Genomic DNA, 288,358 nt, shown 5'->3' with positions numbered 1-288,358 from the left:
TGTCAAGGGGAACGATTACCCCAGGGGGCACACAGACCATAAACCCTACAACCGAGGACAGCCAAAGACCCCACATACCACCCAAGTAAAGCCACAGATACCCTACCCTTCAACCTCACCAGTCTCCAGTAACTCACCTCGGCCCAGTGACCCATCAGATGGAAGATGCTTTAAGTGTAATGAACTGGGACATATCAAGGCCAAGTGTCCCAAGAACACCATGCGAGTGCAATTCATTACACCACCATCACACCAAAGATCCCCAGGCCCGGATGCCTCTCAAATACCCTTGGAGCGAAGGGAAAATTTGAGAGTGGGCGGAAAGAAGGTTACTGCGTGGAGAGACACGGGGGCACAAGTGTCAGCTATCCACCAATCCTTCGTTGACCCCAAATTCATCAACCCAAAGGCCAAAGTTACAATTTACCCCTTCATGTCACAAGCTGTAGACTTGCCTACAGCTCAACTGCCTGTCCAGTACAAAGGCTGGTCAGGAATGTGGACTTTTGCAGTCTATGACAATTATCCTATCCCCATGCTACTGGGGGAAGACTTGGCCAACCAGGTGAGGCGGGCCAAGAGAGTGGGAATGGTTACACGTAGCCAAACCAGGCAAGCTTCCAGACCCATTCCTGTTCCTGAACCGTCCACAGAGGCCCCGTCTGTGTTACCAGAGACCCAGACAGAGGTAGTGGACCCGGATTCCATGCCTACCACTGAAACAGCCACAGCATCTCCAGTCCCAGGCCCGGAACTGGAACAGCAACCAGCACCAGCAAGTCCAACTACATCTTCAAACTCAACGCCAGAGGGCGCCAGCGAGCCAAAACTGGCAGAAGCAACAGACAGCCATACCCAAAAGGCTCAGCCAGAGCCTGAAATACCCTCAGGTGCACCAGCGGAGAGCGGTTCACCAGCAACGGAAACAACCCCATCACCTACATCGCTTCCAGAGGGACCAAGCCCAAGTCCACAGTCTGAGGAAGAACTGGTGACCCCAGCCTCAAGGGAACAGTTCCAGGCTGAGCAGGAAGCGGATGACAGCCTTCAGAAAGCTTGGGCGGCGGCACGGAGCACCCCACCGCCTCTCAGCTCTTCTAATCGATCCCGGTTTGTTATAGACCAAGGACTTTTATACAAGAAAATTCTTTCTGGTGGACACCGGGAAGAATGGCAGCCGCAAAAACAGTTGGTGGTTCCAACTAAGTACCGGGAGAAGCTTTTAAGCTTAGCCCATGATCATCCCAGTGGCCATGCTGGGGTGAACAGAACCAAGGACCGGTTGGGGAAGTCCTTCCACTGGGAGGGGATGGGCAAGGATGTTGCCAAGTATGTCCGGTCTTGTGAGGTATGCCAAAGAGTGGGTAAGCCTCAAGACCAGGTCAAGGCCCCTCTCCAGCCACTCCCCATAATTGAGGTCCCATTTCAGCGAGTAGCTGTGGATATTCTGGGCCCTTTCCCAAAAAAGACGCCCAGAGGAAAGCAGTACGTACTGACTTTAGTGGACTTTGCTACCCGATGGCCAGAAGCAGTCGCTCTAGGCAACACCAGGGCTAACACTGTGTGCCTGGCCCTAGCAGACATCTTTGCCAGGGTAGGTTGGCCCTCTGACATCCTTACAGATTCAGGGTCTAATTTCCTGGCAGGGACCATGGAAAAACTGTGGGAAACTCATGGGGTGAATCACTTGGTTGCCACCCCGTACCACCATCAAACCAATGGCCTGGTGGAAAGGTTCAATGGAACTTTGGGGGCCATGATACGAAAATTCATCAACGAATTCTCCAATAATTGGGACCTAGTGTTGCAGCAGTTGCTGTTTGCCTACAGGGCTGTACCACATCCCAGTTTAGGGTTTTCACCATTTGAACTTGTGTATGGTCACGAGGTTAAGGGGCCATTACAGTTGGTGAAGCAGCAATGGGAGGGGTTTACGCCTTCTCCAGGAACTAACATTCTGGACTTTGTAAGCAACCTACAAAGCACCCTCCGACACTCTTTAGCCCTTGCTAGAGAGAACCTAAAGGATGCTCAAGAAGAGCAAAAGGCCTGGTATGACAGACATGCCAGAGATCGGTCCTTCAAGGTAGGAGACCAGGTTATGGTCTTGAAGGCGCAACAGGCCCATAAGATGGAAGCATCATGGGAAGGGCCATTCACGGTCCAAGAGCGCCTGGGAGCTGTAAACTACCTCATAGCATTTCCCAATTCCTCACTAAAGCCTAAAGTGTACCATGTTAATTCTCTCAAGCCTTTCTATTCCAGAGACTTACAGGTTTGTCAGTTTACAGTCCAGGGAGAGGATGCTGAGTGGCCTGACGGTGTCTACTACGACGGGAAAAAAGACGGTGGCGTGGAAGAGGTGAACCTCTCAACCACCCTGGAACGTCTGCAGCGGCAACAAATCAAGGAGCTGTGCACTAGCTTCGCCCCATTGTTCTCAGCCACCCCAGGACGGACTGAACGGGCATACCACTCCATTGATACAGGTAATGCTCACCCAATCAGAACCCCACCCTACCGAGTGTCTCCTCATGCCCAAGCTGCTATAGAACGGGAGATCCAGAACATGCTACAGATGGGTATAATCCGCCCATCTTCCAGTGCATGGGCATCTCCAGTGGTTCTGGTACCCAAACCAGATGGGGAAATACGCTTTTGCGTGGACTACCGTAAGCTAAATGCTGTAACTCGTCCGGACAACTATCCAATGCCACGTACCGATGAGCTATTGGAAAAGTTGGGACGTGCCCAGTTCATCTCTACAATAGACTTAACCAAGGGGTACTGGCAAGTACCGCTAGATGAACCTGCCAAGGAGAGGTCAGCATTCGTCACCCATGCGGGGGTGTATGAATTCAATGTCCTTCCTTTCGGCCTTCGAAATGCACCCGCCACCTTCCAGAGGCTGGTAGATGGTCTACTAGCTGGACTGGGAGAATTTGCCGTTGCCTACCTCGATGATGTGGCCATTTTTTCAGACTCCTGGCCCGAACACCTACTACACCTGGAAAAGGTCTTTGAGCGCATCAGGCAGGCAGGACTAACTGTTAAGGCCAAAAAGTGTCAAATAGGCCAAAACAGAGTGACTTACCTGGGGCACCAGGTGGGTCGAGGAACCATAAACCCCCTACAGGCCAAGGTGGATGCTATCCAAAAGTGGCCTGTCCCAAAGTCAAAGAAGCAGGTCCAATCCTTCTTAGGCTTGGCCGGATACTACAGGCGATTTGTACCCCACTACAGCCAAATCGCTGCCCCACTGACCGACCTGACCAAAAAGACCCAGCCAAATGCCGTTAAGTGGACTGATCAGTGTCAAAAGGCCTTTACCCAACTTAAGGCAACGCTCATGTCTGACCCTGTGCTCAGGGCCCCGGATTTTGACAAGCCATTCCTAGTAACCACAGATGCATCTGAGCGTGGTATAGGAGCAGTGCTCATGCAGGAAGCAACAGATCACAACTTCCATCCTGTCGTGTTTCTCAGCAAGAAACTGTCTGAGAGGGAAAGTCACTGGTCAGTCAGTGAAAAGGAATGCGATGCCATTGTGTACGCCCTGGAAAAGCTACGCCCATATGTTTGGGGACGGCGGTTCCAACTACAAACTGACCATGCTGCACTAAAGTGGCTTCATACTGCCAAGGGGAACAACAAGAAACTTCTTCGTTGGAGTTTAGCTCTCCAAGATTTTGATTTTGAAATTCAACACATCACAGGAGCTTCTAACAAAGTAGCTGATGCACTCTCCCGTGAGAGTTTCCCAGAATTCAGTAGTTAAAAAGTGTTCTTAAAATGTAGAAGTCTGTTAGTTATATACTTAGGAGTATATGTAAAGGTCTATGTGTTGTATTAATCTGTTTATTTTCAAGTTCTAGAAGGAAATCGCCGCCAGTGAGCTTCCCCACTGTCTGCAATTTGGGGGGCGTGTCATAAACAGATAGCTAAGGGTTAATGTCTCTTTCACCTGAAGCACCTGACCAGAGGACCAATCAGGAAACCGGATTTTTTCAACTTTGGGTGGAGGGATTTGAGTGTCTTTGTCTTTGTTTTCTGGCTGCCTGCTTGCTCTGAGCTTTGGAGAAGTAGTTCTATTTTCTAGTCTTCTGTTTCTAAGTGTAAGGACAAAGAGATCAGATAGTAAGTTCTATGGTTTCTTTTCTTTGGTATTTGCATGAATATAAGTGCTGGAGTGCTTTGATTTGTATTCTTTTTGAATAAGGCTGTTTATTCAATATTCTTTTAAGCAATTGACCCTGTGTTGTATCATCTTAATACAGAGAGAACATTTGTACTTATTTTTCTTTCTTTTTATATAAAGCTTTCTTTTAAGACCTGTTGGAGTTTTTCTTTACTTCAGGGAAATTGAGTCTGTACTCACCAGGGAATTGGTGGGAGGAAGAAATCAAGGGGAGATTTGTGTGTTGGATTGCTAGCCTGACTTTGCATTCCCTCTGGGGGAATAGGAAAGTACTTTTTGTTTCCAGGATTGGGAACAGAGAGGGAGATTCACTCTGTTTGGATTCACAGAGCTTGTGTCTGTGTATCTCTCCAGGAGCACCTGGAGGGGGGAAGGGAAAAAGGATTATTTCCCTTTGTTGTGAGACTCAAGGGATTTGGGTCTTGGGGTCCCCAGGGAAGGTTTTTCAGAGGGACCAGAGTGCCCCAAAACACTCTAAATTTTTGGGTGGTGGCAGCAGGTACCAGGTCCAAGCTGGTAACTAAGCTTGGAGGTTTTCATGCTAACCCCCATATTTTGGACGCTAAGGTCCAAATCTGGGACTAAGGTTATTACAGTTCCCCACTCCAAATATCATCCACAGAGCAAGAGCGGGGACCCGGCACCACACGCCCCGTCACTGCCGGGGCTCATTATGCCAAGAGGCACTGGTGATTGCATAGCTCACAAAGCTCTAGGAGACCGAAGGGTGTGGTGACACCCAGTTAACAGCACTGCCGGGATATGCCAATCACCGGCCCCCTGCCTACGACAAAAGGGGTCGTGAATCCACTCTGGAGGGGTTTTGTTGAGTGTTGTGTGCCCACATACGGGAAAGCAGAACACACAAAACTGAGGCCTGGTCTATACTTAAATGTAGGTGCTCAGGGGGGTGAATAATCCACACCCCTGAGTGCTGCAGCTGTTCAACCTAGACGTGTGCCAGAGTAGATGCTTCCATCCACCTAGCAGCTCCCACATTGATGGAAAACCCCACCCATCAGAGTAGGTTGTGTCTAAGCTATAGGGTGATGTCCTAGTTATGCTGCTATAGTCTTTGTATCATAGGCCTGGCCCGAGAGAGAGTGAGTGGCAGGAAGAAAGCCAAGTAGCAATATGTATGCATGGTGTGACCCTGGGGGAGCCTCGAGGAAAGTTCTAGGTCTGGTGCTGGCTAACGAGGCTTGGGGCCATCAGCAAAGAAGCTGTCCCTTGGGTTTTTCTGGGTCCTCCTGCATTTGGAGAAGCAGGACTTCGGCCATTCCTTGTAAATAACCAAGACTGCGAGAAAATACCATCCATTTCTACTTCCTGCTGCAACAACCTACTAGACCTCACATTTTTGGATAGCCGCTCAGCTCAGGAAGGGTAACCCTCTCATCCGCTGTAGTATTTAGAGACCCCAGCTGAGATCAGGGCCCCGTAGTGCTACAGGCACAGAGTAAGAGACGCTCCCTGCCCTGAGGGCTTCACAACCTAAACAGATCAGACTGGAAAAGGGTGGGAGAAAGGAAGCATCATGACCCACTTTACAGATGGGGAACTGAGGCACAAAGAGACTCAATGAACTGGCCAAGGTCACAGCTGTGTTTTGGAGAACTAGAGGGCATTCGGAGAGGGGTAACAAGAAGAATCAAGGGCTTGAGGAAACTCTCTTGTGAGGAGCGATCGAAACCCTCTTGTGAGGAGCGTATCGGCGGGTAGCAATCGATTGCTCGGAGATTGATATATCGCGTCTCATTTAGATGCGATATATCGATCCCCGAACGCGCTTATATCGATTCAGGAACTCCACCAACCCGAATGGAGCTGAGGAGTCAACATGGGGAGCCGCGGACATCGATCCCGCGCCGTCAGGACGCTGAGTAATTTGATCTTAGATACTTCGACTTCAGCTACGTTATTCACGTAGCTGAAGTTGCGTATCTGAGATGGATTTTCCCCCGTAGTGTAGACCAGTCCTATACAATAGTCCAGAGAAGTGAGATCAGGAGCTTCTGTTCTCTCTGACATGAACAAGGGAACAGTCAAATACAATACAATAAAAGGTGGTCACATTCAAACCCAATCAAACATAATGTGTAATTAGACTGCGGAACTCATTGCCACAAGGTGTAACGGAGCTCAAAATTTAACCAGATTCACAAAGGGACAGGACATTTACATGGATAACAACTCTGGATATTCTTGTTATAATTAATTCTAAACATTTTGGAAGGGATATTAGACCTCATGCTTCTGGATTTAAGCCAATCTCTAGCTATTAGAGATCAGGGTGAGGCCTTATGTGGGGAGCAGATTATCCCACATCTGCCACTGTGGGGTTCTTACACCTTCCTCTGAGGCATCTGGTTCTGGCCCCTATCAGAGCCAGGCTAGTGGACAGGATGGACTCGGGGCTCTGATCAAGTCAGGACATTCGTCAGGCAAAGGCAGGATATGGACCCAGACCTTCTATGTTCCAGTCTGGTGCCTTAACCACAGACTCATCCTTTCTATTCAGAGTCTGTTGAATATCCTCCAGAGAGACCCACTGCACGGCACCTAATGTAAACCCAACCAGCAATTTGGGAACGTCTCCAATATTAGAAACAAAACAGAAGCAGAAAAACAAGCCACAGATGACAGCAAAGGCACAGGCCTAGACTATCCCCCAGATCCGAATTCCCCCAGACTTCAGAGAGTCCCAGATCCACAGCCATATTCTGTGGCTTGAGCACCTCTCAACTTAACACCATTAAAGAGAGGGAGGTGGGACTCCCCCTCCGAACGCCCAGCCTGGTGAGCTGTCTTTTATGATTCACAATAAAGAAAAAAAATTACAAGGAGGCAGTTTTTCATCCTAACCCATTTTGGAGCCTTTACAGGGTGTTAACAGCACTGGCTTAGTTGTTTATTATAGACAATAATACGCTGGAGCTAGACCCCAACAGCAGCCAAGAACAATCTATTCCCTCCCTCAGCCCTCCCCTAGATGGGAAGGTGACCCTACGTTAACCAACCCTCAGGCCCACCTCGTCACTGATGGGGGAGCACTCCCACATCAACAGCTCCCTTCCCGCCTCACACGGAGTTACAAGAGATTTGCTTCTTCAATGCAGCATCTGTCGCCTTGAGGCCCTGGGCCAGACGCACCACCCGGTGCATGAAGGACAACCTCAGCAGGCAGAACCCAGATGGCTGAGCAGTGGGAAAGGTACCCATTCTAGAGCAGAGATATCCAGAGCCAGGGATATGGGACGCCATGGACTATGGTATCCAGGGAAGACAGATGGAAGTCAGTGGTATCTCTCCTGCGGCAAAGCCTTGCTCAAGTACAGCTGCCTCTGTGAGTATAGGGCAGGGGGGCACAAGCTGTACCCACAGGGACAAAGGGCGGCCAGATGATTCCCTCAGGAACTCATGCAAGTTTTTACTGTGCTGCCCAGTTCCGCTGCAAGCTCCCGATCCTCGCCCCAGCACTCCGGCTGAGTAACCTGGTGGGATGCTAGAACTGGCACTGTGGCCACAGAGCAACAGCTTTGCCCCAGCCTGGCCTTCCTCCAGCATGACCACCCCCCTGGCCTCCGGTTCCAGGGTATTCAGGAGTCACATAGCCCAAGGATGGGATGCCAGTGGCCAGCCTCTGCTTTCCTGGCCCATGGAACCGCATTAGCTCCATGGTGGATGCGAGGGTGGAGAGGGTTTTTACCACTGTGCCATTAGTCGAAGGCACTCAGGGCACATTGTGAATGAAGGTTTGTCCTTGATCCCTCTGTATCCTAGAATGTTCCCTCCATACTCCTGACCAGGATTTTGAGACAACAAAAGCCTTAGATAATCCACCCCAGGTGTTACCCAGAGGCAGGGCCGGCTCCAGGCACCAGCTTAGCAAGCAGGTGCTTGGGGCGGCCACTCCGGAGAGGGGCAGCAGGTCCAGGTATTTGGCGGCAATTCAGCAGATGGTCCCTCACTCCCGCTCAGAGTGAAGGATCCCCCGCTGAATTGCTGCGGATCGCGATCTCTGCTTTTTTGTTTTTCGTTTTTTGTGTTTGTTTTGCTGCTTGGGGCGGCAAAACCCCTGGAGCCGGCCCTGCCCAGAGGTCAGGACATCAGGAGTTTAGCCAGGGCGACTCATCCAGTTAAGTTTCCTTATATGATGGGCAGTCAATAGACAGATTGCGGCCAAATCAGAACTGCCAGACACAGCTGAACAGACCCCAAAATCTTTTTTATTTCATTATCATCATCATCATTGTGATTTTTTAATTATTTTCTCTGGAACCTGGACCTTGACCAAGGACTTTGGACCATGACAAAAACTAATTGCCTATCCCTGCCTTAGCTGTATTTCCCAAGAGCCTGCAAAGTCCCTCCCAGACACTGCTGACAACCCACTATTTCTAAGAAAGTCCCTGAGGTTCTGGAAAAACACCCGGCTCCATGTTTATTCCCTCTTGGTGACTCCAGATCAGATGTGTTCCCTTTCAAAGCCAGAAAAGGATCGTTCTAACTGCTGGCGCCAGCACCACCCAGCACACCAAGGCTCAGCAAATCCCACCGAGCCCTCTCCAGGGCCCACGCCAATGCCAGCAAGGACGATTTTGCAACTGGAAATGGGCCAGCCATTATGCTGGCTTTGTTTGAGCAGGGCGGACCGGAGTGACAACCCCGCTGTGTCAGTGCAGTGAGCAGGTACGAGTGGAAGGTGCAGCCGGGGCCATGTCTTTCCAAACGTGCCAGCACTTCCACCTGGGCTCTGCTCCCAGCTCACACCTTGCAGCCGGCCAAAGAGTGAGGGAGGAGATGAAAACACCCAAGGCACCAAATTCCATTCTGGATCTACACAGACTCGAAGCCCAAGGCTCCCATTTATCAGTCTTCACTGCTTTCTCCTGCCTTCATCTGCGCTGCCCTTGTTTAACCAAGGGACGCCCTGGGAATTCTAGCTTGTTAAATCACCGTAAGAACCTTTCACCAAAAAGCCGCTCTGCTGATGTGAGCTGCCCTCTCTCTCTCAACCCCCCATTTCATTAAAGCAATTGTTTGAGAACTCCATTAATCTCAGTCTCATCTTATTTACAGGCTCTCTCTCCCGTGCTGTGGACATGTCTGTCTCCCAAACAGTTGCCCATGGCGATGGACAGATACCAAGGCCGCATAAGTTTCCATGTGACAACCTGAGTTTCATCGTTAATTTTGGGAAATATGTAGCACAGCACCATTCAGACTGGATTCTGGGGATACTGCACTAAGTAATTTTACTTTGGCTCGGTGAATGCTTTGGAAAAATGGGACTGGGTCTCCCACAGAAGTCATGAGGCTTGGGAGATCCATTTTTAGTGAAAACCATCCAGGGAAAGAAATACTCCCATCATTTACGCTGGAAGAATTTATAGCACCCCCCCCCCGATATTTGTAATTGTCCAAGTTGGACACTTACATTCTGGTCCTTCACCAGCTTGGTTTTAGATTTTGCGGGAGTTACACAAATCAGCTATTTTACATTTTAATATAGTACTATCACAAGTTACCGCTTGCTACAGTCTGCTGATGTGACTCCATGACAAACAATAACAGTGCCTATAACTTTATTTTAATAGTGTCTTTCATACTTCTAGATGCTTTTTGGCTTTAATCTCCTCCTACATTAGGGTAGCTCCATCAGCACCAAGGGAGTTTTTACTGGTTTATGCTGGTCTAACTAGGGGGCAGAATCTGGCCCTTTTTCTGTATCTTGAGAGATGACAAGATGCAGGTGCTCCCCTCCTATGGGTGCCATGCACAGATGGTCATCAGCAAGTGAGATTTACATCGTGACCATAAAAGCTGTCTCCTCATAACATGAACAATGCTCTGGATTTAATAGAATCAAGACCGGAGTCATTCCAACCATTAACATCATCGACAATGCATTACCGTGCATGCATGCAGATTGAGCTCACTACCCGGGGAAAAACTGGTTTGAAGATGAAATTGACACCAGTATTATTCTATCAATTATTCGGTCTTACAAATCGGTTACGTTTTTAAATTAACAACCAGCGAAGCAGAGAATCATGCAAACCATCCATCTAGAAATGACTGCCTGGTTATTTATTTATTTTTTACAAGCAGAATGGGGGTGGAGGGGAAGGAAAAAAGATCTTGCTTCATACATCCAGCATGCGATTGCTACTGGTTACCCCAGCCTCTGTTTACCTCCATTTCTTCCCATCTTCTGGAGGCTCTTGCAAAAAGCAGCAGCATCTTCGCTGTTTCATTGCAACCCAGTGCAAACCACCCCTGTGTCAGCGCACATACAGGGTGTGTGTGTGCAATAAACGTGTGTGCTGATCTAATCTGAAAATGAAATCCTCGAGCCTCAGTCTCCCTCTCCGGTGCATTTCTCCTGCACATGCAACGTGCCGATTTCCCATCCACTCCGCCAAGACATTTTAAACAAACTGGGGATCGGTGCGTTCCTTACCTGCTAGCGGGTGCGCTGCCCCCCGCCTGCGGCCACGCTCCGCTCCGAGGGGGGATGCAGCGAGGAGCCCCCCGAATTCTCCCCGGGGAGCCGGGCTCGCTGGTGCGCGGCGGCGGATGATGCCAATGCCCGGGACGCTGCTCAATCCATACCTGTCCCCGGCTCCTCCGGAGAGGGCAGCAATCCCCCAGCCGCCGGAACCGAGAGAGGGTGGGACTGGGGCCCGCCAGAGGGAGGGGACCGCTGGCTAGGGCTGTCCTGCCCCCCGCCTTTGTTGGTGGGCGCTGGAAGCCTGGCCGCATCCGAGGGGCTGCGGGGCCAGACGCGCACACACCCCCCCGGGAGGAGGAGGAGGAGGAGGCGGCGGCGTGTGATGAATTCAGCAGCGCCCAGCTCGCTGCGGAGAAACCTCCATTTCCAGGCGAGCAGCGGCAGCTGGGCGAGAGGAGCCGGGGCAGGGGAGACCCCCGGGCCGGGGAAGCAGAGCTCAGTGATTGCCCCTGACTCCCAGCCGCTCCCACGCTGGACTGCGCTTGTGCCCCGGGGAGCGCCGGGGAGGAGGATGCAGCCGCCGCCGCCGCATCCCTGCCGGTTCTGCAGCCGGACTCTGCCTCGTGTGCTCCTGCCTCTCCGAGCTCTGCCTCCGCCTGCTGCAGCGCGCTCCCGCCGCCCCTCGATCACCCCCCCCTGCAGGGGCGCCCTGCCTCCCTCCCTCCCTCCGCCTTGAGAAGCCACATGGGCCCCCACGCGAGGGAGCGTCTGCAAACTCGCCAGGCCATGCTCGAGGAAGGTGAAATCCCCCCCCCCTTTGCAAGGTCCCTTGGCTCTGGCGCTGCGGGGGTGCCTGGCGTGGGGGGGGGTGCAGGGGTGAGGAGGTGACACCCAAGGTGCCTGGCTGGGATCCCCTGCAACTTGGAACGGCACCTGCCGAGTTATTTTGTACTTGGTCTAGCTGCCAATCACCCTGCTTTAAATGTCTGGTTCTTATTCATTTACCCGTGTCCGCCTCCCTTGCCCACGTGCGGCTTTGCCTGGTCTAAGCGAAGCCTGACCCCGGTAAAACACGGCGTGGTTATTTCATAATGAAGGTATCAATAATGCAACACGCGGCATCTCCCAACTCAGGGAACCGCTGCCCAGGGAAGGAAAGTGCCAGGGAAGAGTTAAGTGGCTTTGTGGCCCTGCAGTGGACAGCACAGGGGTGCCCTCTGTTAGATGAAGTGTGTGTCCTAGGGCCCATATTGCTCTAACTTACTGGAGATTCTCAAATTACAGTTGTCATGGGCTGCACATCACACAGTAGCCAGGACTCAGATCCCCCTGTGCACAAACACAGGAACCTTGCTACTTGAGCTGAGGAGAATCTCCCTTGCTCTTAATAGTGTAGGGGGCTATGGCATACTGTTCTGGTTCCCTCCAGTAGATGGCAGCGAGACAAACACAGGTCACTACAGTGATACTATTTAACCCTTCCCTCTCCAAAGCACTTCACAGACATTCATTTATTTTTGGTGCTTTTGACCCACCGAAGGGTTTTTACCACCACTCGCTCATTCACCTTCACCCACCCTGTAAAGTGTAATCAGCATTATAAACCCCTCTGGGCAAGTACTGGGTCTTTTCTAGTTCGGTATAAAGCACGGAGCACACCTATGACACGGGATAAATCCAGAATGAGGACAATAACGGTAATTTATAATAGCCACAGTGCTCAGCATTTGAGGCCTAGGGGCCCAGGCACTGAGTTGGGTGTCAGGAGACCTGGTACCTCATCCTGGTTCTGCCGCTGTGACTTTGGTCAAACAGGGCCGGCTCCAGGCACCAGCGTAGGAAGCAGGTGCTTGGGTAGCCAATTTAAAGAGGTGGCACAACCGGGTCTTCGGCAGCGGGTCCCTCATTCCGTCTCTTCCTCTTTGAGCTGCCGCTTTTTTTTTTTTTTTTTGCCGCTTGGGGCCTCAGAAAAGCTGGAGCTGGCCCTGTGGGCAAGTCACTTCTCCTCTCTCTGCTTTGGTGTCCCCATCCCACCTGTGTCTATTCAGACTGTGAGCTCTGTGGGGCTAGGTCTGTCTCTGACTGTGTCAGTCCAGCAGCGAGCACAAGGGGGTCCTGATCTCGGATGGGGCTTTCTGCTGCTGCTGTAATGCAAATAATCAACACCACAAACCCGCAGAGGGAGCGTGGCTTGAGCAGCCTGCATGAGAAAGCAGCGGTATAGGAGGTGTTCCAGCAGCCATAGGGAATTGAGACCACAGACAGCGGCTTCACACCCACCAAGGGGCGTCCTACATCAGGTCTGCTCTTGATTTTCAGAGGCCTCTGCTTGAGCTGAAACTCACTTGTGATGTAATTGACATGGGGGTTTATATAGAGCAGGGGACGGTCAACTCCTTTACACAATCCGTGCCTTCCATCTAAGTGGCGTATAACTTCCACACTAGGGCCATGTGGCTTTCTCCGGCTCTGCATCTCCCAGGTCTGCCGCATCAATCGCTAAACCGCTTGTTCCGCTTGATGGCCTCAAGACCTTTGGGTGGCTCCGCGTTTTTCCTGGGATTTAGCCAATAAGCAAACCCTGTTCTGTTCCCCATGCACCTGGCAGCCAGAGAACCAGGGGTCTGCTCCCGATGCCTGAGGATCTTCAGAAAGAAATGACAACAAAGCCCATTTGATTGGGGGGAAACCCCCACCCCACCTCTCTTTCTCAACGTGAAACCCTCTCGCTCTTTGCAAGAGCGTCAGACCAAATCATTGCCCGGCCTCAGGGTTCCCAACAGAAGCAGTGGCCAAGCTCCTACCGGCTTCAATATTTTCCAGCTGCCCTGACTGCTGGCTTCATACAGCATGTTGCCCCCCTGTGGATAGCTTTTGCAGTGAGGCCAAAGACAGAACCAGCAGCCAGCCCTGGAGAGAGAACTGCACAGAACTCTCCTCATCCCTAGACATGGCCCCTACGTTTCAAGGTGGTAGCAGGGTGCATTGTGGGACGCTTGTATGGCCAGGGCCGTGTTGTGCCTGTTCTGGGCATAAACAGTGATCTTTGGCTTCCAGGGCTGCCCATCATAAGGTGCAAAGCTGGAGGTGAGGGGGGTTTACCTGGGCCCTGGCCCAACCACTTTTTGGCCAGGCCAAATCTGTGTGGTGCTGTGAACCCACACATTGGGTGGGGTGTATGTGTGTGCGGCCTCTCTGCCTCCCCCTTGCCCCAACTTTAAATAGCATCCAGCAGCCCCTGCTGCCCACACATCCGCAAAGGAGCATGGTCGTGGGGTCCAAAGGATGCCCGGCCTGTCTTGTTCCCCCTTAAATCAATGCACAATCTCAGTCCCGCCCCCAGCAGCACAAACCACTAGTGGCCCAGCTGTGTCTGACTCAGCAGTCGGGGTCTCTGTTCTTTCCACTCCAGTGAAGGATTTCTTCCCTGCTGCTTCCCAGAGTGATGAAGCAGCATCGATTTCCTTCTCTGTCACCACCGGTTGGGGATGGTGCAACATGCCAGTAATGGGCAGTGTGAAGCACTGACACCTCTCCAAATCTGCTAAGAGATATCAGCCCCATCCCTACAGCCTTTGCTAAGGCATTAGAGTGCAGCCTGATGTAGGGCTAGGAGATGTGGCCTGGTATCATGAGCCCACCTCATGATGGTGGCCAAGCCAGTGCTGTCTGCTGGGCCAGGATCCCAGGCAGGAGACGGGCACCAAGCGACAGACTAGCTCTGTAGGAGTAGCAAGCCAGAACCTGCACTGTCACTCAAACAATTCTCTGGGGCCAACTTCCTGGTTTAAATAATTGATGTGGACCAATCAGGCAGCTGCAGGTGTCTGTCACTCTGGCCTTTTCAGGTGGTACCTCCTGCCATGTCTACCCCTCCAGGAACTGGTGGGTGATGTTTTACCTAACTGCCCAGTGGCAATGAAGAGGTATCATTTGCCTAGGGAGGGCAATAATTATCTTACATCTCTATAGTGCCTTCTATCGCACAAGACACTATTCCAAAATGCTTTGCTGTGGGGATGGATCGAGTTGCCCCAGTGCAGACACTTCTGGGGTGGTTATTCTAAGCCAGAAGCGCTGCACAAGAAGTAGATTGTTTAGGAGGGTCTGTGAAGGAGAACACCTCCCTTTGAAACAGTAGGAGGGAGTTTTTAGGTAGATATTTTAATGAAAACCAAGGCTTTGATCAATTGTGGTTGTTAAAAGACCTCTGGTGAGTGTTGCAACATTTCCAGCCTGGGTAATGGCATTTCACCTGCAAAAAATCCCACTCTGGTCTTAGTTTGGAGAATTTATAATTCACTACCCCTCTGTCACAGGGTGACGCTGGCCCTTTAAGAGGGAACAAGGTTCAGTGTAAATGTGACTGCTCAGCACCAACCAATTAGATTTAACAGAGGGCACCTGGGCCATAGTGGGAAGGGAGACTTGGTAAAACAGAACTGGCCGGCCCATGTCAGGGAAAGGGGAGACCTGCCAGAGGCAGGAGAGGGTTCCTAGAAGAAGGCTGGAGAAGGGTTTGCTGGCTGACCTCCAAGCTGGAGAGCCAAGGCTGAAGGTGGAGAAGCAGTGCAGCTGCTGACTTCTCCATGCTGGAGACCTGCTCCCAGAAGAACAGTGAGAGGGCCTAGGGGAGAGAGAGATGCTCCCCCGGCGAGGCTGATCCCCCAGCAGGGAGGCTGTGGGGGTTTCTGCTGGGAAGCGAAGGGTGGTACCCCAGTTGGAAGGGCTGGGGGATAGCTGTCCTACCAGGAGAGGATTGAGGAAGTACCTAGAAGGCACCAGAGCATGGTTTGTGCCACATGGACTAACTAGCATAGGACTTCAAGGACTACGTGTCCTGGCATGCTAGGTGGGCTGTGGTTTGGAGCTTCAGTTATGGACTACTTGGGTCATGTTGCAATACATCGGCCCCAAGGATGGGTAGGGCTGAGACAAGACAGCTTGTATAGTGTAACTGGGTTCTCTGAAGGAGGGAAACTGAGGCAGACATATCGGTTGTGCTGCAGCCTGCTCTTCATGAGGATACCTCAGGCAGGGCCGGTGCAAGGATATTTTGCACCCTAGGCAAAACTTCCACCTTGTCCCCCCCTACCCCCGAGCATCGCTTATTAAAAACTTTAAAAATGAATGCTGCATAATGTGGCATTGCTCATTAGAATTAATATACGTTCGGCTTGAAAATGTATTAATTTAATTATTTAGTCTAGATATTTAATGAAAATAAATGAATAACCTGACAGGGTTGACATTGTTATTGTTTTCACTTTGCACAATATAGCATGGATCTTAAAATAAATCACATACCTTATCCACAATGCACTGTCACAAAGTAACACGTTAGAATTTATTTTTCCGCGCTTTCAGTTTAGCAAATTAGAAACAAGTTCCTCCAAGTCAATGCTGCGAGCAATGACATGTTCTATTGACAAGGTCAAGAGCCCAACAAGTCTTTGTTGCAACATTGATGTTCACATGTATATTTTTATCAACTTGAGCTTCGAGAAGCTTTGCCACCACTGGCCACAGAAACGGGGAGAGTCAAGAGGATGCAAAGAGCAATAACTGTGTTGGAGACACTATCTGTCGGTTTATTTGTGCATATGAAGTTCAATACCTCTTGCGGTGATGCACTCTTTTGGACTCGTCGTGCAATAGCTTGCAATTCATTGCACAAGTCAAAGGCATCGATATCTTTGGATTCACCATGTTGCAAAGCTTGCTCCAGATTCAAGCAATGTTCCATGATTTGCTTTGGTGTTGTCTTTTGCAAACTGTAAACACCATGTAGGAAGCCAAATACTGAACTAATTTGCTGCATCAATGTGAATCTTTCTTCAGCTGAAGGTATGGCTGTGTCAATGGCTGCAATGTAAAAGTTCACTTTGAATTTTTCTTTCAGATTATAAATAGGTTCGTCATCTGCTTCATATGTGAACTGCTTCCTCTTCTTTCTAATACGGATTGGATCTGGTTCAAAAAGTACTGGTACAGCCAACTCCTCCGCAAGTTCACCTGCATCTACCAGTGTTTTCTCAACATCTGCATCACTTCTGTGGCCTACAAGAAACTTCTTGGTTTCTCCAAGCCTCAAGTCACAGTGCAATTGCAACAGGGCAATGGGAGCGTGTCGCCAGTCCGTCCTGCGCCCAGGCTGGGGATTTGAATGCTGGGATCTCGCTCTGGCGGGGGAGCGAGGGGCAGGCAGGACTGTGAGGCAGAGTGTGCGTGGCCCTCACACCAAAGCAGGGTTGGGAGGGTAGAAAGCTGAGCCACAGGGAGGTGGGTTAAAGCGGCTTAGCCGCCCCTCCATGCAAGAGAGCCCACAGAGCTGCCAGCTGTGGCCTCCCTCCCTTCTCTCCCCAGGGAGCAGAGCCTCTGCCCTGGAAAACCTGCAGCCTGCTCTCTGAGGAGCATGCCATGCAAGCCGGCCCCAGCTGCACTGCACTGGCAGCACAGCTCAGCCCCAGCTAGGGTGACCAGAGAGCAAATGTGAAAAATTGGGACAGGGGCTGGGGGGAATAGGAGCCTATATAAGAAAAAGACCCAAAAATCAGGACTGTCCCTATACAATTGGGACATGTGGTCACCTTAGCCCCAGCAGGATGTCTTTTACACACACACACACACACACACACACACACACAAGCTGCTCCACTCTTCTTCTGACTCTTGCTGTGCAATCTACTACAAGACAGAGGAGCTACTACTGTAATAATGTACCTACCAACAGAGCAATCTGTACAATGAGTGAGTCACAGTCAAAGGACTTCACATGGCAGGAGTCAGAGAGCAATTGGGACTTCCCTGGTTTTCTAAATGGCAGGAGACAGAGAGCAACTCACTGGGAGCTGGTTCTTCTCACCTCCTCCTCCCTATGGTCTGCGATCTAATCAAAGAATTTCTCTTGTTTCCTAAATGGCAGTAGTTGGAGAGCAATTCATTGGGAGCGTCATTCTTATCACCTCCCTATAGTCTGCGATCTATTCAAAGGACTTCCCTAATCGCTGGCTTTGTAAATGGCAGGAGAGCAATTCATTGAGAGCCTGGTTCTTACCTAAGTCCTCCCTACAGTCTGCGATCTGCAGCCTGAGCCTGCATCTATTTTTAGGCACCGGCTTTTAAGCGCCCGCCAGATCTCGGCGCCCTAGGCGGCTGCCTAACTTGCCTAGTGCTTCCACCGACCCAGACCTCAGGCAGGGTTGCCATGCTACCAACGCCTCAAACTCAAAATCATGCTGTGCCACCATTAACTAGCTGTTGCATCCCACCCCAGAAGTGGGTGCATTTCAGCAGTGGGTGAGGTGTTTCCTGCACATGCAATGACACAGAGCCAAATTCTACCTTCAGTTACACCTTGCCAGCCCCAATGAAAAGCACTGTAGAAGCAGAAGGGGCGATTGGCAATTATCATGATGTCGCATTGCAGCATTGCAACGTGAAAATTCTGGCCAATGGACAAAGAGAGGAAGGCAGCATTCTTGGCATGGAGGGGGCAGCTAACGGGGGACAGAGGACGCTTGGATGAGAGAGGGGCATGCAATGCTCCTATGTGATACAGAGACACGTCACGCGCTGTACGACTGGCTGGTAGTTTTGCAGAGCTTTTCAGGTTTGGCATCAATAATGGATGGGTTTCCTGAGGGGTATTAATAAGGGCTCATGCATCATGCATGACAAACTTCGCAGGGAAAGAGTGATGATTGTTTACTGCTATGAAAGAGACGGGCGGCCTGTATCCTACCAGGGTGGTGGTGGTTTTAACAGCGCAGCCATACCTGTCTCACCCGTGGCTGGGATCTTGCCACCTCACTTATATTAAGCACCAATGGGCCTGATCTGCACCTGAATAGGAGACCGGGAAAGAAAAACCAGTTGCTGCCGCGAGTGACAGAGCAGGTGGCATTCTTCTCCTTGCCAGTGCTGAAGTACTGCCCCCGGGTGGTGCTAGGGGGTGCTGTGCTGCTGGAGGCACACCTTGCAGGTGAGACATTACAACTAAGATCCTGACCACTGGTGCCATGGCTCTTTCTGCAAGATCAGAGGGGTTCACTGGGATGCTGGCTGAATTCCATTCCACCCCCTCATTCTCCCGGCTGGTTGAACGGGATGCAGGATTCTTCGCTCCTGGGTTTAACCTGTGGCTGGAGGGTGACTAGTATATAAGAAGGGAAACTGGGGCAACTTCTTGAGGCTTGTCAAGGGAAGGGGGTTGGATCTCTTCTGTTCTGGGTTTTATGCTCCCCTTGGTATCTGAGCATGGTGCATGGAGGGCCTTGGGCAGCTGGGCTTGGGCTTCGTCAGGCACGTCCCCGTGTCTGGAGAGGGGACGGGCTGGGCCCGTGGTCCATAGGAGAAGAATTGTGTAAAGCTCACACACCGCGCTGGGGTTGAGGGGACGGTTCCAGGGGTGATTGGGACACATGTAAAGATGTTGCACAGCAGTGAGGGCTGCAGGTCAGCACTGATGAGTCCTGGCAGGGAGGTACCCAGCACAGGAATAGCGGGGGGGGCCTGCAGGTCAGCACTGATGGGTCCTGGCAGGGAGGTACCCAGCACAGGAATAGCTGGAGGGAGCCTGCAGGTCAGCACTGAGGGGTCCTGTCAGGAAGGTACCCAGCACAGGAATAGCGGGGGCGGGGAGGGGGGCTTGCAGGTCAGCACTGAGGGGTCCTGGCAGGGAGGTACCCAGCACAAGAATAGCGGGGGGTGGGGGTGGGGCTTCAGGTCAGCATTGAAGGGTCCTGGCAGAGCGGTGGGGGAGCTGTTGGACGTATTTTGATGGAATAAAGGTGCCTTACGAGTCAAAGGTGTTAACGTGACCCTGTCACTGTCCAGCATTAAGCCGTGTTAATGGGGGGTTTGGATCCAGAGAGCTCAGCCTGCTGAGCACCATGGCAAACACACCATTAAACCTCCTTTAGAATCCTTCAATAAAGATAAAGCTAATGGAGAGTGAACAGTTAAAGTCGTTTTACCAGCAACCAGCTTTCGTTTTACAGCAACCTGTGGGTCCTTCCCTTTTCCCGTCTAACCCCTGCTGGACCGGCTCGGCGGCGGTATTGAAGATGGAGTAAGTGTACTTTGGGGCGAAAAGAGAAGCAGCCAGTTGAGAGAGGCTGGAGCTGCTGCTGTTCTAGTGAATCCTGTTTCCTAGAAGACAGACAAGATGAACACACGCTAAAGGGCAAAGAACCGAACAGCAGAGAGAGAACACAGCTTCCATCTCTGGCGCTGATGTTCACTTGCGACCTCACTGCTGGAAAAACAGGCCTGGCACACGGTTTTATCAGCCACGCCAAGCCCTGGCAAACTTGTACCAGTGTTGGGCTATTCAGGGCATTGTTTTTAGCTGCTTCGCTGGTCAGGGGCTTACGGCGGTGCTGTCAATAGACAGTCTTGGCTGGCAAAGCCAAACTCTTAACCAGAAGGCAAAAGGAGAGAGAGAGAGAGAGAGAGAAGAGAAGAGCTAAAGTGGGAAAAGAAAAGGACACGTGGGGCTTGGGGGAGGGATGTGTGTGACAGTCTCACATCCCAGGTGATTGGGATTTAGCCCATAAGGGTGGTGATGTCACCTGGGTCCCGCTCTTGGCCTGGTCTGGTCAGGATGTCACTCAGGATCAGGATGTCAAAGACCCATGGTAAATCCCAGCCATGATGGTAAAGTCTGGGGCAGCGTTGCTGGCAGACAGCTTCTCTTCTTGATTTCTGCTCCCTCCTCCCCCAAACGCCTTTTCTTTCAAGGACTCCAAAAGGGAGCGACGGGCAGAACAGTCCATCCCCTCGTTATTTTGTGCACCAATTAGGCCTCATTTCTGACACTAGGTTTGGTCCGTTGATTTCCAGTCCCACACGTCTCTTATTTACCAGGCGTGATCTTAACCCAGCCTTTGAGTTCTGTCAGGAGGCCTCTTTGGACCCCCTTCTGACAACAAATATTACTACGTGACCCCAGTGGAGAGGGGGACTGAAGCCTGAGCCCACCCGAGCCCCACTGTCATGGGTGGCGGGGCCAAAGCCGAAGGCCAAGGGCTGTAGGCTTGGGGGGAGCTTGTAATCTGAGCCCCACTGCCCAGGGCTGAAACCCTCAGGCTTCAGTCCTGGGTGATGGGGCTTGGACTTCAGCTTTGGCCCCAGGCCCCAGCAAGTCTAAGGCAGCCCTGGGACCTCATTAAAATGGGGTCCTGACCCCCAGTTTGAGAACCGCTGGACTACTTCAGTCTGTCCCTCTGTCTCCCTTTGGCAGCTTTTTCCATCAGCGTTGATGGTTACAGGCTAAGGGGACACTTCACCATCCTCACAGGTGAGCTCACAGTCAGGGTCAGTTTACAGGTCCGAGGATTACAACAGAGCCCAGCGCTGGACCCAGGGGCCTGGGCACAGCCGCAGGGGAAGCTTGCGCGGGGCCTGCACTGGTCTGCACTGGGTGCAGCTCCCGTGTCACGGGAAAATCCCCCATCTACATGGGTCACCTGATGGATTTGGGGCACCAGTGTGCCCAGGAATAGCTGTGATAGCTGTTCACAAGCTCCTTGCAGTCCTGGCCGGGCGTCTCGGCTCTATTATCCACATCCCTTCCTCGTCCCACAGTGTGAGATACATTAGAGTCACGCCCTCTGCTGCATCGCATTGGGAAGGCATTGGGATAATGCCGACACTCGGATAATAGGGTTTTGAATCAATGGAAGAGGGTGTGCATGTGAGATACATGAATGCATCTCTCTAGAAGACAGGTGACCTCTAATGAATTCATCCGGGACCTGATCACATTCAGATGATTTGGCTTTAGGCTGTAAAGGCCAATGCTCTCCCCGGCAGCTATTTCTTTGGGGGGGAATATTTTCCTTGCAAAAAAACCCGTTGTTCTGCCAGCGGCAAGAATGCTAAACCCGGGCATGACAGCCCGTCGCAAGCGGCTCTCTTGCCTGGATTGGGGCATTCTTGCATGGGCAGAACGGCTTTTTTGCAGTCCCCTCCAGGCTCCCTTTGGAAAGGACTGTGGATCCCCAGCACCTCTGGGCCCTGTGGCAGGGGGGAGGATTTCACCCTCTTCTGTGCTTCTGCATCACCCCGTGGCTCAATGGAGAAGGGGAAGCACTGGCGTCTCTCCGCCAGGCTCCCTTCTAGACACAGCCTCAGGGGGCTTTCCTCATTCCCTTTGCCTGCACAGATGAAACATTCATCTGCTGCTGTGATACACCCATGTCACACAAGAGGGCCAGGAAGAGACTGACCTTTCAGATGTTAGCCGAGCACCATGCCAAGGCCACCCCCACCCCGATTACTAACCCCTGTCATGTGACTGGGCCTATCCACAGACTCCAGAGGTTCCTGTCACAATCCCCAGAAGTGGGTGCTCTGGATTTATCTCCTCTACGGGGCTCTCCAGCACCAGGATTGGCACGTGGCTGCTGTTCCTGTTTTGTGTGTAGCCAGAAGAACACAGTCTCTAGGGCTGCCAGGGGCACTACAGTCAGTTTTTAAAACAGTTAAACAAATGAGATCCATTTTGCTCTGTCCTTCCTTGACTGAGGCCATGGCTACACTAGAGAGTTGCAGCGCTGGTGAGGGGGTTACAGCCCTGCAACTTAGGATGTGGCCACACTTGCAAAGCACGGCCAGCGCTGCAACTCCCTGGTTGCAGCGCTGGCTGTACACCCGGTCGAGCCTCGGGTGTAGGGATTCCAGCGCTGGTGATCCAGCGCTGGTCAGCAAGTGTGGATGCCCACCAGTGCTTTTATTGACCTCCGGGCTATAAGGAGGTATCCCAGAATTCCTGTCCACAACAAACCGGAAGAAAGGGAGAGCTCGGAGTTCAGCCAAACTGCTTATTTGAAAAACAAACACAGCTCCTGTTTGCTGAGCGAGCGGAGGCAGGCAGGGGAATTACTTTGGAATGTTCACAGCTGTTTGCTTGAAGAGAGAAACAGCACGCTCACACTGCAGAGGGGAAGGGGGAAGTCCATGGTGAGCAGTTGCTTATCTGGTCTGACAGGTATTTAGAAGTACATAATTTGCATTTAGTGAATGAGAGAGGAGTGGGGGAAGGGAGTTAGAACTTCTAAAATGATTGAAGGTAGGCACAGTCCTTAGAACTTGCAAGGCAGGGAGCTGAGAACAGTGTCAACTCCAAAAATCCATTCTGTCTGTCTCCTCCACGCTCCCTGTCACATTCCACCCCACCCCGCTCTTTTGAAAAGCACGTTGCAGCCACTTGAATGCTGGGATAGCTGCCCACAATGCACCACTCCCAACAGCGCTGCAAGTGCTGCAAATGTGGCCACACTGCAGCGCTGGTAGCAGTCAGTGTGGCCACACTGCAGCGCTGGCCCTACACAGCTGTACGAACACAGCTGTAACTACCAGCGCTGCAAAACTATAAGTGTAGACATGGCCTAAGCTACCAGCACATCCCCTGCATTCCCCCTAGACCGGCCGTAGGACGCACAGGCCTTGAAAATGCATCCACAAAGGGAAGGAAATGGGGTGGAAATGTTTACAGGGATGCAAATAACTTAGTTGTGGCCTAGGGAGAAACTTGTGTGTGTGAAGAGGGTGACAATCCAGCTGGCTTAGAGTAACTTCAAACCCACTAGAAAATCAGAGGTTTCCAAGCTGGACTTAGATTTCAACCTAATTTGCTTTGCACGTTGTAATGGAAATTGGTCTGTACAAAATGACAGCGTCTGGTGATGAACTTGTTATGAAAATTGCTGTATCAGGGAATGACTCTATGTGGATATGGAATCTACCAATTGCTGACATGGGCTGAAGTATGTACCTAACAGTGAGGGACAATGGAGAGTCGTTGGTGTTAATGATTGTGCTTTCCACCAAACAACCGGTATGCTAAGGAGTTTGGCTGGAGCCCAAGAAGCTACTTCCTTCAGCTTGTCTGCAGGGAGATGGTGAAGTCGAGAGTGGAAAAGCAGCAGCAGCAGAATAAAGGAACCAGGTGCCGGTAGAAGGAACATACATATAAACTGGGAAAACTCACTGAGATGGTGTAACGAGACCTTTGTGTCACTATGGGACCCCTGCACCCACAAAATCAGCCAGGGACGACTTCTGAGTGCAATCACCAGTGCCTTCTATTTACAGACCACTCCAAACTAGCAACCTGTGGGGAACAGCTAGCTTCTCCAGCAAGCAGGAAGGATTCCTGACTCTCACTGCCTGCCTGCCTGCCAGTGCTATATAGCCCCCTGGTTAATGAGGCTCGCAGGTGCTTCCCTTCTATCAGTTAGGCATGGCATACTCAGCCAGCCCCAATTAATACTTCTTAATTGGAGCAGGGCTAACAGAGAGTTGGCTTAGGACCTCCTGGCCTGCACCCTGTTACAGATGGGAAAAGGAAGTTTGGGGCAAGCGAGTGGAAGCAGGGGGTCTGGTTTAACGGCAGACCGGCCTTTGTCAGAGGAAAGCTAGCTGGGCTGGAAAGACTCCATGGTTTGCAAGAGAAGTTATGAGCTCCAGGGGAAGGACCCAGGCCATCCCAGGGGGCTGTCCAGAGTGGCAAGGAACCTGAGGCAGGGAAATACAGGTAGGTTCATTTGTTCTTTGTATAGATCTGTGTCTCTCTTGAGCTGTGAAGTAAAGAGCAATGGTGCCTTGTTTCTGTGTGTGGCCACTGGCTGTCACCACCACGTGGGAGAGTTCTGCTGTGAGCCCGGAGCCTGCACATGGCTGGAGTGCCGGGAGAAGGTGTGGGTAAGCTATGGGGACCCTAAAGGGGCAGTGCTAGTCCCAGGAGCTAGGCATTTGGACTGTGGAATCTCCGCTCTCAGAAGGGGGTGCTAGACACAGGATCCACGCCCTGAGAGGGCACCTAGAGATCCCAAGCCAAGGGCAGTGTCTGGGCTCTCTTCCTATGCCAGAGGCTCAGAGCACACAGACACAGCAATGTGATGAGTGTCCAGTGGCAAAGCTCGGCCAGATCCGTGACATGCATAGACTTGGGAGAACTCGATTTTTGACTGGTTTATCATTTGGACTGATAATATTCATGTTTGGTTTTAAGCATTTTTTTTTCTATTTTTATTTTCACAGTTGCAGGAAATTAGGGGATCAGAGTGTGGGGAGGCCAGGCAGTCATTATTTAATGACTGTAGATGTTGTGATTAGAAAAGTTAACCCTTTAAAACACAAACGGTCACGCTTACATATCAAATTATGCAAAGTAACTAGCCTTAACTCAATGTCTAAGTTCTCAAGCATCATGTTTCCGACTTTCCCTCTCTGTATGTTTTGATTATTTTCAGTGGAGATGGTTTTTTGCCTCCGTTCACGTGTGTGCAGTGAAATCAACATTGATCAATAGAAATCTTTCCAAGCCTACGCTTTGTGTGTCTGACGCCTTCTAAGGGCTCCTGCACCATCCATTGCTGTTGGCTAAGAGAGGTTTCCTTTAGCGTTAGTAGTTGGGGAGTTGGAGTTGAAAGACCAGAGTTCTAGCCCCACCTCCACAGACACATGGTAATGGGACCCAAAAGCTCTTCAGTTTTGGCCCAGGGTCTGTTACCTGTGTGGATAAATTAGTTTATCCCGTGCCTCAGTTTCCCCCAATAATACTTGCACATATCACCGGGTGTCACTAGTATTACTTAGTTATTGTTTGCAAAGCCAAAGCCCTGTATGAGGGTTAAAGGTTAATAACCATGCAGTACAACCTTACTACTAAATTCTTGGCAGCCTTTAGCTTCTCCATGCTTCTCTTTCTCCCCATTAGCTGAAATCCAAAGGTCAGTTCATAATATAAAAGCTGCTTCCTAACATTAACTGTCCTATGGCAATCAAGGTTGTATCTGGTTATATCCTCCACCCCTCACACTTTGTGTGTCACTTGTCATCTTGGTTATTATAGGTGGGGCTGGTAGAACTGCCTATCATTAACGTTGCCTGACATTGGCTATTATAAGACCCTGTTTTCAGTTGCTTGTAACTTTGCCAAACTTTAACTGTTTGGGCTGAAATCTTCCATGCTGGGTGTCTGCATCAGGCTGAACTTTGTTGGAAAACTTTGCCCAAAACGGTTAAGCCATTTCTGAGAAGGAGGCTATGGAAAATATGGCTTGCCCATGTTAAACTCTGGTGAACTTTTCTTTGAACAGATCTAGCGAGCTCATTCAGTGTTTGTCTTGTGTGCTGAATGAGGCCGAGGTCCGGGAGTGGGGGTGGGGAGTCTGTGGTCATGTAATTAACAACTGCATCATATTGTATACGCACAAGGGGGCCAAATTAAGGTTGCAACCTTAATTCTGGCTTTTCCTAACTTTTGGGTGTTTGACTTGGCCACCTTAATGTTCTTTTAATGTAGTTTTTTGTGTGTGTAATAAATTGATCTAGGTAGGGATTGTGACTTATACAACACCCAGCACCCAAGGGTCCTAGACCCAAGCTTCTGGGCATTACAGAAGTATCAGTATTAAATAAGAGATGCAAAGTGATTGTTTTAAGCACTAATCTCTTTTTAATACTTAAGTGCTACTCTATTAAGCATGAAAGAATGATGATCTATCCCATCTACTTGGATGCTACATATAGCAGGTATAAACCATTGGCATCTGGTCAATCTCATTAGCCACACTGGCACTGGCACAGCTCTTGGGATCGTGATTAATTCACAGAGAGATGTAAGCCCTGAAAGCAGTGCAGCTGAGTTAAGGCTGTAGATGCAGTGGAGGTTTCCTGCAGCTTCGTGTACACCAGGGGTCGGCAACCTTTCAGAAGCGGTGTGCTGAGTCGTCATTTATTCACTCTGATTTAAGGTTTTGTGTGCAAGTAATACATTTTAATGTTTTAGAAGGTCTCTTTCTGTAAGTCTATAATATATAACTAAACTATTGTTGTATGTAAAGTAAATAAGGTTTTTAAAATGTTTAAGAAGCTTAATTTAAAATTAAACTAAAATGCAGAGGCCCCTGGACCAGTGGCCAGGACCCAGGCAGGTAAGTGCCACTGAAAATTAGCTTGCATGCCACCTTCGGCACCTGTGCCATAGGTTGCCTACCCCTGGTGTACACAAATATCCATAGCAGGGTGTGAAATCCCAGCTGAGGGTGCCATCCATGCAGTAACTGACTTATCACTAAGATCTCAGGGCTTGAAGGGATGGGCCCTGGACATGTTGAAGGAGAGTGAATGGGCTAAACTGGGAAACTAGATTCTGCTTCTTTAAATTCCCCCAGCTGTTTCAGCTGGATACGACATTCTTCTGAGTTTCCCGTCCAAAACCGTTGTTCGGGACTGCTGTGTAGTACTAATCAGCTGCTACCTTTCACCACAGAGCAGGCTGAGTTATTGCCCTGAGTGGAGACATCACTCCCAATCTCCATCACCTCCACTGGCTCCCTGTATAGCTCAGGTTTCAGCTCAAAATTGTTCTTTGTTTTTTGTAAATCCCTGAATTCATTTACTCCATTTTATCTCCTGGCCCTTGTCCCTGACTGCTCCCCTCCATGTTCTCTCTCTTTTTCTGCTCTGGCCTCCTTCTCCTATTACACGTTCTCATGACTTTTGGTGCAATCACCTTTTCTTCAGCTCTTGGCTTCTGGGACACGGTCCCCATATCTCTCTTGTTGAGCTTCCATCTCATTTGAAAGTAACTCTTTTCTCCGACAGTTCCTCATTTATTTCCACTAGATAGTATGGCTGATGTGGGGAAAGAGTTGCAATGAGAGAGGTTCATCATCAGCGTTGCATTGTATAGGAGAGAAACAGATTTTGGAGGCACGGTAGTGACATAGGAAGTGCTAATTTAAGCTCTTTGACTTCCCATTGGAAGCTTTGATCCTCAAACCACACACCGGTGGAAGGCAACTTGGGTGAAAGAGATCATAGGTTTCATGATCCTAAGGAAAGGAAGAAGTGAGAGCAGCAGAATAAAGACAATTAACAAACTCCAATCTGATTGGTTAGGTTCCATGGGAAGAAAATCTAAGGCGGTAAAATGAGCTCAGGAGAGTTGGCAGTTTCTTGAAGGTGAAACTATCTCGATGTAAAGAAAAGATGGGAAGAATAGAATGAGGCCATCAGTGCTGCGTCAGCAGCTCTTTAATGATGTGAAAATCAAAAAGGAATCCTACAAGCAGTGGAAATATGGACAAATTGCTAAGGATGAGTGCAAAAGCCTAGCACAAGTATGTAGGGACAAAATCAGAAAGGCTAAACCTTGCAACGAGTTACACCAAGTAAGAGACATAAAAGGCAATAAGAAGAGGTTCTTTAAATACATTAGGAGCAAGAGAAAGACAAAGGAAAGTGTAGGCCCTCTACTCAGCAGGGGAGAGCTAATAACGCATGGCATCCAGAAGGCTGAGGTATTTAATGCCCATTTTGTAGTCTTCACTGGAAAGGTTAATTGTGACCAGATGCATAGCACAATTAATACTAAAAACAAAGGAAAAAGCATGCAGGCCAGAATAGGGAAGATATAGGCTAAAGATTATTTAAATAAAATTAGGTGTATTAAATTAATTAGGGCCCGATGAAAATCATCTTAGGGTACTTAAGGAACTAGCTGAAACGATCTTGGAACCATTAGCAATTTTCTTTGAGAACTGATGGAGGACAAGTGAGATCCGAGAGAACTGGCAAACTGCAAACATACTCCCTATCTTTAAAAAGGGGAACAAAGAGGACCTGGGGAATTACAGATCACACAGCCTAACTTTGATATGTGGAAAGATACTGGAACAAATTATCCATTTGTAAGCACTTAGAGTGGGGTGGGCAAACTGACCTATTGGGAAAGGTTAATTAAAAATTGACATGTTTAGTCTTGAGAAGAGAAGATTAGTGGGGCCTAATAACAGCCTTCAACTATATTAATGGCTGTTACAAAGAGAATAGCCATCTCTTCTTCTCCGTGTCCATCAAGGATAGGAGAAGAAGGAATTGGCTTAGTTTGCAGCAGGGGAGACTTTGGTTAGATATTAGGAAAATCTTTACCTACAAGGCACTGGTGAATTGCGTCCACCTGTTGTATTGCGTCCAGTTTTGGTCCCCTGACTACAGAAGGGATGTGGACAAATTGGACAGAGTCCAGTGAAGGGCAACAAAAATGATTAGGGGGCTGGGGCACATGACTTACAAGGAGAAGCTGAGGGAACTGGGGTTATTCAGTCTGCAGAAAAGAAGAATGAGCCTCTGATAGCAGCCTTCAACTACCTGAAGGGGGATTCCAAAAAGGATGGATCTAGACTGTTCTCAGTGGTGGCAGATGACAGAACAAGGAGCAATGGTCTCAAGTTGCAGTGGGGGAGGTTTAGGTTGGATATTAGGAAACACTATTTCACTAGGAGGGTGGTGAAGCACTGGAATGGGTTACCTAGGGAGCTGGTGGAATCTCCTTCCTTAGAGGTTTTTAAGACCCGGCTTGGCAAAGCCCTGGCTGGGATGATTTAGTTGGTGTTGGTCCTGTTTTAAGCAGGGGGTTGGACTAGATGACCTCCTGAGGTCCCTTCCAACCCTGATCCTCTATGATTAAGCACTGGAATAGGTTATCAAGGGAGGTTGTGGAGTCCCCAAAACTGGAGGTTTTTAAGAACAGAGATTGCAAGATCAGGGCCTGACTTTTGATCTGAGCATGGGATTTATTAGAAGGTTCTGGTGCACAATGTAGGGCAGGGAAGGATTTTTCCATCGCATTTCATAACTCTAGGATGCTTGGTTTTCACATTGGTTCATCAAAAATTAGCAGTTTAATGAATCACTGGAGCATACTTTTTTTTTTTAATTCTTGGCATCTGATTTTTTTCAGCGCACCATTCCCTTTCAAATGTCCCAGCTGGCCCATGTGTCGCTTTGTCCACCCACTTGATCTTAGGGTACTCTGTAAGCTACTGAGTTAAAGAGAAACAAAAATAAGCATGGTTATTAACTGGATCCCTGTCAAGGGAACTAATGTGTAGAGATATGAAACCAGCATTTAACTATATGCTCACAAGTTAGCCAACAATTAAAGATCTATACACACAAGTCAACTGGTATTTAAAGTAAATAAAAATCATTAATGTATATTTAATGTTGCTAAGTAGCAATCCAAACCATTATTCATCTGTCGAACTGTGGGGAATGGGGGGAAGAATCATTTTGAATATTACGGAATTAAACAGTGATCATTAAGTTAGCAATTTCAGCAACAATCTTAACACGTTTCATGTACATATAGCAAAATAGTGGGATGAGGGGACAGAAAACAAAGGCAAAAAGTGCCTAAGTCTGCCTCTGCTTTTCTTTTAAAAAAAAAAAGTCAATTTTTTTCCTAATTTGATTTTCCACTGTTTAAAATTATTTGCTATTGTGATTGTTGGTGTTTAATTTAAAAAAATGAAAAGTAGAAAAAGGAGAATGACTTCCCATTTGTTTGCGTTGTAGAATACCTCACACTTCACAAGATTGCTAATGGAATTATGCATTTTTACAGCTTGTCAAAGCAATCACTGTTATCAAAACAACGAGGAGTCCGGGGGCACCTTAAAAACTAACAGATTTATTTGGGCATAAACTTTTGTGGGTAAAAACTCCACTTCTTCAGATTGTTTTCGTGGATACAGACTGACATGGCTACCCCTCTGATACTTGGCTGTTTTTATAAGACACTCTTGTGCGTTGCATGGTACATTTTGTAAATTTCCTTTTCTTTTATTTATCTAGAGACTTACTGCAAAGTATCTGTCTAATATCTTTGTGAAGATAAATGTGGGCCCAGTATTACAAAAACTTATGCATGTGGATAAAGCGAGTACCTAGATTTTTAGCAGGGTTGCATCCTAAAAATATTGGATGACATCCTAGCCAACTGAAATCAGTGAGAATTGTGCTGTTGGCTTCATAGGGCCAGTATTTTACCTATTACATGCAAATGTGTTAAGGTGTGTTTGTTCACTTTGCTGTTCTTAAGGGGCACCTGCAAAGGAAATAAACTGGGATGAGATTGTGTCCTGTCTCCACTGAGAGCAGGATTGTGGGTGCATGGTTTATTGCAGGGGAACGGCGATTTTGATCCTCTTTTTAAGCAAAGGATTTTGACAGTGGAATTTCCATGTCTGGCTCAAGGAGCATTGATGGGCTTATATGTCACTAAGCAGCATTTGAATAATTCTGGGATTAGAGCGTGTTTATAGTAAAGAATGATGTTGAAGGGATTAATACCACATCACTAACCATCTTCTGCTACCTGTGTGTCGTTTCGATCCCTCGTTTTTAAGGCTGGTGTTGAGTCATGCATGGAGGGTCTGGTTGGGTGACTGCTCTTCTTAAACGTGCACAAAGATTGGTCTTTTCTTTGGTCGCGGCAGCTTCCCATCAGCCAGAACGACAGACATAGGACATTGGACATAGACTATTCCACACAGATCAATGCTCGGGTGACTTCTTGATAGAACGGCCTGCAGAGGGAGCTCTATGCAGGCAGCGAATTCAGAGTCACATGGCCTGTGCATTGAGGCTCCAACCACCAGATGACTAAGCAGACCGTTCTCCCCTTCCGAGGATTGGCAGGAGTTCAGCAGTATCTAACCTAAATCTCTCTTGCTGCAGATTAAGCCCATTGCTTCTTGTTTTACCTCCACTGAACATAGAACAATTGATCACTGTGATGCAGGCTTCCATGGAAGTTCCTCAGGGCAGAGCCATTAGAGGTTCTTGCTCTGCATAACCTCTAGTGCCAGTGACTTCAGCCTGTCTGGGGCAAATCATAGAATTATAGAACTAGAAGAGACCTCAAGAGATCACCTAGTCCAGTCCCCTGGACTCAAGGCAGGACTAAGTATTATCTAGACCATCCCTGACAGGTGTTTGGAGTTTTTTAAGAGCAGGTTGGACAATGATGGAGATTCCACAACCTCCCCAGGCAATTTATTCCAGTACTTAACCGCCCTGACAGGAAATTTTTCCTAATGTCCAACCGAAACCGCCCTTGCTACAATTTAAGTCCATTGCTTCTTGTCCTAGCCTCAGAGGTTAAGAAGAACAATTTTTCTCCCTCCTCCTTGTAACAACCTTTTATGTACTTGAAAACTGTTACCATGTGCCCTCTCAGTCTTCTCTTCTCCAGACTAAACAAACCCAATTTTTTTCAGTCTTCCCTCATAGGCCATGTTTTCTGGACCTTTAATCATTTTTGTTGCTCTTCTCTGGATTTGCTCCACATCTTTCCTGAAATGTGGCTCCTGGAACGGGAGACAATACTCCAGTTGAGGCCTAATCAGCATGGAGTAGAGCAGAAGAATTACTTCTCGTGTCTTGCTTACAACACTCCTGCTAATACATCCCAGAATGATGTTTGCTCTTTTTGTAACAGCGTTACACTGTTAACTCATATTTAGCTTGTGATCCATTATGACCCCCAGATCCCTTTCCGCAGTGCTTCTTCCTAGGCAGTCATTGCCCATTTTGTATGTGTGCAACTGATTGTTCCTTCCTAAGTGGAGGAGTTTGCATTTGTCCTTTTTGAATTTCGTCCTATTTACTTCAGACCATTTCTCCAGTTTGTCCAGATCATTTTGAACTTTAATCCTAAACTCCAAAGCACTCGCAGCCCCTCCCAGCTTGGTATCGTCCACAAACTTTATAAGTGTACTCTCTATGCCATTATATAACTCATTGATGAAGATATTGAACAGAACCGGACCCAGAACCAGTCCCTATGGGACCCCACTCATTATGCCCTTCCAGCGTGACTGTGAATGAAGATCTCTAGCATACTTCTATACCGTCAGTGGGCCCTTTACTGCCAGCGCACAGCTCCTGAGTGTGCTATGCATAGAGAGTACAAACACCTGCAGGGATTGCCTCCTGTAATAACCTCTGCCACAGGGAGCTGCTCCTCTGCCACACACAGGGTCATGTTGCTCTTTGTCCCTGCACTGAGAATAGTTCCGGGAGAGGTGAGACCAACTGCGTCTCCCCTCGTCAGAATCTGCCGGTGACCACTACACCTAGGGTGGTCCTGAATTTGTGACCCTGCTGTGGTGGCCTCTATGCATACCCCAGTTGGGATGATGATGATGATGATGTTGTTGTTTTGTTGTTTGTATTATTGCAGCACATAAGAGCCTCAGTCAAGGACTAGTTTGCAAACTAACAACACCTGGCAATTTCCCTGTGGCCTCAGTGTTGCCAAGTCTTGCAACTTTTATCTCAAGTCTTGTGTTATTTGGTGTCTTTCTTGAAGTCCCAGCTCCTGGAGTCATGTGATTACATCAGAATCTTGGCTTTCCTTCAAAGAAAAAGAAAGGTAGTTCCTAGCCTTCTTTGTGATAGAGAGAACCATGAAATTACCCTCCCTTGCCCTTCCGGCTCAAAAACCCAGAGACAAATAATCCCCCAAAACCCCCAAATTGATTTTTTTTTTAAATCTCATGCAATACTGCAGCCCTCCCACCACAGGGCACGCAGGTAAGGAATGCGCCTCATATTCTAGATGGGGAAATCAAATTACCAAGGAGCTCAGTTAAGGTCAGACAGAGGATTGGAGCTCCTAGCTTCCAGGCCTGTGCTCAGACTTCTAGACTACATCTCTTCCAAGGAGCAAGCTTCTGGAAACTATTCAGTATTACAAGTGTTCAAAACTCAGGAGTCCAGGCCCAGAAAATCATGAGATTTTTTTTTCGTAAAAAAAATAATCAGTGTAGGGTCTGTTTTGTGACCTTCTGGGACCTTTAGGATTCATGTTCTCCAGATTTTCTCTGCAAACAGAAGGGTTAGAAATGTGGGGGGTTTTTTTTGTTTTTTTTTTATTTTTTTACATAAAACAAAAGCTGAGATCCTCACACAGTCACATGATTCCAGGGCTTTATGGAAAACATAAAATAGTATGTGACTCCATAGTGTTGGCCACGCTGGTTCCTGAGGACTGACTCCTGGACAGGAATCCTGTGATCCTGTCTTTCTCCTGCCTCAGCAAGGAGGAATCTGTCTCTTTACCACTGGAATTTGATGGGTTTCCTAAAGGGGCTCATTGAGTGGAGGATGCTACTAATGCTGCTTCCTCTCTGCCCCTTCCCCCCTGCCCTGGGTGCCCACCCTTGGGTATGATCTCTCCTCCTGATCTCTCTTGCTAGACGGGGGTGGATGGTGCATCATGGCCTGCAAATGGCTCTCATGCTCTGCCGGGCAACAGCTGCTCGCAACCAGACTGGGAGGCCTCCTGTGGGAATGATGCGCCAAGTTAAAACAAAAAAAAGATGGTGGTGGGGGAGGAAGATTTGGGCCAAGGAGAGATCAGAGCCTTGGTACGTCTCCTGAAGCACAGACTAGATGATCATAATGGTCCTTTCTGGCCTTAACAATTGATGACTCTTCCCCTTCAGCCACATTTGGGGGCTGATAGCCGGAGGGTTACTCCCTCCCTAAGCCCATGTATGGCATGGGTGGAAGGCTGCCATCCCATCCTGGGCTAGGATTAGCCCCTGCCTCTGCACCCAGCATGACTAGCATTGTATGTGGTGGAGGAGATGGGAAGGGCAGGGGTTATATGTTCTAAGTGTTGAGTTTCCACCAGTCCTGATGGCACAGGCCAGTCCTGCATCCTCCCAGCGCAGCTCAGCTCGTGAGCCGATGCTGTAACGGTTGTAGGCCCTGCTCATCAGCACGCCATGGTGATGTGGCACATGCCATGGGGCCAGCAGAGCCCTGCTGTGGGGATGCTGAAGTCCCAGTGCTTTGTTTCCCGAAGCAGCATTTGATGTTTGCCGTGGAGCAGTGACTTCTGTGTGCTGTTCTTTCCTCGGTTGTCCCACCTAGGTCATGAGGTGGAGACAACATGCCCTGAAGGGGGCAACATTTCGCAACTCAGCACCATGCTGCATCGTGACAAGGTTTATTGTGACGTGATGGCACAGCGTCACGATGCAGTGACATTAATATTATTGCATGCTAACTTCCCTGAAGCCAAAGGCAGCTGTGTTCCTAACCATGAGCCCCACCCACCTGCCTGGTTCTCGCTCCCTGTAGGGAGACAGAGCTGTAAAGGCATAAGGACAATAAACGATGATGTGACAGATTTATGTTACCAATCTGCCTGGGGCATCAGGTGATCAGGCTAAGGCCACGGGATCTTTAGGGGAGGAGATGACTAAAAACACACCAAGTGACTAAATTTTAAAGTTTTGTTAATAAAATAACAGCAGAGAGCGCTGAAGTTTCCTCACGTCTCTCAGAGGAAGGAAGAAAGCGTTAGTGCCCCAAGCCCTAACCCATTTTCATACTCACCCCCGTGCTACCCGAGGCTGGCCAAACCTGGGTGTAACATAAGAAGAAGAGGGGGAAGGGTGGACAGGAGTTCTTGTCCCGTGCACGGGTCGTTCAGGGCCCTTTGTTGATCTCTGACTTGCTTTGGCTCTCAGGAGAGTTTTTAAGTCCTGGGTTTTTTGGGGGGTGTTTTGTTCACGGACCTCTGCTCCTGGTACTCTTTATACCAGTCCAAATCTGCTTTCTGTGGCCTTCTCAGCTTTCCCAAAACACACTGGCTCCAGGGACGCGAAACCTTGTTTCCCTCACCCCCACCTCCTGTTGGCCTTCGCCGTCTCACTTGTTTTTGCACTCTTTGCAGTCCTGCTCAGCTTAGTTCTCCTTTTCTCATGGCTGGCTGGGGTTGGGTAAGATGTGAATGCAGCTGCAGACTTATCGTCGTGACCTTGGACTGGGGCCAGCATCTTATCTTCAGACTGGGAGCTAGCTGAAGTGTCGAGTTAACCTGTTCTCTGCTCTCTTCCTCCTTTGGCCTCTCACAACCTTCAAAGGAATCTTCCACTCCACACTCACACCTTTAACCCTTCCCAAAATGCCTTGCGATGCTTGCAACAGCATTAGCAACATACAATGCTGATCTGCTTCCCCAGGGGACCTGAGGGAGGGGGCCATTGGGTTGTGACAATGGTTGCTGAACAGCTTAAGGTCAACTGGAGACAGTTCTGTCAGGCCTTCTAATGCTACCCTGCTTCCGCTCAGAAGCATTTCACTTCAGGAAAGCTTTGGTAGACATGGCAGATGGTCCATCTCCCTGCTCTGGGATCCAGTTAGAGAGGACCAGTGGAATGGTTTAAAGTTCTTATGGCCCCTGAGAGCAGTTGCTTGCTCTCTCTAAGGACTCTCATTGGCTGCTAGAATTACTGGGCTGGTGGGTCATCTAATCAATGTTGGCTCTTTCTAGGCTCACAGAACTGGCCAGACTGGATCAGACCCAGGGTCTGTCAAGTTCAGAATCTGGCCAGTACCTGATTCTTGAACCTCCTCATGAAGCAACTTTGTAGCAGAGAATTACGGAATACCGTGTCCTTAGAGGAATGATGAAAAGTCATAGGAGACAGCGTGATGTGGTGGTTAGAAACTGAGTCACCAGATCTGGGTTCTCTCTCTAGGTCTGCCACTGGTGCTGTGACCTTGGGCAAGTCTGTTAACTTCGCCACCTCAGTTTGCCCAAATGGATTTGATCGTAGCTCCCCCTTTTGAGATCCTTGCATGGAAGGTACGCTGAGCCTGGCTTTCATTTAAGCCAGGACCAAGCTGGCAGAATTTCCCTGCTTTCCTGAGTGTGAGTCTCTTCCTGAAAGTTATTTTTATGCCTAGAGTTTGTGTGAATGTGTGCGGCACATAATGAGCCGCGTTCGGTTGTTATGGGAACTACGGCTCTAAAAATGTAAAAAGAAAACAAGCAGGGCACATGAGGGGTGGAGGGTGGAAGAGATCTTGTAGTTAACTGCTTTAATAATACAATAATAATAATACTTAGCACATCAGCTGGGAATCACAAAGCACTTTCCGAGGCCAGGTCAGTGTCATTTCACAGAGAGGGAAAATCTAACACATGGACTGACTCACCCAGGAAGCCAAGGACAGGGCCAGACACTGAAGCCAGCTCATCTGACTCCCAGCCCCAACCGACCAGGCTTCAGCCAGTCGCCTTTGGCATCAGGAAAGAATTTCTTCCTCCCGATGCACAATTGGTCACATGGATTTTGGAGGGATTTTTTGCTCTCCTCTAAAGCATCAGGGACTGGCCCCGTCTGGAGATGGGGCACTGGAAAGGTGGGTGTGAGGTGGTACAGAGCATCCTTTCTAGATGCCGGGCTAGAGCATCCTGCTCCTGTGCTCAGGGTCCAACTGATGGAGCTGGGAAGGAATTTGTCCCAGCTCAGATTGGCAGGGAGCTTGGAGGTTTTTGCCTTTCTCTGCAGCATGGGGCATGGCTTGCCTGATGGGATCATCAGGGCTGATCTCTCACCCCCTTTGCAGGGGCCTCTGGCAGTGGTGGCACCTCCGTCCTTCCTGTTCTCTGCCTGTGACTCACCTTTTTGTCCCATGGAATGGACCTGGCACTAAACAGCCTCCTCTCCCCACAGACCCAACAACTCAGGTGTCCTCCAAGCAGGAGAGTGTTGGCTGCAGGGAGCCGCCATGATCAGATGTGAACTCACAGTAGCAACAAGATTCATAGTTTCCAAGGCCAGAAGAGACCCTTGTGATCATCTAATCTGACCTCCTGTATACACAGGCTATAGGACATCACCAAAATAATTCCTAGAGCAGATCTTTTAGAAAAACTTCCAATCTTGATTTAAAAATTGTCAATGATGGAGAATCCACTGCAATTCTTGGTTAATTACCCTCACTGTTAAAAATATATGCCTTATTTCCAGTCTGAATGTGTCTAGCTTTGACTTCTAGCCATTGGAAGATGTTGTATCTCTCTCTGCTAGATTGAAGAGACCATTATTAAATGTTTGTTCCCCAGGTAGGTGCTTACAGACTGTGATCAAGTCACCCTTTTACATTCTCTTGGTTAAGCTCCTTGAATCTATCGCTATAAGGCAGGTTTTCTAATCCTTTAATTATTCTTGTGGCTCTTCTTTGAACCCTCTCCAATTTGTTAACATCTTTCTTGAATTGTAACACCCAGAACTGGACATAGGATTCCAACAGCTTTCATAGATTCTAGGACTGGAAGGGACCTCAGGAGGTCATCGAGTCCAGTCCTCTGCCCTCATGGTAGGACCAAATACTGTCTCGACCATCCCTGATAGACATTTATCTAACCTACTCTTAAATATCTCCAGATATGGAGATTCCACAACCTCCCTAGGCAATTTATTCCAGTGTTTAACCACCCTGACAGTTAGAAACTTTTTCCTAATGTCCAACCTAAACCTCCCTTGCTGCAGTTTAAGCCCATTGCTTCTTGTTAGAGGCTAAGGTGAACAAATTTTCTCCCTCCTCCTTATGACGCCCTTTTAGATACCTGAAAACTGCTATCGTGTCCCCTCTCAGTCTTCTCTTTTCCAGACTAAACAAACCCAATTCTTTCAGCCTTCCTTCATAGGTCATGTTCTCTAGACCTTTAATCATTCTTGTTGCTCTTCTCTGGACCCTCTCCAATTTCTCCACATCTTTCTTGAAATGCAGTGCCCAGAACTGGACACAATACTCCAGTTGAGGCCTAACTAACGCAGAGTAGAGTGGGAAGAATGACTTCTCGTGTCTTGCTCACAACATACCTGTCAATGCATCCCAGAATCACGTTTGCTTTTATTTGCAACAGCATCACACTGACTCTTGTTTAGCTTATGGTCCACTATAACCCCTAGATCCCTTTCTGCCATACTCCTTCCTAGACAGTCTCTTCCCATTCTGTATGTGTGAAACTGATTGTTCCTTCCTAAGTGGAGTACTTTGCATTCATCTTTATTGAACTTCATCCGGTTTACCTCAGACCATTTCTCCAGTTTAGTCCAGATCATTTTGAATTTTGACCCTGTCCTCCAAAGCAGTTGCAATCCCTCCCAGTTTGGTGGTATCTGCAAACTCGATAAGCATACTTTCTATGCCAACATCTAAGTTGTTGATGAAGATACTGAACAGAGCCAGTCCCAAAACAGACCCCTGCAGAACCCCACTTGTTATACCTTTCCAGCAGGATTGGGAGCCATTAATAACTACTCTCTGAGTACGGTTATCCAGCCAGTTATGCACCCACCTTATAGTAGCCCCATCTAAGTTGTATTTGTCTAGTTTATCAATAAGAATATCGTGCAAGACCGTATCAAATGCCTTACTAAAGTCTAGGTATAGCACATCCACCACTTCTCCCTTATCCACAAGACTTGTCATCCTATCAAAGAAAGCTATGAAATTGGTTTGACATGATTTGTTCTTTACAAATCCGTGCTGGCTATTCCCTGTCACCTTACCACCTTCCAAGTGTTTGCAGATTATTTCCTTAATTATTTGCTCCATTATTTTCCCTGGCACAGAAGTTAAACTAATTGGCCTCCCCCGTCATACAAGGGGAGAGGGGCAGGCAAGGGGAATAGCTAGGCCTGCTTTCATAGCAGGGGGATCTGGGTTAAGTGCTGACTAGACTATGTCAGAGGAAGCTAGCTGGGCTGGAAAGACTCTGTGATTTGGAAGAGAAGTCCTGAGCTGCAAGGGAAGGATCCTGGCCACCTCAGAGGACTGTGCCCAAGCCCGGAGGACTCTCCAGGCTGGTGAGGAACCTGAGGCAGGAAGACACGTACGTGTGTGTGTGTGTGTGTGTGTGTGTGTGTGTGTGTGTGTGTGTGAGATTTTGTAGAGATCTGTGGACTCTTCATGCTACTATGTAAAGAGCAGTGGTGTTTAGCATTCTATGGCAAGTCTGTCTCTGGCTGGCTTTTGTTCTCTCATGCCCCAAAGAGACAAACCATGAACCAGGAGGCTCCTCCTGTCAGTGGGATGTTGGGGACCATGCCAGAGCTGCTGGGTGGCCCGGTGGAGACCATGCCAGAGCTGCTGGGTGGCCCGGGGGAGACCGTACCAGTTTCAGGGCCTGGGCAATTAGATCATGGGCATTCCCACTGCCAAGAGTGGTGTCAGACACCAGTGCGGGCCTAGAGTCAGCGACAGTGCCTAACTCCACCCAGCCCCAGCAAGCTGAGGGCACCTGGCATTCATTGCTTGGCTCCCTCACAGCCGCCTGGAAAATATCCAGCAGGGGGAGCTCGACCATATCTGTGGCAGGGACTTTCATTTAACCCTTTCAGATACCGCCCCTCCCACATGACTCTGCCCCAAATACTCAACCTCTGCGTAAGTCTTGATGTCGGATCTACTTTCTTCTGTATCTTCTAGTTGCTAATGTGCCTCAGATGCACAATACCATTAATGGTGAAGAACCAACAGGGGGTCTGGCCTGGTAAAGTATCTTATCTTTCTATGGTTTGGTACTAGGGTGACCAGAGAGCAAGTGTGAAAAATTGGGACAGAGGGTGGAGGGTAATAGGAGCATACATAAGAAAAAGACCCCCAAATTGGGACTCTTCCTATAAAATCAGGACATCTGGTCACCCTATTTGATACAGCCATCATCCTTGGAGTAGCTGAGTGCCTTCCACGTTAGGGTGGCAACAGCAAAGCTATTCATGGACTACCTGGCTCTTCGTCCCTTTGGGGTCATTGAGAACTCTGCTGGGGGCAGAAGGTAGGGAGTTTTGGGAGGCAAGTGACGAGAATCATCCTTGCTCTGGTAGAACAGCTGTATTGAAGAGGAAGGTTTAAAGCTAATGAGATGCTGGAGTCACTGACCTCTCCTATAAATTCATGCCTCAGCCAGAGCCCCTTGCCAGGGAATGTTTTGTTCCCTGCTCTCAAGTGCTCCACTCAGGGCTGTAAGACCAGTCAGGGCCCCGGGCACTTATGATCTAGTAGAAACAGCTAGTGGGGTGCAGCAGGAATGGTTCAGTTCTACACGTGCATCTGTTTCCTGGGTCACTTGTTTTGGGCCTCCAGGGAGGTGTGAGTCTTTGGGGCTTAGTTCCAGCACCAGCCTGTGTCGGACACATTGGTACAGAAGAACAATGAGGGGCCTAGAACAGCTTCCCTACGAGGGGAGATTAAGACTGGGACTTTTCAGCTTGGAAAAGAGATGACTAAGTGGGGGATATGATAGAGGTCTATAAAATCATGACTGGTGCTGAGAAAGTAAATCAGGAAGTGTTATTTACTCCTTCTCAGAACACAAGAAATAGGAGTCATCAAATGAAATTAATGGGCAGCAGGTTTAAAACAAACAAAAGGAAGTATTTCTTCACACAGTGCACAGTCAACTCATGGAACTCCTTGCCAGAGGATGTTATGAAGGCCAAGACTATAACAGGGTTCTAAAAAGAACTAGATAAGTTCATGGAGGATCAGTCCATCAATGGCTATTAGCCAGGATGGGCAGGGATGGTGTCCCTAGCCTCTGTTTGCCAGAAGCTGGGAATGGGCGACAGGGGATGAATCACTTGGCGATTGCCTGCTCTGTTCATTCCTGTGCGGCACCTGGCTTTGGAGGATCTCTGTGGAAAGGAGTGAGCCTAAGATGGGCAAAGTTAAAATCCCACTCACGTTGTGGAATCCTTCCCTAATGTGTTTGAAACCTCCTTGGCATCTATTGGAAAGTGTCTCAGAAGAGGCTTCTAAACAAGGCCCACTGCCTGGATACTGCTAGAACTTCTGTAACGTCTTGGATGCTTTCAAAGGAAGGCTAAGTGTGCACGGAAAGTCTGCTGCATCCCTTCCTATTCTCCATGGACGTGAATGAAATTGAGTGGGATTGATGCTGGATATTTGAAATTCAGGAAGAGAGAGCTCATTTCTATTCACCCTGCATCAGCTGAGAAGAAAATTGGAAGGGAAATTAAAGAGAAGGAAATAATATGAGCTGCAGACACTGAATATTTTTTTGCCCTGTTGTGACGAAGTGGGGGATTTTCTTGTTTTTCCAATGGTTTGCATGCAGTGGGGGTGGGACTCAGTTTCCCTAGGTGTTACTGGTTTAACAAGGTGAGGGGAGAGGGATTTTGTTACAGAGGACCGGAGAGAAAACTTGGGACCGCAGCCAATGGCCTGGAAGACGGATACCTCAGCAAATGGTGTCCTGATGACCTGGTGGCCCAGCTCAGGAATCACAGCCAGCTCTGGCCATTGGGAGGACAATGAGCTGTAAAGAGAGGGCCCCGGTGACCTAACCAGCAGGTCCTAGCTAGAGGGAGCCAGAGAACAGAAGAGAGGAGAGGAGAGGAGGCCCAGGCGACCCTGTTTACCTAGAGAGAAGACAATGGACAGAGGCGGGGCTTGGGACTGGAGGTGGAAGGGCCTAACCCCAAAAGAGAGAGTGAACCCCCAGGAAAAGGGCTGTCTCACTGAAAGGGGCACCACCCCCGACGGACCACACGGGGCCAAGAGTGGGCACAATCTGTGAGTCCGTGACACCTGTGTGCTACCTCTTTGAAGGAACAATCGGCTCAGACTTTCCATCGGAGATGTAGCTATCTTCTTCAATGCCTAGGCATCTCTGTACCCACAGTACCTGGTGCTGGGACTTTGGTGGAGCTCGTAAGATAAGCAACACTGCCCTTATGGCCGACCTTATGGTGAGCAGGTACTGCCAGTTGAATGCCAATGGGTGCTGCCTTTTGGGTGAGTTATAACACTGACATCCTTATTGTGTGTATTGCAGTAGCTCCTAGAGTCCCTAACCATGCTGGAGCACCCAGGGTGCTGTACATAGAGCAGTATTCAGTCCCTGCCCCAAGGAGCAATCGAAACAGACAAAGCCCAGGAACTAACCCATGTGAGCAGCGCTGAGAGAGGTGAAACCACTGACAAGACGACACATCGGTTTTAACGCAAGGTAAACTCCCTCAGGCCAACCCCGGGCGGGGTCAGCACTGATCTTGTCTAGCTACTAATGGTAAAACTCAAGTGCCTTTTCTCAGCTGTGTTTTTACCACCAGATGCCTCACAACCGTTCGTTACCCTGAAGTAAAACACACACCTGGTTTAGCCGTGAAGGCAGGACCACAGGGGGAGAGAGGAGAAGGGTGACCTGCCTTGTTTCACTCAAGCACACTGATGCTAGCAGGGCATCGATCCAAGATCTACAGTGACCTAGCCTCGCGCTTTACCATCCAGCTGTCGCCAGGCAAGAGCCCAGGGCACTCTTTGCATTGACCCAGGTGACCTAGCCAACTGGCCAATGAAATTCTGCTTGACTTAGCCCCCCCACTGATGTTCAATCACAGGTATTTTCCTTCACATCCCCCTCTGATACCTGACACACCACGTTTTTATCTGGGTGTCCCGAGAGCTCCTCCATGGTTGAGCTGGGCCCTGTCTCTCTCTGGGATCCTGCCAGGTGAAGGGAGCTGTACAAATGCAATGCAATGTTAACTATAACCCCATCCTTTGCATATAGGGGCAAGACACTCACCCACAGCACTTGCACCAATTTAGCTGCCACTATGGGGCATTGTGGGTTGACTTCTGAAAGGCAGCAACAGTCGATGTAAGCAACTCAGTGTCTACACTGACCGTGCATTGACCTAACTACATCGACATTGACGCTACTGTAGTGGGTGAGTTCCATGGCTGGGAGCAACATTTTAGTGTAGACGCTTACAGAATTAGGTCGACATAAGGCAGCTTACATCAGCCTAACTCTGTAGTGTAGACCAGACCTTAGGCGCTGCAGCTGCTATTGTCGGATGATAATTAACATCTCTCCAAATCTATTTATAGGTCCTCTGGGTTAGAAAAGGAAGTGAAGAAAAAGATGTCTAGTTGGAACTGAAGGGGGAATTTAACGATAACCCCTAGCTCATAGCTAGCGCTCTTCATCAGCAGATTTCAAAGTATATTACAAAGGAGGTCAGTATCATTACCCCCATTTTACAGAAGAGGAAACTGAGGCACAGAGTGGGGCAGTGACTTGCAGCAAACCCATAGCAGAGCCAGGAACAGAAGCAAGGTCTCCTGAGTTCCAGGCCAGTGCTCCATCCACTAGGCCACACCACCTCCTCAGACTCACCCAAACTCACCCAATGGCAGGGGTTACAATACTGCATGTAAAAAGTACTAGGTGATCTGTAATGGCCAAAAGTGGCAGCTCCATAAGGGTGCCCATTTTATAGGTAGATCAAAGCCTGCCTGCACTACAGATCTGTTCTGATCTGTTAAGAGAGGAAACTTGGAGCATTGTTCCTGGAAAGAATCTCTAAATACACCAAGAATGAAATAAAACAGAATGTTAAATCCAACAAGCTTCTTGTAAGGAGGGCTCCTAGGCTGAGTCAGAATAGCCCTGAGCTTGGAGATCTGCAGACGGAAAACAAATGTAATGGCACAGGGAAATTCTTAATACTAGAAAACCCTCAAGTCAGGGACTTTGTCACTAGTTCCCTTTGCTGGGCCAAGTTCAAGGTAATCGCCTCTAGTCGGTCCCTTAGGGATGGACAGCTCCATCTCTGCAGGACGCTGATGGGGAATAGGGCTCCATGCTGCCCAGGCAATGCTCCATCCCTACCCAGCACCCCCCTCCCCTTCTGCTGTACAATCACTAGGAGGAGGGGCTGAATTCGACCCCTTGTGCACTGAGCCAGTCTGACAGGGCCAGTTGTGGTTGGTGGTTATGTGATGACGACACCTGGTGCTGGGCTAAGACATGCTTGATGGAAGAAAGATGGGTTGGGGGGTTAATGGAGCACAGACTCACCACCGTGGCGCCTCCTGCCGGTTACTCTGGGAATTAGCTTCATTCTAGCCATGGAGCACCCTCTGTGGGTGGTGTCCCGCCCATTGCCTGCTCTGCTGTGTTGTCTGGGACCCACATTGCTCCCTGGCTTGTGGTGTCCTCTTTTGGACACTGCCCTCCAGGGGTGCCTCTGCTCTATTTTCCCCCCTTCCAGAGGTATCAGCAGTCCTCAGTCTACACCTGCCTTTGTGGCCACCTGCCACCCCAAAGTCTAGTCCCTTGCCTCAGGGACAAGGCACAGTCCATCAGCCATCATCCTCCAAGGTAAGGTGTGGTATAAGGAGTGAGGGGAGGATCCAGGCCCACCCGCTACTCTGGGTCCCAAACCAGGGACTCTATAGCGGCAACCTCCAACTGCCCTCCCTCAATCCCCTCTTCTCCCTGTGTACCCTGGGCCACTTCCCCTTGGCCTGTGCACCTTCTTGGCCCTTTTCATCAGGGGCCACCGCCTGGCAGGTAACGGGCTGGAGCTCACTCTTTGTTCCCCTGAGCCTGCTCAGCACTGATCCAGGCTAGGTGCTCTGTCTACAGGGAACCAGTCCTTCTCCCTTGCTTGTCAGGAAGAGACTGACATTGCTGCTGCTTTGTGGCCTTTATATAGGGCCCTGTCTGGCCCTGATTGGCTGCCTTTCTGCCCTTCTCTGATTGGCCAGGTTCTGCACAGGCTCCTTCCAGCCTGCTTTAACCCCTCCTCTGCCAAAGTGGGGCAACTGCCCCACTACAGGGGGCTAGGCCATTAGCCTGGGTTTTGGAGACCTGAGTTTGATTCCCTGTGGGACCTTGGGCAGTGCCTCAGTTCCCCAGCTGAGGATAACAGCCCTGCCCTCCTGGGAGGATGCTCAACTACAATGGTAACAGGTGCCATATAAAGAGCCACCAGCAGCTCCATGCATGGGCTGAACTAGAGCAACCAGCCTAGAGGGGAAATACCCTGTATCACTATGCCAGTGCCATGGGTGGGACTGCCCCATTGGCTTTGGAGAATTGAAAGCCATTGGTGCCAGGGCAGAGTGCCAGGTTTTCCTCCCATTGAAGGTCTAGGGACAAAGAAGGCTGATTCACACCAACGGGCAGGAGCTCATTGAGGACTTTGCAGGAGGCCTGGGCAGGGTGAGTGTTCATATGTCCTTCCTCTCTTGGGGGGATTTAAATCAATAGGGATGATCCTGGAGCTGACAGAAGCAGGCAGCAATGCCACATGTTAAATGAGTAAATAGGTGTTTAGTCAACTTTGTTTCCAATTGTGTGAGTTCCTGACATTTCTCACCAGCCCCTCCTATCTTATTTGCTCTGGTTCCTCCTTGGCAACAAGAGGAATGGAGCCAGGCAGATCCTAGCTAATGCTGGGGCCACTCTGTTGATCAGCAACTGGAGAGGCTGTAAGCAGTGTTATCCTGGGGGTGCAGGAGGGGTTCTAAACAGAAACCCGCACAGCAGCCTTACTGCAGCAAAATGGTCCGTGGTCATCCCACCCCCCCATCAATCTCAGGAGGGGCCACACCCGCTCGCTAATGCATGGCTGTCCAAGAAAGGGGAATTCGCACTCTTCAGACTCTGCTCCCTCCCGCACAGGTGAGGCAGAGCAACAAGCAGTCTATGAGGTTTTGGCCCTGTGGGCAGGGCCAAGCCACCAGCAGACTATGCATTTCTGGCCCTCTGGATGGGGCTGGGTAGTAAGCAACCTAGGGAGCTCATACCCTCAGGTAGAGTGGAGCAACAACAGTCTACAGGGATCTGTCCCTGCAGTAGGGTAGAGCTATAAGCCATCTATAGGGCTTCAATGCCTCTGGCAAGGCATAGCTATAAGCAGTCTAAGGCACTCAGGAAGTCAGAGGACGAATGCAGGTCTCTTGGCCTAAGGCAGGCAGCCACCCCAAGGGCAGGGTGGCCCCAGGGAGGAGGGGGCCTTGGACACACCCTACTTCACAGGGTCCCAGCCCAGGGCCCTGACAATGGCAGAGGGCTTCCACACTGGGTCAGCTGGGATCCCACCACAACACACTGATCAGTGTTCTGGCCACACAACTGGACTATCATCTGGTGTCTGTGGGTTACTACACTGCAGCGGAGTTGTAGGAATCTCAGCTCACTGGGCATCCTCCATCTCCTGCTCCCATTGACTGGTCAACCCAGCAGTCCTTCAGGGTCCTCGGTGTTGCTGGGCTAGTCCTCAGGCATGGGACTTGGCAAAGCCTGGGGCATGTCTGTCTCCTTCACAATCTCCCCTCCAGTTGAGCTGCAGGGCCCACCTTTTAAGCTTCCTCTCCCACCCCTCTGCTTTTGGGCAGGGCAGACACATTGGTTGTCCTGCTCCACGCACCAGGGGGTGGATAGGGTTCCTCCCAGTCAGTCTTAGTGGAAGGCCACGTCCCCTCACTACATGCAGCCACTGGGGGACTTGGCAAAGATCTATGGTCCTTTGGGGGTATGAGCCAAAGCCCACAAAATGCTATGGGAAGATACTCGGGGACTTCACTGACCTTTAGCTCCCACGCTGGCAGGGAGCTCAGGCACCCCACTTGTGGCCATCAGAAGCGGACCTTTAATGATGCAATGTTGCCCACAGCTTACTGAGTGACCCGGGTACATTCATGCCCTTTACGTTCAGTACTGGCTGACGGCTAGCTCATTTCACATTCCTTTCTAGGCAATCCCAAGGGGAATAACACGAGTCTCCTTGTAAAACAACCATTTTGTTTAGAGGTTGCTTCAGGTACAGGAGACATAGCTCAGAGTTACGCTAGGGAAACGGTTCTATTCCCGGCTCTGCCACTGATGGGATGTGTGGCCATAGGCAAGTTCTTAACTCCCCTGGGGTAGATACTGCTGTCTTCAGCATGCTAATGAGTGCTCACTGATTTCAATGGGCCACTGTGAGGAGTTGGTGCAGCACAGCTATCAGAACCGGTCTCTGCAGGATTCAGTTCCTCTCTCTGTAGGATACTGAGCCATCTTTGTAAGGTCATGGGAGATCTAGAGATCAAAAGTATTATTGACACGCAACATTATAGGATTTGTAAAGAAAAAATGCAAAGAGGATTTCTAGAGTAGAACAAACTTTAATTTCAAAAATAAACACAGCTTTGTAATAGTCCTGATAGGTTCTGCTTTTTACAGAGAAAAATATTTACGGGGGATGGACCCCCCCACCCATAGTTCTATACAAAACATTATGAACCAAAGTTGGTAAGCCACCTGTCTTCAATTATTAACGCGTCAGTAAATCATGTTGATCGCATCCATTTGGTTCTGCCCCCCAACAGAGACTCCTCATGTCGAAACTGCACCAGAACATTTCTTACAATGGATTGTTCAGGGAGTCCAGTAAAGTGCTTGGCAAGGTCAATCGGATTCAGTTTATTAAAAATGCAGCCTGCGTCTTGTTCTTCGTCTGAAACGTGGGCGGGGTTTCTTTCTGCACGTTTCCTTTTTCTGGAAACTGAAGTTAAAACTGCGGTTTGCAAACGTCCTTTGCCCCGCGCAGCTCCCCCGCTAGCTGGAGCTGTCCACTCGGCGTGGTGCTGAAACCGCGTGACTGCCTGGAGCGCGGGTTATTCCTCTGCTTTCTCCTTCACTTCTGAGATCTCTTGGTTTCCTCCAGCAGGGACTGTGCACATAGGAGTGTGCATCGCCCCTGGATCCCCTCGAAACAGGTGCGGTGCCTTTCACTTATGTACATCGAAAGCGCCTTCCCTCCTGGGCAGAATGAATCGCCAGATGGAGCGATCCCTGCACGCCACCAGTTGTCATGGTCTTCGCCACTGCCACCCAGGAGCCATTTGGAGGTGGACTCTCCAGCCTGATCCCTTCAGCGAGGTGTGACCGGGCTCACCCCAGAAAACGACATCCATCGGGGCTCCCAGCTGGGCTTCAGAGGGTCCCAAATGACAGCCCCACCGCATAGAAGCCGAGGCCTTTGAGCTTCTCCTCGGTCCTCGCTTTCTGCTTCAAATGGACTTTGCTGTGTCTCTTCTTCTCGTCGCTCCTGGCAAACCGGCGGCCGCAGATGTCGCAGGAGAAGGGCTTCTCGCCGGTGTGCGTCCGGATGTGGGTGGTGAGGTGGTCGCTGCGGCTGAAATTCCGCAGGCAGATGCGGCACTGGAAAGGCTTGTGGCCGGTGTGGATCCGGAGGTGCCTGTTGAGCTCGTCCGACCTGGCGAAGCTCCTGATGCAGTTCTCCACCGGGCAGGCGAAGGACTTCTCGTGCGGCTTAGGGCAGAAGCATTTGGAGGAGCTTTTGGTCCTGCGGGTTCTCTTCTTTGGCTCGGTTAGGATGTTGGGGTTGGCTGAAGAGGTGGCGGAATGGACCAGAAAGTCTGCGCTAGGGACTGACGGGGACTGGTGGCGGCGGAGGAGCTCGGCTGGGTTCATTAAGCTTGGCACGACCTCAGGTTGGGCCAAGGAGGAGTCGAAGTCTTGCACTAACTGCGGTGGGAGGTTATGGAGCTTGGCCTCACCGAAGTCGCTGGGGATCTGCCCCTGGCTGCCGAGATTCTGGAAACTTTCTGGCTCGCAACTGAAACCTAAGTTGTTGCTGTAGGTCCCCGAGGCTTCAGCCAGGCTGCTGAGCTCTGACTGGCAGCTGACGGACAACACGTTTTCCATTTTGGATCCGAGGGGGTGGAACACGGCCTGGCTACTTTCCGGGGGCTGGAAGGACTCGGAGGACTGGTAGCCATCTGGCAAGTAGTTCTGAGGTTGAGCGAGTGGCTCCCATTGGGCGCAGGAAACCTTAAATTTGTCCAGGGCTGGAGCCATGGGGGGAATCTTAATGTCCTGCTTGTTTTCCAACAGTTTTGCCTCAAAGAGACACTGCCCGGAGCTGCCTACGCTCGGGGAGGCAGGGACTTGGGGCGCATTCTCCAGGGCGGGGAAGGCGGGGTAGCCCTGCTCAGCAAAGGGGGGCTGGACAGAGAGATTCAGTTCCGGCTGGCAGGTGGAGTAAAGGTCCAGGTGGTTCTGAATGGCTTCGGGGACCGAGTAGAGAGAGTCCAGTTGCCTCTGGTGGCCTTCGGAGCCAGGGAACGGAGAAAGGCCCAGGATGCCCGACATAAGGTTGAAGAGGGATTCTTGGTCCTGGGGCTGCTCCGGTATGGCCTTGATGAGAAAGCTGCCCGTGTAGCTGAGCGCGGGGGCCGGCTGGCTGCCTAGGAAGAAGTAATCCGCCGTTTCCCCGTTTATTGTGGAGCCCATGAATTCTCCTGGGAATTAAAAGGGGAAACAGAAGCTGGTTAGAGACGCTGCTCGGCTGGGGGGCGGGGAATACAGAAGGGGCTGCATAAGGAGCGGGGCTAGAGCGGTCCATGCAGGAGCTCACAGCCCAGCTGTGTGCCCCTCCCGTGTTGTATAACAAATCGCGGCGTCTGCCCAGCGCGGCTTCCCTCCCAAAGCGGTGCCACGGCAGAGCACCGTGCCCCCAGCCCGATTCCCACCCCCCGAGAGCTCCGCGGAAGGCCCTGCCCAGGCTCTGGATCATCACCAAGGGCCACTCTCGCGAAGCAGGAGCCCTGCTCCTCTTTCAGCGCCAGGCTTGGAAGCCGGGTTCCCCCGCAATCCTGCTTAGCTACAACTTGAAGGTGGGGGGGGGGCGTCTCTTACCTCCGAGGAAATCGGCCTCCGCCTCCCTCTGCTGCCCCGCCAGAAGTTGCTGCTCCTGCGGGGCTGAGCCCGGCTGCTCCCCCGCTCGCAGCTCGCAGCTCTCCTGGCACTTGGCATACAGCGAGTCCTGGCAGGAGAAATCCATCACGCTCAACATCTCCGGTGAGCCCAGGCTCGGGGAGGGAGGGGGGTGGGACCGGAGGGGAAGTCCCCAGCTCTCCAGCCCCGCTCCCGATCGCTGCTCCAGCCCCTGCGCGCCGCGGCGGTCTCCTTCCCAGGCCGGTGCCCGGCTGCCGCGCTGGGGCTTGGCGGGTGCTCCCGGCTCGCAGCGCTGCGGCGCCTTTTATACCTGCAGCGCTGCTGCCTCTGATCTTCCGCCGCGCCGCGCCGCTTCCTTTTCTGGAGTCCCCACTGAGGCGGGCTGTGACGTAAATGCCCATACATGGACTCAGGATGTAGGCTAGGGAGTCCCAATAAGGAAATCTCTCCTTGTGACGTTTTGCCAGCTCTTCTCCTCCCCCTCCCCCCTTTTCTTTCCCTGCCTTTCCATAATAACGATAACAACAGGATCCGGCAGAGCCTGGGCGCTCTGATCAGGGCGTGCCAACCGCCCCAAAGGCTGGGAATTCTGCTCAGCCGAGCTGGGCTTGCCGCCCCCCAGGAAAGGAAAAGTGAGACCCCCCCACAGCCTCCCCCCTGGAGACCCGGCACGTGAGTGGCAGGAGGCGCAGGGCGAATTCTTTCCCAGCTGGAACAGCTGGAGCGGGGGTTCCCTGAGGGAGGCGACGCCAAAGGCTGCTGGGGGATCCCAGCTTGGCTTTCAGCTCATTCAGCAGGAGGGAGAGGGAAATGTAGGCTCGGCAGCTGTAGATGTGAATCCCAGCTCCGCCGAGTGGGTGTGTTTATGGCTGGAGATAGTGGAGAGCGGTATTTGTATATTGACACACACACGCTTAGAGCTTTCAGAGAATCTCGTGGCTGGCAGGGACCTCAGGAGGTATCGAGTCCAACCCCCTGGCTCAAAGCAGGACCAATCCCCAGCTAAATCATAGCCACACCTCCAATGGCGGCTTTCAGACACACGTGCACATGGAACTAACCACCTATTCCGTGTACACACTGGCCGTGCATTCATACACACGAGGGTCCCCAATGTTACACGCACACAAAGGTGGTGCCATGCTTAGGATGTGATGCTCAACACCCACTGAGTAAAGGGCTCAGCGCCTCTCCGAATTGGGTCCTGAGGGAATAGACTTTCCAATGGGTAATTATGCAATTCCTTAAAGGCTTTGGCTTTCCTCCCAATGTGGGCAGCTGTTATTCCAGATTTACATCACCCTGGGCTCCTATTCACCTTATGCTATTTCCCCCCTGCCATGTGTATGTATTTTGTTTCTCTTGTTCCTTGTAGAAGCATGAAAGATGTTGGGTTTGTTATCCCCTCCTTCTGCCCTTCCTGAGGGGGATTTTTGCATTAAGCTAAGCCTCTGCTGGCATTCTGCATTGGCTTTGATTTAGTGGAGGAGGGATTGTGCCTGCTGTATTGTCATTTGATTAACATCTAACAAGCAGATACCCAATGCACAAAAACATCTCAATCATTTCCCCTAATTTGCTTTCATTCCCCAGCCCAGCAAAGAGTTCATTGCTTCCCTGCTGTCTGGTTTGAAGCCTGTGTGTATCTGGGTCAGGGATCCAGATGCACAGTCAGAATATATAATGGAAGGAGGATAGTTTAAAATAGAATCACTGGGGCTAGTAGTGACTCAAGGAGCCTGATCACATTTCCATCACCTCTGGCTTCCTCTCAGTCACAGGTAATGCACAGCTCAGAGCACTGCTGCTTATCTGGGGCACTTGTTGGGCCTGAGCTGTTCGCAATCCTTAATGGATTTAATCTCATAACACAGGGAAATGCTTTAGCTCCATTTTACAGATAGGGAAGTAGAGCAACTAGCCCAAGCCTACAGCCTAGAGCAGAGCAGGGACTTGGACTAAGGGCTAATACAGCTTGGGCAGATGCCCTAAGCCTGTAACCACTGAGCAATCAGTCCTCCCTTCGGAGCACTAGCCCCTCTAACCTGACGAGTTTTCCACCTGAGGGGAAAGAAGAAGACAGGGTGTGTATTCCACCAGTTGGGTTAGATTATTTAAGGAGCCCATACAGTAATAATACCAATAATAATAATACTTAACACTTATTTTCCTCTTGATCCTGCAAATCCTTGTGCATGCAGCAGGTTGAGCAAGGTTTTTGCACTCCAGTGGCAGTCTGGAAGATAGGGACAGGCGGATACAAATAAGGTGAAATATTAGGTTTAAATCACTGGCATTGATCTTTAGTATATGACAGGCTCCCTGCCTGCTGTCTCCTTCACTCCCAAGGTAAATGGGACCAGGTGGGAGAAAGGATTCTGATTGGAGCTAGGCAGCCAGTAACGTGAAGGTCCCTTGCTCATATACCTGGCATTGCTCTGCATCTGCCCAGCACAGGATCAAGTCCAGCCTCTCTGAGATGTTGTGTGCAGGATCCAGCCCTAAGTCTACCCCTTCCCTTCTCACACCCATCACAGCTGTTGTGTGACAGCAGGGTCCTGGGCAGGGCTGAGATTCTCTCGCCAAACTCTGGTGTTTTACTGTGCCACTTCCCAGGCAGATGCGCCAGACACACAGGGCAGTGCAGTGGGGGCATTCGGTCACATGTGCCACATACTAAGTGGGTCCAAAAAATGCCTGTGGAAATTTTTAAGAGATCAAATTTTAAAAGAAGAAGATAAGAACGGTCATACTGGGTCAGACCAAAGGTCCATCTAGCCCAGTATCGTGTCTCCCAACAGCGGCCAATGCCAGGTGCCCCATAACGATAATGCATAATGATTTTTCTTTATATAGCACAATAATCATCCCTGGCTTTTCATCAGTGGATCTCAAAGCACTTGAAAAAAGAAGTGCCTATTGTTATCCCCATTTTATAAATGAGGAAACTGAGGCACAGAGCAGTGAGGTGAATACACCTGACGAGCCAATGTCAGAGCATGTTCTCTGGGAGAGGAAGTCCCTACCTGTGCTTGATGTCTGCAGCACATGCCATAGCCAGCATTTCAGACTGGGCCATATCTGGTGCAATGCACTGCATGCAATGACGTTATCTGCAGGGTGAAGCCGTGTTGTGGAATGGTAACACTGGGCGATTGGAAACCAGGGCCCCTCAGTTCTATTCCTGGCTCTTCCAGTGACTCACAGCGTGACCCTTGGGCAAGTACTTTTAAATGTGCCTGATCGCGCTTACCCCCTTTGCAGGGAGTTGGTCATGTTCACATCTGTAAAGCGCATCGAGCTCTTTGGCTGAAAGCTGCTATAAAAGTGCAGAGAAGTGTGACATTCGAGTGGTCATTCAGCAGACAGTTGGGCCTATTTCTGGATCAATTCTCCAGCCTGGTGTTAGGGGGCAAGATGCTGGAGGAGGTAACATATTTTAATTAAATGAGATGTAAAAGCAAAGTCCCAACCACTCGTGGCCATTTATATTCACACATGTAAGGCTGTCAGCTGCAGAGGCCTGGCCAATATTCTGCATCCTTAATTGTGCCCACTGCATTTACAGCTGGTCATGGCATTCTTCATCACTTCCTCTTCTTCTCTCTTCTCTCTCCTTCTCTCTCTGAGAAGCTAGGCTCTACTAAACTGCTGCTTAGTGTTGCATCACGCTGTTATATAGCTGCCATTTTCCACCCTAGAGGTGGTGAGTTCAGTGATTGCTTCTTGCAAAAGCTACATAATCATAGAATCCTAGACTATCAGGGTTGGAAGAGTCCTCAGGAGGTCATCTAGTCCAACCCCCTGCTCAAAGCAGGACCAATCCCCAACTAAATCATCCCAGCCAGGGCTTTGGCAAGCTGAGCCTTAAAAACCTCTAAGGAAGGAGATTCCACCACCACCCTAGGGAACCCATTCCAGTGCTTCACCACCCTCCTAGTGAAATAGGGTTTCCTAATATCCAACCTAGACCTCCCCCACTGCAACTAGAGACCATTGCTCCTTGTTCTGTCATCTGCCACCACTGAGAACAGCCGAGCTCCATCCTCTTTGGAACCCCCTTTCAGGTAGTTGAAGGCTGCTATCAAATCCCTCCTCACTCTTCTATTCTGCTAACTAAACAATCCCAGTTCCCTCAGCCTCTTCTCATAAGTCATGTGCCCCAGCCACCTGATCATTTTCATTGCCCTCCGCTGGACTCTCTCCAATTTGTCCACATCCTTTGTGTGAGGGGGCCCAAAACTGGACACAATACTCCAGACGTGGCTTCATCAGTGCTGAATAGAGGGGAATAATCACTTCCCTCGATCTGCTGGCAATGCCCGTACTTATACAGCCCAAAATGCCATTAGCCTTCTTGGGAACAAGGGCACACTGCTGACTCACATCCAGCTTCTCATCCACTCTAATTCCCAGGTCCTTTTCTGCAGAACTGCCGCTTAGCCAGTCGGTCCCCAGCCTGTAGCAGTGCATGGGATTCTTCTGGCCTAAGTGCAGGACTCTGCACCTGTCCTTGTTGAACCTCATCAGATTTCTTTTATCTAGGTCACTCTGGACCCTATTCCTACGCTCCAGGGTATCTACCTCTTCCCTCAGCTTAATGTCATCCACGAACTTGCTGAGGGTGCAATCTATTCCATCGTCCAGGTCATTAATAAAGATGTTGAACAAAACCGGCCACAGGACCGACCCTTGGGGCACTCCGGTTGATACCGGCTGCCAACTGGACATTGAGCCATTGATCCCTACCCATTGAGCCTGATGATCTAGCCAGCTTTCTATCCACCTTATAGTCCATTCATCCAGCCCATACTTCTTTAACTTGCTGGCAAGAACACTGTGGGAGTCTGTATCAAAAGCTTTGCTAAAGTCAAGGTATATCATCACATCCACTGCTTTCCCCATATCCAAAGAGCCAGTTATCACATCATAGAAGGAAATTAGGTTGGTCAGGCATGACTTGCCCTTGGTAAATCCATGCTGACTGTTCCTGATCACCTTCCTCTCCTCCAAGTGCTTCAAAATTTATCCCTTGAGGACCTGCTCCATGATTTTTCTAGGGACTGAGGGGAGGCTGGCTGGCCTGTAGTTCCCCAGATTCTCCTCCTTCCCTTTTTTAAAAGATGGGCACTATATTTGCTTTTTTCCAAGTGTCCGGGACTTTCTCTGATTGCCACGAGTTTTCAAAGAATGAACAATGGAATGAACAATGGCTCTGCAATGACATCAGCCAACTCACTCCGTACCCTCGGATGCAGTGCATCTAGCCCCATGGACTTGTGTATGTCCAGCATTTCTAAATAGTTCTTAACCTGTTCTTTCACCCCTGAGGCCTACTTATCTCCTCCCCATACTGTGCTGCCCAGTGCAGCAGTCTGGGAGCTGACCTTGTCTGTGAAGACCAAGGCAAAAAAAAGCATGGAGTACTTTAGCTTTTTCCACATTCTCTCTTACTAGGTTGCCTCCCCCATTCAGTAAGGGTCCCACACTTTCCCTGACCTTCTTCTTGTTCTAACATACCGTAGAAACCCTTCTTGTTATCCTTCACATCGCTTGCTAGCTGCAACTCCAGCTGTACTTTGGTCTTCTTGATTACGCCCCTGCATGCTTGAGCAATATTTTTATACTCCTCCCTAGTCATCTGTCCAATTTTCCACTTCTTGTAAGCTTCCTTTTTGTGTTTAAGCTCACTGAATATTTCTCTGTTAAACTAAGCTGGTTGCCTGCCATATTTGCTATTCTTTCTACACATCAGGGATGGTTTGTTCCTGCACCCTCAATAAGGCTTCTGTAAAATACAGCCAACTCTCCTGGCCTCCTTTCCCCCTCCTCCTCCTTTCCTGCCCATCAGATCCCTAAAGGAGTCAAAGTCTGCTTTCCAGAAGTCCAGGGTTCGTATTCTGCTGCTCTCCTTTCTTCCTTGTGTCAGGATCCTGAACTTGACCATCTCATGGTCACTGCTGTACAGGTTGCCACCCACTTTTTCTTCCCCTACCAATTCTTCCCCGTTTGTGAGCCGCAGGTCAAGAGAAGCATGACCGCTAGTTGGTTTCTTCAGTACTCGCACAAGGAAGTTGTCCCCCAAAACTTCCTGAATTGCCTGTGCACCGCTGTATTGCTCTCCCAGCAGATGTCAGGGTGATTCAAGTCCCCCGTGAGAATCAGGGCCTGTGATCTAGAAACTTCTGTTAGTTGTTTGAAGAAAGCCTTGTCCACCTCATCCTCCTGGTCTGGTGGTCCATAGCAGACCCCACCACAACATCACCTGTTGCTCTCATGTCTAAACAACCTAAAGACTCTCAACTGGCTTTTCTCCAGTTTCACATTGGAGCTCTGAACAATCATACTGCTCTCTTACATACAGTGCAACTCCTCCACCTTTTCTCCCCTGCCCGTTCTTCCTGAACAGTTTATACCCATCTATGACAGTGCTCCAGTCATGTGAGTTACTTCAACGAGTCTCTGTTATTCCAATCACATCATAGTTCCTTGACTGTGCCAAGACTTCCAATTCTTCCTGCTTCTTTCCCAGGCTTCTTGCATTCATGTACAGGCACCTAAGATAACTAGCCCGTTGCCCTACTTTCTCAGTATGAATCAAGAGGCCTCCCCTGTTGCACCCTCCTCCTTGCATTTCCTCCCAGTATCCCACTTCCCCACTTACCTCAGAGCTTAGGTCTCCATCCCCTGGTGAACCTAATTTAAAGCCCTCCTCGCTAGGTTAGCAAGCCTGCCTGCGAAGATAATCCTCCTTCTCTTCATTAGCTGGATCCCATCTCTTCCTAGCGATCCTTCTTCCTGGAACAACATCCCATGGTCAAAGAATCCAAAGCCCTCTGTCCAGCACCACCTGTGCAACCACATATTTACCTCCACAATTTGATGGTCCCTACCTGGCCTTTCCCTTCAACAGGGAGGATGGATGAGAACATGACTTGTGCTTCAAACTCCTTTATCCTTCTTCCCAAACCCACTCAAGGTCATTCTTGGCAGTATCATTGGTGCCCACATGGAGAAGTAGGAAGGGGTAGCAGTCTGAGAGATTGATCAGTCTCTGCAGACACTCCGTCACATCCTGGATTCTAGCTCCAGGCAAGCAGCACACTTCTCAAGTTTCCCGGTGTGGATGACAGATGGATGACTCCATCCCCCTTAGGAGGGAGTCCCTGACTATCACCAACCACCTCCTCCTCTTGGGAGAGGTGTTTGTGGAACCCCCATCCCTAGGACAAGGCATCCCATGCGTTCCAGTTGATGGGGTCTCCTTCTAATCCCTTCCCTCAGATAACTCTTCTAAACCATTCTCCTCCATAGTATCTGTGCAGAGAGACTGAAAACGGTTTCTTACCTCTATCTGCATAACATTTGTGGATCCTTCAGGAAGGAGGAGGCTGGAGAAACTAAGGGCCAAACCTTGCACATTCTAAAACCCAGCTATGATAAGGGAAATTTGGTGTCTTCCCTCTAAAACTGAAGTCTTCCAACCTTTCCAGCCTGGGGAGTATTGCAAATCCTCGCACAGAATCTCCTCCCCGTGCATGCACCCCATCTCCTTTATGGTGTTCTCTCTCTAATCTTTGATGATCTTGTGGACCAATAGCATGGACGTCCTGGGTGTCAGCAGACCATATTTTGAGAACCACTGTTCTAGGAGGAAACTGAGTAGTTTAACCCTAAGACATTCAAGAGCTTAGTGACTATCTGGTTTACCCACTTTGTTGTTATTGGGGCATTTTTACTGGGGCTCTAGCACTGTCTACATGGTGCTGAGGGTTAGTTTGGCTTAACTATGTCTCTCAGGGGTGTGGATTTTTCACACCCATGAGAGATGTAGCTGCGGTGCTGTAACTTCTCAGTGTAACCCAGCCCTTAGGTAGGCCTTGACAGCATGGAAAATTTTACCAGACATACAGGTATAGTTACACAGGTGTAGTCATACCAGTATAGCCATCTCATGTGGACCACTTCCCAAGCAACCTAAATTATAGCAAGGCCTTCTTATGCCAGAATAAGAGTGTCCACACAGAAGACTATACCAGTGTAACTAGATTGATTTAAATTCACACCTTAGGTTATACTAAAACAACTTTCCTATATCAGAGGGGTAGCCGTGTTAGTCTGTATCCACAAAAACAAGGAGGAGTCCAGTGGCACCTTAAAGACTAACAGATTTATTTGGTAGAAAACCCACTTATTCAGAGGCATGGAGTGAAAATTACAGATACAGGCATAAATATATATTGGCACAAGAAGAGAAGGGAGTTACTTACAAGTGGAGACAAACTTTTCCATGTAGACAAAGCCCTAGGGGGAAGTATGCTATGAATCTGCTGCTTTCAAACCCACTTCTAGTGTTTCCATACCGCTATCAATTTCACAGCTTTAGAATAGAGCCTAGTTCAGTGGCTGAATGAGAGAGTCACCTAGATAAGGGGGTCTGTGCTTGTTTCAGTTTAGAAATCATGACCCCTTCCTTCTCATAGGGATTCAACACAGATTAACGCAATGAACTCCAAGCCTGGCTAGAAATCTCTGTCATAGGTTGCTGCGGGAGAGCAAAGGGAGCAAGAGGGAGGGAGCAGCCCCCAGCAGCCTGGAGGCCTGGAACAGACTTGCTAAAGGAGCCAGCCAGAGACACCTGATGCAAGGACGGAGCCTCAAGCTGCTGGTTCCTCCAAAGAAAGCTGAAGTGGTTCCAGGTGCGTGGGGAAGGGGCTGGTTCTGAGAAGCTGTAATGGAGTTAGCTTGGGGGAAGGCACCCGCAAGCTGCCAGGAGAGGCTCTGTGAAGGGACATTTTTCTGCTCCCCAGAGTCTGAGGTACGAGTTGGGCCCTGGGACGGATTTCTGGGGACTCTGTGAGCAATGAGGGAAGTTCCTTCTTTGGAATTTTGTAAATGAAGACAAGCAGATGCCATGAAGGGCTGTGATTGAAGGGGAAAGGCTGTGGGGTTTGTGTAAGGAGCCCTGAAGAAGGGAAAAATGGGGGGGGGTGCTGCAAAGACCCCCTGGCCCTGAGGGGGTGCTTGGGTGATAGTCACCCTGTTACAGTTGCCCCTGCTTTACCAGGAGCATGGACGAAGGACAGGTTCTGGTTCCTGTGGGTCACATTGCTACAAATGGCTAAAACAATGTGTGTGAGGTAATCAGAAGAAAATGTGGACAGGAGGTTTCCTGTTGATCACAGCCAGGCTCTGCTGCAGCTCAGTGGCACATCCCCAGGTTCTCACCGAGGGCACTTGGCTTACTAATGCCTGGGATATCCTTCCCAGGGAGAAACATGTCCTGAAAAATAAGAGAGAAACTTGCACTCAGGGCTGGATTCTGCCCCCTGTTAGCCCATGAAATCCCGGAGAAGCCCAGGATTTTGCCCTGGATTTTTTGTACTCTCCTTGCCTGTCCTTAGAACACTGCAGGTATCACTATCACCTTTAAAAACCAAATATGGAAATATCTCTACATTAAGAGATGGCCTGGAAAACCCTCAGTACAGCTCTAGGCATTTCTAATGTGCCAGGCCCTGATCCTGCAAACAGATGCACCATTGAGCAGCCAGGATTTCATAGACTCTGACGCCGGAAATGATCTTTGTGATCATTTAGGCTGACCTCTTGAGTCTAGGAATCAGGCAGGTGCCTCACCCACTTAGGCTATGATTATATTGCACACTGCTGAAGGTGGTGCATAGGGTAGGTGCAGCTACATGTGGTGAAAACCAGGCTGTGACCACCACACTGTGGGGTGTAGCTACACGTGGCAGTGAAAGGCTCTGGCTGGGAGAGGCAGTGTGGAAAGAGTCTGGCAGCATCCGGCAGTGGGGAAAGGCACCGGCAGTGCGGAGCCGCTGGAGCCTTTTCCCACTGCTGGAGCCTTTCCCTGTGGCAGGGAAAGACACTGTCAGCAGGACACTGCACTGCTAAAAGCAGCGTTGCAGTGGAGGCACTGCGTGAGTGCATAGAGAGTCTTTAAGGTACATGCCCTAAAGGTTCAGGTGTGTCTTCACTCACCTAAGCCAGGCATCAGTATCTCACTGCAGTTTATGCCCAGGGGGATGTGCAGTGTATGTACATTCCCTGCTGCCATAAGAAGCGTGCTGTGTAGATGTACCCTGAACCCCTCTCTGGAGCAGGCCTGGGTATAGGCTGAGCAGGGCTCTGGCTTCCTTCCCCTATTTGCTAGTCAGAGTAGCTACACCAGCAGGAAGTAATTTACTGATGTTCTAGGCACGTAGTAAATTCCTACACTCAGGAACAAGCAGGGAACAGAGACAGACTTGTGAGTTCAAGTCTCCTGCCACTACCCTAGGGTTGGTGCAGCTTATACACCACCCCTCGCTTGGGCCTGTGCCCAAAGTCACAATCTAGTCTCTGTGTGCATCTCTGGGACCCAAGACTGTTGCAATCACAGAATATCAGGGTTGGAAGGGACCTCAGGAGGTATCTAGTCCAACCCCCTGCTCAAAGCAGGACTAATCCCCAGACAGATATTTGCCCCAGATTCCTAAATGGTCCTCTTCAAGGACTGAACTCACAACCCTGAGTTTAGCAGGCTAATGCTCAAACCACTGAGCTATCCCTCCCCAATCCTGAATTAGTAGCCAGGCAGCTGTCATCTAGAATTGGCTTTCAAGATCTCAGTCCCTAGGAGGTTTCCTACTTCCTCCATAGTAAGCCATGCTGTAGTAAGTGTTCACTTGGTCCACCTACTTTCTGGACACTTGCCAAACTGCCCAGCTGTTCAAATTGCATTGCCAGCAACCTGCTGAAGTGGCTGGAGAAGGGCAGCCCCTGGGAAATGAGAGATTCCCACAAGCAGGGAGAATGCTGGTTAATACAGCGTATCTTCTCCATTGAAAGAAAGCATGGCATGAGTTCTGCTGAGGGTGTTTGTCGGTTGGTCTCTCTCTCTATGGAGATGCTGATGTGGCTCCCATTCCTGGAATATCTGAGCACCCCATAAACATTTCTGCCTATACCCTCATGCTCGTAGAGAAAAGGTGGGTTTGAGATTAAGGCCCTAGCCTGGGACTCGGGTGGTCTGGGTTCAGCTTTTGATTCTGCCATAGTCTCCCATGTGATCTTGGTAAATCACTCAAACTCTCCATGGTTCATTGCTTTAAAATGGAAGTGTGAGTGTGTGTGTGTGTGTGTGTGTGTGTGTGTGTGATTTAGAAGTATCAGCCTGTTAACAGCCTCATGGACTTCACATTAACTGGCTATTCTATTGGCTGGCAGGCCTCCATCTGTAAAATGGGCACATTAATACTCTCTTCACCCTCCCTTCTTCTGTCTTGCCTGCTTAGACTGCACACTGCCAGGGCAGGGACTGTGTCTTACTCGGAGTATGTACAGCCCCTAGCACAATGGGATCCTGGTCTCACTTGGCACCTGTAGCCACCACCTTACTAATAATAACAACATGGTGTTGGCAGCTCTCGCCATTTCCTCCCAAGTTGGGATTTCAGCCATGGTGGGAACCAGCCTGGCCACAGTGTGAGAACCTCCAGGCCTCTCAGGAATTTCAGTCCTGCCTGAGGGGAGGACCTCACTCTGGTTGGCTGCCTTCCTCACTGCCCCGTCTCCTACGGCAGGGTGCAGCCAATCAGGACTGCTGCAGGAGGCCAGCAGAGTGCTCCCTCCTGCCTGGCGGAACTGAGACAAAGTTTGTGGGTGGGGAGCAGGGAGGAGGGAACAGAAAGAGCCCAGCGGCTCAAGACGTCTCCTCTGCTCCTCCCTGCAGCGCCTGGCCTGAGAGGAGGGAGATGGGAGTGAGGAATCCTCGGAGCTGCTGGGATAGGCAGGTTTAATAGTTGGGCTGGGCAAATGTGAGGACTGGAAGGGGGCAGAAGTGATGTTGGGGGGGATGATAAATGAAGTGGGGGGGTAGCTCCATTTTATGGACAGCCAGCCAGCCTGTTAGCCATGAAATCCCTCTTGGTAGCTGTTCTCTACTTGCTTTACCTGTAAAGGGTTAAAAAGCCTGACTGCATGCATAGGTAAAAGGAAGTGAGTGTGCACCTGGCCAAAAGAGCCAATGGGAAGGCTAGAACTTGTTAAAATTGAAATAAGACTCCCCTTTTGTCTGTCTGTCTGTTCTCCAAAGACAGGGGACAGAGCAGGGACCGGGCTGAACTATGCTGTAAAAAGCTTTTTGCCAGGTATGGAAATCATCAGCTCATATCTAGAAACCACTCATTTAAAACCTCAGATATGTAAGTAGATCAGGAAATGTCTAGGAAGACGCGATTTGGTTTATCTTTTTTATTTTTTTTATGGTTTGTGGACTCCTCTGGGCTAACCCCCAAATGCTTTTGTTTTGCTTGTAACCATTAAGCTGGACCTCAAAAAAAATTCTTGATGCTTAATTATTGTATTTGCTCTTCTTAAATCTAGCAATAGCACAAGTTCCAAATAATATATGTTCTTTCTTTTTGTCTTTAATAAAATTTACCTTTTTTAAGACCAGGATTGGGTTTTTGTGTGCTAAGCATTTTGTGCACATGTTGTTTAATTAGCTGGTGGCAACAGCTGATTTCCTTTGTTTTCTTTCTCAGCTCTTCCCCGAACGGGGGGAGGCGGGGTGAAAAGGCTTCAAGGTGCCCCCACAGGGAGGAATTCCCAAGTGTGCCTTGCTGGGTTTTTTTGCATTTGGGTGGTGGCAGCATCTACCCATCCAAGGTCAGAGAGAAGCTGTAAGCTTGGGAGTTTAATACAAGCCTGGAGTGGCCAGTATTAATTGTTAGCATTCTTGCAGGCCCCCACCTTCTGCACTAGAAGTGCCAGAGTGGGGAATCAGCATTGGCAAGAGGTGTCCCATAATTAATTGCTGGCCTGGGGATGGGCTGACGCAGAATTAACGAGGGCAAAGCCAGGGCTGGGAGAGCAGTTGGAAGCTCCGTGCCATTGGGCAGCAGCGAGAGCCCCTGCAGCGAACTGCCCTCACTCGGGTAAATGTGGGGAGCTGGTGACTTCATCACTCGTCTGCCCTGGGGAGGCAGAAAGGGCAGAGGGGAGGTGAAACAGCAAAAAAAGAAAAGGGGAGAGGGGGAAAAAAAGCAAAACACACCGTACAATTATTGTAATAAGAAATCTCCTGGCTTTGGGGCCAATGGTGATTGTTCAGGGTCTGCCTCGTGGGTTTTGAACTTTGAGGGTAGGTCGTACTGCTAACTTCACCCCTCCTGAGTCCCAGGTCCTGACCCCCAACACTGTCCTTCCTCACTGCTTACAACAAGCATCCAGCACCCTAACAGCCATTTAAGAAATTAGCCCAGCCAGTGTGATGCCCAGTTATTGACTGTGTAGGCCCTGCTATAAACCACTGTTGTTAGCCTCTCCTTGCAACACGAGTCACTGGATAGGAGTGATTGCCAGGGCCCCACAAACCTCTTCACTGTCTGAGGATTGCGGGGCAGGAGGGCTTTACTCCACACCCAGCAATGGAGCCGTGGGATGTTACTACGCCCTTGCAGCACTGTGCCTCTTAAAGAGACACTAACTCTGCATGAGTTAGCTCTGAAGTGCTTAGGGGTGTGAAAAGAGCCATAGGAGCTAAATAATAACAATACTCAGCTCTGTTATAGTCTCACCTGTAGATCCCAAAGGACTTTATCAGAGAAAGCAAGTATCGTTATCCCTGTTTCTCAGATGGAGAAACTGAGGCACAGAGCTGGGACGTAATTTGCCCAAGGCCACACAGCTGACCGGACCGTGCCTCCTGGGCCATGGCCTGTCGTTTTGTTCTGTATTTGTACAAAATCTAGCCCAACAGGGTCCCGGTCCATGGCTGGGTGTGACGTTTTGGGGATCACCCAGGCCACTAAGAGGTTCTGTCACCAACTGCCTTGCAACTTTGGATGACTTAAAGCTACATTGTGATGGCTCGGAGCTCTGACACCAGTAGTCAGCCTACAAGCATAAGGGTCTCACCCTGGCTTCCACCAGCCCAGTTACTCCTTGCAGGGCGACCCCAGTAGCCCTTCTGGTCCTGTCTCCCCAATTCCCTCTACCTTGAGTTCTTAAATACCAGACACTCGGACTTTCCCCCTCTAGCTCCCAGAAGGTCTGAAAACAGCCCCTTCCTTAGTTCACTTTGGCACACACACTTTGCACACCAGAGACTACTTGGAGTAAAAATAAACACAAAGTTTATTTAATAGGAAAATCGCAGATTCAGAGATGAAATAGTGAGAGAGAGCAAACGCAGACAAGTTACACAGAAAACAAACAAACAGACGCAACCTCAGGCTTTAATTCCTTTTTCAGATGTCTGTTACCTATTGCCTCTGACCAATTTCCCTGTGCGACACTGGCAACCCAGCCCAACCTGTGTCTGACCCATAACAGCTTAACAAGAGGCATTACAATTGTATCAGGATAATTCTCGTGCATGTGAATTTCAATGTACTAGCCCAGTGTCTCTCAGTCTTTCAGGATGACTGTAGCCCTTTCAGGACTCTGATTTGTCTTGTGTATCCCAAGTTTCACCTCACTTAAAAACGACTGGCTTACAAAATCAAACATAGCAATACAAAAATGTCCCAGCACGCTAGTACAGAAAAATTGCTGACTTTCTTATTTTTACCATATAATTATAAAATAAAATGATTGCAATATAAATATTGTACTTGTATTTCAGCATATAGTATATACAGAGCAGAATAAAAGAAGTTATTGTATGAAATTTTAGTTTGTACTGACTTCACTAGAACTTTTTATGTAGCCTGTTAATAAAACTAGGCTAATATCTTGATGAGTTGATGTAACCTCTGGAAGACCTCTGCATACCCCCAGGGAACATGCGTACATGTACCCCTGGTTGAGAACCACTGTACTATACCAGCAACCATTAACCCATCCATTTGTAGTAATAGAAATCAAGGATGGATGCTGAGTGTATTTGTCCGTGTTTACCTATCCCCTGTTAGAAGTTTTATCAGTGTAACCAAATTAGCTTTTAGATGCTAAATCCTTTTCATGTCTTAATTGCCTTATATTATGTATGTGACTGGGTTCAGTTAACCTTAAGATCAAAGATTTGAGATACTGTAGGAAACTAATAGTGTTACCTACATTGTCTTCGGCTTAACTATCTCTGTTTATAATGGAGGACCAGCTAATTGCTTTGTGTAACTAGTTTACCTGTTTCAGAGTAGCAGCCGTGTTAGTCTGTATCCGCAAAAAGAACAGGAGTACTTGTGGCACCTTAGAGACTAACAAATTTATTTGAGCAAAACTTAAGCTCAAATAAATTTGTTAGTCTCTAAAGTGCCACAAGTACTCCTGTTCTTGTTTACCTGTGTATGCATAGGAAATAGAAGTTTAACTTCAAAGCAAAGGTCCACAAACTATTTGCCTTGTCTATTCTTCCTCAGAGGAAAGCCCTGCTGTGACAGTTCCTGTGAAGAGGCTTATCAGTCTGCTCGAGCTATAAATACTGAACCTTGGGCATGATCCTTTCGCCTCTAGTCTGCTGAACTTTGCACAGGGAAAGTTTAAGCGGTTGGACTGAGCTCTTCCAAGTCGTTATTTGGAATACCCTGGAAAATGCATGGAAAGACTCTATCAGACTTTACTTCTAAGCTGCATTTGGATTCTGTCCTGTTGGGAGAATTCCAAAGAGACTTGTGCAAGCCGGCAGATGTAACAGCACTGCTGTGATCCTGATCTATGAACATTGAAACTCGTTGTATGTATATGATTCCTTAACCATTCAATAACTCTTATCTTTTCTTTTCTTAATAAATCTTTAGTTAGTTTATTAAGGATTGGCTGGCAGCACGATATTTGGATAGGAACTGAAATCTAGATTGACCTGAGGATGAGTGTCCGATCCTTTGGGTTTGGTGAATAGGGTTTTCAGTAACCTAGCACTATCTGACTTGTTTGCCTAGATGGGAGCCAAGGGATGGAAGGACTAAAGGAAGCAGTATTTGGCTTCATGTTAACCAATGTGCTACAACAGATCTTTTGTTACTGGCTTGGTGAATCTAATTATAGATTAAACCTCCGGTTTTGGGGATTTTCTATCTAGGTCATGACCTCAGTTGTCTGGGATCAGGGTACCTTAGAGACCACATTTCAACAGTTTTGGGCACTCTCTATCAGTGTTATAGAGGATGGACAATTTATGAATTTATCCTGTATAAGCTTTATACAGAGTAAAATGGATTTATTTGGGGTTTGGATCCCATTGGGAACTAGGTGTCTGGATGCTGGAGATAGGTAACCAGCCAAGCTGTTTTCAGTTAAGTCTGCAGCTTTGGGGGCATGGGTCAGACCCTGCTGTGTTGTAGCAGGCTAGCGTGCCTGGCTCAACAAGGCAGGGTTCTGGAGTCCCAAGCTGGCAGGGAAAACAGGCCCAGAGGTAATTTCAGCACATCAGGTGACAGTCCCAAGGAAGTCTCTATGGCCAAACCCACCACACTTGGTGCTAGTATCCTCTGGGTGGGGAGGCAGCCCCTCCTACTTGGCTGCCCACCACCCTGTTGCGAGGTAGTGCTGAAGTTGTGATGCCGCAGTTACACTTTTTTGCACACGTATACAAGCCTACATTCCTAATTAGCTTGTATACGTATCTCCTAATGACCACCACATTCATAACATTTCCAGCTTTCATAAAAGACCTACATTTTAACATACATAATCACATTGTGTACAACCAGTTGATTCAATTGCTTATTCAGTAGGGGTTCAGCCCCCTTGTTTCCCCCTTGGGATTCTAGACCTTGATTGTCACATTAGGGCTGCTAGGCATCACAGAGCCAGGACTAGAACCAGTCTCCTAGTGCCAAATTCCAGTCTCTTCTGTGATGTTTTGTTAAGAAACCTGGCAAGCACTTTTTGCCCACACTTGCCTTCACAATCATACCTTCTCTGCTATATCCAAGTTTCCAGTTTAACAAAAGCCTCAAGCAACGTGGTATGAGTGACAAACCTGAAAGCTCCCCACATGAAGAACTATCCTGGTTTGTGCATTCTTTCCTCAGAATCATAGATACAGTAGGGAATGCAGTTCTTGATTATCCGTGCAATGTAGTTCTTGTTTCATCTGGGCATTTTGATTCCTTGTCTCAGAACATAAGCTTCCATACTTGATTTTTCAGTGTGTGGGTTATGTTTACTGCACAGTGCAATCACTGGAATGACAGGTCAATGGGACATGTCCATAAAAGTCTCAATAGGCAGCTTTGGGAATACTACATGAAGAAGTGAGTGTGGACGGTAGACACCTGAAGGTCTGATCATCATCCCACTTTGCATTTACATAGCACTTCTCATCCAAAGATCTCAAAGCACTTTCCAAAGGTAGGACTTACATGCCCAAAGGCCCACAGAGCCACAGAGTCATGAAGAGAACCAACCTCCCTGACTCTCAGCCTCTGTCTTCTTAATAACAGTCATTTGCAGCAGGCAAACGAGCATACATTGCAAGAGGCAGTAATGGCTGTTTGCTTGCAGATGTGCAGCTAATCTGCATGTGTATGTGGCTAGATGGGCTCCTGTCTGGCAATCTGCATTTAAACTGAGAATTGGCATGCACACATCTGTTAGTGCATATCTAGCTGGCCCACTGAGTGCCAGTGTGCAGAAACCATAGACATGTAGGGCTTGAAGGGCCCTTTCAGAGGTTCTCTAGCCCAGCCCCCTGAGCTGAGGCAGACCCCAAGTAAACCTAGACCACCTCTGACTGGTGTTTGTTTAGCCTGTTCTTAACTTCCAATGACGGGGATTACACAACCTTCCTAGGAAACTGTCATAAACAGATAGCTAAGGGTTAATGTCTCTTTCACCTGAAGCACCTGACCAGAGGACCAATCAGGAAACCGGATTTTTTCAACTCCAGGTGGAGGGAAGTTTGTGTCTGAGTCTTTGTTTTTTGTCTGCCTGCTTTTTTTGAGCTTTGGAGAAGTAGTTTCTACTTTTTAGTTTTCTGTTTTTAAGTGTAAGGACAAAGAGATCAGATAGTAAGTTATATGGTTTCTTTTCTTTGGTATTTGCATGAATATAAGTGCTGGAGTGCTTTGATTTGTATTTTTTTTTGAATAAGGCTGTTTATTCAATATTCTTTTAAGCAATCGACCCTGTATTTTTGTCACCTTAATACAGAGAGACCATTTGTATGTATTTTTCCTTTTTTTTTCATATAAAGCTTTCTTTTAAGACCTGTTGAAGTTTTCTTTACTGGGAAATTTCAGGGAAATTGAGTCTGTACTCACCAGGGAATTGGTAGGAGGAAGAAATCAGGGGAGATCTGTGTGTTGGATTTGCTAGCCTGATTTTGCATTCCCTCTGGGGGAATAGGAAAGTGCTTTTGGTTTCCAGGACTGGGAACAGAGAGGGGGAGTCACTCTGTGTAGTTTCACAGAGCTTGTGTCTGTGTATCTCTCCAGGAGCACCTGGAGGGGGGAAGGGAAAAAGGATTATTTCCCTTTGTTGTAAGACTCAAGGGATTTGGGTCTTGGGGTCCCCAGGGAAGGTTTTTCAGGGGGACCAGAGTGCCCCAAAACACTCTAATTTTTTGGGTGGTGGCAGCAAGTACCAGGTCCAAGCTGGTAGCTAAGCTTGGAGGTTTTCATGCTAACCCCCATATTTTGGACGCTAAGGTCCAAATCTGGGACTAAGGTTATGACAGAAACCTATTCCAGAGTTTAACTACCCTGAGAGTTAGAAAGTTTTCCCTAATATCCAACATGCACCTTGCTGCCGATTAAGCCCATTACTTCTTAACTTGTGTTCAGTGGACAAAGTGAGCAGCTGATTCCCATCCCCTTTATAACAGTCCTTAACATATTTGAAGACTTATCCGGTCCCCCCATTGGTCTTCTCTTTGCAAGACTAAACGTGCCCCATTTTTTAACCTTTCCTCAGAGGTGACGTTTTCTAAAACTTTTATCATTTTTGTTGCTCTCCTCTGGACTCTCTCAAATTTGTCCACATCCTTCTTAAAGGGTGGCACCCAAAACTGGACACAGAACTCCAGCTGGGGCCTCACCAATGCCAAACAAGGCATAACAGTATGAATAATGGTTTTGGGCACTGGAGAACAGGCGGGGTTTGAATGCTGTTTAAAAAAGGCTAATCAATGAAATGGAGGAGGAATGCACCTGAGAACTGGTGCTGCAGCATATGCTTCATAGGCCGTTGAAAACACATTTTGTTCAGATCCAAGCTGCTTTTATGGCTAGATAGGGTAGAAAACAAACGCAGCCCCAGTCTGCAGGGGCTTTTCCTCAGAGGCCAGAGCTTGGTGTGAGCTAGGAATGGAAGTTGAGATACTCCAAAGTACTCCCCAGGCTGAGGATCTACCCAATCAAAGGATCCCATTGTGACAGGACACAGGAAGGAGTGTGGTCTCTAAGGTACCCTGATCCCAGACAACTGAGGTCATGACCTGGCCAATCCAGCTAGTTCACCTGGAACTGAATTGGTGGTTGATGAAGAGCCTCTGAGTACAGAAGTTACCTTATACAGCATCAGTCTAATGATATGCTTTATTGTAGCAGGGCTAGGGGTTAACTCCTGTGACCACTGAGAATTGAGCTGTGAGGACATTAAGATTCCTTTTCCACCTTGACTACATTACTGTTATTTTAACTCTATTAGTCTCCACCAGAGAACACAGGAGAATTGTATGTATAGGGTTGAATATGAGTAACTGACAAATATAAAAGGACCCAAGTTAGAAAGAACAATAAAAGAAATAATCACAAGGATAGGCATAGTCGGTCCAGCACTACTTGGCTCCAGTTGTTCCTCTCCTGCACAGGGGTGGGTAACTGCTCCTCTTCACCAAAAGCCCACACCAGTGGGGCCCCCATACTGCCCCTGTCTCTGTACATTTCTCCATGGGATCCCTGGGAGAGATGGTGAGACCTAGGTCAGGGGGCACAGCCTAGGCTAATGAGATCCTATGGGCTAGGCCAGCACTAACCAAACATGCTTGCAAGGCTTCCTCTGCCTGGATGAAGGAAGTGTAGGAAGGAAAAGTCTCCATGCAGGAGGGGGTGGTAACTAGGGTGAGGCTGCTGTGCCTGGGAGACAGCAGGCTGCAGGGACAGATCCATAAAGAAGAAGGCTACTCTCGCAGCCCCTGTTACCCTGAGACTGTATGGACCAGGTACAGAGCAGGGGTTACCAACAGGAGGGGGCCTAGAGACACACCCTAACCCTGATCAATGACCCTAGAGCCTGCCAATAAGCTGGGCCCCAAAGGGGCCATCAAGAGACAGCTGAAGAGACTGACTATCTTTGTCTTTTTTTCCCTTGACTCTGATTCTCCGTCTCCTAGGAAGGGGAAAGAATCTTTTTTGTTTCGATTGTTTGGAGAATCCTTTGTGTGCCACAAGCAGGGGAAAGACTCCTCAAGCAGCCCAAATCATGGTCTGGTGGGGACGCAAGAGAGTCCCTTCCCGCCACAACCCTGCAAAGGCTCATCAACAGGGTGCTGATAACACTCAACTGTATATCTCGGTGCACTACCATGACTACTTGTAGCAGGGTGGAGTGCCCTCCCTCTGACGCTGACAGGGAGGACCCACTCCAAGCCACTGCACTACTCCAGTGTCGGAGTGTCTACAGGAAATTAGGTCTTCGATGAAGAGTATCTGGCTCAGGCTGCACCCAGGCAAGACCCAAGTGATGCTGGTTGAAAAGGGGAAACCCTTTGAAGAGCTGGCAAAGATGTTGTCTTCACCGACTAGCTAAGTCTCACAGCCCTCATGTGTCAAAGTGGGGAGAAGCCTCAGGGACCTATTTCACTCCTCATTAAGCCTGGATAATTAGATATCTTCCATTTTCCAAAATCCCTACTTTTATCTCCAGTTCATAAAAAAACTTTGTTCCTTCCTCCTGGATGAGGCCCTGGACCCAGTGATCCATGCATTTGTCACCTCCACGCAGGATTACTTTATCGTATTTGAAGTTGAATAAGACAATGAACAGGCTCCAGCTAGCAAAGAATGCGCCTGTCTGCCTTCTCTGTGGTTCAGGCCACTGTGTGCACTTGAGGTCTGGGCTCAACTCCTTCTACTGACTCCCAAACAACTTCTGATGTCAGTTTGAGGCCTTGAACCTAATTTTCAAAGCAATTCACGGCTCCATCCCTGGCACACTGTTGACAACTATGGTCATGATATTTCACTCTTTCTTCCAGTGGTCCCGTGCAGATATTGAAGAGAAGCTGAGCTAGTGGGGATCCTTGTGGGACCCTGTAGATGGAGGCCTTCAGAGAGGAGGAGCAATTACTCATCACCTCTCTCTCTGAGTTCTGCTAGACAGGAATGAATTTTGATCTAGGAACCACGGCAACACCTGTGCTTCTGAAGGGTAGTGCAGAGCACAAAGGCCACAGTGACGCATCCAAGATCTGTGGGCAAATATTTCTGTTAACAGGCCCCAGCTATGGAGCAATCTTCCAGAGGTCAGGCGCACCCAGAGACTGACCATCTTTAGGAAATGTTGCAAAGCCTTCCTCTTTGAGAAAACTTTTCCACCATGACAGTTGCAATCCAAACACTCCTTTTATTCCTACCCACCTCAAACTGCCCTCTCCCCAAACCCAACCAACCAACAACAACAAAAACAACTTACCCTGACCAGAGTTTTGACCCCCAAAAGGGAGAAGTGCCAGAGACTCTATAAAGTCCACTAGGGATTTGACTATTGCTATTGATTTTACATGCAAAGTGCCCAGATACCATGGTGAAGCGCAGCAGTATAAAATTCTAAGGTAGGCAGATAACAATTCTATCTCTGATAAAGCCTTTGAAATTGACTCTCAATCCCACATGTCCCTCGCCAGCCTGGGATTTCACTTCAGCTCCCAACAAATGATTCCCCCCACTTGACTGCACAACTCCTCAGGAAAACTTCCAGAATGTACATCCTGGGAGTTTCCATGACAACTGGCATGTGGCCAGCCTAGCATTCTCTGATTTCAGGGAGGAGCGAAACAGGAGAAAGCGGTAAACAAATAAACTCAGCTTTTTTGTCTGGAGCTCCAGCCCCTGTTAAAGTTAAGGAATCCGTCATCCAGAAAACTGATGTCAGGGTAGGATTATTTCTGAATAGAAGCTTTTCCTGAAGTTGTCCAGGAGGTGTCAGCAGATTTAAGAATCACTTGTATCTAGATGAACTGTCTTTTTTAAAGCTCTGATCTAGTTCAACTACAACTTATTGGACTTGGTGGAAGGCTCACTAGGTGAAACTCTGTGCCCTGTGTTCTGCAAAAGGTCAGCCTAGACCAGTGATTCTCAACATATTTACCATTGTGGGCCGCATATGCATCTTTCTATGTGTAATGCGGGCTATATCCACACTATCTATCTATCTATCTCTCTCTCTCTCTCTCTCTATATATATATATACACTACCTGTGTGACCCTGAGGATGTCACAGCTGTGTGCTGATTGGGCTTTGGGTTGAGAACCACTGGACTAGATGATCATCTATTTTAGAGTCATATATGGCCTCCCATCACCCTAGTATCTTAGTCCTCAGATGATTATAATCAATAGATCTGTTCTGCTGTATCTCTTTTTTACCCCAGCTGGCAGCATGAGTCATATGCTATTCAGGGGGGAGTAGAATACACTGGATTTATACGTTCCCTCATGCTCTGATCCTTTGGCTACTACCGGGGTGGCCACCCTGAGTCTGAGAAGGAGCCAGAATTTACCAATGTACCTTGCCAAAGAGCCACAGTAATACATCAGCAGTCCCCCATCAACTCCCCATTCCCAGCACCTCCCAGTCACCAGCAGCCCTGCCGATCAGCACCTCCCCCTCCCTCCCCGCACCTCCTGGTCAGCTGTTTTGTGGCATGCAGGAGGCTCTGGGGAAAGGGGGCAGGAGCGAGGGCACGGCAGGCTCAGGGGAGGGAGTTTAGTGGGGACAGGGCCTGTGGCAGAGCCAGGGGTTGAGCAGTGAGCTCCCCTGGCCCATTGAAAAGTTGGCGCCTGTAGCACCAGCCCTGGAGTCGGTGCCTATACAAGAAGCCGCATATTAACTTCTGAAGAGCCGCATGTGGCTCCGGAGCCACAGGTTGGCCACCCTGGGCTACTAACTGTAATTTAGCCAAGGAAAAGGACAGTCTGAAAGCCATTGCATAATAGGATGGAAGTCAGGCTTGCCTCACATCCTGGCTTGTATGACCTCATTGACCCCTAAAACTAGACCCAACCAGAAATCTATTTCTGTGCTCTTTTCTCTCCCTCCCCACAATAATCAAACCAATAATAAAGACAAAGTACTAATGTAACAAGGGCTCAGAGAAGCCGACAGAGGAGAGAAGAAGCATTTCTAGTCCCCCCTTAATTACCACCTCTGTTCTCAACATTTTTAGCATGTACTTTTTGCATTTAATGGGCAGAGGCAGAAAAATTAATCAGGGCCATAATAAGCATAGACCTCAGCACACAATTGCCAGTAACAAAATGGTTCTGCAGTGCAGCATGCGGACATAATTTTCTTAATGAGCTGGGCGGAGAGGTTGGTCTCCAGGGGCCGTGTGGTAGATTTCTTTTTAAAATGTATTTTCTTCTAAGGGCTACAGGTTGAAAGATTACATTTTACTTAAAGGGACAGAGCCGATGGTACCCTTGGGCATCTCAGAGCCGCCAGTAACTCAGCTTAACCAGCCTGTTACACTGAATCGATGGGGACTTTGCATTGCCAGCGTCCCACAAAGCAGCCAGAATGGACTGGTGAATCTGGCCCAATGTGCAGGGCAGGCTAGATCCAACACTACCTGAACCCAACAGGCCCTGAGGGGGCGCACACTCTGTAAGTAACAAACTTGCGGCCCCCAGTCTCAGAACCTGGGGCAGCTGACTTGGGCTGGCGGGGCTTGGGTTGCAGGGCTATCAAATTGTAGGGTAGCCATACGGGCGGGGGCTGGAGCCCAGGCTCTGAGACCCTCCCTGCCTGCAGGGTCTCAGAGATTGAATGGCTACACTGCAATTAAATAGTTCTGCAGCCAGAGCCCTGAGAGCCCAAGTCAGCCCCTGCTTATCACAGTTCTTGTATTGAAGGTAGACGTACCCTTACACTCTGAATGTGTCTCTGTAAGAATGGCATCCTTGGGCTCCATATTTATTATCATCTCTCCAGGGTTGCAATTCATTAGTTTATTATTTACATGATCATAGCACTTAGGTACCCCAGTCACAGAGTCAGAATCGTAGGACTGGAAGGGCCCTCGAGAGATCATCTACTTCAGTCCCCTACACTCAGGGCAGGGTTAAGGATTATCCTGTGCCAAGACCCTGTTAGCTAGGCACTGTACAAACACAGATAAAAAAGACCACCTCTACCCCAAAGAGCTAATCATCTAAGTATAAGACAAGAGATGGCAGCAGGATACAGAGAGACGAGGGAATACAAGGAACCAAGGAGACAACGGTGGTCAGCATGATCAGCTGTGGTCTCAGTACAGCAACAGCCTGGCCATTGTGCAGGTTTTTGTAGGCCTGCCAGCATCCTGCTCAAACCTGCTCACTTTACACATAAAAAGATGGTTGTCCGGATTCTCTGGGCCAGCTTAGCTCTGCCCAGTGCAATGCCACAGGGGAAGCCAGGACTGTCTCTCCCCACTCCTGGGACTTGGGGGGGGGTAGTTTGAACCTCTCTCCACCCCCAGATACAACACAGGGCTCTTTCTTTCTTGCAACAAGTGCACCACACATGACTTTCTGATGGTTGCTGAGTCACTTTTAATGTCATCAGTCCCCCAGTCCCATAACGTGAGCCTTAGAATTAAATTCAAGTTTAAAAAATCATCTGTTTTGCTAAAAACCAGAATCTTAGAAAGAATAAGCAGGCTTGCGGGGATGGGGACCTTCAGCAGAATTGGTATCAAGCAGGGTTCCCTTGGTAAAACTCTTGTCCTAATCTATATTAGTATGTCAAACTCAGCACCAGGCAAGGGGGAAAGCTGACCTGGTGTCATCACATTGCTCTTTGGCCAGACTCACCTAGTGTTTTCATTGGGCACCAGAGGGTCATTATGCGCCAACTTCCATTAATGGCAGCAAAGCCTAAGAGCTTATCCTAGGCCGGGCAGGTGCGCCGTGCGGCACAATAAATGCCAGATGCAAACGGATAGGCAAGGGAAGGAGGTCTTGCATTAGTGAGGCACTGCTGGGCGGACACCGAGGGCTCTGGCCACGTGGCAGGAATGAAAGCTAAGAGGAGAGCATGGAGATGTTTAATGACAACTATCTGGAATCCCATCCACCCTCAGATACAGCCATGCACCAATTCCTTTTTACCTTGTGAATTTGCAAATGACAGCGCAGGTGGATAGGTGGCCAGAGACTCACTACTCAGTGTATGTAAACAGGGGTTCCTGTTACTAAATCTAAGATACTTATCTGGTGCCCCTTACTGTAGTATCTGAGCACCTCACAATCTTTAATGCATTTATTCTCATAGTGCCTTTGTGAGGCAGGGCAGTTCTGTTATCCCCATTGTACAGATGGGGGACTGAGGCATAGAGGGCTGCATGCCCACGAGGAGTTAGGCTCCTAATGTCTATCGAAATCCTAGTGAGCATTCAGCCCAGAGAAGCTAAGGCTCAAAGGTGAGCTCAGTGGACGTTTAGAGTCTAAATACTTCTGAGGCCCTTGGCATAATGCCTTTCGCTAGGTGGCACAGGAGGCCTGTTGGAAAGCAGTGAACTGAACCAGGGTCACCCACGACTTAAGCCACTGGATCAGCTTTCCTCTCCAGTCCCATCAGGGCTGGATTAACCTTTTATATATATATCTGTGGGCCCCCGTCCGGGCAATAGAGCATAGCACGGGAAGATCGGTCCCCGGAGCGAGGGGCCGGCCAGGGACATAGTATGGCAGGGGGGCCCCACTCTGCCCAGCTCGGTGTGAGGGCGCTGTTTTTTTTGCCAGATGTACAATGTCCTGCCCGGCCCCGTGCTGCCACCTTCCTGTCGGGGGTGGGTGCTGCCACACAGCAGCCCTGCCCAACACCCCCCAACTCCCTATGGTCAGAGCCCCCCCAGACTCGCTATGCCCAGCATCCTCTCCACCCAAGAACTTGCCCACAGCCCCACCACAGCTGCCCAGCACACCCCCGAGCCTCCATTCCCTAGTGCCCCAACACACACATCTTCCTTGTCCCCTCACAGCCCAGCACCTGCTCCCCAGACATCCACTCCCCCAGGCCCTGCCTCCCAGCCACACTCACTGGTCCTGCTGGAAGGCAACTGTGTCTTCCGGGCTGGTCCCAGGGCGGGGAATCACTCCAGCCCCTCGGAAGTGGCACGATCAGCCAGACCAGGGCCTGCCCTGGCTGGGCTCCCTCAGGATCCACTTGCCTGGAGGAGCCCAGCCAAGCCCAAACCATGGTCCCCTTCCCCCTGCCCCCCCATCCCTCCCCGACTGCTGAGACTGGCCAGGCTTCTGCATCGGTCCCAGGCGGCTCAGTCCTGGGAAGACAGGTGGGGCCCCACAGGTGGTGGGAAGCAGAGCCTGCCCGGAGCTGGGGGTACACTGGGGTCCTGCCAGGGGGCACAAAGGAGCCCTTGGCTGGCCAGTGGACAGGCTGAGAGGAGCAAGTGGTGGGCTAGGGGAGCCAGCGGGGTCTCGAGGCGCAGTGCAAGCAGAGCAGGCCGGGGCCTTTTCTGAGCATGGGCCCAGCTCCATGGCACCACTGGTGCCACTATAAACCCGGTACTGCGTCCCAGGCCTTTTCTCCACTTGTACTTGCTCACAACAACTTCATTCTGCTGCTGCAGAGGTGTCGGGAGAGGGGACTTGCAAGATCCAGGTGTTGATCAGCACCTGATCCCAGATAAAGCTATTCAATAGACTCAGTTCTGAGCATCCCCTGCTTCCTTTACCAGCTTGCGGCTCCTTTTCAGGCATGCTTCCAAGATTCTGGAGAGACGCTCTCCAGAGCCATTCATCAGAGGAGCATGAAGATGTATTCACTCTCCTTTCATTGAAATAAAACCATCAGCCTTTAAAGTTCGTTTCTATGCTATCAATTCTTCCTCCCCCGTGAATGTAAAGGCTATCATTGTTAGTTGCTACAGAAGGCAAATCCATCCATCAAGTTCTGATTTGTTCCATATAGTAACAGTAGTCAAGATTCAGAGCTAAAAATAAAAGTTAAATTATAGTTATTAATTCTAGTCATTAGTATTAATAATATTAATAAAATATAAGCATATTCATGCCTCTGTGCCTTTCACCAGAGGGCTAAAGTGCATGGGAATTCATGGATCTCTTCTGGTTAAGTAGTACATTTCTTTAGCACATGGTGAGGCAAAAAGTTTGATTTTAATCTAAGGCTTTTGTCTACACTATGGGGGGTTCAGTAAATTGACCTAAGTTATGCTACTCCAGTTACGTCAATAACATAGCTGCAGTTGACGTAGCTTAGGTCGACTTGCTGTGGTATATTTACCTTAATCTTCTCATTTCGGTGGAGTACCAGAATTGACTGGAGAATGTTCCATGGTCGATGTAGTGGGTCTTCACTAGACCCACTAAATCGACCCCCACTACCTTGACTGTAGCAGTGTCAATTCCCAGATATGGCCTAAAATGTAGATATGGCCTAAAATGTAATTTAATTATGGTCCCTTTAATTCCAGATTTAGAATAGCAAAATTTGTGCTTTCAGCAGAAGGAGACGTAGTGTTATGCTTAGGTACATACAGAAGAAGTGTTCCTTCCAAACATATGTGTTAGAAATAGTCAGGAGTTTTCCAGAATGATTTTTTGATGGAAAATGCAATTTCGACGGAAAATTTGATTTTGCTGATATATTTTGTTTTTCTACTAGGAAAGTCAAAACAAAATCTTTTGTTTTGGGTTGGGTTGACCCAAAAACATCTTGGTTTGTTGATTTGAACTGAAATGTTTAGTTTTGAGTTAAGTTCAACATTAAATTCTGCATCAGCCTATGGTGCTGCAGAGGTTCATGGGAGTTGTAGTTTGGGTGCCTCATGACCCTATTCTCCTCTATGGCTGGAGTACATCTCTCATGCTGTTTCCAGTGTTTTGTTCTGACATTTCTGCATTATATATATATATATATATTTTTGTTCTATGAAAAATGCTGAGATTTCAACTTTTCATCCCGAATCAAGATGAAAACATAAGTTGAAATATTGGAATTTCCCATAGGATAGAAATTCTGATTTGTGCAATTCCAGTTTTTGCTTCGTCTGTGCAATTCCGATTTTTGCTCCGTGTGTGTGTGTGTGTGTGTAAACCCTTTAGACCTAGTTGGGAAATTCCTGTTGGAATGATTTTCTGATGCAACATGCCATTTTCACATACTTGAATTTTTGATTTTGTCATAAATTTTTGATTTTCCATTGGGAAAATCAAGATAAAATCTTTTTTGGGGGGTCAGTTCAATTCAAATTGGAATATTTCATTTTTTTAACTGACCAGAAACATTTAGTTTCTAATCAGTTTAAACAAAACACTAAACTGCTTTCATTATGAGCACATTATCTTATGGGAGTTGTAGTTTGGGTCCCCAATCCATTCTACGGATTGGGCTCCCTGGAAGACTACATATTCCTAAAATGGAATGCAGATTGCTCTCTGACCTCGCTGCATGGGACCAGCATGGAAATCAGATGGCTCTGGGTGCATTATGGGAGATGTAGTCAGGCCAGGGAGCCTGGCCCATGAGGAAGAATGGGGGCATCAGGCTCCTGAACTACAGCTCCGATGAGACAATGCAGTGATGGAAAAATGCAGTTTAATATCGAACTGATTCAAAACGAAGCTACCCCTTCCTCTGAAGCATCTGGTGCTGGCCAATGTCCGAGTGAGAATTCTTGATCCAGCCTGACAGTATTATGTTTTGCCACACACAAAGAGCCGCCATATATACTTCCAGTCAGAATGACCTTTGTTTCACACCAGAAGAAAAGCAAGACAAATCTAGCTTTATGGAGAGAAAACTTGGTCTGTTTCTCCTCTGTAACAGGCTGCATCAATCTCTGGGCAGATGTTTCCAGTTGAACAGGAGATCCCTGGAAAAGCAAAGGTGCAGCACATAGAAAACAAAGTCTCACCAGCTCCATGCAGCACACTGTCTGAGCCTGTGTGATGAGAGCTTTACTAGGATTAACTAGAGATGGGATCAGATCCTACGGTGACAGGCGGCATTTAAAAAACTTAAAATAGATGGGATTGAGTTGCAAAGGGAGGACAGGGATCTAAACTTTCAAGGATGTTCAGATACATGTCTTTGGTTTTGGCTTATCTCTGAAGTTAACCAAGTTTACATCCCTCTGCATCTGCTAAATCAGGTATCTTATTCTATCAGGACTGGGTGACCTGTCCCTCTAAAGGCACGTGTTTGCAGGATGGTAAATTCACAATTAACCTTTTGCAAATTCACCTGAATCCTGGAGTCCAAGTATTTGCTCACTAGGGGACTAGTCTCTTCCCTGACTCCTGAGGATTCTATTCACTATTGCTCTACCCTGACTCCTGTGCTCATATCCACCCTTACCTCTTTTCTTGTCTCTCTGGCCTGGCAGGTTTTTTTCAGACTTTTCAGTTGTCAGCAGCGGAGGGATCCAGAGGAGGAAGGCAGCTGTCAGTAATGCACTCCCAGCATCCCTCTTGTAAATATCAGAGTGGCTCCTAGTGGGTTGCTTGCATAAGCAGTGCTGCAATTTACTCTTCCTCCACTGTAAGCAGGCCCAGTACAATCTCTTCTCTGCAGATTTGTATGGAAAATGATCCTATGCCGGCACTCTGCATTCTAGCTTTTTGCTTTAGCCTCCAGATTATGATTATATTGCACTTCTCAGCTCTAGCAAGGCAATTTGCTCTCAGAAACCCTTGCTCCCCATCCCCCATGTTCTCTTCTGTCTCAAGATGGGCTGATATCTTCAGGTCTCTGGGTTTCCTCTGCTTCCTGTCTTACCTGACCTGCTATGTACAGTAGTTGCTCTGGCCGCGAACGCTCCCTGTGCTTTTTTCTCCTTTCTTCCCACCATCACCCAGGACTATTCCTTGACTTTAGCAAAGCTTTTGATATGGTCTCCCATAGTACTCTTGCCAGCAAGTTAAAGAAGTATGGGCTGGATGAATGGACTATAAGGTGGATAGAAAACTGGCTAGATCGTCGAGCTCAATGGGTAGTGATCAACAGCTCCATGTCTAGTTGGCAGCCGGTTTCAAGCGGAGTGCCCCAAGGGTTGGTCCTGGGGCTGGTTTTGTTCAATATCTTCATTAATGATCTGGAGGATGGCGTGGGCTGCACTCTCAGCAAGTTTGCAGATGACACTAAACTGGGAGGAGTGGTATATACGCTGGAGGGTAGGGATAGGATACAGAGGGACCTAGACAAATTAGAGGACTGGGCCAAAAGAAACCTGATGAGGTTCAACAAGGACAAGTGCAGAGTCCTGCACTTTGGACGGAAGAATCCCAATCACTGTTACAGACTAGGGACCGAATGGCTAGGAAGCAGTTCTGCAGAAAAGGACATAGGGGTTACAGTGGATGAGAAGCTGGATCTGAGTCAACAGCAGTATGCCCTTATTGCCAAGAAGGCTAACGGCATTTTGGGCTGTATAAGTAGGGGCATTGCCAGCAGATCGAGGGATGCGATCATTCCCCTCTATTCGACATTGGTGAGGCCTCATCTGGAGTACTGTGTCCAGTTTTGGGCCCCACACTACAAGAAGGATGTGGGAAAATTGGAAAGAGTCCAGTGGTGGGCAACAAAAATGGTTAGGGGGCTGGAGCACATGATTTATGAGGAGAAACTGAGGGAACTGGGATTATTTAGTCTGCAGAAGAGAAGAATGAGGCGGGATTTGATAGCTGCTTTCAACTACCTGAAAGGGGTTTCCAAAGAGGATGGATCTAGACTGTTCTCAGTGGTAGCAGATGACAGAACAAGGAGTAATGGTCTCAAGTTGCAGTGGGGGAGGTTTAGGTTGGATATTAGGAAACACTTTTTCACTCAGAGATTGGTGAAGTACCGGAATGTGTAACCTAGGGAGGTGGTGGAATCTCCTTCCTTATAGGTTTTTAAGGTCAGGCTTGAAAAAGCCCTGGCTGGGATGATTTAGTTGGGAATTGGTCCTGCTTTGAGCAGGGGGTTGGACTAGATACCTCCTGAGGTCCCTTCCAACTCTGATATTCTATGATTCTATGATTCTATGACTAGGGTGACCAGATGTCCTGATTTTATAGGGACAGTCCCGATATTGGGGGCTTTTTCTTATACAGGCTCCTATTACCCCCCACCCACTGTCCTGATTTTTCACACTTGCTACGTGACCACCCTACCCATGACCTTTTCTCCAGTTTCCCAAAGCTTCCCCACCCTCACATAGCTTTTGCTGCTCCTAGATCTCCTCTTGATCTGTTGGTGCTATAGCTGGCCGACTGTAGTTCTTTGTAGAAGTCAACCCTCAATTGGGGCGATAACATAAATTACTTGGCTTAAACACAGGTATAAAGAATTATGGTAGTTTAGAAAATAATAATAATATAATCTGAGGCACATAACACTGTGGTTTTCAGGCTTCTACTAGGAATGCATAGCACTTTGCATCAGTAGATCTCACAGTACTTCACAAAGGGGAGAATGGGTCAGTGTCCTCTTTGGAAAGATGGGGAAACTGAGGCACGGGTGCTTACCCAAACTCATAGAAAGAGTCAGTGGCATCGTGAGAAACAGAATCCAGGTCTCATGATCCCCAAGTCTATGGACTATGCACATGGCCATGCTCCCTTCATGATTCACAGCCCTGCGGTGGGTTGCTAAACAGGTTTTGGCCTCATGCCTGTTGTTATCAAAGACTGCTTGTATGGCCATCTCATTGCAGAGAGAATCCTAACAGTGGGGAAAAGTCACTTGGAGCTACAGAGAGTTAAACAAAACCCTGGCGCTTGCTGATGCAGCACTAATAGGAAACTGAAGAGCACCTTTTCCTCTATGCCCATAACTGGTTTTGAGGCGGAAACAGCAGGCCAGGGGTCAATGGGATTCCAGATTTGCACCAAAGCATAATTTGGCCCACTGTGTCTCAATGAAAAATAAAAAAAATAAAATAACTGGCATAAAGGATAAACCGCCTGCCAGGAGAGTGCACTGTTTCCATAGAAACCCCCAACAATAGAATCTGACGCTAATCCAACAATCACTAGAATAATACTGTAGCCTCTGTGTTATAAATGTGCTCAGTCTCTCCTTCTAAGAGAAGGCTGTAATAGCCTGAGACAATGCAGAACACAAGGGTCAGGGATGGCTGTCTCGTCACAGGAGGTAGGACAGTCAGCGATGACAGATGCATGTTTGGCTTTCACAGGTCTCTCCTTCACTGCACCACTTCAGGACTAAAACAGAAAAGAGAGCTTAGGCTGGTTCAAGGCTTCCTGGGGAAAAATAGTTTGATCCTGAACTCAGATAGTTCCACAATTAGGTAAACTCTTTCTGCCTTAGCCCTTTAAAATTCCTCCTGCCCTGCATAGCGACTTCCACTAAAATAACACAGCTCCTGCTCAAAAATGTACTCTCCCTTCCGGTATGGGCGGGAGATGTTTAAAAGGGCTAGGACAAAACCTGTATTACCAATCCCACATGTTTAAAAATCCTGGAATGAGACACCCCAAAATCATGAGATTGACTTAAAAATCACTCTATTTTTATAAACCATTTTTAGTTGCCTTCTGCTTTTTGAGCTCTTAGGATACATATTCCACTCTGAAGCCATGAGGATGAGAAAGTTACCTTTTAAATAAGTGCAGAGATTATCCTGTAATCACAGGACTCCAGGAGCTGGGACTTTATGAAAAAAATATCGTGAGACTCACCAGAAAAATCACAGGAGTTGACAAAGTGGGTATTCACCCACGAAAGCTCATGCTCCAAAACGTCTGTTAATCTATAAGGTGCCACAAGACTCTTTGCTGCTTTTATAGATCCAGACTAACATGGCTACCCCTCTGATACTTAACAAGCAACTGAGTGATTCTCAGGAGCGGGACAGGGCTAGAGAGCCCTTCATACCTGTCTGAACACTCAAACCCAGGCCCTCAGCTATTGCAGTTCTCGGTGTGGTATTTTGCCATCCAGACATTCATGCCCCATCCATCCCTTAGTCTGCATATTCCCTTGTACGACTGGTAGACAGATTTTATCCAATTAGTAATTTTTTAGTCCCTTATGGTGGGCCTCTGACACAAGTTTTTATGTTTCAGGGCCTCATCTTACTACACGGTGGTGTGCCAAAGGGGGAGGAGCAAGGGCGGGACATGCGGGAGAGGGGGTGGAACAGGGCAGAGCAGGGGTGGGAAGAGGTGAGGCCAGGGCTAGGGGGAAGAGATGGATTGGGGGCAGGTCCTGGGGCAGAGCAGGGGTTGAGCATCCCCCAGCAACTCAGAAAGACAGAGCATCTGGTTCTGTGAGCCCGTTTGCTGTGAGTTTGGTGATCTCGGTCTATTTCCAAGTGGACAGGTAACCAGATTCCTGGAGAGAAAGGCTGACCATTAGTTAAGGCACTTGACTGGGATGCAGGACAGCCAGGTTCACTTCCCATTTTAGCCAGAGGATTCCTACCAGCCTCTGGGCAAGTCATTTAATCTCTCTGTGCCTTAGCTCCCCCTCTCCCACCCTATGTTTGTCTCAGCTGTGTCGGCTCCAAACTCTTCTGGGCAGGGGCTGTCTCTACAGCACTCAGCCTGTTGGGGCCCTGATCTTGGTTGAGGCCTCTAGCTGCTACTGTAATACAGACAATAACATTGGTCCTGCTTTGAGTAGGGGGTTGGACTAGATGACCTTCTGAGGTCCCTTCCAATCCTGATATTCTGTGATTCTATTACGTGGTTGTTACGGTAACGCCCAAGAACCAACAGAGAATGGGCTCCATTGTGTGGAAGGCCAGGGCTGAATAGTTATGGTGATAGTGGGGAGAAAGAAGCACCAAGGGCAGCCCCCACAGAGCAGGGTGGGGGCACCTGGATAGAGATACTTGTCTCGGCCACAGGCTTTAGCAGTTCTGGTGCACACTAAGGGCTTTGGCTGAGATGGGCTGTTATCCCAGCAATATCATTCACTCCACTGGGCTTGTGGGAAGCAAAATGACTCGATGTGTGAAATGAATATGGCAGGAGTGTGTGGAAGGAGACAAACACATTGTCCTGCACTTGTTTGCAGGGTTGCTAATTATTGATTGTATTTCAGGCTGCTTCCTCTGTTGCTGTCAGACAAATGGGGTGGGGTTGGGGTTGTGGACTGTCCTTCCAGGCTGAGTTGTCTGAACGACAGATACAATACAGTACCTGGGTTTCTTTAGATGCATTTTGGCAAGGGAAGCATGAAACCAGATTGCAAATCAGATCCCTAGCCAATCACACCCAGTACCTTGACTGTGCAGGAGGCGACTAGTCAGAGGAAGGGGAAGGTTCCTTATCATGAGCTAGATCCTCAGCTGGTGTAGATTGGTATCTCTCCATTGACTTCAATACAACAAGGCCAATTTACACCAGTTGTGAGTCTGGCCTTAGGCAGTTGTGCAGTCACTGTTCAGCCATGCAAGTGATCAGTGCATAAATGTTACAAACAACTGCGAGAGGCCCCCAGTGCTCTTGTGATGCACAGCGGGAGTGACAGTTTCCCTGGCCCCCTTCTTTTTGGCCAGCGCTTGCACAAGTATCCAGGCAGCTGCTGCCTTCCCCATCCCATCCTTGAGCAATGGCATCACCCCTCTTCCTTATCACTAGACCTCTCCCCTGGCACCTGGTGCCCCTCTTCTCAGTCTTTGAGGCAGGGCAGGTAAGGCAAGGCTGGGGGAGGGAAAGAGGACTCCAGAAGCCCAGTCACTAGCATCTGCAACATTATCACCCAGTGGTGAAAGTCTGTGGGGTTGGCGGTGGGGGAACCCTGGCCCTCCCTGCTCCACTGGATTCCAGCCCAGGGCCTTGTGACCATCAGGTCTGATATGTGGCGTGGGGTGGAAGCCCCCCAAGCCTGCTCCCTGGGTTACTCCCTACCGTGGCCTCTGCCCCTCCAGAGTCACAGCAGAGTCTGCTGATGGACTCACCAAGTGGGGGGTTCTCCCTGGCAGTGATCCGGAGGCTCTTCTCTATCCATCAGGGGCCATCGTTCTCCGTCTCCATGGGGGACTTCAGCAACTTGGCAGCAAGTTCTGGTCTGGTCGGTGTGGAGCTGACGCAGTCTCTCTGCAGCAGCCACCAGTGCAGGACTGCTCTCTTGCTCTATCCACCCTGACTGAACTAAGCTGTCCCCTTTTGAGCTCTGCCTCCACGGCCAGCATGCCCAGCTGGTGCAGCTGGGCAGGGCCTTCCGGGCCCAGAGCTGCTCCTTAACCCTTGGTTCCCCAGCGTGGGGCTCATACACCCCATCACAGAGGGCTTGGCCAAAGTGCAAATGCAAACAGGATTCCTCCTGCAGCCAGAACTCAAAGGCAAAATAGGGCTCCTTGCAACCTGGATCCTTTCCCCAAGACTAATCTTGATTTGTCCAAGTTCTCAGAAAGAATGACTCAATGTCACCCTTCTCATGGAGAAACCCACTCCAGCTAAGCACTGGGAGATCTCTGCCCCAACTCCTCCTTACCCTGCTGGATCCCCTGTGATCAATATCTGAGCCTTAACCCACTTCCCCTCAACCACCAGGTGGGATCTGTATGCCTGGCCACAGTCTCACATTGTGCAAATGAATATTGACCTAAGGGGAGATCCTGTCCTACATGCTGATCTGTTCAGCAGGATCCTCTTCCATAGGGATTGGCACACAAGACCAGACTCCCTCTGATCTCATAGAATATCATAGTTGGAAAAGCCCTCAGGAGGTCATCTAATCCAACCTCCAACAGATTTTTTGCCCCAGATCCCTAAGTGGGCCACTCAAGGATTGAACTCACAACCCTGGGTTTAGCAGGCCAATGCGCAAACCATTGAGCTTTCCCTCCTCAGGGGACAGGACCAGAATTTTCAAAGGAAGGTGTGAGAACCCCCAGCCAATAGTTTGCCTACTGGAGACACTTCTTCCTAAGCCTTGTCACTAAGTGGTTGTCTTCTGCTCTAAAACAGGAGGGATTAGAGCCCTTATTTTTTTAGAAGAAAAATGTAATGTAACGTGACTCTGGATGGTCTCGTTATCCACATCAACATCTCATCGTTTTCTGATTCTTCCAAAGCTCTGTGACATCCTGCACCAATGAATTCCACAGGTTAATTATGCACTGAATAAAAAAAAGTGTTTTCATGGTATCAGTTGGAAATGTGCTTCCTTTCAGTGTCCCCTTGTTGTCGTATAAGGGGGAGGAACAAACAGGTGTCTGTTCTCCCTCCTCTAGCCTGCCTCTATCAGTCCTCTCCTCTCTAAACAGGTTCAGTCTTTTTCAGCCTCTCTGCACTTGGTAGTTTTTCCAGGCTCACTTTGACTGGCCCACTCTGAATCCCTTCCACATCTGCTATATCTCTTTTGCACCAGGGTGAACAGACCTGCACACAGTCTTAGAGGGAAGGCACCCTAGTGAGTTATATTTTCAGTATTGTTTCCAACACACCTTTCTTTAGACACCCCATCAGACACAATGGCTTCCCAGAGTATCACGACGGGCAGCAGAGTTTTGAGCAAAGCTCTCGGTTGCCTGTCTATCTTCCTTTGTACAGAAAGGAGACTGCAGTTGTCCTGGATTCTTAGGCTGAGGTCCTGCAATGAGCTCTGCATTGGCAGACCTATGCACAGCCCCACTGGTTTTTTAGTGGGCTCTGTGTGCCCAAATAGAGCTCTTGGCAGGATTGGGACTTTTGTGGAGGGCCAAGCACGGAGAAAGTGGCAGATCCAGTAGCTCCCAGGTTGGTAGCAGGGGTTAAATATTGCTGCAACAGCACAACCATTGGAAGTTAGACACATGGCACTTCTTGTTACAGCCAATGTAATCCACAGAGGATGTGACTCCATTTCAGCCTCGGTTAGAAAACACTGTTTCTTTAGCAGCTCTTGCTTTTAGCTCTGGAGGTCCCTAGTTCAATTCCTGGTGGACATTTGGTACATATTTACAGGCCACTGCAGTAAGGAAAGTATGACCTGGTGTACATTACAGTTTCTATGCACCTTTCCCTTATTGGGTTACAGAGGGAAGTGGTGGAATCTCCTTCCTTAGAGGTTTTTAAGGTCAAGCGTGGGAAAGCCCTGGCTGGGATGATTTAGTTGAGGATTGGTCCTATTTTGAGCAGGGGGTTGGACTAGATGACCTCCTGAGTTCCCTTCCAGTCCTGAGATTCTATGATTCTATGAGTCAATGGTGGGTGTTCACAGTTGGCTTGATGAGGTCTTGAGGTGACAGGGAGGATGTGTCATTGGCCAAGGCTCCAGTCTCTTTCTCTGGGCGTGTTGGGTGTTCTTGCTCTATTTATTATTGGAGGGATTGTGCTGTAATAGCTGGTATTATGTACAGAAGAACCTCAGAGTTACGAAAACCTCGGGAATGATGGAAAGCTTACAACTTACTACAGTTTTGAAACTTTGCAGAACCAAACTGCTGCTTTTAACCATCTTAACTGAAATGAAACTAGCAGAGAAACTATTTCCTTACCTTGTTAAATCTCTTTTTTTGTAAACTTTCCTTTTATTTTGTAGTATTTTACATTTTAACACAGCAATCCACTGTATTTGCTTTTTTTTTTGGTGTCTCTTTTGCTGCCTCATTGCGTACTTCCAGTTTCAAATGAGGTGTGGTTTACTGGTCTGTTTGGAACTCTAGGGTTCTATTGTACCTGCAAACTTACAGGGTGCAAGGAAGGTCTTGTGGCTAAACCACTGAACAGGGAATTCGGAGCCCTTTCTCCTGTTCCTGGCTCTACCAGTGACTGCCTGCGTGACCTTTTAACCGCTGTGTGCTTCGGTTTCCCTAACTGCGAAAAGGGATAGTTATACAGCAACACAGTTGCATATGGAGCTTGATCCACAGCTCTCTGCAGTCAATGAAAGACTCTCATTGGCTTCAATGGCCTGTGGCTCGGATCCAGCAAAGCACTTAAGCGTGTGCTTAAAACCTAAAGGGACTTGTCATATGCTTTAATGCTTTGCTGGAGCCCTCAGCACCTTGCAGGAGCAAGTCCTTACACAGCAAAGGAAGGGGACAGTCCCTTCACTGAAGAACTTACTGAAGTTTAGACATACACACTGACCACAGGGAGGGTGGAGAAAGGGAGGGCAACAGACTGGGAGTGCGCGTCTAGGAACCTATCCTGTCATCCAGTCCTGTGAGGAAATGCTAAATGAGTCTTGGGAGGAGGGATAGCTCAGTGGGTTGAGCACTGGCCTGCTAAACCCAGGGTTAGGACCCCAATCCTTGAGGGGGCCATTTAGGGATCTGTGGCAAAAAATCTGTCAGGATGGTATTTGGTCCTGCTAGTGAAGGCCAGGAACTAGGCTCAATGACCTTTCAAGGTCCCTTCCAGCTCTATGAGATAGGTATATCTCCATTTTTTTAACTCACTCTTTGCAGGTGAGGCTCATTAAGCCCACTAGAGCTACAACAGAAATGAAAGTAATCCTTGAGCTGGAGAGATATTGGATCAGAGGCAGAGAGGACCCAGAGCCTGGTCCTGAGTAAACCGGAGGAAGGAACTCTACAAACCACCAAGATCATGGAGAAAGTTTAGGCTGAGCTTTGTCTGATTGTTAATTTCTTTGTTAATAAAGCCAAACTCCAGGAAGAGAGTAGGCCGGGTCTTCAACTTGGGCTCATTTTAAACCAGGCTGGAAAAGCACCTGCTCATAGTGACAAAAATAAAACTATGGTGATGGTTGGGTTTGCTAGGTAAGCACCTTGAGGCTGGGGTTCAATCTGGTATTAGCATAATGACCTGATCGAGAGAGACATTGTGTGGTTTAATTCATTAATGGTGAAGAAGCACTGTGAGGTGAAGTGGCTTGGCTAAGGTCACACACAGAGTTAGGGCTTGTCTACGCCAACATTTGGCTTGCGGCAAGCGGGAGTGTGAATCTACCCTGCCGCAGACAAACGTGTGGACCCTGCTGGTGCACTTTAACAGTCTGTTAATGCACTTTGATCTAGTCCTATTTGAAACAGGACTGAATCAAAGCACATAACTAGCTGTTAATCACATCAGTAGGGTGCAGGCTGGTGAGGGGTAGATTCACTAGCACCCAAGCTTGCTGTCAACTAAATGTTCAGGTAGAAAAGCCCTTAGTCATCTCCAGAGCTGACACTACAACCTAGAGGTGAAATCCTGCCTCCATTGAAGTCAATGGGCGCTTTAACATTGAGTTTAACGGAGTCAGGATTTCACCCCAGGTCTCCTGTCTCCCGCTGTTGTACATTGTTGTTGTGTAAAGCTATTGTGTGGTTATTCTGACAGCTACCTAGTCTGAGAGTAGTAATCTTTATGCATCTGCCTATATCTCTATCATCTAGAACAGTGGCTCTCAAACTTTTTTACTGGTGACTCCTTTCACATAGCAAGACTCTGAGTGCGACCCCCCCCCCCATACATTAAAGACACTTTTTAATATATTTAACACCATTATAAATGCAGGATGCAAAGCGGGGTTTGAGGTGGAGGCTGACAGCTCGTGACCCCCCCATGTAATAACCTTGTGACCCCCTGAGGTGTCCTGACCCCTAGTTTGAGAACTCCAGATCTAGAAGGCCACAGAAGAGCGTTGCAGGTTATAGGCTACATTCTGTGCTGCTTTGTACCCAGTGCAACCTGATTCATGATTGCCTTTCAGCCTGTGTGTGTGTGTGTGCGCGTGCGTGTGTGTGTGAGCGCAACCAGCTCCATTGTGGAGCATGTTAGATTTTCTTCAATCTAAACAGCACACAGTGATTTTTTTTTCTTTTGTGAAGGTCTATTCAATTGGTTATAATATAAGCTCTAATAAACACACACACACACACACACACACACACACACACACACACACACACACACAATCTCTGCTAACGTACATTTCAGAGCACAATGACATTTACTGGAAGGAGGGAATTGGTAAATTTTTGAAGAGCGTCTGAAAGGAGATTACGTTTTGCTGGCATTGTTGTGACTTTTTAGGGTGATAATTTAGGCAATGCCCAGAACATACATTGCATCAGCAAATGTGGCTCCCCACCTTCTTTTCATTCTTCTCTGTGATTATAACCCCTCATTGGAACTGCTCCAGCTTCCTCGGTATTCACTGTACACGGTGATTAATATTAGTTGATACTTTTCTGATGTGTGAGAAAACAATCAGTTTTGTAAATGCCAAACTCTTGCCCGAGCTGAGCTGGGAATATTTTCTTCCGTTTGTCAGATTTCACCATATATGTTATCAGGATCGCCACAGAGTCATTTTCTTTATTTCTGCAGCCATGAATTAAACTCTGGAGCCATGAAATAAACTGCATTTCATTTGCGCCTTTGACTTCCTCACCTGCACTTTGCCTCTCAATCCATCTCTCTGCTGGACTATTTTTCTTCTTGTAAAATGTTACCCCACAAAAATATGTCCTACGTATCCCCATAGTATGGGATCCTCCCACCCCCTTTCTGAAAATTATATTGACCCAAGGTCTAGGGCTGACAAATTTCAACCCTAGATACTGACCTGATTTAAGATCCTATAGCCCTCAAACCAGATATTTTTGTCTTATCCTACTAGAGAGCTGGGATTCCAATTTTTCTAGGGTTTTGTATTTAGTTGCGACAGGATACATCCTGCAATACCAAACCTTAAAATCTTGATGTATTCATATACAGAAAAGCTATTTCAGATCAATCTAGAAGTTTTAAAATATCGGTGTGATGTACAGGCCCCTGGGTGACATCATTGAACCAAGGAACACCTGCTTCAGATAAAGGGAGACAAAAAATAGTGCTGTTAAAATGATTTAAAATTCCAAGGGCAAAGTCCAAGTTAATGGAAAGACTCCGACTGACATCAGTGGGATTTGAATCAAGCCATAAAACAAGGGCAGACATGGGCTATCATTTGTTCTGCGTGCAGCTGCATGATAATCCTGTAGCCAGCAAATGTAACTGGAAAAGCTGTCTCTTGCTACAACCTCAGAGGAGGCAATCCCTTTGTATAACTTTGCATCTAAAAATAAAGATGTGTGTCAGCACCATAGATTTGTGCTGAATCAGCCAAAATGATTCAGAACAGTTGGCAAAAGGGAGATGTTCGTTACTATGAAAGATCAAGAACTGAATGTTGGCATACTGTGGGCACGTCGAGGAGAAATGGAGACCATCGAGGGAAGACGGTGATGCAGTGGAAAAGCAGCAGAGAAGGGGGCGGAAGTGAATGGCGAAGCTGCTTAGATAATGATAAAGTAGAGTCTGGACTATACATGGTTGCAGGCAACACAAACAAGTCACTGGTACTGGCAGATCAGGGCATGACACTGTCTGTGCTCAGAGGACAGGGGCAGGGGACAAGGACACACTGGCAAACAAGGATGCATGCTCCTGTGTGTCACAGTGCCCCTACAGAGGTCATACTCTAAGAGAACTGAATCCGGGGTGTCTGGATCTAAAAGCATGAGCGTCTCACTGCTTGACTTAGAAGAAGAGCTGTGGTAGCTTTGGAGGCAGTACCATCTCATAAACCTCTGTGTCCTAGCCACTAGAAGGGGACAAAGAACCACACGGCATTAGCGTGGATCACATTTGTGCACCACACTTGTTGAGTTCTCTACTTAGTAGGGTGAACTGACTGCTGTGCAGAGGGCCAGCACCTGGCCAAATGGGCCCTTTAAGTCCTGTTTGAACACTTAAGTGTTGCACAGGTATTATGCTGGCCCTCTACATGGGGGTGAATTTTACCTTCTTGACACTTCTGCCTAATAAAGAAAAACACTCAGCGGATGGCTTGGGAGACTGGCAGGACATCTGTCACTTCTAGGTTGCTGATTCATACCCAGTCCCAGATTGGGAGTGTGACCTGTAGGGCAGGTACCTTTGTGTAAAGATTTATCTTTCGTAGACTACGGCCATGAATATGTGTTGGGGGCTGGGAGAAGGCCTGGTGACAACAAAATACTCATGAATTGACAATAAAATGCACTTTTACTTACTCATCTTGCTGTATTTTTTCTGTAAGAGAAAGGGGAGGGGAAATGGGGGAGGAAGCAGAGCAGCTAAGAAGAAAAAAGAAAACAAAAATGAATCACTTCCCAAATGTGTGTCATTAGCTGGGGGTGGGCTCCACCTTTGCTCCTGAACTTCTCCTGACATTTTACCCAGCACCTGGTTGGGATTCTGGGGATGGCATCTTCTGGCACTTCTGGATGCTACAGCGGCAAAGGCTATGTTGTGGGGTTTTATTTTGTCCTGGCAACTAAAAACTCCATAATGATTCATCTTTAAAACAATCAACAACAACAACATTCGAGAACAAACAGATTACAGATATTTGGCATAGCAAATAGAACAGACGAGCTGGGGTTTTTCAAAGACATAACTGGGCCAGGTTCTGTGCTGATGTAAATTGGCAAAGTTCCATTAAAGTCAATAGAAGTGTTACCAATACACCATCACAGAATTTGGACCAGAATTTTTTAAAGGTCTGATCCTGAAAACACTCCTTGTTATCTAGCTTCAAGAGATATAGTAGTAAGCGCTACGGCCAGTAGCCGGCATTCTCAGGGTTTAGCCCCGAATTGGTAGCAATTAATTCTGAAATGATGGCTCAAGCCAGCTGTGTGCTATGATCCATACAGTATAAAACTATTTAATATTTAATTTGGAGGGCTCTGCACGTCCTGTGCACTTATGTGGAAGGGAAAAGTGGTAAATTGCAAGAGCTGAAGAGAAGGATGATCTTGGGGTTAACTGTTATAGCCTGGCCAGCTGTGTTAGAGGACTGGGTTCTCTCCCTGGCTGTGCTACAGATTTGCTGTGTGGCCTTAGACAAGTCATTTCACCTCCATTGCTTCATCTCTGAAAAGGTGAAGAGGCTAGTAATAGTCTATCTGAGTTCTTACCTGCTTCAAGGGGCTGTTAGGTTCAATTAATTCATATTTATAAAGATCCGCAGATGGAAGGTGCTAGGCACATGAAATTACTATTTTTATTAAAAGATTTTGAGAGCGTTGCTGGGTGGCACAAGAGATTGTAAACGGGCTATAGCATATTTTACTTCTAGTGTGGTAGGCTGAATCCAGCCCTAATGGATAGCATATCTGAAAGGTATATCATCCGATGGCTATCAGTGGCCTAAGAAGGGGACAAAGTTTCATGGTCTCAGTGCAGACAAGAATCCATATTGCAAAACCTACCAGAACTAATTGATAACCTGGAGTGAGGAGGACTGGCTGATCTAGGACTGAATGTAAATCGAGTCTGCTTCCCCATAGTGAATGTCTTCACAGCAGCCATTAGGCGCTTCGGTGAGGCAGTGTGTGGAAAGCTTACAGGGCAGTGCTGCCTATGTCTGGACCTCTTGTGGAGAACTCTAGTCTTCAGGGCTGTCACTTGGCAGCAAAGATCACCTAACGTTTTTACAGAAAATGAGAGGCAAACTGTTTGCAAATTTCTCTGGGAAAAACACTCCAAATTTATCATGCTAGAGATTCAACAGGAAGCCCTCTTCCCTGGGTCAGTGCTGAGCCAATGCCTCAGCCTATGGCTGGTGATCAGTAGCGCCCCAAGGGCACCCTTTGCAAGGGAAGGCATGTCCCAGCCAAACTGCAACTTGGGTAATTATATTCTGCCTCCCTTAGACTGTAATGGCCTCAGGGCAGGGGATGTCTCTTTTCTGTATTTGTACAACACCAAACATAATGGGCCCTAGATATTGACTGGGGTCTTTGAGTGTTACCAAAGTTACTGTTACTACTAAAATCCCCTTCTGTGTGTTTCAGCTGAATAAAATTTACTTTTCACTCCCTTCTTTAAACTGTCCTGTTGTGTTTCTGTGCTCTGTTAAAAGGTTGCTACATTGCACTCCAGAGGTGGCTGCATTTCTGTGGCGAGGCAGGTGGAGTGATTGTCTAGTGCTTGGAAAGAACTTTGGGATAGATACAGGAGTAGAATGAAAGGATCTGCATAGAAAGCACCCATTAATAATAAAACAATCATAACCTCTCTTCAAGGAGAGTCCATTTTTCTGCTTAACAATGTGGAACTGACCAACCAGGAAAGCTGGATGCTACAAAAAAATACACCTGCTTTTGATAGTCATCTCTTGCTTTGATAATATCCTGCAATTCTTGTTGAAATTCTTCAGATGTCTGTTATTTGCTACACACTTCAATTTAATTGCTCTGTTTAATTTATTATGCTATTACATTCTAAAATAGATAACCCATTTGGCAGAGTTTATTCCTAAAATAATCAGGCTTGGTAACATGATTAAGAGCAAAATCAATTAATGCTTCTGCTACTAGCCAGTCAACTGAAGAATGTGTGTTTAAATAGACAGCTTCTCCTGTGTCTCTGATTTTTGCAAAGCATTAAAACATAGATCATTTAAATAAATCCATCCAAATATAGGGACATTTATAAAAAAGTCCTTAAAATGAAGAAGAAACAGAATGTAAGAAATGCAAATTCATAGATATTCATTGCATGACTAATGCAGCAGTGATCAATTTAGACTGTTTAGAAGCCAAATATCAAGGATTCTATGTAATATCTGACTATCGGTGATCATATAATAAACATGAGTGATGGTTATGATGAGTAGGATTTTGCTTATATGCTAAACTTATATTACTAAGTTTAGATCTTTCCTTTCTTAAAATACAAAAATTGCTCAGTCCAATTAACACAGTTACCTATCCAACTCTGAAAATGGGTTACCTTGCTATGTCGTTAATCTAAGTTTGGGGCTTTTTAATTGTACCATTAAACCATATAAGGATGCTCAGTCAGCTAAAATTGAGGTTACAGGTATGGATTTTAAACCTTCCACTGCCTAGTGAAAAAGGCTTTGCAAATGGTTTTAGAATGATTATCATGATTAACACTTGCATAAGGTCCATTCACACGCTCATTGATGTCAATGGCCAGACTTTCAATGAAGTCAGTGGTGCAGGATCAGGCCTTAGCAGTTTACATCTTCAGAGTGCTTTACAGACTAAAGCCTTGATCTTGAAACAGATTCCATCCAGGCGGATCCGTACACCTGCATGGAGTCCCATAGATTTTCATAGATTCCAAGGCCAGAAAGGACCATTGTGATCCTCTAGTCCAGGGGTTCTCAAACTGGGGGTCAGGACTCCTGAGGGGGTCATGAGATTATTACAAGGGGGATCGCAAGCTGTCAGCCTCCATCCCAAACCCCACTTTGTCTCCAGCATTTATAATGGTGTTAAAGATATAAAAAGGTGTTTTTAATTTATATGGGGGTTTGTACTCAGAGGCTTGCTATGAAAGGAGTCACCAGTACTTAAGTTTGAGAACCACTGCTCTAGACTGACCTCCTGTATAACAAGAGAACTGCCCCACAATAATTCCTAGAGCAGAGCTTTTCGAACAACATCCCATCTTGATTTAAACATTGCCCACGATGGAGAATCCAGCATCACCCTTGGCAATTTGTTCCAGTGGTTATTTACTCTCACAGTGAACAATTTACATCTTATTTCCAGTCTGAATTTGTCTAGCTTCAATTTCCAGCCATTGGATCATATTATACCTTTCCCTATCAAATTGAACAGTCGATTATTAATTGTTTTTTCCCTATGTAGATACTTACAGATTGTGATCAAATCACCTCTTAACCTTCTCTTTGTTAAGCTAAATAGATTAAGCTCTTTGAGTCTATCATTCTAGGGCATGTTTTCCAATTCTTTAAAGATTCTCATGGATCTTCTCTGAACCCTGTCCAATTTGTTAGCATGTTTCTAGAATGATGAGCACCAGAACTAGACGTAGTATTCCAGCAGCAGTTGCACCAATGCCAAATATTGAGGTAAAACAATCCCTCTTTTATTACTGAAGATTCCTATGTTTATAAATCCCAGGATCACATTAAGTCTTTTGGCCACAGTGTCACACTGGGAGCTCAAAAGAATGGCTATAATGGGTCAGACCAAGGGTCCATCTAGCCCAGTGTCTTCAGAAAGTGGCCAATGCCAGCCGCTTCAGAGGGAATGAACAGAACGGGGTAACTATCAAGTGATCAGTCCCCTGTCATTCAGTCCCAGGTTCTGGCAGTCAGAGGTTTAAAGATTTTTGGGGGCACCCAGAGCACAAGGTTGCAACCCTAACTATCTTGGCGAATAACCATTGCTGGACCTATCCTCCATGAATTTATCTAATTCTTTTTGGAACCCAGTTATACTTTTGGCCTTCACAACATCTCCTACATAAGAACATAAAAATATAAGAACAGCCACACTGGGTCAGACCAAAGGTCCATCTAGCCCAGTATCCTGTCTTCCGACAGTGGCCAGTGCCAGGTGCCCCAGAGGGAAAGAACAGAACAGGTAATCAAGTGTTACATTCCCTGTTGCCCATTCCCAGCTTCTGGCAAACAGAGGCTAGGAGCATCATCCCGGGCCATCCTGGCCAATAGCCATTGATGAATTCCACAGGTCACTATGTGTTGTGTGAAGAAGTACTTTCTTATGTTTGTTTTCAAACCTTCTGTCTATAAATTTTATTGAATGACCCCTGGTTCTTCTGTTATGTGAAGGGATAAATAACACTTTATCACTTTATCCACACCATTCATGATTGCATAGACCTCTATCATATCCCCCCTTGACTATCTCTTTTTTAAGCTGAAAAGTCCAGGTCTTTTTAATCTCTTCTCATATGGAAACTGTTCCATATCCCTCATCACTTTTGTTGCCCTTTTCTGTACCTTTCCTAATTCTTCTATTTAAAATTATACACACACACACACACAAAAGAATTGGAAAAGGTACAGAAAAGGGCTATATATATATATATATATATATATTTGAGACAGGGGTCCAGAACTGTATGCAGTAGTCCAGGTATGGGCATACAATGGATTTATGTACTGGCTGTATGATATGTTTGGCAGATTACCCACCACAACCCCCAAATCTTTTCCAGTGTCACTGCTTCCCAGGATAAAGTCCTCCATCGAGTAAGTATGCCCAATATTCTTTGTCCTTAGATGTATATACTTACATTTAGCTATATTAAAAACATTGTTTGCTCATGTCCAGTTTACTAAGCAATCCAGATTACACTGAACCAGTGACCTGTCCTCTTCACTATTTACCACTCTCCTAATTTGTGTCATCTGCAAACTTTATCAGTGAAAGTTTTGTGTTTTCTTCCAGGTCATAGATAATGTTAAATGGCATAGATCCAAAGATGAATCTCCATGGGACCCCTAAAAGACATACTGTTTGATAATGATTCCCCATTTACAGTTACATTGTGAAGCCTATCAGTTAGCCAATTTTTAATCCAGTTAACGTGTGCCTTGTTAATTTTATATCTGTCTAGTGTTTTAAACAAAATGTCATGTAGTACCAAGTCAAATGCCTTAGAGAAACCTAAATATGTAACATCAACACTATTATGTTTACCCCCAAAAACTTGTAGTCTCATCAGAAAAAGATATCAAATTAATTTTACAGGTTCTATTTTCCATACGTCAATGTTGGTTTCCATTAATTACGTTACCCTCCTTTAACTCTTTATTAATGAAGTATCAGCACCTCCATTTTCTTGTCTGGGCTCAATGTCAGGTTGATAGGCCTATAATTACCCAGGTGTACCAGTTTATCCTTTTTAATAATTGGCATATTAGCTTTCTTCCAGTCTTCTGGAACTTCCCCAGTACTCTAAGACTTATTGAAAATCAGCATTAATGGTTCAGTGAGCTTCTCAGCCAGCTCTTTAAAAACTCTTGGATGCAAATTATCTGGACCTGCTGATTTAAAAATATCTAACTTTAGTTGCATCTGTTTTCCATTCCGTTAGTTTCTCTGGAATATGTTAGAGTGTTATCATCACCATACGATGAGACTCTAAGATCTGTTTTTTCCTCAGATACAGAAAATAAATATTTATTTCACACTTCTGTCTTTTCTGCATTATTATTAATAATTCTGCCAATTCCATCTAGTAAAGGACCAATGCCATTGTCAGGACTCTTTTTGTTCCTAGTATATTTTAAAAACTCCTTCTTATTGTTCTTAACTCTGATGGCCATATATTTCTCCTTGTGTCCTTTTGCTTCTCTTATCAATTTTCTACAATTCCTATCAACTTCCTCTTTCTTCTTTTTTTATATATATTATTTTTTTACAGGTGCCATTACTTTCCATCTAAACCAGGTCAACGCAAGGTGTGTTGTTTTAAATTAAAGTGATTTTAATCATTATTTAAATCAGCAAGGAGGAAAGCTTGATTTAAATAATTGCTTTTAATCTTGTTTTGTATTTGTACTTTTTAGCTATTTCTCTAAAGAAAGGTTGATTCTCATTGCTTGGTAACAATTAAAGCATGTTAATTTGCAACTAAATACAGGCTTTACACTAAATTTAGTTCTTTTTGCTAAGCAAGAGGATTCACTGTATCTATACACATTTATTTAAGCAATTATATAGATTAACATACCCTTATCCAGACTATTTTTTCTACATTTTGTATTATGTTAGAAAATGGTGAATGATACATTTCTTATTTACTAGATGATTCATTTTTTACTCATGATTTGTGTCAAACTGTTTGGATGGAAATTGGAATTCAATTAAAACTGCACAAAAACAGATTTTAAAATTGGTTTTTATTAGTTAAGTAACACTATTTGAAATGTGTTGGAAGCATAAGGAAAAAAGCTGTCAACCCTGATTTGCATTTAAAACAAACTGGTTTAACAGACAAATAAAGTAGTAACCGTAGTTAGTGAATTGAACTGTTGTTTCTGGTCATCATGGCCTTCAGGACATTAGAATTTGTAGATCTCATGCTCTTTCTAGTAGTTTTATTGTTAGATTGGAAGAAGAAAACAAGCGTTTCCTATTTCCAATTGATTTCTTAACTTTGAACTAGTTATTGAACTGAACTAGTTGAATAAACTGAAACGAACCTGCAGAATATGCTACCGCTGTCAAAAGCTAGTTTAACACTTCAACAAAGGCCATGACTACACTTACTGGGGATCGATGCAGCAGGGGTCAATGCAGCAGTCTAGGGAAGACCCACTAAATCAACCGCAGAGCACTCTTCAGTCAACTCAGGTACTCCACCAGAACAAGAAGAATAAGGTAAGTCGACAGGAAAGCATCTCCCATCAAAGCAGCGTGATGTAGACACTGAAGTAAGTCCACCTAAGCTACGCTGATTCCAGCTATGTTATTGACATAGCTGGAGTAGCATAACTTGGGTCAACTTACCGCGGCAGTGTAGACACGGCCAAACTATGGTTGCAGGTGCTTAGCTAGTGACTTCCAGCAGGTCAGTAGTTCGACTTTCTTTAAAACGTTGGCAGCAAACATTTACTTAATATAATTTTTTTATTTAATTCAAATCAAGTTTAGGCATTAGCACAGGTTGTCATAAACCTATTTAAAATTAAATTTAAAGTTTTTTTAAAAAAATATATTTCATTTCAATTGAAAAACATCCAATTTAAATAAAAATTTGATTTTTTTAATGATTTTTTTTATCCCTCGTGCTTCAAGGGCTTGCAAAGAGTTAGTCTACATGGAATCTTCTGCAGGATCAGGTCCTAACTAATGAAGGGATGAGTTCTGCAAGGTGGTAAAATCAATGGCCGTTGATTGCAGAGTAGGACATGTGGTCTTTAATTCACATAGCTTGGATGGCAGTGCCTGATGTTAGTGCCCTGCGTTGGAGCATACCATTGAAGATGACAAATTGAAAAGATAAGTACTATGCCAGCATCCATGGTCATGGCCTGAGAATTCATCCCTCTACCCACTGATTAGCAGGAAAACTTCGCAAACAGTTAAATAATTATTTCACAGACAGTTAAATCATACCAGCACAATCAAGCCCAGTGTGTTCAAAACCACCAACACAATTGGCACAAATCAGCTCTTGCTGGCAGCCTTATTCAGCCAAGGATCTAATGGGTTATGGAGACCAAACAACCCTCCTAACCTTTCGAGGTCCATGTAGTTCAAAGTTGAAGCATATTGACTGGGTATCATAGAATCACAGAACTGGAAGGGACCTTGAGAGGTCATCTAGTCTAGTCCCCTGCACTCGTGGCAGGACTAATTAGCTAGATCATCCCTGACAGGTGTTTGTCTAACTTGCTGTTAAAACATCTCCAATGATGGAGATTCCACAACCTCCCCAGGCAATTTATTTCAGTGCTTAACCACCCTGATAGTTAGGAAGTTTTTCCTAATGTCCAACCTAAACCTCCCTTGCTGCAATTTAAACCCATTGCTTCTTGTCCTAGCCTCAGAGGTTAAGAAAAACCATTTTTCTTCCTCCTCCTTGTAACAACCTTTTACATATTTGAAAAAACTACTGTCATGTCCCCTCTCAGTCTTCTCTTTTCCAGTCTAAACAAATCCAATTTTTTCAATCTTCCCTCATAAGTCATGTTTTCTAGACCTTAAATAATTTTTGTTGCTCTTTTCTGGATTCTCTTCAATTTGTTCACATCCTTCCTGAAATGTGGCTCCCAGAACTGGACACAATAGTCCCGTTTAGTCCTAATCAGCATGGAGCAGAGTGGAAGAATTACTTCTTCTGTCTTGCTTACAATACTTCTGCTAATACATCCCAGAATGACGTTTCCTTTCTTTGCAACAGTGTTACACTTTTGACTCATATTTAGCTTGTGGTCCACTATGACCCCCAGATCTCTTTCCGCAGTACTCCTTTCTAGGCAGTCATTTCCCATTTTGTATGTGTGCAACTGATTGTTCCTTCCAAAGTGGAGTACTTTGCATTTGTCCTTATTGAATTGCATCCTATTTACTTCAGACCATTTCTCCAGTTTGTCCAGATCATTTTGAATTGTAATCCTATCCTCCAGAGCACTTGCAACTGCTCCCAGCTTGGTATCATCCACAAACTTTATAAGTGTACTCTCTATGCCATTATGTAAATCACTGATGAAGATATTGAACAGAACCAGACCCAGAACTGATTCCTGCAGGACCCCACCCGTTATGGCCTTCCAGCATGACTGTAAACTACTGATAATTACTCTCTGGGAATGGTTTTCCAACCAGTTTTGCACCCACCTTATAGTAGCTACAGATAGATTGCATTTTCCCAGTTTGTTTATGAGAAGGTCATGTGAGACAGTATCAAAAGCCTTACTAAAGTCAAGATATACCATGTCTACCACTTCCCCCCACCCACAAGGCTTGTTACCCTGTCAAAGAAAGCTATCAGGTTGGTTTGACAAGATTTGTTTTTGACAAATCCATGCTGACTGTTACTTATCACCTTATTATCTTCTAGATGTTTGCAAATTGATTGCTTCATTATTTGCTCTGTTATCTTTCCGGGTACAGAAGTTAAGCTGACTGGTAGATCATGGCAGATGCTTGCACAGCTGTTGCTATCCTTATTCTCTGGGTAAAGGAATGACTTCATCTTCCAGATCTGCCAATCAGACAGCTTTCACACCCTCTAAATTCACTTATTTTTTCTTTTTTTAAACTTAGCACATAACCCAAAGAATGCCATGTTTTAGCTTAACAGGAGGTTTAGTAAGGCAACTGATTTACCAATTCACAGGCTATTCCCTAGAGACGCTTGCCAGAAATGTCAGTTTTGAGTTGTGAACCTCTGGTTTCATTATGGAAAAACGTATACCTTTAAACATTATCTCAGCAGGAAAATCCACAATTAGTTTTACATTTTCCATAAGGAACTTTCCCCAATTCATGTGAAATCTAGAGAAAAGCTCTATAAATCCATCATAATTTCCTAACACTTTCAGCTTAAGCATTAGACATGTTGTGTGGGCAGATTTAATAGGCTTTTACAAGCATCCTGCTGAGGATAAGGATTGCATAACGTGTGACTCAAGATATCTGTCACTGGAACACTCACTGGAGCTGTGTTATCAGATGTTGGTTGGAATGCCAAAGAAGAAATAGCAAGGCTTTGGAGCCAGCAGATCGGCATGCACACTTGGTCACTGGGAAAAATCTCTATAGAATCTCTTTTGCATGCAGTCGGGCGTTAATATTTTCAATTCCCAGTGCTTGCATGAGGCCTCACCTGATTTCTAGCCATTAAAATCCAATATTTTGCCTTTTTATAACACCTGTTACCCATGAAGAAATCCAAAGCTTTGCAAATGTTAATTCTCACAATATGAATGTGAGGGAGAGATTAGACCTCCCTACATACAGTAAACTGAGACACAGAGTAATGAAGTGAATGACTTAATTCCCCATAGTGAATCATTAATAAAGCTCAGAATAGAACCTAGGGGTTTTGGCCCCTGCCCTGTGCTGTGATCACTAGGCTACACTACTGCAGTACATTTTCATTTATACTGGACAATGCTTTTTCGTTCGTGTCTGAGAATAAAGGAAAACTCTTCAGAGAGCAAATTGTCTGTCATGATTTGTAAATACTGGAGATGCTTTGACCAATTATAAGATGGAAGGTAACTTTAATTCTCAGACATTCTGCTGAATTCCCGCAGAGGTTTTTATTTTATTTTTTTATGAGCACAATAAAAGCAAGAAAATGTCTGAGAATCAAGTGTCTGGCATTCAAGTCCTCCCTTTTGTCTTGACAGGTATCTCTGATCACTGTTAAAACAGTAAGTCAGTATTCTATAGTAATGTCCCAAAATAATTACCTCTTGGATGCATACCTCACATGAACGTACAAGGCCTTTGTCACCCTCAGACTGGATTGCTGTGATGTGCTCAAGATCATTCAGAAACTTCAGCTTGTGCTCACTAAAGTTGTCTGCTTGCTTACCATGTTTTTTCTCATATGGAGCATATTATGCCTGGGCTCTGATCATTGCATTGGCTTCCAGTTTGTTTATAGCTGTACTTTAAGGTGTTGACATTGCTCTATTAAGCCCTATATGGGTGTTGGGTCTGGCTATCTAGTGCCTTGAGCTCCATCTTTCATAGATTCAAGGCCATTGTGATCATCTAGTCTGACCTGCTGCATAACACAGACCATAGAAGTTCACCAAAATAATTCCTAGAGGAGATCTTTTAGAATGATAATCAATCTTGATTTGTAAATTGTCCATGATGGAGAATCCACCTCAACCCTAGGTAAGTTGTTCCAACTGTTAATTGTTCTCACCATTAAAAATATATGCCATAGTTCTAGTCTGATTTGTCTAGCTTCAACTTCCAGCCACTGGATTGTGTTAGATCTGTCTCTGCTAGATTGAAGAGCCTGTTATTAAATATTTGTTCTCCTTGTAGGGGTACTTATAGATTGTGATCAAGTCACATCTTAACCTTCTCTTTAAGTTAAATAGATTGAGCTCCTTGAGTCTATCACTATAAGGCATGTTTTCTAATCTTTTAATCATTCTCATGGACTTTTCTTGAACACTCTCCAATTTATCAACATCCTTCTTGAATTGTGGACACAGTATTCCAGCAGTGGTCACACTGGTGACAAATACAGAGGTAAAACAGTCTTTCTGCTCCTATTTGAGATTCCCCTTGTGACATACTATACCTTGGGGGAGCGTCTTATCACCCTCATATTCCTCATTTGTATATAATTGTGATATTGCATATAAAGCATGCCATGTGAGGTATCAGGGGAAAGGTTATGATCAGCTGAAAGTCACTGTTCTATCTAAATATGTGTATCATTAATGTATATGAAGCTTTGAGAATTGTGTTGTATGGTTGTCACTAAAACATGCTGCAAGTTGGGGAATCAGCCAGATATTAGCTCCCCAGAGACAACAGCAAGGAAAGTAACCAATGCCTAGGCAGGGTGTCAAACCACCCATCAACTGCCATTGTCCAGCAAAGGAGCTAAAATTCAATGACTCAGCTACATGAGGCCACACCAGAGGAATTGCTCAACCTTGCCTTGGGATTCAGCAATGGCCACCAGACCTGCCTGGACTTGTGTTTTCCAAGCACATGGTACTGAGGATATAAAACAGAACACAGGGGGCCCATGCTTGACCTTTCTCGTGCTCCAACCTATGCTGCAAGCAACAAGAACACTCTGAAAACTCCAACAGAGGGAACTGGCCTAGGTTTCAAGGATGAAATCTGTGTACTATGGACTGCAATATCCAGCGGGGTGATAAAAACTGCTTCATCTAGATATTGCCCGGTCTAATAGGCTTTTATTTTATTTTCTTTTGGTGACTGACTTTTTGCCTATCACTTATAACCACTTAAAATCTATCTTTTGTAGTCAATAAATTTGTTTAACTGTTTATCTTTAGCAGTGAGTTTGACTGAAGTGTTTGGTAAGGGTGCTTGCTCAAGTTTCCAAAGGCTAGTGTATATCCACTTTCCACTGATGAAGTGGTGAACCAATTAATTAATTTTCACTGTTCATCTTGAGCTCATCACATCAGCCACACCATCAGAGGCTCGCTCACCTGCATGTCTACCAATGTGATATATGCCATCATGTGCCAGCAATGCCCCTCTGCCATGTACATTGGCCAAACTGGACAGTCTCTACGCAAAAGAATAAATGGACGCAAATCAGACGTGAAGAATTATAACATTCAAAAGCCAGTCGGAGAACACTTCAACCTCCCTGGTCACTCAATTACAGACTTAAAAGTCACAATACTTTAACAAAAACACTTCAAAAACAGACTCCAATGAGAAACTGCTGAATTGGAATTAATTTGCAAAAAGGAAATCATTAAATTAGGCTTGAATAAAGACTGGGAGTGGATGGGTCATTACACAAAGTAAAACCATTTCCCCATGCTAATTTTCCCCCTAGTTACTCACACCTTCTTGTCAACTCTTGGAAATGGGCCATCCTGATTATCACTACAAAAGGTTTTTTTTCTCCTGCTGATAATAGCCCACCTTAATTGATTAGTCTCATTATAGTTGGTATGGCAACACCCATTTTTTCATGTTCTCTGTGTATATATATCTTCCTACTGTATTTTCCATTGCATGCATCTGATGAAGTGGGTTTTAGCCCATGACAGCTTATGCCAAAATAAATGTGTTAGTCTCTAAGGTGCCACAAGTACTCCTTGTTCTTAAAAGCAAAAGGTTTATTTATTTAAAAAAAAGAAAGAAAGAAAGGTGAAAGTTAAAATTGGTTAAAGGAATCAAATACATACAACAATTGCAAAATTCTTGGATCAGACTTGTAGCAATGATGGGATAAATTACTGGCTTGTTAGTCTCTGGTTGCTTCCAAATCACTGCAAGGTCCTCAGTCCCTTGGTTAGAATGTTCCCAGGGAAAGTTCATAGTCCATAGGTTTGAGCAGGAAAGAGGCAAAATGGAGATGTTTCAAGGGCCTTTTATAGCTTCTGACAAGTGAAGGGAATCCCATTGTTCTCATTGTGGAAAATTACAGGCAACAAGATGGTGTTTGGAATGACATGGCCAAGTCACATGTTTAGGAATGATTTCGCTTAGTCATAGCAGAAGCCATTACCCGTGCTCCAGTTAGAACATTCACAGGAAAGTCAATTAAATGCCGATTTCAGTAAGACATTTGATGCGGTTCCACATGGGGAATTATTAGTTAAATTGGAAAAGATGGGGATCAATATGAAAATTGAAAGGTGGATAAGGAACTGGTTAAAGGGGAAACTATAACGGGTGGTACTGAAAGGTGAACTGTCAGGCTGGAAGGAGGTTACTAGTGGAGTTCCTCAGGGATCAGTTTTGGGACCAATCTTATTTAATCTTTTTATTACTGACCTTGGCACAAAAAGTGGGAATGTGCTAATAAAGTCTGCAGATGACACAAAGCTGGGAGGTATTGCTAACACAGAGAAGGACCGGGATATCCTACAGGAAGATCTGGATGACCTTGTAAACTGGAGTAATAGTAATAGGATGAAATTTAATAGTGAAAAGTGCAAGGTCATGCATTTAGGAAGTAATAACAAGAATTTTAGTTATAAATTGGGGACACATCAGCTGGAAGTAATGGAGGAGGAGAAGGACCTCGGAGTATTGGTTGATCACAGAATGACTATGAGCCGCCGATGTGATATGGCCGTTAAAAAAGCTAATGGAGTTTTAGGATGCATCAGGCGAGGTATTTCCAGCAAAGATAAGGAGGTGTTAGTACCGTTATATAAGGCACTGGTGAGATCTCATCTGGAATACTGTGTGCAGTTCTGGTCTCTCATGTTCAAGAAGGATGAATTCAAACTGGAACAAGTTCAGAGACGGGCTACTAGGATGATCCGAGGAATGGAAAACCTGCCTTATGAAAGGAGACTCAAAGAGCTTGGCTTGTTTAGCCTAACCAAAAGAAGGTTGAGAGGGGATATGATTGCTCTTTATAAATATATCAGGGGGATAAATATTAAGGAGGGAGAGGAATTATTTAAGCTTAGTACCAATGTAGACACAAGAACAAATGGGTATAAACTGGACACTAGGAAGTTTCGACTTGAAATTAGACGAGGGTTTCTAACCATTAGAGGAGTGAAGTTCTGGAACAGCCTTCCAAGGGGAGTAGTGGGGGCAAAAGCCCTATCTGGCTTTAAGACTAAGCTTGATAAATTTATGGAGGGGATGGTATGATGGGATAGCCTAATTCTGGCAATTAATTTGGCAATTTACCTTTGATTATCAGCAGGTAAGTATGCCCAGTGTTCTGAGATGGGATGTTAGATGGGATGGGATCTGAGTTACTACAGAGAATTCTTTCCTGGGTGCTGGCTGGTGAGTCTTGCCCACATGCTCAGGGTTTAACTGATCACCACATTTGGGGTTGGGAAGGAGTTTTCCTCCAGGGCAGATTGGCAGAGGCCCTGGAGGTTTTTTGCCTTCCTCTGCAGCATGGGGCACGGGTCACTTGCTGGAGGATTCTCTGCAGCTTGGGGTCTTTAAACCACAATTTGAGGACTTCAATAACTCAGACATAGGTTAGGGGTTTGTTATTGAAGTGGATGGGTGAGATTCTGTGGCCGGCATTGTGCAGGAGGTCAGACTAGATGATAACAATGGTCTCTTCTGACCTTAAAGTCTATGAGTCTGAGTGTAGATAGACATCTTCCATGGTCCATTGTGAGTTAAGTGTTCTTTGATGGGCCATTTTCTTGAATAGTTCCTTCACAATGTGCTGGCTAAACACCTTGTTGGTATTTCCACATGAGCAAAAAAAGTGGAATACAGGTACATAATTAATACTCATAACTTCAGATAAAAAAATGATACATGCATACAAATAGCATAATCATATTCAGCAAATCATAACCTTGCCATAGACACCTTATGTGACACACTTCGTATAAGATTTGTTGCAGTTATATAACAGTGGTTGCAGCAATGATCTACATGGCCATATTTTAATCACATAACGTCACACTGATCTTTATTGAAAATCTGGTTTATAGTCTGGTTGGAGTGGGGCTGGCAGGCTCCCTACCTGGCTCCGTGTGGCTCCCTGGAAGAGGCAACATGTCCCTGCTGCTCCTGGGCAGAGGAGCGGACACTAGGGTTTCAGAGTGTGGGAGTGGGTGCGGGACATGAGCTCTGGGAGAGAGTTTGGGTGCAGGAGGGGGCTTGAGTCAAGGGGTTGAGGTCTGGGAGGGGGTGTGGGGTGTTGGCTCTGGGGGAGAGTTGGGGTACAGGAGGGGGCTCGGGGAAGACAGTTGGGGTGTGGGAGCAGGTGTGGGATGCCAGATCCGGGAGACGCTCACCTCGGGACTTTAAATAGGTTATTTAATTTACCTAATTTTCACTAATTATGTCAATGAAAAGTTTTGCTTCAAAATCATTGGCATAGTAAGGAGACCCATTTCAAATGACAGTAAAAGCTTTGTTATCTGGGATGTTTAGGGAATGGGGGTGCCGGTAAGTAAAAAATTCTGGTTTACCAAGACGGAGGGAGTTTGGGAGAGGGCTCAGGGCTGAGATGTAGGAGGGGATGCAGGGTGCAGGCTCTGGGAGGGAGTTTGGGAGCAAAGTGGGCTCAGTGGATGATCCCAATAAAATACACAATGATGTCTCCTACAGACAGAGCTGTGGTCCCAATGTCTGCGATGACTTTGCCAGCACAGCCCCTGGGTCCCTGCAGGATCAAGCCCTTAATACTGTGCATGATCTATTGTGCCACATTTATTAAGCTTGATCTCAAAAATTAGATTTTACCCTGATTCTTTCTTTATATAGAAAAGCAGCCTTTAACTCAAGGTTCTTCTTCGAGTGATTGCTCACATCCATTCCAGTTAGGTGTGCGCGCCGCGCGTGCACGTTCGTCGGAAACTTTTTACCCTAGCAACTCCAGTGGGCCGGCAGGTTGCCCCCTGGAGTGGCGCCGCCATGGCGCTCGATATATACCCCTGCCGGCCCACCCGCTCCTCAGTTCTTCTTACCGCCGTGTCGGTCGTTGGAACTGTGGAGCGCGGCATAGCTGTCCTCCACGTCCCTAGCTCTCCTTGTTATCTCTCGTTATTGTTATAGTTGTTAGTTAGATCGTTAAGTATAGTTAGTAAGTAATTAAGTGTAAATAGTGTTGTAGATAGTTGTTCGCCGGGGGCTGTAGCCCTTCCCGGCACCCGGCACCGGGCTCATGCCTGGTTCGCCGGGCTTTAAGCAGTGTGCGGCCTGTAAGAAGCCTATGCCTACCAGCAACCCCCACGACGCGTGCCTGAAGTGCCTGGGGGAATCGCACAGATCGGACAAGTGCCGCATCTGCAAGACTTTTAAGCCCAGGACAAAAAAGGAGAGAGACCAAAGACTCCGGACTCTCCTCATGGAGGCGGCACTTGACCCGGCGGCTTCGCAGGCCGTGATCTCGGCACCGGCACCGGATCGCACCGGCACCGGGAAGACTCCCCGGCACCGACCTTCTCCGGCACCGGGTGCAGAGCCGAGACCGTCAGCGTCTGCTACTCCAGCCAGGCAGACCCGACTGGAGCGCCCGGCCTCGACATCGGCCGCGGCGCCGCCGGCACCGTCGACTCCGGGCCCGGCGGGTCCGTCGAGTCCGGTGCCGCCAAGCTCCCCCATAAGATCTGGGGTTGAGATATTGGTCCCATCCACGCCGGAGACCTTCGCCTCGGCACGGGACCTTATTGCCTTGACGGAGCCTACTCAGCTGCCACCCCCGGTACCTCCGGTGCGGGTCGCATCTAGAGGCAAGCCCATGATGTCGGCACCGTCTCGGGACTCGCGCTCGCGGTCCAGGTCCCGACGTCACGGCAGGTCAAGATCCCATCGCCGCTCGCAGTCCCGGCACCGCTCCCCTCGGCGGTACCGGTCGCACTCGCGGCACCGATCGACCTCCAGACGGTCGCGGTCTGACTCCAGCCGCCGATACCGGCACTGTGACTCCAGGAGCCAGTCCCGCCGTCACTCGCCACACCGGTCGACCTCCCGGCACCGAGCTGGTGGCAGGTCCCGGTCCCGATCCCGGCACCGAAGCAGCGGCCGGTACCGGTCCAGATCCCGGCACCGAGACAGAACCCGGTCCCGGTCCCGATCCCGGCACCGCTATGACTCCCGGTACCGATCCCCGGCACCGAGAACATCTTCGCTGCCGACCCGCGCAGACCCTTACCAGCCAGGGTCGGCCCCGCCGTGGCCTTCTAGACAGCCGTCGGTGTCTTCGCAGATGGACAGCGGGTATGCGCTGGGCACCGACCGGCAGGCGGCGCTCTTTCAAGACCCGCCGCAACAGGACCAAGGCCCGCAGCAGTGGGGGTTTTGGACCCCATGGGCATACCATCAAGCCCAGGGCCTCCAACAGCTTCCTGCTAGGCCTGCGACGGCGGAGCACAGGGTGCCGGAAGCCTCGTTGTCTCGCCCCCCTCCCTCCCCAGATGGAGAGGAAGGGTCCAAGCAGCAAGACTCCGCTCTGGCTCCTGAGACAGAGGCGAGGGCCGAGGGGGACCCCCCATTGGACACTTTCTTGCCGGGGGTCTCCTCATCCTCCTCCCCTGATGAAGCGGTGGCTGGCACTTCCTCCAGTAGCCGCCCCCCCCCCCCGCTGGATCTCAGGGCGCACCAAGACCTCCTTAGGCGAGTAGCTCAGAATCTGAGCCTACAAGCCGAGGAGGTCTCGGAGATCGAGGATCCGATTGTCACCATCCTCTCGTCGGATGCTGCCACCAGGGTCGCCCTACCCTTCATAAGGACGATCCAGGCCAACACCAATACTATCTGGCAGTCACCGGCCTCCATCCCCCCTACGGCGAGGGGCATCGAGAGGAAGTACATGGCCCCCTCTAAAGGCTATGAGTACCTCCATGTCCACCCGACACCGTGTTCCCTGGTGGTACAGTCGGTGAATGACAGGGAGCGTCATGGGCAGGAAGCTCCAGCCCCCAAATCCAGGGAGGCCAGGCGTATGGACCTCCTTGGACGCAAAGTCTACTCGGCTGGGGCACTGCAGCTCAGGGTTTCGAACCAACAAGCCCTGCTCATTAGGTACGCGTTCAACTCATGGGTGGCAGCGGACAAATTTAAAGAGCTGCTGCCGCAAGACGCCCGCCAAGAATTTGCGGCCATCCTAGACGAGGGCAAGAAGGTTGCGCGTACATCGTTGCAAGCTTCTTTGGACGCTGCAGACTCGGCTGCCCGCACCCTCGCCTCGGGGGTAACGATGCGCCGTATCTCCTGGCTGCAGGTCTCTGGCCTTCCTCTGGAGCTCCAACATACCATCCAGGACCTCCTGTTCGAAGGCCAGGGCCTGTTTTCGGAAAAGACAGACCCCAGACTTAAGAGTCTCAAGGACAATCAGGTCATTATGCGCTCCCTCGGGATGCACACGCCGGGAACGCAGCGCAGACCCTTCCGGCCACAGCAGCAACAGCAGCGCAGGCCATACCCCCAGTTCCGCCAACGGCAGGACCTCAATAGGCGCCGTGGCAGGAATGGAAGGCGTAGGCATTCGGGGAACCAAGGGGGGCAGAATCAAGGCTCCTCTAAAGCCCCGCCTGGACCCAAGCCTTCATTTTGAAGGTGCGCCCGAGGGCGCAGTAACAGTTTCCCCCACGGATCCTTCCCCCCCGTTTTCCAACCGCCTTTCGTTTTTCCTTCCGGCGTGGACCCAAATAACATCGGACCGCTGGGTCTTGCGTACGGAGCAGACGGGATACCGCCTGCAGTTTACATCGTTTCCTCCTTCCCGCCCCCCTTCCTCGTCCCTCTTCAGGGACCCCTCTCACGAGCAATTCCTTCGACAGGAGGTACAGACGCTCCTCAACAAAGGAGCTATAGAGGCGGTTCCGGAAAACGAGAAAGGCAAGGGGTTTTATTCCCGCTACTTTCTGATCCCCAAGGCCAAGGGAGGCCTCAGGCCTATCCTCGACCTGCGAGAGCTCAACAAATACCTGGTGAAGTTGAAGTTCCGCATGGTATCCCTGGGGACCATTATCCCATCCCTGGATCCGGGAGACTGGTACGCCGCCCTCGACATGCAGGACGCTTATTTTCACATTGCCATTTGGCCACACCACAGATGTTTCCTTCGTTTCGTAGTGGGCCCCCTTCACTACCAATTTGCAGTCCTCCCATTTGGCCTTTCTACGGCCCCGAGGGTATTTAAAAAATGCATGGCAGTCGTTGTGGCACATCTTCGGCGCAGTCGTATCCACGTGTTCCCTTACCTAGACGATTGGTTAATTCGGGGCACGTCGGAACTGCAAGTTTGCAGCCACGTCCGCGTGATCACCGGCCTGTTTGCTACCTTGGGCCTCATGATCAACATGGACAAGTCCACCCTGATCCCCACGCAGAGGGTGGAGTTCATCGGGGCCGTCCTGGACGCCACCGTGGCCAGGGCTCTTCTGCCGTTGCCGAGGTTCCAGGCATTGTCGGCGATCGTTCAACGACTGCGGGCAGCCCCCTTGACATCAGTGCGGACATGTCTAACCCTGTTAGGCCACATGGCAGCATGCACGTTTGTGACCGGTTATGCTCGGCTCCGCATGAGGCCCCTCCAGTTGTGGCTCATCGAACATTACCGGCCAGCAAGGCAGCCGCTAGACGTGCTGATCACAATCCCCCAGGGGGTGTTAGATTCTCTCGACTGGTGGCTAGACCAGTCCGTAGTGTGTGCGGGGCTCCCTTTCCACCCACCTCAGCCCTCGGTGTCCCTGACAACGGATGCCTCAGATCTCGGCTGGGGGGCCCACCTGGGAACCCTGAGAACGCAGGGCCTGTGGTCCCCGCAGGAGGTGAGGTTGCACATCAACATGCGGGAGTTGAGAGCGGTCCGCCTTGCTTGTCAAACGTTCTGTCACCAGCTTCGAGGTCGTTGTGTCGCGGTGTTTACCGACAACACGACGACCATGTACTATATCAACAAGCAGGGCGGCACCAGATCCTCTCCCCTATGTCACGAGGCGATGCGACTCTGGGACTTTTGTGTAGCCCACTCCATTCACCTCACGGCTTCCTTCCTCCCCGGAGTACGGAACACGCTGGCGGATCGCTTGAGCAGATCCTTCCTATCGCACGAGTGGTCCCTTCGCCCGGACGTCGCCCTCTCCATCTTCCAGAGGTGGGGTTATCCCCGTGTGGACCTCTTCGCGTCCGGGGGGAACAAGAAGTGCCAGGCGTTCTGCTCCTTTCAGGGCAGGGAGCCCGGGTCTATAGCGGATGCCTTCCTTATTCCGTGGACGACCCACTTGTACTACGCGTTTCCCCCGTTTCCTCTGGTCCACAGGGTCCTTCTGAAGGTGCGCAGGGACAGGGCTCGCGTGATCATGGTAGCCCCGGCGTGGCCCAGGCAACATTGGTACCCCATGCTGCTGGACCTGGCCATAGCCGACCCAGTTCCCCTGCCCCTTCACCCGGACCTGATTACCCAGGAGCACGGGACTCTCTGTCACCCGGACCTGCAGTCGCTGCACCTAGCGGCGTGGTTCCTGCGTGGCTGACCGGCTCTGAACTGCGCTGCTCCACACCGGTGCGGGAGGTGCTTTTGGGCAGCAGGAAGCCTTCCACGAGAGCGACATACTCGGCCAAGTGGAAGCGTTTCTCCTATTGGTGCGTGGAGAAAGGTCTCCGCCCTATGGAAGTTTCGGTGGCCAATATCTTAGACTACGTTTGGTCCCTCAAACAACAGGGTCTGGCGATATCGTCGTTGCGGGTCCACCTGGCAGCTATCTCCACCTTTCACCCGGGTGGGGATGGTCGCTCTGTTTTTTCTCACCCGACGGTGTCTAGATTCCTTAAGGGGCTGGAACGTTTATACCCTAACGTCCGACTCCCTGCTCCAACCTGGGATCTTAACCTGGTGTTGTCTCGGCTCATGGGGGCCCCCTTTGAGCCGTTAGCTACTTGCTCCCTACTTTATCTCTCTTGGAAGACTGCCTTTTTAGTAGCTATCACCTCAGCTAGGCGGGTGTCGGAACTCCGGGCTCTTGTGGTAGACCCCCCGTATACAGTCTTCCACAAAGATAAGGTGCAGCTGAGGCCACACCCTGCCTTTCTCCCCAAGGTAGTCTCGACCTTCCACATCAACCAAGAGATATTCCTTCCGGTTTTTTTCCGAAACCTCACTCTTCAGGCAGGGAGCAGCAGCTCCACTCGCTTGATGTCCGTAGGGCTCTCGCGTTCTATGTGGAGAGGACCAAACCCTTCCGCAAATCCCTCCAGCTTTTCGTGGCGGTAGCGGACCGCATGAAGGGCTTCCTATCTCCTCCCAGAGGTTATCCTCATGGGTAACGTCCTGTATCAGGACCTGCTATGACTTGGCCCACGTCCCTACGGGCCGTGTGACTGCGCATTCTACCAGGGCGCAGGCGTCGTCGCTGGCTTTCCTCGCCCGTGTGCCCATCCAGGAAATCTGTCGGGCAGCGACCTGGTCATCGGTCCACACCTTTGCTTCCCACTACGCCCTGGTCCAGCAGTCAAGAGAGGATGCGGCCTTCGGATCTGCAGTGCTCCATGCCGCGACTTCTCACTCCGACCCCACCGCCTAGGTATGGCTTGGGATTCACCTAACTGGAATGGATGTGAGCAATCACTCGAAGAAGAAAAGACGGTTACTCACCTTTGTAACTGTTGTTCTTCGAGATGTGTTGCTCACATCCATTCCACACCCACCCTCCTTCCCCACTGTCGGAGTAGCCGGCAAGAAGGAACTGAGGAGCGGGTGGGCCGGCAGGGGTATATATCGAGCGCCATGGCGGCGCCACTCCAGGGGGCGACCTGCCGGCCCACTGGAGTTGCTAGGGTAAAAAGTTTCCGACAAACGTGCACGCGCGGCGCGCACACCTAACTGGAATGGATGTGAGCAACACATCTCGAAGAACAACAGTTACAAAGGTGAGTAACCGTCTTTTTTTGATAGCAGCTCATGCATTCACCATATGTATATTTTTTAATTAAATATTTTAAGGGATTACAATATCAAGACCCCAAAAAAGGATGTTACAGTAAGTGAGACACAAGATGATGAGAGCCTGGATGAAACTTTTAGCTGTGGGGCTGGAGAGGAAAGGCCAGATTTTAGGGATGCTATGCAGAAAGAATCTGCAAGATGTAGGCCTGGTCTACATTATACGGTTAGGTCGATGTAAGGCAGCTTACATTGACCTTAATAATGTCTGTGTCCACGCTACCAGGTCTATTCTGCTAATGTAACTCATCTGCTATGTCGACTTAATTACTCCACCTTTGCGAGAGGCATAGCTCTTAAATCAAAGCTGTTAGGTTGATGAAGAGGCAGTGTAGATGGTGTGTTGCTTTAGTTGACTTAACTGGCTTCCAGGAGGTGTCCCACAATGTGCCACTGTGACCGCTCTGGTGGACGTTTTCAACCCCGCTGCTCAGCAGCCAGGTACACAGGAAACAGCCTCTCCCGTTAAAGCCCCAGGAACATTTGAATTCCCCTTTCCTGTTTGTTCAGCATGGAGCGGTCACCAGCATGGCTGATCATGGCAACTCAATGTTCCAATATGCAGCCATGATAACTGAATGGTTAAGGTGCTGGACTTGAAATCCCATGGGGTTTCCCTGCACAGGTTCAAATCCTGATCACAGTAAAGGCTGGATTTCAAACACACTCAACGTCCTAAAAATGCTTTGGCCTGGAATACAGAGGAGGTGGTGGATCTTATCGGTCTGTGGGGAGAAGAGTCTGCGCAGGCACAGCTCCAATCCAGCCGTAGTAATGTAGACATTTATGAAAAGATTGCATGGGATGGGGGGACAAGAGCTACACCAGGGACACTCAGCAGTGCCACATGAAAATCAAATAGCTTTGGCAGGCATACCAGAAGACCGGGGAGGTGAACAGTTGTTCTGATTCCTTGCTGCAGATATGCCACTTCTACAATGAGCTTCAGTGATGACCTCACGACCCCCAAGAGCAACATGGACACCTATGAGGAGTGTGAGTCCCTAGCCATCACAGGCAACACTGAAGAGGAGCTCTTGGATGAGGAAGAGGAGAATGGGAGCCAGGTGGGCCAGCAGTGGGCTGGCTCCTGCAAGCTGGGGTCCTAGCTGCTAGCCCCGCTCAGGTCTGAGCCATAGAAACACTGTCCCCTAGACCTGATTATCAGTGATTTCAGCTGTAGTCAAGTATCAGAGGGGTAGCCCTGTTAGTCTGGATTTGTAAAAAGCAACAAAGAGTCCCGTGGCACTTTGTAGAGTAACAGATGTATTGGAGCATAAGCTTTCGTGGATGAATACCCACTTCATCAGACGCATGTAGTGGTCACTTTACAAAACAAAAGACTATCTATGGAGCCTAATTAGCTCTGTCTTTAAACAGTGGAGAGGGGCAAGCACAAATAGTGTCGTAAGAGGGTATGTCTACATCTACAATTTTGCAGCGCTGGTTGTTACAGCTGTATTAGAACAGCTGTATAGGGCCAGCGCTGCAGAGTGGCCACACTTACAGCAACCAGCGCTGCAAGTGGTGTTAGATGTGGCCACACTGCAGCGCTGTTGGGCGGCTTCAAGGGGGGTTCGGGGAACGCGAGAGCAAACCGGGGAAGGAGACCTGCTTCCTCGCGGTTTGCTCTCGCGTTCCCCGAACCCCCCTGCAAACCGCAGGGAAGGAGACCTGCTTGCTCGGGGGTTCGGGGAACGCGAGAGCAAACCGGGGAAGGAGACCTGCTTGATTACCAGAGAGGCTTCCTCAGGTATGCTGCGATACCTGCTTATTCCCCGGAGGTCAAGAAAAGCGCTGGTAAGTGTCTACACTTGATTACCAGCGCTGGATCACCAGCGCTGGATCCTCTACCCCCGAGACAAAACGGGAGTACGGCCAGCGCTGCAAACAGGAAGTTGCAGAGCTGGTGATGCCCTGCAGATGTGTACACCTCCTAAATTGCAGCGCTGTAACCCCCTCACCAGCGCTGCAACTTTGTGATGTAGACAAGCCCTCAGGCAGACCAGCAAGCAAAATACCTGTCCCCACTCTCTCTCTTGATGCCCTCAATCAGCACAAGCTAAGTACAGTTCTACTGTCCTTTACGCATACAATAAGAACAACAACATTCCCCCCATCCAAGTGATTTGTAACTAATTCCAGCCAAAATCTATCACTTGGGCAACACAGCTCTGTTTGCAGGATTCCTAAATTGATTAGGTGTGAATGTAAATACAATCTGGTCCTGAAGCCTTTCCCCCCCAGCCCTACCTAATCACTAGCTGCCAGGGAGAGCTAATTTAGATTTTGCTTACAAATCATCATTTGACATTATTAGGCTGGCCAACATCACCAAAATGAATGCACTGACATTGTCATAAAAAACAACAGCTGTAGAAGGAAGCTAGTCTATGTTCATACTTTTCAAATCTATTATACTTTTTCAGACACGCATATTTTATAATCACTAAATTGTCAACACTGCATGTATCTAGTTCACAAAACTGGGGAGGGGGAGTGTTGGGGAAATTCGGGGTGGGGGGGTGTAGGGATATCCCTGATGGTTATGTTCTTCTGCGATTTTTTAAAAACATTTTCTGTGGAGGAAAAAAGTTGACATTTAATAAAATTTAAAAAATAGTTGCCCCCCCTTGGATTCATCCTGTTAAGTGCCGCCATGAGGCACTATCATAACACAGGGTGAAGGCAGGCACAGTGTCACTGCCAGGGTGACTGGGCATCACACAGCCCCCAGGCCGGGTGCACCAAGGCTTTGCAAAGGGGACAGATGCTCATTGGCAAGCAACTGGAAAGGCCGACGAGGCTAGCGCCCTGCGCGCGCAGGACCATCAGCAGGCAAGTAAGACATGGGCACTGCTACTGGATGCCGCCTTCCTTGACATCCGGGCATTTCAACAGCAGCACCAGCCACCGCCGCCTAAGCACCTAGATCGTCTCAGCAGCGCGCGCGCGCGCACGCTCCGTCCTTCCTCGGGGAAGGAACCCTCTCGCGCCCTCGCGCGCGCCCAACGGCTCTGCCTCGCGCTCTTCTCGCTCCCTTTCTTCAACGGCTGCCGCTAGTCCCCGCCCTTCCCTTCCTCCGAGCGAGTCCCTAACAACGGGCTGGGGAGGTGGCTGCGCATGCGCAGCTGGCTGCCGCCGCCTTGCCTCTGTGTGGCCCTAGTAGCGGGCCGCTGCGTGAGGGGAGAGGGAGCAGCATGGAGCTGGAGGAGGGGACGGAGCGGCCGGGACAGGCTCCTGTGAGTAGCCGGGGAGCCAGGCTCGGCCACGCGGAGGAGGGAGGCTGGGCCACCTCAGGGCCCTGCTGGCCTGGGGCAGGGCAGTGGTCTCTGGGCTGGGGGCCGTGGCTTGGGGGGGGGGGGGCTGCACACAACACAACACAACACAACACAACACAACACAACACAACACAACACAACACACACACATCCGCCAGCGTCGCTGCCGTCCATCACCTGGAAGCGCTTGTCTCCCCTCGCCCCCATTCCTGTGTGACAGGGCATCCTATAGCGCCACTGGCCTCTGACCTGAGCACTGGCCTCATGCTGCCCCCCCCGCTCAGCCAGGGAGCTGGGCCGCTGTGGGGGCGTGGCGCCTCCCGGCCCAGCACGAGGTGGCGGGCTCCCTGGTGGTGCCCAGATGCCCTGCTGATGGGCCTGTGGGAAGTGTGGCACCCGCAGCCTTAAGGCGGGTGGATCAGGGAGGCCGTCCTTGCAACAGCGTTATAACCAGTGGTCGCAGCATGGCCAAAATGCAACTGCTGGTTTTGGGCACCTCCGTCTTTGGGCGCCCAACTTGCGATTTCGGAGGCCTGGTTTCCAGAGGTGCAGAGCACCCACGACTCAAGCTGAAGTCAGTGGGGTTCAGAACCGCAGCAAACTGGGCCTGAGGTGTCTCAAATTGGGCAAGCATAATCAATAGGTGCTGTTGGAAACTTCAGCGTGTATGTGTGTGGATGAGTACATCCACCTTTATTACTGTATGAGATTGTTATTGGATAGAAACTTACACTGCAAAGAAAAAATTTAAATGACACCTTAGGTTGCTGCAACCCAAAAAACTTTTAAAAATCTAATTTACTTTTGACTGTCATGGTATTTTACATTTGATGTTCCTTTCAGCTTGGTCAAGGAAAATAGATATGTGAATTTCACTTTCTGTCTCTCGTGCACTTAAAAGGAACATGTAGGGCCTTGTTCTGCAAAGCAGTCAAAAATTTATGCACCCAAGTAGTTGCATGCCTGTGGATTCTGCAGGGTGATGTTTAAGTAGAGTGACCAGATGTCCCGATTTTATGGGGATAGTCCCGATTTTGGGGACTTTTTCTTATTTAGGGTCCTATTACCCTCCACCCCATCTCAATTTTTCACATTTGCTGTCTGGTCACCCTATGTTTAAGTTCTGAAGAAAACATTTTTCTCTTAATATTTGGTTTTGTAACTTTTTAAAAACAAAATCCAAATTTGGATCCTAAGGTATCTGACCAATGTCCCTTTAATTTTAATCCCAGTGTAAACTTTGGGTCTGGGGGAGAGAGGAATGAGCATTTGCCTAAAGGAAGAGGACAACTAGGGTAGGATGCAAAGCATTATTTTTTAATTTAAGTGTGAGTGATATAAATAAACTGAATAAGTTATAGGCTTGTTTGATTGTGTAAAAAGGACAATGAACTCCAGGCATGTCAGTATTTATTGTTGGAGTTATGATTTGAAAGACAAGCAATTGGAGGCTCTTTGAATGAGAGTAAAAATAACAAGCTATATCGGTCTGTCTGAAACAGGTAGTTTTAAAGTTGTAGGCAGTTTCTTTTATTAAGTTTGCTTGTATCTGGAACAAGCAGAGATAAAATAGGTAAATTATTGGTTCTGGTTACCCACTGTTAACTGCCACAGTCCTACAGTATATACCAGTGATTAGCAGTAAGTTTCTAGAAAACTATAGTTAATTTTCTAAAAGTAGAGATCAGAATGCTTCAGCTTGGATTAATACAGCAGCAGTCCATTTTCTAGAGTGAGAGCTCAGTGCTAAACCTAGAGTGAAATGCAGGGTCCATTTATTCAGAACTCCTTATTCAGTCAACGTGGTTTTTTTTTTCTCTCTTTTAAAGTTAGTACGTTTGGAAATCAGTGAGTATGGAGAACTGAATAAACCTTCTGGTCATACTTTGAGCATCAGTGTATTAAAGCAGTCAGCCATAGACAACCACAGAGTGAAGTAGATCGGGGTCTGGCAAAGAACACAGGCCAGTAAAGATAGGCAAAATTGTTGTGGGGCAGAAATATGTAACTTTTCACCTGTTACTTTGGGAGCCTTCCCTAAACTATTCCTCCTAGAATGCAGAGTGGGTTGTAATCTTAACTGTGGAAGTACTGCTGCCACATATTTTTCTTTTAAGACGTGAAATGATGCTCTTACAGCAGTTAGAGCAGGGTTTGTCAAATGGGGTTGCCGCTTGTGGAGGGAAAGCGCCGGGCGGGCCCGGCCGCTGTGTTTACCTTCCCCGTCCGCAGGTCCGGCCGATCGTGGCTCCCGCTGGCCGTGGATCGCTGCTCCGGGCCAATGGAAGCTGCTGGAAGCGGCGGCCAGTAAGTTTCGGCCCGCGCCGCTTCCAACAGCTCCCACTGGCCCGGAGCAGCGATCCGCGGCCAGTGGGAGCCACGATCGGCTGGACCTGTGGACGGGGCAGGTAAACACACCGGCCCGGCCCGCCGGGGGCTTTCCCTACACAAGCGGCGACCCCTGTTTGAGAAACCCTGAGTTAGAATGTCAGTGTATATTGTGTATATTTCTGGCACTGAATAAATATTTAGTATATGTGTTAAGGGCATGCTGACTATGGCTTAATACATTACGAATTACTGTTTCACTTGAGACATGATACAGGGACCTTGAGTTAATTGATTAATTGACAGCTCTAATAATAATATTTCACAATTTATGTAATGCTTAAGCCACTTGTTGGCCATAGTCTTCAGGCCATAAACAAAGGGGAAAGAGAACTAACTCATATACATAAATACTTAATAAAAAAACAACAACCTTGTTTATACTCAGAGATGTTAGGAGACACTGCTTAAAGAACAGTGTTCACTATGATTCTGTTTGCTGCTTTGTGAAGTTACTGTATCAAGAGGTTAGAGGCTGTGCTGATGGGTTATTTAGAGCAGCAGTTCTCAAATTTTGGGGCGGACCACCCAAGAAAAGTGCAGGAATGTGTGAAGGGAGATGTGAGCTGTGTGCCTTTCTTTTTTTTTTTTTAAAAGCTCTGGTTGTCAGCCCTGGATGACTGGGGCTCATGCAGAATGGCCATGCACACCCAGGAGGTGGGGATAAAGGCGACAGCCAGCGACCCCACTGCCTTGGGGCTGACAGCCGGAGCCCCGCCACCCAGGCTACCCCCTAGTATCCAGCCTAGACCTCCCCCACTGCAACTTGAGACCACTGCTTCTTGTTCTGTCATCTGCCACCACTGAGAACAGCCTAGCTCCATCCTTTTTGGAACCCCTCTTCAGATAGTTGCAGGCTACCATCAAGAGACTGCCAAACAAGGTTTTTTCCCCCCTTCTAAATATTCTCTCCAGCTAAAGGGAAACACTATCTTTGTAGTCTTCTGGAAGAGGAGAGATGACTCCTGACAAACTGCCTGCAACTTGATGAGGGCCCTCATCCTTCCTCAGTCTTCTGAGGCCTGTTTGCCACCCCTATATTTTCTTGAGTTAACAGTTGCCTGCTCCTTCATGTTCATTCTTCAGAAAGGGGCTGTTCTCCCCTATCCACAAAGATCTTTTTCTTATAGCAGTGGGATTCTGACCTAGTCTACTACTTAAATTAGATCCATGCTCAAGGGTGTGAAAACTTTTGCACCCTGAGTGCTGTGGTTAGGTTGACCTAACCCCTGATGTAGATGTAGCTTCTGTGGATCTAGCTCAGGGGTTGGCAACCTATGGCATGCGTGCCACAGACGGCACATAAGCCAATTTTTAATGGCACGCTGGAGCCTGCCCGGACTCCAGCATGCCATTAAAAATCCTGCCCAGCCTCACCCGCTCTCCTCTGCTCTCTGCTCCCTGTGCGGGAGCAGGGAGCAGAAGCATAGCCGTGCACACGGGGTGGGCAAATGGCCCCACTCTCCCGGCATGGCAAGCTGCGGGGTCTGTGCTCCCGGGTCGGATCGCCGGCCGAGCGCAGCAAGCTGCCGGCCCCTCCCCCACCTTCTCTCCTCCCCTGGAGTCCTGCTTCCACGTGCAGCACTCTGGGGGTTGGGGCTGTGTACTCCCGCGGGACAGCGTTTGACTCTGCGGGGAGGCAGACATGCTCCCTGCTCAATCGGAGCTCTGCCGCCGCCGTGCGCAGCGCTCTGAGGGGCGGGGCTGTGCTCTCCGGTGGAGCAGTGTGTCTGGCTCTGCGTGGAGCCTAAAGGTAAAGGACCCAGGGCTGGGAGGGTTGGATAAGGGATGGAGGCAGTCAGGGGGGCAGGGAGCAGGGTGGGTTGGGTGGGGAGGTGGGGTCCCGGGGGGGGTTAGGGGCGGGGGTCTCTGGAGGGGGCAGTCAGGGAGCAGGGGGGGTTGGATGGGGCATGGGAGTCCTGGGGTTTGTGAGGGGGCAGGGGGTGGATAGGGGTCAGGGCAGTCAGGGGAGGGAGCAAGGAGGGTCCGGGGGGGCAGTTAGGCTAGGGGGGTCTCTGGAGGGGGTGGTCAGGGGACAAGGAGCTGGGGGGTTGTATGAGTTGGGAGTTCTGGGGGTCTTGTCAGGAGGCAGGAGTGTGGAGAGGGGTTGGTGCAGGCAGGGAGTCGGGGCGGGGGTTGGATTGGTCGGGAGTTCTGGGGATCCTGTCAGGGGGCGGGGAGTGGTTGGATAGGCATGGGAGCCCCGGGGGTCTGGCTGGGGACGGGGATGTCGATAAGGGTCGGAGCAGTCAGGGGCCAGGTAGGGGATAGGGTCCAGTCCGAGGACAAGGAACAGGGAGGCTTAGATAGTGGGTGGGGTCCTGGGGGGCAGTTGAGGGCAGAGGTCCCAGGACGGGATAGTCAGCGGACAAGGAGCAGTGGGGTTGGGAGTTCTTAGGGGGGCAGTCACCCAGCCCTCTCCCCTGAGCCCTGACCCCCCCACACACCACGCCCTCTGCCCTGAGCCCCGCACAATCCCCAGGCCCCTGCCCTGAGCCCTGTACCTTTCTCATACACACCCAGCCCTCTGTTTGACTTCTTCATTCCCCCCCCCACAACCCTAGCCCTAACACCCGCACCCATACCCAGCCCCTCCTCTGCCCTGACACCTATACCCCCCCACATACCCAGCGCCCAGCCCTCACTCCAGCCCCTGGGTCCCGGCCCCACACAGCCTGCTGCTGGTCTTGGGTTCTGGCTGATGGACCCTTGCCAGCCAGGGTCCTGGCCGCAGGCCTTGCTTAGCCCTCCGTCAGCCTAGGTGAACAGAACCCCAGACCAGCAGCGGGCTGAGTGGGCTGGCAGCGTAAGATCAACATTTTAATTTCATTTTAAATGAAGCTTCTTAAACATTTTGAAAACCTTGTTTATTTTACAATACAACACTAGTTTAGTTATATAATACACAGACTTATAGAGAGAGACCTTCTAAAAAACATTAAAATGTATTACCGGCATCCAAAGCCATAAATTAGAGTGAATAAATGAAGACTCGGCACACCACTTCTGAAAGGTTGCCGACCCCTGATCTAGCTACTGCCTCTTGGAGAAGTGAGTTTATTAAAGTGAGAGAAAAATCCCTTTCGTTGATGTAGGATGTGTCTACAGTATAGCCCTGTGGCAGCACAGATGCACCGCTGTGCTGTAGTGTAGATATACCCTCTGACTCCATGTGGTGTGAGTTCTGTACTGCACTACTATATATATGCAGGTTTTCCCAGATCACTGCCCATCAGCTCTTCCCTATTGAGCAGGAATTTCCACAGCCTAGCCATAGCTGAAGCATATTTAGAAAGTTTACTCAAATTCTTGATTATGTCAACTTTTAATTTTTTTTTAAAGCATTAAATAGAGTTAGTAGTTAAGAAAAGTTCTGTTTTATGCTCAGATCTAAATGGGCTTCTTTTTAAACTGCAAACTTCTGATAGGTTTAGTCCTCATTGAGGACAAGTTTATGATGTGTACTACAAATTGAAATCATATAAATGGAAATGAAACACATTGATTCAGTGATCACACATTCAAAAAACATACATGCAGAGTGTCTATTTGAATTGAATTAAACATGAAAAGATATGGGCATGTGTAGGGATTGCAGGATTGGTCCCTCCCTGTATTTGTGTTCAAATCTGACACTGTACATACATATATATTTGCAGTAAATGCTCAAAATTTGCATTTATCTGAATGTGATTGTGTTTGTGGTTTCACAATTAATATGTCCTTACATAGTACATGAATTCATTCTTTTCTCCCTCCCCCAAGCCTAAGGAAATAAAACACAAAATATTACATGAATGCATTATTTCATTATAATAAAGCATAAAATTAACCCCATCTGCAGTAATGCAATATTTTACCTAAATCAAGGGACATACTTCCATAATTTATAGGAATGATAACTTTGGATTTTTAGATGTATGTGGTTTAAAAATCCAACCATAGCACTATGCATTTAATAAAGGCAAACTAAATTGAGTTCTTTTAGAGTCTTTCCTGATTTTTTTGATGTTCTGGGAGATGCACTTGTTTACTGTTTGAAATTTGAACACTTCACCTGGGAACTGCATTCTGGCTAGGTCCCTATAGCTTTCTCTCTTTGTTGTGCTCATTTCTGTTTGTGATTCATTCAGTAGACTCTGATTCAGGACAAGGATATATACAATTTGTTTTATTACCTAACCAAATTTAAATTGTTTCCCTGGTGCTATTTTTCCTTTTACAAATCTAGTGGACACTAAAGATTTCCAAGAGAAGTTACTCTCCTTAGCGTTGCATCCGAGGGTGCTAATGGAGTTGGCGGATGTGATTGCAGAGCCATTGGCCATTATCTTTGAAAACTCATGGTGATCGGGGGAGGTCCCAGATGACTGGAAAAAGGCCAATGTAGTGCCCATCTTGAAAAAAAGGAAGGAGGAGGATCCGGGGAACTACAGGCCAGTCAGCCACACCTCAGTCCCTGGAAAAATCATGGAGCAGGTCCTCAAGGAATCAATTCTGAAGCATTTAGAGGAGAGGAAAGTGATCAGGAACAGTCAGCATGGATTCACCAAGGGCAGATCATGCCTGACTAATCTAATTGCCTTCTATGAGGAGATAACAGGCCTCCGTGCCCCTTCACCATGAGCCAGCTGGACGACTTGCAGCCAGTTCGTTTCCAGACTGCGCCAAGAAAACACCTATACATGCTCGTGCTCTACACCCTTCACTTCCTCACACTCGCATCCTGACCCAACAGAAAGTGGCAGGACCTCCTGCCACCTTTCGAGGGTGAGGCACCCTGATGGGCCAGCCTATATTCTACCCTGGTCCTGAGGCTCACAGGGGATATCAATTGGCAGCTCCTTCATGGGGGCATGAGCATGGGCATGTATCTGGCGCGCTTTACTCCTGTCCCAGACACCTACCCCTTCTGTGGCGTGAGGGAGACCCCGGCACACGTTTACCTGGAGTGCGCCAGGTTGCAGCCCCTATTCTGGCTCCTCTTAGACATCCTGTTACGTTTTTGGTTGCACTTTTCCCATCACCTTCTTATTTATGCACTCCTATTCATGGCCCCATGAAGTCACTGGACCTCCTAGTCAGCCTTCTAGCCCTGGCTAAAATGGCCATCTATAAAACCAGGGCGAGTAGGTTGGCCGATGGGGTCTCCTGTGACTGTGGGACTTATTTCCAATCCTCCGTCCAGAGTTCCTCTGGGCGGCGTCCACTGGTTCCCTTGACACCTTCGAGGAGCAGTGGGTGCTGTCCGGGGTTCTCTACTCGGTGTACCAGTCAGGTTCCCTTAGTTTGATCCTTTGACCACACTCCTGTTGCTGGTATTTCATTAGTTGTCTCCTGGAATCATTTGGTTTCCAGGCCCAGTGAATCCGCCCGGGGAGAGGTCCTTTAGCAGTAAGCGGGCACTTCCTGGGTCCCAGTAGGATGAGGCAATAACTGGGTCTGTGGATGAGGGGAAAGCAGTGGATGTGTTATTCCTTGACTTTAGCAAAGCTTTTGTTATGGTCTCCCACAGTATTCTTGCCTGCAAGTTTAAAGTAGTATGGGCTGGATGAATGGACTGTAAGGTGGATAGAAAGCTGGTTAGGTCATCGCGCTCAACGGATAGTGATCAATGGTTCCATGTCTAGTTGGCAGCCGATATCAAGCGGAGTGCCCCAAGGGTCGGTCCTGGGGCCGATTTTGTTCAATATCTTCATTAATGATCTGGAGGATGGTGTGAACTGCAGTCTCAGCAAGTTTGCAGATGACACTACACTGGGAGGAGGGGTAGATACACTGGAGGGTAGGGATAGGATACAGAAGGACCTAGACAAATTAGAGGATTGGGCCAAAAGAAGCCTGATGAGGTTCAGCAAGGACAAGTGCAGAGTCCCACACTTAGGATGGAAGAATCCCATGCACTGCTACAGACTGGGGACCGAATGGCTAAGCAGCAGTGCTGCAGAAAAGGACCGAGGGGTTACAGTGGATGAGAAGCTGGATATGAGTTGACAGTGTGCCCTTGTTACCAAGAAGGCTAGTGGCATTTTGGTGTGTATAAGTAGGGGCATTGCCAGCAGATCAAGGGATGTGATCATTCCCCTCTATTCGACATTGGTGAGGCCTCTTCTGGAGTACTGTGTCCAATTTTGGGCCCCACACTACAAGAAGGATGTGGAAAAATTGGAAAGAGTCCAGCGTAGGACAACAAAAATGATTAGGGGGCTGCAGCACATGACTTATGAGGAAAGGCTGAAGGAACTGGGATGGTTTAGTCTGCAGAAGAGAGGAATGAGGGGGGATTTAATAGCTGCTTTCAACTACCTGAAAGAGGTTTCCAAAGAGGATGGATCTAGACTTTTCTCAGTGGTACCAGATGATAGAAGGAGGAATAATGGTCTCAAGTTGCAATGGGGGAGGTTTAGGTTGGATATTAGGAAAACCTTTTTCACTAGGAGGGTGGTGAAGCATTGGAATGGGTTACCTAGGGAAGTGGTGGAATCTCCTTCCTTATAGGTTTTTAAGGTCAGGCTTGACAAGCCCTGGCTGGGATGATTTAGTTGGGAATTGTTCCTGCTTTGAGCAGGGGTTGGACTAGATAATCTCCTGAGGTCCCTTCCAACCCTGATAGTCTATGATTCTAATCATCACAGATGTGATGAGGTAGTTAAGTTACTCAGCCCTTGCTTTTTTTCCTCAATGTATATTTAGTGGAGAGAACTGGAAATCATGAAAACTTGACAGTTTTTCTTCTCCACACTTGATCTGAACGAACCCTCAGATGATTATTCTAGTCTAAATTTATTTTCTGCCTGTAATTGTTTTGTGCATCACAGCTAAGATGACATTAGCTTTACACACTACTGGTATCAAATGGTAGAGCTTCTTGATCACTTACATTACTTTAGTGTTGCTCTCTGGTATCTTTTGAAACAACCAGAATGTTATCTTGCCTGTTTCTTTTGATTTCTCCAGCTGCTACCCTATGAGATTCTAGTTAATTAGCCTACTAGGGTGGGAGGCTTCTCAGGAAAAGCCTAATGCTTCAGAAAGAAGTAGTGATTCAGTAGGTGGCGCTCTTCTCTCTGAGTCAGTATTAATTCAATTTCCCAAACTTGATTACTCTCATTTTTTTAAAGCATCCCTGTCTCAGTGTGATGTGGCTTTATTCTCTTCTCATTCAAGTCCTTCTTTAAAGCACATTTTTCAAAAAGGGCTCTGGTTTATGAGCCTTCTACAGAAAAGCGTTACCAAACAGGTAACTGGAAATCATAAATATTGAAGTTAAAGTGGAAGGGGATGGGAGCAGGAAATCCAAACAGAAACTGTGGTATTAGCAAGATCGGTGGAGGATGGCATTGTTCTGTCAAGTTAGTTTTTGCTCCTCCCTCCCCTCCCCTTAGGGTGACCAGATAACAAATGTAAAAAATCGGGATGGGGTGGGGAGTAATAGGTGCCTATATAAGAAAAAGCCCCCAAAAATCTATAAAATAGGGACATCTGGTCACCCTACCTCCCCTCCCCTTCCCTACTTTCTTTGTATGTTTTGTATTTAAATTGGGGATTTTCAAATTGTTTCACAGTGTGGATCATATCTTAATCGAGAATCACAGAGTCACAGAATTGTGGGACTGGAAGAGATTTCTAGAGGTCATCTAGACCAGTCCCCTGCACTGATGGCAGGGCTAAGTATTATCTAGACCAGTGCTTCTCAAGCTATCTTTTTTTCCAGTGTGCCAGGGATCGGTGCCCTATTATTATCCTATTTGACCCTCCTATGAGGGAAGTTGCCGCGGACCGGCAGCCAATGGCTTGCTGGCTGGCACCAGTCCATGGACCACCACTTTGAGAAGCACTGATCTAGACCATCCCTGACAGGTGTTTGTCTAACCTGCTCTTAAAAATCTCCAAAGATGGAGATTCCACAACCCCCCTAGGCAATTTATTCCAGTGCTTAACTACCCTGACAGTTAGTACATTTTTCCTAATATCCAACCTACACCGCCCTTGCTGCAATTTAAGCCCATTACTTCTTGTCCTAGCCTCAGAGATTAAGGGGAACAATTTTTCTTCCTCCTCGTAACAACCTTTTCTGTACATGAAAATGGTTAGCATGTCCCCTCTCTGTCTTCTCTTCTCCAGAGTAAACAAACTCAGTTTTTACATAGGCCATGTTTTCAAGACCTTTAATCATTTTTATTTCTCTTCTCTGGACTTTCTCCAGTTTGTCCACATATTTCTTGAAATATGATGCCAAGAACTGGACGCAAGACCAGAACCAGAACTGATCCCTGTGTGACTCCACTTGATATGCCCTTCCAGCTTGACTGTGAACCACTGATAATTACTCTCTGGGAACACTTTTCCAACCAGTTATGCACCCATCTTATAGTAGCGCCATCTAGCTTGTATTTCCCTAGTTTGTTTATGAGAAAGTCATGAGAGACAGTATCAAAAGCCTTACTGAAGTCAAGATATACCACATCTACTGCTTCCCCCTATCCACAAGGCTTGTTAACCTTTCAAAGAAAGTTATTAGGTTGGTTTGATGCGATTTGTTCTAGAGAAATCCATACTTACTGTTACTTATCACCTTATTATCTTCTAGGTGTTTGCAAATGGATTGTGTAATTATTTGCTCCATTATCTTTCCAGGGACTGAAGTTAAGCTGATGGGTGTGTGTTTCCCCGGGCTCTCCTTATTTCCCTTTTTATAGATTGGCACTATATTTGCCATTTTCCAGTCTTATGGAATCTCTTGCATCTTCCATGAGTTTTTGAAGATAATCGCTAATGGCTCAGCTATCTACTCAGTCACCTCCTTGAGTATTCTAGGATGTATTTCATCAGGCCCCGGTGACTTGGAGACATTTAACTTGTCTATGTAATTTTTAACTTGTTCTTTCCCGACTTTAACCTCTAATCCTACCTCGTTTTCACTGTTATTCACTGTGTTTAATGTCCAATGAAAAACTGACTTGTGAACACCTTTTCTCTTATTCATCATTGAGCAGTCCGCTTCTCCCATTCATAATCATATAACATCACTTACATAAACAGTTATATATACAGCAATTGGTACATGCAATATTAAAGTTAAGGAACTCTTTTGTACACTTCAGCTATCTTTAATGCAGTAAGTAATTTTGTTCTTTTTGAAAAAAGTTAATCACTTTATTGTCTTCTGCTCCTTTGATCTCCCCTTCCCATCTTATACTTTCATCTCTGTTTGCCTGCTCCCAGGCTTTTCTACTGGCTTGTCCCCCTCACCTGCACTTCTATGGCAAAAAGACAGACTGCTTTTTAGAAATGCAAATAAGGAATACAGTAGTATCTAGTAGTTAGTTCTGTTGACTTTCAGTACCCAGATCTAAGTTCTAATGCTGGCTCTCACATAGTGTCACATTAGGCAAGTCATTTAACTTCCTTGTGCCTCAGTTTCCTGATCTGTAAGATAAGGATAATACTCATTCATACCCCACAAAGTGTATTGTGAAGCCTAATGTCTGTGAAACATTTTGAGATCCTTGGATGTAAGGCTCTGTGTAAGTATTCTTTAATAATACATTAAGACAAGACATTAATAATAATCTCATTCCTCAAGTTAAAGCAGGGGTCTCAAACTCAATTTGCCTTAGGGCCAGTGCCAGTCCTCAAATCCTCCCAGTGGACCAGTAATGTCACTGAAGATAGTGTTCAGAAAAGAAAACATTTATATTGTATTTTTTATTTTGAATTTCTTAGAAATAATAAAGCTGTCATACAACTTCATATAATTCTTTGCCTACTAGAGAGTTTTTGGTGTTTGCCAGACACCTGGTAATGTTTCAGTTCTGTCAGTTTGTTGATGTTTGGCCTCCGTGATTGAGCAATTGAAATTTTCAGGATTGGAGCAAGGTGTGCATCAGATAGTTGTGTTCGGTATTTTAACTTGTTTATATTCATTGTGGAAAAAAGTGATGCTGCCTCCATGGCTGACTCTGCCCCGGCAATTAATAATGCTGCCTTCATGGCTGACTCTGTCTGGCAACTAATGATATCATCTCTGTCCCTCTCCCCCACCCAATGGGAGCCACGGAGGGCGTTGTCTACAGCAGACATTGTCTGCGGCATGTCTGCCTGCCCTCTGCAGGCTGCAGTGGGGAGGTTCTCGGGCCACAGATGGCCCACAGGCTGGGAGTTTGAGACCCCCGAGTTAAAGTTTCTAAAATTATCACCTTCCTTAGTTTTGGGCCTCTTATAGGCTACTATGGGTATTTGTAGTAAGCAAATAATAATTCACTGAGCTTTCTCCTCAGTGTCCACTTCCATGAGGAAGCAGCATGTATAAAATTCTAAGCATCAAAGTAAACAATACAATATCTGATATTAGCTGACAAACATGTCACAGTTTTCCGTGGTGCATCTATCTCTGATTCAGCTTCACTCTTTTTTTTCCGCACTGTACAGGATCAGATTATCCTATTCCAAGTTTCATACCATTTCTTTGAGATTAGTGTGTTTTGAGGGAATAATGTACCTGGGGAATAAAAATTTCAGTTACTTCAGTTTTTGCACCAAAGGGAGAACTCAGATATGCTTCATCTTTCTATATTCTCTTTGTTTTTTATGTTGGTTTTGTTTTTGCATTATTTTGGGGCTGTCAGAGTTTTGGGGTAATTGTACCTTTGATCCTCCTATTGTCCCCTGGTTTGGTCTGCACAAAGAATGCCCTTTCAGGCTCCTACCCATATCCCTCTCTCTCCTGACCACAAGTTTAGGCTTGAAGTCCCTTTGCATGTTGCTGTGATTCTCCCAGCAGGTCTGACTGAGGCCTGATCTACACTAATGAGGTAAGTTGATGTAAGTTACGCTAGTCAAGTTACATAAGATACGTAACTTAAGTCAACCTAGCTTACAGCTGTGTCTGCACTGTGCTATGTTGATGGAAGACGCTCTCCCATTGACTTACTGCGTCTTCACCAGACCTGCTACATTGATGCCTGCTGCATCGATCACAGCAGCGCTGATTTAGCCTGTAGTGAAGACAAGCCCCAAAGTCCAGCACCTGTGCTTTGTTTTTTGTCCAAGGGCTATGAACAGTGTGCCAGCAGTTACAAATAACCAAACAGCTCTTTCAGAACAGAGTACATTTATTTTAGGATAAAAGCCTTACAGAGAAAACATATACAAAAATAAAAGGTCTAATCATGTATTTGAACTTACCAGTGGCATACGCTGCCAGGTTTAATTGATTTAAATCATGACTGAAATCACCAAGTGGAAAACCTTGATTTTTTTTTTTTTAAATCAACTTTTCCATTAGTACTTCAGTTATTTTCTCTGAAAGATGCATTCTCATTGGTTGATCTAATCATTAAAACTTGTTGATTTACTAAATATAGCCTGTATACAAGATTTGGTAATCTTTTTGCTACATAGGTGGGCACACTGTAACTAATATATATTTATATAAGCAATTATATATCTTAATATTTTCAGATTCTTATTGTACATTTTTAGTGGGTTAGAAAATGGTGAATGATACATTGCTTATTCATTAATTTGTGTCAAGCTACATTAGGATAGTTACTGGAATTTAATTAAACACACAAAACAGCATATAACATTTAAGGTTTTGTTTTATATAAATAAATGTTTTGAATACATAAACTTCTCTTATCAAAACGTGTTTCCTATTTGCAACTAAATATTTTCTTAAATGAACAGAGTAGTTAATTGTAGTCCGTGAATTAAACTGATTATTTCAAGTCAGCGTGGAAAAATTTTCAAATATGCCTAAGTGAAAGTAACTGGAGCTTACTACGATTCCACTCGCCTCAGTCTCTTGAAAATGAGACAGTATTCTAAGTTACTTAGGCTGTTCTTCAAATTTTTAAACCTAGTAGATCTCATCCTCTCCTTCTTCCTTTCTATTCATAGACTGGAAGAGAGAGACAAGTTATTCTTTAAGTGCTGGTCCCTATGTGTATTACACTGTGGGTATGCATGTGCTCCACACACCCTGAGGCCTTGTCTACACTACAAAGTTGCAGCGCTGGTGAGGGGGTTACAGCGCTGCAACCTAGGATGTGTACACACCTGCAGGGCATTACCAGCGCTGCAACTCCCTGTTTGCAGCGCTGGCCATACACCCGGTCGTGCCTCGGGTGTAGAGGATCCAGCGCTGGATCACCAGCGCTGGTCATCAGGTGTAGACACTCACCAGCGTTTTTGTTGACCTCCGTGGAATAAGCAGGTATCCCAGCATACCTGAGGAAGCCTCTCTGGTAATTAAGCAAACTCCACTGCCCTCCAAGCAGGCCTCCTTCCCCGCGGTGTGCTCTGGCGTTCCCCGACCCCCCCTCCAAGCAGGTCTCCTTCCCTGCGGTGTGCTCTGGCGTTCCCCGACCCCCCCTCCAAGCAGGTATCCAGCCCCGCGGTGTGCTCTGGCGTTCTCCGACCCCCCCTCCAAGCAGGTCTCCTTCCCCGCGGTGTGCAACAGCGCTGCAGCATGGCCACATCTAACACCACTTGCAGCGCTGGTTGCTGTAAGTGTGGCCACTCTGCAGCGCCGGCCCTATACAGCTGTACTAATACAGCTGTAACAACCAGCGCTGCAAAATTGTAGATGTAGACATACCCTGAGTGAGAGAATTCCAGAAAGCCGTGTATGTTGGTCTGCACATGTGCCCCTACTCTCCTCATGCCCCTAATTGAGGAAATAAAGGGTGGAGTGGACTGACTACGTGTCCAGTTCTTTCTTACCACTGCATGGTCTGTGTCAGAGCTTTGTCTTCATTTATTCTTCTGTCTTTAAATACATGTGTACCTATTTTGTAAATAGTTTTAGAATTTTATCTGGTAATTTTTAGCTACGTTTTTATGGATGGATGGATCGATAAATAGTTTACCTCTCTAGGGGAATCCCCATGTTCCTCCTCCTACTTCCCCCGGTACCCTGTTATGGGTACTGGAATATGCCCAGGACTAGGCTTCAAAATCTGTGCTTCTTGTCCATGCTCCTTGATCAGCAGCCATCAGTGCTGCCTGTACTGCCTCGGGGAAGCGTATGTCATATCAAGGTGCATGTTCTTTCCCCAGCCATACCTGTGAAGGGTGGGAACTTTGCCTCAAGAAGCACTTGATAAGACTATGATGCTGCATTTGGCTCCAGGTCAGGGGACACCTCCTTCCCTCCTCTATCCACCACCCCCAATACATCGGTCTGACTCAGTAAGGAATGTATCTCCTGCCATGAGGTCCAGCTTAGGAGTGAGGGAACCTACACCCACAAATCCCCCTTTGGGGTTTCGTTGGGAGGGTAGGGAGCATTTTCATAAACATGATAGCAAATCCTCCTCTAAATCCACTTCAATAAAGTTGTATTTAGTTCTGCCTAAGTTAAACAAGTCTTCCTGCTCAGCCCATGAGGACTTAGACCGTCCCAAGTCTCAGGGTCGCAACAAGAAAACCCACAAATCCAGGGCTCTATCAGTACTATGCTGTGCTCTGGTGGCAGCACTACCTGCGGCACTCACTAAGCCTAAGCTCCAAGAACCAACAGCACTGACAAAAAGGCAACTAGAGAGCCTCAGCCACCGACGGTACCAGCTCTGCCTTGCCCTAGTGTGGTACAAACAGTAACTGCTCCAGTCCCTTTGGTTAGGGCAAACAGGATCGCTTGCACGCCATGGAGAATAGAATGTGATACTCCACCTGATGACATTTTTGCTGTCCTGGATCCTCAATCTCCACCTTCATCAGGTCCATCCCTTGCAAGACAGATCCTGACCACACCAGAAGATGCAACTTATGGAAGGAGTCTGGCTTCTAGTCCATTATCGAGCATTGGTTTCCCTCCAGTGTAGCCACTGGTATGGTCGATGGATACAGCATTGGGGACTGTGGGAACCGCACCACCTTGCAGAGTTGGCATGATCTACTAGGGGGTCAGCCCTCCTTTCCTCTCCAGGAGGTCAACCAGAGCTTCCTCCTGACCCCATGGAAGATGAAGAGTTTGAGTCAGATCCGGCAGTTCTGCTAGCACTGATGAGATTGTCTTTGTCATCTCCTGATGAAGCAGTTGTCTCAGTGTCTCCATCTCCCCCTGATGACCCAAGGCAATTCCAGGAACTGTTACATGGGATTGCAGGGGAGCTACAGATTTCCCTTGAGGAAGTTCAGGATCCCAAACACAAACACACAGACGTCCGCTATTCCTGTGTTTCCAGCCAAGTAGCACTTCTTGCTAGTGATGCTATTTTGGAACTAGCTAGAACAGTCTGTCATACCCCTGCTATTTGTGCCACTACCCATGCTATTTTGTCTCAGCCAAAGGGGTGGAATTTCTTTTTTCTCATCTTGCTCCTAATTCTTTGGTCATCCAGGCTGTTGTTGAAAGATTTAGACAGCAGCACCCTAGTTCTACTCAATAAAGAGTGTAAATGACTCGACTTATTGGGCAGGAAGATATTCACTTCTACTTTCCTTCATAGAATAGAATCATAGAATGTCAGGGTTGGAAGGGACCTTAGGAGGTCATCTAGTCCAACCCGCTGCTCAAAGCAGGACCAATCCCCAACTGAATCATCCCAGCCAGGGCTTTGTCAAGCCTGACTTTAAAAACCTCTAAGGAAGGAGATTCCAGCACCTCCATAGGTAACCCATTCCAGTGTTTCACCACCCTCCTAGTGAAACAGTTTTTTCCTAATATCCAATCTAAACCTCCCCCACTGGAGTTTGAGACCATTACTCCTTGTTCTGTCATCTGCTACCACTGAGAACAGTCTAGATCAATCCTCTTTGGAACCCCTTTTCAGATATTTGAAAGCAGATACCAAATCTCCCCTAATTCTTCTCTTCTGCAGACTAAACAATCCCAGTTCCCTCAGCCTCTCCTCATAAGTCATGTGCTGCAGCCCCCTAATCATTTTTGTTGTCCTCCGCTGGACTCTTTCCAATTTTTCCATGCTATTCTCCAAATCATTAATGAAGATATTGAACAAAACCAGCCCCAGGACCGACCCTTGGGGCACTCTGCCTGATTTTTGGGGCACTCCGCTTCAGTTTTGAATTGCCAGTCACCAAGCACTGATGGCTAGACATGACTGCCTGAACTATTCTAAATTCACAGACTTCATTCCGCAAGAGGAGAGCCCAGTTTCAGGCTCTCATTGAGAAAGGCAAGTTGGTTGCCAAGAGTGCTTTTCAATCAGTGGTGGATACAGTAGGTACATCTTCTAGGGCAATGTCTGCTGCTATTGTGCTGTGAATCATTTCTTTATGCTTCAGGGTTTCTCAGGGAGGTCAAGAACTACTCTGGAGGACCTGTCTTCTGATGAAACTGATCTGCTCAACCAGAAAAGAGAGATGAGTCTGTACATACTTTAAAGGACTCCAGGGCCGCTTTCTGCTCCCTGGAAATATATACACCTGCACTGAAGAGAGATTCCCACAGCATCCATACAAACCTAGGCCAATGGCTCAACAATTTTACCATCAATGATCTTATGAGGCACCTCATAAAAGGCAAAGCGTTCAGAAGTCCCATTTCCCTGTACCTTCTGTGGCAACATTAGCATCCTGATTCCAGCCTCCATCAAAATGATCATGCCAGTACCTTCCAATTTGCACACAACCTTTGAGTCATCTAGCACTCTCTTTCTTTTTTTTCCCACCTCTGGAAGTAACAGCAGACAAGTGGATACTAATCATCATCTATTCTGGCTATGCAATCGAATTTATCTCCCTTGCCCCTCTAAACTCCTAACTCCACTCCTTTTCAGGGGCTATTCTCATGAGTAGATTCTCAAACAAGAAGTAGAATCCCTCTTGCAGGAAGGAACAATAGAACAGATACCCCTTCAGTGCCAACCTTCGATATGAGAGATGAGTATTTTTCATGTGGACATTCACCTCATTCGCAAACACTTCCTCAGATTCATGGTGGGCCCAGACCATTTTCAATACAGAGTTCTCCCATTCAGCCTTGCTCCTGCCCCCCTCCCCCTAGTCTTTACGTGGTGACTTCACAGTCTTTCCCTATCTTGGTGAGTGGCTTCTTGTTGCCAGGATACATCAAGAAACTCACAAAGCCATTTTGTCAGCGTTCCAAATTCTCTCTTTTCTAGGTGTCAGCATAAATTTGGAAAAGTCTGTTCTCACTCCAGTGCAGACTTTAGAATTTATGATGTATCCCTAAATTAAATCATGGCAAGGGCCCGTCTGCCCAGGAACAGATTCCACATGATGAATGCCTTCATAGATCAGATCATGAACCCTCGAACATCAATTAGAATTTTTCTCTCTTCTGGGACATATGGCTTCAAGTACTTATGTCATGCTATTTGCCAGACTGTCTTTGTTATCTGAAAGCATAGCTTCAGGCAGTATACTCACCAGGCAAGCAATCCAGGAATGCCATAGTAACTGTGTCCAGCAAAGTAACTTCATCTGTACTATGGTATGAAATCATTATGGATTTGTCTCGTTTAGCACAGGGCATTTGGACTTCCTGAGAGACCAGAATGCACATCAACATTCTGGAATGATAAGCAGTCCAGGAAGCTTGCAAAGCCTTTCTCCCATTCATTCAAAGTCACCATGTCTTCATCATATTGGATAGTATGACGACTGTCTTTTACATCAACAAGGACAGAGGAGCAAGATCCATTTCCCTGTGTGCACAAGCAATCACTCTGTGGAACTGGTGCATCAGCAATTAAATCACCTTCTTGGAAACTTATTTTCCAGGGAATCAGAAAATGCTGTACGACTCTCAGGAGACGCTTTGCTATCGACCACGAGTGAGAGTTGCACAATTCAGTAATAGACAGTATTTTTGCTCTCTGGGGAATCCCCACAAGAGATCTGTTTGCCTAGCCAAAGAAAAAAGTTTAACATATCCTGCTCCAGAAAGATTCTGAAGTCTTCACTCTCAGGGCAGCACTTTCTTCCTCCTGTGGTCAGACCATCTGAACTATGCCTTCCCTCCTTTACCACTCCTACCTCAGGTCTTACAGAAAATTCGTCAAGCTAAGGCACGAGTCATCCTCATCACCCCCAACTGCCCCAGATAGTTTTGGCACCCAAATTCTACTCATGTCATCTTGGTTGCCGATCAACATGCAGTCCACACAACTGAAGAAGAAAGGAGATCTCATTCCCTCGACGTGCGATAAGTCCTAGCCTTTTGCTTACAAAGCCAATCCGAAAATCTCTGATTGTTTATTGCCATAGCGGAAAGAGTTTGAGGTCAGGCTATAGTCTCTGAGAGGATCTCTAAATGGATATTGGACTGTATACTCGGCTGTAAGCTGTCTAACATTCTTCCCCCTCATGGGGCAAGAGCTCATTCCACAAGGGCACCAGCGATGTCAGTGGCTTTGCTCTAAGAAGTGCTTCTGCTTGACATTTGCAGAGGAGCTAAGTGGAGTTCCATTCAAACGTTTTGGAAGGTACTATGCTTTAGTGAAGACTAAATGCTGATGCATACTCTGGTATGGCAGTCCTTCAAATGGCTCTGCCACCTGCATCCTCGCACCTACCTCCTACTTGAGTACAGCTTGTTGGTCACCCCCAGAGGAATACATATAAAGGACCAGCACTTGAAGAAGATGGAGAGAAAGTTACTTACCTTTGTAACTGGTGGCAATTCAAGATATGTGGTCCCTATCTGCATTCCACTACCCACCATCCTTTTCCTCTGCTTTGGATCATTCTTTGATTTGCTGTTTAGAAGGAAATGGAAAGGTGGTCAGTCCACTATGCCCTTTGTCTTCTCTGTTGGAAGTACAAAGAGAGCAGACCAATGGACATTGCTGTCAAGAATTCTCCAACTCTGGATGCATGGAATGTATTCATATCTATAGTAGAATTCCAATAGAGACCACACATCTCAAAGAACTTCCAGTTACAAAGTAAGTAATTTCTATTTTCCTGCTTTTTCAACTCCCAATCGATTTCTCAACTTTGAGTGAATTAATCCACATGAAGAAAATGTTTGTTCTGTGCCTGCAGAAGAGGCTACTGCTGTCAAAAGCTGGTTTAGCATTTCATCAAATTCTGATTCCAGGTGCTTAGTTAGTGACTTCCACCAAATCAGTGGTGTGACTTTCTTTAAAATATCATCAATAAACGTGCTGCTTGAATGGTTCACCTCTAGCCCTGAAATTTATTATGGTTAGCATGATTGATGAGTTATTTAGATGTCCATTAGTCATAGCAGCAACATCTTCTTTAGCAATTGAGCATTTGCCCTGGTACTTTGGGTTGGAAATATTGGCAAAAATATGTGATGGTGTAAGTGCTTCTTTTCTTCCTGCAATTTACCTTATTGTTGGGCATTTTGTTCTTCAATATCTCTTGAAGTTTTTTCCAGATTTCAGTGGCTTCAGCAGTACAGCAGCAATCTCTGTGCAGTTTGTCCAAGGCTATGGAAATAAGTTTCAGTATATTCAGCATGTCTTCTACATTTCTCTTCAGTCCCATGTTGACTACTTTGGCTCTGATAGTTCATCTATTTTGTCATGGTTTTCTTCAAAAATTGTCATCAGAATAGACCAGTTCTTCATAAATATCAAAACAGTCAGCCACTAAATTCCATTGTACATCTTAGGGGAGAAATAGTTTGGATCCTCCGGCTCTCTTCAGTGATGCTGAAGCACAGTGGTTGTTTACAGAAGTTTTAACAATTTCAACATTTTTCTTGATTTCTGGAGTTTTACTTAAGCCTTTGACTAAAAGATGCAGCAAATGAGCACTGCACATGTAAGTTTCAGGTTCCCTCCATTATCATAGTCTAGATTGTTTCTCTTTGCTACATTTGCAATATTGTCTGTGACAAAGCTATGCACTTGACACTTGAATTTTGCTCAGTTTGTTCGAGCTTTTATTGCTGCTATTTTAAGTATTCTGCTGTATAGGCATTTCCTGATTTGTCAGTTGTTTCTGTATGATTGACAACCCCATCTTCCATTGTCACACTAGCGTCCATTACTGAACTGGATCATTGTGTATGTACATTGCTCCATTCATCAAGATTCAGATTAACGAATTTCCCCTTGTGTGTTTTGCACTGTCACAGGGTAGGTCCTCCCTATCAAGGGGGTGTTGAGTTGTGGGGGAATTGAAGTAGAACAGGGGTGGAGCCCAAATAGCATAGTCTTCCTATCCACCACAGCAGCCCTGGCTCCTAAGGTGATGTGGCCTAATGGTGAAGGTCAGTGCAGTAGACCTGTGGTAAGGGTTCATGGACCAATGGCCTGAGTCGCTGGGGCTATCCTTCTAGGTAGGGCAGTGCAGCCTAACGGCTGGAATCAATAGAACTACCTTTTATAGCAGGGCAGTGCTGCCTAGTGGCCAGAGTCAATAAAGCCACTGTTTGTACCAGAGCAGTGTGGTCTAGTGGCCAGAGCGGGGTGGGCGGCAGCTGGGGCAGGGATATCTGCCACCAACTCAGTGGGGATCCTTCTGAAACCCACTGAGTCAATGCCCGGTATCTCAACTAGAGCAATGCTTAGTCCCCCTGGGCTACTTCTTCCCCTTCTTCTGTGGCTGGTAGTCTTGGAGTTTCTGCAGTCTCTCCTCTATCTGTGGCATTGGGTGGCTGGGGTTCAACTGGAGCTGCAGCGTGAATGGCCTCTGAGTCCTAGAGTGCCGGCAGTCTCTCTGCAGGAGCCTGCAATGCACCTCTGCTTCCTTTGGCGGTCAGCCCAGACTGAGCTGAGCTGCTCCCTTTTATATCCTGGTTCCAGCTGCAGTATGCCCAGCGGGGACAAGGGGGTGTGGCCTCCTTGGTCCACAGAGTGTGATTAACCCTGGCAGAACCAGTGCGTGTTAGGTACGCCCGATCACATGCACACTTTCCTTCTCATAAACTGTATCCAGCACCCTTCTAGCAGTGTCTGCTCTGTCAGGTGGAGTGTAGCCTTGTTGTAAGGATTGAACTATATCAATGAAATGTTTGTTCTGAACAAGACGAAAGGGAGTATTTTTTGCATAAACGAACTGATAAATCTGTTTGTCTATGGAATCTTGCTGAAATTTACTGGTTCTGATTACGAACTCATCCATGGCTTTATTGGATGATGATGATGAAGAAAATCTTTTTTTTTTTTTTTTTTGGTACAGGTAATTTACTGTAATATTTATAAAGCTTGACCTCAAAAGTAAGATGTTTTCCCCCTGATTCTTTCTTTATATAGAAAAGCAGCCTTTCACTTAAGGTTTTTGATAGAGGCTCATGGATTCAGCATACATTTTTTTTTATTTAAATATTTTAAGGGTTTGTAACAAGTTTAGTCCCTTAACATATTTTGTTTAAATTCAGATTTGCTTTTACAAAGAAAAATGTATTATTTAAATACCAGTTAAAAAATCTGATTCAAAAAGAAATCATAAATTTTAACCACTCTGCTTTAGTTGTGTTGAACTGGAATGTTCCCATTTTCAAAACTTTTCCTATGGGGATGGATGAAGAAATGAATTGATGATCTCGGGCCAATTCTTAATGGACAGTTCTCCCAAAAGGAGGAGAAGAAACAAAAAAAAAAAAAAGGGTAGAGAGGGGAACTTACTCCCACTTGTTGGAAGAAGGCAATGAATGAGTGGGCTTTGGAGACTCCTACCTTGCATTGATTTCAGTGGAAGTTAGGAGCCCATCTACCTTTGTGGATCTGGCCCTGAATTCTCTTTTTTCCTACAGTTGATTCTTCCCTGGTTATGGGTGGGGGGAATGTGGAGGAAAGAAATCTGCAGTGTCACTACTTAATCTATAGACAAAGGACCCCAGTCTTCAAGGCTGGCAGGCTGACACACTTATAAATAATAAAATAACTTCAAAAAGTAACAAATTTCACTAGAGGCATAGGACGTTTAAACTAAACGGAGCATCACAACCACTGCTCTTTTGTTCCATCTTACTATATTCATTACATGCATCTTTAACACATGCCTTGTTACTGATCTGTTCTAGTACCATTCAGAACACCCAGCTAATTAGCTATACTTAACATATCTAAATAAAATCAATATCTATCACATTTAATCCTTCGATAATTTGTACTATTTTGCTCATGTCTCATTACACATTTTTGATTAGCCTCCTAAGGGCAGTGTGTGTCCCATACTCAAGACTATTCATTTCAAGTGGGATTAATAAAACTCCACTGTACTGAAGATGTATATTATAATACCAAATTATAACCTTTTCAGAATCTAAATTTTAAGTAAAAGGCCCCTTATTTAATTATCAGACAGCTGCTGAAATGTATTTTTATTCAAAACCATTGTCAAGTACCCTAGTGTTCCTTCTTCTAATGCAGGGGTAGGCAACCTATGGCATGCGTGCCGAAGGCGGCACACAAGCTGATTTTCAGTGGCACTCACATTGCCCAGGTCCTGGCCACCGGTCCTGGGGGGCTCTGCATTTTAATTTAATTTTAAACATTTTAAAAACTTTATTTACTTTACATAAACCAATAGTTTAGTTATATATTACAGGCTTATAGAAAGAGTTCTTCAAAAAATGTAAAGAATGTATTACTGGTACGCAAAACCTTAAATTAGAGTGAATAAATGAAGACTCGGCACACCACTTCTGAAAGGTTGCTGACCCCTGTTCTAATGACTGATTAATATGAATAATGAAACATATACATACAGGATGAAATTAATTTCCTCTGCCCTAGCACAAATCCCAAGCAAACTGCCATGTAGGGATGTTTGGAATGGACTTCAGCCCCAACTAATAGTAGCCAAAGCATGGAGCAGATTCTCATTGTATCTGTTGCTATGCTTCCGGTATCTGGACTGAACAGGAGCTGTGACCATTGCACACCCTGCCATGCAGAGATTCATGGCCACCGGTCTATTTAATTGTGGATTCAGTGGCCTTGTCCTGGTCTACCCCTGAAGTCCTTATGCGTGGGTTACACAGAATAATCACTCCACTGGTTTCAGAGGGTAGAGAGTCACCCTGTTCACCTGCTTTGTAGCTGCCCTTTCCCTGTGCCGCAGAACAGCTGCTGCAACTGTTCTGCTGTGTTACCAGTTTTAAGTGGCCCCTGTTGTTATGAGTGAATTTCATCCACACTGCAGTAATGCTTTAGAGAATGATTTTATTGCATAGATTGCCTGCTGTCAGTTGAGCATATGAAAGTTTGATTTAAAAAAACTGTTCAATAATGTCTATGAATGCTTAAAAGTTTAAATAAACATTTTCATCTTGTTTTGAGTGACATGAATAATTTTCGTAGAAGCTGTATGCCTTTATTTGAGCAACATTATTCCATGCACAAGCAATAGGTAGCACAGCACAGGTTTTCAAAATGATACTATTAGCCTTTTACAAATACTGATGCTTTTAAACTGGTTTCAATCAACAGCTTTGGAACAGCTATTTTCAAGGAGGAGACCCCTGTGTTGTACACCCACAGTTGTTCAGTACCAAGGAACAACCATGTCATGTATATATTTCAGTGATCTGATTTCCTGGAAGACTGGAGGAAGGCAAACTGTGTGGAAATTTTGGCTCTATTGTTATGCCTCCAGAGATAAGATTTCTGAAATTAATTCGTGAAGTGGCTTTTTTTTTAGCTGGTGCTGAAGAAATGTGGGTGTATGGTGCTGGTGGCATCTCTCTTTAAAATTAGCCATTTGGGCAAGCAGGCTTTTGTTAAAGGGGCCACTGAGCACTTAAAGACCCAAATTAAATTTGCCATTCTTAAAAGTGAAGTGGGTTGTGATTTACATCCCAGGAGAGTGAACTCTTCCATTTATTCACAGACAGGATGTGGGGTGTAGATGCTCAAGTTTCCCAATGTTGTTTGCCATTGTGTCTCAACACTAACCTGAGGCAAACACCATTAAGGGCGAGAGGGGAATTCACTCTTTATGATCCATTCAGACTTCATTGTGTCAGTTGAAACTATGGCCAACGATGTAATGAGAGTCTAATGTATTGGTGGCTTTTGTGATACAGATCTCTGTCCATTGGGAACTAGTCTGAGACCCTAAACTCATTTCATATAGGCCAGCAGACAGCCACTGGATAGCTACAAACTTAATTTGTTAGCAGTTTGAGGCATATCTGAATGTGTGATCTACAGTTGAAAGGATCTTTATGCCATTATTGATCCCTGAATGCCTTTCATCAAGGTTGCCTCATCTTTATGCCTGAATCGATGGCTTGCCAGGAGCATGAGAATCATATAACTTGTGTATGCACTTACATATTTTTATTAAAAATAAACAGAACCGTCAAATGTGCTTGAACTTGAAATTCATTTTTAGATGAACTGAAAATACTTGTTATGAATGCCAATTTGAGAGAAATTAAAATGTAAACAAACAATGTAAGTGAAAAAGATTCCACTTTAAAGTTTTTCCAGATCTAATAAATATAAGATGCAATTAGTTATGTAAGTAAGAACATGTTTATTTAATGAGTTCCAACCTAAGTCTCCTTTTAAGCTTGATTTTTGTTCTACTGCATTTATTACATGAAAATCAGTTTATTTTTTTTTTTTCATTTTAAGCATCAGTTAGGGTAAATTCTCAACCTTTGTATTAGATTAACTCTTATTTTATAACTATAGAATCTAAATTATTGAATTTCATGTATTTGTCTTTGATGACAAATCTTCATTCTGGAGTGGAGTCTGCCAAGATTAAATGCCTTATCTCACGTTGGGATACAGAGACCCTCTGTGAAATTGCCGTCGCATTCTTTGCCATTCATATGGAGTGGAAATGGCGAATACCCCACAGTGTGTGCAGATCTATGCAACTAAGTACAACTTTCCAAGTGAAGACCAGGAATAGATTATGTATGACTATAGAAATGTCTATAAAAATGATTCACTGGAAGATTTTTAGTTATATTGTGCCCCTAAAAAAATTATTGTAATTCTTCTACAAGGAAGGATCTCGTATGTAGTAGTTTTCGTGTCTCATTGGTTCTACTCCTTTACCAATGTATTCCCTGTTTCAGTAAAACCTGAGTTATGAACACCTTGAATGGATGTTGTTCGTAACTCTGAACAAAATGTTATGGTGGTTCTTTCAAAAGTCTACAACTGAACATAGACTTAATACAGCTTTGAAACTTTGCTATTTAAAGAAAAATGCTGCTTTTAATTATCTTAATTTAAATGAAACAAGCACAGAAATAGTTTCCTTACTTTGTCAGTTCTGTGTTTTATACTTTCCCTTTATTATTTTTAGTAGTTTACATTTAATACCGTCTCTGCTGCTGCCTGATTGCGTACGTCTAGTTCCAAATGAGGTGTGTGGTTAACTGGTCAGTTCATAACTCTGGTGTTCGTAACTCTGAGGTTCTACTTTACTTCATTATTAAATATTCCCTGACACACAAACTTTATTAAAGGCCAATTAAGTGTGAAGCAGGTTAGAAAAGCTGTATGTAAGCAGGCCTGGCAGTGCCACTCTGCAGGCAGTTTCAGACAGAGGTACTCCTTTACCTGGTCTGTCTCAACATGTCATGTGTCATGGAGTAGGTGGGTGGGAGAGAGAGGACTTCTCCCTGAAGCTGCCTGAGGAATGGAGCTAGGAGACCTGCTCTACAGCTATCTTCTTTAGACAGCAAAGCACAAGTGGAGTGAATGAGCATAGACCTGACAATCCAAAGATGGCGTGGGGGTATGGCATTATTACAAGGTTTATGGTTGAGGGTGGGGTGATGGGCAGAGATGACCTCCTTGAAATACTCTGGTGGTGGTGTGAAATATGGAATGAGCGGTGATCGGTGGTTAAGGAGGATGGCAACACCATGCATAATTCCCTGTTGCTGCACTCCCTCGAACCCTCAGTTAGTACTTCTAACACTCAGTCGGGGTGCTCCATGCTATGCTGAAGCTGTGAAGCATGGGTTCTCTCTTTTTTTGAAGATCATTGCCTGCTGCCGAGGAGGCCTGTATTTGATGGAGCTGAGGAGTTACATCACTGAAGTCAGAGTGAGGAGATGGGAATGGCTGTGGCAGACTATGGAGAAGAGAAAATAGGGGAATATTGGGAATTTGGAAAGACATCCCTTCACTGACCAAGTGTGGATAGGGGACATGTTTCATCTTCCACAAGCAGGAATCTCATTCCTGCAAGTTTTTTTGGAGCTTTTGTTCCTCAGAAAAAAGCCAAAGGGGGTTGCTGGAGGGGAAATCTGCTTCAGTAGTTGAGTTCATGGTGTCACTCTAGAGTTGTGTTCGGTTGCTGTTGTTCCCATCTCTGCAGGTACAGTCAGAGGAGCCAGGGCGAAGAGAAGAACAGCATCTGAATATGGCTCCGGAGCAAAGCTGTGAACTCCACTGCAGAGTCATTTACAAGCCTTTTCTCCTTGGTTATAATTGACTGTCTTAGTGTGGAGGTGTTTATCCTCCTCATCTTCCCCTAGCCTATTTACCATAAATTTTAATTAAGAGACTAGGTCCGTTTCATCCCTGGAATAATTCTTTACTGGGGTTACTCCAGAGGTGAATTTGGCCCTGAATGTTTACATAAAGTATAAGGTTCTGTAGGAGTTGCAATTTTCCCCATCTTTCTGGGACTTTCTTTAGAGGTTTTTTCACAAGGGTACCTTGTAAGATTCCACAAGGTCATTGAGAGCTTGTATTTGTATTTTTATCTTACCAGTATGAAGCATCTGCTCTGCTGTCCCCTGATATATCAAGTGACTTTTTTTGTTCCTACTGTCAGTTGCAGAGAAAAGTCAGGCTTGCTCGAACCTGAATAAGTTAGTAAATGCTACTACAGAGCTTCACTGTCCCTCCCTACCTTTAGGCTGAAATGTTATGTGGCAGACTTACTTACCTCTTCAGAAGCAAAGACAGTCACTTCAGATATTGAAAGAGAAATTGAAGCCACAAAAGAACACGCAAGTCATCCCTGTCCATATGACCAGTAGCTCTAAATTAACGTTGTTTTTGAGAACTGTTTCACAGACATTTAATGTAAATGAACTGCTCTCAGAATCGGTGCAACATATCTGCATTATCTTTTCCAGGACTTAGGTCAGCCAGAACTCCTGCTTTGAGATTGAGCTTACTAGTGAGAGAATCAGATTCAAACAGTACTGTTTCCTTTTTGTTTTGGGAACATAGATAGTCTACATGGTGTGCTGCATCAGAAACAATTTATATTGCATCTTTTCACGGTAGCTCACACTCATTCAGCTAGTGCCAGGGGTTTGGTGGCACGGTGCTGTTGGTGGACAGTTTCTTCTCCTACTCTTGAGGATGGGATGAATTCTTGTTTCACTGCTGAGCCTTGAAATGACCACTTTACATTTTGCGGTTTCTTTGCAGCCCTGGGTACCAGTTGTCACTCATCTGGCAGCCCTATTACTCAAGCCCTGGCTCAGCCTGAATATCACACATTTGGCTAAATCCAGGAGTTCTCAAGCTGTGGATTGGGACCCCATTTTAATGGGATCGCCAGGGCAGGCATTAGACTTGCTGAGCCCTGGGTCCGAAGCCTGAGCCCTACTGCCTGGGGCCAAAGCCCGAGGGGCTTCAGCCCTGGGTGGCGGGGCTTAGGCTTCGGCTTCGGCTTCAGCCCCGGGCAGTGGGGCTCAGTTTACAGGCTCACTGCTTGGGGCTGAAGCCCTTGAGCTATGGCTTTGGCCACCTCCTGCCTGTGCTTTGGGGCTCTGGAGGGCTCAAGCTTTGATTCCCCCTTCTGGGGTTGTGTAATAACTTTTTGTTGTCAGAAGGGGATCATGGTGCAATGAAGTTTGAGAACCGCTGGGCTAAGCAATGGGCAGGAGCTGCATTTGTGCATTCTGGAAACTAGAGACCACCGGGGCATAGGGCATTTGGACAGCCTTGAATGCATGTGTGCTTCCTCTCTGGTTACTGACACTGATGGATTGAAGCAGCAGCAGCAACAAAAGGAGTTGCTGGCAGTGTCTGGTGGGGACAGTAGGTGAGGGATCTCCGTACTAACCCCAAGTTTCTGTCGCCCAGCTAAACCTCAAATCCCTTATCTTAGTCCCAGAGAGACCTCAGCCAGACTTTAAACCCCCAGAGACATGCCCTGCTCCTCCACTGGGAGTGCCTTCTTCCAATCCCCAGTCCTTCAAAGAGATCCCAGCTGGACCCCAAACAACTGCTGTCCAGGCAGAATCTTGCTTCCCAAACAGACCCTAGTTCCCCTCCCAGATGTCTTCTATCAGCCTACACTAGCTCTCCCAGATGTCTCAGCCCCTCCCTGACCCAGAAAGAACTCAGCAACACCTAGTCAGCTGACATGCACTTCAGCTACCACAGACACTCTTCAGCAGCACTTCCCCTATCCTACCTGAGCAGCCCAATACACTCTGTCTGGATCGGCTTGGGTTTAATGCTTCTCTTCTGGACTAGTGCTTTTCTTGTTTTAGGGAGCAATTTTGTTTCAGTTGAATCTCTGTATAATACTGTCATAAACAGATGGTTAAGGGTTAATGCCTCTTTTACTTGTAAAGGGTTAAAAAGTTCACCTAGCCTAGCTAACACCTGACCAGAGGAACCAATGGGGGAACAAGATGTTTCAAAAGGAAGGAGGGAAGTTTTCCCTCTGAGAGTTTCAGCTGGAGTGAAAAAGATCCAGGAACCTGCTTCTTATCAGAGTAGTAAGTTTTAGAAAGGAATAAATAGGTTTATGTTTATTTCTTTGTAAACTGTCTTATGCAAATAGAGGTAGAATCAAATTGGGTATTTTTTGTGTGTGTGTATCTAAATTTGTGCCCAGGGGAACATCCTCTGTGTTTTGAATCTGTTGTCTGTGAGAGTAGCTGGTATGCTAATCTCTCCCAAAGGGTTTTCTTTTACCTTTCTTTTCTTTAATTAAAAGCCTTTTCTTAATACCTGATTGATTTTTCCTTGTTTTAAGATCCAAGGGATTGGATCTGGACTCACCAGGGAATTGGTGAAGGAGTCTCTCAAGGCTACCCAGGGAGGGGAAGGTTTTGGGGGGACAGGGAGTGATCCAGACACTGAAATTCTGGATGGTAGCAGTGGTACCAGATCTAAGCTAGTAATTAAGCTTAGAAGTGTCCATGCCGGTCCCCACATCTGTACCCTAAAGTTCAGAGTGGGGAAGGAACCTTGACATGTTTCCCTGCTCTGCCTGAGCTATCTTGGTTTGCGAGGTTAAAAAAAACGACCCACAGCTTTTAACTGGACTTCTCAGAATGAGAAGAAACCAGAAAAACTGGTTTGTAACTTGTTGTTTGCAAACTGTTAATTACCCTCCAGCTGAGCCCAGCTGGAAATCCTTTCTAACAAAGCCTTGTTAAAAAAACTTTTATCTGTTTGCCTTCAGGGTCTCTCTTCTTCACTGCTTCCCCAGCATCTTAAAGGAGGAAAAAAAAAAATCTGGCTTTTGGTTCCTAAAAAATCCCTCACTGCTGCTCACTTTGGATCTAAAAACAAGGAAAAAAATCAATCAGGTATTAAGAAAAGGCTTTTAATTAAAGAAAAGAAAGGTAAAAGAAAACCCTTTGGGAGAGATTAGCATACCAGCTACTCTCACAGACAACAGATTCAAAACACAGAGGATGTTCCCCTGGGCACAAATTTAGATACACACACAAAAAAATACCCAATTTGATTCTACCTCTATTTGCATAAGACAGGTTACAAAGAAATAAACATAAACCTATTTATTCCTTTCTAAAACTTACTACTCTGATAAGAGGTAGGTTCCTGGATCTTTTTCACTCCAGCTGAAACTCTCAGAGGGAAAGCTTCCCTCCTTCCTTTTGAAACATCTTGTTCCCCTATTGGTTCCTCTGGTCAGGTGTTAGCTAGGCTAGGTGAACTTTTTAACCCTTTACAAGTAAAAGAGGCATTAACCCTTAACCATCTGTTTGACAAATACACTGCAGGTTTCATTTTACACTTTCATGCTGGTGTGATTGGAACTGGCTGCCTTGCCTGTGAAGCTGGTCCAGGATTCGCTAGGAGCTTAGACAACTGCAGAGATTCCCTCTTTATGCTCGGTATACTGTAGAGAAAAAATGTCACTCCAACCACAAAATAGCTTCATCTGGTGCCTCATTAAGGCAAAAGCCCTGTGACAGCCATTTTTGCAGGTGCAAGTCAAACTTATCTTTCCCCAAGAAATACCATAAACATTTTTCAGGGTCCGAAGTTACATATATAAACTGATCTGCAGTCACCTGGTGGATTTATATAGCTCCTTTCTTTAATTTTTTTAAATTTGACTTACACCATTGGTATAAATCCAAAGAACAACACTTAACATTCAATTCATCCAGCATATCTGTTACCCTGACTCTGGCAGGGCCCAGTACCTGATGCTGCTGAGAAAGGAGAGTGCTCCCTGTGAATTGCACAATGCTGCATGAATGGGGAAAAAGAAACTCCTGACTCATGCAAGTGATCATCTTATGCACAGAACATGATATTTCATTACTATTTTAGCATGTAAAATTAGAAGTGTTATGCGCAAATTAACTTCCCCCTTTTCACCTCCAGCTACAGCATGTGATTCTTATCTCATTAATTTGGGCCAGCAACTATCTGTTTTTACTGATATTGCATAGTACATTAAAACTTAAATGGCCCTGTATCTTGGAGGATCATGAAAATCAATTTTTACTTCTTTCTTTTTTAAAATGATTTTAGCCTATTGCTACAACACCACCACGTCCTGGATGGAAGGAGGAGTTGTTAAGCCAAAGCAGCAGTGGAACCCAGATTTCAGCTGCCAGCGGGATCTCCTTGGGAGAAGCAATCCGACAGAGATCTGCCATTAATCAGGTATTTCAAATATACATTTAGTAGATCCTTGTTTATCCAGATAGAATCAGACAAGGAGTTCACTTACCTGAAATTCAGTGTATCAAAGTGAGAGATTTGTAGTGCAATTGATACATGTTGGGAATATAGCCAAAGGCTGTGATTCTGCAAACATTTATGCATGTTTTTAATTTCACATAATGTTAGTGATCCCATTGAAACATGGTCCTTTTCATTGTGTAAAATGTAGCACATGCATAAATATTTGCAGGATAGAGACCCAGTTTTGGCTATTGGGGGTTTTCTGATGAGAAAATGGTTGATTTTTAGTTGTCTTAAATTAGTTTGTACGTCAAGCACAATGGTTTTTAAGTGTTTGTTGAGTGCCTAGTATAATCTTGATTGATGCCTCCAGACGTTCCACAGTACAAATAATGAGAATATTAGTTTCCTTACTTACAGCTTTTATTTCTCACAAAGGAGGGGCATCCACTGGTCTAAATATTACTTTAGGGTTAGACTTACTCGTTCTACCACAGTGGAATCAACTTTGTTTTTTTCCCCCCTCTGCTTCTTTTCTTGTGTGAGTTCAGACTTTTGCTGGTTGATTGATGTAGCAACACACTTTAATGCCATATGACTTCCAAAGAACTACATCTCTAGTAGAAAACAGTTAATAAAACTGTAGTAAATTATAAGAAAAATAGAAAGAAAGGAATAACACCAAAAAAAACCCTTAATTTTTATCAGGGACTTTTGATTCATAAGGCAAATCTGTAATTTTACTTTATTAAAATAAATTACTCAATAGATTAGCCTAATGCTTCTATTAGAGAAGGTCTGGGGAGTATTACATTAAAACACAGCAGTGTCAAGTCCCTATTTTAAATTTAAAAATAAAACACTCATTTTGCAAAAGCAATAATTTTTTTCTAAAGTTTGCCATTAGAGGTATGATATAGATAGCCATCAAAAAATATTTTTTCCTACTGAACTGATCTGTGCATATATCAGTCATGATCCTACAAATGTCAGAAGTGGCTTTGGAGTTTCAGATAGGTCAGGTGATGACCGACTCGCACAAATGAGAGATCACGTGGAATTTTTTTTATTACAGAGCTAGCTGTTTGTTTCATGCAAAGCTGTTTTATCTGGCACTTCACCAACCAGAAAGCTCTATAAACTGGCATTTCTGATCTTCATTGAAATTCTGGTTTATAGTCCGGTTGGTGCAGGGCCGGCAGGGGGTTGGGGCACGGGAGGGGATGTGGCACGCTGGCTCTGGGAGGGAGTTTGGGTGCAGGACGGGGTTTGGGGCAGTGGGTTTGGGCATGGGAGGGGGTGCAGGCTGTCGGATCTGGGGGGCGCTCACCTCAGGCAACTCCATGCAAGGGGCGACCTGTTTCAGCTGCTCCTAAGTGGAGGCGAGGCAGGTGGCTTTGCATGCTGTCCCCGCCCACAGGCGCTGCCCCCACAGCTCCCAAGGCTATGGTTCCCAGCCAGTGGGTGCTGCGGAGCTAGCGCTTGGGGTGGGACAGGGGCATCTTGCAGAGCTGCCTGCTACGCTTCCACCTAGGAGCAGCTGGGACAGGTTGCTGCTTGTGGGGAGCTGCCCGAGGTGAGCACCCCCTGAATCCAGCACCCTGCACCCCTCCCTGAGCCCCCTTCTCACACCCAAACTCCCTTCAAGAGCCTGCGTGAGAACCCCCAGCCCCACACCTCCTCCCGCACCCAAACTCCCTCCCTCTTAAATTAACCAGCATTTTTCCACTTACTGGCTCCCCTCCCCCCCATTTCCCCAACATGCCAGATAAAACAGCTTTTACTGTAGTAGATTTCCTTAGCAAAGCTGTAGTGGGATTCAGGTGGGGAAGGTTTTTAGTTGACTCTCTGTGACATACCCTGTGTACAATCCAGATGAATGAGTAGCTGTGTCTCCCCTGCCCTCTAAACTGGGTACCCTTTACATGGCTTTGCTGCTGTAGCCTCCAGTCTGGATTACTCACAAACAGCCTCCAGCATGCAAGTCACTCCCAGCTATGTCAGATTGTGTGCTGTAGCCAGCCAGCCACACCTTGGTTCTTATCAGCTTTGGTTATATTATGGGGTGACCTGAACACACCCCCAGTCCTAGATTTCCCCCCAGCAATGTATGTGTTGTATTGCACAGCCCTCTTCTGGACAATACAAATTCATATAAAATCCATATTTCTTTAATAGAAATAGTGTGCACACTTTGTTACTCCATATTGAGTTTCCCAGACACTTCCATTCAAACACACTCGGTTAGATAAAACACTAAACCAACTTTATGAACTATAATGAGATTTTAAGTGAATACAAGTAATAAAGCATAAAAGTCAAATTGGTTACAAGAAAAATGAAGATAAGTTAGGCACTGGATGCATTTTAACAAGCGGTAAAATTCAAAGCAAAGTTTTCTCACTACATGCTCTCACCAGTCTGACCAGATGTTTTCCCCAGTTCAATGACTACTTCCTTTGTTCCTTCTGGTGCAGTGAATCAATTGGCAGAGAGGGAGGAGGTGCCTTAGGGTGTTGGACCCCCTTTTTATAGTGTCCAACCCCGTGCCCCCCCCCCCCCCAATCTCCACCCCTTGGAAAACATTTCCAGCTCTGATTCAGGAGACAGAGTCTACAGGAAAGAATGTTCTCTCCTGCTTTTCCTCACCTGTTGAAGCTTTTTTTGTTTCCCTTCCTGCTTGATGACTCTCTTTACTGCTTAAATGCAAATTAAGCAGAGCGTACATTCCTGTGTTTGAGACAGACCTGTTTGCCAACTTAAGTTTGGAACATGTGTTAAGCTCATGATATAGTGGAATCTTATAACTTCACAGTGTTGCCACACATGTTTTATCAGGACAATATTGCCCAGCAAATGAGTTATCAGATGATATTTTACTAGGCATTCTTTGTACAAAGATTATTGGAGCACTGTGATGGGTGTGGACACAGGTACATTCAGTCACACTCCATCATTCCATTTTCTCCTCCTGGTGAAAAGAGATGGAATTATTTTTTCTTGCAATTACTTTAAGCCCAGAGTAGTGGCTCTTGAATCAGCCTTGGGAACATGGAAAAGTATAACACTGAAAACATCCGATTATCATGCAGCAATATGGGCACCGAGACTTCAAAATGAAACTTGACATGCAAAGTAATTGCAAATGATGCATGACTTATTGATTATGCCCCCAATACAATGATGATAAAACCAGTTAAAACATTTTGCATGTGGTTTAGATGTAGTGTTCTTTACAGGGTTTCACTGCAGTTTTTCTAACTCAAACCACTGATATGACTGACTGCCTGGTAGCACAAGAAGGACCTGTGATGATATGTCTTCATCTTTACATGTCTCTTTTATTTTCAAATGGGAGGTCATTGAGCACCCTCTTCTGTGTCCTTCCTTTATTGCCTTCCTAAAGGCCGTCTATTAGTAGAACCATCCTCACAGCCACAGGTTGCTTAAGAGCAGCAGTACATGTTGGTCCCTCTTATGGTAAGTTGGGACCCCTAAATTTGGATTCTTTATGTGACAATGTCTTCTGCTGCAACTAGATTGTCAGACTAGTCTCAAATAATCAGACTTGCATGTTAGCAGAAAAGTTTGCTTCAGTTCAATGTGTGTAACTGGGTTACTTTCAGTACTTGGGCCCGATAGAGTTTGTTCATGTGTGAATGAGAATAGTTGTAATTAGATGATGATGTAGTCATTGTTTTCCTTGAGGGATTAGGGCCAAATATTTATTACTGTAAAACTTACAATACAGAATTACAATTCTTTAAAAGAATTGTTGAGTCAGTCAGAAATGCATAGCATAATGCCTGGCAGAATCTGGGTCAAGGGTCCTGCTTTGTATAGCAAAATCCCAACTTGAGAAAACAGCCTCTGGACATATCATTAGTGTTTTAAAAAGAAGAAATAACTCTGAGTCTGGAAATTATATTCCCTTTACTGACTATATGTTAAATTCAGGTTAAATAAAACTCTTTATATTCTGTTACAGTTCAATGAGACGTTATGTCTTCATTTATTTTAATGTTTCTGCAGTTATAAATTATAAGTGCTCATATTAATGGTGCAGTGCTACTTGGTACATCACAAATGACAAATATACTTAATTCTCTGCACTGAAAACTGCTTAGCGCTCTTTCCATAATTAAATTTTGTCTGTTTAATTGCTTCCTCGATAATCCCACTGCAAGTTCTTTAAGAAATAACTTGAACTGTAACATCTTTAAAATAAAAGGTGCTGCATTATGGTTAAAAGTGAACTGAAAGCCTTTGAAAATACAAAAAAGCTGTTTTAAAATTCAGTCATTAAGAAAACAAATTTATAGAATTAAAGATATATACTTCAAAGATAATTATTATACTAAGGCATTTGACATCATCCAAATAGTTCTTTTTGGTGGAGAGATTCAATGTGGTTTGGAGGCATAATTTTGCAGTGGTGGAATTCCCTCATTTAGGATGTCCATCAGACTTCTCAGTTGCTGTGTTCTGACCTTCAAGATCTTGTTGTTTGGGTTAATGTAGAAAGGATTAGTTAAATTCCATAGATGCAGATGCTGGGAGTGTGGGGGCTGGTTTGCTAGTATATGCCATTGGGACTGGCCTGTAATCCACACTTAATCACTTTTGATTTGATGGTGTACAGTGCCTGTGTGCCTTTTCACTTTTTGGGCACTATAGTGTTTTCTGGTAGAGAACAAACAGGACCTTTGTTGGAATGAATATCAGTGAACAAAAAAAAATTGTTAAGAAATAGTTAAGTTTGAAAGTGTGTATCACTGGAATCTACCTAACAACCAGAAAAGTTTCTATTGTTGTTTTCACTTCTAAAAAAATACAAAAAATCTGAAAGCCTGGAAATTAAAAGGTAACGGCTTCAGCTGCTTCGTTTGGACCATGTATTCCTCCTTGTGTCACTCTCACCCTGGGAAGTTACACTGCCCATCTAGGGAGTGTAATATTCTGGGATGCAGTCCAGATCAGTGAGGGGCTGTGTCTCCACCTGACCCATAACCGTGAGTGCCTCACAATGCACTCTGAGTGTCTGTGTATAGTTGCAGCTCTGACCTCAGCAGCTTATCAGCAACACACCAGTCATAATCTGACTTCCACCAGTCTGTTTACTACTTGCAGGGTGACCTCAACACACTTCTAGTCCCGAATTTTCCCAAAAATGTGCGCTGCATTGTCCAGCCCTCTCCTGGACAGTTCAGATATTAAGGTTCATTACTCCTGTACAGAGTAAATATTCAGCAGTTTGTTACATTAACAGTTCAAACACAGCACTGGCTTGATGAGATTAAAGATAAAACAAGTTTATTAACAAAAGAAGATAGGATTTTAAGTGAATTCAAGTATAATCAAGATAGAAATGGCTACAAGCAGGGCCGGCTCTAGTTTTTTTGCCGCCTCAAGCAAAAAAAATAAAAATTGGCTGCCCCCCCTTTTTTTTTTTGGTGGCTTTTACACATGTGTGCATAGCCTCTGATTTGCGTTGTTTTCCACTCTGCTCAGCAATGGCTGCTGATGGCTCTGTAACCTCATCCCAAGGGCATCTCTTAGACTCAAAAGAAAGATGGGGCTTGTATTCATCACTTGGTTTATTGGGGGCAACTTGTCTCGTTATAGGAGAATTTCTTTTGCATTTGCTCTTCTTTCAGTGCGTGCCCCTCCAACTTCACTTCCCACCCACACTGGAAGCGAGATCAGAGAGTTTCACTCCTTCAAGTCTAAAAACCACCAGTCTCTCTTTCCCCGCTTCTCCCTCCTTTTGGTAAAAGGCTCCTGGTGTCTTTCCCTTTCACCTTAATTGGAAGGAATGTCCCCTGACCCCCTGGTTCCCGCTTTCCCATCACCACCCTCCTTCCAGTGACCTGCTCCTGTAGCAAATGCCTCACATGTCTAGGGTTGGGAAATATCCTACGGATCAAAAGGGAAGTATATGTGTGGGGGGGGCGGGCGGGGAGGAAATTAGGACAATAGGGTCTGGGGGCGCCAGTCGGTCTGTCCCAGAGCATTGCAAAAACCTCACCCGGACAGCTCAGCTCCTGAATCTCTCTCTCCTCTTCCCCAACACTAGCGGGGTTTGCATCCAAGCAGCTGTGAATTACACTTACTGCTGGGGATGGTTTTCTGTTTGTTGTTTTTACCCCAGATAGACAATAATCCACACAAGTTACTGGATCCTCCTTTGCTAGCAGGGCTGCACTTAAAGGCGCTTGGGTTTGGGACCCCCCCCTTCCCCTCTGTGGCTCGGATCGCTCTGCACAAAGACCAGAGGAAAGCAGCGGCAGATCCTCAGCTGGTGTGAATTGACATTGACTTCAGCTCTGACCATTCCCACCATCTGAGGAGCTGCCCCCAAAGGTGTTTCTCAGCTACACCTAGCACGTGTGACACGGGTCCGGGACTATCTCCGCCCAGGACTGGCTCTACAGTTTTCGCCGCCCCAAGCAGCGCACCGAATTGCCGCTCTTGGGCTGCGGGGGCAGTCCGTGTGCCCTTAGGGCGGCAGGTGCGTTTCCGCGGTGGCAATTCGGTGCACTGCTGGGGGCAAAACAACAGAGATTGCCGCCCCTTGAAAATTGCCGCCCCAGGCACCAGCTTGGAATGCTGGTGCCTGGAGCAGGCCCTGGCTACAAGCAGATGAAAGGGAAAACACGCATCTAGCAAGATTTGGTCCAAGGCTTTGTTAAGATGGCCCTTCTCACCCACAGTCTTCCAGCAAGATGGTGACTGACCCTTTCCTTGGTTAGGATAGCTACCAGAGGCTCAGAGGTGCTGGTGCCTTTGTCTTCATGGGTGAAAGAGAGAGAGAGAGCTCGGTGTATTATGCCCCTTTCTTTTGTAGTCTAGTGAATCTTTGAAGTGGATTCTTCGGAAGATGACCTCTCAAAGCCAAGTTCATTCAAACAGTGAGGAAGGCAACATGGAGTCTGGTGATTAAGGAGGCACCATGCTCTTTCTCCCCACTTGTGTTTGCTAAAATGCAAATTTGATCTGCTGTGCTTCCCCTGCTGTCTTACTGGCCCTGTTTGCTACTTATATGTAAATTGAGGTAAATACACAGTACTTTGTTTAGTACAGATCTGATTAACAACCTTTGGCTATGTAGTGTAGTTGTAGCTATGCAGGGCTGTGTGGTTTTGAACATGTGCTAATAACATCATACAGGGGGATTTAATAACTTTACATATAACGTTGCTATATATATTTAATCATATTATTGACCAGCGAGTTATTAATTTTGAAATGATACCTCACAAGGCGTATTTTGTACAAAGATGATTACAGTAGTCTGTAGGATGTGAATACAGGGATGTTTTCAATCACATGGGAACTTTAACTAGCCTCTAACAAGAAAGAATCCAGGTAGTTCCCCAAGGCCTTATAATCTTGCATCACTTACTGCCGTCCTACCTGATTTACACTGCAAACTTAACATTGCTTTCAAATAAAATATATCCAAAACTATATGCAAGGGTCAATAACAAATGATTAGAAATTGATCTCTTGAATAAGAACAAAGATTTATAATCCCCTAGTAATTTATTTTGACCTTTTGCATATATTTTTTTCAAATTTTATTTGGAGGCAGAGTTCAGCTTGTGTGGGTGATGAGATTGAGTGATGAGAGACTTGTGGTAATGGAGGAAATGACTGGATACTTCAACTGTTCATTTGCAGATTTTGTAACTTAAAAAAAAAGTATTTTTGTGTAGAAAGTATATTTTGAGGGGAGAATTAGCTGGGCTCCTTTGAAACAAATTTTCAACCTTAAATTTTTTTTTGGCATAAGTTTTTGGTTTACAAAATTCCCTGAATTCTTAAAATAAAAAGTGCCAATGTTGTTTAAATTGGGTTGGCATACAAGAATTGCTGGAGGGGACCTTTGCTTGGTCAGGTAATATGTTGCCCATAAAAGCAGGGTGCTGTCCTCTAAATGTTTGCAAATCTGTAGGAGGTATGCTGGTGGAGGGAATTGAACCTTAGTGGAATATGGAGATGTTGGACATTGGAGAGGATTGGAGGCTTTTATCCAGATGGAAAACTTTAAGAAAACTTCTTGTTCCTCTCTCCCTTGTATCCTCAGGTTCCCTGTGCACACACAATATTTTGCTCCTCCCACTTTTCTTAAACGGTGGACCTGGCAGTAAGGGGTTGAAGGCTAAGTTCCCTGTAAGCTGTGTGGCCAAGCAGCAGACTATCAAGGGCCATACAGGCAGAGAGAGAAGTGCCTCTTCCCTTGGCCCCAGCCCTGGAGCTGCTGCGGCTGGGGAGAGGCGCCTCTTCCCCCGGCCCTGGGCTGCTGCAGCGAGAGATGGCTGGGGGGAGTCCTCTCTCCCCGCTGCAGCCCCAGGGCAGTCTGCACCCCAAACCCCTCATCTCTTGCCCTGCCCCAGAGCCCCTCAGCCCCAGCTGGAGCCCTCCCCATCCCCATCCCAACCCTCTGCCTCAGATCTGAGCCCCCTCTGACACCCCAAACCCCTCATCCCCAGCCCCACCCCAGAGCTTGCACTCCCAGCCAGAGCCCTCACCCCCCTCCCATCCCAACCCTCTGCCTCAGCCGTGAGCCCACCCCCACACTCCAAACCTCTCGACCCCACCCCTGCCACACATCAACTCCTTATTGGTGCGCATAACAAAATTCATTCTGCACATGAATGCAAAAAATTAGAAGGAACATTAGTTGAAGGCCTGCCTTAACCCCTTTCCCTCCTCTGCAATTCATGTTGCCTTCAGTCTTAGCCCTATGGAGGGTCTGTCTTCTACCAAGTACAATGCTCACTGCATGCTTTAGTAATTATGAATACACATTGTTGGTGACTTTTTGTCAAAGACTTTTGGTGCCTTCTCTTACCCACACTTGAAGAGTAGGACATTCACCTTGTAATCCTTGATTGTGCTGTTGGGAGATCCTTTTGAAAATGTGACATCCCAAAAGGGATTTCCTCCTATTAAAGAATCATCCTGAAAGGGACTTGATCAGCCTTGACTGGTACAAGGGCCATATTTGTGTAATGCTGTTGAATCACATTCAAAGTTTATATCCAAGTGAAGTCTGTTTTTAATGCACTAGTGATATTGCATACTTCTGTTTACCACATTTGGATTTAACTGTCGTACTTTGGTTGGGGCCTTTATTTATACTTGAGTAGATAGGAATATATTCAAGACATTTAAACAGAAGAACAGTCTGTTTATACTATAAAATACATTTTAATGCAATAATAATGTAAGCAGAGTCAGAATGAGCTCTACCCTGACATCTGATGGTGAGCTGTGGAAAAGGACTTCAGAGGCTGATTGCATTTGCCTGGGCACACTCACCCTGTCTAGCGAGATGGGTTTGCTTACCCAAATGGTCACTTTGGCTGCTGTAGGATCCCCAGCCTCTCTCAATTCACTGGGCTTTGGAACCCATGTCCCTTGCCTAGCGAGTGCTACTTAGTTGAGGGCGAGTCCCTCTGTCATAAAATGCCAAGTACAGTTCTACTGTCCTTGATTCACATAACCAGGATAACAACACTTTATTATTCCTGCGCCAATAACAAAGAGACTGGGGATCCCACAGCAGCCAAAGTGACTATTTGGGCAAGCAGTCCCATCATGCTAGGCGGAGTGGGTGTGCCCAGGCAAATGAGATCAGCCACTGAGGTCCTTTTCCACAGCTCACCTCCAGATGTTAGGGTAGAGCTCATTCGGACTCTGCTTACAATAATACAAATAGCTTATTATTAAACTTTTGATTTTGGAAACAAAAGTAAGACTAATTAAAAATTAAAGAGTTTTTCTTCCACATTGTTTTAGGGAATGGAGTCATGGTATCAACTTCCAGCAGAAATGGATGTCAGCCATCTAGCGACAACATCAGGGATGAGGCTGGGCCTGACTGGTGGTGGAAATGACTTGACAGAGTTCCCTACTCTGGAGGAAGGCTTGTTGACTCCGACAGAAGAGCTTGGAAGGCGGCATACAGGCGACATGGCACACACTCCGCTATTGGGTATGTTGAATAATCATTTAACAAGATAAGCTTAGTTGCTTACTGAGCATTCACAGTCCTTAGCATGGATTTAATTTATTACAGTTCTGATCAATGGTTTTTCAAAACACGTCCTATGTAGTTTTGTAGTCAAGGTCCGTCTTTGGAATGAGGAACCTGACCACTTGTATCTTACTTTTAGCTAGAGAACCTGTTTTCTTTAGTGTTTGAGCAAAGTTCCAGTCTTGGTAACTATAATTAGAAAGGCAGGAATAGTATAGTTCAGTGAACTCAAAGTTGGGGGTTCCTGACTAGATGATATAATGGTTCCTGCAAGCCTTAAAAACGTATGAGTTGTAATCCTGCTTCTGCAAGCGGCTTGCACTGTGACGTTGGGCAAGTCACTTAATCTCTTTGCCTCACTGTCTCCACTTGCAAAGGGGGAGTAATACTTAGCAAAGTTGAAGATGAAGTAGTCCAGTTTGTATAGTGTTTTGATAACGTAAACCACTAAGTGATAAGTGTATATAATCACCTATGTAAAAAATCCTTCTCTTCTGAAGTGGATATAGTATTCTTCATTTTCTCTGAAGCTGTCGTGCAGTGTTGTAATACGTTTCGCTGGTGGGAAAAATAATCTCCATGTATAGTTTGTAAAGTGTTTTTGAAACTTTTGCTGAAAGGTGCTGTATAAACATAGGTCGTTATCATGCTTCAGCAAGGTCAATGACTTAATGTTGCACAAGAATTTTATTTTCAGTTATAAAAGTCATCTGAATAATACTTATTTCTGAAGAATTTTAGCTAGAAATACCTTATCATGGTAAGACTTACTCAAATCTTTTTATTTGAATATATTTTTCAATTATATGAGATTCCTCTTGGATTTACAGTGAAAGCTTTGTTATCCGGCATGTTAGGGGAATGGGGAGTGCCAGTAAGTCAAAAATTCCAGTTAACTAAGAGGGAGGGAGTTTGAGTGTGGGAGGGGGCTTGGGGCAGGGGGTTGGGGCGTGGGAGGGGTTTTGGAGTGCTGGATCCAGGCAGCACTCACCTCTAGTGACCAAGGCATATCCTATTGCTAGTAACTCAGTCAGTGCACGCATGCAATCAGAGAGGCTACTATGGTAGAAGAATGCATTCAAATGAATTACTTAAATGAATTAAACCTGTTTAGGGGGCAGCGTCCCATCAGAAATCATGCGGTGATTATGAAGGATGTAAAGGAGTTCATTCAATGAAAAAAATATATTGTGCTAGTGGGTAGAGGGACATTTATCATGATTGGGTGATGTTAAAAGAATCCACTTTTGTGATATTCCAAGGATCTAAAAGTGCTTAGTTCAGTAAAATTAGCTCTCATGGGGCAAACTCAGCCTGCCCTTGCATACACGGAGAGGTTGTCTACACTGAGAAAATGCATCATCTTAGACTATGACCTTGAGGAGCGGTGGTAAATAATGCAATGATGAACACAACTTAGCACTCATTGTCAACAAGTACAGTTTTGTTTAACATTGTATCTGTTGGTCTTGCTTAACTGTAGAGTACAGAGCTCAATTTTGATGTGATATTGAGGACTCTAGAGGTACTTTAGGAAGCAGAGAATGAAAAACTGTATAGAGGATGATCCAGTACACGTTAAGCGGTAGCTCAACACACAAGCTTGAATTTTCTAAATTGTTTTATTAGGGGGAAATATTGGTTCTAACAACATTGGCTTTCTCTTTTTTAAAAGTATTTTGAATCTGTAACTCTGCTTTGCAGCTTCCTTTTAAATTCCATATTGAAATTTGTATTGAGATCACTGGATCTACATATAGAACAAAGTGACAAAGCCAAGAAAGTTCTGTTTTGTTTTTGCCTTTCTCTTTAATCTTCCATGAACAGCAATTTTAATTATGGCATTCAGATTTGTCAGTAGACTGTAAGATAAAGTAGCATGCCCATGTTTGCTTGCTCGGTAAATTCAACTGTGAGAAGGCTTTTGACCTTTAGAGTGACAGCAGGAAGAATTACTGTTTTGACACAAGATGCTCAAAGAGTGTTGCGCTGACGTCACTTGCTGCTTTGAGCATCATGCACCTGCTTTTCTGCCCACAAAGCCTAGGGTACATCTTGGTGTAATGATCCCTTAAGTCATCATAAGCAGCCAGAATATGATAGTGATGATCTTTCTGTTCCTGATGTAAGTAAGTGATCAAAAATGTGATGTTTCAGACAGCATAAAATTAGAAAACCTTAAAAAATGCTGAGGGGAGAGGAAGGTGCATTTTCTAAAACTGATAGGGCTGTATTTGTGTAAGGAATTAGTTCTGTATCCTTAAACCCTTAGAACACTGGCTTAAAGCAACATTTGGGGAGTGTTTAGCTGGCCAGCTTCCTTGGTTTCCAGTTAGCCTCTAGGGGGCAGTATATTGAGGAAGGAAGGGTTCGGGCTGCTGGAAGATGGGTCTAAGATCGGTCTAGAGTAAATTTAACTGGCTCCTCTTCCTTTTTGCTGAGAATTTCTCCTTCCTTTGCCACTTGTTCTCCAGCTTCCCTCCCTGACCCACTCAGTTGTTTGCTGCTGGTCACTGACCGCTGCCACCACTCCCCTAAGACTGGACACCTAGGGGGGAAATGGGACGCATTGGTCAATCAGCCCAGGAAAGAACTGACATGGAGTGAAGAGTCACTCCAGGCCAGTAGCTCAGAGTTGGCAGATTGTGTGTGTGTGTGGGGGAGAGGCAGGAGGCAGAGAGAGCGAGAGAGAGGGAAGTTGAGGATTTAGAGGTAGGGAGAACAAGACAGAGTTTACTCCTCTGTTTAAAACAACTGTTTAGATAGAGTAGTTCATTTTCTCCACTGCCGATCTCTTGCTCCTCTCATAATAATAAATGGAGATGCCTCAAGGTAAAGCCAATTTAAAGAAAATGAAAGGTTATTCCTGTTGGTAGAGTTAATAATTGGTCACAATAACTGTAAAGCCAGGGAAACAAACATGTACAGTGTGATGCTTTGGGACATTTCTGGTGTTCCCCACACACTGATCCTCTGCTGTCATTACATGCCCTTTGCCGTTTTCCACTGCCATTTATTCCAAATCACCTCCCCCTTCTCACATACTTGTCTTGCTTTCTTTCATGCTGCCTTTTACACCTGGCATTCTATGCTATCAAAGAGCCCCAAGCACATACCCACTGTACTTCTAAATGCTATCTCAAAAACTCCTACATTCACACACAGCAAACCATGGTAGAAAAATTGGTATTTCCTAACATTATACTGAAAATTAGGGTGAGAGAGAGAACGGAGGGGGTAGGGGACAGAACTTTGCTCTGAGGCATGGACTGAGGTGTTCAGTGTCTTGTACCATTGTAGAGACAGCTGCAGAGAGAGAATGAATTCTTTGAAATTGCTTTGTGATCACATTATTATTCTGGCTGATGGGAGGAATGACCCATATTCCGGGCCGCCTTTGGTCTATGATTTTGTGGCTGTGGAATTATGTCAGTCCGTGTAATAATTTCCCCACTGCATAATGGAGCCACGCTCGCTTCCACTTCCTCCGTCCCCAAAATTGAAATCCCTGCATCAATTCTAAAATGTATTGTGATGGATTGTAACCCCCAGGATGCAGTCTGGGAGCTGGGGGAACTACTGTGGGCTGTAACCCTCCAGCTGGGCTGCCCCTTTTCTCACACTGCTGGAGACTGAGCCAGCCTCACCATGCCCTTTTATCATAAGAACATAAGAACGGCCATACTGGGTCAGACCAAAGGTCCATCTAGCCAAGTATCCTGTCTTCCGACTGGCCAATGCCAGATGCCCCAGAGGGAATGAACAGAACAGGTACTCATCAAACACCCTATACCGAAAACCCACCGACCGCTATGCCTACCTTCATGCCTCCAGCTTCCATCCTGTACACACCACATGATCCATCGTCTACAGCCAAGCGCTGAGATATAACCGCATTTGCTCCAACTCCTCAGACAGAGACCAACACCTACAAGATCTTCACCAAGCATTCTCAAAGCTACAATACCCACATGAGGAAATAAGGAAACAAATCAACAGAGCCAAACATGTACCCAGAAGCCTCCTGCTGCAAGACAAGCCCAAGAAAGAAACCAACAGAACTCCACTGGCCATCACCTACAGTCCTCAGCTAAAACCTCTCCAACGCATCATCAGTGATCTACAGCCCTGTCATAAACAGATAGCTAAGGGTTAATGTCTTTTTCACCTGAAGCACCTGACCAGAGGACCAATCAGGAAACCGGATTTTTTCAACTCTGGGTGGAGGGAAGTTTGTGTCTGAGTCTTTGTTTTCTGTCTGCCTGCTTTCTCTGAGCTTTGGAGAAGTATTTCTGCTTTCTAATCTTCTGTTTCCAAGTTGTGAGTACCAAGAGTTTGTTTCTTTTGTATTTACATGAATATAGGGCTGGAGTGCTTTGATTTGTATTCTTTTTGAATAAGGCTGTTTATTCAATATTCTTTTAAGCAATTGACCCTGTATTTGTCACCTTAATACAGAGAGACCATTTGTATGTATTTTTCTTTCTTTCTTATATAAAGCTTTCTTTGAAGACCTGTTGAAGTTTTCTTTACTGGGAAATTTCAGGGAAATTGAGTCTGTACTCACCAGGGAATTGGTGGGAGGAAGAAGTCAGAGGGAAGTGTTTTTTTTGTTCCAGGACTGGAAGTAGAGGGGGTGGAATCCCTCTGTTTAGATTCATGGAGGTTGCTTCTGTGTATCTCTCCAGGAGCACCTGGAGGGGGGAAGGGAAAAAGGATTATTTCCCTTTGTTGTGAGACTCAAGGGATTTGGGTCTTGGGGTCCCCAGGGAAGGTTTTTCAGGGGGACCAGAGTGCCCCAAAACACTCTAATTTTTTGGGTGGTGGCAGCAGTACCAACTCCAAGCTGGTAACTGAGCTTGGAGGTTTTCATGCTAACCCCCATATTTTGGACGCTAAGGTCCAAATCTGGGACTAAAGTTATGACAAGCCCATCCTGGACAACGACCCTCGCTTTCACAGGCCTTGGGAGGCAGGCCAGTCCTCGCCCACAGACAACCCGCCAACCTTAAGCATATTCTCACCAACAACCACACACCGCACCATAGTAACTCTAACTCAGGAACCAATACATGCAACAAACCTTGATGCCAACTCTGTTCTCACATTTACACTAGTGACACTATCACAGGACCTAACCAGATCAGCCACGACATCACCGGTTCATTCACCTGCACGTCCACCAATGTAATATACGCCATCATGTGCCAGCAGTGCCGCTCTGCTATGTACATTGGCCAAACTGGACAATCTCTACGTAAGAGGATTAATGGACACAAGTCAGATATTAGGAATGGCAATATACAAAAACCCTGTAGGAAAACACTTCAGCCTCCCTGGACACACAATAACAGATTTAAAGGTAGACATCCTGCAGCAAAAAAACGTCAGGACCAGACTCCAGAGAGAAACTACTGAACTTCAGTTCATTTGCAAATTTGACACCATCAGCTCAGGGTTAAACAAAGACTGTGAATGGCTAGCCAACTACAAAAGCAGTTTCTCCTCCCTTGGTTTTCATACCTCAGCTGCTAGAAGAGGGCCTCATCCTCCCTGACTGAACTGACCTAGTTATCTCCAGACTGATTCTGGCCTGCATATTTATACCTTCCTCTGGAAATTTCCACCACATGTGTCTGATGAAGTGAGTATTCACACACGAAAGCTTATGCTCCAATACGTCTGTTAGTCTATAATGTGCCACAGGACTCTTTGTTGCTTTTTACAAACCCAGGCTAACATGGCTACCCCTCTGATAGGAAATCATCAAGTGATCCATCCTCTGTCACCCATTCCCAGCTTCTGGCAAAAAAACCAACACTACAGCAGGTGGCGCCACACACCCAACTGAGCTACCTGAGTGCTTTACCTAAGCCACTCAAAGACAGCCAGCCAATTTCCCAGCTCCCCAGGTTTGCACAACCCAGAATTATACTGTCTTACACTGCACAGGAATCTGGACAATGTAAGATCATTAATATAGTTCACCTTCCCCTCTCTGAGAAAGATACGCACAGCAAGCTTGTGTTAACCAAGCTGAGATTTTCCCAGACATTTCACTCAAAATACACTGGTTAAGATAAAGCATAAAACAAGTTTAACAACTACAGAAAGATAGATTTTAAGTGATGATACGTGATAGCAAACAGATCAAAGCAGATTATCTAGCAAATAAACAAAACTGCAAACTAAGCCTAAAATACTAGATAGGATTTGAATCAGTAATCTCTCATCCTGACTGATGATACAAGCATCAGCCTGACTGATGATACAATCAGGTTCGTAATGTTTTTATTTTTTGTTTTTTTTTTCCAGGTGGATTTTTATAATTTAATACTTTGGAAATGCCAGAGGTCTGCTCACCTATCGTAATATTAGATGGTCGATATTACCTGTATCAAAGTGGGTGTGTGCTTGTAAAAGGCCCCTGCTGATATACTGTATAAATAAGTAATCTTTGTGAAATTTCTGTTTTGCTTCTTGTGATATAAAACATCCATACCTACTTTTGTTGATAATTAATGAAAAATAATTTATAAGTGCAATGTGTTTTTTCATACTGGGTAAACTGACCCTTGGCATATCATGTAAAGCAAGGAACTGTGCCAGAGAAATCAACACTTACTGCTACAGAGTATAACCGTGCTTGGCACAGTAACAGATGTTAACGCTAGCACATTCTGTGGGCTCTGATTATTTTATGCTATTACACAGAGGTTCAGAGATCCCATTTCTTGTACAAAGGGATCAAGATGCAAATAAGTCTAAAACTCAACATCATAAAGGTTAGAGATGGAGAAGATCTATTAGGTCAATTGGCTTTAAATACAAGTAGAGAGACAACTAACCCAGATAGCACTCTATGGCCAGATGTGTTCTGATTGAGAGGGGAAGGGAAACCAGCAGTCTAGTAAGTCCATCTAAAAATATGTGATTTGGTACTATTTTTTATAAACTCACTATTGTGTTAGTCCAAAGAGTTGCCTTTACTCATGGTGATGTCTACATGGCAGGTGGGAGGTGTGATTCACAGCCCGGGTAGACAGACTTGTGGTAGCTCAGCTAGAGCTAGTGCACTAAAAACAGTGTGGATATTGCAGCGCTGGCAGTGACTCATGCTAGCTGCCCAAGCTCCGACCTAGGTAGCTAGTCTGAACTCCTGTCAGTGGCATAACCTCCATGCTGCTGTTTTTAGGACATTGGTTTGAGTTGAGCTAGCACAAGTCTGTCTACCTATGTTGAGAATCACACTTCCCAGCTGCTGTGGAAACATAGCCTCAGTGGCCCTCTTCCCATTAAATCAATATTGGGGTAACTGGACTGCTGTAGCTGCTGCCTCTATTTAACATTTATAATTTATTTTCAGTAGCTGCTTTGATGTACTAGGTACTTTCCAAACACTTAAGGGATGATCTTTACAGAGCTCATAATCTAAGGACAGACAGGGATTAGGGAAAGGGGAATAAATGGTAATTTACATACAACTCAACTCAGTCCGCTAAGTGGTATGGCATAAGTGGATATTTTAAAATGATTCAAATGTGGATTGTACAGAGTCTTTGTAGATAAGCTCAGGGAATTCATACATACCATGGGGCTTCCTGGACATAATTATATGAGAAGCTGGCAAATGGGTGGACAAGGCTGGGGAGTGTTGGAGCTGAGATGATGGGGGAAACATGAAGCTTGACAATGGAGGACAAATAGGAGGAGTCAAAATATATAGCACTTTGAACTTGGTGACAAAAAGCTTAAATTTGATGCAAGAGTGGACTGGTACCAGTAGAATGAGTCAGATGGGAGTGACCATATAGTCAAATCAACAGTCAAGGAAGATGACTTTTTGAATGAGGTATACAGTCTGGGTCCACACATGATCATTGACAATCCCATGGCACTTTTACAATTGTAAGGGCATTAGCTTTGCTGTCTGAGCCAAATTCCAGTATGAGTAATTATACTCTTCTCTAATTAATTCCCCCTGCAGTTGTAGCCATGGTTTACTTTCCTTTCCAAAAATGTATTATTGTGATGGTGTGCTCTGTCAAGCCAGAGTTTCTCCAGAAGTGGGTGCATATTAGTTTTGGGTGAGTGATCTGATCCTTTGGTGTGCAATATGTACAGCATTTTGAAATCTTTCAAATTGAAGACTGTATCAATATAAGTTTAAATATTGTTTGTCAAACTCGGTATTTTCTTGTAATTTAGGTCCTAAAACAGAGACATGGGTGCTATTTTTCTGCAGGTTAGTGGGATCTTGACTGTCCTGTGTTGCTCAGTAAAGCAAAGCATCAGCCTTCCATAGGGACTGATCTGGTAAAGTGCTGAGCCCTAATTGAGGGGGCTTGGCAATTAGCTGAATTGGACCTTTGACCAGATTATTGAAGCTGCATTGACAATTGGGCATGCTGGGTGGGTAGGTAGATTGATTTATGAGTACTTTTCTAGCTCTGCTTTCTAAGATTCTAAACATCTGATTTCTGAAATTCCATCATCTACATAGCTGGATGTCTGTATAAAGAATCATAATGTGATCTTCCATACCAACTTCTTTGAAATGTGTATTATTTCTTTGTGATTCACCTACTTCAGTCACTAGAATTGCTGGATTTATGTAATTTTTTACCATAATTGGCATTTTTTAGCCTTGCAATCTATGCCAGATGGCAGGGCAGTTGGTTTAGTAAGGGGTTGCTTAGCAAGCCATGACTATTGCATTATTACCACATCATCGTGATATTTTTACTCTTAACAGAAATTCAGGATAGTCGCTTCTCTCCCTGTCTCCCACTGCTGATGACGTATTCAGCGCAAGGTCAGAAGTTTTTGGACGATACCCTGTGTCAGCAAACTGAGCTGGATTTTGCTCCTCTAAGGTTGGTTGAAGTTATTGTGTGTTGTTTGAATTCTCTGCATTATATGTTCTCTGTGTGCCTGTGATTCAAAGAATTTCCAGGTACAGTAGAATCTACTTATTAGCAACCCCTCTGTTGCTAGCAAAAAGATGCCATTATCTGGAGATTGCCAATAAGTGAAAGGCAGGTTTGTGAGGTTGCAGCTGGGGAAGGAAGTGCTGGGCTGTGCCATCCCTGCCTACTAGCCAATGGTAGGGTAAGAGGCTGCAGCCCAGATGTTAGGGCTTTCTACAGGAAGTGGGGGTGCTAAGGACCCCACAGAGCAGGGGTGCCATTTCAGATTTTTTTGGGGGGATGAGGGGGAGAGGCAACTTTAACTGTGATTCCAGGGGCTATTTAGGCACCTGAAAACTCTCATGTTTTTGCAGATAACAACTTAGAAATGATCTCACAGGAGAGCTGTATCTAATTCCTATATAAAGAACATTAAATAAATATTAGACTCTAATACTAACATGTTCTGACATCTTGTGTGAACTCACTTAAGGGACATTGATTAGGTTTAAAATTTTAATGTATATTCTTACTTTGTTACTAACTCTTGAATACAACCATTGTAGAAAAATCTAGCTTACTTTCTATCACTTTTTTGCAGTTCACCAAGTTTGGAATAGATCATTTAATTTTTGGAAACATTCTACTAGGGCAAGGCCCCATGAGTTTAAATTGCACCTAGCAGGGGTATTACCCTACTACAAATAATAGACTAGAAACAGGAGTGAAACTGACACTTTCAACTCACTTTTACACTATTGCGAATCCCAAATATTAAAAAATCATGAATCAGGCTCACCAAAAATCATGAGATTGGCTTTAAAATCATCATATTATGTAAAAATAATAGATTTGGTGTTATTTTTATTTGCCTGCTGCTTTTTGAGCCTTTTGGGTGCACTGGGGTCACATTTTTGAAGCTTTCTCCACAGTCATGAGGGCTAGAAACTTCATTTTTCTTACAAATAGTGGCTGAAATCATCACATATCCACTTGACTTTATGGTAAATAGTAATGATCATGAAACATGTAACAAAATCATGAGAGGTGGCAACACTACTTTCACTTCAGTTTAAAGGTTAGTTACTTTCCGGAAGGCTCTTAAACACAACACTACAGTGATTTAGTTGCAGTTCTCACAGGAGAATATTTAAAACCAAACCCCAAGAAAATTCCATGTTTTAAAGTTGAGAAAAAAATTGAGACTTCTGAGATATGTCAAGGCCACTGCAGGCAGGAAAATAAAATAAATAGGCACAGATCTTCTGGGTGGTTCTTCCTCTGAAATAAAGTTAGATGGTCACATCTTCTAGTTCTTAAGTAAAATTTCAATTGCCATCAGCGCCACCACTCACAGATATTAACATCAAGGAGAACATGTGATAACGTGGTCAATAACTATACACTTCAAACTTAAATATTTGAGCCATCTTATCCAGAGTTACACATCCTATACACACTGACCCAGAGACTACATTTTCTGGCATATTCTGAACAGTGCTGAGCACACAGATGGTGCCCAGTGAATAATACAAATCATGACAATAATCGTCAACTTTATGGACTGTGAATGCAATTTCTGTTCTTTGTTCTGGAATTGGCCTGGATACAGCTGAAAACTTAAGAATTTGAGGCATACACATATCTGATCCTCATACAACACTTGCTCATTCCTTTCTTTTCTTGAACCTAGAACAAAAAATGACAAAACAAAATAGTTTTCAGTTAAAATCTAAAATTGCACAGCATGCATTGCTCTACAACCCAGCATGGGGCAGAACCTTCCCCCCGTTGACAGTTAAGTTCTTTCCTCTCATCTGACTCTCATTCTCTGTCTTTTCTTCATCCTTCCTATCCGCTGTGCTGCTTTTCATGTGGTCAACCATGCCATCCTCCCCAATTGCCTGAGACCAGTTGCTGGAGTCTCAGAGAACTATCCTTCTTGCTTTCACTCCCATCTATCAGAGTTCTCTTTTTTTGCAGCATGCAGCAGAGAGAGAGGCTGGTCCAGTGGATAGGGAGTTAGCCCTGAGATACCTGGGTTCTAATCCCCCCATGGACTTCCTGTATGACCTCAGGCCAGTGCGCTATGGACAGAGTTTCAAAGATTTTTAGGAACCCAAAGATGCAACTAGGCATCTGTGGGGTTTTTAAAGCGCTTAACCCGCTAGGCGCTTTTGAAAATCCCACTAGGTGCCTAAATACCTATGAAAATCTGTCTTTTTGTCAATGTGCCTCAGTGCCCCATCTGTACAATGGTAATAACAGCACTACTCTACCTCACTGAGGGGTTGTGATGTGAGGCTCTCAGATACTATAATGATGGGGCCACATAAGTACCACAGATAGAGTGGGAACTTCTCTATACCACTTCTGGCCCCTTCTTTTCACCTATGCCCCTCACATCTCCCTCTTTTCTTAATGTAAACTTGGCTCAGAGGGCTTGGCTGTATTTCTTCTGAGTCCCCTGCAGACTCGGGGTGGCAACACCCCACAGCCCCTGCAGTGGGATTCCTAACGACTTCCAGATCTTTAATTACCAGCCCTTTCTCGTCTTAATCACCCTGTCTCTGTTTGGCTTCCTGTCCCAGGCGCACAGGCTGGGAGAAGCACCTCTCTGCAGAGCTCACATTCCACACTAACGCTGTGCAGTTAAGAGCTCTGCCTGGGAGCACACCCTATATGAAACTCAGAGGTGGGCAGGAGCACCCCCATATTCCGCCCTAAATAGTGCCTCTGCCACAGAACTACCTGGTACCTCTCCCTGCACTCTCCAGGGATTGGGAGTCAGCATGACCCAGTGCTTCCTTCCCTATGTACAGTCCTTCATCAGGGTGCAACCTGGAGAGGGCAGAGAGAGATCCTGTGCAACTCTGGCACATGGGCTGCAGCCCCACTTCCACCATTGTCCTGCCCACAGCATCTCCTTGCAGCCCACATCTCCTTACCTCCTGTGCAGTCCTGTGCACAGGCTGGTTTGCAGGGCTGCAGCACCAGAAGGAAGCTCCGGGAGGTGCTGAGCACTAGTTGCGGGCAAGTTTGTGGAACTGCAGGCCAGGGAGACACATCCCAGTGTTTCTTTCGCTGGGTGCAGCCTTGCAAATCTGCCTATAGTTTGGGGCCTATAGTTTCTTCCACAAAGTGTTGTTAATAAACACATGCTGTTGCCAATAACTGAATCCCATGAACATTAAAGTCAATGGGACAGGACTAGTTCCTTGCAAAATGTTGCTATTAACCAGAAGTTGTTAGTATCCAGGTTGCTATTAAGTAGAATTTGCTGCAGATAGTTTGTATTAATGGCATAATGAATTAAAGTGATTACATTAGTAGGTGGACAGGACAGAAATTGGATAAAAGCTGATTAAATATCCTTAAGTTTTTCTTTGAGTGGTTGTTCATATCGATTCCAATCACGTGTGTGCGTGCATGTGCATGTTGGCTGGAAGATCTTTCCCTTAGCAGTATCTGTCGGATTGGCCAGGGTGCCCCCTGGAGCGGCGCCCTCATGGCGCCTAATATATAGCCCTGCCAACCCACCACCCCTTCAGTTCCTTCTTACCACCAGTGACAATGGCTGGAACTTCCCTTGGCTCTTGCTCAGCAAGTTCTCTTCGCTTTTCTGTGTCTATAGTTCTCAGTTAGTTTGTAGTACCAGTTAAAAGGTTAGTACAGTATAGTTGTTGGGGTTTTATTCCCTGCCTCTTCGGCCCAGCGCCGTGGCATGCCATGGTCCCTGGGTTTTAAGAATTGCGTGGCTTGTGCCAAGCGCATGCCTAAGAGTGACCTGCACTCATCGTGTCTTAGGTGCCTGGGGAAGACCCATTAGAAAGATCGCTGTAAGATCTGCCGCGAGTTCCGCCCAGGAACACGTAAAGAATGGCAACAGCGCCTGAAGGTGATCCTCATGGAGGCAGCTTTGTGCCCTCAGTCCGATTCGGGCTCGAGAGACCTGACTCTGTTGGTGTCGTCCTTGATGCGGAGCGCCACGGCGCCATCTACATCTTCGGCGCCAAAGAAGGACACCAGAGGCGCCTGGCACTGCCATGGCTCCTTTTGGCACCTGTCAGACAGTAGGTACCGCTCCCATTCGCCAGTGCCTCAAAAGAAGAGAAAGCTGGATGACCGCTCTGCTCCGGCTAAACCTTGAGAAGTGAAACCCCAGGTGGGCCACTCCTTGGCATCTCCTTCCAGATCGACTCCTGCCCGGGTGAGGTAGTTGAGTCCAGCCCTACCTCAATCCCCAGCACTTACTTGGCAACTTCAGCTCCTGTCCATGCCGGAAGCCTATCAAACTGCCAGAGATCTCCTCCACCTGACGGCACTGTTTTCGCCTGCTAGCGAGGAATCCTCCTTGCCGATGGAGCCCCATCCTCCGGTGCATTCCAAAGGGAAGCCTTCGCTCCCCTTCGCCTTGCCCATTGTCTTCTACACCCTCCGATAGAGAGCTTTCCTGCTCCCTGAGCTCTCGATGTTGGAGGCATTGTCCTTGCAATGTTGTCAATATTTAGGTTACATGATACGAGAATCCAGGCATCAAGAAGGAAAAAAGTATGTTGTATCCCAGTGTCACGTGTTACTGTTTCACTACTGGTTAATAACATGTGAGTTTAGACTTTGTGGATTCAGCTGGAATTGATCTTCCAATGAATTTTGAATAACTATTGTATGCCCAGGGGAGTGAAGCTCATAGAAGAATGATTATCAAAAGCAAATAAGGCATCTAATAATTCAGGGTGAAGACAAAAATGTAAGAAATCTGCAGAAGTCCCTTACTATTGCACCCTGGTGTTCATTTCAGGCCTGGCCTATTTTATATCCTTGTTTAAAAAAACATTTGAAATCCTAAATTGGATGATTTTTAAAACAAATACTGTGTAGAGTATTCATTTTTTTAAAGATATGGTTTAAAAAAAGTAGTTATCTTTCCAGACCATTATTTATGGAGATATAGTAATCATTTTTTAATGTAAATTATCCTGTCTTTAAGTATTTAAAATATCTGCTTGATCTATTTGGGTAATACCTTCAGATGTATGTGTTGCTAAATCCTAGTTGTTTGCTCTCATGTAGAAGTCCTACCTTTTAGTTTGTTTCTTTTAGGCAGAAAATGTGGGTGTTGAAAATAAATGTTACCAGAGAAACATTTACTTTTTTTCTTTTTCTTTTTCTTTTTCTTTTCTCTTCCAGAGGAACCCCTGATGTTTCTGATGCTTCTGAGCAGCATGCAAAGCCATTGCAGATCAGTGAATCTGTGCAGTTGGCAGATACCGAAATACCTTCAGACTTAGTCAGTGTCTGCTTCACCCTGTCTGAGCACCCACTTGCAGTCAGCACTGTAGAACCTTGTGATGTCAGCTGCACCAGCTATCTGTCTCAGCACCCCATGTGTTTTTCTGGACAGATACCTGTGGAGAGGAAGGAGAAGGCTGAAGAACAAAATTATAAACTTGATATTAACAATAAGTCTTTCATCCCTAATAGAGATGAAAATGTAACAGACCCAAGTAGAAAAATGCTGCTAAACAAGCCAGAAACACTACAACATCTAGAAGTATTTACTACAAAGGAAGCTACTAGTGGTTTTGTAAATAATGATCCCTTCTTTTTAGACAGCAATGTGCCAGCTCCTCTCCTCCTTGAGCTTCTGGAAAAAGAAATAGGATTATCGAGCCATGGTGGGTTCTCATCTTCAGAAAGCTCTTCATGCAAGAGTATATCAGCTAGGGACCCAGGGAAAAATGAAACATTGCAGCGAGTAGGAAATGTTGAGCTTTCTGACAGGGAGTCAGAAATGTTTATAAGAGAATCACATCAGAAACTGGAAGAAGAAAAGTGTGTTCCTGAGCTTGGCTCCTCCAAGATGTTTTCTGATGTTTCAAGGAGAGACCCTTTTAAAAATTCCAATGCCCCAGATGTGTTTTCTGCAAACCCTTCAGAAATGTTCATGTTGTCCAAGGGACATAGTTCAGATTTGAATGACTCTGGCAGATCGTGGTTCTCTGGTGTTACCATGAAGCCCCGGGGAGCCATTCTAGATGAGCAGCAAAAACAACTGTTTTCTAAAATGTCTGGGAAACAGAAAGAGGAGCCTCTCTGTGCTATGTCCAAAACTAGTGTCAAGGACAGCGCATCTGACCAGCCAGTCACAGCTAGTGTAGAATCTGGTGGAACATGCAGTGAGAAAAATACTGTTGTGGAAATCCCGTCTGGAGTTAACGGAAGTGAATTAACTCTTTCAGACTTCACCATAGAAAGGGGACATAAAAATACAGGCATTTCACCTTTATTTAATCTTCCTGTAGACAATGGTTCATTCTTTGGACAGTTAGCTCAACCAATCTATCAGTCCACCCCAGGGATATATGTAAGCAGAAGTGAGAAGCAGGAAGTACCTGGTAAGCCCCTTCCTATCAGATCAAATCTTCAGGCTTCTCTTACTTGTTTAAATGAAGAAACTTCTAGGAACTCATCTACAAATACACTTGTTTCTTCTGCTGAGAAGCATCATGCATCTCAGAGTGGACAGGAAATTAGCAGTGAAAGTTGTGAGTCTTTAAGAACAATGTATCCTCGTGCTGGAAGAATCCAGTCTCTCCCTACCCTTAATTTCATGGAAAAGGTAGGAGCTTGGAATGTGAACCAGCCGATGGAGAAGATACCTGATACTTTGGCTTTATGTGGCTTGAGTGGAGTTTCTCCAAGGAAGAAAGCCTACAGTGCAATTGCTGATTCCTTAAACCGTATTTTATCAAAGCAGAGCAGCAGCAGTGGTAACCTCAAGAGCAGTTTAGCCTTTGGAGGGACAAGCTCAATGACCAGTTTGCATTCCTGTGATAAAAAGTCAGCACATGCTTCACCACTTGCCAGGTCTAAGTCTGACAATTCAGTACATATAATCGGCAGAGAGACCTCACAGATAAAAGTTGTTCAGGCAACAAACCCAGATGAAGTTGTTCAGCCCACAGAAGAAAAGAGCAGAGTTTCTGGAATGCCTGAAATCAGAAAAAGTAGTGCTCAGTTAGAAGACTCCACAACCTCACAGTTTACAGCTGTTCTTGTCACTACTGGGTCCAGTGGTGGTGGTGATGATGACGACAATAATAGCATAGGTCAAAATTCAGATCAAAATGTCTTCATTTCCAGTGAAAGGGTTGCTCAACTTCTCAGAGAGGATGAATGCTCTCCAAGTGATGGGCAAGAGAAACACAATGGTCTTGAAAATAATACCAGACAGTCACGCGATCCAGAACTCTCTACTAGCCAGATCAGTATGGATCATTTCAATGACATTTCTCCAGATAGCTTAAACCTCCTGGCTAGTTCACAGGCAAGTAGCCATGTTGACTTGACCGCTGCAAGCTCCTCTTTAATAGTTGCCAGGGATTTTTTCACCAGTTTAGATGGGGATAATGTCATTCCTTTGTGGGCTCCTGCTTTGAAAACTCCAGATAAAAAAGAGATAAATATTGAAGAAAGAATACCGGTAAGAGATTGCTTGTAATTTTGCCACTTCTCTTTAGGTTTAATCATAGGATGACTGAGCAGCCTCAACTTATGTTAAAAGCAATAGAAATTGAAGGTGCTTGGAACATCTCAAGAAAGGGCGCATTGTATGGAGAGACTGATGTAGTTATAGAAGCTTTTATTATCCCGTGTGTGGTAAGAATATTTGGTGCCACAGTTACAGACTTCTTCAGCTTAGATCTTAGCTAATATGATGAAGATTCTAAATAAGGTAACTGAACCAAGTAATTTTAAAGGGCTCCTTCACTGAAGATACCTTTAAAATATATACTGCTAAAATCTTCTAAACCCACTTTCGGCTACACTGTTTTCTTATACTCTTTCTGCAGTCAGGGTAAAATGTATTACTGACGAAGATGGCCATGGCACCATTGAAATAGAGTTGTGCCTGTTAATGGCAGTAGTGAATTTGTCCCATAATGTTGAATTAGTATTTTAATTACTCATTGTTGATATGGAAGTAGTACACTTTTAGGATGTATTTCAAGACAGTGGAAATGCCTGGGCAATGGGTTTAGAGTGAATGTTCCATGCGTAGAGGGTAACATGAAGGCAGGAGTGGGAAAAGGATATGTATGGCATGTAAAGACTTGTGACAGTGTCTGAATGTAGAAGGTAAGGATAAAAGCAAAAGGAGACAAGGTCAGTGATCTCGGCTGGGGCTGAGTGAAGCAGAGCTTTGAAATAAAGGACAAGGTGCTAGAATTTTTGTTTGCAGTGCATCGGCAAGCCATTTCTGACCTTCCAGTCTCTTCCATGTAAGCAAACTATGATGTCCCAAATGTCAGGTTTTGATTCCACCACAGACTCTGGGGGGAAGCTAGGCTGCAAGAGAGAACTTTTCACACACCCGCACATCTTCAATAAGAGCAAAAGCAACACAGAAAATTCCTGGCGAAGCAGATGGCTTCTTCTATAAATATTCTTTCCTTTTAAGTTTGCCCCAGTGTAAAAGTCTTAAACAGCTGATGATTAACAAACACATATATAAAAAAAAAGAGAGCCATTCTGCCTACAGTTTCTTACATAAAAACCAATGGGATCTTATTTTGCTAATCCATTCTTTCCTTCCTCTCTTTTCAGAGTGGCTAGATATAGGATGGCTGCCAGATTAGGTGGGAGCCATGTTAACACTTGCCTTTGGTGATAGCTGATGAGTGTTAGTGAAAATTAAATGCAGATGTATGTTAATAATGGACTTTAATTCAGAATAAGGGGCTTTTCCTCTTGCAAAATTATTTATCTAATAACAGTTTAGTCTTTGGAATCAGACTTTGACTTTTATTTTCCTTGAAAATTCTTGACATTTACACCGCAAAAATAATCTTAGAACAGCTTTTGTGTGCATATAAGGCTATTCTCAGTTGCCTAGGAAGATAAAGATTGAAAGAAAGATTTGTGAAATTCATTAAAGGTAAGAATCAGAGACTACAAACTATCTCTGTTATAAACAGAATTAGCTTTTCCCCTTTAATATTAGTTTTGAGGAATTCTCTTCTCGTAAATCACTGACAGAACTCAGGAGATTTGATCATGCATTTGGCTATTAATATGTACGTCTATAATACAATAATAGAAATAGAGATGGAAAAGTCATTTAGTTCATTCCCCAGCCAGTGCAGAATGTATAATACAGATGAGGTGAAATTTAAACCATTCTTATGAGAAGGAATCAGATAAGGCTTTGCTTAACTAGCAAGTATCTTCACTGGTGTTGCAGACTTAGTGAGAGAGGGGGAATCATTTTCCTAACTGATCTGGGGAGGTCCCTTGAATCTATGTTATAGTAGCACATTCAGAATGATTGTTTTTTCTTTTTTCCCTTCATTTGGGGTAGGAGCTGGAGTGACAAGGCAACTTGATTTCTCCACTAATCTTTAGGTTGAATAGGGAAGAAAATTGGTCAGTTCCTCTTCAATTTGAATTCAGTGTGAGAAGGGAAAGAGTCACTGATCTGATAAAACCACTTGGAACGGTGTAGAGCTGCAGACAAGGGATTAGACCTTGGGGGTTCACAAAATGTTATAGGGGGTTCTTGGGGGAAAAAAATCCCTATGGCGGACAGGGCTGTCCCTAGGGACCTCGGGCAGCACAGGGCCAGCAGCCCGGAATCCCAGGGACTTCCAAGAGCTATGCAGATCAAAGCAAGCGTATCCATCCAACTTCAAGACTCCTTAAAAGAAATGGAAAGGGAAGTGGATATTTTCTGCTGTTTTTAAAATTAAATAGGCTGCTAGTGTTGTTTTTAAAATTATTATGAAGTTTAAGCTTTGTTTTAACGTGTGTTGTTTGCCTGGATGGCTCAAAACCCAAATGCTTGTGTAGGAGGAACTCTGTATTTGAGTTGGCTTCTTAAATACCTTCATACTGTGTCACATCTGATACTCCTTGATGAAACATAGGAGCCTTGTCTTATAACAGACTTAGTCAAAGTGATACAAGCTACTTAAGTGAGATCTTGGAAGAATGTTGCCATTTTCATAATGTAATAAAATTAATCTGTAATGATAATAATTAATAAATAGTGTGTAATAAGCATGTCATTAAAAAAATTGTATTTCCAAGAATACTGCTTTGATAATTTATGCTCAAGTGAGGGAGTAAATCTCTAGACATATTCATTTTTAGGAGGGGGTTCGTGAGACTTGACATTTTAGGGAAAGCAGTTCATGCGTTGTTAAAGTTTTTGGGAACCACTGGATTAGACAAACGTGAAATATCAAGCCAACAGATATACAAAAAGGTTTATTAAAAAAACCCCAACGCAGTTTCTTCAAAAAGCTTTTATATGTTCTAAAGAACAAATCTAAGTGATGCTTTTGAAGAAACTTTTCAGGAATCACAACAGGCATGCTGCTGGTTCGATGTAAAAGTGGGGTTATCATCTCAAGTGCTCTCTTTAGATTTAAACTGTTCTTGTTTAGTAGGGACAGAACATAAGACATCATGAAGAAAGAGATAGATAAGAAGACAGAAAATATCATATTGCCTCTATATAAATCCATGGTACGCCCACATCTTGAATACTACATGCAGATGTGGTCTCCCCGTCTCAAAAGAGATATTTTGGAAAAGGTACAGAAAGGGGCAACAGAAATGATTACGGGTATGGAACAGCTTCCATGTGATGGGAGATTAATAAGACTGGGATTTTTCTGCTTGGAAAAGAGATGAGTAAGGGGCGGATATGATAGAGGTCTATAAAATCATGACTGGTGTGGAGAAAGTAAATAAGGAAGTGTTAGTTACTCCTCACAACACACAAGAACTAGGGGGGTCACCAAATGAAATTAATAGGCAGCAGGCTTTAAAAAAACTCAAAAGGAAGTATTTCCTTGCTAGTACAGGCTTGTACCATGTAATGCTTTCACAACTGCTTTGTCCAATAAGACATTTAAACAGTTCCAGCAATGGGGCTTCCATCACTTTCCTTTAGAGACAGTCCCATGGTATAATTGGCCTTAAATGTTAAGGAATTTTTCCTGATGCCCTGCCCAAGTTTTATGGTATTTTTTGGACAGGAGAAGGGTATGTTCCCCTGTGCCATGTTCTCATTTTGGTAGAAAGGGCTATTAAACCAAAGCCTCATTTTTTCCTTCCAGATTTTAATTAGTGAGCATTTTAAAGGAATACACCTCTACCCCGATATAACGCGACCTGATATAACACAAATGTGGATATAATGCGGTAAAGCAGTGCTCCAGGGGGGTGGAGCTGCTTGCTCTGGCACATCAAAGCAAGTTCGATCTAGCACAGTTTCACCTAAAACGCGATAAGATTTTTTGGCTCCCAAGGACAGCGTTATATCGGGGTAGAGGTGTACTATCAAGGGAAGGAGGCCTAAAGTTAAGACCAAGTGGAAGGATGACTTGACATGTAATAAATCCAATGGTCTGGGTTTGTTGTTGGTACATCCACTGGAGAATAGGTTGAAACAAACTTTTCGAGGGCAGGGGAATGTTTAAAATGAAAACTTCGTGTGTTTTGGAGATGCTGGTTAGGGTGAGTTTAAAATCTGAGTTCCTTTGTAATAGTACCATATATATTCATTGCGTTCTTTGTTCCATGTCCCCCCTTTGTGTCAGATGTATCTTCGTAATCTTGGAATTGATCAGTCACCTTCAGCTATACTGACTCCATTTGTACCCAGAGGACCAATCAGAGAGGTTGAATTTTCCCCATCAGAGCTCAGAACATTGAAGGAATCAACTGACACCTTAACAAAGCATGTCCAGCTATCTGAAGGTATGAGGAAAGGTGGAGGCATGTTGCAAGAATCTTAGAGAACAGAACACTTCATGCACTTGGTTATTTCTCCTCAGTGAGGGATGTTTCCATTGCAATTACCAGCTTTCTGCCTCCAGTAGTTTTGAAATAAGAGCTGTTCACAAAAATGTTATAATGATATTTTCATAATGAGAAAAGTGTGTGACGAGTTGGATCACAGAACCCCCTTGGGAGCTGCCACCCAATGTGCCAAGACTACCTGTATCCCTGCTTTCCCTGCCAGCTCAGACCCCAGCACCCTGTCTTGCTGAGCCAGACACTCCCATCTGCTCCAACAAAGACCCAGAGTCTGAATTACTTGCCCCAAAGCTGCAGGCTTTACCTGAAAGCAGCTAACAGAAGTGTTCCTGTCTTTAACACTCAGATGCCCAACTCCCAGTGGGGTCTAAACACAAATAAATCCATTTTATCTTGTATAAAGCTTATACAGGGTAAACTCATAAATTGTACACCCTCTATAACACTGATAGAGAGATATGCACAGTTGTTTGCTCCCCCAGGTATTAATACATACTCTGAGTTAATTAAGAAGTAAAAATTAATTTTATTAAATACAGAAAGTAGGATTTAAGTGGTTCCAAGTAGTAACAGACAGAACAAAGTAAGTCACCAAGCAAAATAAAATAAAATGCGCAAATCTATGTCTAATCAAACTGAATACAGATAATCTCACCCTCAGAGATGCTTCAGTATGGTTTTTTTTTTCCCCTCAGACTGGTCCTCTTCCAGGCCTGGGCACAATTCTTTCCCCTGGTACAGCTCTTGTTCCACCTCAGGTGGTAGCTAGAGGATTCTTCATGATGGCTCCTCTCTTCCCTTTGTTCTGTTCCGCTCCTTTATGTATCTTTTGCATAAGGCGGGAATCCTTTGTCACTCTCTGGGTTCCCACTCCCTCCTTCTCAATGGAAAGACACCAGGTTAAAGATGGATTCCAGTTCAGGTGACATGATCACATGTCACTGCAAGATTTCATTGCCGACTTGCCAGAACACACACATACAGGAAGACTTACAGGTAGACATAGCCCATCTGCAGACAATTGTCCTGGTTAATGGGAGTCATCAAGATTCCAAGCCACCATTAGTGTCCCACATTTTGCATAATTACAATAGGCCCTCTGAGTTATATTTCATATTTCTAGTTTCAGATACAAGAGTGGTACATTTATACAAATAGGATGGTCACACTCAGTAGATTATAAGCTTTATAATGATACCATACAAGAGACCTTTTTCGTGAAGCATATTCCAGTTACATTATATTCACTCATTAGCATATTTTTATAAAACCGTATAGACTGCAACATCACAAAGTGTATCTTTGTTTTTCTCTTTCTCAAGTTTCTCTGGTGCAATATGTGACCAGGGTACAGGTAGACAGTCAGACTGAGTTATCTAAATACAACCAATTCAGAGGCCCAAAATTGGGGATATAGCCAGGAGTGAGTCTACCTCAACACACAAATTGTTCAGAATTAATAAATACATGATTCTGTGACCTAGCAGGGAGAGATTTGGCGCAATCAAATTTTTCAATTGCTCTGCTCTGGCTCCACTCCTGCTCTGGGCACAAACCTGCTGTTCCGCACTCCAGCTCCGGCCTCCGCTCCAAAGCCCTGCTAGCAGGTGGGACAAATGAAAGCACATTCAGCTAGATCTAAGGCAACTTCCGTAGCATGCTTTCACAGTGAATTGTTTGTTGAAATATACATTGCTGCTGGTTAGAGAACTGTATAAGTCTTCATGCAACATTTCCTCCTTGATCTGGCATCCAGATCTCATACCCAATTCAGGAGAGCAGTCTTACAATCTCTCAGACCAACTCCTTGAAGGTCACTACTGCTTATCTTCCCAGGAGGTTCTGCATTGAGTTGATTTGTCTTTCTGAGCCAAGGTGGCTGGATGCAACTCTCTCCCATGCATATATCAACCAGGCACTCTGTTTTTATTTTACTTTATTATTTTTTAAAGTATTATGAGTGTTTTTCTACATATCCATGGGATGTCAAATCTGATGAGTACTTTCACTTTATTGCTGTACAAAGAATATACATCAAATTAGAATATCTCAGCATTATGAACATCAATGTCCAGTTATTTGAAACAGTTTCCTGAGTGTACATAAATCCTAGAAGTTTGTACAAAATGATCAAAAGGCTGTATTTCAATAAACAGTGATCATAAACAGTTTTTATAGAAGCCATATTCTTGTATATTTTCTTATATAGGTTCTTATATATTTTCTGGAATAATCATTTTTTTAGAAGGCCTTTGGAACAAGGCAGATATTCTACACTGAGGTGAATGTTTCCCATAACCCTTAATTAATCTTCTTCTTCTTTTTTGGTAGGTTCTCTGTCTGCAATTGACATTACGCAGATAAGCTTTAATTCTGATGGTTCCACACTCAGCATGTCTATACCAATGGGTTCAGATGCTGACCCTGATACTCCATTATCCACTGAGCTCTCACCTCAGCTCTCAAGATCTTCCAAAGACAGACCAATGAGTCAATGCAGTATTGCCTACCAACAGCTGGAGCTACCTGGCCCACACCCGACCAAAGGCAGCTCAGAATCTTCAGCTGTCTCAAAATCTGTTGAACTGAGCCAGATGCTCCATGCAGTTCCAGCTAGCTCTGACTTTGAAGAGGGTAACACACTTGTTTCAAAACATGTTCAAAAGCTGATAGATAAATTTGAGTCTAGGGATATTGGCCTCAACCTAGAGAAGTTGTCCGCTAGTCCTTTCGCTGGAGATGCAGATGTAATGGATGTCAGTGGAGAACCACTGTCTTCAAATGTAGATGCCTCTGTTAATTATTTAAACAAGGATCAAGGAAGTGATTCCTTCATTGTATCCAACACATTGAAAGAGATCCAGAAGCTTTTAGCAGAGGCAGAAAATATAGCTCTGACTCAGTTTGACCCTGTCCCTTCCGTTACCCCTTTCCAAGAAGTCAGCCACTCTTTGTCAGTGCCAATTGAAAAAGATGGTTCTGAAGATTCCAGATTAGTAAAGGACATCAGTCCAGCACTTCAGAGAATATTATCATGGGATGAGTCCTTGACCAGAAGAAGCATGCAAGAAGATAGTTCACTAATGAAGACCATGAATTCCTGCAGGCACAGTTTAAAATGGGAAAGTTCTCTTGCTATTGATTTACCCACTAAGGAAGAAATTGTGGAAGAGACGACTAGACCAACACAACAGGGAGCTATGGAAGTATGTGGGGTAGCAAAATCCATAGGGAGGTCAGAACCAGAGGGCTGCAGTAGTGCAACAGTAGATAAAAACCTGCCTGCTCTCATGGCTCTTACAAAGAGTAATACAAGTAGTGAATCAAGCATTGAAAGGGTTTTAGAATTGCAGAATCCTTCTGCCACGGAGCCCTTAGGCAGCATCACCAGTGACCTTGGGGATTTTCAGCATGCCTTGGCTAAAACTAAATCTAGTGTGGCTGGCAGCAAAGAGAGAGATGGCAATCGAGAGAGCGATGACAGTAGCAGTGTAGATTCACTGGCTGCCCGTGTCAAAAGTCTTCTGAAAAATGAATCCCCTGTGCTACATGCAACACAAATACTAAAAAGTGCAGAGGAAGAGGAGAGAAAAGCTCGTGGTAAGAAGCAAATCACTATCTAAACTGACTTGAGGGGTTTTATGCAAGATATGAGAACACTGAAACCTACTTTGATGCAGGGCTGCCCTGGGGGGGGGGGGGTGGCAAGTGGGGCAATTTGCTCCAGATCCCGGGCTCCGCAGGAGCCCCCACGAAAATGGCTGAGGCTCCCTCCCTGGCCCCAGCCCGACCTGACCCCGCCTCCGCCCCTCTCCCAAAGCCTCAACTCATTCAGGAGCGTCCCTGGACAGCTGCAGCGTGGCTCCAGCAGGGCCTGAGCTTCTCCTCGCTCAGAGCTGCATGGTAATGGGGCGGGGCTGCGAGCTTCAGGCTGAGCGGAGGGAGCTCAGGCCCCACCGGAGCCATGCTGCAGCTGTCCAGTGACGTTCCTGGATGTGCTGAGGCTCCAGGTGGGAGGGGGGCGAGGGGGTAGGATAAGGGGCAGGGAGTCCTGGGGACAGTCAGGGGACAAAGAGAGGGCAGAGGTTGGGAGAGGCGGCCAGGGGACAGGGAATGGGGGAGGGGTTGGACCGTGGACGTTCGGTGGCTCTGTCAGGACTCAGCGGGGAGGGATGGATAGGGGTCAGGGCAGTCAGGGGACAGGAAGTAGGGGTGGGGTCCCGGGGTGTTGGTTGGTGGGGTCTCTGGGGGACGGTGAGGGGACAAGGAGCAGGATGGGTCGGGGATTCTGAGGGGAAGTGGGCAGTCAGGGGGCAGGAAGTGGGTGGGGGTTGGATAGGGGGCAGGGCCAGGCTGTTTGGGAGGCACAGCCTTCCCTACCCTAAAGCTCATTTAGCAGTTTGAGGCTTGCAGAAGAGCCAAGCTGTTAACTTTTCCATTAGGGCTACCACCCCTTTCACTTCTCAAATGCCAAATTATAGTCTATATTTAATTTCAGTGCCATAGGGAGATTCATGTCAGGGGAGGGTAGCTTCATTTAAAATTAGCCACTGGGGGAGGGATCACATGAGAAGAGCAATATCCTTCCCAACCCTACCAAGGGAGGCCCCCACCCCCCGCATTCCCTGAGGCTTCAGAGGGGTTAATTCAGTGGTTCTCAAACCTTTTGTACTGGTGACCCCTTTCACATAGCAAACCTTTGAGTGCGACTCCCTGCCCTTATAAATTAAAAACACTTTTTTATATATTTAACACTATTATAAATGCTGAAGGCAAAGCAGGGTTTGAGGTTGGAGGCTGACAGCTCGCGACCCCCAGTAATAACCTCGTGACCCCTTGTGGGGTCACAACCCCCAGTTTGAGAACCCCTGGGTTATTTAATTTTAGCACCCTGTGTCCATTCACATACATGTGCTATTTTGAGCATTTCAGTTTTCACAACATAGGCTCATCCCAGATTCTGGAACAAGCTCCAATGCTCAGTTCGTGGATTATGTACATAAGAACAGGAGTACTTGTGGCACCTCAGAGACTAACCAATTTATTTCAGCATAAGCCTTCATGGGCTACCGAAGAAGTGAGCTGTAGCGCATGAAAGCTTATGCTGAAATAAGTTGGCTAGTCTCTAAGGTGCCACAAGTACTCCTGTTCTTTTTGCGGATACAGACTAACATGGCTGCTACTCTGAAATATGTACATAAGCTATCCTAAAGACAAATCCACAGTAACCGTCTCCAGTTTATGAGGGACCCCATGGAGCCAGTCTCTAGGAAACAGATAAATGCATGGAGGTTAAGTCCATTAATGGCTATTAGCCAAGATGGGTAAGGAATGGTGTCCCTAGCCTCTGTTTGTCAGAGAGTGGAGATGGATGGCAGGAGAGAGATCACTTGTTAGGTTTACTCCCTCTGGGGCACTTGGCATTTTCCATTGTCAGTAGACAGGATACTGGACTGGATGGACCTTTGGTTTAACCCAGTATGGCTGTTCTTATATTCTAACCTAAATGAACCCAAAGTTATGGAGACAGATATGAGTCAAGAAAGCCAGCAGAGTATCAGAAACCTGGAAAAATCTCTGACTGGATGGGTTCAGGCGTTTGATCACAAGCTGAGATGGTTCAAAAGCTTTGGATTTTTTTTAAGCAGAATTTTTTTATTGTTTCTTTAAACAATCAAACTCAGCAAGCAGCAAATATTTGGCCACACATTTCTGAAACCCCAAACAATATTCAGGTTTTGGCAGACTAATTGCAGCTTTGCAATTAAAAAAAACCACAACAAATTTTGAAGGAAAGCAGACATTGTCCGTGATTTTTTTCTGCTTTTTAAAAACCCTTAGTTTTCGATCCAAAAAAAGTTTTGATGGAAAATATTTGTCCAACCCTTTTAAGGAGCTTTAGTGCCTTTTAGCACTAGCTAATTCTGAGTACCAGTGATACCTTGTAAAGAAGTTTTCTCAAAACTGGGTTTGTGCCGAGATGCAGAAGGTTTATTTTTCCCAGGGCCGCCCGTGGGGGGGAGCAAGTGGGGCAATTTGCCACCAGGAGAATATAGTATTGTATAGTATTGCAATTTTTTTTATGGAAGGGCCCCTTGAATCCTCTGGGTGGCCCTACTTTGATGAATATAATAGAGGCTGCTTTAAAAATTCTTTTGGGATGCAGCAAATGGGTAATGGGATATATGGAGCCTTCCATTTTGGTGTCACCATTTTAAATTAGGCATTGGTGATGGTGACCGAATCTTTACCCTCTGAGATTCAGGTATCCTTATCACAATTTGCACTAATTGGCACCTTGGTTGACTGTCTGGTCAGAGCGGCCAAAGACTGAATGGCTATGAAAACTATTACTTTTTCATACCTAGAAAGGCCATTCCAGGTCAGGATTGAGTTACACAGGCACAGTGATGTGGGGAAGCTTGAATCAACTCTGTCCTGTGGGTATGTGAGACTTGTGTCCAGAGTTGTTGATCCTGCAGTCTTCTTACAGATTAATAGCTTTGGACTCTGTCCCGTCGTAGAATAAACTATAGTATTACGTAGATTTAAAATTATATGCCAAACTCCATGTAATTAAAACACTGAATTTGCCAGGTAAAACTGCCATATTAGTAACCTATAGAGGAAGAAGGTCTTCCAAAACCAGTTGAAAATAGTCATGCATTTGCTATTGAGGTTACTCTTCATGTAGTTTAAAGTTGAAGGAGACTTCCCCCTCTTCCCGGAAATTGAGGTAATTAACCTTGAATATATAAGTGTCAAAATAATTCATAAACAGCACCAAATTGTTGATACTAGACCATAGGGCTTGATCAATGTAACTTGTGATTTGAACTCTTAACATGGTTATTGATTCTGTATAGCTTTAAATGAAACTATCTCATATGCCTGTTTTCTGTTTGTATAGATAGATATTCTTGGTATACTAGGTTAAAAGACATTTGGGAGGAAAATGTTACTTGATTTAGGATCTAGAGATGGTTGGGATATGAGGAGTAGGCAGTGGGTGCATGTGAAAGTGTATGGGAAAAAGAGTGATATCCCTTAAAGGGATAGACAGGAGCCTGCAGCCTGGGGATAAATAACAAGACCCTGCCTTGGCCTATGGGCTGAGTTATGTGAACAGGAAGCAGAGCTAGGGGGAAAGAAGGGAGAAGGGTGAAGAAGCCAGGCAGGTTGCACTGGGTGGCAGTTGCTCCTTTAGGTGTCTAGAGACAAACTTGGCCTGATTCTGAGACTTGGGTGTGTACTGTGAGTTTGGGAGCCCAGAACCTAGGCTTGATGAATTTATTGTTGTGATTGCTGGACTGAGAACTGTTAGATGTAATGATACCTGGGCTGAAGCCTTATTAAAATGTAGTTAATGTGTGTTGGATTCTTCTTGCTCTGGGTTGTTAAAGTGGAAGCTATTGCTGCTCCACTTGGGAAAATTACATCTGGGGCCAACTTGCAGCGTCACATTAAGTTGCAAGGGTGTGCTCAGAGAATACCTGCACCTTTTCAGTGCATCATTCAGGTAAGTTCTCACTTACTGTCATTAGAAGGTGTCGTAATAGTCAATTTAAATTTAGTCCTATTCCTAGTCATTGTATGGTATTTCTGATACTAATGTATGTTCCCACCCAATCCTGATAATTAGTGTATAGCACACTTCTGTCTGTAAATTAAAATGGCAGCATAAAGGGATTGGCTTTCTGTTTTATGTTCTCAGCATGGGTGAAGCTGAAGCTGACTAGCCAGCCTCAGGGTTCTGTGCCAGATCTGAATGAAGAGGACAGGCAGAGAATAGACGAGATCAAGACGGAGCTGCTTCTGAGCGCCAGGAAGTCTGTGTTAGCCAAGGTATAAAGGAGATAAGAAATCTAATGTAGGGGAAAGTTTGGAAAAGGACAAATGCTACAGATTTTTTATTTTGGTGTGGTGATTGTCTTATATCCACTGACTCAGTGTATTTTACAGTGATATCTCACCACCAGTGATGATTTACCATATAAGTGGTGGTGACATTTAAGGAAATGTAATTCTCCATGTAGCTTGAAATGTACAGGAAATACTGTGATAAATTTGATGATAACTTGCCATTTACTGAATTGTCACTGCCGTATATTCTGTTTAGAAAATTTCTGATTCATATATTTCAGTATACTGCATCCTGACTGGAATTTATGAGTAAGCTTGACAGAATATATTGTCTCCAATCTGTCCTTGAATTTCTATTTGTTTGTCTGAACTAGTGTTAGCCATTCCATGAGGAACTTGGAACCATGAGTGGCTGCCTCCGTGTCCGAGATCTTGATGGATCATTTAATGGAAAGTTTGCAAGCAAAAAGGGCAGAATGGGTGAAAGTATGGAGATGTTTGTCTGAAAAGCTAACAAATGGGTTGATAAGGTTTGCTTGTTGACAGAATGGAGGAGGCCGAGTTGATATGAGAATGGACAAGAAATGACAAGTAGGGAGGGGCAGAATTGGAGACAGCCTTTGAGGTGAGCACAAGAAACTTTAATATAAATCTGTGCTGATGACTTGTCCCTCACCTGCTGTCTCCCCCAGAAAAGCTCACATCTTTCAATAGGCAATAAAGGAGCATAGCTACAGTTACCTTTTTCTGCTTTCTGATAAAGGTTCCTGGGCCTGAGATCTCCAGTGGAAAAGGGAGCCGTGGTGAGGGGAAAAAGCACACAGCTGATATAAAAATAATTGTGTCCTAAACTAAAGAATGTGTTGGGTAATATTATCTGTGTGTGTTTTATGGTTCATTAACTGTTAACAGTGGGGATGATGCAGGGAACATTAACCTGGAAAAACTTGTTTTTCTGGTAACTCTTGAAGTTTTTCTGATTTTGATATAAACTTTATATGAAGAAACTGAAGAAATAAAATTCCAGACTTTCTCATAAATATAGAGGAAAGAGTCCTCTGTGCCTCAAACTAAAGGTCAAGAGGGGAATCGTGCAGATGTACAAAATAATTAGAGGGGACATATGGATGGATGATAAAAGATCTGTTTACTACCATACGCAAGTCCAAAACTAGAGGTATTAGGTTGATTTCTTCAAGACACTGATTCAGCAAAGTACTTAAATAACAAAGTGCTTTGTTAAAATGTGGCTTAAAACACTGGCATAGAATAACAGTGTAGTTTTTTTGTTGTTTTTGTTTTTGTTTTTTAAATCACAATTCTCTCTGAAAATTTTTATCTGGTATTTCACGTAACACCTAAGACTACTGTAACTAACAGATCCAAAAGACCAAATATTTTCTGTACTTAATGCATTTGGCTGCACTCTGCACAATCAGTTTCAGTGCTTTCACTTATATTCAGTTAGTTTATTCCCACTATTGTCTATGTGGATCCTTCATACAGCAGCAGATGAGAGAGAAATAGTTTGTTTAAAAAAAAAAAAGATGACAGTGTGATTGTAAAACACAAAAATTGTCATGGAGAGTCAGGCAGGTGTCGCCTACAACTTTCAGCTTACTTTGTGAAATTTACGAGATTTCATATTAGCAGTGTTCTCGCTGGATATATGCATGCCTCCATAAGGTCATGAGTAAGGGAGGGAATGTGCAATGAATTTCCCTCTTATATTTTCTTCAGACTCATCTTGCCAAGATGTAAATCTGACTGGGCAAGGAGGCTCACAAGCAGTTTACAAGCAGTTTTTAAGTGTGAAAATGTTGGTGAAAATAGTAGATGGGGGAGGGTTGCTTTTTGCAATTCTAGAGGAGTGATGTTTCCTCACTGGCTTCAACAATGCTGCAGTTTGCGTGTGTGGTGTTTTTTTGTTTTTGTCTTTTTTTTGCACAGCTGTACATTTGATCTATACATCTAATGATGTGATATTCACTCCAGAGACAGTACTGGAAGTAGCCACCTTGTTCCCTGCACTCTGAACCTCTGCTACTTTGTCAGAGGTACTGTTGCTCTTTTCTACACTGAGAAATACATACAGGTTGGTTTTGAAACAGAGAAACCAGTCTAGAGAGAAGGTTATGAAAGAGAAGTAGAAACAGGTTCTTTAAAAAGATATTGGTTATTATAGGAAAAACTGAAGGTTTGCAGAAAGGGTATATGGAACCTAGAAAGCATAAAATATCTAGAGATAGCAGAACAGACAGATTCTTTTATTCTTCTGGATTTACTTTCGTTATATTAATATTCCCATTGCAAAGCTCTGTAAGTGGATGTTTACAATTCAGCAATAAATATTCATTACAGCTAAAACTGTCTAAAACGTCACTTGCTAGGCCAGGTTGTGCTTTAAAAGCAAGGCCCTGAGTTGAGGATGGTACAGAGCTTCCCTGTGCTAGGGAGAGCTCAGAGAGTCATAAAGCAACCTGGAGCTCCCCAGCATGCAGGGAGAGTGTACATACTTGTACTACCCTTTGAGTATTATGTGCATCCAACTGCGACCAAGGCGAGGAGAGACCCTAGAAGGGAGACCATGGCCTTGCATCCTCCCAAACATTTTGGTGTGGCTTGTGCCCCAAGCGATGGTAATAGCACACAGTCTCTGTGTTTAGGAGAAGGCTGGCACTGCAATTGTTGCTGGCCCCTGTGACGCTTCCTGGGGGTACCCAGGGTTTTAAGGCATAGACTCATAGACTCATAGGCTCTAGGACTGGAAGGGACCTCGAGAGGTCATCGAGTCCAGTCCCCTGTCCTCATGGCAGGACCACATACTGTCTAGACCATCCCTAATAGACATTTATCTAACCTACTCTTAAATATTTCCAGAGATGGAGATTCCACAACTTCCCTAGGCAATCTATTCCAGTGTTTAACTACCCTGACAGTTAGGAACTTTTTCCTAATGTCCAACCTAAATCTCCCTTGCTGCAGTTTAAGCCCATTGCTTCTTGTTCTATCATTGGAGGCTAAGGTGAACAAGTTTTCTCCCTCCTCCTGATGACGCCCTTTTAGATACCTGAAAACTGCTATCATGTCCCCTCTCAGTCTTCTCTTTTCCAAACTAAACAAACCCAATTGTTTCAGCCTTCCTTCATAGGTCATGTTCTTAAGACCTTTAATCATTCTTGCTGCTCTTCTCTGGACCCTCTCCAATTTCTCCACATCTTTCTTGAAATGCGGTGCCCAGAACTGGACACAATACTCCAGTTGAGGCCTAACCAGTGCAGAGTAAAGCGGAAGAATGACTTCTCGTGTCTTGTTTACAACACACCTGTTAATGCATCCCAGAATCATGTTTGCTTTTTTTGCAACAGTATCACACTGTTGACTCATATTAAGCTTGTGGTCCACTATGACCCCTAGATCTCTTTCTGCCATACTCCTTCCTAGACAGTCTCTTCCCATTCTGTATGTGTGAAACTGATTGTTCCTTTCTAAGTGGAGCACTTTGCATTTATCTTTATTGAACTTCATCCTGTTTACCTCAGACCATCTTGTTACCACCTGCCTTTAGAGTGAGGAAGCTTTGCCCATGCCTTCTGGGGTCAGCTCCCCAACTCCATGGGCCAGCCTTAGGTCTACGAAGGCCCTGCTGCTTCTCTACAGATTAGCACACTTCAAACACCCGAGTCTTCCAAGCATCGCCCTCAAGTGTCCAGCCCCTGTTCCACTGGACACTCTCAGTATTCACAGATCAGCTGCTTCCAAAGAAACAGTACACCTGTGCTTACCAGGTACACCTCAGATCACTGCTCTGCTTAACGCGCACCACTTATACTTTATTTCTCAGTAAACGTATATAAGCTTATGTACAAATCAGAGATTCAAGTATTATCAAGTAGTAGTATTGGAAACATATGGCTACATATGAAATAAAATTATAACATGCATTCTAGAACCTAGACTTAATTAACAAGATATTTTCATGTCTAAACTATTGCTCACCAGTGCTTTACACCTAGGCTGGTTGTGACCCTTCTTTCATGAGATACAATATGCTGTCAGCTTGCCTCCTCGGTGAAGGATCATGTGTTTCTTTGCATTCCCTGACATACCAGTTTAATCCTTTGGGTGTCCTGTTTATGACTAAAATCATTTTCCCCCACACTCCCTGATTTTTTTTTTTCCCTGTAGATTTTCTCTTGTAGATTGTGAAATCTTTTGACTGGTATTTGGCTCAGTATGCAAAAGGCATCCTTTTTTGAGGCATACAATACTCTCATGTCTAGACAGAGAGAGAAGCGTCTGTTATCTCCTGTTGGAAGAGAACATGTAATGTCAGGTGGTGACATGCCTCAGACAGGTTCTGTTCAGGCATCTGTTCAGGTAGATGTCTGTCTCTCTGTTTGGTCATTGTGTGTTGCACAAGGTATGTCTGTTTGCATACAGAGTCAGCAGCTAACCAAGACTGCAAAATCGACAAGTAGATCGATCTGCAGGAAGGAATATGGTGCAGGAGTGTGTCCAGTTTATGAATGAAGATAAGAGACAGTTTTGATATATCTGGGGTTTCAAAGAGATGCCCAGTATTCTTTACCTACATGACAAGCTGGAAGCACGTTCTGTCTCATGAAAAAAGGATCATAGCCAGGCCAGGCCGAAAAATGTTGGAAGGACTTTAGAGTGAAGTTTGCTTGATACGACATAGAAGTATCTAGTTAAATAAGTATAGGTTATAGAATGCATGTTATGATTTTATTTTATATGTAACCATTTGTTTTCAATATTTGTATTTGCTATCATTTGAATCTCTTCTCTTTAAATAAACTTTTGCTTGTTTTCACTATGAACATATCGAAGTGCTGTGTGTAAAATGGAGCAGTGATCTGACATGAAACTAGTAGCTGGAGTGTACTCCTTCTTTGGAAGCAGTGAATCTGTGAATACTGTGAGTGTCCAGTGGAGCCGAGTCTGGATACTCCAGGGAGATGCTCAGGGATTGGAGTGTGCCTATCGCTAACCTGCAGAGGGATATTGGAGCCTGCATATGTTGAGAGTGGAGTATATGTCAGGGGTAGGCCACCTATGGCATGCGTGCCAAAGGTGGCACACGAGCTGATTTTGCGTGGCACTCACGCTGCCTGGGTCCTGGCCACCGGTCCAGGGGGCTCTGCATTTTAATTTAATTTTAAATGAAGTCTTCTTAAACATTTAAAAAACCTTATTTACTTTGCATACAACAATAGTTTAGTTATATATTATAGACTTCTAGAAAGAGACCTTCTAAAAATGTTAAAATATATTACTGGCATGTGAAACCTTAAATTTATTAGAGTGAATAAATGAAGACTTGGCACCCCACTTCTGAAAGGTTGCCAAACCCTGGTATATGTGTTGCCCATGGCTGATGGAGTTAGGGAGCTGATCTCCAGTAGGCCCAAACAAGGCTTCTTCACGCTGAGGGCAGGTAATAGCAAGGTGCCTCACAATCCTGGGTACCCTGGGAAATGTCACAACAATGGATTCCACTTTCAGCAGATTCTGGCAAATTTGGCCCCATCCTATGCAATGACCTAGGTAAGGGACTTCGGCTGTACCTATGTTACATTTTGACTGTAAGATTTGCATCTTTGACCTTCTTCAGGACAATCCCAAGTGGTTTTTATGATCTGTCCAGAAGATGGCGCTGTCATCTATGTAGGCTAAAGCAAAATCCTGGACCTAGCTAACATCTGGTTAACAAGCCTCTGAAATGTGGCTCCTGCATTAATTAACCAAAAGGGCAACACTTGGGACTCTTTAAGTTCAGAATCAGTCATGGAGGCGCGTGTTTTTTTTCTGCTCTTCACTGTCTAAGGGAATATTTTAGCACCCTTTTGTTAATCCATGGTGCTCAGGATCTTTGCCCTGCTAGAGTGTCTAGCATGTCATTGATTTTGGGCCTAGAGTATGCATCAGGAACAGTGATAGCATGAAGCTTTCTATAACCAACAAAAATCTTAGACCCATTTATTTTTAGGAACCATAACAACTGGAGATGCCCAGGGATTGTTTGACTCTGCAATTATTCCCATTTCCAGCATGCTTGCTATCTCCTTACTTACCTGCTCCTGCATTTTACCAATCATCCAGCATGCTCCGGTGAGTGCAGGCTGTGCTCCTACAGTGTTAATCTTATAGACCATCTTGTGAGTCAGGCCTGGCCTGCTGGAAAATACCTGCTGATGACTTTGCTGCACAGCCTTAATCTCTTGATTTTTTTCAGTCCTGGTTAACCCTTTATATAGATTAGTGCTCTCTAGTGCAGTGTCACTATGGCATTCAGTCACCAAATCAATAAGAGGAGCTGTCTTAAAGTCCTTCTCTACACTGCTTTTCATGTTTACAATGGCTTCATGTCTGGTTGATACACATTTAACTGGTTTATATGCACAGTTTGAGGTGCAACCCTGCTTTGGGCCCTTTGTATGTTTTAAGTAACATCTTTAACCCTTTATACCACCTCAAGTTCTGCAAGGTGTACTTTATTACAAGGAGTAACACCAGTACCAAATCCCCCACGTGAAATGATCACAGGTATTGCGATCGTAGCATTCTTTCTGAGCTGCCTGTCTTTTTGTGAGGTTTTGCTGCGCTATCCCCTTCATGGATTTTAAATCTTCCCATAACCACTGCACATACTGAGCCACCAATTCCCCTTCTGTTTCCATGCTATCTTCCTAGGAGTCTCTAATGAGACCCAGGGCATCTCTGACATTTCTCCCACACTGGAGGTCAAATGGGGCATGTGATGGGTTTTGTCACAGAGACCCCCTTGGGACTATCACCTGATGTGCTGAAATTACCTCTGATCCCATTTTCCCTGCCAGCCTGGGACTCCAGAACCCTGCCCTGTTGAGCCAGGCACGCTAGCCTACTGCAACACAGACCCAGGGTCTGAACCATGCCCCCAAAGCTGCAGATTTAACTGAAAACATCTTAGCAAGTACTCCTGTCTCCAGCACCCAGACCCCAATGGGATCCAAACACCAAATGAATCTGTTTTACTCTGTATAAAGCTTATATGGGGTAAACTCATAAATTGTCTGCCCTCTATAATACTGTTAGAGAGACATGCACAACTGTTTGCGCTCCTCCCCCCCCCCCGTATTAATCACTTACTTTGAGTTACCTAATAGACAAAAGTGACTTTATTAAGTATAAAAAGTAGGATTTAAGTGGTTCCAAGTAATAACAGACAGAACAAAGTAAAGTTACCAAACAAAATAAAACAAAACATGCAGATCTAAGCCTAATTAAGAAACTGAATACAGGTAAATCTCACCCTCAGAGATGTTCCAATAAGTTTTTCCACAGACTAGACTTCTTCCTAGTTTGGGCCCAGTCCCTTCCCCTGGTACAGACCTTGTTAGTTCCAGCAGGCGTCTTAGGTGAAAAGCAGGGGATTCCACATGACTGGGACCCCTTTGTTTTGTTCCACCCCCATTTATAGCTTTGGCACAAGGCAGGAATTCTTTGTCTCTCTCTGGGTTCTCACTCCTCCTTCTAAATGGAAAAGCACCAGGTTAAAGATGGATTACAGTGTCATGTGACATGTTCACATGTCCTGTGAGACCCCAGCCTTCATTCTTCCAGTGCTGGCCTGCACATACCCAAGAAGTTTTGCAAGTATACAGAGTCATTCACAACCAGTTGTTAATGGCCTACACTTTGCATAATTACAATAGGACTTCAGAGTAATACTTCATATTTCTAGTTTTAGATACAAGAGTGATACATACATACAAATAGGACGAACACCTTCAGTAGATTATAAGCTTTGTAATGATACCTTACAAGAGACCTTTTGCATAAGCAGTGTTCCAATTACATTATATTCACACTCATTAGCATATTTTTATAAAGCATTATGAAGTGCATTGTCACAGGGCGAATGCTGTGGATTCTTGGGATACCTTCTGGTAAGTAAATAGGGTAACGTATCCCAGTCACTTGCCTTTTTGTTTACATACATTCTCCGCATAGATTTTAGGGTCCTGTTGAACTTCTCAACTAAACAATTTGTTTTTGGGTGATATGGGACAGATGTCAGCTGTTTTACCCTTCCATAATTCACCAAATAGCTGGGACATGAAATGTAATGCCTGATCTGATAAGATCTGTTTTGGGAAACCCACGCTGCTGAATATAAAGAACAGTGCTTCAGCAGCTGTTTATAGATTCTAAAGCCAGAAAGGACCATTATGATCATCTAACCTGACTTGTATAATGCAGGCAATAGACTTTCACCAAAATAATTCCTAGAACATATCTTTTCAAAAAACATCCAATCCTGATTTTAAAATGGTCAGTGATGGAGAATCCACCATGACCCTTGGTAAATTGTTCCAGTGATTAATTATTCTTGCTGTTTCAGCTTCCATATTAGACAGAGTAACTGCTTCTGGATACCTGGTGGCAAAATCAACCCCAGTAATATCAATCTTTGTCCATTATGGGTTGGCCTGCGTCTGAGCCGTATGATATCCATAGCAACTCTGAAAAATGCTGCTTTGATCACTGGTAAAGGATGCACAGGAGCCTTGCAGAGACCTACAGGCTCTCTCCACTTTGACATAAATCTTGCAGTATCCCTTATCTCATTTTGAATATTGGGCAAATAGAAATTTTTCTTTTGCCTTTCCCAAGTAACCTGCAGACGGTTAGTCTTGAGCTAGTAACATTGACTTCACATGATGCTTTGAAGGCATGATCAATTGTCCTGGAGAGCCCTACAAACTGCTTTTTATTGCCCGCTGTGGCCTCCCTATAAATCCTCCCCTCTTCTATAAAGAACCTCACCTTGTTCTTTTTTACTGAGGCATTATTGAGCATGGCCTCCCTTATGCTCTCCATGGAGGTGTCTGCACTGTGTTCTGCAGCAACCTCCATTTGGTTTTTTCTTGCACAGAGAGATGTTTTAGGCAAGGAGGGGAGTGACTCCTGCCTCCCCTCTCCTGGAGAGACATCGTTACCTTCTGCTAATAAAGCTGTTGAAGATTCCTCTTCCCTTTCAACTATCTATTCTTCTTCAGGCTTACCTTTGGAAACTTAGGGACATATTCCTCTTGCTCTGAGTCACAATATTAACAGCTTTGGGTAGTGATAGTATGTCATTTCCCACCAATAAATCAGCTGGTAACATTTTAAGAATCCCCATAGTCAGAGTACGTTGTAAGCCTTCCCATTCTAATTCAATGTGAGCTAAAGGCGCTGTGGTTCTAAAGTGCCCTAAGGCAAGGAGTTTTACCTCCTCCCTTGGGGGCATATCATCCTCCTTAATCACATCCCTCCTGACTAGAGAGATCTGGCTACCAGTGTCTCCACCCTGGCACACTTTACTGTTTGCTTTGTCCTCTTTAATGAACTCATTGTCTACCACCAGGAGGTCAGATCAGATAAAATTAACTAGAACCTCCTCTGAGACCACTGAAGTCTCTGACTCCAGCGTAGCCGCATTAACCTGCATGGACTAAGCATTGTCTTGGACTCCCAAGCCTTGGGGCATTGTTTCTTCTTGTGTTCAAGGGACCCATGTAAGAAGCACTTTCTTGGGCCAGTACCTTGGGCTGGGGTCCAATAATTAGGGCTAGAAGGAGGGAACCTGTGGTGGGGTGATGTGTGTTTAGTGCCCTCTCCTCCCTCCTTTTCACCTTGAACAAACTAGGGACCCCCTTTTATGCCAGGTGTTTGGCCTTCCCTTTGGGACCTGTGCACTGTGAATGGTCTTGTATGCAAAAGTCAGCTGCTCTGGTTACCTCTTCCACAGTTGTTAGGGATTTTTCCCATACTTCTGCCCTCGTCTCATCAAAGCAGATTTCAAATAACTGTTCCTGAGCAAACAGATCTACCAATCAATTTGTGATTAGTTTCTGTCCCTTTTCTCAAATAATCACCCATTTATGAAACACATTCCCTGTGACTTAATTTATCAAATAGTTGATGTTTGTAAACTTTAGGTGATACGCTTCTGCAGTAATTTGAAAACTTTTTAAACACAAGGCCCTTAAACAGATTGTACAGCATAGCTTCATTTACATCATTATATCATTAATCACTTTTAAGGCTTTACCAGTCAGTTTGGGAGGTAAGATGGTCATTCTCTGAGGTTATTGGGGAATTTGTGTATCCTGTGTATCCTTCTGAAGGCAGTTCAATAGTCTTCAATGCTATCCATCTCCCTGTTCGGGCACAGTCTCTCCCAGCTGTGAGATCCCTTGGGATGTGTACCTGTGGGCTGAAGTTTCTGTCCTTGTATTTCCAGCTTTTTAAACTTGTGCTGCCTTTCCATCTCCCTTGGGCAGCTGCTACCTGCCTTAGATTATCTGCTACCCACTGTTGCTTCTCTGCTTTTCTTGGGCACTGTGCTTCCCGTCTTCCAGTTCTAGTAGTCTGTGATGGGCCTCCTCTGGTGCTACTTTCTCTGCCTCCTGCTACTGCTTCTCTGCTAGTATCTCCCTTTCCTGTGCTCTCTCCTTGGCTTCCTGCTCTCTGTCCCCTCTGCTATTTCCAGTTTTTGAGTTCTGTTCTGGCCAACTCTAACTTTGAGGCTTCTGCCCAATTGGGAACTGTGCTAGGCTAGTTTCCTGAGCCTGCACCCTGCTAAACAGTTCTACCTGATGCTTATCATATTCCATGAGTAAAGCTCTCATCCCCTGTCCTGTTTTCCCTGTAGTTTCCAAGCCACAGTCTGCAAAGAGTTTTTCCAACTGCGAATTAGTATGTTTAGCATATGTCTCTGGCTTACTCATCATGTCCTTTCCTTTGTTCTATTTCCCCTACCCAAAATAAACAAATGGAAAATAACAGGTAAAGAAAAAGGTTATAGATTGTTTCCAACCTTCTCAGTATTTATATAATCTGACATATGTGCCTGGAGTGTGACCTTTGGCTAAACAGCAAACGGTATGTGGATCCTGCGACTCCCCCACTGTGATGCTTCCCAGAGGTAGCTAGAATTGAGGCACCTCACTGCCATCTGCCCATAGCGTGATGAAGCCATGTCTGTGCCTGCTGGGGGTTAGCACCTCAGCCCCATCGGCCACAGGCAACACAAGCACTCACCTCTAGATGTACGCAGGCCCTGCTGTCTCTCTACATGTTAGCAATAGGCACGCCACAATCTCTGAGCGTCTCCCTGGAGATTCCAGCATCTGTTCCACTGGACACTCTTAGTATTCACCAATCCTCTACTTCCAAAGAAACAGTACATCTCAAAAACAATGAGGAATCCGGCAGCACCTTCAAGACTAACGGATTTATTTGGGCATAAGTTTTTATGGGTAAAAAACCCACCATGCATCTGAAGAAATGGGTTTTTTACCCACAAGAGCTTATGCCCAACTAAATCTGTTCATCTTTAAGATGCCACTAGACTCCTCTTTGTTTTTGTGGATATAGACTAACACGGCCACCCCTCTGATATGGTACACCTCAACTCATCACTTCCACCACAGATCACCGCTCCCCTTAAAACATCGCACTTGTATGTTTATAGAGAAACCAAATATGAAGTTTATTTAACAAAGCACAGAGATTGAAGGATTAGTAAGTAGAAGTAATGGAAACAAATGATCACGTATAAAATAAAATCATAACATGCATTCTAGAATCTTGCCTTAATTAACTAGATATTCTCATGTCTAATAAAATATTGCTCTCCAGTGCTTTACAACAGGCTGGCTGTGGTGACTCCCTTTCATGAGATGCAGCACGCTGTCAGCATGCCTCCGCAGTGAAGGGTCCTGAGTGTTTCTTTTCATCCTGATATATCAGGCTAATCCTTTGATTTTAGCCATAAACAGGACACTCCTGCTGGTTCCCATCACCCTCATAGATGTTCTCTTGTAGATTTTTTTTTTTTTTGTTATCTGACTCAGTATGCAAATAAGCATCCCTTGTGAGACATGCAGTACACAACACTCTTGTGGTCAGACAGAGAAAAGTGTCTGTTACCTGGGACATGTTCCTTTCAGAGAGGAGGTATGTCACCTCCTAGGGACCTTCCTTAGTTCCCAGACTTTAAGAACATGCTTTTTAGTATACATACCTAATTCCTTAAATATTATCTATGCATATGTTTCACAATGATTATGATGATCAGTGGCCTCTTGGCTCTCACCAGGTACCTCACACACCACCCTTTGGTGAACTATTACACATATATCTGACCCAGGGGATCTCTCTGAAACCCTGTGCATCCCCAGTATCCTCTGCCAGTTGGTACTATGGCATCCCTGGGTCACACCACCCTTGTGCACCCACAATCCGGTTTATAGTGTGAGAGATTATTTTATAATTAAAAAAAAATCAATATAGCAGTTTTAGATTTACCCTAGAAGAGTTTCTGAAACAGTTTTCAAAATTTGTCACCATTAAAAAGGTTTGAAAAAGACTTATGAAAATGTGATTTAAGGTCCTGATTCTGTAAAGCACGTAAGCATGTACTTAAGTGTCGTTGTCTTCTGTGGGGCTTAAGCATGTACTTAGGCCCAGATTCATCAAAGGGTTTATATCGCCTTTGTTTTTCAAAATACACAATCGTTGAGATTTAACTTTGAAAAGTGGCTGTTTCCTTTACAAAGATAGTTTGGAACACGTTAAATTTTATATGGATTTTTATGGCGTGCGTTTGTGTATGCTATAGGAATATGCATTTTGTTTAGGACCCAATCCTGCTGTCCCTTGTTGGGCAAAAGCTCCCCTTGGGCATTTAAAACGAGCAAATTCCAGGACATTTAGAGATAAGGTGGAAGTTCTGGGTTGTGGAGTAAATTCAAATTTTGCTCTCCATAAACTCAACCCTCTGAGGTTAGGTTTGGTATGGTAAGTTTACTCACTACTCAGATTTTTGGATATTTAGGCACAGTGGGGAAGAGTTTATGCATTTCTGCTTTTAACTATTTTTTTGCCTTTACTAGTTTAAGCTGGGCAGTCATGGTGCTTTAATGTATTTTTAAAGGAATATCATTAACATAAAATTAAAAAAAACCCCTTTATTTGTTACTAATAGCACTTCAAATTACCCAAATGGAAAATTTTTTAAAATCTGATTTATATTTGAGCTTGTTTGTTGGTAGTACTGTGTTAATCACCATAGTATCTGAGGTCCTATTTTTCACCATTTTTGCTGTTTGTTTACTTTTTTGCATTTTGCTTAATTTGGGCAATGAAACTATACTGCCGGTCAGTTTATTTCTGGTTCTCATGCTCTAGCATATGTTTGGCTTCACAGTACTGTAAGATGTTATCTAATTGGAGATAAAAAACCTTTGTTAATTTAAAATACTTCTATGAAAAGATTTAATAAAACCGTTTGTATTTATATTAGATTAGACATTTTGTAAATGAAGAGAGCAAGATAAATTTTGGGCTGAATTAGTTCACATTATCTTTTATTTATTCATTTGAAGAGCATGCATGCATTCTAACATATTCTTATATTTTGTCTTTGATTAGTCAGTTAAAAATAACAGCAAAAACTTACTGTGGTTAACCTGATTAATTTTTCTGATAGGTAAGATGATTTGCTGTGTAGGAAAAACCTGTCCAGACATGCCACCTTATAATTGCATTTTTATTAAGGACAGTAAGAGGAAATTTAAAATGGTCATATGGATTTTTGGTGCCTGGAGCTGTAGCAGAACTCCTGTTCAAGGGAGGAGTTGGGAGTTTAAGACCTTTTCTCTTCTAGAAAAGTACACCAGTTTAACTAAACAGATTTTTAAATTTCTCTGGTTAAACTGGTGTAAACCCTTTTAATATGACACACTTAAATTGATTTATTCCTTTCTTAAGTTGATTTAGTCTTGGTAAGTTACTGACTGTAGCTAAATTGATGTAGGTAAAGGTTAAACTGATTTAAATGCATATGTTGGGGCTTTTTATCAGTTTAACTTGACTGACTTCTAAATCAACTTTAGTTAATTGCTTGTACTTTTCTAGCACAGATAACTCCTCAAAAGGCATGGTTTGGAAGAATGAACCTAATGCTTATCTTGAAGGTTTTCTTGATCAAATGATCAAAGTATTTCATTTCCAATGACATTTTGGACATCCAAACAAATTGTCCAGGATTATCTATTTAATTCATGGTTTACACAAGACCATTTCCAGTTCTACTGTGGCTGGCTTTATTTGCCCATTCCTTTACTCTAGCTGTTGGAGGAGTACTTGTTCAGACATCAACATGGCCTTCTACTAATGAAATGTAAGATTACATTTTCCCCAGCTGTACAGATCAGAAGATAAATTAACAAACTACATAGATTTTCTAGGCCAGAACAGGACTATCTAAACTTTGTCCAGGTCAATATAATTTCTTTCATGTTAGCTCTTCACAGCATCAGTGGAAAGTCCATCAATTTTGAATGAATCTGAATTAAAGGAATGCAAAGACTGGTATCTTAAAAATAATACACTTTTGTCCTTGTCAATTAAATTCTCTATTTCTAAAGAAATTGGACAGGGATTAAGGTTTTATGGAGCAAATATGGGCTCCAGTGACATTGATGTAAAATTTGCTGATCAAAAATGTTTCTTGTCTATTTCCAGTATGTGGTGATAATGGCACTGCTTCTGATGCTAATTTGTAACTAAAGGTGATGGGATGAAGTGATGTAAGAGAGAGCGGTTTTCTAGCATGTTGTGTGGAGTGTGATTGATGCATCTCAGTGCTATCTGCAGTGGGGTTAAACAGTGTGGCCTCTCTTTAGTTAGCATACCCCTTTGACTGAGGGAATTTTAGACTGCTAGCTGAGAATATTCTGCATGCATCTGAGAGTCTGGTGTTTGTTTACTTACCTATCGACTTGTTTGCAGTGTGACCTGCTCTGTAGAGGCGTGTTTTATTTCTAGTTTTTCTTTTAAAGATGCCACCTGTTATATCTATCAGGTAAGCTGCTGCAGAGAAAAACTGTTCATGTTTGGTGCGCCTTCCCTAATAAGGATATTCTTGGGAACCTAGGTTCTATTCTCTTCTATTAAACAAAACAAATCAACAAACCAGCCAGAGAGGCATCTAAAAACAAAAAGCCTTTTTTGAGTGATTATCATCCTTGGTAAGTCTGCACGTACGTTCACTACAATATAGGTTTAAATGTAACACTTTAAAATGTCCATTATTTATCATGAAAGCTTGAAAGAGAGCAGAGAGCCTGGTATGTTGAAACCTTATATTGGCATACTTGTATGTGCGTTATTTAGTTCTGCATTACAGTAAACAAATTTGGCACAGTAACCAGAGCTGGCTAAAGTACCTCTCAGATCTGTGTCAGCATATAGTGTACTTGTTGGTATGCAACTGTCTGCAGAAGACTGTGCAGAGACACCAAGCTTCAGTTTTCTGTTTAGAAATTAAAGAGCTGAATATAGAGGAAGATATAGTCTGTACCCAAGGAGTTTACAATTGAAGGGCAAACTCCTGCCATTTAAATTGATGGGAGTTTTGCCATTTACTTCAGCTGCCCATGTTAGCAAGATAGCATGCCAATAGATGAAAGACATGAGATCTGACCAACAGAACATTGTGTGACCAGGAGAAGGAATCGTCAGAAAGTAGGGCAGCACTTATTTTCTGATTAATTGATGGGCTGTACCATGTTTTATTTAGTTTTTGCGTTATATACCTGCCAAGGCAAGTCTGTTTTTATTTATCTGTCCTAAATTATTGTGCTGTTGCACATTTCATACTAGAGATGCCTGTGTTTCAGTGATGGATTAAGTAATTCTTGTGTAGTTTCAATGTTAATTTTACATTTGTAAAACGCTTTGGGATTAAAGGTGTTCTGTAAATGTAGGATCATTATCACAATTAACATCAACTTTTATACATGATTGAAAACGTTAAAAAAGATGAGATTTTTACCTGGTGGCTTTACTGGTAAGTAACTGGTCGGGTTTTAGAACTCTAAAGATTTCTCCCCTATCCTTCCACCCTTACTTCGAGCACAGTTGCAAGCAGCCTTACCAGTTTTTGTAAAACAAAAGAATGTTCCTATGGAATACATGCATATTTTAATAGGAAAAAGATGACGTATATCTGGAGAGGGAAAAGTTATTGCTAGTTAATAGTGGCTTTTTAAGCTCTGGATATTTTTTTGAATTCTGTTTTAATTTTCTTGTCAGTATGACATTGGCTTGCAGAAAGAGCACTGTTGCAGATGTAATGCTTAGATTGCTGTTGGAAAGATTTGTTTCCTAGTGGGGAAAAAAGAGAACTATTGAATGTGAGAATTAAAATCACCAAACTTTAATTGAAGACTTTTCTCATGTATCAGTTTAAAGAATGGCTTTTTGCTTTGCTTTTATCAGTAATTGAATCTTTCTTTGATTTGTGTGTGAAGCATATGTGCACTTAGAATCATAGAATATCTGGGTTAGAAAGGACCTCAGGAGGTCATCTGCTCCAACCCCCTGCTCAAAGCAGGACCAGTCCCCAACTAAATCATCCACTTGGCTTCTTAAACTCTGTTGGAGTGGAACAAGGGAGAATTTTTATGTGCCCAGTTTTATTTCTTAAAGTGACAGCTATGGCATCGCAAAATGTCTGACAGCAATAGTGTCCTATAGTATCCAGTCAGGTCCTAAGTAGCTAGTGGCTTAACCATATTAATATTTGTTATTTATTACTGTCTGGAGGCCCCAGTTGGGGATCTGAGTTCTGCTGTGCTGGACACAGTACAAATGAGAAGTAAGAAGACAGTCTCTGTTCCAAACACTTTATAATCTAGGCTTATAACAAGATGGGACAGGATGGATGAAACAAACGGCCGGTGGGGTAGGGAAGTGGGAGAGCACTCCTCTCTATCTCAAGAAAATCTAGATATTGTCTATTTTATTACAAACCAAACCCTGAAGAATACTGTCAGAAAGGTAAATTACGGTGGTGGTATTGTATACTGTGGCATTGAAACTGAACTGACTGCTTTTCTGGCATACATGAAGGCCAGTCTTGTTATGTTTACAGTCATATTAGCAGTTGTTGTCCAGAATGTGTGTATTTTCTGTGTGATGGCAAAAATAGGGTTATTGTCAACTTTAGTCCTTACTTCAATTGTTAAATTCTTATTGCACAACTTATTTTTTTTCCAAGAATCTTTATGGTTTTTTTGCATTTACAGGATCCGCGGCGAAACAATTCAGAGACTACATCGAGTCACAGCCATAGTCAGAGGCAGAACACAGGACACTTCAAATCCCCAGCTGGCAAACAGTTGCAAATTGACAGCCAGACACAAGATTTCAAACTTAATGAGTCTCTAGAGTCTAACACAAGACAGGTCACACCAATATATAGAAGTGACCCTGCTGATTATTCACCACTAGACGATGCACAGTTTAAAGCTTTGAATACTATCCAAAAACATACCCACCATCAACTGCAGATGCTCAGAGCTAATTCCTTTGATGCTAGCATTGAGCTCCACACACCCTTGTGTAAAAATATGGACAAATGTTCAATGGGATTGGTGGATGCCTCCAGTGCACCAACAGAAGAGGACATGATTCTTTCATCTCAGAAGAAGCTGTCTACAGAAAAACCTTCTGTAGAAGTTGCCAAGCAGATTACTTCCATCACTTTTGCATCCCGTAAACTTTCCCAGTCTCCGGTAGCTTCTACTGTCCTTAGTGCCAGTCTCAGTGAAGATACTCTTCATGGTATAATGCCTTTTGAAATTGCATCTGTTAGTGCTAAAGAGCAGAGACCTGGCAAGCAACAAGTGGAAAGTCCTAAATCATGTCCTTCATCAAGCCCAACAGCCACTCACTCACTTGATAATGATTTTAAATTTAGTGCAGATAAAGACAGGTTTCAGCATATGCCCATTCCTGTTAGCAAACTTGGAACTTCTCAAGAAAAAGACATTTTTTCAGGTCAGGGTTCTAAAACCACATACACTGACCAAGGACTTACTCTAGTTGCAGATAGTGTTGAGGAAGCTGAATCTTCCACTCACAATATGCTTGGGTTGGGCAGACATAGTGCCAGATTTTCTGGGGTTGATCATGATATGAAATTTGATCAAGAAGTAAATAGATGTTATCAGCCTCTTTCTGTGAGTCCTCATCAGCAAGGAAAGATGAATCTGTACAGCCAGGTTCCATTTGCAGATAGCTCAGAAGGTCCAGTTCATAGCCTACGAACCCTTTTGCTTAAAGACCATGATAATTTGTTGGAAAAGGAGGATAAACTGTCTTCTGATATGTTCTCTGTCAGCCGGACAGATGTTGAGACCGGACATGCCAATGTGGTACATTGTTCCTTCCCAGATAAAACTTTAACCGCCATGCCTGAACCTCCTTCATCTCCAACCAGGAAAGCACTGTCTTGTGTCCACATAACTCTCTCCCCAAAACGCAATACTTCAGAACCGTTCAGTATATTGGATACTGAAGCTGAAATAAGAGCTAATGACAGACTTAAGACTGATGCTCAACAAATGCTTTCAAGCTCTCCTCCCAAAATTTTGTTAGAATCTGCCTCTAAATTATTAACTACTAAATCTATCCCAAAGGATCAAGGTTCTTCATATTTCCTAAAACCCTTATCTTCACAAGATTTAAGATATATACCTCTGGAAAGTAGCCAGAGGGTACCATTCTCAATGCAGGCTCACACCAGAGTTTTGGATTCATGTGGACATAATCTGCAGGATAATTTCAAAACCACAGTTTCTGCACAAACTGGAAAGGCAACATCTGATGCCATAACTCAGATAACAACAGAAAGTCCTGAAAAGACAACATTTTCAGCAGAGATATATGTTAGTACTGAAGAGGGTGAAACCGGTACCATTGGGTCCTCTCACCAGAGGGTATCTGAAATTGCTAACCTAGCAACTTCATCTCTGAACCACATTTTTCCTGCCCACAGGCCAGCTGGTGAGAAAATCAAAGTGTCTTCCATGAATCTACAATCTTTCCTCTTCCACACGTCACGTCAAATGTTTTGATTCTTGTGCACTTAGTGGGAGAAACACAAAGGGTTGTTTTTTTTAAATGCACTTATTTTTAATATTGATATTTAAAATGATGCATATTAGAAAACATAAGGGTGCTCACAGACTTATGAGTTGGCAGGTAACTAATCGGATATTACTCTGTGGGCAAAATAATTTATTTACACAGCTACTGAGAGACAATGTGGTAGTGATGATATATACCCCAATAAAATCTGAACTAATGTGGCAGATTAACTCACATTGGTGCAGGCAGTGCAAATTGTACCTCTTTGCACCAGTGATTGTTGCTGCACAATACAGATGTATGTAGACTCATTCAGTTTCTATAATATTTCCTCTGTTCCAAACTCTGGGTCTGTACTCCTCTTTGAGATGTTGTGTAAAGTGACATCAGTCAATTGTGTGCATATGGAGTGAGAAGAGATCAGATGCCTTCAATATGTTTAAATGGGAATACAAAGATATATCTTTTCAGTTACACCTCTGCCTCGGTATAACGTGACCTGATATAACACAAATTCGGATATAACGTGGTAAAGCAGTGCTCTGGGGGTGAGGTGGGGGGTGTGAGGCAGGGCTGTGCACTCTGGTAGATCAAAGCAAATTCAATATAATACGGTTTCACCTATAACATGGTAAGATTTTTTGGCTCCTGAGGACAGCGTTACATCGAGGTAGAAGTGTACTTGAACAATTGTTTATCTTCACTATTAAGATGCACTAAGTGCTCCAGTGCTTGCCACCTGCAGCAAACAGAATCTTCCAGTGGAGTTGCACCATAGTCGCACATTATATTTGTTGACCTAAACACAGGCAGGTGATTTCATTACGCATTGTGAGCAATGGTGGTATGTGAATGAGCATTTTTAATTTATTACAGGTCTCACTAGTCACACATTTTATTAATCTTTAAGGACTGTTATAAATGATTAAGCCATCCTTTCTAGCTATTAGCAGGTCAGCTTTCTAACTGGCAGGTAGACTCCTTTCTGATAATTCTTTTAAATGAGCGTATTCTCTAGGGCAGGGGTTCTCAAGCTTTTTCTTTCTGAGGCCCACCCCTACATGCTGTAAAAACTCCACAGCCCACCTACGCTACAACAACAGTTTTTCTGCATATAAAAGCCCAGGCCAGTGTTAGGGAGCAGCAAGCAGGGCGATTAGCTGGGGTCCCATGCCACACAGAGCCCCACGAAGCTAAGTTGCTCAGGTTTTGGCTTCAGCCCTGGGTGATGGGATTTGGGGCCCCAGGCTTCAGCACTGTGCATCATGGCTTTGGCTTTCTGCCCTGGACTCCAGAGTGTCTAACACCTGCCCTGCTTGGTGAACCCTGTAAACCTGCTCACGGCCCCCCAGGGGACCCCAGACCCCTGGTTGAGAACCGCTGCTCTAAGGAAATAGTAAACTGCAAATTGAACATAATCTATGCAGCACATCTTCAGAATCTCTTTGAGTCCTTATCCATGATCTCTGCTTTATTACAGTATTAGGCTTTGCTGATTTCTGTTAATTGCACTGCTCTCCATTTCTGCAGATCAGCCTCTGTTGCTGCCATATAAGCCTTCTGGAAGTTCTGACATGTACTATGTTCCCCATCCAATGAAAGGACCCAAAATATCTCCTGTCAGGTCAGAGACCACTATTGAGAGCTCTCACTCAGGTATTTACATTTCTCAAAACTTTTACAAAACTGAGCCAAATTCTATCCTGCGTTTGAATGCATAGTTCTGAGCTCTTGCTGTAGTCAATGGGGCCAAGTATGCATAATCCAATTGCAGAATGTCCCAATGAGTTAAATTCAGCTCTGTTACAACATGCAGATCTTGAGTAACTCCACTGATTTTTAATAGTTACTTTATCTGGATTTACTCTGTATAACTATGAGTAGAATCTTGTCCCAGTATATTTACGCCACTTGTGTTTTTTAGCTTTGTAACATAAAGATGTGACATCCTGGATTTGAAAGATGTGGTCTAGACTTCTCTAGTCAGAGACTTCATTACCTCTGTCTGTTGGGACTGAAAGGAGAAATATGTATGTGTTTCACACAACCTGACAGATTTTCCTTCAGTTCTCTTTCCACTTGGAATTGCTTCTTCATTGGGCCTGTTCAATTTCTTCAGCGGTCCTCCCATCCATCCTGATCTAGTTCCCGGCTTTAAATCTCCCCTTGAAATGTTCCTTTTCTCTTTAGCTTGTTATGGATGCTTTCTGAAGTGTAATGTGATACCATGTATTAAGGAAGGTATATCATAGTTTTTAAGGTAGCCCCAAGTTAGGTGAGTTCAGATTAGAAACTTGTTTTTTCTTTAATGTGTTTAATGGTTGTGTTTCAAAACCTGCTAGTGGTGTGGAAGAAAGAGAATGATTCATCAACATATTTTGCCCTGCTTCTCTCTAAATACGGTTGCTATGTATAGCATATGCTGCTGATAACAGATAATATAGGCCTGATTTTCAGGTTTACTTCAACCTGGTCTCCCTTTTGGCACCCACAGAAATTTTCAGCCACAGTTAATGTTCTGAAGATGTTGTCTTAACTCCCTGATATACAGGTACACTGGATAATAAATACAGATACAACTGTGTCCACAGTTATTTTATCTATAAAATTACAGAAGTAAAAGCAAAGGTCAGGCTTTCAGATCCATCTCCACATGTTTCCTAATCTTCACCCATTCTGTCTGCTGTAATGTAAGGGAGAAGGGAGAGGTAGATGTGATGTGTGTGCTTTTTAGGAACAAAGGTGCTAACAGTGCAAATGCAATGTAGACACGACACAGCTCAGGTTCTAGGAAACGCGCAACAGTATTTTTAAAAATCTGATTTTAAATTCCCTACTGCAGTCAAGACTCGTAGTTCATGAGAAATATCTGAAGAAAATTGAGTTGAATAAGGCCACTGAATGTAACTGTATAGTGTTGCAAAGAATATAAATCAGTTAACTGTGTCTTTAGGCTTTCAGACTCGTATGACGCAGAAATGTGGTACTATGGGAACTCTGCTGGAAAAATGTATTGTTGTTTGAGCTATTGTTTAGAGGCTGTGCAGACCTAGTTATGTAGCTAAACCAGCATTCTACGACTAGAAAAAAATCCCTCTAACTGCTGTTGCATACTTCTGTCAACTTGCTTCATCACTTCTCTGTACAGATCCCAGAAAATGACTGTTTGCGTCAGTCAATGCAAATATTTAAAATTGAATATGAAGATCAGCAGGAGGGAGTCTGGACTCCAGAGTGTGTGACCTTAATCTCTGTGAGCCTATCAGTAGTAAAATGGGTATAATACTTGCCTACCTCAGAGGGAAGCATCTTTTGATCATGGGATCAGAGGCGCTATAGAAAAAATTACATACTGATAAGCTGCTGGTTTTATTTCACAAGAACTATGTTGTTCATTAGTTGAATGCACTACTAATAATTCCTTACTCAGGCAATAAATTAAACTCCCTATGTTAGCTGCCTTTTAGTGATTTGCTTCAACGTGAAAGCTCTAGGTCAGTGGTGGGCAACGTGCAGCCTGTCAGAGTAATCCGCTTGTGAGCCGTGAGACAGTTTGTTTACACTGACCGTCCACAGGCACGGCCGCCCGCAGCTCCCAGTGGCCATGGTTTGCTGTTCCTGGCCAATGGGAACTGCATGAAGCAGCGGCCAGCATGTCCCTGTGGTCTGCGCCAGTTCCCGCAGCTCCCATTGGCTGGGATTGGGGAACTGTGGCCACTGGGAGCTGCCGGCGGCCGTGCCTGTGGACGGTCAATGTAAACAAACTTGTCTTTCCGCCCGCCAGTGGATTACCCTGACAGGCCGCAGGTTGCCCACCTCTGCTCTAGGTTGTGGCCTGGTTTGGCCTGTTCTTAAAACTGTACCCTCTTCGTGCTGCTTTCCTTTAACCTCTTACTCGTTATCATAAACTACTGTGAACATGTTGCTTGTTTTCTTTATAGGATCAAATGATGCTGTTCCTCCAAATTTTCCAGCAAAGGTACTTGGCTCCATGGATGAGAATCCTCTAGACATTGTAGCTATTAAACATAAAGAGGGTATCTACAGTAAGAGGTCTGAGCCTAAGGTGGCGTGGGCAAAAGAAAAAAAGACACCACAGGAAGCTACTACAGGTAATTAGATTGCCCATGTGCATTTCTCTTTTCTGTATCTCTTACAGGTATAGCCTTTTGTTTTATTTAAAGTGAATTTAGTGATGTATTATACTATCAGGGGTTCGGCTCTGGTTGCTACAGTTTCAAGCTCAACAGAGTGAAAGTCACCTCTGTTACTTGTTTCACATTTAGAGCCTTTAGGAACACATGAAGACCGAGGATAGTAACCACACACGTTCACAAGTACAAGATCTAATCTGTTTCACAAGTTTTATTAAAACAATAAGTAAACTTACAATCACCTATGCATATAGGAAGCCCATAACAAACTATGCAATTATAACTGTAGTCCTACTCACATCCTCAACGATATTCTGAGGGTCTGATGGATGGCTTGCCAATTGATCATCAGGAGAGAGGGGGTTCCTGTTGGAGTTTTCCTGTAGGTAACTCATTTTACCCAATCTAGGCACCCTCTCTTATCATGTGATTCTGTCTACACCTAATACTGTGTGCATCTGCATGAAGATGTCAACACTTGTTTTCGTTATTTGTGTTAGCAGCAGAGTCCTGTGGCACCTTGTAGACTAACAGATGTATTGGAGTATGAGTTTTTGTGAGTGAATACTGACTTCGTCAGATGCATCACCCACGAAATCTCATGCTCCAATACGTCTGTTAGTTTATAAGATGCCACAGGACTCTTTGCTGCTTTTATAGATCCAGACTAACACGGCTACCCCTCTGATACTTATCTGTGTTGTGCCCCCCAATAATATTGGGGTGCCCCGTTTTTCATAGGTTGTTTTATTCTCATTAGCATCTACACAAAACATGTACCCTGATGTCAGGACATATTTTGGAAGAGATATTACAACAGGGTATCAGTACCTCATGGTCTTGAACAGTACCTTGTTGTCAATTTTTGTAACACCATCTGTTGGCACATCTTTCTCATGATCCTGTGGCATAGGGTCAGACTTTGGTCACTTACTTACGTCAAGCAGTTCTTAAACATATATGGCCTAGAATGACTACGCTAAAATCTTACAGGCCTCAGCCTGTAGGCCTTGAGTTTCAGCCCTGTTTTACTTAGATACCTAATGCATTCTTATCAGTTCTAAATACTTACCAGTCTTATACTTCTATAATCCTGCAACTTAAATCTATTAATTTTATGTAACATAGTATATGAGTTAATCATAACATCATACAGTACAACAATATATGATAAAATGAACTAATTGGCTACACAGGAGAGTGTGTGGTTAGCACAGGACTAGGAGTTGTTCTCTTACTGATTCTCATGATCATGTTATTTATCTCTCTCTGTCCCTCAGATCCCCCAGTAGCACAATAGATATAATTACAGTTAACAACACACAAGGGGTGCTGAAGCTCAGTTAAGGTTTAGTAAAATGCCTTGAGGTCATCCAATAAAAGGCACACTTAGTGCAAAGTATTCTCAGTCAAGTGTGGAAAATGATCCTGAGGTTGCTGAATAGCAATTTCTTGGTAACTAAAATGTGACAGGATGGCTCAATAGACTAATTAGACTTTTTGTCTATGTCCAAGGATACCTGATGTCACATTGCCAGGTATTGATTTATCTCTGTAAGTGTTGAATATTAATATCTGTTGGGTTAACTGTGTCTTTTTTTCCTCTCTTTCACCCTCCGCCCCGCTTGGGTTGGCTAATATTAAAACTAGAAACTGATTTCTAGAGGCAGAAGCCCAAGTTTATCATTGCAGCACTGTGCTACAGGGGACACTGCACCATTGGAAACATTATTCTTTGATGAAATTAAGTGCATTTTTTTTTATATATTGATATAATGCATGAAGTGTCAATTATCCCATGGCAGTAGCTAAAATTAGTCTTGATCTACATTACAGATCTTGCTCCTATTTGAGTTGTTGGGAGTTTACCAACAGTACGAGTAGGATCAGGGCTTTCATTGACGTCAGTGGAAACTGCTCTTCCTTGTTCCTGGGCAAAATTTCTCCTATGCTTTTTACTCTAAGTGAAAAAATTGCTGAGTGGCTGCCATTTCCACTGCATGCAGATATCCATTCCACTAGAGTTCTACTTAGTGCTCTGTACAGCATTTTGAAATACTCTTTGTACCAAACAAGAACAGAAAAAGTTACAATGAGGTAATGTAATTATGTCCATTAATGAGGGATGAGACCAGAAACACATGAGCGCAAAGTGGGTTCTGAATTACGTGTCTGATTTCTCTGGAGCCTGTTTTTTCCTCTTAATATCACATAAACTTGTTAAATGAAGATCTTCAATGCAGTGGATGCTTATGGAGTACTTCAGTGTAATTTATTGTATTCCTGAGCAAGTAGACAGTCCAACCTGACTGGGGTGAGGTCATTCCAGGAGACCAGGCTAGTACATCAGTGAATGTTCTTCTTGATCATTTTCGCTTGGGGAGAAATCTTCCTTAAAGCTTTTCTGCTCCTTGAGTGGAAATTGTTTTGAGTTTTAAATATCCATGTGTATGATATAGTGAAATATCCTCTCATATTTACCGTGCTTGCTTGGTAAGCGCATCTGGGACTACAGCTCCCATACATTGAATTTGTGTAGTGTTTCCCTTCACTCCTACAACATGTGATCCTCTCTTTAAAAAAGGTAATAGCTGGCCTCCCAGTCTGTTTTCTGTGTGGTGTTCTTTGTAAAATGCTTGGCTACAGGGGTAAAAAGGATGAGATAAGGGAATGACCCTTTCTTTCTTGAGGAAGAACAATACTAGACAAAAAGACCAGTCTTTGAGGAAAGCCAGAAGTAAACCAACCCCGTTCAGACCAATGGTTCTACTTCCAGCAAAACATGTTGGTCTCCCATTGGCCACTTCCTTAATCACCTTACAAGTATTGTACTAATACCCATCTTCTCCAGTTTAACTAGTAATTTCCCATGTGGTACCATATCAAACGTTTTACTGAAATCCAGACAGACTATGTCTACTGTATTTTCCTTGTCTAAAAAATTAGTTATCTTATCAAAGAAAGATATTGAGTCAGTGCGGCATGATCTACCTTTGATACATCCATGTTGCATTTTATCCCATTTTCCTTTTACTTCTATGTCTTTAATTATTCCTTCAGTCAAACTCTGTTCTAAAGCTTTGCATATCATTGAGGTCAGACTAATGGATCTGTAGTTTCTGGCTCGCTTTCCTCTTCCCTTTCCTAAATATAGTACTACGTTTGCTATTCTCCAATCATATGGTACCACCCCCACTTTGACAGGTTTATGAAAAATCCTTGCTATCAGACTAACAATTTCATGTGTCAATTCCCCCTCCTCCTTGACTCCCCCATCTCCCCAGACCTCAGTATATTAAGCTCTTTGAATTTTGTTTCCACCTCAGATGTGGTAGTTTGTTTCAATATGCTCATTCCCATTAACCATCTTGCCTTTGCCCCCGTGTTCTACATCATCAAGTTATTGAAACCAGGCAAAATAAACATTTAGTTTTGGGGCCACACCTAGATTATCCTTAGTTTCTACTCCATCCTCACTACACATCACTTGTTTTTTTTCCTTCCTCCTTTTTATTTATATGGCTAAAGAACCTTTTACTCTTTGTTTTAATTTCCTTTGCAAAGTCTAACTCAGGTTGACTTTTGGCAATTTTCACTTTAACCCTACATTTTCTGACCTCCAAGATGTATCTTTTTTTGCTGATCCATCCCCTATTTAATTCCTTGTAGGCTCTTTACATACTCATAAATACCCTTTTAGAGATGATTATTCATCCAGTTAAGTCTGGAGCCTTTCCTTACAAGCATTTTCTCTTTTGCTTGGGATGCATATTCCTGCTAGAGCACAGTGCATGCGTACAAAATACATTCATGTTAATTATAATCTCATTTATAAAATACATTGTATAGTTATTTGAAAAAACAGATCATTCTAAAAAAAAATAATTTTTTTTTTTTTTTGAGATATACCTATCTCAGAGAACTGGAAGGGACCCTGAAAGGTCATTGAGGCCAGCCCCCTGCCTTCACTAGCAGGACCAAGTACTGATTTTTGCCCCAGATCCCTAAGTGGCCCCCTCAAGGACTGAACTCTCAACCCTGGGTTTAGCAGGCCAATGCTCAAACCACTGAGCTATCCCTCCCCCCCCCCCCACATGCATTATCTTTTGGTGAAATTTCCTTGCAGCTGTTCTACTTCGGGCTGAGTAATCGCATCAGATTTTACAAGCTAAGACTTGGTCGATACTTCTGTGGGATACCTCCAGGATGTACACAGGGTGATACAGGAGGTAGCATCACTTACACGTGGTATTCTTTTAAGTTAGTGGCATGGCATTGTATGTTAGGGGTTTTGTCCTTTAGAAGAGCGATAAAACTGAGTTTCTGGGTTCTTGTCATTGAAAACCTTACGGCAGTTTTTGTAAGAGTAAATGTTAACCTCAGCATCCTGTCCATAGGCCAGTTTAGGAAATTACGTACTGCATGTTTAAATTCCTCCTGCAGTTTTAATTGGTATGGTATTCCCCTTCATTTCCTAGCCCAAATGTCTGTATAAAACTGCTGTGCACTGTTCATAACTTTCAGATTCCACCCCAGAGGTGGTTGCATTTCAGCATTCTGTGAAGTGACTCATATATGCCTGTAGTTGGTAAACTGCTTTGGGAGTCCTTTGGAATGAAGAGTTGCCCTATTTACAGAAGCCAGTAGCCCTCATTGTGGGGGGGAAAATAAAACAGCAGTTTTCTTTCTGTTTCAGAGTCTGTGAATCATTTGGAATCTGTAAAAACAACTCATTCAGTTTTCAAGTCAGCCCAGTTTTACCTTCACCACCCAGTGCCCCTGCAACATGAGAGTTACTTCCTCTCTAATGATGAGCCTTCAGATGAGTGCACTGATATTGGACACACTAGACCTTCTTCAAGAGATTTCTTCGAAAACTGGAGAGCTGCAAAGAAAGATAAACACTCCTTCTCTGTTTACCCTCAAATGCATGAGGAGGATGAATTCTCCCCACTGACTGCAGAAGTGGATTATAGCAAGGTGGAGGACTTGAGATTCAACGCACCTTTGGGGAATGAAGCTTCAGGGAAAGAACTTGTACAAGAGGACCAAAAGAAGGTCAGAGATTATCTGCTATCAAGCAGCCAAAGGACTGACTTAGTCAGGAGACAGAAGACGGATCTGCCACTAAAACAGAGTACCTACTCTACTGGCAGTTTGGATGAGCTTTGGACTAAGTTTTTAGAGCGTCAGAAGAAGCACCACCTCCATAATCTTAAGAGCAGCAATGAGCTGTCCCTAGTGGAACGCCTTGATCGACTGGCCAGAGTCCTCCAGAATCCAGTTAGGCATTCACTAATGCCTACAGAGAATGGCAAGAGCAATGTTGGAGAGAAAACTAGGGGAAGAGAGCAGAAGAAAATAAGACGTCAGGACAAGAAGGTATATGAAAGTAACCTAGAATCTTATAGAAACTTATTGAATGCTGAAGAAAGATCAGATACCAGTTATGATGAAAAAAGACGAGTTGCATCTAGACAACAAAGGGCAGGAGAGAGAACTATCTATCACATGAAGAGATTCTTGAAACAGAAATATTTAGATCCCCTGAGTGACACCTCTTTAGTAGGCATGGTACAATCTACCACCTCTGAACCGGACACCGTGACCCAAACAGAGATGGAAACAACTTCTCAGACTGAGGTGAGCAGTTCCATTTCCACCATTGACACTGCCAGGCTGATCAGGGCTTTTGGGCATGAAAGAGTGCGCTTGTCACCAAGACTGTCCGAACTGTATTGCACCATCAGTCTGCAGAAAAATCGCTCTGAAAAGTGGGACAAGGGAAGAAGTAAAGTAGTGGGCTTGAAATATCCTAAAATGACTTTTGCTGAGCGACACAGAAAAAGAAAAGATACCCAGGTATGTGATCATTTAAACAAAGAGGCAATCTAACCGTTTTTTTTAAATTGCTTTGTTGATGCAATGTCATAAACAGAGTGGAAAACGTAGTAATCGTTCCTTATTTGGAGAATGGTTGACACTGGCCTAGGGAGAGGATTGTCATAGGATAGGCTTCCCTCACCAGTGAGAAAAGTAGCCCACAGAATAAAGTTGTTCTCCCTTTTCCCAGGGCAGCAAAATCAAGTTCTGTTTTTTCTCTCACCTTGTCAAGGTGCATCCTTGCCTCTAGATACCTTTCTTCCTGGACGTAGCTTTGCAGGGGACTTGTACCCTCTTGTACCCCATGTGGTGGCCATTTTCTCTGACACAGTGACCACTCCCATTTGGACCTCCAGCCAAGTCATATAACAGTTCAGTCCTGTTCTTTGGTTTGGCATTTGGTTTCACAAACAAAAAGGTCCTTTGCCCCTCCTGGGCTCAACTTCAATTCTTTTCCCTAGTCAGCTTACTGGCCCCGCACCAGGCTTTTCTCTGCTGCGAGTGCCTTCTGCCCCCCCCAAACCCTAGCTGAGGGCTTCTGTACACTCTAGAGCCCCAACACAGGAATGAAGCCTACTCCTGTAGCTCTGCTTCCTGGCCCTAGCCTCTCCCAAACTAGTGGATCTTCTTCCAGATCCTTCTCAGGAAAAGAGAACTCTCCCTAGCTCCTCTCTCTTGGGTTTCTTCCTCTCTGTTGAGCTGTCTCAGCTCCTTATACAGCTGAGCTTCACCTCCTCTGGCCAGGAGGAAATTAGTTAATCACTTCCCAGGTATGGAGTGTAACTAATTAGGTTCTTGCCCTTGTCTTACAGGCAATGGGGAATTAAGCCCCATCACACCCCTTCATTCACTTCCTTCCTTTGCCTCCTATTTATGTCTGTCAGAGACCCTGTAGAGCAACAAGCTACAAATATATCCGCTCTCCAAACACTTTAATATTCCCTGCCATTTTCCATATTTCTGCAGATGAAACTGGGAAAGCAGGGTTGTGGAATTTGGCTCTAACTGGTGACCCTTGCTATGCTGCCTGCGCAACTTCTGGGAGCCATCAATCCTATTTTGCACAATTGGAATTAATATTGTGTTTAATAATGTAGGTGTATTTAGATGAGAAATCTGAACTTTTTACTTTTCTGATTTATTTTTTGTATCAGTAGAACTGTGGATGTAGATGGCACTTCAGACTGTAAGATTCTCAGGACCATCATCTGTCAATCTGTCCAAAGGCCTGATTCAGAATTCGTTGAAATCAATGGAATCTTTCAGTTGATGTCAATGGACTTTAGATCTGGCCCATAGTTAGGAAGAGAAATAGATAACTATCAAAAATGTGGCGTGATCTTAGGTTTGATGAAGATTACAGTATAGACCGTGATATGTTCTGGTGTTTGTATAGTATATCTTTCTGGTTCCTGCATTTTGTTAATATTAGAATATACTATTTAATTTTTGAGGGAACAAAATGGTGATGTATCAATGTTAATCTATATTTCCATTTTATTAGGATATACTGTCGACTTTTGATGAAAGCAGTTAATCAAAAGTATTTAATGTGTCTCTAGCAGGTTCTTGGGTATTGTTTGGGAAGAAGTGAGCCTTTCAAGGCTCTAGCTTGTTTAAAAAAAAAAAATTACCCCAAATAATCCTGAAGTTACAGTGATAGTCAGAAAAAGGACTCTCTAAAAGTGACATTCAGATCCTATATTTTCTGACACTCAATAACTTTTAGATCAGATGTGCTTGGTTTACAGGTCAGAAACTGATTCCCTCCTTTGCCCCTCTCAACTAGCATCTTAGCAAAGTCCACCCAGGCTTTCTGTTCTTTTTGGTTATTAAACATCACCAGAGAGATAGCTTTGGCGGAATGAACATGGGATTAGGAACTGGGAACTCTTGAGTTTTAATTCTAACTCTGATACTATGGTTTTGGGAAAGTAACTTGATCTCTTTGATGGAGTATGCCTATGTATAAAATAGGGATAAGAATACTGATCAACATCAAATGAGGTTAAGAGAAAGTTGGTTCAGCTATGTACAGTACTTAAAAAAAATTAGACTGTTCTATAACATTTGGCATTTATCATACTTTCAACACTACTTTATAGTGCAGAATGCTGGGGAATGATAAAATATGACATGTCCATACAGCCTGCCTCAGAAAAACCCTCCATATTTTTTGGCCCAGAAAATCTCAAACCAAGATCTATTGACAGTGCAGCCAAGAGAATCTGAGCACCATCATTGCCAGGAGGCGTTGGAGATGGATCGGTCATGTGCTTTGGATGGAAACTGATTCCATCACCAGAGTAGCAATAAGATGGACACCTGAAGGCAAGCGAAAAAGAGGCCGCCCGAAAACAACATGGTGAAGAGCTGTGGAAGCCAAGTTGAAAAACCTGGGGCACAGCTAGAGGGAACCATTGAAAGACTTGCAAGGAACAGACAGGAGTGGAGGAGCTTTGTCACTTCCCTAAATGTCAGCGGCATAATAGGAACATGATGATAACCAAAACCTGAGGCACAGTTTATTTGAATCTTTAGGTAGAATAGAAATCCAGCTTGCCTTTCTATAGCTATATTGGCTATTTAGTGCCAACAGTAGCTAACTTTTGTTTGTTGTAATTAAGATATGCAGGATTCAAAGGCAGACAGGCAGTAGACTATAACCATCATTCTCCTACAGGGGATTGTCCGTATGCGCATTCCACTAATGGTGTGCACGCGACCTGTGCACTTGAGTTTGGAGTCTTTTGGCCAGCATTGTTCGTAGGTTGTACATAAACTCTCAGTGTCTTTTATGCCCTCAAATCAAGGTACAAAGAGTTGAGCACACTAACTGCCATTCAGTTCCTCTCACTGTCTCCTGGCTTCAAGACGGAGCAGCTTGCTGTCAGTGGTTAATGAGCTGCTAGTACCTTTTTCAGACTTGTGTGTAGCGTAGTTAGAAATAGTAATTGCCTTGCTGGCATTTTGTTGATTTTATTAGCTTTGTTTTACCAGACCTAAAGTTTTTCTGCTATGAGATTGGACTCAACCAAATCTCCTGGATTCTGCCCCTCCTGTGAGGATACTGTGCCCTTTAATGTTAGGCACTTAAAATGTTTATTTTGCTTAGGGGAAATTGCATAGTCTTGGAAATTGTGCCATTTGCAGGTGCTTCACAAGTAGTACTTGCAAAGAATAGGGCAGTGTAGCTGCAGATCTACATTATGAGCAAGCCCATTAAGTTGTTACTGGGCATTGGGTTATATGACCCACCTGTACATGATCTCTCATCACTGAAGAGTGTGAGTGTTGGATCTCTGGCCTGATAGGCTTCATCAGTTTTAGCACCAAGATCAACCTAATTTGATACAAAATCATTGTCAGAAAAGATATGGGACACAGATTCTAGAGGCATATCTCCTCTTCCTAAGATCTCCAAAAAGAAGAAAAAAGTGTCCCCTCCTGATCACTCTATTTGTGTGGCTCCCAGCAAAGTTCAAGCTCATCATGGTGCCAGTGCATCAGCGCCGAGAAGAGGTTTCGCAAACAGCACTGCCAAAAGCTCCTATATAGAGGAGCTTGGTTCTTTCAACTTCCCACTCTTCAGCATTGGCACCACCTAAGACTGATGCGGCACCGCATACTCTGGTGCTACAGACTGTGGCACTGCAGCTTCCAGCACTGGCAATGTTGGTACTCAATGTGCAGGCACCATTGATGGGGCATATCTCAGAACCATTCTTATTGTCAACTCCCTGACAGCATGTGGCACCACCAATATTGACAGCTCTGACAGATCTTGCTGTGCTACAATAAAGGGAAGATCCTGCATCCAGATCTGTGATAACTGGGCCTACAATTTATCCTGATTGTAAGCTCAATTGTGAAAAGTGAGTGAAAGTTCATAAAATGTCACAATAACCTGTAACAATAAATGTTGATAGGAAAAGGTATAAAAGGGAGATAGAGTGAGTGAGTCAAAACAAAAAGGTCTGTTGATATAGCTCAAGGACTGTTAAGATCATGCCTGGTAAACAAGAGGAATGCGAGACTGGAAATCAATGGACCAAAATTTATCTGTTGAAAATTAGCTCTAATTGGTGGACACAAGGAGGGGATGGCCTATTCCAATCATCACTCCCCTAGAGGGTCCTTAAAAGAAGAGACTTGGGGCAAAAGTTGTCTAGGAGCAGACACAACTCTTCCAATTGCAGACAGAAAGAAGGGAAAGGAACAAGCTTCACCATTATGGCTGCCACCCCCACAGTCTCCTGGGATCCCTGGATCCATCATGACACCATTTGGCCTTTGTTGTCGTGATTCTGTGAAATGTCCTGACCAGACCCTGCCAGAGAGATGGTACAGATGACATTGCCACCTCCACTGGCTCTGGCTCAGTGGTTCCCAAACTGGGGTTCCCAAAATGTTACAGGGGGTTCTCGGGAAAAAATTCCCTAATGGCATACAGAGCTGTCCCTTGGGACCCCGGGCAGCATGGGGCCAGCAGCCTGGAGCCCCTGGACTTCCAAGGGCTAAGCAGATCAAAACAAGCATATCTATCACACTGTGGAGATTTAAACTTCAAGACTCCTTTTAAGAAATGGGAGGTGGATATTTTTTGCTGTTTTTTAAATTAAATAGGTAACTAGTATTGTTTTTAAAATTATTATGAAGAATCCGTTTAAGCTTTGTACTGTGCATTGTTTGCATGGACTGTTCAAGACCTGAATGCTTGTGTAGGAGGAACTCTTTGAGTTGGCTTCTTAAATACCATCATGCTGTGCCACATCTGATACTCCTTGATGAAACATAGGAGTCTTGTCTTATAACAGGCGTACTCAAAGTGATACAAGCTATGAAAGTGAGATCTTGGAAGAGTTTTGCCATTTTCATACTGTAATAAAATACTGTAATGATAAATAATAATAAATAGTGTGTAATAAGCATGTCATAAAACAAATTTTGTATTTCCAAGGTCACTGCTTTTATAATTTATACTCAGGTAAGGGAGAAAATCTCCGGAAATATTCAATTTTAGGAGGGGATCGTGAGACTTGACATTTTAGTGAAAGGGGTTCATGGGTTGTTAAAGTTTGGGAACCACTGGTTCTGGCTGAATCCTGAGCACCACCTAGGATGTGAGACTCCTCCCCCACCATGTGTCCTTTTTCTTCCCCACCTTATTCTCTTTCTTATCCCTATCTTTTCCCCTTTTGTCTCCTTTCTGGATTAGTTGGCCAAGACTGTATATTTTGCAACACTTTTGTAAGCCTGTGACCAGAGAGGCAGCTAAAAACAATGCCTTAATCAGTCCAATGCTAGTAAGTTTGCCAGGTCTCGGAGTGGTGGAGAAGACCATGTGCTGTGAGGTCACAAGTGAAAATAAATACCAGAGACAAAGCTGCATTTTCTATCTTTGCTGGGTTTTTTTTCTCCCCCCTCTTGTGTGTGTTTGTTTTGCTTTGTCTTTTAGGAAACAGAATCTGACTTCAACAACAGTAATTACAACAGCTCCAACCCATCTCAGCCAACTGTTTCTCTCTTTTCACCCAAACACACAGTTATTACCATCTTTGAAACCATCTAAACGTGTATGGAAAAAAAAAAAGTCTCCGTCCTCCCCCTTCTAAAGACTCATTAAAGCAAAGGGAAAGGGAACAATGTATAATGTTAGAATGAAAACTTTTCTTTATACTTTGTGTTTCAGATGCTTTAAGGCTTTTTTCTTCTTTTTTCTGTATCTTTAATCAAAGGTTAAAAATAATTTTCAGTTGTGTTTTTGCCATGGTACAAAGCAGGCTGAGGTCTCTGCATACCAAACCCCAAACATTGCTTAACACTGCTTAGTGTGTTGTACAGTCCCAGGGTTGTGTTAACACCGTTGACCCTTTGTCTCCATTATTTCCCACAAAATTAAAACAAAAGTCCTTTCTTCTCAGGGCTTTGCTTCTGGATGAATGGCAAAGGTACAGAACTCATGATCTTCACCTTCTGAAATATCTTCGTGAACCATAGAAGAGATTCAGTGAGACAGACTTACCTGACAAAATGGACAAGGTTTTTTGTTGGTGTCTCCAGAAGCCCCTGTATTCACAAGCAACCTCTGTGCCAGAAATCTTAAGACTGCTTGAATTGAAACAGTGTGATCTGTCACTCAGCTCAGTCAGAATTGACCTTGTGGCTATTTTTGCTCATCATCCTTCAGTGGATAGACACACAATGTTATCTCATCCAACTGTGATCAGATTTTGAAAGGTCCTAAGGTGTTTCCACTTGTTAAAGAACCAATGCTACTGTGGGACCTTAATTTAGTTCTTTCAGCGGTGATTGGCCCAGCTTTTAAGCCAATAGTGGTATATTCCTTGTTACACTTATCAGTTAAAACACCATTCTTAGTCACTTAACCTCTGTAAGGAGGATAGGAGAAATCTAAGGATTAGTGGCTGACACTCCTTGTACTCTCTTATCCAGACAATGTACATCTGAGGACACATCCTAAGTTCTTGTTGAAGATGATCAGAGTTTCATCTGAACCAGCAAATTCACCAACATATATTTCTTCTTAGGCCTCACTCTTTAAGTGGAGGTTGTGCTTCTGCACACTCTAGATGTTAGGCATGCCTTGGCATTTTATCTGCAAAGAATGAAAATCTTTAGATCTTTGCCCAGACTCTTTGGCTCCATTGTAGAGAAGGTGAAAATCAAAACCATCTCATCTCAGACTACCAGGGTGGATTTCTCATTGTGTGAGAACTTATGAGGTAACCAAAATGAATTCTGTTATTACTACTCAGAACTTACTTCACCAGAGTTTAGGCAGTCTGAGCAGCGTCATTGAAAAATGTGTCTATTTTGGACATTATGTAAAGCAACCACCTGGGGTTCTGGCCACTCATTAGACATTATGCTATCACTGATGCAGCTCAGTCAGACGCTGCATTTGGCAAGGCCGTCTTACAGTTTTTATGCTCTTAAGACTAAGCTCCTTCCATTACAGTTGTACACTGCTTGGGAGTCACCATTAGTGGAGTATGCATATGTATATTTGCTTAAAGGAGAAAGGAAAGTTACTTAGCTGTACAGTAACTGGAGTTCTTCTTCGAGTGATTGCTCATATCCATTCCAGTTAGGTGTGTGTGCCGCGCGTGCGCATTCGTCGGAAAACTTTTACCCTAGCAACTCAGTGGGCCGGCAGGTCGCCCCCTAGAGTGGCGCCGTCATGGTGCTCGATATATACCCCTGCCGGCCCACCCGCTCCTCAGTTCCTTCTTACCGCCCGTGTCGGTCGTGGGAACAGTGGAGCGCGGCTTAGCTGACCTCCACTTCCCTAGCTACTCGTAGTTCTCGTATATAGTTATGCAGTTATAATCCTTTTATATATATATTTGTATAGTTATACGTTTTTTCTTTGCTAACATAGTTAGTTTAGTAATAGTTAGCGGGGTTCAGGAAGTAGCCCCTTCCCTGCACCCGGTGCCGGAGCCCATGCACGGCTCACCGGGTTTTAAAATGGGCTCGGCCTGCCAGAAGCCGATGCGGACGGGAGATCCACACGACTCCTGTTTGAAGTGCCTCAGGGAATCACACTTGACAGCTAAGTGCCCCATTTGCAAGGCTTTTAAGCCGAGAACAAAAAGGAGCGGGACTTTCACTTACCCCTCCACCTTTGGCACCGAGCGATGATCAAGCGGCTGGCAGAAGTGCCTCCTCGGCACCGGACCCCGCCGGTACTGCCAAGGCCTTTCGGCACTGGCCGTCGCCAGCATCGAAGTCGACTCGGCACCGCTCCCTCCCTCCGAGGTCGAGAGAGCCTACAATTCCTGCTGATGCCTGACGGCTCCCCGGCACGCGCCGTGGTTGAGCCCCCTGCTCCTGCTGCTTCCGTGCCACCTGCATCGCAGCCAGAGAGCTCGTCTAAGTCGGATCGCCCGGCACCGACACCTGCACAGGCACCGATGACGTCGGCACCGTTGATTCCAGTCCCACAGGGCCATTGAATCCAGTGCCTGACAGCTCCCTGGCACGCGCTGTGGTAGAGCTTACTGCTCCCGCTGCTTCTGTGCCAACTGCACCACAGCCAGAGAGCTTGTCTAAATCGGATCGCCCGGCACTGACACCTGCTGAGGCACCGAAGACGTCGGCGCCGTCGAATCCGGTGCCTGACAGCTCCCTGGCACGCTCCATGGTTGAGCTTACTGCTCCTGCTGCTTCCGTGCCAACTGCACCGCAGCCAGAGAGCTCGTCTAAGTTGGATCACCTGGCACCGGCACCGGCTGAGGCACCGAAGACGTCGGCACCGTCGATCCCGGTCCCACAAGGGCCGTCGAATCCGGTGCCTGACGGCTCCCCGGCACGCGTCGTGGTTGAGCTTACTGCTCCTGCTGCTTCTGTGCCAACTGCACCGCAGCCAGAGAGCTCATCTAAGTCGGATCGCCCGGCACCGACACCTGCTGAGGCACCGACAACTTCGGCACCGTCGATCCTGGTCCCACGAGGGCCGTTGAATCCAGTGCCTGACAGCTCCCCAGTATGCACTGTGGTTGAGCCTGCTGTTCCCTCCACGCCGGAGACATTACCAACGGCAAGGGATCTCATTGCCATGACAGAGTCGATGCTGCCTGACCCCGGCACCGCCGGTGCGGGTAATACAGTCTCTTCATATGACCGTCCTCTGTCGGCACAGCAGAGCGGCACCGTTCATGATCACGGTCCCGCATTCGCTCCAGGTCCCGTCGGCACACCCGACACCACTTGCAGTCCCGGTGCTGTTTTTCCTCATCGGTACTGGTCGCACTCGCCGCACCGGTCGGTATCCCGTTCGCCGACCCGCTACTATCGGCACCGTTTCGGCTCCCAGCACCACGACAGGTACCATGACTCCCGTAACCTCTCCCCAAGCCTCGAGATCTCGGTCGACCTCCCGGCACCGTTCTGGTTGCAGGTCTGGATCTCGTTCCAGGTACCGGTACGCCTCCCGGTGCCGGTCCCCGGTGCCGAGTTGGGCAAGGTCCGATAGAGTCAGAGACTCTGCCCATGCCTTTTTTTAGTACCTCCATGGCCATCCAGACACGCATCCGTGTCATCCCACATGTGCAGATCTTATGCTCAGGACCACGATTCTGATACGCCCCCCGACAACGTGAGGTAGAGGATGTCCCAGAGATAGAGGACCCAGTATGGTGCCCTGTAAGGGGTACGACTACTTGTCTGTCCGCCCTCCTCTCTGCTCACTAGTCTTTCAGTCCGTTAAGGAGAGGGATTGGCATGGCCAGCAGGCGCCAGCCCCGAAACCGAAGGAGGCTTGGCGAATGAACCTACTTGGCCGCCAGGTGTACTCTGCAGAGGCCCTGCAGCTCTGAGTAGCAAAGCAACAAGCCTTGCTTAGCTGCTATAATTATAGCACCTGGGTGAAGGTGGTTTAGTTTATGGAGTTTCTCCCTCAAAACTCCCGCCAAGAGTTCGTTGCCGTCTTGGAGGACGGGGGAAAAAGGTACCCAGAGCGTCCCTCCAGGCCTCGTTGGACGCAGCAGACTCAGCAGCCAGGACTCTGGCCTTTGGTGTTGCCATGAGGTGCATCTCATGGCTTCAGGTTTCAAACCTTCGGTCGAAGCTGCAGTATGCCATTCAGGACTTACCCTTTGTTGGTAAAGGCCTCTTCACGGCAAAGACAGCCCCAGGCTGCGAAGCCTGATGGACAATAAGGTCCTAATGCGCGCTCTCAGCATGCATATGCCAGTGACCAAACGCAGGCCTTTCTGTCCCCAGCCGCCATACTCTGTGCCTAGCCAGAGACAGGACTTTGGCAAACGGCGAGGCCAAGGTGGTTGCAGACAAACGTCAGGACCCCTAAAGAGCCAAGGTCAAGGTCCCTCGCAATTACCACTGGGACCAAAGACGAACCTTCCAAGGTGCGCCTGAGGGTGGTGTACCAGTCACAGGCCGGGATCCCAATCCCGCTTTCTCCTGGTGTGGCCCCAGTTAATTTCAGATCGCTGGGTCCTGCGCACGGTGGAGCATGGGTACCACCTCTAATTTGTTCCAACCCTGTCCCCCTTCAGGGACCCCTCTCACGAGCAATTCCTCGTACAAGAGGTGCAGACGCCGACGGACGAAAGGGGCAAGGGGGTTTACTCCCGTTATGCCCTAGTCCCCCACTCGAACGGAGGTCTCAGACCTTCCTAGTCCTGTGCGGACTCAACCAGTTTAGGATAAGGTTGAAGTTCCGCATGGTATCCCTGGGAACCATTATCCCATCCTTGCCTCCTGGGGACTGCTATGCCGCCCTCGATATGAAGGACGCGTACTTTTACAACGCCATCTTCCCTCCGCACAGGAGATACCTCCGCTTTCTAGCCAACCGTCAGTACTTCTGGTTTACGGTCCTACTATTTGGCCTTTCTACAGCCCCACAGGTATTGACCAAGTGTATGGCCATAGTCGCTGCCTACCTTCGCTGATGTCGGATATGCGTTTTTCCATATCTGGACGATTCGCTTATCCGAGGAGACTCCGAGACACAAACCACTCAGCACGTGGGCATCGTCACGGTCTTATTCACAGGTCTAGGCCTGATAATTACTGTAGAGCAATCCACGCTGGTTCCCACGCAGAGGTTGGACTTCCTAGGAGCTATCCTGGTCTCCGACCTAGCCGGAGCCTGCTTATCACAGCCGCGGTTTTAGGCGATGGCAACAATCATCCGAGGTCTGCAGACTTTCCCAACGACCTCGGCTCGCACTTGTCTCAGTCTCCTGGGTCCATGGCTGCCCGCAAGTTTGTAACCAAACCCGCCAAGCTCCGCCTCCATCCTCTCTAAGTCCGGCTCACCTCAGCATACCGCCCGGACAGGGAGCCAATGGTCATGCTAGTCACCGTTCCCTCGAGCACCTTAGGCGCCCTAGAGTGGTGGCTAACTCCCTCCCTGGTGTGGGCAGGGATGCGATTCCATCCACCCCAGCCCTCACTGCCCCTGACGACGGACGCGTCATCTCTCTGCTCGAGTGCTCATGGTCACCTCCGAGCTTAAGGCCTTTGGTCTTCTCGGGAGCTGGCATTCCACATCAATGCCCCAAAAATGACAATAGTCCGTCTGGCGTGCCAGGGGCTCCAGCGGCAGCTGCGAGGCCGTGGTATCTCGGTGTTTACAGCCAACACAACGGCCATGTGCTTCATAAATAACCAGGGAGGGACATGGTCCTCCCCCCTTTTGTCAGGAGGCCATCCATCTCTGGGACTTTTGCATGGCCCACTCGATGGAGCTGGTGACGTCCTTTCTCCCAGGCGTTCGGAACGCCTTGGCGCTTTGACTCAGCAGGTCTTTCCTGTCTTACGAGTGGTCACTCTGCCCCATGTGAGGCATTCTGCTTTCCAGAAGTGGAGATTTTTCCTCACATAGACCTGTTCGCTCACCGCGAGAGCAGAAAATGCCAGATGTTCTGCTCCTTCCAAGGTCTCTCTTCGGGATCGATCTCGGACGCATTCCTGATGCCGTGGAAAGGCCAACTCCTTTATGCCTTCCCGCTGTTCCCGCTGGTTCATTAGGTCCTACTCAAACTCCGCAGGGGCAGAGCGCGCATCATCATGATCACTCCAGCGTGGTCCAGGCAGCACTGATACACCACGTTGCTTGGCCTGTCAATAACCAACCCAATTACCCTTCCACCCCACCCAGACCTCATCACTCAGGGCCACGACAGGCTTCGTCACCTGGACCTGCAGCCTCTTCGCCTCACGGTGTGGCTGCTGCGTAACTGAGCCAGGGTGGCAGGAAGCCTTCCACCTGGTCAACGTACCTGGCCGAGTGGAAGCGTTTCTTCTACAGGTGCGATACGCTCGATCTTGCTCCTACTGAGGTCTCGATCCCCTGTATTTGGCCTGCCTCTGGCCTTCAGCGGCAGGACCTGGCGGTATCATCGCTGAGGGTACACTTGGCAGCCATCTCTACCTTCCAGCCAGGCTAAGGTGGACGTTCCGTGTTCTCACACTCTATGGGTTCGAGGTCCCTCAAGGGCTTGGAGCGCTTGCACCCTCGGGTGCGCCGCCCAGCCCCAACCTGGGAACTCAACCTAGTTTTAACCAGACTTATGTCTCCCCCATTCGAGCCGTTCGCAACCGGCCCTCTGCTATACCTGTCTTGGAAGAAAACTTTCCTCGTAGCTGTTACATCGGCCAGACGAGTCTCCGAGCTCAGAGCTCTTACGGTGGTTCCGCCGTACACTAGGTTTCACAAAGACAAAGTGCAGTTACGACCACACCCGGCTTTCCTCCCTAAGGTGGTTTTGGCCTTTCATGTTACCCACAGCTCAACGCAATGGGCGCAACATTTGCACTCCCTGGACGTCTGTAGAGCGCTCGCATTTATATTGCGCTGACAGAACCATTTCGTAAGGTGCCCCAGCTCTGTCACGGTAGCAGACCAAAGGGAAGGCTTGCTTGTTTTCCTCTCAGAGGATCTCATCTTGGGTGATGCCGTACATCCGCACTTGTTATGATTTGGCTCATATTTCCCCAAGCCACATCACCGTGCATTCTACCAGGGCTCAGGCTTCATCTGCCGCCTTGCTGGCTCGTGTTCCTACCCACGAGATCTGTCGCGCAGCTCCATTGGTCCTCGGTCCATACCTTTGCTTCGCAGTATGCCCTGGTTCAACAGTCAAGAGATGCTGTAGCCTCTGGCTCAGCAGTTTTCATTCTGCCACATTTCACTCCGACCCCACCGCCTACATAAGGCTTGGGATTCACCTAACTGGAATGGATATGAGCAGTCACTCGAAGAAGAAAAGACGGTTACTCACCTTTGTAACTGTTGTTCTTCGAGATGTGTTGCTCATATCCATTCCACACCCGCCCTCCTTCCCCACTGTCGGAGTAGCCGGCAAGAAGGAACTGAGGAGCGGGTGGGCCGGCAGGGGTATATATCAAGCACCATGACGGCCCCACTCTAGGGGGCGACCTGCCGGCCCACTGAGTTGCTAGGGTAAAAGTTTTCCGACGAATGTGCACACGCGGCGCACACACCTAACTGGAATGGATATGAGCAACACATCTCGAAGAACAGCAGTTACAAAGGTGAGTAACCGTCTTTTCTTTGAGCATTTGTTGTACATACAGACATTTCTCAACCTGCTTTCCATCCCCCCCTGCCTCAGAGTCCTTTACCAACCAGGATTCTGCTGCAGTGGAAAGGAAACTGAGAGGCAGTTGGTGTGCTCTATCCTCTTATGCCCTTGACTATGAGTGCTCCGAGCGTAAGCATGTCCTCTTGGACACTTCTTGCCAAAGATTTAGAACTCAAGTGGATGGGATGTGTGTACATCATTAGTAGAATGTACATATGGACAACAGATCTTTAAGAACTCCAGTTACTGTACAGATAAGTAATTTCCTTTTTGCTTATGGAAACCATTACTCCAAGACAAAGTACTGCACAATGTTTAAATTATAGAATATATATGTTGTATAAGAAAGTGACACCCTTTTTATAAGCAGTTTTTATTATATCTGCTTTGAGTAATATTGTCAGCTCTTCTTCCACAGAACGCTGTTTTGGATAAAAAAAATTATTAATCATTTCAATGCCAATTTTATGCTCAACAGTATACAAACTCTGGACCCTTCCTCAGGGTGTTTGCTAGCTAATATAATTTATCTCATTCCTAAGGCACCCCTCAAAGCTATATCTGGCACCAGCCGCAAAACCAAGGTTTGAATTGAAGTTACTCTGAATGGAAATAAGCATGTATATATTCATTGCTGAATGACTGCATAGATCTAATCCTTCTTGAATGCTGAAATGCTTGTTTGGATGGGAGGGAAATCATGTTGGTCTTCATATAGAATAAGGATTCTGTTTTCCCAGAACATATATCTGCATTTTGATTCTGTTCTGTGATATGCAGGTGTGCATCTGCCACATCTGTCTTGTAAAATCTGCCAGAGCAGTAATTAATTTTATAAAATGCAAAGTGACACATCCCTGTATGTGTGAGAATAAAAACCAGGCCCTTTAAATGTGGTGATTGAAATTATGCATTGTGTCCATTTGGTGACAGTGAAGGTACACTAGTTCCTGAGCAATAAAATATAGCTCCTGTCGTTCGCATCATATTTAGTATTATGAGTTATTAATAGAATACTGATTACTGTGATAGGTGTGAAAAATCTGTTTCCTAATTAAAAATGAAGCACAACTAACTTTGTTGTAACAGCTGTTTGACGGCACATTGTCAAAATTGATGGCTATAGAAGCATTGTCAATAACTGCTGTGCTATTTAAGTACCAGCATATTCCTATTTACATAATCAGAATACAAACCTTGCGTAACTAGGTGCATTATATTCACAGACAAAAGACCCTACATTTTGAAGGGCAATAAGATCATTATACAAACTTTCAAAATCATCTCATTCAATATTAGATCTCTGAGTGCAGCTAGTTCTATTTTTATATTGAATTAAAAGGTACCTAGTGCCTGTGCAATCTCCCACTCTTGGCACTTAATTCCTTGTTTCTTGCTTCTTATAAATTACTATTTTCTGGACAGGTTTCACCTCAGTAAAGAACATTGATTTTGGGGGATACAGAAAAGTGGGGAAACCTTTAGTGATGCCTTTTTGAAAGTCCTTTGCTTTCTCTCTGGTACTATAGAACCAGAAATCATTACTGAGCAGTAAGAGAACACATCAGCATTCCAGGATAGTCCCTTCCCCAACAGGCCCTGCAACATTCAGGTACCCTTGGTCCAGAGGGTGGGAATGTGTGGCTCACTTTAGAGCAGGGGTTCTCACAATAAATTTTTGGTGGCCTAAGAGTGCTGTCACCAACTTCTGCTTTTGCCAGCCAGGAGCTCCTCTGGGCAGGTGTGTGTGTGTGTGTGTTGGGGGCGAGTCTTGAGGCTTCAGCCAGCTCGGGGCTCCTATGGCTGAGGGTGCAGGGGTGCTTTTGACCCCGTCTGCAGCGGGGGACAGGGGATCCCGGTGCTTTGGCTGCCAGGGGATGGGGGATGCAGGCAGAATGGTTAGAGTTGGGGGGCTAACCTCCCCAAAGGGGGGCTCCACCTACTGCCCATCCACCCCTGCTTGCCTCCTGTGTCCCTCCTCAGTCCCTCACCCACTGCTCGCCTCCTCTCACCCCCCACACCTGCCACTTGCCTCCTCACTCCCCTGCCACAGACACCCTCCTGCCCGCCGTGTGAACCTCTGCTCACTGGTGGCTCACCACTCACCTCCTCACTCCCCAACTCACAGCCAGACCTACTTGCCCACCTCCTCACCCTGCTACTGGCTTGCTGCTCACCTGCTTACTCCCCTGCCAGGCCCCCCTGTTCCGCCTTCGCCACTCGCCTCACCGCTTACCTCCTTGCCCACCCGAAATGTTAGTACAATATTTATATTCCAGTTGATATTTTTATAATTGCATGATAAAAGTGAGAAAGTCAGCAATTTTTCAGTACTAGTGTGGCTGTGACACTTTTTTGTATTTTTATGTCTGATTTTGTAAGCAAGTAGTTTTTAAGTGAGATGAAACTTTGAGGTTCACAAGACAAATCAGACTCCTGAAAGAGGTACAGTAGTCTGGAAAGATTGAGAGCCACTGTGCTAGTGCATGAAGTTAAAGATTTAAAAAATGTAATTTCTAAAACCATTTTCATTTTAAGAAAGCATATAATATAAATGTTTGAATGGATGTGCATTAGGATTTCATGGCTGATGGCGTTAGTTACTGGTGGCAGAGCTGTTAAAGCATTGCCATTTTCTCACCTGTAGAATTGGCAGAGTGAAGCTCCTAGTTAATCAGGTTGGAAGCCAGCACTGCACGTCCGTTCTTCTAAACAAAAGGAAGCCAAGGTTGGCTGAATTGTGTAGAATGTTGTGGAAAGGTGTTTGTAGGCCTGTGCTCGATTGTTAATTGAATCATTTTAGGAACTGAACTTGTGACTATTGTTCCCTTCCAGCTTGACCCCTCACCCCTGCCCCCATACTGACTTGAGTCGAATAGCGATCCCCAAGAGCCTGTTATGTTTTTTCTAGATGGCAGACTCTGTTATTTCATCAGATTCTGTTGCTACAATCAGCAGTTCCTGGGGACCAAGTTCTGCCCTCAGTAACAAGCGACACACACGGATGTTAAACAAGGGCATCCAAGCAGGTGAGTTTCTTCGGTCCGAACTTCACTCTGCTTATTCACTTCTGGCTTTCATCTCTTCACAACCATTGTAGAGGGCTGCTTCAGAGTCTAATCCATGTCTTTGCAGACAGGTATGTATACTGGGCATTCACTGCCCACAAATTGCACTGCTTAGATACTTTCACAATAAAGTATTGTGTTAAGATCAGACACTTCCATTTGCTGGCTCCCGCTGTGCTACTGGCTAATGTTGTTGTTGCTCGTCTGAGTTCTGTTAACCCAGACCTTTAATCTCTCTCAGTGACTTAGCTCTAGCTTCCATGTTATTTTTCTCTTGCAAGAGTTCTAAAGTTCCTGAGATCCTTTGTCTGTATGTAAGTCACTGAATGTCTTTTTAAGCACTTGCTATTTTATCAGTCTAGTCAGCATGCCAACAGCACCCTTTATCCCTGTTTGCAGTATTGTCCCTTTGAACATCTCTTGTCATCTGCTTAAGATATGATTTATCCATTGACTGGTATGATTCCTGTGTTTGGGCTTCCCCCACACCCCCAGTGGCAATTTTCAATTACATCATTCCTTGAAAGCTGGCTTGCAAAATCCTACTTTAAGGGATGAGTGATTGTTTTTGATGGGCAAACAAAATACCTGTTTTTCGTTATCATTATTTTGTAAGTAAACTTTGCATCTGGGCTGGTAAATGTTCATGATATTTTTCCAGGGTTGCTTACAGTTTCTTAAGCCTTGGTTAACACCTTCAGTTTTACACATTCTTAATTCTCCCTTGTATCCCAACTATTTAAAAATCTTTGCAAATAAAATTTAGCATACGTGGAAAGTGCTGGACTGACCACGCTGAGCAAAGGATTCTGTTTATCCAGTAAAATGTAAGCTGCACAAGCATACGCTGACTTACCTTTGTGCCTCAAACTGGATACAGGAATCTTCCTCTAGCAGAGAGATGGTAGTTCACTCCCTCATACCATTCAGTGCTTGACATTTGCTGTAACTGCCAACAAGGGAACCAGTTAGTTCCAGTTGTATTAATGTTGTTGTGATGTAGACACTTTTTGCCCTGGGAGCTAGACTGATGCTACAAAATGAATTTCATGTGGATCGTCACATAGTAACAATCCTTGGTCACTGAACTTGAGCTGGATTTGGAGTGATAATTTAAAAGGTGTGAGTCTGTTTTTACCAACCCTTAGAGTCCTCCAGCCCCATATTTAAGATTACAGTAAAATGGCAAAAACAGCAAAGAATCCTGTGGCACCTTATAGACTAACAGACGTTTTGGAGCATGAGCTTTTGTGGGTGAATACGAGTAAAATGGCAAAAAACTCTGACAAAACCTGCACAGTTACTACCTTCTGAAACACTAGCACCACATTCTGCAGCTTGTAGATGTTCCTTGGAAGTCTTCCATCAATCTTCTGGTCTGATTCAACCCAGCTTAGCTTATGAGATCTGACATGGTTATAGTACATGGGGGTATGGCAGTAGGCCACTTACTTAGTTTGAAGGACTGGAGAGGGCTTTCCAACATCGTAGCATATTGTGTCACTGCTGCTCCAGAGTAATGTGTTCCTTTTTCTTTCTTTTGACTACAGGAGATTTGGAGATTGTGAACAGTGCAACTAAGAAAAACACTCGGGATGTTGGTCTGACTTTCCCCACCCCAAGATATAGCCAAGTGAGGCCACAGAAACCCTCAAGTTGTGCCGATGGTGGTTTTGGGCAGTTAGATGGTGTGTGTTCAGATTTTCGAAATCCAGCAGGCAAGGGGAAACAGGAGGGACAGCCAGGCAATTTTCTCATGGATGAAAAGACAGGAAGCAACAGGCCACAGCTACCACAAGGTCAGTCCCAAGTATTGCATGTTTGTGAATGGGAAAGTGCTCACATTTCACATCAGCCAGCATGTATTACCAGTACACAATGTATACAATCATGAGGTCTCTAACTGGCCCCATAAGAACAGTCTCTAACAATGGCACAACTATATATATATTTTTTAAAAGGCAATTGAATCAGTAACATTTATCAAGTATTTATAGTTGATTATTTTTAGTGCCCCTAAGTGTTAGCGCTCACAATCTAAATTTCAGACATGATATATCAAATGATGGTGACAAATATAGGGAGTGAATGTAGCAAGAAAAGACAAATGAAGTATACACTCACATGAATATTTTGTTTAGGCATGTGAACATTTTAGCATTTCTGTGAAGTTGCATGTATTAAAATGATAATATTCAGTATTTCATGTCTTTACTGATTCATTTATTGAGGGCTTCATGGAATAAGTGAGTTTTCAGATGAAGAGAAGGCCATAATATTGGAAAGAAGTGTTCTTGTCTCCCTCTTCAGCTGTGGTTGTATTTTGGGAAAGGACAGGGTCCAGGCTCCTAATTTGAATTTCCCATCAACACTCAGCTGCATAGCTGTTGAAATGTTCTAAAATACGTTATTTTCCATCCCTTGATGCAATTTTTCATCATCTTTTGGTTAGGAACAGATAATCCTACTCATCACAGTCTTGTGTCTGCTTCACTTGAAAACTTCTAAAGGGTATCTTCTAGTTATATTTAAATTCCAGAAGGCTATAAACTCAGGAGGACCTGGCACTCACATGAACCTAATGGCTTTGGAGGATGAAATGCGTGTGCCCTCAGAAACATCTTGAAAGAGCCATAGGACTCTTTGGGATCCCAGGTGCTTTAGAAGTGTGAAATAATTAGTAAATGAGTGTATAAGTAAAGAGAAATTTCTTAGCTGAGCCATTTCAAAGAGTATTTTATCCATGTTCGTTGATAGAGACTCAAGGTCATTCTCTAGTGTTTGGCAAATGCACTTGTTTGAAACAACCCTGGTGTTTACGTGAATAGTCTCATTGAAGTCAGTGGAACTATTGACAAGCAATGACAGTAAGATCAGACCTCTAATTGTGTTTAGTGACACTGTGTAACGAGCCCCCAAGACCTGTGTCTGACAAAGTGGGTATTCACCCACAAAAGCCTATGCTCCAATACATCTGTTAGTCTATAAGGTGTCACAGGACTCTTTGTTGCTGTGTATACAGAGAGGCTCAAAGGGAGATGGAAAATGAAAAATTATATCTTCTTTACAATACATTTTTCTCTAATTTTTCCTTTTTGGCTCTAAAAAATATTGTCAATAGGAGTTTCCTGGTTTGTTCCTGCTGATGATTTAAAGTCCGACTCTAGGAAGGAGAACAAATCTAGCTCCTTTTCTGGTCCAGGTCCATCCTGGTTTGAGCCACTTACCAACACAAAGCCGTGGAGAGAGCCGCTCCGAGAAAGGAACTGGAAAGAGCAGCAAAACAGCATCAAGATTCAGCCAGTAGTAGTCCCAGTAAGAGACGTTGAGAACAAACCCCCAAGACCATTTGTGAAAATGACGCTGCAGGTAAGAACACTTCACTGTAGAGGTTCTTGTTTTGCTGTAAGTTTTGGAGGAGAGGGGAAAAGATGGAGAAAATGAAGCCATGTGTAGGTGCTCATAGAAACAAAACTCGTGGCCCTGATTTTCACCACTTTGCTTTCACTGCTGTAGGTAATCAACAAGTACAACACTACTGCTGTTTTTAAAAAAAGGATTGGATAATTTTATACTTTCTATTACACCTATGGCTATACAAGCTAAGATAATCAGGATGATCAAATCTCATGTTTCAGGGCTTCAGAAGAAATGTAGCAGCAGCAGTAGCAAGTTAAATTTTTTTAATTGCAGCCCTGCAGAAGTATGCATGGATGCTTAGTAATAAAGATTAAAGAGTGTGATACATTTTAAACAGTGAATACAATAAAAACAGGAAACTTACCTATGAAATGGAAAGTAAAATGGGGATTTCATGTATGTACACAGCAAATTATAAAGACATTCAAGGTCAAGTTTGAAAAATACAGTTTTATGGTGATAATCAAAAGTGAGGAGGGTTGAACAGAAGTTGACGTTAAGGGGCAGTGAGTTTCACACTCAGAGGGCCTACTTCAGCCAGGGAATAATCGCCTGCTGCCTTGAGATACAGGAATAGAGCAGAGTGGAGGCAGTTATGTCAGCACAAGCATACACCAGGAAGAAGTTCAAGGAAGGTGTCTCAGATGCAGCCAAGTCATAGTACTCATTGGTTTTGCATATTGAAAGCTTCTTATTACCATTAAACCTTGGGATTAAGATGGATATGAAATGCTGAGACCCCATTTTAAAGCTTTCCTTAGAAGCCAACATAATATGGACACTAATGAACATATACTATTTAAAAAGATAGCTATAATAGACTTTAGTTTTATTTTGATTGAGGTGTCTAATTCTGTGGTTACCAGTATCTTGTCCTGTGTGTGTGGCTGCCTGATCTTTGACCTGCTTGTTTAAACCTTTTTGCAAATTATTTCAGCTACTCTTTTCCTCAGTCAGTTAGCTTTCACATTGTTTAACACCAAAGTACTTGTTAACAAGACCCCCAGAGAATTGCTCAGCATAATGGATGCAATGCTCTGTGTCATGTAAGGATGACTGTTTGAAAGGAATGCTCGCCATGGTTCACTCATGGGATTAGATATTTTGATCATCCCCTCTCAGCTTGGAGGAACGTTCTGAAACTACTTTATACTCTGAGGTTTTTTTAACCCTCTTAGGAGGCTCTTGCATTGCACCGCCCTGATTTCATCTCCCGCTCTGGGGAGCGTGTGAAGCGCCTGAAGCTCATCATGGAAGAAAGGAAGATACAGAGCGTGTTGCAGAGCGAGCGAGAGGAGCTGTTCAATCCCCCTGAGAAGAAGGGTTATAAGAATGCTAATTACCTGCTCTATAACAGAGGTGCCTCATGTTTATGCCTTTTCATGCTCTATAGGAAATACTGAATTTACACGGTTTGCCTAAAGAGTATTATTTTAAGTGTACGTATTTCTGATTAGATTCTTTAACATTATTATTCATTTTATATATGTATCATGAGATTCTTATGATAGGATAATTATCCATTTTATATAAATTAATTGTACATATGAATAATGAGATTGTGACGGGTTGGGTCACAAAAACCCCCTTGGGACTGCCACCTGTTGTGCTGAGATTACCTCTGAGCAGCTTGGGATTTCAGTACCCTGTCTTGTTGAGCAGACACACTAGCCTACTGCAAACACAGACCCAGGTCTGATCCATGTCCCCCAAAAGCTGCATACTTAACTGAAAACAGCTTAAGAAGTGCTTCTGTCTCCAGCACCCAGAAACCCAGTTCCCAGTGGGGTCCAAACCCCAAATAAATCCTTTTTAATCTGTATAAATCTTATCCAGGGTAAACTCATAAATTGTCCGCCCTCTATAACACTGATAGAGAGAGATGCGCAGCTGTTTGCTCCCCCAGGTATTAATATTTGCTCTGAGTTAATTAATAAGCAAAAAGTGTTTTTATTAAATATAAAAAGTAGGGTTTAAGTGGTTGCAAGTAATAACAGACAGAACAAAGTAAATTACCAAGCAAAATAAAACAAAAACACTCAAGTCTAAGCCTAATACAGTAAGAAGCTGATTACAAATGAAACATCACCTTCAGAGATGTTCCAAAACACTTCTTTCACAGACTAGACTCCTTTCTAGTCTGAGCCCAATCCTTTCCCCTGGTACAGCCCTTGTTCCAGCTGAGGTGGTAGCTAGTGGATTTCTCATGACTGCAACCTCCTTTGTTCTGTTCCACCCCCTTGTATATGTTTTGCACAAGGTGGGAATCCTTTGTCCTTCTCTGGGTTCCCACCCCTTCTTCTAAATGGAAAAAGCACCAGGTTAAAGATGGATTCCAGTTCAGGTGACATGATCACATGTCACTGTAAGACATCATTACCCACTTGCCAGTACACACATATACAGGAAGACTTAAAAGTAAACGGAGTCATTTACAACAAATTGTCCTGGTTAATGGGAGCCATCGAGATTCAGAGCCACCGTTAATGGACCACATTTTGCATAATTACAATAGGACCTCTGAGTTATATTTCATATTTCTAGTTTCAGATACAAGAGTGATACATTTATATAAATTGAATGACAACACTCAGTAGACTATAAGCTTTGTAATGATACCTTACAAGAGACCTTTTGCATGAAGCTTATTCCAGTTACATTATAGTCACACTCATTAGCATATTTTCATAAAATCAGGTAGACTGCAACTTTCAGAGATTATAATAGAACAGTTCTCTGATCTAAACAAACTTGTTCACTGTTTTTGTAAGCTTTAGAGTTTTCTCAGGCTCAAAACTTTGCCTTTCCATTTAGACTACCTGGTTAAACAGAAGAGAAGGACAATTCTAAAGAGTGAAATGGTTCAGAGATCAAAACGGTAAGGCTAAGAAAGACTTGTTCCAAATAGACTGTAATCAGGTGACCTTAATGGGGTGGTGAGGATAGATAAATCACTCTTACAAGTGACGGTTTTGGACGTTTGGGATACATCATGTGCTTTAGGTACAAAATGGAAGGTTTTCTGTCAGAAAGTGAGCATGACTGGTTATTAATAGTTTTTTTCCCATGTTTTTTTAATGTTGGGAAATTCATTTCTTTTAGCTACCTCTGAACATTTAAATTTGAATTGTGTATGTGACCACTAGAACTGAAACAGACTAGGAACATAAGGCTTTGGTCAGTGAATAGCCTAGCCCTTGGACAAACTGAATGAAATGCAAGAAGTAATCAAGCACCACAAATAGTGAAAAGTTAATCAGAGATCTAAAATTTTTACGGGTGTAGAACGTAGCAGATGTCTAACCACACATACCACTACATGATCATTTGGGACAAATACTTATATATAAGATATGAAATTGGGTAGACATTGGGGGGCGGGAAGTACATAATATTTGGATAATGAATTAAGAATACACAAATAAACGGAGAGATAGTGACAGTAAGTGAAAGGTAGATATGAAGAATGTGATATCTTTTAGTTGGGTCTTGAAATGGTAGAGGAGGCAAGAGGTGAGAAAAGAAGGGAGGGTATTACATCTGCATGATAGTATGTAAAGTATTTAAAGTCTTTTGGCATAAAAAGTGCCACAGAAGCATAAGATACTGAAAGAATCGAAACAGCAGCAACAGGGATATTGGTGTCAATGGGACTTAAACGTATGGCTAATTCCTTTGCTGAAGTGGGACTTTAGAGTGTAACACTATATCTAGGGCAAATATATGCTAGAAAGAATAAGTAATATACAAAATAAGCCCTGTGATTTAATATGAAGGCTGGGAGACACTGAGCAAGATGATAAATTTGATTTCAGTGCTGTCTGGCATTTCAAAAATTGTTTTAAAGGCCATAAATTGAAAGTTCATAGTAACTTTGAAAGTTGCCGCTTGTCCCAGGAATGCAGATGCAAAAATCTTAAAATACTCTGTTACTTTGGGAAAACTCTAATCACAGGTCAGTAGCACTCCTTGATCTGTGCCATTAACTGCAGCATCTTCATGAACTCGGAGTTCATAAATATCTGAATTCATAGCATTTCTACTGATTCACCCAACCTGGATCCAGTTGTGATATTTTTATTGCCATTTACTTGTTCATGCTACTCATGACTTTTCTCTCAGTTGATGTTGGAAAGTAATTTATCACTGTCACTGGCCTTTTAAAATCTGCTCGTTTAATGAGCACAGTTTTTTGTGGATGATTCCCATGAGGAGAATATTCTGTTTGTCCTTACACCTTGAATTACAAATCAGCTATGGAACAGGGTGCTGAATTTAGCTACAGTTGTGTATTCCCTATGTAAATTAAATATCTCCAGGAATGAGTGAGCCAGTGGTCAAATACCTGAACAGCAGATTACTTTCTAGTTAATGAGGCACCTCCAACCATCCTGGATGGAGCCTTGGCGAGTAAGTGGGATAGTAGTCTGAAGGAGTCCTGTTAGACCTTCCCACCCCCATCCAGTAGATCATTTGTAGGTCTGAAGAGGCTTTGATCCCCTTTCCAGTGGAGAACTTGTATGGCCTGAGGTTAGAAACTTCAAAACGGAGTATGTGCTAATGTCTAATAGGGCATCACGGATGGTGATAACTCTAATAGATATGCCTTGAACTGATTGTTTTGCGCAGAAAAGCTCCCTCATATGGAATATATGTTGTTATAGAATGAAGATAATACAAAATCTAAGCAGTGGGTCTTAGTAGGCGAATGCTTTTGCTCTTCCTGAAAATACATGGCAGACGTGGCAGTTTTGTCTCTGGGTGAATGTTTCAGTGCGCAGTGAGGAGCTGAGTATACTGGCCAGAGGTAAGGCAGTGTTGCTGGCGAGTGCTCTGCAATCTCTTTATGCGTCTGAGCCATTGCACCTCAGCTCTGACCTGCAAGACAGTCATCTATGGTTTTGGACCTCTCCTCAGCAAAGACAGCTAGTTGTGCTGTTACAAGCCAGATTGGGCCATGGTTTTATGAGGTGGGATTTTCAAAAGTGCTCAGCATCAGCCTAGTTCTACTTCCAGTGAAATCATATGGAAGTCTTACCTTTGACTTCAGTGGAAGCAGAGTTTGGCCTGTGCCAAAAGCTTTTGAAAATCCCATCCATGATCATAGTACCTTTCTGTTGTACACCATGTTTGATTAGTAAGTCTCAAAGTGCTTCACAATATTTAATGTCTTTAATGTATTTATCCTCACAACAGCCCTGTGAAGTAGGTTATTGCTATTATCCCAATTTTCTAGATGATGAACTAAGGCACAGAAAAGCTAAGTAACTTGCCCAAGGTCACACAGGAAGTTTGTGTCAGAGTAAAGAATCAAACCCAGATCTCCTTAAGTAGTAGGCTAACACACTAACCACTTCAGGCCACCCTTCCTGATGAAGTGGATGAAGCATCCAACCAGAGAATGAAATCACCAGTAACCTTTTTACTTATGAACTGATGCAATTCTATACCGGTGACTTCAGAGGTGAAAGACCAGTATATTAATTCAAGTACCGCCTAACTCCTTCAGTTTAAGTCTTATTAGAAGTAAAACTAAGAATCCAAATGTTATTCATTTTGTCTTCTCTATAGAGGTAATGCTGCTAGTGAAGTTGTTAGAAAGGTTGAGCTTCTGGGAGCAGCCACAAACAGAGTAGGAAAACAGGGACAAAAGAGAAGGTATGTCTGTGAAAAGGTAGTAGCAAAGAGCTCTGTGCTGGAGGAACTGTTAATACTGTAGTGGCCATGTTCTTATTTTTATAATGGAGTTCTCTCTCTAAGTGTCCTATTTTAATTTGCATATGCCTACTACCACAAAATCAGCTTCATAGAGTATATCTACTCTAGAGTTTAACTCAAGTTAACTGATCACTAATTCAAACATGTTAACTGACATGTTTATATATGGTAGTCTGGACTCTCTACAAATGTGTGTGGTTTATCCTAGTCTGAGCTTTAGGATATTGCATAGGAATCAGGTTCAGCATTGGTCAAATTCATTCCCTGGGACCGCTGGGGATGGTGGAAGGGTACTTTAAAGTAGGGAGAGTCTGCTTTATCTAGTACCCTGCCATTTCTTTTCCTGCTAACCTCCCTCCCTTCCATACCCTGTGATGTATTTTACAGACCTGCTATATGTCAAATTGGTGCAAGTTACACAACTTTGCCACTTGCTCGTTTTCTGACCATCTTATGTCCTTGCTGAAATTAGCACAGAGGCTTCCATGGGAGATGCACCCTCTTACTCTCAGCTACATTTGATCCTATGTATCCTTCATCCTCAAAACAGAATCCACTGAAGCCATTTCAAATGAGTACCAGTTGAAGGAATAAATGTTTAAAAGAAAATCTGTTTCCAATTCCCTCTGGCACTGTAGGCTGTGATCTGATTAAATCTATTGCAAGAAAGAGCAAAGCAATAAATCTCTTAAAAGAATATATTGTAGGTACAACACGGTGTGTGTAGAAAGTTTCTACTGTGTTCTCTCAATCTCAAACCTGTGTGAGAAAAGAAGCAAAGTAAAGTTTCTCTTGTTTAAGTATTTTACAAGGCTAACCATTCAGAATACGGTGTCTCTGCTCCAATTATTTTTTTTTCATTATTGGAGGCATGCAGTCCTACATGAGCTTGGCAGCCATTTTCATGAAATTAGCTGAGTTGTCAGTCTTAAAGCAGACACAAGACTCAGAGCTTTGGGGAGTATGGGCTGAGCACAGCTGTGCCACCCTGTCTGTTGCCTTCTGTGCCTAGCCAGTGTGTAGAAGGGAGACTAAGATCCTGACCACTGTACAGAACTGGCAACAGCAGCACTGGCCTTGCAGAGGTCCTAGTCCTTATGCTTCCTACATTCAAGGCTTTCCATTATTCCTGGGTCCTGCCTGGGGGAGGCTCAACAGGAGGAGAGGGCAAAATCTGGCCCTCTTTGGATCTCACAGATGATTCTGCCAAATTTTACCTATTTCAAGTGTTTTCTCAACACAGAAATATCTACCATTAACAGATAAACTTGGTATTTGGAACCCAACGTGCCCATCCATTGGTGGTACCATTCCCTGCTGCTGATCCTAAAAGTTGCACTTTTTGGAGAGTGCTGCCATATCGTTGACATTACTCCCAAAAATTCTCTTTTAGGGGATGATACTTCAATGAATAGCATTGTGGGATGTGGAAACTTCCAGTATCATGGCTGGCTGTGTTTGTGTATTCCACGTTTGGCATCCATGACACCAGCAACCCCAAAAGATAATCTTTCTGTGCTATATTTGGCCAGAAGCCTTTAAGGGAACATGAAGATAAAAAACAGGACGCTTTTTTCACTAACGAGGTCCTTTATTCCCAAGTAACTTTGTTTGTCTTTGTATTTACACTAAGAATCTATGAACAGCTGCCTGAGGTGCAGAAGAGGCGAGAGGAAGAGAAAAGAAAATCTGAATATACGTCATACCGGCTGAAAGCACAGCTTTACAAAACGGTAGGTGTTCTGTCTCACAAGCCGGCCTTCTATAGGTCACCAAGGAAAAGAGATTTCTAGGCAAACAAGTTAGACTAGGATATTCAGGATCTCTTACTTTCGGTCAGATTCAAATCACTATAAAGTGAGTGCAGAACTGGTTGAAAAACTATTCTTTTAGCGTAATTATCAATAATTCACGGTCAAACTGGAATGCTGTATCTAGTGTGGTCCTTCATGGGTCTGTCTTGGGTCCAGTACTGTTCAAGATTTTCATTAATGTCTTAGATAAAGGAGTGGAGAGTGTGCTTATAAAATTTGCTGATGACACCAAGTGTTTTGGAGGACAGGATTTGAATTCAAAATGACCTTGACAAATAGGAGAATTAGACTGAAAATAACAAGATAAAATCCAGGAAAGACAAATGCAAAGTACTACCACTTAGAAAGGACAAATCAAATGTCTGGCTACAACATGAGGAATAACTGAGTAGACCGTAGTATTTCAGAAAAGGATCTGGGGATTATAGTGGATCACAAATTGACTATGAATCAACAATGTGATGCAGTTGCAATAAAGATGGATATATTAACAGGAATTTGTGTGTAAGACACAGGAGGTAATTGTTTTGCACTACTCGGCACTGAAGCAGTGTTCCAGTTCTGGGCACCACATTTTAGGAAAGTTGTAGATAAATTGGGGAGAGTTCAGAGGAGAGCAACAAAAGTGATAGAAGGTTTAGAAAACCTGACATATGAGGAAGGATTTTTAAAAAAATACAGCATGTTTAGTCTAGAGAAGACTGAGGCGGGGACCTGATAAGTCTTCAGATATTTTAAGGACAGTTGTAAAGAAGGTGGTGATCAGTTGTTCATGTAATCAGCTTAGTTTGCAGCAAGGGAGATTTAGGTCAGATATTAAGAAAAACTTTCTAAGGATAGTTAAATACTGGAATAGGTTACCAAGGGAGGTTGCGGAACCTCTGTCATTGGAGGTTTTTAAGAACGAGTTAAACAAACATCTGTTAGGGATGATCTAGGTTTACTTGGTCCTGCCTCAGCGTCAGGGGGGATGGACTAGATGACTTCTCAAGGTCCTTTCCTAGCCCTCCATTTATATAGTTCTATTATATTTATATATTTTCTACAGTATGCATCTCTGGGTGTGGATGCTTCACAAAATATATATAACATTTAAACTAGTCTGCTGTGATCCAACTTAGCCACACTTCAACAGACCAGCCTCTGCTCTGCTCTGTTTTCTACCCCAACGTGCAGACTCAGTATATAAAAATGAAAAATAAAGTCTGTTAAAAAGGGAGGAAAAATGGTCCCAAATAAATAAATATGACTAGAAAGGCCTTGCCTCAATCCCTGAAGACAGAACAGAGGAATTCTGGTGGGCATACTGAAAATGTTCCAGTGATAATGCCTTTGAATTCTGGTGTTTAGCCCTGGTGTATATTATAAACACAAGAGCTTTCAGAATTCACAGTGGGATTTGCAAAGCATGTTTGACAAGTTTAATAAGGAATCACTGTCCTTGTTATAGCTTTGGTTGTAGGATTTGGGAGGACTTTGAAAAAATGACTTCTTAACCCTCTGGAGACTGGACAGTAGATTCTTAAGTGTTCATTTAGCTAACAGGTTGGCTAACATTAATGTACTAAAGATTAATACTCAGAATTCCTTATGCAGTTAAGTTGTGACTTAGAGGCAGCTATAGTAAAAGATAGAATCATAGAATATCAGGATTGGAAGGGACCTCAGGAGGTCATCTAGTCCAACCCGCTGCTCAAAGCAGGACCACTCCCCATCTAAATCATCCCAGCTGGGGATTTTTCAAGCCTGACCTTAAAAACCTCTAAGGAAGGAGATTCCACCACCTCCCTAGGGAACCCATTCCAGTATTTCACCACCCTTCTAGTGAAAAAGGTTTTCTAATATCCAACGTAAACTTCCCCCACTGCAGTTTGAAACTATTACTCCTTGTTCTGTCATCTGGTACCACTGAGAACAGTCTAGATCTATCCTCTTTGGAACCCCCTTTCAGGTAGTTGAAAGCAGCTATCAACCCCCCCCCTCATTCTTCTCTTCTGCAGACTAAACAATCCCAGTTCCCTCAGCCTCTCCTCATAAGTCATGTGCTGCCGCCCCCTAATCCTTTTTGTTGCCCTCCGCTGGACTCTTTCCAATTTTTCCACATCCTTCTTGTAGTGTAGGGCCCAAAACTAGACACAGTACTCCAGATGTGGCCTCACCAGTGTCGAATAGAGGGGAATGATCATGTCCCTCAATCTGCTGGCAATACCCCTACTTATACAGCCCAAAATGCCATTAGCCTTCTTGGCAACAAGGGCACACTGTCAACTCACATCCAGCTTTTTGTCCACTGTAATCACTGGGTCCTTTTCTACAGAACTGCTGCCTAACTATTTGGTTCCTAGTCTGTAGCAGTGCATGAGATTCTTCTGTTCTAAGTGCAGGACTTTGCACTTGTCCTTGTTGAACCTCATCAGATTTCTTTTGGCCCAATCCTCTAATTTGTCTAGGTCCATCTGTATTCGATCCCTACCCTCCAGTGTATCTACCACTCCTCCCACTATAGTGTCATTTGCAAACTTGCTGAGAGTGCAGTCCACACCATCCTCCAGATCATTAATGAAGATATTGAACAAAACTGGCCCCAGGACGGACCCCTGGGGCACTCATGTTTGATACCAGCTGCCAACTAGACATGGAGCCATTGATCACTACCCGTTGAGCCTGATGATCTAGCCAGCGTTCTATCCACCTTACAGTCCATTCATCCAGCCCATACTTCTTAAACTTGCTGGCAAGAATACTGTGGGAGACCATATCAAAATCTTTGCTAAAGTCAAGGAATAGTACGTCCACTGCTTTCCCCTCATCCATAGAGCCAGTTATCTCCTCATAGAAGGCAATTAGGTTGGTCAGGCATGACTTGCCCTTGGTGAATCCATGCTGACTGTTCCTGATCACTTTCCTCTCCTCTAAGTGCTTCAGAATTGAGGACCTGCTCCATGATTTTACAAGGGACTGAGGTGAGACTGACTGACCTGTAGTTCCCCAGATTCTCCTTCCCTTTTTTAAAGATGAGCACTACATTAGCCTTTTTCCAGTCATCCAGGATCTGCCCCAGTCGCCATGAGTTTTCAAAGGTAATGGCCAATGGCTCTGCAATCACATCCGCCAACTCCTTCAGCAACCTCGGATGCAGCGCATCCGGCCCCATGGACTTGTGCTTGTCCAGTTTTTCTAAATCGTCCTGAACCACTTTTCTCCACAGAGGGCTGGTCACCTTCTCCCCATGCTGTGCTGCCCAGTGCAGCAGTCTGGGAGCTGACCCTGTTTTTGAAAACAGAGGCAAAAAAAACATTGAGTACATTAGCTTTTTCTACATCCTCTCTCACTAGGTTGCCTCCCTCGTTCAATAAGGGGCCCACACTTTCCTTGACCACCTTCTTGTTGCTAACATACCTGAAGAAATCCTTCTTGTTACTCTTAACATCTCTTGCTAGCTGCAACTCCCAAGTGTGATTTGGCCTTCCTGATTTCAGTCCTGCATGCCTGAGCAATATTTTTATACTCCTCCCTGGCCATTTGTCTAATCTTCCACTTCTTGTAGGCTTCTTTTTTGTGTTTAAGATCAGCAAGGATTTCACTGTTAAGCCAAACTGGTCACCTGACATATTTACTATTCTTTCTATGGTTTGTTCCTGCAACCTCAATAAGGATTCTTTAAAATACAGCCAACTCTCCTGGACTCCCTTCCCTCTTATGTTATTCTCCTAGGGGATCCTAACCATCAGTTCCCTGAGGGAGTCAAAGTCTGCTTCTCTGATGTCCAGGGTCCATACTCTGCTGCTCTCCTTTCTTCCTTGTGTCAGGATCCTGAACTCGATCATCTCATGGTCACTGCCTCCCAGGTTCCCATCCACTTTTGCTTCCCCTACTAATTCTTCCCTGTTTGCGAGCAGCAGGTCAAGAAGAACTCTGCCCCTAGTTGGTTCCTCCAACACTTGCATCAGGAAAGTGTCTCCTACACTTTCCAAAAGCTTCCTGGATTGTCTGTGCACCGCTGTATTGCTCTCCCAGCAGATATTAGGGTGATTGAAGTCTCCCATGAGAACCAGGGCCTGCGATCTAGTAACTTCTGTTAGTTGCCAGAAGAAAGCCTCGTCCACCTCATTCCCCTGGTTTGGTGGTCTATAGCAGACTCCCACCACAACATCACCCATGTTGCTCACACTTCTAATCTTAATCCAGAGACTCTCAGGTTTTTCTGTAGTTTCATACCAGAGCTCTGAGGAGTCATACTGCTCTCTTACATACAATGCAACTCCCCCACTTTTTCTGCCCTGCCTGTCCTTCCTGAACAGTTTATATCCATCGATGTTAGTACTCCAGTCATGTGAGTTATCCCACCAAGTCTCTGTTATTCAGTGGAGACAGGGTGTTTTTCTGGGTCATGGCATCTAGTGACATATAACAAGGTGATGTCACAGTATATTATATATAATTGCAATGTTTTAAAAATATATTTATATCACAGAAGTGCTCCATAAATTCTCTTAATAAACATATCTCTGAAACTGACAATTTATCACTTTTATATCAGTGTTTTAGACATCCATATATTTAGTTCTTACATTGTGACTTAATAAAAAATAGAAATTGCTGCTTGTGACCTTCAATTGATGTCACAACACTGAAGTCCCAGACTTTCTTATCAAAACTAGCTCAGCTTCTCACTTCCTTAATACCTCCACCTCCTACCATATAAATCAGTCTTCAGAGAACACTAGATTCAGGGAATAATCCATCGTATAATAGAGACAAAAATGGGTGAGGTAATAGCTTTCGCTGGACCAACTTCTGTTGGTGAGAGAGAGAAGCTTTAGAGTTTATACAGAGCTCTTCCTCAGGTCTGGGAAATGTACCGAGTGTCACAGCCATACAAGGTGGAACAGATTGTTTAGCATAAGTAGTTAACACACATTTCAAGGGACCATTCAAGGTGAAGTGGCTTGTTAACACCTCTCCAATCATGGGCGGGTGGGGAGTTGAGGGGATGTTTAGTGGATTATAGATTGTTGTTATAAATGATAAATCCAGTGTCTCTGTTCAGTCCATGATTTTTAGTGTCTACCAAAGTTATGAATTTAACGTCCCAGGCTTGTCTTTTGAAGGTTTTGTACTGGTTTCCTTTGAGGATGAGGACAGAGAGATCAGATATAGAATGATACGGTCTCCCACAGTATTCTTGCCAGCAAGTTAAAGTATGGGCTGGATGAATGGACTGTAAGCTGGATAGAAAGCTGGCTAGATCATCGGGCTCAACGGGTAGTGATCAATGGCTCCATGTCTAGTTGGCAGCCAGTATCAAACAGAGTGCCCCAAGGGTCGGTCCTGGGGTTGGTTTTGTTCGATATCTTCATTAATGATCTGGAGGATGGTGTGGACTGCACTCTCAGCAAGTTTGCAAATGACACTATAGTGGGAGGAGTGGTAGATACACTGGAGGGTAGGGATCGGATACAGAGGGACCTAGACAAATTAGAGGATTGGGCCAAAAGAAATCTGATGAGGTTCAACAAGGACAAGTGCAAAGTCCTGCACTTAGAACAGAAGAATCCGATGCACTGCTGCAGACTAGGGACCGACTGGCTAGGTAGCAGTTCTGCAGAATAGGACTTAGTGGTTACAGTGGACGAGAAGCTGGATATGAGTCAACAGTGTACCCTTGTTGCCAAGAAGGCTAACAGCATTTTGAACTGTATAAGTAAGAGCATTGCCAGCAGATCGAGGGACATGATCATTCCCCTCTATTCGACATTGGTGAGGCCACATCTGGAGTACTGTGTCTAGTTTTGGGCCCTACACTACAAGAAGGATGTGGAGAAATTGGAAAGAGTCCAGCGGAGGACAACAAAAATGATTAGGGGGCTGGAGCACATGATTTATGAGGAAAGGCTGAGGGAACTGGGATTATTTAGTCTGCAGAAGAGAAGAATGAGGGGGGATTTGATGGCTGCTTTCAACTACCTGAAAGGTTTCCACAGAGGATGGATCTAGATTGTTCTCAGTGGTACCAGATGATAGAATGAGGAGTAATGGTCTCCAGTTGCAGTGGGGGAGGTTTAGGTTGGATATTAGGAAAACCTTTTTCACTGAGAGGATGGTGAAACACTAGAATTGGTTCCCTAGGGAGGTGGTGGAATCTCCTTCCTTAGAGGTTTTTAAGGTAAGGCTTGACAAAGCCCTGGCTGGGATGATTTAGTTGGGGATTGTCCTGCTTTGAGCAGAAGGTTGGACTAAATGACCTTCTGAGGTCCCTTCCAACCCTGATATTCTATGATTGCTCTGTGAAAAGTGTTCACCCATACGGGATATGGAATTTATCTTTTATCATTTTTCTGAGAGAGTTCATTTGAGAATGCAATGAATGGTTTTACTCACTTAGTTGTTTTTGGGGCATTTAGTGCACTTGATGAAGTACACCACATGTTGATAGGCATATGTACGACCCATTGATCTTGAAATGTGAGTTCTGGAGGGTGTTGAACATCATAGCAGGGGAGGTATGTTTTGCATCTGTTGTTCTAGCAGGGTCAGGTGCCACTTTGAGTTGAAGTGTCCCTGGTCTGTGAGGAGCTTGCTTCTGATGATAATGTTGGGGAGTTGTCTGAAGGCCAGAAGAGTGGGTCCAGGAAAGATTTCTTTCAGGATGTGGTCCCATTCACTGACCAACACTGTTACAACAACACTACATACACTGTATAGTAAACAGTCCCTTCGGGTATACCCTGAAATTGCAAACTGGGCTCATGTCTCCATACTGCAATGTTCCAAGTTTTGGTATAATGGCCCATTGCATGCTGGGGCATCACACCAAAGCAGGAGCTGGCCAGCCACAACAGAAATTGTCTAAAAATAAGGTTATGGTTAAGGTTTGTTTATTTGTTTAAATGTGGTACCATTGTGAATGCCCTCTTAAACAACTTACATCCATCAGAAAGGTTAAGTTGCTGGAATCTGGTACTATCCTTTTTGTTGGGCACCTTCAGAATATTTTACCAGTCTGAAAGGTGCTTCATAAAGAATATTTTGGACATGTTTGATTTTCTGTCTTAGGACAGTAAGTACTGAACCATAATAATGATCCAGTTTTATACGACTACAACAAGGTTCTATATATAAATCTTATTTTTATTAATGTCTTAAATGTACACTCTGCTGTGCAAATGTTAAATGGCCAAGAGCTTACACTCTTAAGGACTAAAGTCAGCACAGAACAGAATGACACAATTCAAAGAGAGAGGGGTGTGATTTTTATTAATGGTCATATCCACTGCTGGATGTAAAGTAGAGTTAAGTCTTACAATGTTAATGAACACTTTCTGGAGTTGAGAATGAAATAATACAGTTAGCAGGAGACATGAGAGAGAGAGAGATGGATGGCGCAAAGCAGGACGTTTCAGACCTGCACATGTCCTTGGTTCAGAGGAAGGGTGATATACTGTATTTATTGCAATGAATCTTTTATTTTCTTCTGTGGCCGCACAGAATAACTGCAGACTGAATTGTTTAGCTGCTGCTGTTAACATGCTATTGATGTCAGTTCATAATGTAAAGGGGTTCTGACTGTTCGTAAAGAAACTAATTCCATGGAGTTGCTCTGGGGATGGCATAAACCACTAAGATTGCAAAACTCAGGTGATTTTTCATGTCCCCCTAATATGAAAGATGGATTAACTACTTTAATTTTTGTGTATGTGCATAAATTATATATCATGTATGTTGTTGTAACCATGTTGGTCCTAGGATATGAGAGAGAGGAAAGGTAAATGAGGTAATAGCTTTTCTTCTTCAAGAGATGTCCCTGTGGGTGCTCCACTCTAGGTGTTGGTGCATCCCTGCACCTTCGCTCTGAGATTTTGACAGCAGTGCTCGTACCGGTCGCGCACATGCAGAGCCTGCCTCACGCGCTGAGTGTACCTTAATAGTACACGTGCCCAACTGGTCTCCTCAGTTCTTCTCTACCATCCCTGGCCTGAGACGGAGCTCAGCAGACTCATTAGAGAATGTCTTCTGTCATTTGTTCAACTCTTTTCCCTCTTAGTTTAGCTTACCAGTAATAGTTAGATGCCCTTTTCCCTTTCTCTTCTCTTTAAAACAAAACAAATAACAAAAAAAACCCCAAACACTTTTTTGTTTCTGTCAGCGCAGTCGCTTCTGACATGCCTGGTTCTCCAGGTTTAAGCGCTCCGCTAACTGTAATGGTGCCATCCCTCTTTCAGATGGCCACTCTAAATGTATTAAATGTTCAGGGGAGTCCCATATCCCCCCAAAATGTGCCCACTGTAGCAAATTGAAATCCAGGCATGCAAAGACAAGGAGCTGCAGTTAAAACTACTCCTGCTGTAAAAATCTCTCAGACCAGCCTCAGACCCGGGCTCTGACTCTGCTGTACACTGCAGCTCCCCTGCTTCAAAGAGACAAAAGAAAACTTCAAAAAAAATCAGTCTCTCTCACCCGCAAAGGGTATTCGCAGGGACAAGACTTTGCCGGGTACTGCTTCCCTTCCGGTGCTCCCCTGGCTGAGTACCTTTGATGCACCGGGCTCCTCCGGCTGTGGTGGTCACGCTAACCTCCAGTGTCAAGGCTTCAGGCTTTCAGTTGCTTGCCTCTCATATGGCATAGTTTGGCACTGCAGTGGAAGTGGTGCAGATGCATACTAGCCTGCCTGACCCCCTGCAGGCTCCTCTCATTCTCCCAGCACGGTCAGCCTTTGAGCTAGCCAACAGTGACAGAATGCTCAGGACACTGATGCGGAGGAATCCCTCCTCACAACAAATTCCTCTTGCGTAGCCATCCCCTCACAGAGGCACTGCGGCACCACAATTTGCACAGTCAAGGATCTGCTGATGTCACGTATCTTACGGTCACCGCTACTTAACACGTACTTCTCTCCAGACACTCAGGCAAGATCCACATAGCTTTCCTCCATTGATGAGGAATCTGGGCTGCAGGGAGAATTTTCACCTTATTAGATCCCCCGTCCACAGACTCCAGTCAAGAGAGATCATAGGAAAGCTACCTTGTCCTACTCCGAGGGTCCTGCCCCATGGTGCATGAACCCCTGGATGGCACCACCCATGCGCTTCCCACCACAGTGGCAATATTGGACTCCATGGGCTCCTTATACTTGGGACCACACTTATACCACTGCAGTGAGGCATGAGACCTGCTCAGTACCACCAGCTGACGACCTTGCCACTGACTCCAGACACCAGGCAGCCCTGTCACAACCGCAGGAGCAAGCACGGCCTGCCTTTAACCCGGTAGAACCAGTTGTTCCACCTGATGAAGCATTGCTTCCTCCTCCCCTGACATCTTGGGACGACTTCTCAAAATTTCAAGACCTCTTTAAAAGAGTTGCCAGTGAGTTACGAATTAACCTAGAGGAAGTTTCTGAACAGCAGCATGAACTAACCGACATCCTGCAGCCCTCTTCTTCTTGTAGAATTGCATTACCCATCAACGCAGCCCTTTTAGACCCAGCCAAGGCCATTTGGCAAACCCTGGTTGCAAGCTTGCCTACCTGTAACCAAGCGGACCGGAAGTACTTTATTCCTTCTAAGGGCTCGGAATTCCTTTTTAATCACCCAACGCCAAACTCGCTGATAGTAGACGCAGTTAACCAAAAGAACAAACACCAATTTCCCCACTCTACCCCTTCCGACAAGAACAGTAAGCGATTAGATCTGCTCAGAGGTAAGGTATACGCTTCAGCCATGTTGCAATTTTGCATTGCTAATTATACAGCTGTTCTTGCAAAATACGACCACAAAAATTACAATAAATTCATGGACTTCATTGATCACATTCCAGAAGAAAAGAAACAACAATTTACAGCCGTAGTTTCTGAAGGACAAATCATCTCCCGCGCTACTCTTCAAGCTGCCCTTGATATGGCCAATACATCATAGAATATCAGGGTTGGAAGGGACCTCAGGAGGTCATCTAGTCCAACCCCTGCTCAGAGCAGGACCAATTCCCAGACAGATTTTTGCCCCAGATCCCTAAATGGCCCCCTTAAGGATTGAATTCACAACCCTGGGTTTAGGAGGCCAATGCTCAAACCACTATAGCTATCCCTCCCCCCTGTGGCACGATCCACTGCGACAGCAGTTGTGATGCGCCAAGGGTCACGGCTCTTGTCCTCTTCCTTTCCCCAGGAGGTCCAGAGTACCACTGAGGATCTCCCCTTCGACAGTGACAAACTATTCGCCTCCACTATGAATGACATACTCCACTCCATGAAGGACTCCAAGATAACTCTCTGGTCTCTAGGAATTCAAACCCCTATGACCAGAAGGCGACAATATAGATACTAGCCTTACCAGCGACCACGCTCTGCCACATACACCCAGCAATTCCATAGATCTCACGAGCAACAACAGCAACACCAGAGGCCCAGATACCAAGGCCGCCATCCTAACTCCTTGGCAGCGTCTCAACCCCCTCTTACCAATAAGCAAATTTGAAGTCTTGGTTAATGGTATAGAAAACAATATTCCCACTTCAGTGCTTACACCATCTGCCCCTGTTTTTGGTCACTGCCTACGCCCATTCTCCCATCAATGGCGAAATATTATCACAGAGAAGTGGGCTTTAGAGGTTGTCACAGTTGGCTATTCTGTCCCTTTCCTCTCCCCGCCTCCCACCCACCCACCCTCCCTGTACCTCTTCAGGAACCCCTCTCACGAGCAACTGGTACTCCAGGAAGTACATCTCCTCCAACTGCAGTCAGTGTAAATCATGCCCGAACAACACAGAGGGAAAGGTTTCTATTCCCATTACTTCTTAATAGAAAAGAAAATCGGGGGATGGCGACCAATCTTTGACCTCAGGCAGCTAAACAAATTTATCAAAAAGCAAAAGTTCAAAATGGTTACCCTCACCACCATAATCCCAGCGCTGGAACAGGGCGATTGGTTTTCAGCCCTCAACCTCCAGGACTCCTATTTTCATGTGACTATTCACCCAGCCCACAGATGTTTTCTTCGTTTTACCCTCGGTTCAACACATTTTCAATACAGAGTGTTGCCCTTTGGCCTGTCTACTGCCTCCCGAGTTTTCTCCAAACTCCTAGCCATGGTTACTGCCCACCTCAGGAAACGGGGTTATAATATTTCCTTAACTCGACGATTGTCTCCTCAAAGCCTCAACGCTCGACAAAGCTCTTCGATCCATGCAGCTTACCATCACTTGCTTCCTTTCCCTTGGCCTACAAATATACAAAAACAATTCTACCTTATCTCCTACCCAACGACTGGAGTTCATAAGAGTGCACCTTGATTCCCGAACAGGAATAGCCTCTTTCCTGCTCAGTCATTTCCACACGTTAAAACTCCTGGTTACAAAACTTCGCAACAGTCCCCAGATCACTGCATGAGACTGCCTGCAACTATTAGGCCACATGGCCTCATGTACTTCCATGGTAAAAAATCCATGCCTATTCATGAGGTGCTTCCAGGCTTGGTTGGCCACAGTTTACAGACCAAACGTACACGTTCTAAACAAGCCTCTATCCATACCCTTCAGAGTAAAATACTCCCTCCAATGGTGGACAGTTCCCTCCAACCTCTGCTCAGTAGTCCCTTTTCTCCAGGACTCTCCATCACTCATAAGGACTACCAATGCATCCCTCATGGGATGGGGAGCACATATGTCCCACAATACAGCCCATGGTCTTCCACCGAAGCCTCCCTACACATAAATGTCCTAGAACTGCGAGCCATATGCAATGCCTGCTGTCACTTCCTCCCATTCATTCGGAACCAACGTGTTCGGATAGTGACAGACAACATTGCATGCATGTTGTATGTCAACAGGCAGGGAGGGACTTGATCTCACTTGCCTTGCATAGAAGCCATGAAGCTCTGGAATTGGTGCCTCAGGAACAACATCTAGATATCAGCAGCCTATCTTCCCGGGGCCCTGAATACCACCGCAGACGAACTAAGCAGACATTTTCCCTGGGATCATGAATCGGAGATAAATGACACGATCATATGCAATATATTCCGTCTTTGGGGCTATCCAACCCTGGACCTCTTTGCGACTGTGAAGAACAAGAACTGTCCCGAATTTTGCTCTCCAGACCGGGATTGGGCAAACATTCATTAGGAAATGTGTTCCTGATCTCATGGGCTCAACACTTAATGTATGCTTTTCCCCCAATACCAGTTCTCCACAGACAAAGATATGAACAGATTGTGCCACGCTAATTTTGATTGCCTCATCCTGGTCCAGACAACCATGGTATCTGTTCCTCATCATAATGTCAATTTGTCCACCAATTTCATTGCCTCTCACTCTGAACCTCCTATTGCAGCAACACGGCTGATTTCTTCACCCCAACCTATCCATGGTTCTCACAAAGCGAACTAGCATGTTCTGAACAGGTTCAAGGAGTGCTCTTATATAGAAGAACTCAGTTTACTCGCACCACATATCTCCAAAAGTGGAAACAGTTCATACATTGGTGCTCAAACAACCAAATTCTTCCCACTTCTGCACCTCTTCCGCCATACTTGATTACCTACTACACCTAAAGCAATCCGGCTTTCCTTTCAGCTCCATCAAAGTCCAGTTAGCTGCTATTACAACCTTTCACAACAAGATCGATTGTACTTCTGTTTTTGCTCATCCAATCACCAAGCCCTTTCTTAAAGGGCTCCAATCCCTATACCCAGACATTAAACCTCCTACCCCTCCGTGGGACCTTCACTTAGTGTTAACCTGTTTAACTCAACAACTTTTCGAGCCCCTAGTCACTTGCTCCCTCTTACACCTCTCTGTGGGTATGTCTACACTATTAAAATAGGTTGATTTTATAGAAGTCGATTTTTTTAGAATTCAGTTTTGTACAGTCTATTGCATATGTCCACTCTAAATGCATTAAGTCGGCGGAGTGCATCCTCACTACCGCGGCTGGCATCGACTTACAGAGCGGTGCATTGTGGGCAGCTATCCCACAGTTCCCACAGTCTCCACTGCCCATTGGAATACTGGGTTAAGCTCCCAGTGCTTTGCTCTGGGTGGTTTTGGGTACATGTCGTCAGCCCCCCCACCTCCCCTTCCATGCAAGCAATGGCAGACAATTGTTTCACAATTTTTTTCCAGGGTCCCGTCCACCGGACCTGCTCAGCCTGCTGCCTGCCTGGATGATCAGAACCCCAGGCAGGCAGTGGGCTGAGCGGGGCCGACGGATGGAGCCCCAGACTGGCAGTGGGCTGAGCGGCTCCATCTGCCAGCTCCTGCCAGCCGGGGGTCCTGCTCAGCTGGCAGACCTCAGTGAGGTCAATCAGGAGTGCCTGGACAGATATGACTATCCTCCTCTTAGAGCACTGAATAGGAGTGACTCCAGGTCATTCTCTTCTTTAAATTTCATCTCATGGAGATTCAGTCCTGCCTGGAATATCATGTGAGCTGGAGGCTTCTGCCTCAGGCTGCTTTCCCAGCATTACTGTGCGGTCGCACCTACCCCAGCTTGCCCTTTGCTCCCATGGCTCATGAAACCTGAGCAGTAGTAAGGAGCAGTTCAACTTGAGGAATGACAAATCCAGAACAAAGGATTGCACTCTGTGGGCCACATTAAGATTATGTCAGAGTCCTAGATAGCATTTAGTCCCTATAAAAGGCTTCATGAAAATTTTCCCCTGCCCATAACAAAAATGTTAATTTATCAGAGCAGCTGAAAGGGTAAGGAACCCGGGACTATAACTTAAAGAGAGCTTCCATATTATTTAACTCATAATTGGTATAATTCACGGTGAAATTTCATAGGGCCGTCTGTTCTAAAAATGCAGGAGGGGAATCAGAAAAAGGAACAGTGACCTGTTTCCGCCGGTTTCGAACCGGAGACGTTTCACATTTTAGGTGAACGTGATAACCGCTACACTACTGGGCTTCTCTTTTTTTGCCACAGACTTTGCCGAATGCACAGGAATGTTTTCTCTAGCTACAGAAGCTACCTAATGCAATGTCTATATCTATGGCCTTCCTGCTCACAAAGCAGTCATGCCCCCGCCCAAGGCTGACACAGCGTGGAGTGCATGTGACACAGCAACCTGGCTCAGGCAGGATTGCTAGCGAGACATGAAACTTTTGCTGTTAAGCAAACACAGCAGTTCTTTCCTGGCCTCTGCCACTGAATGCCTCCATGCATTACGCTGTGCCCTGTCAGTGCGGGAGGACTGCATGAGCTCGGAAAACATGTCGTCATGAGTGCGTTTTTTTCCGCCTTCTAATCTGCAATAACCTCAGAGATGGAGATGATAGGGGGAGCTTAGAAACATTCTAGGGGGACTGCATGGTCATCTATGCTGCTGAGTTCGCCACACTGGCCAGGTAGGAAATGAAATTCAAAAGTTCCCGGGGCTTTTCCTTGTACCAGGCTAGTGCATCTGAGTTCAAAGTGCTGTCCAGAGCTGTCACAATGGAGCACTCTGGGATAGCTCCTGGAGGCCAGTACCATCGAATTGCATCCACACTACCCCAAATTTGACCTAGTGATGTCGATTTCAGCGCTAATCCCCTCATCAGGGAGGAGTACAGAAATCGATTTTAAGAGCCCTTTAAGTCAACAAAAATGGTTTCGTCATGTGTACGGGTGCATGGTTAAATCGATCTAACGCTGCTAAATTTGACCTAAACTCATAGTGTAGACCAGGGTTATGAAAACAACATTCTTATTGGCAATCACCTCCGCCAGATGGGCAGGAGAAATAGCAGCTCTCATGGCGGACCCATCTGATGCAATATTTTTTAAGGACATGGTTACCCTCTGACTGGTCCTGCTAGTGAAGGCAGGGGGCTGGACTTGATGACCTTTCAGGGTCCCTTCCAGTTCTATGAGAGAGGTATATCTCCATATATTTATTTTTTATTTTTTTATTTAATAGGATGAAATTTAATAGTGAAAAGTGCAACTTCATGCATTTAGGGATTAATAACAAGAACTATTGTTATAAGCTGGGGAGGCATCAGTTAGAAGTAACAGAGGAGGAGAAGGACCTCGGAGTATTGGTTGATCACAGGATGGCTATGAGCTGCCAATGTGATATGGCCGAGAAAAAAGCTAATGCGGTCTTGGGATGCATCAGACAAGGTATTTCCAGTAGAGATAAGGAGGTGTTAGTACCATTATACAAGGCACTGGTGAGACCTCATCTGGAATACTGTATGCAATTCTGGTCTCCCATGTTTAAGAAGGATGAATTCAAACTGGAACAGGTTCAGAGAAGGGCTTCTAGGATGATCCGAGGAATGGAAACCCTGTCATATGGAAGGAGACTCCAAGAGCTTGGCTTGTTTAGCCTAACCAAAAGAAGGCTGAGGGGAGATATGATTGCTCTCTATAAATATATCAGAGGAATAAATACCAGGGAGGGAGAGAAATTATTTAAACTTAGTACCAATGTGTACACAAGAACAAATGGATATAAACTGGCTATCAGGAAGTTTAGACTTGAAATTAGATGAAGGTTTCTAACCATTAGGGGAGTGAAGTTCTGGAACAGCCTTCCAAGGGGAGTAGTGGAGGCAAAAGACATATCTGGCTTCAAGACTAAGCTTGATAAGTTTATGGAGGGGATGGAATAATGGGATAGCCTAATTTTGTCAATTAATTCATCTTTGACTACTAGCGGTAAATATGCCCAGTGGCTTGTGATGGGATGTTAGATGGGATAGGATCTGAGTTACTACAGATAATTCTTTCCTGGGTGCTGGCTGGTGAGTCTTGCCCATGTGCTCAGGGTTTAGCCCATCGCCATATTTGGAGTCGGGAAGGAATTTTCCTCCGGGGCAGATTGGCAGAGGCCCGGGGGGTTTTAGCCTTCCCCTGCAGCCGTGGGTATGGGTCACTTGCTGGAAGGTTCTCTGCACCTTGAAATCTTTAAACCATGATTTGAGGACTTCAATGGCTCAGACACAGGTTTGATACAGGAGTGGGTGGGTGAGATTCTGTGGCCTGCATTGTGCAGGAGGTCAGACTAGATGATCATAATGGTCCTTTCTGACCTTAAAGTCTATGATTCTATGACACACACCAAATTTCTTCCAAAGGTACATTCGTCATTCCACATTAATGAATCTATACACTTACCAACCAACCTTTCCTAAACCGCATGCAAATAAACACCTTTGAATCCACAGTGCATACATTGGATGTACGCAGGGCTTTGTCCTTTTATTCGGATGGAACCAGACCCTTTAGGAACTCTTCCAGACTCTGTCTCCATTGCAGAACAATCCAAGGGGACATCTATTTCCACCCAGAGACTTTCCAGCTGGATCTCTGCTTATATCCGCCTGTGCTATCAATTAAAGGAGACAGTTCCTCCAGCCTGCATCAGGACTCACTCCACTAGATCTGTAGCTACCCCTGTGGCTTTTCTACACAGAATTCCTCTGGCTGACATGTGTGAAGCGGCCCCTTGGACTTCTGAACACACATTTGTTAAGCATTATGCCCTTACTCAAGGCCTTCTCACTGATACACGATTGGGCAGAGCTGTACTGTCTACCATATTTTTTCCAGATCCAAAGTCCCTACCTCCTTGAGATACACTGCTTTTAAGTCACCTGGAGTGGAGCACCCACAGGGGCATCTCTCGAAGAAGAGAAGGTTATTCACCTTTGCAGTAACTGACCTTCTTCAAGATGAGTGTCCCTCTGGGTGCTCCACTACCCACCCTCCTCCCCTCTACTTCGGAGTTGGGGTAGCCTCCGTTGTAGAGAAGGAACTGAGGAGACCAGTCGAGCATGTGTACTATTAAGGCACAGTCAGTGTGTGGGACAGGCTCTGTGCGTGCTGTCAAAATCTCCGAGCGAAGGCGCAGGGACACACCAACACCTGGAGTGGAGCACTCACAGGGACACTCATCTTGAAGAACCTCAGTTACTGCACGGGTGAGTAACCTCTTCTTACTGGACAAATATTCTGGGACCTTCCCAGCCACTACAACACTTCAAACACTGATGGAAGATATTGAATTTTGCCATTTAAAATGGAAACTTCCCCTATGAAGAAGGAATCCAGACTGTATAGCCTGTGGCTGAGCAGGAATTTCCCTGCATTGCAGTTCTGAGCTGCTGTAGACTCTGTCAGAGCTGGGTTGTGGGTGCAATAACTGAGAGCAGGGAACGTATCTGCTGTGTTCTCAATGATGACTCCCTTCTTGGCCCAGAAAGCCTGGAGGAGGAAGCTGTCTGATTTGAATGCAGACGGGACACGTGCCAGACCTGCTGGGTCAGTAGATTGGAACAAGGAGCATTGAGTATGTGGCGGGAGACTGGAACTGGAGGCTGGCACAGGGAGAAAGGAGAAAATAGGAGTTTGGCTAGGTCAGACTGGGAGTGGCTGGGCAAGAAGACTGGAACTGGGGGATAATTCCAGGTTGACTAACTCTGATTGGACCCTCTTGTGTGTATGCATTATGATACCGTCTTTAATTACATGATCACTTACTGTTTTTTTCCATGGGCCCCCTTTCTCATTCAGGACACAGGATGGATGTTGCTCTGCTGATGAATCAGAGTTGGGTAGCATAGGAAAAAAATCCCACAGGTGTTGGACAAATTAATTTGATTACATATTTTCCCTTTTAAAGATCTGAGCGTCCATGCATGCATTAAAAATCAGAAACAATGAGCCAGTTTTTGAGATTACATGTCACTTTAAGGGTGGGGCGGGGAGGGAGGGAGGCTGTAGGTAAGATATTGGCCACTAGGTGTCATTACACCAATTGGAAAGGAAGAATGTTGTTTCCAGAGGCATATCGGCAAATAATAAACTTCTCAGAGCTGTGATTCCCACTTGCTGCTTTAACGAATCTGTTAATCTGATTTTTTACCTTGTTGCCTCCCACCAGTGACTTTTAAACAGTTTTTTTTTTAATTTTTAAGGGAGAGGTCATTAGAGTTCTTATCATTCATCTTTGGGACCAGAGATCAGTTCAGTCTGGGGCAACATTTTGAATCCATAATAGTCAGAGATCATCAGATAGATAGACTTTTAACTCTGCCAGCTTTCTACAAAACTGCCATTTAGAAAACAGCAAGGCATAACCTCTGGCAACTAAAACAGTGGAGTAACAACTGTTGCTTTCATCACCCAGTTAAGTCCATTATATCAGTCAAAACAGATTTGTGAGTTCATAATTGAAATATCAACCATTATTTGGAAAATTATAGTTACACATTATTCCTCCATTTGCTTGTGTAATAACAGGAACTTGTCCCTCTCTGGTTCTCTGCTTGTGCCATTCCACCAGCAGGAAGTGTGTCATTCTTGTCTGCCTATACCTCTAAGGGGGAAAGCACAGTTGGTGTAAGATATATGTTAAGGGATTTATCAGTATTTACTTATTGGTGACAGTGTTTTGAACAGTTAAATGCTAGGTAGTAGCATTGTTAGAGAAATAATACTAATTAATCTGTCATTTATCTTCATATTTCCCCACAGAAAATCACCAATCACATCTTAGGGAGAAAAGTACCTTGGAACTGATCGGAAAAACAGTCTTCTGTTTCAATAAGGTGTATTGCATGTAGTGAGTTTCCAGCATCTTTCCTATGTACATCAATTTATGATGTGAGAATAGAATACACAGTAAATATTCCAATGTGCAGAGTATGTTTGGTGTAATTCAATAATGTCGTATTCCCTTCACATACTGAAAATCTGGATGTATTTATAATTAAGGATCAATGATTTTATGTGGATGGTAGATTTTTACATTTTTTTTAAATAAATGACTGGTTTCAGTAGCATTGTTATGCCCTTCCCAGATTAATTTAGTTTTGTAGTATTTATAAATACTTAAGAATCCATGATCTCATGTGGACAGCAGATTTTAAATATTTATTTTTAATAACTATTTTAACAATGATTTTTTAAATTTTTATTTCATAGTTCACTGTTTGTAATTATTTTGTACTGCTGAAAAAATTAAATAGCTTCAGATTGATTTGCAGTAACTGTCACTTTACCGTAGTCCTTTTTCTACAGTTTTGGTATGTGTGGCATCCACAAAAGTGAGTTAAACCGCCATGAAAGGTTTCTATTGGATAGGATAAGCCTGCAGACTAACTGATACCATCTTTAAGGTGGGACAATTTTAGCACTCTAGGGAGTGGATTAGATTTGTGCCTTCCATTAATAATGACTGTACCATTATACAATCCTGTTGTAATCACCAGTAGAGGCCGATGGAAAATGTATTTTTCCATTTTGTTCGGAATTCACTGTTTCCATTCCCAAAGTGTTCTCCCATTCCCAAACTATATCCATAGAGAATAAAAGTGTTAAATTTTTTAGCACTCAAACCCTGAAGGCCTAAAATGCCTCAACTCAAAAAGTCAAGGTTCCAGTTACACATACATGCTAACCAGTGTCGTCAGACGTCACCTGTGTGGTGCTCTGCTCTGTTGATAAAAGTAGGCTGTGTGCGTGTGTGCTGTCCCAGCTCTGCGCAGATAGCTGGCACAGCAGATTTTGAGTGAACCACCCAATGACCACAAACTTTGATAAGGTATGATGGCACCTGGGCAGGTTTATTGCCAAATGAAACACAGTCTTTAGCTCCCCAGATCAGATATCTGCAGTTTTGCTAGTACATATGTGGTCTCTGACAATGGACTGGCTCAGTCAGTGGCAGGATTTTCCAACTCCACCAGTTCAGACAAAGACATCCACTCAGGGATGTATTCTTATACACAAGTACAAACAAGTTACACATCTCTCCTGACACATTGAGTACAACCCCTCTACGTGTTAGGGTGCTACCTCTCTCCTGGTACATGTTGGTTCGAACAAACAAGTCTATCAATCATGTTATCCTTTTGATTGTGTCTTTAGGATGGGTCAGCCTGTTCCTTATCTCTGTGAAATGTGTTTGTACCAGAATGTTCTGGTGCCATCCTGGCACATATTCATCCTATTACTACTTGATACCTTTTAGCAGCCGCCTTCTTGCCAACTTCTGTGAGCAGGTCCTGCTTCTGGCTCACAGCTTAACTTTGCTTTATGTTAGCAAAGTCTTGACCATTACTTTAGCTCAGGCCTTAGGCCTCTGATACAAGGGTTTATGTTTCAGGACCTCATCTTACCACATTCAGCATGAAAAAAAATCCCTGTCCCCACCACCCCAACAATGTTGAATTTTCATTAACGAGCACAAATTATACACATCAATTGTGGAGATGATTTCTTAGACTCATGCCCTTTGAAGAGAATGCCCTGCCCTCCCATCCACGAGGGAGTCTATCTTGAGATGATCAGCAAGTCCATTCTCAAGTGTCATAAGAGCAGGTAAGGCAGCAAACTGTCCCCATGGTACATTGGACTTGTGTTACAGGAAGATGATAAAGAAGTGTAATCTGGTAAGTGTTCAGTGGACAGAAAATTGTTGATACAAAATTTTCAACCCAGTTCTGGTTGAACTGATCTTTCTTTCTGTTTCTAATCCACCTTCCGTTAGCTAGATGCCCTCTCCAGGATGTTTGGTTATACACATAACTGATGTCCCAGTGATAGAAGACAAATTGTAAAGGCTGTGATTCTCAATTTACACCTGATACCCAGAGTAGGCTTTTGTTCTTCTTCGAGTGATTGCCCATATCCATTCCAGTTAGGTGTGCGCGCTGCGCATGCACGCTCGTCGGAAGATTTTTACCCTAGCAACTCCGGTGGGTCGGCAGGTCGCCCCCTGGAGTGGCGCCGCCATGGCACTGGATATATACCTCTGCCGACTCAACCGCTCCTCAGTTCCTTCTTACCGCCCGTGTCGGTCGTTGGAACAGTGGAGCGCGGCTTAGCTGTCCCCCACTTCCCTAGCTTCTCCTTATTCATTTGATCTCTTGTTGTATATAGTTGACTTAGTCTATAGTGTAATTAGTTTTATAGTTGTTAGTTAGTTACTGTATATAGTTTAGCGGGGCTTGGGCTTTAGCCCTTCCCCGCACCCGGTGCCGGGGCCCATGGCCAGTTCACTGGGGTTTAAACCGTGCTCGGCCTGTAAAAAGCCAATGCCCATGAGTGATCCCCACGACTCTTGCCTAAAGTGCCTCAGGGAATTGCACATCTCCGACAAGTGCCACATTTGCAAGGCCTTTAAGCCGCGGACTAAAAAGGAGAGGGACTTTCGCTTAAAGACTCTCCTTATGGAGGCAGCCCTCAACCCTCCGTCCTCGGCACCAAGCGCTGAGAGCGCTCCTCCGGCACCGGACCGCGCCGGCTCCGCCAAGACACCTCGGCACCGGCCTTCTCCGGCACAGGGACCTGATCGGAGGCCCTCAGCTTCCTCCACACCTTGGATGCAGACTCGTTTGCATCGCCCGGCACCTACTCCTGCTGCGGCACCGACGACTGTGGTGCCATCGACTCCGGTCCTGAGAGGGCCATCGAGTCCGGTCCTTGAGAGCTCCCCGGTGAGACCTGTGGTCGAGCTTACGGTCCCCTCCATGCTGGAGACATTCTCCTCGGCCAGGGACCTTATCGCAATGACTGAGTCTGCCCTGCCTCAATCCCCGGCACCGCCGGTGCGGGTTCTGCATTCTAGAGGCAAGCCTGCCACTATGAGACCTCCTTCACTAGAATCGATGAGCCGGCACCGATCTCGATCCAGGTCCCGGCACCGCTCACGGTCTTATGGACGGTCCCGGTCTCGACGCCACTCGCAGTCCCGGCACCGCTCACCTACGCGGTACCGGCTGTACTCGCGGCACAGATCCACCTCTCGTCCCGCCCGGTACTCTTGGTACCGCTCCCAGCACCGAGACTCTCGCAGCGAGTCCCGCCGCAGACGTTTGAGATCCAGGTCGACCTCCCGGCACCGCGTTGGTTGCAGGTCCCGGTCTCGGTCTCGGCACTGGTATGATTCCTGGTACCGATCCCTGGCACCGAGGAGATCTCCAGCGACGGGGGTGAAGGACTCATACCAGCCTCGTTCGGCTCCTCCATGGCCGTCCCGACACCTGTCCGTGTCTTCTCAGGTGGATAGTGCATACGCCCCAGACACCGACGTGCCCGCTGCGTTATTCCATGAGCCCCAGCCTCAAGATCATGGACCGCAGCAGTGGAGGTTCTGGACGCCTTGGGCATACCATAAGGGCCATGGCCCTCACCCAGGTCCATCGCGCTCGACCGCCTCAGAACACAGGGTGCCGGAGGCCACAATTACCCAGCCTCCTCCTCTTCCTATGAAGGAAGGGTTGACCCAGCCTCAGGACTCCGAGCTCCCCAGGGAGACAGACACGATCCACCAGGCGGAGCCCTCATCAGACCCGCTCGTTCCAGGTCTCTCCTCTTCATCCTCCCCGATGAGGCTGTAGCTGGAACCTCATCTGCCAGCCCTCCACCAATTGACCTCAGGGCCCACCAGGACCTCCTCAGGCGTGTTGCACAGAACATGAACTTGCAGGCTGAGGAGGTCCCGGAGGTACAAGACCCAGTGGTGGACATATTGTCATCGGATGCCCCCACTAGAGTGGCCCTCCCATTCATTAAGACCATACAAGCCAATGCCACTACGATCTGGCAGTCTCCGGCCTCTGTTTCGCCTGCTGCGTGAGGTGTAGAGCGCAAATACATGATGCCCTCCAAGGGTTATGAATATCTGTATGTCCACCCTCCTCCTTGCTCCCTCGTTGTCCAGTCGGTTAACGAGAGGGAACGCCATGGCCAGCAGGCTCCAGCCCCTAAATCAAAGGACGCGAGGCGCATGGACTTGCTAGGGCGAAAAGTCTACTCTGCGGGGCCCTCCAACTCCGCATGTCCAATCAGCAAGCCCTCCTTAGCCGCTATAGTTACAACACCTGGGCGGCAGTGGACAAATTTAAGGAGTTGCTTCCACAGGACACACGACAGGAGTTCTCGGCGATCCTCAACGAAGGGAAAAAGGTGGCGAGAACTTCCTTCCAGGCTTCCCTGGACGCCGCGGACTCAGCCGCCAGGATTCTGGCCTCTGGCATGACTATGCGCCATATCTCATGGCTGCAGGTCTCCGGCCTCCCCCGGAGCTCCAACACATTATTCAGGACCTTCCATTTGAGGGCCAAGGGCTGTTTTCGGATAAAACTGACCTTAGGCTGCAAAGCCTAAAAGACAACAGGGTCATTATGCGCTCATTAGGAATGCACACACCGGTAACTCAGCGCAGGCCCTTCCGACCCCAACCGCACCGCCCTTACCCTCAGCCCCGGCAGAGACAAGACTTCGCCAGACGGCGAGGCAGAAACGGTTGCCGAAGGCAATCGGGCAACCGAGGGGGCCGGAACCAAAGCTCCTCCAAGCCTTCCTCTGGGCCAAAACCTTCCTTTTGAAGGTGCGCCCGAGGGCCTTGTACCAGTTTCTTTAAAGGATCCGTCCCCTCCTTTTTCCAACCGTCTTTCCTTTTTCCTCCCTGCGTGGTCCCAGCTAACATCAGATCGTTGGGTCTTACGCACGCTGGAACTTGGATACCACTTCCAATTTATTTCAATCCCCCCCTTCCACCCTCGTCCCTCTTCAGGGACCCCTCTCACGAGCAACTCCTCCTACAGGAGGTGCAAACACTCCTCGCCAAAGGGGTCATAGAGGAGGTACCGGAGCACGAGCGGGGCAAGGGGTTTTACTCCTGCTACTTCCTAATCCCCAAGGCAAAGGGAGGTCTCAGACCTATCCTCGATCTGCGGGAACTCAACAGATACATGATAAACTTTAAGTTCCGTATGGTATCCCTGGGGACCATTATCCCATCCCTGGATCCTGGAGACTGGTATGCCGCCCTCGACAGCAAGATGCCTACTTCCACATAGCCATCTTCCCACCTCACAGGAGGTTCCTCCGGTTCGTGGCCAACCGCCAACATTTTCAGTTTGCGGTCCTCCCGTTCGGCCTCTCTACAGCCCCAAGAGTATTCACCAAATGTATGGCTGTAGTCGCTGCCCACCTTTGCCGCAGTCAGATGCACATGTTTCCATATCTAGACGACTGGCTCATCCGTGGGACCTCCGAGGCGTGAGTCGTCAGTCACGTCCGCATTGTCAAGGACCTTTTCCTACATCTAGGTCTAATGATCAATGTGGAAAAATCGACTCTGATCCCCACTCAGAGGATAGAATTTATTGGTGCCACCCTGGACTCCACTCTTACCAAAGCCTATCTACCACTGTCACGGTTCCAAACTATTGCAGCCATCATCCAGAGGCTGCAAGTGGCGCCGTTGACTTCGGTGTGCACTTGCCTCGCTCTCTTGGGCCACATGACAGCCTGTACGTTTGTAACGAACTACGCAAGACTGCGCCTCCGGCCCCTCCAGTCCTGGCTCAACTCACAATACTGTCCAGCCAGGGATCCTATGGACATGGTCGTCACCATTCTCCCGACCGTCCTAGACTCCTTCGAGTGGTGGCTGGATCCCTCCATGGTGTGTGTGGGGCTCCCGTTCCATCCGCCCCAGCCCTCGGCGTCCCTGACAACGGACGCATCATCCCTGGGTTGGGGGGCTCACCTCGGGCACCTACGCATCCAGGGCCTTTGGTCATCTCAAAAGCTGACCCTCCACATCAACGTCCGGGAGCTGAGAGCGGTCCGCCTCGCTTGTCAGACGTTCCAACAACACTTACAGGGCCGTTGTGTGTCAGTATTCACCGACAACACAACGGCCATGCACTGTATAAACAAGCAGGGCGGCACGAGATCTTCACCCGTGTCAAGAGACCTTACGACTCTGGGACTTCTGCATAGCCCATTCTATACACCTCATCGCGTCCTTTCTCCCGGGAGTTCAGAACATGCTGGTGGATCGCCTCAGCAGATCCTTCCTTTCCCACGAATGATCCCTTCGCCCGGACGTTGCTCTTTCGCTCTTCCGGAGGTGGGGGTTTCCCCGGATGGACCTCTTTGCTTCCCACGGAAACAGGAAATGCCAGATGTTCTGTTCCTTTCAAGGCCTCTCACCGGGTTCAGTGGCAGACACCTTCCTTGTACCGTGGACGACGCACCTGCTCTACGCCTTTCCACCATTTCTGCTTGTCCACAAGGTCCTACTGAAAGTACGCAGGGACAAAGCCCACTTGATCATGATAGCTCCAGCGTGGCCTCGGCACCACTGGTACACCATGCTGCTAGACCTATCCATAGCCGACCCTGTCCCCCTGCCTCTTCACCTGAACCTGATCACCCAGGACCACGGCAAGCTGCGTCACCCGGACCTTCAGTCGCTCCACCTCACAGCATGGCTCCTGCGTGGCTGACCCAGTCTGAGCTGCGTTGCTCTACCCCAGTGCAACAGGTGCTCCTGGGTAGCAGAAAGCCTTCCACTAGAGCGACATATTTGGCCAAGTGGAAGCGTTTCGCATGCTCGTGCGTGGAGCGGAACTTCCTTCCCACTGAGGTCTCCATTTCCAACATCTTGGATTACCTCTGGTCCCTTAAACAACAGGGCCTGGTGGTATCATCTCTGAGGGTCCATTTGGCGGCCATCTCTACCTTCCACCCAGGGGAGGATGGCCGCTCGGTGTTCTCTCACCCGATGGTGTCTAGGTTCCTTAAGGGCCTGGAGCGCCTCTACCCCCAAGTATGCCGCCCTGCCCCTACATGGGACCTTAACCTGGTTCTTGCCAGACTCATGTCCGCTCCATTCGAACCGTTAGCAACTTGCTCCCTTCTCTACCTCTCCTGGAAAACCGTTTTCCTGGTGGCCATCACATCCGCGAGACGAGTCTTGGAGCTTCGGGCCCTCACAGTAGATCCCCCATATACTGTGTTCCACAGGGACAAGGTGCAGTTGCGACCACATCCGGCCTTTCTCCCCAAAGTGGTATCGGCCTTCCATGTTAACCAGGAGATCTTCCTATCTGTCTTCTTCCCAAAACCACATTCATCTCGCAGGGAGCAGCAACTACACTCCCTAGACGTCCGTAGAGCGCTCGCTTTTTATATCGAGCGAACTAAGCCATTTCGCAGAACCCCCCAACTCTTTGTCGCAGTGGCTGAGCGTATCAAGGGCCTACTCGTCTCCTCGCAGCGGATTTCCTCCTGGGTAACGTCATGCATCTGCGCCTGTTACGACTTGGCTCACGTCCCCTCAGGCCACGTGACTGCGCGCTCCACCAGGGCTCAGGCCTCATCGGCTGCTTTCCTCGTTCACATGCCCATTCATGAAATCTGTCGCGCAGCGACCTGGTCCTCGGTCCACACCTTTGCCTCCCACTATGCCCTGGTTCAGCAGTCTAGGGATGACGCAGCCTTCGACTCCGCAGTGTTGCACTCTGCGACATCTCACTTCAACTCCACCGCCTAGGTAAGGCTTGGGAATCACCTAACTGGAATGGATATGAGCAATCACTCGAAGAAGAAAAGACGGTTACTCACCTTTGTAACTGTTTGTTGTTCTTCGAGATGTGTTGCTCCTATCCATTCCAAACCCGCCCTCCTTCCCCACTGTCGGAGTAGCCGGCAAGAAGGAACTGAGTAGCGGGCGGGTCGGCAGGGGTATATATCCAGCGCCATGGCGGCGCCACTCCAGGGGGCGACCTGCCGACCCACCGGAGTTGCTAGGGTAAAAATCTTCCGACGAGCATGCACGCGCGGCGCGCACACCTAACTGGAATGGATATGAACAACACATCTCGAACAACAACAGTTACAAAGGTGAGTAACCGTCTTTTGCTTACCACAGATGAGGCTGTATGAATGCATAAACAGGAAAGGCATCTGAGTAAAACAAGTACATGCAAACTGAGAGTTGTTATAATTGCAATATTTCCTGCTTCACTATAGTTAAGGCGGCGATATTTATTAAATACAAAGAATTCTCTTGGGTATAAAGCTTTACTGTATATTTCTGTATTCATTTCATCTAGAAGGGTGAAATATAAAAGGGGCCTCAACCTCTTGTGATCATTAAAAATTTCACAGCGCTTTTCATAAAAGTTAGAGATGAAAGCTCCAGTGTCCTGACTAATTAGACTGCCCAGCCAAATTCCCCCTGAAGCTTCCATTGCATATGATGGACCAGATCCTCAGCGGATGTAAATTGATGTAGTTTCAGTGAAGTCAGTGGAGCTACACTGAATTACTCCATGTGAGGATCCAGTTCAATAGTTTTCACCTCTGCTAAACTAGTGCTATCGTGCTATTAAGCAGCTGTCATGTTCTACCGCAGAGTCAAGAGGAAATGAGACAGAGTGACAGCATCTCCTTATGTAGTTTAGAAAGGGCTTTTATTATTACTTGTTTGTCACAGTAGCATCCAAAGTGTGGTAAACGCTGTAATAGTGTACAGGAAGACACAATCCCCGGCCGAAGAGTTTACAGTCTAAAAAAACATAGTCAAAGGATGGGGAATGTGAAATAGCATGCAAGGATGGAGGGTCAAGGTGGTGACTAGCAGGACTGGCTCCAGGGGTTTTGCCACCCCAAGCAGCAAAAAAAAAAGAAGAAAAAAAAAGCCACGATTGCGATCAGCTGTACCGCCGCTGTTTCAGTCTTCGGCGGCAATTCAGCGGCTGGTCCTTCGCTCCGAGAGGGAGTGAGGGACCTGCTGCTGAAGAGCCAGACGTGCCGCCCCTCTCCGTTGGCTGCCCCAAGCACCTGCTTGCTGGGCTGGTGTCTGGAGCTGGCCCTGGTGACTAGCAATCTCTTTAGACCCTTCCTCTTTTAAAAAACTATGTTAATGGACTATCCCTCACTGCCCATCTGACTAATCATTGTTACTTGGGATCCTCGGGGATGAAAGTTCCTGTTAATGACTTTTCAAGTGTCCATTTGGAGCAATGTAACCATCTCCAAATGCTGCAGAAGAGTCTACAAGTGCTTGCCAGAGCTTTTGCCTTATTTATTGGACCCATTCCTGTGGTATACATTTGGCTGACCTGTTCCCGCAGGAAAAGGAATATAGCTGTATGGAATCTGCTTAGTTTTGTGTTATCTCGCCATAGATGCTAATTAAAAAGTCAGTTAGCTTCATTGTTCAAGTTTTTTAAAGTTGTCAGCTGATGAAAAGCACATGTCCACAGTGACCTTTAATGGCCTGTTAATGCCCAATGGTAAGCTTTGGGGACCTTCCTATTTTCAGTTAGTTCTGCTTGGTTTGATTACATTTAGATTTCTGCATTATACCTGTCTAGCTGCCCAGGAAATTACAAGAGTCAAACATCAATCAAATATATTGCAAGTCAGAAGGGCATTAGAGGCTGTCCATTAAACTGTTTGAGGCTTTCCTAGGTGCTACCACAATAGAAATAATAAACAATGAGCAGGTAGTTACACGTTGCACCATCTGTAAAGAAGTGGATGACTTAGACATGATCTCTTTCTGAAAGAGACACTCACAGTCTGGTTCTTAAATGCTCTGGGCTGTCACTGCCACTTGGACTTCCAGAAGCTGCTGGAGCTGCAGGTTTGAAGCCTTAGCAACAAACAGCCATAACCCCTCAATTGGTGATCTAATTTGGTAAAAACAATCCTGCTGGTGGAAATACTTAATGTTCAAGGAGTCTACAATACAGTTTGTGCTGTATCTGGAATTTATACTTGGTCCTTTTACAGCATCATTCATCAAGGAATTTGAGCAGCTTAACCGTTGTTTAATATTTACAATACTCCAGGGAGAAAAAGGAATATTATCTCTATTTTCCAGATGAAAGAGTAAAGGCATGCTTTACCCAGGTTCTGAGAACCTGCAACTTCACCTGAAGTCAACATAAACTGCAAGTTCTCAGCACCTATAGAAATTAGGTCCAAGTGATTTGTAAGTCACACAGCAAGTGTGTAGTCAGAACATAGGTTTCCTGTCCCCTCAATCCTGTGGCCATCCATCTCTCTTCTTGCTTCCTCCTGGAGAGCAGTGGTGGATTCAACACATACTTCACTGTTCTGTTCCATATTGTGACAAATAAGGTGGAATGCATGCTTGCTGCAGAGAATCTGAGGTTCATAGTTCTTTACAATAGTCTTGTTCCAATTTTGTAACCACATATGGGGGAGTGGAACCCACAACTCCCAGCACCAAAACCACACGTGTTTCCAGAGAATTTGTTTTAATTATCAGTTCTTGTGTGAGATCCATGTTCCCCTTTTTTCTATCTTGTTTGATTTACGAGGTAAATTATTACTCTTATTTTAATGGTCTGTACAGCACCCTGATGGGAAAGGCAGGCACTCTAGTAGATAAAATAATTACTCAGTGAGGTAGAGGAGCAACTCCTTTGGTTTGAGCAGTAGGGGGAATTTATGATCAAGAGTCGGGCCCAACTGCAAAGTTCAGAGCCAGCCTTTCCAAACACTCCGATCTGTTTGAATTCAGGATTTTATTGGGCCCACCTCTCTTATGAACCTTCTTTCTGCTGTTTGTACTTTCTTCTATGCTGCCTCCTACACATGGAACTCCCTTCCACCTCCCAATCCACCGGGCCTCTCTTCTCTCAGATCCTTGGAGCAGAGATAATGTCTCCCCCTCGCTTTGTACAGAACCGAGTACACTGAACAATCAATGAATAATAATAGACTATCTTGTCTCCAGCTAAGGGGGAAAATGCTGAAGAGCCAGGAAACCCAATGAGTCCCACTGTGCAGTGTCCTTCAGATCATTTCCTCAGGGAAATTGTAATTGCCTGTGAAAACAGCAGGGGACACGATTTTCCTAACTTCCTGCCATGCTGCATTATGAGAGGAATTCCCACAGATCTCTGAACATTTATAGAGGGCAGAGGCATTTGGGTGGAGGCCCAGAGACTGTGCACAGTTTCTCTGGTCTCTTATTTTGTCTGAGATGCTTCGCTGTCTGCTTTTTTTGGAAAATCATGAATAGGGTGGAGAAAATGAATAAGGAAATGTTATTTACCCCTTCCCATAACACAAGAACCAGAGGCCACCCAATGAAATTAATGAGATTTAAAATAAATGAAAGGAAGTACTTCACAGAATGCAGAGTCAACCAGCGAGTTCAAAAAAGAATTAGATAAGTTCCTGGAGGATAGCTCCGTCAATGTCTATTAGTCAAGATAGTCAGGCATGCAATCCCGTTCTCTGGGTGTCCCAAGCTTCTGACTGCTAGAAGCTGGGACTGGATGACAGAGAATGGATCACTTGATAATTGCTCTGTTCTGTTCATTCCTTCTGAAGCATTTGGCACTGCTCACTGTCTGAAGACAGGATACTGGGCTAGATAGACCATGGATCTGACCCAGTATGGCCGTTCTTATGTTTTGCCACAACTGCTACGACCAATGTGCAGAGAGGGAATATGTGTAAACATCAGTGAGACCTTGGGTATCATGGTCATCTATCTCAACATGCTGGGCAGCAGCTCTGTCTTGTGATTTTGAGTCCTGTCTCCAGAGTCTGAGAGAAGCCTTGAGTTTTACTGTTATCACTTGGTGTATATTTGCTACCATATGCATTGCTGAGGGGATAGTATGGGAACTGGCACCTTGCATTAGATACCTAGCAAATTTGGATTGGGTTTGCTGTCTTATCCCCCTTTGGAGGATAAAACATGTATAAAGCTGGAATAGAGGTGATAGGAAACTGCATGTGGTGTGTGGGGGGAATGATTGGGGGTGGGAACCAGGTTTTGAGGAAGCCACTTATGCTTGGAAGGGTGCCCTTTTCCTGTTCCAAACAGCTTTCTTTTCCTTCGTTTCCTCCATGCAGTCTTTGAAGGCTGATCTTCTCCTAGTTACCACCACTGCTAGAAACATCATCGTATGGGGGCTGTTATGTCTCTGGTGTCAAATTCTGAGGTGCTTACTCAACTTTTGAAAGGCTTTTCTAAGGAAAAACCCTTGTGAAGTCAGTGACAGTTTTGCCCGAGGAAAGAATTAGTAAAAACTGAGTAAGGAAGGACTTTAGGATTTGGCCCCTGGTCTATACTCTTTGAGACAGATTATCCCTTTATATATTGGGAGTAACACTACTGAAGCTAGTGGAGTCACACGAACATAAGAATAGTATGAGTGAGAAGAGAATCAGGGCCTCTGAATCTGAATTAGACTGTAAGGTCCTTGGGACAGGGCCTGTCTCCTCTACAGTGTTGAGCGTGATATCCTCACTCCATGGTAATGCTACTATATTCTGTGGAGTTCATCTAGGAGTTTTAAGGTTGTTGGTAGGAGTCAGTCTCTTATGATGAATGGGCAATCTTAGGAGGGAATCTTTTGGGGGTGTTTTTGTTGAAAAGCCATCTCACTAAATGATTTATTGAGAACTGTCAAAGAGGAAGGGGAGTGGTGCCTCCTGCATCTCTGATTCTAGGAAAACCCTAGAATTTCTAACCTCCCCAGATCCCAGGCCTTTTTAACCACTACTTCCTTTTTTCCAATGGATAATTGTCTTGTAGCGTGCTTTCCTATAGGTGTGTTCCACATAACACACCCTGTCAGCTACAATGCTACATATAAGCAGCAAAGAATCCTGTGGCACCTTATAGACTAACAGACGTTTTGGAGCATGAGCTTTCGTGGGTGAATACCCACTTCATCTGATGAAGTGGGTATTCACCCACGAAAGCTCATGCTCCAAAACGTCTGTCAGTCTATAAGGTGCCACAGGATTCTTTGCTGCTTTTACAGATCTAGACTAACATGGCTACCCCTCTGATAAATGCTACATATATGCTCTCTAAAGAGCTGTGCCTGGTGGGCATAGAACAAAAGATTGGTGGATTAAATACTGGCCCTATTGAAGTCAACAGTAAAACTCCCATTGACTTCACTGGAGCCAGTATCTAATCCAGTACACCTCTACCCCGATATAATGTGACCCGATATAACACTAATTTGGATATAATGCGGTAAAGCAGTGCTCCAGGGGGGCGGGGCTGCGCACTCCTGCGGATCAAAGCAAGTTTGATATAATGCGGTTTCACCTATAACGCCGTAAGATTTTCTGACTCCTGAGGACAGCGTTATATCGGGGTAGAGGTGTATATGCAAATCATTTTAGCGCCTTTCAACATTACCAGCTTTAAGAGGCGCTAAGGAGCCCAGAATAATACAGCTGACCCTATTAAAAATAACCATGGTTTACATGTGGTTGTGGCCATACCATATTGTAACCCTAGTCTACAATGCAATTAAACACCTGTAGCTGGCCTGTGCCAGTTGACTTAAGCTCATGGGGCTGTAAAATTGCAGTGTGGATATTCGGGTGTGGGTTTGAGCCTGGGCTCTGAGAACTTTCCCCTCATGGGGTCCTAGAACTCAGACTTCAGCCTGAGCGTGAACATCTACATTGCAATGTTACAGTTCCACAGCCTGCGCCAGCCGACATGGGCCAGCCAGGGGTGTTCAGTTGCAGTGTAGACATACCCTGAGAGACTTGGGCTCAGCTTGGCCTCTACCTAGTTGACTGCCTCCCCAGTGATGGGTTTTGAGGCTAGGGATGAGGTAATCGCCTGAACACCACCTGAGTTTTAGTAATCCAGGCTTCTAATAGGAGGGAAACTGTTCAGTTAGATGAGACACACCTGCAGGAGGTCCAGGGTCTAAGAAGACCTGGGAAGAGGTTCTCCACACCAGCTAGTTGGAAAATGCTGGCTGGAACTACTATAATGAAGGATGGAAGAGGACTGGGACAGAGGCAGCAGGCCCTGGATTTCAGGGAAGAAACTGGGGGGTCTGGTAAGGAGCTGAATGAACTGTACAGTCTGGAAGAGCCTGGTTTTCATTTGAGTTGACACTGAACTGACATTTTAATAAGCCACACTCCCAAGAAGGGAGCCAATGATCTGGCTGTGCTGTTACTGGAGAGCCCAATAAGGGGAAACTGCAGCAGCTGATCTTCCTGATGTCAGACCAGGTAAACTCACCCTTCTACAAGACCTTAAATGCATCCTGGCTTTTGTAGCTGTTAAAATGCTGTTCTGTCCCGAAAAGAGATTCCAGCAAGAATGGCATGGTGATTCCATGTATATTGATTCTTAGTCCAGATTAACCATGCTCCATTTGTGAATACAAAGGTGGATCTTCTGCGTGCCAGCCTTGCACACCTAAATGTGAGGCATTTGATCCTAGCATCCCCTGCCAGGTGTGTGCCATGCAGGTGCTTGTAGCGCTGCACAAGTATTGCCAGCACAGATGCAAATACACTTGCTTGGGGCAACAGTGGCCACTGTTGAATCCTGGTTCAGGTGTGTGACCACTGGGTGTAATGTTTTCCTGTACTGTGTACTTTCTTGTTTTGAGCTATTTGCAGCTTCTGTAATTTGAGGCATATGAGTTTTCTGCCCAATAAAGTGTAAATGCAGCAATATTAAGACTTAAAAATAGACTGCTTGTATGTGCTACGGAGGCCATGTAATTTTGTGAAATACCTACTACTATATACACTGGAAATCGCTTATCTATAACGAATAATGCAGTCCCCTCTCCAGGTGTGGAATGCTACTTCCCCACATCCCGGACTGTAGGATAGGAACTCACATCACTGTAGGGAGTGCTCAGTGGGAGCGTGCTGACCAGGTTCAGCTGAGCTGCTGTAAGTTGGAAAAGTGCAATTTCTTAATGCAGACAAAACCTGAGAATCAAGCTGGTTTCCTTTCTCCTCATACGTTACCAGTTCAATAAAAAGGCTAAGTGAGGCCCTGGGGAGGGAGGCGGGAGGAGAAAGGAACAAATAAATGCCACATGAGAAATGCTAGTCACATTGATTAGTATACCTCTGCAACCCTATTACTTTCCATAGCTAGCACCAGTGTCACTGATTGGAACTTGATAGGTTATTTTAGATGATGCAAAAAAGGAAACAGAATCTAGCTCCCTCCTCTGTAGCTGTGTTGGCTCCTACAGGGCTATGGGGTCCAAAGCAGTAATGTTTTGTTGGAGTTCCCAAGGTTAGCAGATCTGGCCCTGAATACAACAGAGAGCAGAGCTGTTCTGTAAGAGTGTCAGTTCTATATTGCCACTTTTTGGATGGTCCCCTTGGGGCTTTTTGTAGAAGTCAGCCCTGGTGTGTCTGGCCGAAGTTTCCATTCCAGTCCTACAGCAGGCTACTGGCCTCCCCTGTGGTTGCATTAACATGGTGCTGTGTAGCCTGTTTGAAAAGTGCTTTGTGATGAAAAGTTTGGTACACAACATCACAGAAAGTTTAGATTCTGGGGATAGTTTGTGGGCAGACACTATATCTGCTGAGCCTGTGGATTTCCCCTACAAGAAAATTCCCCTTCTTCCACCATGGCCAGTGACTTCTGCCTGCATATTCAGCCACGGATTGTTGCAAGTGACTGAGTAAACCATACACCTAGTACCACATAAGAGTTTTCTCCAGATCATTTCCAGAACAAGCTGCTAAAGGACCAAAAGTGCTGCTGGAGATGTGCTGAGGGCCAAGGAAGTGGCAGCCTGTGTCAAAGTGGGGGTGCAAGGAGTATCTTCCTAATATCACTGCCTGAAAATTGCCTCCTGCGTGATTACAAAAAGTGAGTGACCTGGAGGACTGGGAAGGTGTTAGGTCCATCACTGAGTGTTGTGGAGAAAAATTAGCACCAAGGGAGCTACATTTGTGTGCAACATTTGTTAATAATCCCTCCTTCCACTGCCCATGTGCTACTGTTGGCCCATGCATGGATATGTTGGCTCATGTACGGATATGTGAATCTGCTGCACAGCTGCCTGGCAGCGTGATCCAGCTGCAGAATGCACTCGGTGGCAGTAGTTTTTGTAGGTTTATATCAGTACTGATGTCACCCAGTCCTTAAAGCCAAGAGATTAATGGGACATGGATGTAGAGGGCTTGGTTCTCTTTTATGCAAAGGCCATTTATGCTGCTCTGGCAACATAAAGGGGCAGGGCTGGATTAAGCTTTTGTGGGCCTGGTGCATAACATATTTGTGGGCCCACATGGAAGCAATGGAGCATGGCGTGGGGAGATCAGTCCCCGGAGTGAGGAGCCGGCCAGGGTCATGTCATGGCTGGGGTGGCCCCGCTCCGCTCAGCCAAGTGCGAGGTCACTATTTACAAACTGGCAGTTGCCAGATGCACAATGGTCTGCCCAGCCCTGTGCTGCCAGCCTGCCCCTTCCCCTCAGGGGTGGGCCCATGCCGTGCCACACATCCCCCACACACACACACACCAGAACCCTGCCCCCAATTCCCTATGGCCAGAGGCCCCCCCTGGACCCACTATGCCCAGCACCCCCCTCACACACATCCCCACCCACAAATGCACAGCACCCTGTACAACACCACCTCTGCCCAGTGCCTTCCTGCCCACAGCCCCACCACAACTGCCCAGCACCCCACACAGAACCCCCACTCTCTAGTGCCCCAACACACACAGATCTTCCCCACCCCCCTCAGAGCCCAGCACCCCCCACCCAGATCCTCCAGAGAGATACTCCCTCATGCCCTGCCTCCTGGCTGCACTCACTGGCCCTGCTGGGAGGCGACTGTGTCTGCTGGGCTGATCCGGAAGTGCAGCCAGAGCTGGTCCCGGGACAAAGAATCACTCCAGCCTCTTGGGAGTGGCACAATCAGCCAGGCCAGGGCCTGCCCCAGCCGGGCTCCTTCAGGACCCACTTGCCTGGAGGAGCCCAGCCAAGGTCCCACTCTCCCCTCCTCTGGTCCCATCCCACCCTGCAACTGGCTGAGACTGGCCGGGCTTCTTCACCTGACCCAGGCGGCTCAGCTCTGGGGAGACAGGTGTGGCCCCCACAGAGACTGCCCGGAGCTGGAGGTGCACTGGGGTCCGGCCAGGGGGCAGAGAGAAGCCAGCGAGTGGGGCTAGGGGGTGGAGAGGAGTACCCAGCCAGCTGGTGGGCAGGTTGAGAGGAGTAAGTGGGAGTGAGGGAGCCAGTGGGGTCTTGGGGCGCAGGGCAAGCAGAGCAGGCCAGGGCCCCTTCTGAGCATGGGCCCAGCTCCATGGCACCACTGGCGCCATTGTAAACCTGCCACTGTAAAGGGGTCTTAAAGTAGGTGGAAATGCCCTGAGAATGCCCTCGGTATAGATGACTTCCCTGGCCTAACACATACCAGAGCCAGGCAGTGCCCTGCACAGCTCGAGTATCGACCCATGGCCTGGCCATGGCTGGCTCAAGTCAGCTGACTCAGGCTGCAGGGCTAAAAATTGCTGTGTAAATGCTAGGGCTCGGGCTGGAGCCCTAGTTCTGGGACCCTCCATCCTCACTGGGTCTAGCCTGGGCATCTATTTTTTCCAGCCCCTAACCCAAGCCCCATGAGCCTGACTCAGTTGAGCCGGGCCAGCTGTGGGTATTTTATCCCAGGGTAGATATAGCTAAAGATTGGAGACTCTTTACTGAGAAGAGTAGACAGGCCTGTAACTAGACCTGATCGGGAGAACAGAAGAGTGTGCTGTCTGCCGGGGGCTAAGATACAGGATGTGGACTTGAGCCTGAATACGATCTTAGCGGGAGCGGGAAAAAATCCGTTGATTATCCTTCATGTGGGAACGAACGACACAGCTAGTTACTCACTGGACTGTATCAAGCAGGACTATGTCAGACTGGGGAAGAGGCTTAAAGACATCGAGGCTCAGGTGATCTTCAGTGGGATTCTGCCGGTTCCTAGAGCGGGGCGACGAAGGAGTGACAAGATTATGGCGATCAACAGATGGCTCAGGGAGTGGTGTTATAAGGAGGGCTTTGGGATGTACGGTCACTGGGAAGCATTTACGGATAGACAACTGTTTGCTCAGGATGGACTTCATCTCAGCAAGGAGGGAAATAGAATTCTAGGATGGAGGCTCGCCGACCTCATCAAGAGGGCTTTAAACTAGAAAGTTGGGGGAGATGGTTGGGAAATGTTCGGGAGATCTCCACGCCAGAATATAACCTGGAGAGGGAAGTAAACAAAGTGAGCGGGGATACCCTTGCGGCCCCAAGATTTGATCCAAGGAGGAATAGTGGAGTAGAAACCAGAGTAACGGGTGATGCTGGTGGTAGAAAGTTTGTGCACGACGGGGGAAAGAATGTCACTGACGCCAAACGCCAAAAATTAAAAGGTTTGTACACTAATGCAAGGAGCCTAGGTAACAAGATGGAGGAACTGGAGTTACTCGTGCAGGAAGTGAAGCCGGATATTATAGGGATTACCGAAACCTGGTGGAATAGTACTCATGACTGGAGCACGGGTATTGAAGGCTATGTGCTGTTCAGAAAAGACAGGAAGAAAGGCAAAGGTGGTGGAGTAGCCTTGTACATCAATGATGAAATTAAATGTAATGAAATAAGATGCGATGGAATGGATAAGACAGAGTCCATCTGGGCAAAAATCACGCTGGGTAAAAAAGCAACTAGAGCTTCCCCTGAGATAGTGCTTGGGGTGTGCTACAGACCGCCGGGATCGGATTGGGATATGGATAGAGACCTCTTTAATGCCTTTAATGAAGTAAACACAAAGGGGGAATGTGTGATTATGGGGGACTTCAACTTCCCGGATATAGACTGGAGGACGAGTACTTGCACGAATAATAGGGGTCAGATTTTTCTGGATGTGATAGCGGATGGATTTCTTCATCAAGTAGTTGAAGCACCTAGAAGAGGGGATGCCATTTTAGACTTGGTGTTGGTGAGCAGTGAGGACCTCGTAGAAGAAATGGTGGTAGGGGACAACCTTGGTTCGAGTGATCATGAGCTGATTCAGCTCAAACTAGATGGAAGGATAAACAAATGTAGATCTGCGTTTAGGGTTTTTGACTTCTCGAGGGCTAATTTTAAAGAGTTAAGGAAATTAGTTAGGGAAGTGGATTGGACGGAGGAATTAGTGGATTTAAATGTGGAGGAGGCCTGGAATTACTTTAAGTCACAGCTGCGGAGACTGTCGGAAGCCTGCATCCCGAGAAAGGGGAAAAGAACCATGGGCAGGAGTTGTAGGCCAAACTGGATGAGCAAGCAACTCAGAGACGGGATTAGACAAAAGCAGAAAGCTTACAGGGAGTGGAAGGAAGGCAGGATCAGTAAAGAAAGCTACCTTGCTGAGGTCAGAACATGTAGGAATAAAGTGAGGAAGGCTAAAAGCCACATTGAACTGGAACTTGCAAAGGGAATCAAAACCAATAGTAAAAGGTTCTACAGCCACATAAATAAGAAGAAAACAAAGAAAGAAGAAGTGGGGCCGCTATACACTGAGGATGGAATGGAGGTTAAGGATAACCTAGGCATGGCCCAACATCTAAACAAGTACTTTGCCTCAGTTTTTAATAAGACTAGTGAGGAACCTTGCGATGATGGAGGGATGATAAACGGGAATGTGGATATGGAAGTGGATATTACTGCAACTGAGGTAGAGGCCGTACTTGAACAGCTCGATGGGACGAAGTCGGAGGGCCCGGACAATCTCCACCCGAGGATATTAAAGGAACTGGCGCGTGAAATTGCGAGCCCGTTAGCGAGAATTTTTAAGCAATCGATAAACTCGGGGGTTGTGCCGTATGACTGGAGGATTGCTAATGTAGTTCCTATTTTGAAGAAAGGGAATAAGAGTGATCCGGGTAATTATAGGCCTGTTAGCTTGACGTCTGTAGTATGTAAGGTCTTCGAAAAAATTTTAAGGGAGAAAGTAGTTAAGGACATAGAGGTCAATGGTAATTGTGACAAATTGCAACACGGATTTACTAAAGGTAGATCGTGCCAACCCAATCTGATCTCCTTCTTTGAGAAGGTGACGGATTACTTAGATAAAGGAAATGCGGTAGATATAATTTACCTAGATTTCAGTAAGGCGTTCGACACGGTTCCGCACGGGGAGCTGTTAGTTAAATTGGAAAAGCTGGGAGTGAATATGAAAGTTGTAAGGTGGATAAGGAACTGGTTAAAGGGGAGACTCCAGAAGGTCGTATTGAAAGGTGAACTGTCGGACTGGAAGGAGGTCACCAGTGGAGTCCCTCAAGGATCGGTTTTGGGACCGATCTTATTTAACCTTTTTATTACTGACCTTGGCACAAAGAGCGGGAATGTGCTAATAAAGTTTGCGGATGACACGAAGCTGGGTGGTATTGCTAACACAGAGAAGGACAGGGATACTATTCAGGAAGATCTGAACCACCTTGTAAACTGGAGTAATAGAAATAGGATGAAATACAATAGTGAAAAGTGCAAGGTCATGCATTTAGGAATTAATAATAAGAATTTTGGATATACGTTGGGGGCGCATCAGTTGGAAGCGACGGAGGAAGAGAAGGACCTTGGGGTACTGGTTGATAGCAGGATGACTATGAGTCGCCAATGTGATACGGCTGTTAAAAAAGCAAATGCGATTTTGGGATGCATCAGGCGGGGTATTTCCTGCAAGGATAAGGATGTGTTAGTACCGTTGTATACGGCGTTGGTGAGACCCCATCTGGAATACTGTGTGCAGTTCTGGTGTCCCATGTTCAAGAAGGATGAATTCAAACTGGAACAGGTTCAGAGACGGGCTACAAGGATGATCCGAGGAATGGAAAAACTGCCTTATGAAAGGAGACTCAAAGAGCTTGGCTTGTTTAGCCTGGCCAAAAGAAGGCTGAGGGGGGATATGCTCGCCCTATATAAATATATCAAGGGGGTTAACGTTAGGGAGGGAGAGGAATTATTTAAGTTTAGTACTAATGTAGCCACGAGGACGAATGGGTATAAACTGGATATTAGGAAGTTTAGACTTGAAATTAGACGAAGGTTTCTGACCATTAGGGGAGTGAAGTTCTGGAATAGCCTTCCGAGGGAAGTAGTAGGGGCAAAAGACTTTCCTGGCTTTAAGACAAAGCTTGATAAGTATATGGAGGGGATGTTATGATAGGATCGTTAATTTGGGCAATTGATCTTGAATTACCACCAGACAGGTCCGCTCAATGGTCTGCGGGGAGATGTTGCATGCGATGGGTACTGAGTTGCTGCGGAGAATTCCTTCTTGGGTGCTAGCTGGTGACTCTTGCCCACATGCTCAAGGTTTAGCTGATCGCCATATTTGGGGTCGGGAAGGAATTTTCCTCCAGGGCGGATTGGCAGGTGCCCTGGAGGTTTTTCGCCTTCCCCTGCAGCGTGGGGCACGGGTCGCTTGCTGGTGGTGTCTCTGCAGCTTGAGGTCTTCAAACCATTTTTGAGGATTTCAATAACTCGGTCCTGGGATAGGGGTTGTTATAAAATTGGATGGGTGGGGTTCTGTGGCCTGCCTTGTGCAGGAGGTCAGACTAGATGATCAGATTGGTCCCTTCTGACCTATGAGTCTATGAGTCTATAAAGCCATCTTTGCCCTTTGCTGTCCCTGCCCCAAGTGCTGGAGCAGAGTGACTGAAAATTAGGCAGTGGAGTAGCCAGGTAGTGGTGTGGCTTGGCCGGCAATGTGCATGAATAGCGCTGCGGGCTGTTTCTGAGGCTTTGTGATGGTCTCCTAGAGGCTGCTGGAGACTGGAGTGGGAAGTCAGAGAGGCTTTGCAGCCCTGAGGTGAATGCGTGCAGTGAGTCTTGCGTGCCCCCCGCCCCCCAACCTCTGGCCTGCGATCCTTATTTATCTAAACTCCACCTCATAGCATCCCCAGACCCATCCAATCCCTTGCCTGAGTGGGAACCTCTTGAGTTGGTAAGGCCTACCCTCCCCACACCGATCTTCACCATGCACTCTGCTGTTTCTTGTTTGTGTGTGTGTATGCAACAATGACAGGAGGAGGAGTGTGTGTGTAGATATATATCTACACACACACTCCTCCTCCTGTCATTGTTGCATTGTGTATTTCTCCAGTGGGTGGAATGGGAAAATCCTTCTCATCTGTTTGAAACTGTGACTTATTGCTGATTTACAGCAGCATTATATTGGATTTTCCATGCTTATGTCTGGGAATTAATTATGTGAGATGGGAAGCTATTTCCCACCTTCTTCTTAGAAGATTCCCATGATGTTTACACAGGTTTATTGCTTAGGATAACTTTTATGCCAATGAAGAGAGAGAGAGAGAGAGTGTGTGTGTGTTTGTTCACAACACTGCCCCATACTGGAGAGGATTTGAACTGCACACCTTTGTTTTATGGTCCCTGTACTGTACTGTAAAGTGCTAATGAAGATTTTCCTTTAGCTCAAGTGATAGGGGCCTGTGCTTTTTAGAGTAGGGGGGTCTGAGTTCTATCCCTGACACAAATGTGACAGCCATGTTGTCATAAACAGATAGCTAAGGGTTAATGTCTCTTTCACCTGTAAAGAGTTAACAAACAGTGACCTGCAACACCTGACCAGAGGACAAATCAGGAGACAAGATACTTTCAAATCTCGTGTGGAGGGAAGCCTTTGTGTGTGTTTTGGGGTTTGGCTTTGTTCTCTCTGGGTCCTGGACGGGACTAAAGGTGCAACCAGGTTTCTGCCAATCTCCCTGCTACAGCCTCTTATCTATTCAGAAGAGTAAGTAAGTACCAAAGGCGGTTATAGTCTTTTAACTTGTTTTTTTTTCATTTGCAGATGTGTAATTGCTGGAAGTAGCTTAAATTGTGTTTCTGCTGGAGAAAGCTTCTTTCTATTGCCTATAAGCTAAAAAACCCTGTATATTTACCATCTTGATTACAGAGACAATTTTTATGTTTTTCCTTCTTTATTAAAGTTTTCCTCTTTTTTTTAGAATCTAATTGATTTTTTTTTGGTTATCTTTTGTAAGACTCCAGGGAAGGGAGTCTGCACTCACCAGGGAATTGGTGGGAGAAAAGAAAGAGAGGAGGGAAGAAAAACCTGCTCTCTGCGTTATCTCTGTATCTCTCTCCGGGGAAGAAGGGAGGGGGGAAGGGGTGATTCAAGGAGTTGAATCACGGTGGTCTCCTAGTGTACCCAGGGCGGGAAAGAGCTGGGAGAAAGAAAGGAGGGGGAAGGGAAATGGTTTATTCCCCTTTGTTTTGAGATTCAAGGAATCTGGGTCTTGGGGGTCCCCAGGGAAGGGTAGGCGGGGGACCAGGGGGTATCAGGCCCAAAAATTCCTGATTGGTGGCAGCGCTACAGAATCTGAGCTGGTAATTAAGCTTAGGGGAATTCATGCTAGTACCCATATTTTGGACGCTAAGGTTCACATTTGGGAATTATAATATGACACGTGCTGCTAAGTGGTATCCCATTTATCAAATAAGAATCTCAAACAAATTGACTGTCTCTTAATCCTCCTAACCATCCACCTGAAGTAGGTAAGAATTATGAGACCCAATTTACAGATGGGGAGGCACAGAGATGAAGTGAATTGCCAAAGGTCACCTAGTGAGTAGCAGATTGAGGACTGGAATCCAGGAGTCCTGGCTCCCCATCCCCATCTCTAACTTGTAGAGCATATTGCCTTTTGTGGAGGCAGGGGTGCTGGAACACTGTGTATAGTGGGGGTGCTGAGAGCCATTGAACCAAACCATAAACCCTGGATATGACTGAAACCATTTCAAGCCAGGGAGTGAGGCAGTCTCCCTAGCCCCAGCACGTGTGTGGAGATAGTTGCAGTGATTCCCAGGAAGGAGGTCACCTTTGCTGACATCTTGTGTGTATTATCCTCTCTCTGAATGGGACTAGGTACCTCAACCTGTTTTTATTTGTAAAGGTTGGGAACACTTTAATAATGAGGATTGGGATTAACAGTTGATTTAAACTCTCTCCACCTTCTGTCAAGAGGCCAGAGCGTCCTCAGAGAGCAGGATGTGGTGGGGATTGGGGATGACCTTTTCTAGAACAGGTTGTTGCTTCCTTTAGCCTCTTCTCATGCCACTTTACTCGGAGGGCCGGTTTGCATACTGATTTAGCTAAATCTATGCAGCCCTCCGCTGTGGACACTCTTATTTTGGATGAAGAGTGACCTGTTTTTGGTTGGTTACAGCACTGATTTTAAACAAAAAATAGTGTTCTGAAAAGTGCCATGGGAGCTCTCTGTTTTTACATCTCAGCAATGTGTAGGGGACATTGCTCCCTCTTTCTCTGCTAACACCCAGCTAGGGCATTAGGTTCAGGAAAGGGGGGGAAGGAGGGGCCAGGAAGCTAAAGAAAAATATATTCCCTTCATCCTGAGAAAAGTCCTGACATCAGCTGAACCCCAGGGGAGGAATATCTGTGACCTTTGGAAAATGGTCAAGTCATTTGTGGCAATGAACAAGACTCCCGTGTATTTTTTTTGGCAGGCACATTTGGAAAGGAAGGTGAGAGGCACTCAGTTTGAATGCTTGCTGCAAGCCATTCATGCTTTTGCTCCACCTTGGAGAAGAGCTGTGAGCTAGTGAAAGGCAGGAAAAGGAGTACTAGCTACACAATGGGAACCGTGTGTGTAGAGCAGGGGTGGGCAAACTTTTTGGCCCAAGAGCCACATCTGGGTATGGAAATTGTATGGTGGGCCAGGAATGCTCATGAAATTGGGGTTGGGGTGCAGGAGGGGGTATGGGCTGGGGGTGTGGGCTCTGGGGTGAGGCCAAAAATGAGTTCAGGATGCAGGAGGGGGCTCCGGGCTGGGGCTGGGGCAGGGGGTTGGGGTGGGGGGAGGGCTCATTTGGGGTACAGGAGGGTGCTCCAGGCTCGAACCAAGAGGGTGGGAGGGGGATCAGGGCTGGAGCAGAGGGTTGGGGCATGGGGGAGGGCGGAAGGGCTCTGGCAGGGGGTGCGGGCTCTGCGGTGGGGCCAGATATGAGGAGTTCAGGGTGTGGGAGGGGGCTCTGGGCTGGGGTAGGGGGTTGGGGTGGAGGAGAGGGATCAAGGCTGGGGCAGGGGCTTGAGGCACGGGGGGAGGGGGTCAGGGGTGCAGGCTCTAAGTGGCACTTACTTCAAGCAGCTCCTGGAAGCAGCAGCATGTCGCTTCTCCACCTCCTGTGCAGAGGTGAAGCCAGGCGGCTCTGCACACTGCCCTGTCCGCAGGTGCCACCTCTGCAGCTCCCACTGGCCAAGGTTCCTGGGCCTGGCCAATGGCAGCTGCAGGGGTGGCACGTGGAGGCCCCTGGCTGCCCCTAAACGTAGGAGGCAGAG

General features: G+C 45.7%; 3 protein-coding genes across 8 annotated transcripts in view; 1 reads left to right on the top strand and 2 right to left on the bottom strand.

Annotated features, from left to right (window-relative positions):
• FBXO41 (F-box protein 41) overlaps positions 1–11,243 on the bottom strand; it is a 94,111-nt gene extending 82,868 nt beyond the window's left edge. Inside the window, exon 1 of the mRNA XM_050943365.1 lies at positions 10,665–11,243. The gene's annotated coding sequence lies outside the window, so the exon portion shown is untranslated. The remainder of the gene's footprint in view (positions 1–10,664) is intronic.
• Positions 11,244–47,292: 36,049 nt separating this feature from the next.
• EGR4 (early growth response 4) lies at positions 47,293–50,098 on the bottom strand. Its single transcript, XM_050943420.1, has 2 exons — positions 49,807–50,098; positions 47,293–49,409 (listed from the first exon to the last, which is right to left on the bottom strand). Exons 1-2 carry the CDS (start codon positions 49,961–49,963, stop codon positions 48,079–48,081), a joined length of 1,488 nt encoding a protein of 495 aa, XP_050799377.1. The 5' UTR covers positions 49,964–50,098; the 3' UTR covers positions 47,293–48,078.
• A 67,247-nt stretch (positions 50,099–117,345) lies between these two features.
• On the top strand, positions 117,346–263,468 carry ALMS1 (ALMS1 centrosome and basal body associated protein). 6 transcript variants are annotated; one of them, XM_050943276.1, is made up of 19 exons: positions 117,349–117,493; positions 149,527–149,661; positions 159,490–159,685; positions 168,483–168,603; positions 173,827–176,122; positions 180,249–180,408; positions 182,800–184,068; positions 188,183–188,313; positions 205,485–207,246; positions 208,861–208,986; positions 211,272–211,442; positions 216,181–217,127; positions 233,382–233,499; positions 235,089–235,337; positions 236,660–236,907; positions 238,137–238,317; positions 239,773–239,836; positions 244,310–244,409; positions 262,954–263,468. In XM_050943276.1, exons 1-19 carry the CDS (start codon positions 117,452–117,454, stop codon positions 262,996–262,998), a joined length of 8,361 nt encoding a protein of 2,786 aa, XP_050799233.1. In that variant the 5' UTR covers positions 117,349–117,451; the 3' UTR covers positions 262,999–263,468. The 6 variants fall into 6 exon arrangements, with proteins under 6 accessions (XP_050799234.1, XP_050799233.1, XP_050799230.1 ...); XM_050943273.1 differs by having other exon boundaries at positions 216,181–217,346; positions 236,741–236,907; XM_050943275.1 differs by having other exon boundaries at positions 117,350–117,493; positions 173,827–175,966; positions 216,181–217,346.
• The last annotated feature ends 24,890 nt before the right edge of the window (positions 263,469–288,358 follow it).

The sequence above is a fragment of the Gopherus flavomarginatus genome, chromosome 3 (assembly GCF_025201925.1).
Source record: "Gopherus flavomarginatus isolate rGopFla2 chromosome 3, rGopFla2.mat.asm, whole genome shotgun sequence".
Lineage (NCBI taxonomy): Eukaryota > Metazoa > Chordata > Testudines > Testudinidae > Gopherus > Gopherus flavomarginatus.
The sequence above is the reverse complement of the archived record's forward strand: the minus strand, read 5'-3'. Positions and strand labels throughout refer to the sequence as shown.

Coding starts and splice junctions, on each gene's coding strand:
- EGR4 (XM_050943420.1), bottom strand. CDS start 49,963: ATGTTGAGCGTGATGGATTTCTCCTGCCAGGACTCGCTGTATGCCAAG. Junction 49,410..49,806: donor GGAGGCCGATTTCCTCGGAG/GTAAGAGACGCC, acceptor TTTAATTCCCAG/GAGAATTCATGGGCTCCACA.
- ALMS1 (XM_050943272.1), top strand. CDS start 117,452: ATGGAGCTGGAGGAGGGGACGGAGCGGCCGGGACAGGCTCCT. Junction 207,247..208,860: donor TCCTGCCCACAGGCCAGCTG/GTGAGAAAATCA, acceptor CCATTTCTGCAG/ATCAGCCTCTGTTGCTGCCA. Junction 235,338..236,659: donor CAGGCCACAGCTACCACAAG/GTCAGTCCCAAG, acceptor TATTGTCAATAG/GAGTTTCCTGGTTTGTTCCT.